Raw genomic sequence first — 288,358 nt, 5'->3', positions numbered from 1 at the left:
TCAGCTAGTTTATGGAAGTTAATTATGATGATGATGATGATACAGCCCATAAATCTAACTAATCACTGTATTAATCTGAGGATCTCAAAGAACTTTAATAATAACCTTAATTAAACCTTTCAGATCCTGTGAAGTAGGCAAATAGTGTTATGATACTACAGATGGGTAAATTTGAAGCACAGAAAGATTAAATGAGCTGTCCGAGGATGCAGAGCCAGCCAGTGGTTGAACCTACAAACCTTGACTCTCCATCCCTGGCTGTAAACACTAGACAACTGCACTCTTTTGTAAAGAAAATCCTCTTTAAACAGACCTTTTGTTAGAACTAATTTTCCTAATAAGTTGATTAAGGTTTACCATGATGACTGTTTGTTTCCACACAAGCATTCTTTTATTACTGCAAAATGCCATGTGGTGTTGGTTACACCCAAAATATCAATATAAGCATAAACACCTTTTGATTCTGTAGCCTAGCACCAATGCAGTTATAAGCATTGGCTGAATACTTTCAACAGGTTCAGGCCTGGGAGATGCCTCCCCATCATGGCATGATTCCAGAGAGGTAAGGAAAAGCTCTGATAAAGAACCCCTAGAAACCGTTGCTCGTTTTATATGCTATAACAAACAAGTGATATCATTGCTGATTATTGGACCTTAGTTAAAGTCAGCTGAAGCAGTTTAGAGCTACACTCTGCTCTCTTACCCGTATTTTTTCCAAAAGACTGGACTACGCATTTCTAACCAATTGTTTACTGAACCTGGGGCCCACTTAACCATGTTTTCTTTATTTCCCAAATAAGATAACACTGCTATTCCAAAGGGTCTCTACAAATTTAACATAAACCATCTTTTTTTCCTCAGGAATTCATTCTTTTTGGTCACTTGCTTTGATCTATTGCTCATGCTAATCGCTGATAGTCCACTCATGTCTAACATGGGCCTATACTCCTTCATGTTTTGTTTTCCTGTGGTGCATACAATGATTGTCTTTGAGTGAGTAACTATCTAGCTTTTGTGCAGGCTTCCTGCAGTTTGATTATTATGTCTCTGCACTGTGAATATCTCTGGACATTTCTAGGGGGTCAAAGGGTCAGAGATGGACCCGTGCTGCAAACTTCCAAGCTGGATTTCAACCCCTACCCCTACCATGTTCAGATTCTGACTTTTGTTTGGGGGCCATTTTTACACACTTTGGCTCAGATTAATGAAAAGAAATCACACACAGGGTTCCTCCCATATTTTATTGAATAGAAGTGACATTTCTTAGTTTCTGAAACATTATAAATATCTCTTTCCTTTTAAAGACTGATCTTTAGTTTCAAGTCAGTAGTTTCTAGTTCTGAAAAAATGGTTTGTCCTTAAAAAAAAGGTGGGTTTTTTTTTGATCCATAATATAAGATTAGATAAATCACTTTAATTTTGTCAGTAACTAGAATTATTCATGGTTTCATAGAGTTTAAGGCCAGAAGGGGCCATTAGGTCATTCAGTCTCCCCTGTATATCTCAGCCCATTACGTTTCACCCAGTCACTCTTGTATTGAGCCCAATAATTTGTATTTTACCAAGTGTAACTTCCATAAAAGCATCCGGTCTTGATTTGAAGACATTAAAAGAGGGAGAAGCCACCACTGTTTTTCCATAATCACATTCCAGCTCTTATACCCTGGATCCTGCTCCCACAGAAGTGAATGGGACTCTCCCCATGGACTTAAATGGGAGCAGGATGAGACCTTGGCAGAATGTCCCTGTGTTGGGGATGCTAACCCTTGACGGGATTGTTAAATTACTAAAAAAGCCTTGAAACTTTCAAAGGACATCCTGGAAACCTTTCTGTTGTAGTAAGTTCGGGAAAAGTTTATTTTTACAAAACTTATATTTTGCCCAAAATGAACATCTCCTTTTAACAGACCCTTACAAATCATAGACACTGAAGATGGAATGTAACAATTTGATTCCTGTAACTATGATTAAAAATTAACTGTCTACGTTTTCAATAGAGCACACATTAAATGGATGAAGAGCTCGCTAACTGAGAGTCCCACCCCACACCAAAAAGGGGAATGATCATTAACTGGACTGTTGCCAGTGGAGTTCTGCAGGGATCAGTACTAGACCCAACACTGGTCAGCATTTTCATCAGGGATCTGGAAGTAAATATAAAATCCCTGCTGAAAAATCTGCAGATGACACAAAGATTGGTGCAGTGGAAAATAACGATTATGAGGACAGGGCAGTCATTCAGAGCAAATCTCTCTCCCTCAACAGCAAACACAACCAGTTTCCCCTATGCACATTGTAAGTTGGGAATAATACATTTTAAAGATCTTTAGCTGTAGCTACCAAAGGTGGTGTTTATAATATAGCCAGTGAAAATTGTTTCCTTATTTTGTATTGTACTAAACATGGTTAATCTGACACTGTCCCCTTAAATCAAGCAGTCCATCCCCAGGAGCCTGTGCAGGTTGGTTCCCTAGGCTGTATTCTCCCTCTGTCCAGACTAGTTTAAGTGGCTTGGTTTACTGATTACCACTCCTCTTTCTGTGAGATAGGGCTCCATACTCCAGAACTCCTCCATGATTTTATACGTTGAGCCAAAAATCTCTTTGCTCAGTTTCATCCCATTGCCCCTAGTTATACCCTCATGGAGCCTGTATTCTTCAAAACTCAGCATTATTCTATTTAGATCCTTATACCACCCTCATCACCATAGTATGTAAGCATCTTCCAGGAGAGTGTTAAGCAATGTGTGACGCTCTCCCCACAGGAAATACGCACTTTCCACACTCCCCCTTCCTTATCTCTGGCCTTGACCACACTACTAGGCTTGTTCTTGTCTCCACCCCCCACCCCCCTCAAAAAATAGATAGTAGAAATAGAGGAGTTCAGAGATGGCTGACAAGAATGATGAGGGATATGGTAAAACTCATGAACAGAGACTGAAAGATTGGGACTGTTTACCTTAGAAAGGAGATAAATAAGAGGGGTCTTGATAAAAGCATGGAAAATAGACTATGGTATAGACAGAAGGCACAGTGGGAGCATTTGTTCTCCCTGTCTCAAGAAGAAGGTGACTTACAAGGAAATTGGAAGGTGGTCAATTCAAACTAATAAAAGGAAATATCTTTTCAACCCATGCATGGTTAGCATGTGGAACTCATTGCCATAAGAGTGAGGCCAAGCAGGATTCCAAAAAGGATTAAATATTTATGAGTAATAAGAACAGCCAGAGTTATAGCAGTAAACATTTTAAGAGCTTTCAAAGGGGTATAAATCCTTAAACTGTGGGGTATAAGCAAACCTTAATTACTGGCAATTTGGAGGAAACTTTCCCTGGGGGAAAGTTAGCCAGAACTGCCTTCAACAGGGTTTCTTCCTCTGAAGCATCTGGAATTGGCCAGTGTCAAAGACAGGATACTGGAATAGATGGACCACTCATCTGCGCCAGTGTGGCAATTCTTACATTTCCAGGTTTGATAATCTGTCCTCATAAATCCTAATATCTCTGACCTTTTAGGAAGTAGAAATCTTTATTCCACAACTGATCTCATTTACTTTGAAGCATTAATTTAACATACAGAAATGAATCTCTAATCTTGTAAAGCAAAGTAACAGTAAGTTATTATTTAACCAAACAATCCCCAGGAGGGACTTTAGAAGAACTAATTGCATTTAAAATGCTCCAGAAAAAAACCTGCAGGTAGCCTCACAAATGCTTAAAAAAACAAAGTAATAGGCCTGATTCTGATCTTGCAGAAGTGTAAACCAGGAGTAATTCTGTTGAAATCACTGAATAAACTGACAGCCACTTATACAGCATTTTTTAACCAGCTTTTATTTTTCTGTATAATCTATGGCATATGTACTAAAGAAATACCAGAAAAGCGACTGGAATGGGGGCAGAAATTAAAGAAAGATCCTATGGAATTAGGTATGAGCCTTGTTTAAGGGGGTGCGAATGTTGTAGAGAAGGAAGACTCCTTGTCTGTTTCCCCCACCCCTGTGGACCCAGGCTAGAGCCAGGCATAATCTGTTTTGGGTTTTTTTGTTTTTTTTAATTGCTCCATGGAGCTATTGCATTCTATTACGTGGCTGCACTGTAGTTAAGGTTGCATTACAGAGTTCTGTCTTTAACAGGAGTTTTATTTTGTGGAAATCTCACTGAGATGGCAAAAACCTAAATAGAGAACGCCAACTGTGAGCACTATTTGAGTTTTTCATGGTGATTTTGATTTTAAAAAAATGCATTGATACAGAGAAAATAAAAGGCAAAACCTTGACAGTCACATCAGCAGCATTAAGGCAAAATAAAGTGTGGTCTACACTACAGAGTTAGGTTGACATAAGGGAGCTTATGAAGCTTCCTTTCCTGTTTTGTTTGCAAGTACTCATCTGGCCAAGTGACCATGGCTACTCCACGGAGCAAACGATCCCTGGCTTGGACCCTGCACTTACCCCCACCCTTCCAACAAGACCTATCGTCAAAATGGAGAGAGCTGCACTGTGGGACAGCTGCCCTCAGTGGGCTGTTCTCGTTGGCGATGGAAGTGCGGCAAATGTAAGCACTATCTGACGCCTGTGCAGGGCCGCCCCTACCAATTATGGTGCCCTACGCAGCCTGAGTACCTGCTCTCCCCCCACCCCCACCGTCTGCGGAGCGTCTGGGCTGTGCTCAAGGCCTGCGGGGCCATGGAAGCAGAAGCTGTGGGGGGCCACTTTGTCCTGATCCAGGATGAAAAGTCAAAAATATTACATTTTTCATGGGACGCGTTTTCAAGCAAAATTCCATTTCAGGAAAATCCAAACAGATTTTTTTCAGCTTTCCTGCTGAAAGGCCGTTGTCAATTTCACAAGGGAATGCACCAGGCCACTTCACCTCCCCTCCAGCTCCAGCCAGGGTGAAGAGGCAGCGAGCCCAGATACCTGCCTGCCCCCCACACCTTTGCCTCTCTGAAGCTGGTGGGGACTGCAGGCAGGGTTTCTCCAACCTTGCAGCTGGCAGGGCGGCTGAGAGACCCAGAGTCGGGGTGCTCGGTGTGAGGGGCCCTCCAGGCAAGCTTTTGTCAGTTTTACTGACTGAAAGGCAGGCAGCCGGGAGCTGTCATTTCAATATTCCCAGGGGGAAATCAAGTGTATTTTATTTCCAAAACTGAAATTTTTTCACAGAAAATTTTGCTTTTGCCAAATGGGCCTTTCTTCACTGGAAAATCATTCCTATTGAAACTTTTTTCAACCAGCTCTTCCTAAGTGCTGTATGCCATGTACTTAACCGCTTTATAGATTCTGGCCCCATGCAATGTGCCTAGCAGCTGTTAGTCTCTTCTGTCATCATTATAATATAGATGGTTCCATACAAATGGCTCTCTGAATGCAATGTGTTTTCTGAGAAGCCACTCCACACACGCATTGATGCTGACATCCTTCCCTGTGCTTTTGAGATGTGCACTTGCTTTCTCGGTGGGATGGCACAATGGGGAGAGAGAAATATAATCGCCTTTGAATAGGTGCAGGGCTTTCAGGCAGACTTGGCTCATTCAGAGCTGCACTAAGCATTCTAGTTTGCAAGGTTCCCGGGAATGACAACCCAGCGCGATAATAAAAAGTAAAGCAAACTCTAACAGAAAGGAATGGGATGAGCTGTGTGAGTAATTAAGGGTTACATGATACAGTAGCCTGATTTGCACAGATTATTAATACAGTCACGTTTGAATTATATAAAGCATAATTAATATGCTGCCTGCTTACTATTGATTACACCCATCGCCTGGCATGTGTAACAAAGCAACAATGGGTGAAACAGGCAAACCTCAAAAAAACAGCTCTGCAAGCTCTCGTTATCACTGCATCTTACGGACACTGGGAATCGGGACTCCTGAGTTCTATTCCCATGTGGGTCACACATTCTGGGCCTCAGTATCTCCATTTGCACAGTGGAGAAACTACCTCCTTCCAAGGGCATCATTAATGGTTTGTTTATGAAATGCTTCCAGACGCTAAAGAAAATGGACTATGGAAGTGAAAAGTAGCAAAACTACTCTAAGAAATCATGCCTCCCATTACTGTAATGTAAAAAATTGCAAGATTGACTTAATATCAATAATATTAAACCTACACAGATCCAAAGAAAAGCTTAGGATAGGATAGTTGAGAAGATGGTCTGGAGGCTAAGGATCATTACCTCTTTAAGTTGCTGGCTCAAAACCAAATGAGGCTGGAATATGACCAAGCGTCCTCATTAGCTGACAGAGAAGTGTGTTGATCTTTATAGTCCACTTTCTTCGGGACAAGCATCCAGTTGGCACCAGTCAGTGACCTTGTTGGAGGGAATTCGAGGATAGCAGAGAATTCAAGGACAGTATTGTGTATATATAGAGACTAAATTCCTCTTTCTATCCCAGAACTAGTCCCTACAGAAGAACACTGTGGCAGCGTGGAGTAAACATACATTGGCCCTGTGACATGTCATTCCATATTCTTTATTAAATTATGCTTATGATATGAATATGACATAACAGATGTACTGTATGCAAGATGGCTCATGTGAGATATCATTGGAAAGGTTATTATTTACTGAATGCAATTATCCTATTTGTATGCCTGTATCATTTCTGTATCTGAAGTTAGGGATATTGACTATGTATCTGTATTTCAATTATGCTACTTTGGGTGACACCTACTGCTAACACTTCAGGTACAACAATAGAAAAGCCAGACAGGGTGGATGGCCCATCAGCGAGGACATTGAGCTGTGACAAGCCTGGCCTTCCTGTGGCTGCTCCATATTGCCACTGGCTCTTGGACGCTGTGATACTACAGGGTCAGGTGGTCTTGTCACCTGATACTAAAACACTACCTGGGACTTCTTGTAACTTTCCACTGTAAGGGAAGGGGGGTGAAGTTTGGGAAACAAAGGATTCCCGCCTTATGTAAATCCTATTAAAGGGTGGGGAGGAAGGCAAACAAGACTCCTCCTCTCCATGGCCTGTCTGCCCAAGAAGAAAGACTGCAAGAGGGGAGTCCAGCCTGAGACAGGGGTCCAGTCTGAAAAGGAATATAACAGGAACTCTGAACCACAGAAGCTTTGCAAACTGCCTGCAACAATATCTAGGGTGAGAAATACTATTTGTAACCAATTTCTTTAATTAAACTAGCTTAGTTTGCGTGTTTGATTTCATTTGTTTAGTAATCTGCTTTGTTCTGTTTGTTACCCCTTTTACCACTTAATATCTGCCTTTTATAGTTAATACTATTTGTTTTATTTATTATTAAGCCCAGTTTCTGTAATATCTAACTGGGGGTGGAGTGAAGAAGTGTGCACACCTCTCTCCACATTGAAGGAGGGGGCGAATTTCAGAATATATCTTTGGGTCTGCACTCCAAGGGAGGTGGACATCTGAGTGCTGCAGCAAGTCCCTTAAGCTGAGTCTTCCCAGAGCTGACCTGCAGCTAGGTGTGGCCCTGCCTGTGTGTGTATTAGAGGAGGTTTTAAGAGCCTGACTCAGCAAGACAGGTTAAAGGGGACCCATGCTGGCAGAACAGGTAGACTCTATGGTATCTCAGCACCTCAGGTGGCTCCCCAAGGGGTCCAACCCATCACAGGCCCTCTGCCTATTCAGTGGTCAGAGGACTTTTGCCTCCTGGGCTATCAGTCTGTGGCACCTTTCCCTAGCCCTAAATTCACTATCAATCTGAAAATGAACAAAATAAGACTCCTGTCTTCCTGAATTCACGTGGTGACTGCTGAGTCTTGTAATAGCCCAGCACTGAAGATTAAGGTTAACATAACTTCCATTACCGTCCATGCACAAGAGCTGTCCAACATGATGTTGAATTGATACATCAGTTGTTCTAAGAGAAAAAGACAGCACTGTGTTTTCCAGTTGTGGCTGCTGTGATTGATATGCTGCCTGCGTGTTTCTGATCTTTGCACAAGAGGATTTCGAGGTTAAACAAACAACAAATCTGACTCATTTAGTTAAGAGGAAAGGAAAGACAGAACATTTTTGCAAATGTTAAGTGGGCATGTTGCATGTTAAATAGGGCTATTGGCTCTGAAGAAGAGAAATGCACAAGGGCCCAGCTCCATGAAATGTAATGCAATTGACTACTTTTTAACCTGAGTGTTTTTGACAGATTCAATGTACCTAATTTTACATATGTTATACCAAGTTTGCCCTGGCAAATTTACAAGTATTGTTTCAGAGACTGGAATTTCAAACCTGTTTTCATTAGTTGCTGGGGTCTGAGCCTGTAGCCTCTGTTACATTATCAGCTTTCTTTATTAAATGGATGCTGTGCTTGTGAGAGGTGCTAGATTGTACTCGCTGAAGACTGAAATCCTCTATTTGTGAGTCAGGTACAGCATGTGCCATGGCAGTGGAACTTTCCACATTCACCACCCCACAATGGTGCCTTAGACCTGCACCAGAGGTCAGTGTCCACGTCCCTTGGACCAATAAGGGAATGCATTAAATAATGCCAATTGTGTGGAGGGCCGGATGTGGTAGCTCTAATCAGGGGCGGCTCCAGGCACCAGAATGCCAAGCGCGTGCCTGGGGTGGCAAGCCACGGGGGGTGCTCTGCCGTGCCGCCGAATCTGCGGAACCGGGGACCTCCTGCAGGCAAGCTGCCGAAGGCAGCCTGCCTGCCGTGCTTGGGGCGGTAAAATACCTAGAGCCGCCCCTGGCTCTAATAGACTGGGAGAGAGATGCTGTCCCTGGGGTATTTCCAGCCCAAGTGGAAGGAAGAAGGAGCAGCAATCTCCCAAGAAATCTCCCTTTTTGTACGACCTCCAGGCCATTTGTTGAGATTCAAGAGATTGGAATAAGTATTAGACTGTTGGCTGTTTATTCAAAGTTTCAAACTTCTTGAGGTTCATCCATCCCTGATCTCTGACCTTATCAAGGGAATATTATACATGCGGTGACTTCTTGAATTGGTCATTGTTGCCTTCCTATATATGTGTCTTTTTCAAACACCTTTCCCTGTTGCACCGGGGTACCCCTTGGAAGATCTCCCCAAGTTTTTGTATTATATATTTATTATTAACTTGACTGTGATGCACCATAAGTTTCAGACACGCTATGTGCTGGAGGTGACGATTGGGATGCACAAGCAACGCTATCAGTGACAGGAAATAGATTTTCTGTTAACGGTTTGCCACATTTGGCAGGCACCATTTATTGACTTTGATGGTAGAATGAGGGATGCACAAAAAAGGGGCTGATTTTGCAGTCCTTTCACAGGCAAGGCTCCCATTGAAATCAATAGGATTTTTGCCCCAGTAAGGACTACAAGACTGGGCCAAAATCCGAGCCAACCTGAATCATCACCCAAAATGTGAACGTATTTAGTGCTCTTTACAGAGGTTCAAATGACTCCTTTCTAAAGGTTGTTTTCTTACATTTTCATTCTCCTCCGCACTTTCAAATTGCTGCCAGGCTTGCAAAGAGAAATGCCAAAGTACCCCACAAAAGGTTGTTGCAACACAGTAGTTATGTAAGTATAATGCAGCTATGTTGTGAATTTATTTCTATATACTGCACTCTGAAATGTAGAGGAGTTCTCTAGTCGCCTGCAGGGACAGTGCCTTGGAGGCAGCTCAAGATAAGAGTATATTTTAGAGTGAGTTGTACATGGTCCTCTCTTTCTCATGGGGAACTTGTTTCTGACTTGGCATTAGAGGAATTACATTAGTGTAAGAGAAAATAGTGGTGCCCCCCACAAAGCTCGTGTAAATGAGATTGGAATCAGGTCCTTAATACTTGTTCTTTGCTGGTATTTTTTAATCACAAATGCAGATTGTCTAGATTGAAGATGCATGTTTGGACTGGTAAGTGCATTGTCATACGGAGAGCTGGTTGGATCAGCCCTGTATACCTTGGACTCAGCCCTCTTTTGTATTTCAACTGTCCACAAGCTGATCACGATTTCATTGTTTCTATAATTTTTACAAACAAGTTTCATCCTATTGGATTTTTCAGGAAGTATTCATAGCAAGTGATACATGCAGTATTCAATGTCCAGTATTGGAGCTTGGTGATTGGCTAACTAAGTCACATGGCATGGTTTCTGTTCCCGAGTTGAATGACCTAAAGCAAACATGTCTGGCATGAATATTCTCATTTGTGAGCAGGCACCCATGTTCTTTCGAACAGAGGGACAGATCCTCAACTGGTGTAAATCAATGAAGTTTTGTTGACTTACCAGCTCAGGATCCATCTCTGAAGCCACCCCTCAAAAGTCCATGAAAGCACAATACACCTGTGTGAATGTCCGGGGAAAAGAGCAAGTAAGCATATGAACAAACCGCAGAGGCATTTGTGAATACTTCCCCCACCATCCCCTTCACGGCTGTAAGATCATTTTAAGCCAGTCTAATCCTTTAATGATAAAAGCTAACTTGATATAATAATGACTGTCTGGGTTCATAAGGGAATTTTTGAAATATGGTGCTGGATAAGTGACAAAACCTCAGAATTAAAGACAGAGTACAAGTTTCTTCAGAAGTAACTTTCTGCTTCAAACTGCCATGGGGTTAACTAATTAGAACTAGAATTCCTGGTGCTGACAACTTGCAGCCTTGAGGGGCTTCAGTCTGTGCTCAAGCCACTGCTGCCAAACCAACCATTTGTCTGATGAATTGTTTTTTAAATGTGTTGCTGTTCCTATTAAGTCATTAAGGCATTTAAAGGTATTTAGTAGGATTTTCCAAAGTGCTTACAGTTAGGCGCCTGGGTAGTTTTCACAACCCTGCTAGGCACCGAACTGCATCTTTAGGAGCCTAAATGCCTTTTAGAAATCTGGCCCTACCATTTAGGTTAGACATTAGGAAAAACTTGCTAGCTGTACAGGTAGTTAAGATCTGGAATAGGCTTCCGAGGGAGGTCACAGAGTCCCCATCATTAGAAGCTGTTAAAAACAAGTTAAACAAACACCTGTCAGGGAGGGTCTAGGTTTACTTGGTCCTGCCACAGCGCAGGAGGGATGAACTGGATGACTTCTTCTCGAGGTCCCTTCCAGCCCCTACATTTCTGCGATTCATCAGTTTTCTCCCCATTTTTAGCAATTGCCAAATAGTCTCTCTGTTTGAGGTAGCATTACCTGAGCTGTGAGGAAAGGTTCCCTTTGTTGCAACTGGACTTTTACAAAAACTACATGTTAAGCGAAAAAAACAACCAAACAACCCCACCGTGTGTAGGCTTTCCCACTGATTGTCAACCAAACAACCTCACCGTGTGTAGCTTTCCCACTGACTGTCAACAAGACCTAGACTCCTGCACTCCTATGCCATTTTCAAAAATGGGAGTTAGGCCCTAAATTACTTCAGGACCTTTTGAAGATTTTTACCTGGGATCCTAATATCCTCAGGAAAAGGGTTACTTTAAAAAGGAAACTTTCCTTCAGAAGAACAGACTTGTGGTTGAGGCACAAGGTTGGTATACTCATGAGATCTTGGCTGAATTCCCAGCTTTAACACAGATTTACTGAGTGAACTTGGGCAATTCACTAGAGGCCCAGATCCTCAAAGGTCCTTAATCTCTCTATGCCTCAGTTCTCCATCTGTAAAAGGGGGATACTAATGATTCCATTCTCCCCTCTTCTGTTTTGTCTATTTAGATTACAAGGTCTATAAGGCAGGGCTGTCACCAACCACATCTCTGTTCTATAGCCAGCACAATAAAGTTTCAAATTCAGTCGCACCCTGCAAGTGCTGCTACTAAAAATAGTCTATCAAAAAGTTGATCCCCCCCGCCCATTCTGAGGGCAAAAAAGTGGCCCTTTTGTTGTAAAGAGCTTCTCTCTGCACTCCCTCCCCCCACCCTCCAGGTATGCTGAGGGAAAGCGCAACATATTCAGCTTGGTGCTCAGTCGCCCCTTTTGGTAAAACTTATATAAAAAAACCCATTAAAATCTCAAGTTTCCATAGCATGCCCAAAACATCCCCCAAGCCAAAACCCACCATTTGTTGCATTGCTTTGTGCCCTCCACTGCAGGCTTTGTGTGTCAGAAGGCAGTCACACTCAAGTGCTGCCCTGCCTACCAGACACATCACTTTGAAGGTCCAGTGTTGCTGTGGAAATTCAGATGTGTGGGGCAGAATCTGAAGTGTCATTCGGTTTTATATCCCATTCCAAAGGCTGCACCTGCAGTAGCAAAGTGTGGCCCACACATTCACTTTGTTGGTTCAGTGAGTACTGATTCTGGTTGCTGAGTCACTAATGACACTTCTTACAGGCCCTCTGTGGTCTCTCTTCCAAGTGCAGATCAAGCCCAACCTTGTTTAGCTAACAATCAGAGAAAATCCCAATCTAAACTGATACAGCAGCACTTTTTTTTTTCTTTCTTCACATGGATTTTTTCATGGGGGCCAGTTACCTTACTATCTAAACAGAGCCTCGCTGGAACTGGATATCCTGTTACTTGGCCAGAATACATTCTCTGGTTACTTAAGTGGACAAACACAAGTGGTTTTGCTTAATGGTATTAAACAGAAGATGATAATATTACCTTAGGGATCAAGTTGTAGGCTTTGTACTTGGTGACCTGAGCAGCAGGAGCCCCTCACAGCCAGGCTTCACGTGGCATTTCAAGGTGGATGATGATGTATGGACTTGTCTGGTATGGAAGAAATTTACAAGGGAGGAAGGTTAAGAACAGGGAAGGGATGAATGGAACATTTAAAATAAAAACCATCTATTCACAGCTTCCTATCAGACTTTAACCCACCTTCCCCCTGTTTCAGCCTAAACCTTTAAAGGTGTTCTCCCCCGACCCCTCCCTCTTTTTTTTTGTTTGCACTAGAGAACACAAAAGTTCACCACTCTGATTTTCCAAGAGTGAACTGATCCCATTGCAGCTTGGGCACCCAGTCCAAAGCGTGCAAACCCACTCAAAGATCGGAACGGTTTTAGTGAAAAAGCAGAAAAACCAGGCTGGTTGCTATACACTTCCTCCTACTGATCCCCCTTCTATAATTCATAATGGGCTGGAGTTGTTATGAAGGCCCCAAGGTTCATAAGAAGCATTATTTATGTGAAATTAGAAGGCGAAGGATAGGCGTACGCTTTTGATTCAAGAAGTGAGTGGGTAAAGAAGTCAGCAAGGCTGACTTTTAACCTTTTTGGGAATGTGTGTGTGTATATATAGTGTATGTAGTATAATTCATGCATATTTTCTGTGTGACTTGGGGGTGGAACAGGCTTGTAAGCTACAGTTTTGGGAGGCTGCACAGACAACTTTTATTCTGGCATTTCCTATCGTTTGAGTGCTTGATTTTGCAACTTTAATAAAAAGAACAGGAGGACTTGTGGCACCTTAGAGACTAACACATTTATTTGAGCATGAGCTTTCGTGGGCTACAGCCCACTTCATCAGATGCGGATATAGACTAACATGGCTGCTACTCTGAAACCTGCAACTTTAATGTTCTTTTAACTTAGCTTCATTTAATTTCCCAGGTTTTCTAAAAATTTACATATCCAAAAAACAAAAATTCTATTACGTGGAACCACACTGGTCTTCCACTTCAGTCATCAGCAGGTTGGGATCTTCAGATACACAGCACAGTCCTCTACCATTTGAAATAACAGGGTAATTGGTAGCAGTAGAAGGCTGTTATCTATGTGAATCTGCTACTAGAGGGGGATGGGGACACACTTTGCTAGTGGGTTTCATATACATGTTTGCTGACAACAAAGGATAGTTGAGGCTCAGGAATCCTTGGTTCAGTTCCAGATTCTGTAGGGGAGTGCTCTCTAGTGATTAAAACTCTTCTGCTCCTGCCTCTGCATGTAACCAAAACAGCATCACAAGACTTAGGTCATCACCCGCTAGCTTATCGCTTCAAAACTGCAACCAAGAGCTGGTGTTGTCACTTACAGACATGTAGGACTAGAAGGGATCTTGCTAGGTCATCTAGTCCAGTCCCCTGCACTGGGACAGGACTAACTATTATCTAGACCATCCCTGACAGGTGTTTGTCTAACCTGCTCATAAAAACTTCCAGTTATGGATATTCCACAACCTCCCTAGGGAATTTGTTCCAGTGCTTAAATACCCTGACAGGAAGGTTTCCTAATGTCCAACCGAAACCGCTCTTGCTGCAATTTAAGCCCATTGCTTCTTGTCCTTTCCTTAGTAGATAAGAAAAACAATTAATTACTCTCCTCTTTATAACAACCTTTTACATACTTGAAGGCTGTCATCATGGCCCCCCTCAGTCTTCTCTTCTCCAGACTAAACACACCCAATTTTTCCAATCCTTCCTCGTAAATCATGTTTTCTAGACCTTTAATCAGTTTTGTTACTCTCCTCTGGACTTTTTCCAATTTGTCCACATCCTTCCTGAAGTGTGGTGCCCAGAACTGGATACAATACTCCAGACGAAACCTTATCAGTGCTGAGTAGATTGGAAGAATTACTTCTTGTGTCTTGCTTACAGCACTCCTGCTAATACATCCCAGAATGATGTTCGCTTTTTTTGCATTAGTGTTACATTGCTGACTCATATTTAGTTTGTGATCAACTATAACGCCTAGATCCCTTTCTGCAGTACTCTGTGCTAGGCAGTCCTTTTCCATTTTGAATGTTTGCAATTGATTATTCTTTTCTAAGTGAGGTACTTTGCATTTCTCCATATAGAAGTTCATCTTATTTACTTCAGACCATTTTGCCACTTTGCTCAGATCATTTTGAATTTTAATCCTATCCTCCAAAGCACTTGCAACTCCTTCCAGCATGGTATTGTATGCAAACTTTATAAGTGTACTCTCTATGCCATTATTCTAACCATTTATGAAGATATTGAACAGAAGCAGAACCAGGACATATCCCTGCAGAACACCACTTAGCATACACTTCCAGCTTGATTGTGAGCAATCGATAATGACTCTGAGTACAGTTTTCCAGCCAGCTGTGCACCCATATTATAGTAGGTTAATGCAGGATGTATTTTTCTAGTTTGTTTATGAGAAGGTCATGTAAGACAGCATCAAAAGCCTTACTAAAGACATCTACTGCTTCCCCTCCATCCATAAGGCTTGTTACTCTGTCAAAGAAGGATATTAGTTTGGTTTGACATGATTTGACTAATCCATGTTGACTGTACTTATCACCTTATCTTCTAGGTGCTTACAAAGTGACTGTTTGATTATTTGCTCCATTATCTTTCCAGGTACAGAAGTTAAGCTGACTGGTCTGTAATTCTCTGGGTTGTCCTTATTCCTCTTTCTATAGAGAGTTACTATATTCACCCTTTTCCAGTCCTCTGGGATCTCTCCCATCCTCCAAGAGTTCTCAAAGATAATCGCTAATGGCTCAGATATCTCTGCAGCCAGTTCCTTAAGTATTTTGGTGATATTTCATCAGCCCTGCCAGTTTGAAAACATCCAACTTGCCTAAGCATTTCTTAATTTGTTCTTTCCCTGTTTTATCCTCGGATCCTCCCCTATTTACCCTGATGTTCACTATGTTAGTTGTCCAATCACTGCTAACTTTTAAAATAATTTGTGTTGCTCTCCTCTGGACTTTTTCCCAATTTGTCCATATCTTTCCTGAAGTGTTGTTGCCAAAACTGGACATAATACTCCAGTTGAGGCTTTATCAGTGTTGAGTAGAGTGTGAGAATTACTACTTGTTTTTGGTGAAAACATGTAACTCCTCAGCCATTGCTGACTTTTCTGTTATTGGCTTTCCCACCTCATTTAGTGATGGACTTACCCTGTCCCTGATCTCCTCTTTGCTTCTCATGTATTTGTAAAATGCTTTCTTGTTAACCTTTCTATCCCTAGCTAATTTAAACTTGTTTTGTGCCTTGGCCTTTCTGATTTTGTCCCTACATGCTTATGGGTTTTTTTTTATATTCCACCTTTGTAAATTGAGCTAGTTTCCACTTCTTTTATGACTCTTTTTTGAGTTTCTGGTCATTCATAGAATCATAGTATCAGGGTTGGAAGGGACCTCAGGAGGTCAGCTAGTCCAACCTCCTACTCAAAGCAGGACCAATCCCCAGACAGATTTTTTTTGCCCCAGGTCCCTAAATGGCCCCCTCAAGGATTGAACTCACAACCCTGGGTTTCAAGATCTCCTGGTTATCTGGAATAGTTCCTTGGGAGTATAGGATATTGACAGGGCGCTGCCTCAGGCACTGTAAAAGTGTTTGCCGGGCTCTCCACGTTTACATTTCGGGATTGTTCCTCAGCTTCCACTTGGCCATATTGTAACCAGTCCTTGACACCCCAGCTCTCACTTGAGGTAGAATACCCCGATGTTTTCATTTGAGGTCAGTGCCTGAGGGAGTTGTTCTAAAGGAACCAGGTTCTCCGCTATCATTGGCATTTTCCACCATTTTGACTTCAGTTTGCTTTGGATAAAGCCCTAAGAGTGCTGTATCATGCAATAGTTCGGGGCATGTTGTGAAGAAGAATATCATCCCCCACTGAAACTGCACATGCACTCGGATATCCAACTGAAATGTCTGGCCAAGGAGGCTTTACATGTTTGATTAGTTAAGAGAAATAAAGCAAAGCACTAGATCCTCAGCCGGCAGGAGCACCATGGACTCTGGTAAGGTGATGCCAGTTTGCAGCAGCAGGGAGTCTGGCGTAAGTCTCTCTGTGGAGGAGCAGAATGAGTGTGGAGGCTGCTGAACTGCATTGTCAACCTAGCAAATGGCAATGTCAAGGGCATTAAACCATTAGATGAGATATCCCTTGACTTCTAAAAGATCTCAGCTCAGAATTAAACGCTGCACTCCCAGAACAGAAACCTAATGAACTTTTGATGAACTGGGATAGAGGCAGACAGTTGCCTCTATTGAATCAGTGTCCTAGAAGGCTGGTTTTATTAACGAATGTTATAGACAGAGAGACTGGCTGAATCAGAGATTTCAGACTTGAGCTGTGTGGTGTTTTTTTTTTTTTTTTTTATATTTTAATTGCATTTTCAAGAGTTCACAGGAGAAATCTGTGCTGGGTCAGAAATGGCGAGCTTTTGGAAAGAATTTCAGGCATCTTTCCTGTGACCTTCTCAGTCTTAGACACAGTCATAACCGTTCAAGAAATACTGATAATGGGATCTTGGAATTGCCTTCCAGGATTGGAAGCTTCCCCTCTTATTTGCTGAAGAGGATCCATATGTGTATATGGACGAGATTGTACAAGCTCTTTTGGGGGTCAGCAGAAGCAGCTCACCTGCTTAAACAAGTGCTGAGGTGGTTTATGGGCGGCTGCTGTAGTAGATACACAATTAGCCCGCTGCTGTTCCTATGTGATTGGTAGGATTTATATTTAATCTGGAGCCTAGTCAAGTCTTGTGAATCCCTCAGAGTAGATGGGAGTTGCTTCCTTTTTGTCTGGAGATGAGGGTGGAAAAAAAGCTGAGTTGCTTTGCTGATTCAGTTAGACAGGGCATCTGGCCTAGTTAAGGTTGCATGTTACAGAGCTGTCTCCGGGGTGGGGGTTTACCCAAATGAGGACTTAAAGATTTGGTCTCTAATGCCTAAGATCTAAGTAAAATGATCCCTATCTAATAAGAATGCCAGGCAAGTTCTGGGGCTCTGGGAAGTTAGGAGCCTAAATACCTTTGAGGCTTTGCACCTCTGTTTGTATTTAATCAGACTTACTAGAGAAAGAATGAATAGGGCAGGGAATGTAGGAAGCTAGGACAGAAACCTCCTGAGACAGAGATATTGGGGGCCTGACTAGGAAACAGAGCTTTGCAATCTGCCAGCCTCATTCTCATTATCAATACTGTCAGCACACTTAAGAGAGCAGGGGAGAAATATATTACAGCAGATTTATCAAACAGGATCAAAAAATTATTTTATCTAATCTGATATTACAAAAAACAAAGCCCCACCATGCATCTTATCTATTATATATGTCATACTGTATATTGGAAGAAGGAGTTGGGAGGAATTTCCTTCCTGACCCCTGCAGGTAACTAGTTTACAACCTGAAGCATGGAATTTGGTTACCCTCACTTTAGCAGCATAACTACAAATGGTCTTCTTGTTAACATAATTGCAGACAATGGATACTGAGATAAACTTGGAGAAAATCTCAACAAGTATTTAGTGGCACATGATAATGACAGCTTTATCTTAGGTTCAGGGGTGAAAGTAAGCTGGTACGGCCGGTACGGCGTACTGGTAAAAAGCGGCCACCGGTATCAGTCCGTACTCAGCTGATGTTAAAACGCTGCCACGGCAGCACTTTAACGTCACTGCCCCTTTTGTGCCCCCTGTTGGCGGCCCTGCTAGGTTGCAGGGCCGCTGACCAGGGGGTGGGGAGGGCGCAAAAGGGGCAGCAACATTAAAGCGCTGCAGCGGCAAAGGACCCTGCTTAAAGCGCTGCCATGGCAGCGCTATAACGTCGTTGCCCCTTTTGCCCGCCTGGAGCCCTTTAAATCGCCGCTGGAGCCCCGGGCAGCACAGGCCAGGCAGTGCAGATGGGCTGGCTGGGGGGCGCTGACCCCCAGCCCCACTCCTTCCACCAGAGGCCACGCCCCTTCCCGGGGCCAGAGCAGGCCCCCATACCGGTAAGTGCTTAATGTTACTTTTACCCCTGCTTAGGTTGTTTCTTAAATGTTTTAGGCACCTTACACAAAACACAGTAGAAACAAACAAGTTCTGCTCTCAGTAATACTGGCATAAATCCAGAGTGACTTCACTATATTCATTGGAATGGTACTGCGAATGGTATTGAGAGTAGAATTTGGCCCTAAGTGTCTAACTGGCCTTTTCAGCATGTAAATATTTGCTTTGCTTTACCTTCACCTTCAGGTACCCAGTTAAGTAACCCACCAAATTGCAACAATGAACACAATGATTGTTCACAATCACCTTGCCTATTGTTTTACTGCCATTAATCACTTGCTTCTGTCATGCTGCTTTTTAATCCTGCTGTTGTGCCGAGTGATTTTTTTGTTTGTGTGTACAGTGGTGGCAATTGCACCTCCAAATTAGGTGCTCTCTTGCCACTGGGTTTTTCCGCCCCCCTCCTCATGCATCAGGCCTGATTTTTCACAAATGTGTGAGACTCATTGAGCATGGGAAAACGAGCTCTTGATTTGCAGATGTAATTACACCCACTGTACCCACAAACTAAAAATCACTCCAACTACTGTCAGCATAAAAAAGGGCATGACGTAAGCAAAAGATCACTGACATTAACACAAGAGACAAGGTAATCGTGTCCCATGCTATTTACTCTTTGTTCATTACTGCTATTTGATGGGCTGCTTCAGAAGGTTCCTGAAGGTTAAGGAACTTATGAGGAGAAGCTGAGGGAACTGGGATTGTTTAGTCTGCAGAAGAGAAGAATGAGGGGGATTTAATAGCTGCTTTCAACTACCTGAAAGGGGGTTCCAAATTGGATGGATCCAGACTGTTCTCAGTGGTAGCAGATGATAGAACAAGGAATAATGGTCTCAAGTTGCAGTGGAGGAGGTTTAGGTTGGATATTAGAAAAAAACTTTTTTACTAGGAGGGTGTTGAAGCACTGGAATGGGTTACCTAGGGAGGTGATGGAATCTCCTTCCTTAGAGGTTTTTAAGGTCAGGCTTGACAAAGCCCTGGCTGGGATGATTTAGTTGGGGTTTGGTCCTGCTTTGATCAGGGGATGGGACTAGATGACCTCCTGGGGTCCCTTCCAACCCTGATATTCTATGATTCTATGAAAAGCAAATCAAGTATTTGCATGCACAAGCCACACAGACCCAGATCTTTAAGTGCTATAACTCAGAGTAACACAACTAAAGCCATGCAGCTGAGAATCTGGTCCATAGGATCAAGGGTTTTTTATACTACACCAGTATTAATACAGTCACATCATTCTAGAGTCCAAAGTCCCATCAGTGAAATGATTGGATTTTCCCTGGTGTAACAGTGAACGAGATCAGGCCCATAGCTGTCCGTTTGCATGTGCAACAGCCAGTTGGTGCATGCTATCTCAGTAATTTACACTCATAGCGGAGGTGCACAATTGTGCATTTGTGTTTGCATGCCTGGCTTTGAAAATTGGGCCCCCAAAATCTAAAATCAGATCAAATGTGCTGTGCTTTCTAAAATGAATGTGGGAGGAAGGTTAGATGCAATTTAAAAGGGGCAAAATCTGATTTCCTTTTAAAGTCAGAAATGAATGAAATGCTTCCCCAAAATGGAGACCGCAGAGCCATATCCCGAGGGTCCCTTCTGTCTATGTAACTCCCAGGCTCCAAAAGGTCCAGTCCTGTAGATCGAAGAGGTAAGATGGCACGTAGAGGCCCAGACACTCACTAAGAAGCTGCACTTAAAATATGAGATGTGTGTGATGTCTTTAAAAAAATAAACTTCCTTCAAATAATAGCACGCTCTAACCCACTATTTTATGACTTCAACAAGAAGCTAAAGGGGGAAAAAATGGTAAAAAGAGGCAGCAGCGAGTGTAAACGTAACAAACAGAATGAGGTTTCCTAAGGTGAGCTTTCCCAGAGGAGGAGACTGTAAAACATCATTCTCCAAGGCTGGCTCAGCTGCTGCTGCAGAAGGAGGGAAGGATGACTTGTGGGATATCAAGAAGGAGGGACCAGAGTCAGGCTTTTGCTTTCCTAGCCAGCAAGTCTGTGAGCTTGGCAGAGGAGGCAGAATGCTCTCCACTCCTGGGGCACGAGAGGAGGGTGGGATTTGCATCACTCAGCTGCAAAACCTGCTGTCTAGCCAGAAGCCATTTCAGAGATGTGCTAACAGAGGTATGACGTGGCTCTATGAGGCCTGGGTATGTGGGGGTTGTGTTTGTGCACGTTCTCATATTAGAGGGGGCCCCAGAAAAAAGCCCAGATCTGAATACTCCTGAATTGAGATGGACAGGAATTTTCCAACACCGTTTTTCACAGGAAAATGGTGATTCATTGATTCAGCTGAAACTTCTAATGGGAATGGTCCGGTTTCAATGAAACTTCTTCCTGGAGAGGTTTCTCTAGTCCAGAAATGTGTGTGTGTGAGAGAGATCCATATCCATCCCAGTATAGTCAGGTCCCTGAGTTGGAGTGGGACATTGTGGATCCCAGATGAGTGCCCTAATTACTTGGCGATTAGCTATGCTGGAGTGTGTCTCTGGTGTGGTTTTTTTTTTGTTAATGAAAAATCTCAAAAGGTCTCAGTTTTGTCCAGTGTGGAATGGACTACTTCCTGCTCAGCTGTACTCCCAAAGCTTTGAGAGGATTTGGAATATGGATCAAATTTCCTGGCTTTCAGCTCCACAGCACCAAGGGGAGCATGCTGCGGAGGTAGAATTCCCTCTTCTATGTGCACAAATGGAAAGGAGCATGAGGCCTTTAAAATTGGAAGCTTAGAAGTTTCAGATTACTGCAAAATGCAGAAAAAGTGTGGCGAGAGACTAAAATCCTGAGGTCTGCAATTTTCCCCATGCCCCAATTCCTACCTCTTCTTGACATAAAGGTATCTCCCCCTCCCCCCGAGGATTTGACTGTGTTGCCAGGGGACACTTTTATAATCCCTGTGCAAACTGTCCCAGCAGCAGCCTCTCTGTCTGTCTCTGCCCTTTAATCAGGTCTGGCAGGAAGCATATGCAGTGATGTTCCAAAGGGGCAGGTTTCATTCTGTTAAAGAAACTTTAGCACAGTGTTTCTCAAACTGGGGTCGCCGCTTGTGTAGGGAAAGCCCCTGGTGGGCCAGGCTGGTTTGTTTACCTGCCCTGTCTGCAGGTCCGGCCGATCACGGCTTCCACTGGCTGCGGTTCGCTGCTCCAGGCCAGTAGGAGCTGCTGGAAGCGGCGCGGGCTGAGGGACTTACTTGCTGCCGCTTCCAGCAGCTCCCATTGGCCTGGAGCGGCGAACCACAGCCAGTGGGAGCCGCGATCAGCCGTACCTGCGGACGGGCAGGTAAACAAACCGGCCCGGCCCGCCAGGGGCTTTCCCTACGCAAGCGGCAACCCCAGTTTGAGAAACACTGCTTTAGCAGATGCCCACTGAGCATGCTTGCGTAACAAACCTTGTTCATGAACACTTACGCTCATCAGGAGGAACTGAACTAGGGATCTTCAGCACCATAGGCCCTGACTCTGTGGGTGCCTGGGGCTGGAGTACCCACAGGGAAAAAATGGTGGGTGTTGAGCATCCACTGGTAGCCCCCCATTAGCTCCACCCCACCCCTCAGCGCCTCCTGCCCGCCAGCGGGCCCCATAGATCAGCATCTCCCCCTCCCTCCCAGCGCCTCCTGCCTGCCACTATCAGCTGTTCCGTAGCGTTCAGGAGGTTCTGGCGGGGGAGGAGCGAGGAAGCAGAGCGCTTGGGAGGAAGGGGGTCTGAACTGGGCAGGAAGAGGCGGGGGTGTGGCAGGAAGGGGCGGGGCAGAGCTGGGGCCATGGGGTAAGGGGTGGAGTGGGGGCAGGGCCTAGGGCAGAGCTGGGGGTCAAGCACCCCCCTGGCACTTTGGAAAGTTGGCGCCTGTGTTCAGGACGAAAAGAGCACGATTCTATCATCTGAATTAAAGTAGATCTCCTTAGGTGAGAGCAAGTAGGAGGCTGTTATAATTCCTGTGTCCATACACTAGGGGGACACATGAATTAATCCAGTGTATTACACTCAGAAACAGAGCTGTGCAAACAACACGTTTTTTGGTTCGCTGGCAATTCTGAAAATGATTTTTTTTTTCAAAAATTTTGCTGGATCAAAAAAACAATTGTTTCAGGTCCAACAAAACATTTTGATTTTGAGCATTTTTTTTTTAAAGAATGCAATTACAGGAGATTTCTAAATGAAATGTTTTGAAAATGTCAAAACAACATTTCTATTTTTTTCAGAACTTTGGTTTTGTTTGTTTGTTTGTTTGTTTGTTGTAGTTTACTGAAATATTTTGGAGAAATCAACACATTTCAGTGCCCTGAACCTATATTTCCTTTCCCTTTTCCCAGAAAAGAAGTTTCTGTTGGGAAAATTTCACCCAGTTCTGCTCAGAATGATTTTTTCCAATGAAATTTGTTGTTTGGAGTTTTTTTTTTAAATTTTCCTCTTAGGGCTATGCAAAGCAAGCGCCCTTAATAAGGACTAGTTCCAGACCAGGTTTCACATTTCGCTCATTTTTTTCTGTAGCCCTGTTTTGTTGTTGTTTGTTTTTAAATATACCTAAGGATGGAATTTTATATTTTTGGTAAAAGGAAAAATGTAATTCCCCAGTCCCCCCAGTTACTCAAACAGCTGAAGGGAGTTTGCTCAAACTTTCCAAAACAACAAATTCGCCTCCAGGCAAAGACCAAAAATGGAAAATTTCAGCCTGGAGGGTGAATGTTTCAGACAGCCATGAACCTGTGAAAATGGATTTATGAGGGTGCACTCCTTTCCGGTGAACTAGTAGGTGCTACCATAGAATAGCATTGCTCACAAAGGCACAAGTCTGAGCCAACCCCTGGATAGCATGATCCAGTCATGTTTTCCCCACTCCCACCTTAAGGGTAATCAGTCTAATGTGAGGGAGATACACTCGCCGAGCATTGGGTGATATGGTGGGGGAAAAGAAACCCTAGGAGAGATAGGGAGAGTGGCCAAATATAGAGATGTGGCATGTTGCTGAACCCATCTGCATATAGACATACACTCATAAGCTTCCCTCACTTTACACACCCATGGTCATCTCCACACATTTGTCTTCAAAAATGTTAATTCCCAAGTCTGACCTGCTGGGAAATGAATGCATCAAGTCTACTATGTTTTCTGGCCAAATCATTTCCCCTGTATCCTCCCTCCCACCCCCACCTCTGCACTGCATTCTGAAGATCATACAAATGTATTCCTAGCAAGCAGTGCCGAATGACTTCCTTAGAGAAACATGTGAGACAATATGGGAAAGGCATGAGTAATGGAGCCTTTTGTGGGCTAATAAAAGAAAAATTTCCACAAAAATACTATCTGTGGGAGCCTGAAAGGGGAATGATTCATATTAAATATGAATGTGCCAGAGAACTGGGGGAGGAGGGTTGAATGAGGGGGAGACATGCAAATCTGAGCCCAGCAGTCCCTGCCTGTAAGAGAGGAAATGATGATAAAGCATGAATCTTTCAACAGCCATATGCAATCATCGAAAGGACTAAAGAGTGAGTGATATATTGGGGAAGAACACAGACTAGGAGTGCTTGAAAGAAAGTCAGCTTGGAGGCAAACAAGATTTGTGAGAGAAATAAGATCAAGGGCTAGCAGCCACAAGAGCTGGATTCCACTCCTTGCTCTTCTGCTGACTTCCTGTGCAAGGTGGGGCAAGTTTTAACCACTCTGTGCCTCAGCTTTCCCTATGTGTAAAATGACACTAATAAGACTTTTCTGCAAGGATCAGTGTAAGGCTTAACACATTAATGTTTGCGAGTAGCCGCCGCTTAGGACGAGAGCTGAGCTGTCAGCCACCAGTGGGAGAGGAAAGCCCAGCCCAGCAGCAAGGAAGCATAGGGAGAGGGATAGTACAGAAGCACATGCAAAGGAGTGGAAGTTGGAGTGAGGTGGGAAAAGAGAACAATCTGACTTTTTAAAAGAGGACAAAACCCTTCTCACATTAAACAAGGTGAATACGTCATGGGCGCTGAGGGGACTTGTACTCCCAACTCACTGAGACTTTTGACAATCCCACCCTAAATCCTTCCCTGATGTTACTTTTCCATATAAGCAAATGCAGCAGCTGACACAATGATGTTCTATGATCACACATAGGAAGTGTAAGACTTGGTCTCCACTTAAAAAAGTTTTATTGGCATAGCTGTGTTGGTTGCGGGGGAGGAGGAGGATTTTTGCTGAAATAACTATATAAGTAAAAACCCTAGTACAGATACAGTGTTTACGTGAGTATGGATTATGCTGGTTCCTCGAATCAGCATACCCTATACTGCTGTAAACACTTCTACACTGGAATAACTGCATCAGCACTAGGCGGGTTTCACTGGTTTAACTATACTGGTGCAGTCAAACTAGCAAAACTTTAAAGTGTAGACAAAGCCTATGAAAAAGTCAGGACAAGATGACTGAGCCTCTGATCTAAGGCACTCAAACATTACACTTTTAAAAATTAAACTAAAAGAAGAAAATGTTTATGGTTAATGTAAGCTGTGGAATTGAACAATTACTAGAGCAGTGGTTCTCAAACTAGGGCTGCCGCTTGTTCAGGGAAAGCCTCTGGCGGGCCGGGCCGGTTTGTTTACCTGCCGTGTCCACAGGTTCACCGCTCCAGGCCAATGGGGGCTGCGGGAAGCAGCGGCCAGCGTGTCCCTCGGCCGAGTGGGAGTTGTGATCGGCCGAACCTGCGGATGCGGCAGGTAAATAAACCGGCCAGGGGCTTTCCCTGAACAAATGGCAGCCCTAGTTTGAGAACCACTGTACTAGAGTATAAGACATCAACATAGTCGAAAGCGGCAAGAATCCAAAGCTCTTCTCTTTAGGCTGTCTTACTGATTCCTACTGAAGGTCAACAGTTCAGAGTACCCAAAGCTTTAGTCTCATGAAACACAAAATATATATGCATATACTTAATGTACGCTTGGGAGACCTCCCTCACTTACTGGCTCTTGACAATCCCACCCTTAGTATCTACACGTATTTTAAAGGCGTAAAAGTGGAGTGATTGTGTCAGGTGGTGCCAGGGGGCACAGCGAAAGCTTCTGGAAGTAACCTTAGGCTATGTCTACACTGCAATTAAAAACTCATGGCTGGCCTGTGCCAGCTTGTGGGACTCGGGCTAAGGGGCTGATTAATTGCTGTGTAGATGTTTGGGCACAGGCTGGAGCCCAGGTTCTGGGCCCCTCCCACCTTGCAGGGTCCTAGAGACTGGGCTCTTGCCCAAGCCCAAATCTCTACACTGCAAATAAACAGCCCTTTTGCCCAAGGTCCTTGGCCCACATCAGGTGGCACGGTCTGCCCACAAGTTTTTATTTGCAGTGTAGACATACCCTTAATGGGTTCAGTTTTCAAGTGGTTCAGGACCTGAACTGGTTTCGTTTCCAAGGATTTGTCAGCAAAGCGTCCTGACAGGTTTTCCTGGAGGCTCAAACTCAGTAGATTAGAACATGCAAAGGGAAGCCCTGACCACATAGCCCTAGCCCAAGGGCCACCTTACCTAAGTTAGCTTCTGTGTAGTTACTTTTCATGTCTAGGGAACCTATGGAGCCAAGTCTGCTCCCGGTTCTGGCTGCTAAACCCTGCTTTGTAGGTGTGTAAGGTCTGTGAATGATCTGCAAAGGGCCAGGGAAGAATGCGTCCAGTGCAGGAGCACTGGCCCTATGCTAGCCTCTCCCTTGCAAACCCCAGTTTACAGGATCTATTGGGGGCAAGAGGGGCAGTGACCATAGCACGCAGTTCTGTGGGGGACTATGATCCACAATGCAGTCTATAGGCAGCCCTGAGGAGGTTATTCTAAGCTAAACCAACCCCTGGGACTGCTTTAGGTTATGTCCAGGATTGTTTGGGCCTGAATAGCAGCCTGGAATCTGAGGGTACATCTGCACTGCAATCAGAGGTGTGACTGCAGCACACGTTGATATAACCTACACTTGCTAGCTCAAAAAAAAAACAACCCAGCAGTGAAACTGTGGCAGTGTGGGCTGTACAATCCCACCCAGGACCCAGGGTATGTACTCCAGCAGCTAGCCCATGCTGCTGTGGCTTCCCTGCTCTTGTAATTTCAGCAGGCTAGATCAAAGCTAGCTGGAGAATGTCTATGCATGCTACAGTCACACCTTTGAGTTCAGTGTAGACATACCCCGAGAAGCACAAAAGTGGCTTAAAACTCCCTTTGCCCCACTCCCCTGGGCTTCATCTTCTGTTCTGGACCTGTCTGTAGATAAGGGACAAAAGATCCGATCTAGTTACTACATGTTTATTCCTGTCAGCCTTTGCTAGAGACGTCTTGGTTTTAATGAAGGTGCTCAGATCTCACAGGATGGGGGGGGGGAGCGGGGGGTGAGAGAGATGGGCCTGAATGGAACAGATTTGGGCCAGAAAGCTCATTGCACTCTCTCCGTTTGCCTTTGATTGTGCTCCTGTGCGTCTGTGCTGTGGTTGTGCTGTAACTGCATCTGACATCCCCTGAGGTCTCTTATTGCATGCTCGAACAGGGACTTTTTGCTGCACACTATATTTAGGTTACAGATTTGCATCATCAGTTTGTGGGTCTTAGTGAGCGTAAAGCTCACTTGTTGCACCAAACATTTACCTGCCATATGGTTCTGACAGCACTTGAATTTCTCTGTGTAATGTGCTGGAGGATGCTGTGCTGGAGGAGCAAACAAACAGCTGTCAAAAATCCGTTTGACATTTTAAAAAGGAAATTATGAAAAAAAATGGAGTCATTGAGAGATGGAACCAGAGTGGGGCACATTCCAGCTTTCACTTGAGTCAATGGACTTCAATGGAGTTGGATAGGATCCCAAATCCAATTACTGCACAGGCTTTGGGTGCTGGAAATCAGAACCTGGATCAGAATTGCACAGATGCCCCCGATCTTTATAACAGGCAGAACTCCCTCCCCCACTCCCAACTGCCAACAGCCCCTGCGCTGTGAGATGTTTAAAATCCAGATGTGCATGCTGTGGCTAGAACACAATTTAAAAATCCGATTGGACCTGATTTTTCGGAGGTACTCAGCACACAGACGTCCCATCAACTGCAACTGAACTCCCAACTTCTGAAAAACAGGCTCATTTTGTTGCTTAATCGCTAAGACACCTTTTTAAACAATGTATATTTTAGCTTAAACTCCTCTATAGGGTCTCTCTCTCTCTCTTTTTTTTTTTTTAAAGAAAAACTCTTTACAAGAAAGGATTAGGGTGACAAAATGGAAAAACTAGTCACCAGTGATTCACAGATAGATCATAAAAATATGCAGCTATTGTTCCCTTATATATGCCCCAGCTGGGAAGAGTTGTTTGGGAGAGGAAGCAGGAAGATAAACAAACATTTGCAACATGCAGTAATGAAGGCTCCATTCCAAATTTGTCAACCCCCCGAATACAGCTGTTAGACCCTCCTTTGCTGTGTGTACATTCCTAGCCAGAGCCCAAAGTGAGCAGGAGGTCCCAGGAACTGAGTTGCAGTACAGTTAAATGCAAGTCAGAGCTGGGTTTACACACACACACACACACACACACACACACACACACACACACACACACACACACACACACACACACACACACACACACACACACACACACACACACACACACACACACACACACACACACACACACACACACCCCTACCTACCTACCTACCTTCCGTAAGGGGAGAACAAGTAGATGGCTCAAGGGATTGCGATGGGCTGCTATGCCTTTCTCCTCTAGGTCACTGGTTCAACTGCAGATCATCAGGAGTGGGAACATAACATATTGTAACAATGTTGACTACTAGGCAGCTGATTTACACCTGGCCTGTGTCAGTAGAAGCTGGACATTTTTACAGATAGAAAGTCTCGTTTCTAGTGGCGGTTGTTGTTTTGAGTCTGGCCCTACTGGTAATGGCTGGTTAGTGGCTCATATGAAATAATCTCGATGCTCTCGGTGTGGTTCCTACTGGACAGATGGCTACAACACAAAAATGGCCATTTGATGGCCACCATTCATGATAGCCTCAGTAGAGAGGCCAAGGACTCAGCTGGATGTGGGGACAGACTACCTTAAGTGGAGCTAGAGAGAGTTGTGTTGGTGTGTGACTTACATTTTCTTCCAGACTTCTGAATGTGTATATTACTCTAATGTATATGCCTGTTAGACTTAGGCCTGGTCTACACTAGAAAATTAGGTTGGTATAACTCGGAGATGTGAAAAATGCACTGTCCTGAGTGACATAGTTAAACTACATGAGGAATTAGGTCAGACATTGGTAGCCAATGGAAGAATTCTTCCATCAGCCTAGCTATTGCCTCTGGGGAAGATGGATTAACTAAACCAACAAGAGAACCCTCTCATCGGTGTAAGTTGTATCTACACAGAAGTACTGCACCCCTGCTGTTGTAGCATTTCAAGTATAGACAAGCCACTAGACTCCTTTAGACTAAATGGACTGACTTACCCACTTGAGATTCACACTCAACTCCCCAGTATGTAATTTGCACCCTCCCTTTATATCTAACCTCTGAATTGGCTCACTGAGTCGGAGTGTAAGGAAGGAATACAACTTCAGCTACATTATTTAGAGCAAAAACTTTAAAGGGATTAAAAACCCTCGTCCTTCAGGACAGAAACCAACCACTCAGGGCTGGGATTAGGAGGAAACTTCTCCTGCGGGCAGGTTGTTCCATAATTGCCTGCTTTGGGGTTTCTTGCACCCTCTTTTAAAACATTTGATGCTGGCTGGCCACTGCTAGAGATGGGACACTGAATGAAATGGACCCTGCCCTGGTGTAATCTGGCATGCTGGTTCCTTTATTCCTACACACAGATTCCCTTCAATTTAAATGAGAATGTCTTAATTTAAACCCTCACCTGGATTTAATTTAGCCACTGGCAAAAGAATAAAACAAAGTGCCTGTGACAACATCTCTAGGGCCAATTCTGCAGTCGGCATAAATTGGTATAAGTCATTTGGCTTCAACGGAGCTACATTTACGTACACCAGCTGAAGATCAGGCCTCTAATGGATCAGAAGAAAATCCAGCCATGCGGGCTCTTAAACACAGAGCTTGTGAAAAGCCCTTGCTATAGATATTTAACACCACAGGTGCCTTATGAGGCACCCCACTCCTTACTGAGCTTGCTTTCTGTAGCGGTACAGCAGGAGGAAAGCAGGACATATCACATCTGTCTCAAGGCCACACAAATGTCATTTTGCCGCATCTATGCTGCATGATGGCCAGGAGGCAAGGAGGGGGAGTCAGTTGCTTGAATGGCCACTGTCTTTATGCTCTTTCATAGGCATCACCTTCCAGCCGGGAACATAGAGACAAAATGAGTGGGGCTGGTTCTTTTCCTGTGGTGCCAGGGAAGGGGCCATGAATATATATCCCACAAACTGTGCCTCACCATAAAAATCAGCAGAATAATCAAAGTTCTCCCATTCCTCCGGGTTAGGATGAGCCATCTCTTATGTACTAAGTGATCTATAGCCAGCATAGCTTTCAGGAACCTTTGCATTTCTGGACTGAGTGTAGTAGTTACACAAATGGCAAATGCAGCCTTGCTCGGTCAGACCATCCAGATCTGAACTGTCACCCCAAATGGTCACACTAATGCAGGGGTGGGCAAACTACAGCCCACGGGCCACACCCGGCCCGCAGGACCCTCCTGCCTGGCCCCTGAGCTCCTGGCCTGGGAGGCTAGCCCCCGGCCCCTTCCCTGCTGTCCCCCCTCCCCGGTAGCCTCAGCTCACTGAGCCGCCAGCGCAATGCTCTGGGCGGCGGGGCTGTGAGCTCCTGGGGCAGCGCAGCTGCAGAGCGCGGCCTGACCCGGTGTCTGTGCTGTGTGGCAGCGGCATAAGCGTAGCCCAGCTCCAGCCGGGCGGTGCGGCTGTAGCGCCACCAGCCATCAGTGCTCCAGGCAGCGCGGTAAGGGGGCAGGGAGCAGGGGGTGGGGTTGGCTAGAGGGCAGGGGAGTTCGGGTGTGGATAGGGGTTGAGGTGGTTGGCGGGGGGAACAGGGGTTGAATGGCGGCAGGGGTCCCGGGGGGCAATCAGGACGGAGGGGTAGTTGGATGGGGCGGCAGGGGGCAGTCAGGGCAGGGGTTCTGGGGGCAGTCAGGGGGACAGGGAGAAGGGGTGGTTGGATGGGGCAGGGGTCCAGGGGGGCTGGCAGGAATGAGAGGAGGGGTTGGATGGGGCGGCGGGAGTCCAGGGGCAGTCAGGGGACAGGGAGCAGGGGTGTGTGGATGGAGCAGGGGTCCCAGAGGGGCTGTCAGTGAACAGGGGGGGGGTTGGATGGGGCAGGAGTCTCCAGGCGGGAGGCAGATAGGAGATGGGGGCCGGGCCACAACCCTCTCCCCTAACCAGTACTCCATACAATTTATGAAACCCAATGCGGCCCTCAGGCCATAAAGTTTGCCTGCCCCTGCACTAATGTATTGTGTTGCCTTTACACTCTCTTCTGAAGTGAGAAAGAAAGACAGCTGCCCTCAGTCCGGCTTAGCCGCCTAGTTGCAGAAATTTTTCACCATGCGTAAACTGAAATTTACAAGAAACAAAGTTGTTACATTTGATGTTCCTGCACTTTCTAAGTCAGTACCTCACCCTTCTGGTAGGTGGAGGAGTCAGCTTCATGGGTGAGATCAGAAACCAGCTCCCATCCTCCATTAGTGAAAATTTCCCAGAGGTGTCAACAAATAAACTGGAAATATGCCTGAGCTATAGCCTCAGAGCCAGACAAGCATGATCTTTGGGGCATGTTCAGAGTCTGAACCTAGATCTGGATCTGAATTTTGTAGCTGGTTGCCTATGGGCAATACAAACCCCCTGAACCATGAGGTGTTTTTGATCTCAGATCTTAAGCTTCTGTAAATTTTCCAGCGCTCCAGTGACTGAAATGAACCTATGATCATTTACGCCCGTTGAAGATCTCCTCCCTGTCTGGATCCGAATTTTGCACATCAGGCACAACACTAGTATAAAACAAGGACTGGGAGAAGAACACATGGGAGCAGGGAAATCCTACGCCTGCCCAAAGCAGTCACAGTGGAGTTGGCTCAACCAACTCCCAGCACCTCACATTCATGTCTGGCTTTGTCATATCAGGCTGTGTCATGATGCACACATGTAATGCCACACAAGGAAAAGAACAGCTGCTCCCCAAACAGCCTGTGCTTTGGGATGTAATCGGCAGGAAGCTGGGCAGGAGAAGGGGGAAGTGCAAGGAGAGATTCTTCAAGTTCATCTAACTTCGTGGACAAGAGCAGAACCCAAAGCACTTTCCGAACCATACTACAGTATTGAAATGCAGCCACCTCTAAGGTGCAGGGAAAGGTGGAGAGGGGAACTGTTGGAGAGAACCCCTACTCTTAAAAGGTGTGTCCTGGATGGTTTAAATGTCTTTGTTTTACAAGGGCTCAGCAAACAGACAGACACCCACACCCAAACTACATGGGGCTCAGTTTATCTATCTCCAAAGAGTAGGGCTGACCTTAATGGGGTTTGATACTATGGTTTGAAGGAGCTGATTCCTTTCCTTTGCACTGGGCTAAATTCTGATCTACTTGAAGCCCGTGGCAAAACTCTCACTGATTTCAGCAGAACCAAGCTTGAGTCCTTCAACTGAAGGTGCATCAAGCGGATACCCTCACTGAGCTCCTGTCCCCGGCCTTATTGATAGCTCCAGCTCTCCCATTTTGTTCTCATTTAACCATGGTCCAGATTAACGCCACCTCCTTTCAGCTGGAAACGGCTGACTAATGAAGACCTGTGAATGTTCAACAGCTCCTACATTATGCAGCATGTGGCTAAAAATAGCCAGCATTATAGGTCTGAGCCCAACTTTGTTGGGAGAGATTCATACTCCAGACTCAAAAAGTGATTGATTCACTCGGTGGCCATGGCAACAGCCATTACTAATAGAGGCAGTAGGATGTCAGTGGCATGGCAATGTTCAGTGAGTGAGTGCATGATAACCCCATCAGAGCGCACAGCAACAGAACTGACTGTCGTTCCGATAAGCCACATATTTGATTTCCCTTCTCCTCCCCAAATCCGCAGTCATTAATACCTGTCTGCTAAAAAGGAAGAGGCTTCTAAAGTTGGTTAGCTTGGGAAAAGAAAAAAGAAAAAAAAATGTTGCATTTGCAACCAAGGGAGAAAAAAATTGCAGAAGTCTAGGGCTGCCATTAAAGATGACATTGCAAAGACTGGACTTGTGGCCTTTTGTGTTTCTTTATTATTTATAAAGAAGGTCTAAATGTTTTTGTGTTTTTCTTTCCTGCTTGGTTTTAGCCTTAGAAATATTAGGAATATCAAGTGTGTCATTCCATTACTTTATTGGAACACTTTTGGAGTTAATAAGTTTATTGTGAATTCGTGCACTTCAGTAGAAGGGAGAGGTACGTTGAATCTTTACCAAAGATGCCCTTTCCCCCAAATGTTCATTAGGCATTTGAGTCAAAAAGTTGCTAACTAAGCCAAACAAAACCCAAAGTGTTTTAGGCAAAAGTGACAAAAATCGCCTCCCCTCCCAATTTCTTAGTTTAGCTCTTTTATGTCATCATTCTGTTAGTTCTGCAATTGTCATAGAATCTTTCCAAGCTGATAGACAAGACCTGAATTTTTGATAGTTGAAAAAAAGTTGAAAAATAAAAAGAAATTAAACTTGCAGGACTTCATTGTAAATAATTTTTAAAGGGAATGGGGAGCACAAGCCCAACATACTTTTGCCCTTTGTGGGTCACCTTAAAAAAGTGAAGATTTGACAACAATTACTATATAGTAGTTTTGGAAGTATCACTCTTTTCCACTCTGTTCTTACAAAAGGTAAAACCTGAGGTATTTCAAACACCATTTGCATTATAAAATGAACAGTCTACATTGTCAAAAGGGACTAGAAATTTTGAGTTTCTCAATTTTTTGGAATTTATATTCAGACACCCTAAAGGGACAATTTGCAGAAAGTGCTGGGCACCCATCCGTCGAAAATCAGACCCCTTTCAGAACTCTCTAGTTGGGTGTCCAAAAACGACAGCTTCCCAAAAAATTAAACCCATAAAAATACATGAACACTTTTCCATTGCAAGCAATTGTTGAAGTGGCCCACAGACGTGGTATGCGATTACAAATGGCAAGGAAAGTGGTTTATGCAAATGAAATGGAGCGTGTGCTCCCATGATTGCAAATAGGTTGGGGGTAGGTCCATGTGATCGCGAACGTGAGTGGAGGAGATTGACAAAGAAAATTTCTGTTAAGATGTGGCTGACCCTATTATCTTGTTCTTGCTTAGCAATCTAAAACTGCTAACCCATTTTCAAACTAACTAGACCACGTAAGGTAACATGAGAGATTTCTGCATGAGCTGCTATTCTTTATCTTGATCTATGTCTGCAAGTGTTGGATGGTGTGATACCAAGAAAAAACGGAACCAAATGAGAAGGGCTTTATCCTTTACGTTAAACAGAGATGGCCCCAAGCTACAGAATTTGGATCCAGATTTTGAACACTCCAAAGTTTAGGGCTGTTTAGGCCTGGAGTTTTTGTTCAGCCCTTGAGGAACCATAGTGGACATTAGAAAAATCCAGATCTGAGTTTGGATTTCAAGCATTTTCAAGAATTTTGGCATGCTGAGATCTGGGGGTTTGGGTTAGGCCCATCTCTGCTTTAGAAACATGCTCAGGAAAGATGCCTGTTTTCTCCTGCTAGCCTGTTTATTATAAAGTTTAACGTGTTACAGTGACAGCACCAGTTGGAAAATGACTTCTTGTTTCTCAGAATTCATCTTTGGTCATTTCTCCCATTTCCCCCTTTTGGACTGAAAACGAAAGGAGTGGAAGGGAAAGAAAAATAAAAGCAGCCAAATCAGATGTCATATTGTGAAGCAGTCACCCCCCCACGGTTTTCAGGGCCCAGCATTTTAATGGTCCCCCTTTCATACAGGGACGGATTTAACAACATTTGTTAAATGATCAGTTGCTTGAAATGAAAAGCCTCTGTCACAAGCAAAGTGAGCAGTGCAAGAAACGATATGCGGTGGGTACTGGACACGTGCAGAATTCAAATAGGCTTCCAGCAGCTCTACCCTATTAAGCTATAATGCAATACAGTTTGTCTATAGACAGCATCCAAGAGAGAAGGGCTCGGCAGCTGTGGAGTCTTCTGGTCACAGAAGGGAAAGACAGAGAGCAGAAATAGTGAGGGAATAAAAGGGGAGATGAGGTATAAAAGCAGGAAAGGTGCAAACTTGTTCCAGTGAAGGGAAGGCTAATGGTGGGGCAGGAGGACATCACTGTTCTAGTGAGGGGGATGAGAGATGGAGGGGTCAGTAACACAGTGAGGGGGATGGGAGGAGGCAGGGATGGGGGGGGAGAGGAGCTGGCTTTGGGTGTCACAGGGAGGGAGGGGGAGTTGGGCTGGGTGTCACAGTGAGAGGTGCTGGGAGGAGGTGTGGAAGTGTTACTGGAATAATTTGAAGTAATTTTGTCTCCTGGGTAAAGGCTGATGTTCCTCATAGCTCCGTTCCCGCTCCTGTCCCTACGAGCAGTGACCTGCTGTGACTTTGTTCTGTGGCACATCACTTCCTGGGGCGCTGAGTTAACGTCCATGTGGCTAAGTATCAGGGAGTAGCCGTGTTAGTCTGTATCCACAAAAACAACGGTGGCACCTGAAGAAGTGGGGTTTTTTACCCACGAAGGCTTATGCCCAAATAAATCTGTTAGTCTTCCAGGTGCCACCGGACTCCTGGTTGTTTTTGTCAATGTGGCTGCTGTTTGTGTGGACCTGACACTCCCAGCAGAGGTGAGCAGTGGCATCTCTGCGCTTCCTTCTCTTTTGCAGCTTCCACAGAGGGGCAGCCCCAAACCAGCCAGCTCACAGGTCTCACAACATTCAGTTTCTTCTCGATACCCATCTCCTTTCTTCAGAACAGGGGCCCTGTGGAGGTAGAAATCATGTGTGGCACTACCCCAGCGGATCTCACTCTGCATTTTGACCAATTGCTACAAAAACCTGGGCCGGTTTTTTTCCAAACCTTTTTGAGCTGCTTTAGCCACAGCCCCTTCTCACCTAACACTGCATACAACTCTCCAGCAAAGTTTACACCAGTAGCATCCAAAGAGACCATGAGAACTTAGCCCTTCAGATCACTCCATGTTTTATAACCGTGGGTGTTCTTTCTGCTACAGCCCACACCGGGCCCGCCGATTGCAATTCTGGGCCCCAGGGCAGAACAGTTAATGGGCATGGCCAGGGCTTCCACATGCTGCCCGGCTGCCTTCGCTGCCGCCGGTACCACCCCGCCCGCACCTTGGAGCCCTGCAGCCCTCCCAGGCAATTTAAAAGGGCCCTGGCCGTTGCCTTTGCTATTGCAGCAGCGGCGGTAGCCGGGGGGCCCCGGGCTCTTTTAAATTGCCCGGGTGCCTGGGCAATTGTCCCCTTTGCCCCTTGTCGGCGGGCCTGGCCCAAACTGTTGTGCAGTGCAGCGGCTCCGTGCCACCCTTGAACCCAGAGATGGCTGTGTTTTTGTGGCATTGTTTGAATAGAGCCTGTGAAGTGCTTTGAGGCCCTTCAGGCTGCAAAGTGATCTACAAATATAAGACTATTGTTAGTTTGAAACTGTTCTCCATTCAGTTCCGGGGTAAGCTCTATTTTGAAGGCCTTTCTTGCTCCTGCTGCTACCTGAGATCTAAGGAACAGGAATGAATGACAGACATCTCTAGGGGATGGTCTAGAACAGGTATATTTAATCCTTTCTCAGTGCACGGGGGGTGGACTAGGTGAGGTTTTGCGATCCCTACATTTCTCTGATGTTATGGTCCTAAGTTCTGTTTCTGTATTGCAATGTGAGTTAGCTGCCTGCATGTAAGCCTATGGCCACTGACCTTCCCCTCAGGAAAATCACAGGATCCCGGCCCTACTTACTTGCAACAATATGCACATGCTCTGAGCAGTACTCTTGAGGTGCTGCAGCATTAGAGGCTATCATCAGTCTTAAGTCAAGGCAGCTGTGAAGACAGGGAAGTGCATAGGAAATAAGCATGTGGCAGATAAGTGATCTATCACATCGACTTTATTAACCTAAACTTGTCAAAGAAGTTTCCACTGAGAGGAGCCGAGAGAAGGTTTTTGTTATCCAAAGGCAATTTCAGACAGTGAAAGGAAGAGCACTTCTGTATCTAAGCAACTCTGGTTATCCAAGCAACTGCTTCCCCACTGCTACACATTCACATCATTCCCAAATGGAAAATAGCTGAGAATAAAGAGAGGAGGAATGGAACAACAAAGTGAATGGAGAGACTAGAATCAGATTTTCTAAAATGTCTTTCCAATTCAAGGAATACTAGTGTGCTTTACAAGGCAAAGATACCAGGAATGCAACTGTAGAGCACGGCTGCTCTTTCTTTCTTTCTTTCTTTCTTTCTTTTCTTTCACTCTCTCTGCAGTCTAAAGAGATAAGGGACCTAGCAGTACTACTAGGAGATTTCCTTAAGCTCAAGTAGTACAGGTCTTACAGTATGTCTTCATTGCAGAGTTAATTCAAGTTATCTGCACTCAGATTACTTCTCTTGAGTGAGCCTATCTCGAGTGAGCGCTGGTACTACTGTGAAATAATACTTGCCCTGCTGTGTTCATACTGGAGCTGTATAAAGACTTCTGGGGATACAGGCACCGGGGTTAATTCAACTTATTCCTAAGCGGATCATGAGATGTTTGGAACAGTCAATGTGCAGAAGGGACTTCAGTTAACAAGCTACCTCAAGCACAGTCTGCTACATAAAACACAGGAGAAAATAAAAGGAAGGTTCCACAGGAATGTTTTATCCCCTTCCTGCTTTAAAATATGTGAGGTAGGTTAGTGCTTAGGAGCTTTGAAGAAGCAGCACATTTCGAGGTGAAATTTGATAGACCATGGCTTTCAGTGAAGAGAGAACCAGGCTGCAAAATTCAGATCTGAATCTGGATTTAAGACTTCCTGTGTTTTAGGAGTGGTTGGAATCTGGGGGTTTTCTTTGGTCCCATATAAATCCTGCAAGATTAGAATCTGAGCTGAGTTCAGATTTCAATCCATACCCACCTCTGAGCTTCAGCGATGTTCAGATCTGGGGGTTTGGTTGACGTCCAACTCTTGTTTCTAACATGTTGGGGAACTGCACTATTTTTATATCAGTCAGGACCTGCCTTTTCCCATTCAGTCATTTGTACTCTAACCCACGATGAGGTTTTTTTTCAAAGTCACAAGAGCATCCTCGACCAATTCAGTGACTCCCAATTAAATGTAAGGCATCACACGGTATTAGCTCATCACAGTGCAGCACAAAGACTCACCATTAAAACAGCAGGGAAAATTAATCACAAAAGCGGAAGTGCCAGCACTGGATGATATAGCAATGGTTGGGAATCACTGCACTAGATATGTGCACTAGTGCTGAGGAGGGAAAAGTAAGCACCACCTTAAACTAAATTCTGTCTCTCTCCAGCAAAAATATATATATAAAAAATATCCAGTCATCTCTGTAACCAAACATGAATCCAAATATTTTTGGAGCTTCTAAATTGTTGCTTCATTTCATGTTTCAGCCACAAAAGGAAATCAAAATGCTAGAGATCAAAAAATATTTTTACCAGTCTTGTCTAGATCGGGAAAAAAGAATGCCCTTAATGGAGATGGAATTTATGACATTCTAACAAGTATTACCATCAGCAGGCGTTAACTTCTTTCTGCACTAGAGGCAAAATCATGTCTGACCTCTTGTTGGCTGACTCATAGACTTTAAGGTCAGAAGGGACCATTATGATCATCTAGTCTGACCTCCTGCACAATGCAGGCCACAGAATCTCACCCACTCACTCCTGTAACAAACCCCTAACCTATGTCTGAGTTACTGAAGTCCTCAAATTGTGGTTTGAAGACCTTAAGCTGCAGAAAATCTTCCAGCAAGTGACCCGTACCCCATGTTGCAGAGGAAGGCGAAAAACCTCCAGGGCTTCTGCCAATCTGCCCTGGAGGAAAATTCCTTCCCAACCCCAAATATGGTGATCAGACTTCTTCTCTTAATCTAGACAAGGCCATAGGAAGTTGAGTCCTATTTTTCAGAGCCAGGAGTTTCAGAGGAGCCTCCATTTTTGGATGCCCGTCTGACACCAAAACCAATCTCAGAACCTGTTGAGGCTGCCTCATTGCTCCTTGTAAGCCAGAATTCTACCATCGGGGCCAGGCTTCCAGTGACAGGAGATGGTTCTGGTTATTTTTCTGGTTTCCATAGGAAAGCAGAGTTCAATAAGGCAAGTGAAAAGAGAATTTACTGTTTTTTTTTTTAAAAGGTTGTACAGTGAAAGAGAGAGTAAAGTTCACCAACGGTAAATATAGCAAAACCAAATGAGTTTAGGTCAAATACTGAGGGCAATAAACATATATAGGTGAAATTTTATGAGCTTTTAAAGGGAGCTTTATGATCTTCTAGGGAACAGCAGTATAATTTGAAACCAGCGGTGGAAAAACAATGTAATATCCAATGTAGCATATCTAGAAAACCCTGTTAACCTAACCAACACAAAAATGCAGGCAGGCTAGGTTGCTATGTCTATAGATCTGCTTAGTGCCTCTCCATGATCCTGATCTGATCACCCTCCCTTACCAGTGTACGTGGTGCACCTGACATGGAATGACTCTTGCGGCAGCTGAGGGAGTCAAGATCCAGAAACGCAGTGTAATCGCATACTTTACATGCCGCTGTCCCAAACACAGAAAGAGAGAGAGGTTCATAAACAGGACTGACCAGAAAAGGGGAAGCTACAGTTCATAAAGGCCCTGTAGTGTATTGCCACTGCCAATGGAATCTCAGCCCCTATCATTGCTTTTCCTGAGGAGGACTGGGGGTTACCTCTCTGCATGCTTGATGAAAACCATTATTATTATTATTATTATTACATCCTTCTCACCCCAGTGTTGGCACACAAGGCGGAAACTAGTCTCTTCCATCTAACTGTCATTTGCTGCTTCCATTCACTCTATGAGGAAAAACAATATACTAGCTACTTAAAGATCCAGTCCTTGTCTATGAGACACAAGAAGGATGCCCCATAGTCCAGTCCTAACCATTGATGAAGTGGTTGGATAGGGGAAATGGAAATTAGATGCCTATAATCTGTCCTCTCCAAAGTCTGTTATTTCATAAGTAAGTGACATGCCCAGAAGACTGGAGGACTAGTCGCCCTGGAAAAGGCCAGGGACCATGCAGACCAGGGCTCTGCAAACTTCTATGCATAGCTGTGTCAATTAGCAGGTCAGGATTGAGGCTTGCTCCTGGATACAGATCCCTCCAGGATTCCCATTCAGCTTTGCTAATACCTTGAGTCTTGATCTGTCACATCCCCTGTTTTCAGCAGAGGCCCCCAGTCATGCTGAATTATGAAGGTTTTTTGTCAAATAAGGACTAGGATGAGCTCAACAAATGAGGTTTCCTAAGATGATATTTAAACTCAGGTGACTGACTTAGGAACTATGCCACCAAATCCCGCCTCCCTACAAGCATGCCTGAAGTAAAAGTCCTTGCTAGACAATTGACAATGTCACACTTTGATCCTCAGTTTGTCCTGCGACCACTTCAGTACATTCAGTCAATACAGCTGCCAGAGGGGTTTGATCCTGAATAACAATCATTACGAAATAGAAAAACTGGACCACATTCATCTCTGATGTGAGCAGGTCTCATTGACTTCCATAGGGTTGCGCTCACTTACAGCAGCAGTTTCCTTGACCAGCAGACAAATGAAGGAGTCTTGCAAATCAAAGAGGAGAACGATGTTATGACTTGCCTGTCCTCTTTGTCTAGAACATAAACATTTGGCAGTGAGTTTTCAACCAGAAGACTTCCGCATACAGTTAATTCTATAACCACAATAAGGGCACAACCCTATAGTCTTCCTTATTGACTTCTCATTCAGGCAGCATTCACATTAGGTCAATGGGCATCAACACCAAGCATTGGAGTCAAGATATGGTCCTCCTGAGTAAGGACTTCACAATTTGGCCCACTGAAGGTTACTGACAATGCCAAGCAGGGTCATATAGGTCACCAAGCAAATTGTCTCCTATGGTGCTAGTATTTAAGGCTTGCCTCACTCAATTGCATTTGGGTATTTATATCAAAACTGGTTACTGCTAATGCACCATGTATGTACAGGCAGTTAATGGAAGATCATGTTTAATTATCGCTTACAGAAAAAAATCTCCTGAGAAGTTAGTGTTCGTTGCCCAGTGAGCAGCTCTTTCAGACATAAATAGCCTTGGCCCAGTGTCAGAGAAGCCATGGAATTAGTTTAAAAGAGGGGGGAGTGGAAAAAAAAATCTACATATCTACTTCATTGTTTGCTGGTGATGATATATTTGGTAGATTCCTGTCCTGTTACAAATTCAGATACTGCTCTGTAAGTGCATAGCTCTGTGGCAAAGTAGTACTCTCAGGGTGGCTTTGATGACAAGCTGGAGAATGATGCTTGGAAAATGTGCATCGGTATATGCTAACAGATGTTTTGTGGCTCTACAAAAGTGTAGGATCAACTTAATGGAGGCCTGCCATATTTCATCCGATGCTTTCTTGGAACAGCATTTTTCCATAGAATCATAACATGTGAAAGTGTTCCTCAGCACATTTGCTAATGCACATGATCCAATCTAGCTGCAGAATGAAAAAAGAAAACTTTCACATAGATTTACAACTAAACTGCTCAAATGTGGGGTGCTGCTGTTTATGGGGTCATACTCTTTGTTCTTTGTGAATATTCAGAAGGATGTCAAGGATATTGAAAATGTTTGCAAATGAACCAGCACATGACTTACTTCTTATTCACTATTCTTTGCACTATAACTAGTGACCCTTGGAAGGGCACTCCTCTCCTTGCTCCAAATATAAATAAAGGTATTTATCCAAATAGGGAGCAGAACAATGTCATCTGACCTTTAGTATATAGCAAATAATTAAAGTGAATGTTTTCCCAACAACCCATAGCCTGAATATTATTTGTCCATGCTATTTAGTGAATATGGCCAGATACGGAACATGTCTGCAGTTAATATGACTGCAATGATGAGAATGGTTCATGAGCCAATGATGAACCCAACGATCACTGAATACACACACTGAAGCAAAAATTGAATCAGGGCTAAATATGATAGAATACACCACATTTGTGTGGGATTGAGTCATTTTAAGCATACCGTACAGAGTAAGATTTCTTCTTCTAGTCTCACTATTTTGGATTTGATTGATATTTTTTTCTGCAATTCTGTCCAATAATAAAGAATAGAAGGCTGGCAAAGAAGGAAGGGAAAGTCTTGTGGTCAAGACACACATTGGCATTCTGTTCCAGGCCACTTCCGTGGTCTTCCTGTATGATGATGGACAATTATATCCCTATGTCTTAGTTTCCATATCTCAACAAAAGAGGTGAAATTTGAGTGATACTAACCTATTTCACCAGGGCATTTGGAGCCTAAATGAATGATGGGAAAGTGCTTAACACTATGGAACCGTAAATTATTAGCAAAAGCAAAAATTGTATATCAGACATTATATAATAATCAGACTACACACTGGAAAATTAAAGATTGCGTATTAGTAGGCCTTAATTACCCTTTTAAGGATGGTACAATCACTGATAAGAAATATGAGTCTAAATGAGCAATTGCCGTCATGCTGTAACTTGTCTGTCTCTCACAATATGTATAAAGGATTATAGTATTATCTTTCCCCTGTAAAGCAGTAGTTAAGTGGTTACTAATATCTGTTTGGGGTCCTGACTTTCACAGCTGCATGACTGTTGTATGACTGTGTTTCCCTGAAATGTTTGCACCATGATACTGGTCAGTTTGGAGCAATTCACGGGACAAAAGGATTAGGACTTGATTCAAAGTCCATTGAAGTCAATGGGAATCTTTCTTTTGACTTCAACGGTCTTTGGATCAAGTCCTTAGTATATAGCTATGATAGATATGCAGGAATGAGCAGAAAGTTCTTGTTTAGGCATGTGATTTAAAGGGTTAATGGGAAAAGTTTACAGCAAATGCCCAGTATGCTGTTTTCAAAGGCTAAGTATGCAGTCAAATCAAAATCAATTTATCTTAGAACAAGGAAAAAAACTGCTCCTCAGTAAGATCTATTTCCAGCCCAAACTTAGCCTTTCTACTCCCAGAAGTTTTAGCTGGAGAGCTGTATTTCCCCGCCAGGTTCTTGTCACTCAAAAATAGATGAATTTTTCCCTTACAGTTTAAAATAAAATAAAAGATACCTTTGTCAGACACCAGAAAGTTTTAGTCCAATTGGTGAAAGTTTCAGAAAGCTATGAACAACTGAAAACAGTGGGTTTGAATGGAAACTCTTATGTAGCCTTACAGCATATCACATCCAGCGTCTTTCTGCAATTATTCTATGTTTTGGCTTTTTTATATTTGATTTCTTTTGCACCTCAATCAATACCCTTGAACTATAGATGGGTCCAAACCAAAATGTCATATTCAAACACCCCCAAACTTTGGTAAAGTTCAGATCTGGAAGTGGATCTTAACACTGGCACTGGCCTGTGTTTTGATAATGGATAAAACAAAAACCTGGATCCAAAATCCCCTGAGCTCCAGGAGAGTTTGGATCTGAATCCAGATCTGTACTTTGCCTTTTGAGTAGGACCATTTCTTGAACTCATGACATGCACAGTGCAATGGAATAAATTAGGAAACAATGTGACATAGAGTACAATAAAAAGAAAAATGCTAATATCAGTAATTATTGCAGAATGTCACTGTGCTATTTAAAGGCTGCTTACCGCATGCCAAAGAGTGCTCTGGGCAGAGTTTTCATTACAAAATCCTGCCAAAGCACTTCCTAAGGGGATAATGATAAATATAGATAGCAGAGAGCCAGTCTCAATCCTTTGCAGGGTATAGCAGTAAAGCACATGCTTTAGGGTCCATCAGTCTCATAAACCAGCAGATACTTGGGTTGGCTCAACTCCATGAATTGTTTCTGAATAATTTGGCAGACTCCAATGAAGGATTTTCAGGTAGCCTTGTGATATCGTATATAACTCACACTAGGGAATTAGCTACAATCTCACAGCACCAATGCCGCAAGGGTAACCTTTATTTCTATACCTTGATTAATCAAGATGGACTCTTTTCACATGTCATAGGTCCAATCAATTATTTTAAAATATTCTTTTTATTGTTTATCCAGTGTATAACTTGGCTCTTTGCATCTCATCATCACAGGAAAATCAACAGCAAGGAAAATGTTGTAAAAACTTATCCTTTGTAATAATATCCAGCACGATTCCCACCCATTTGCATGGGCATGAGTGCTGGTAGTTTTGTTACTGGTATTCAGGTCACTTCTCAATCCCCATGTTAGTGATCTGGGCCCTGCCCCTGCCATTTGATCTGATAGTGCCAACCCTGTCCTCATACAGAACCCTACGGGCATAGGGGTTCTGTGCCGGCGGCTCAGATTGTAGGATCAGGGCCTAAGATTATTTTCTTCCCACAGAAAATAGTGCCAATACTCATAGAACAAAATGATAAATGTAACGGGGCACCACTGCAGTCATAATCACTTATTTTCATGGCCAGTATCAACCAAATTAGAAATGCTTCCTTGCAGAATGGCAGAAAGAAAGCAGAGGTAGTATAATCCTTGCATTGATGCAGTGGCAGAGGGATAGAAGGGAAACAGATTGTGCCTTCTCTGTTTGGAGACTACTGGAGGCAGGTGCAGTACCTGCCACAGATGAGTGCAGCTCTGAGGGCTGTTGTAACTTGTGCCATTGCTTCATTGCCCCTGATGGGACATTGCCAGGGTGCAGAATCAGTGGGACGTAAGTCTGCCCCTGAAACACATGCTCTTCCACTCTCATCCACCTGCACCGTTCTCTGCTCTTCCCCCATCCCAGAATAACCCCCGTGCCTCAGGTTGCTGTGGAGGTGGCCCAGAACTGCCTCTGCACCTGACATATAAGCCTTTTCATTCGGGAAAATTCCCGAGGGCAGAGGGGTGGCGGGGAGGGGATTGTGTCTGCTCTAACACCAGCCTACTTGAATACAAAGCATCTCTAGGGCAATGGTAAATCTGGCCCCAAGAGTTTTCATTCACGGTTCTTTATTCTGAAATACTCTTACTTTAAAGTCTGTCAGGTTTGTCTCCAGAGGTTTGTCTCAGTCAAAAAGGGTATCCAGAACCTGCCTGACCTGAAGGAGAACTTATTAAGAAGTGGAGGGAGAGGACCAAATACTCCTTTCTTATCCTCCCAGCCATCCAGAGAAACCAGAGGCGCTTCCCTTTCTCGGCAGTCCTTGAGCTTTTTACCTATTCAATTCCCTGCCTTGTAAGTGGTTTAATCTCCAGCAAACAACTGAAACCAGGAATCTGCCCTGCAGATTAGAACACCTAGAGCAGAAATGGGAGGAAGTTCAAGAAAATACAGACACGTAGAAGAAAGGGATCATCTCTCCTCCAAGCAAAGAGTGCTAATGCTTTAGGAAAGGCAGGTCCCCTTTCTCCTACATTCTTGTGTTTTCTTTTCCCTTCTTCCCACATTACACTGAGCAATGTGGCCTGTAAGGCTCAGTATGAAATAACTCAAGGGCAGGAACAGCAGGCTTCAATCGAGACCCTTCTTTCATCTGCCTCCTCTCCTCCCACTCCTCTCTGTCTCAAGGTAGGTCTACACTTATGGCAGCATTTACAACAGGGGTTCTCAAACTGAGGTCAGGACGCCTCAGGGGGTCGCAAGGTTATTACATGGGGTGTCGCGAGCTGTCAGCCTTCACCTCAAACCCCGCTTTGCCTCCAGCATTTATAATGGTGTTAAATATATTAAAAAGTGTTTTTAATGGATAAGGGGGGTTGCACTCAGAGGCTTGCTGTGTGAAAGGGGTCAGTACAAAAAGCTGAGAACCCCTGATTTACAATATAGATACTGCATGTCCAACTAGCACATCTCTAAACAGCAGTATGGACGGCGAGGGACTGCTTAGACAAGTAGAATAAAGTGACACCAGAACCTTAGGGTACTTACCTTACGTGGCGCTCTACACACCCAAGCCATGCCTCCCCTGTCTACATTGCTATTTTTAGCAGTATGGTGTCCCATGGCCTCCCCACTGCTGGAGCTTTTCCCTGCCTCAGTTAAAGACTCCAGCAGAGGGAAAAGGCTCTGGCAATGGTGAGGCAGCGAGGAAATGCTCCTGTAGCTCCCAACGGGAGCCTTTCCCAGCTGCCGGAGCCTTTCACTGCTGCGTGCAGCTACCCACAGCAATGTGGACACAGTCTGCCTTTCACTATGGCATGTAGCTAAACATACTCTACATACTGCTGTAAGGCCTCAGTGAGATGGATTGCTCATCATCTTTGTATTTCAGGCCTCTCTCTCATGCATGCATAGTGAGCAAAAAATGGTAGAAAGTCAAAATTTCACATTTTCATGGAAATTTTATGTTTTTTAAATGTGTTCCACAAAATACATCATTACTGTGAAAATAATAAAGCCATAATGGCCCTAAATGTTTGAAAAGAAAAACTACCAGTAAGTGTACCGAAGGGAACAATTTTGCATTGGCAGGGCATATGCTGGATGACTCAATAAGTCTTTTGTCTCTCTTACATCTGTGATTTCATAGACCTGGGGGCTGTAGAGGAAAAGATCTGAAGTGTACTAGTTCCACTCATGTAATCTTGGGAACAAAAACCCTGTTCCCTTGACTTTAGAGGGAAGATAGTACCTATAACTTCATATACTCAGTGAGCTATGTACTGTATGGAGTGTGTGTATATTTTTATTATTGTTATCTTACTATCAGTGCCCAGAGGCCCTGATCAGGATCATGGTCAATTGTGCTTGGCTCTGTACAAACACACGGGTAGACATGATCCCTGCCTCAAAGAGCTATCTATATAATGTATGAGAGATTACAAATTGCCCATAAACCTGCCTAAGAGCAATGTATGCAGAACACAGCTGAGTAATCAGTCTGGACAAAAATGCAATAGAGGATTTTTTTTTTGATGAGCTGATGATGCCTATTTGCAGCACCTGCAGTGGTTTAAGTATTATGAACAACAAGAAATTCTCAGCTGGGAAAATGTCTACTGTAGCAGTTCTGAGCCTCTATAATGAATTCTTTGTACCTGCTGAAAGTCTGCCAGGAGAGCTGGATTAGTTGTCTGCTACCTGCTTTGTTAAATCATCTGCTTTTCTGAGCTCTCGGAGCTGGAAAACAGGAATAACAACATGTTTAGAGGTGTGATCCTTTCTCATGACCTACAAGGATTGTTTCCACCACTCATTCCAGAGGGAGTGCGGCAGGTAGAGGAAATGGAAAAAAACTATCAGGGGAAATAGCTGTGAAAGTTTGGTTTGGACACATTGATTTGAGATAAAAACAATGATAATTTCCACTGCCCTCTCCTTCTGCTCCAAACAGCAAGTGGACCCTTCAATTACATTCTAAGATATGTCCTTGATATTGTTCTTCCTCTTCATGTGCACAACAAAAGGTAAGTCCCATTCTAGGTACTCTGAGTGAAAAGGGGATCTGGGGTTCCCTGCTTGTCCCCATTCACCAACCCACCCAGCCCCTGGTCTCATTTCTGCCTCCAAAATGCGTTGAAGCTCCTTTGTGTTGTGCTTCAAAAGAAGCATCATTGCAGACAACACAAAGGATTTCTGGTTATTCTCAGAGGCCTCTGACGCCCATGGCTATGGAGAAACACACTATTCAAATTCTAAGAATGATTATTATTAATTGTTATTATTCTCTCGTCTTCTCCTCTTTTCTTCATCTTTTCTTATCCTCTCCTCTCCTCTCTTGTCTAGTAAAACCCACCCAACAAGTCTAGGAGAAGGACCACAAGATGAACGGAGGTTTGTTTAGTCTGGAGAAGAGAAGATTGAGAAGAGACAGATTGACAGTTTTCAAGTACATAAAAGGTTGTTACAATGGGCAGGAAGAAAAATTGTTCTCCTTAACCTCTGAGAATAGGACAACAAGTAATGGGCTTAGATTGCAGCAAGGGAAGTTTAGGTTGGATATTAGGAAAAACTTCCCAACTGTCAGGGTGGTTAAGCACTGGAATAAATTGCCTAGGGAGGAACTGACAGCTCTGCCAACTTGGAGTCTCTGTGTTCCCGTAACTCCTGGACTTCTCCCAGTTGTAGAATCTGTTTTGTGGTATTAAACCTCCACCTTGCCTGCCTCCCCCTACAGGGCTAAATGAATAATGGGAGGCTCTTGTTCACCCTTTGTCTATTTTGGGATCTCAAACAGTTCTACTGATAATCACTGCACTAAATGTTTATACTGATAGGAAACTGGCCCATATTGTCTGGAGATAATAACAGCACAATTTGATATTCAGGAAGTGCTGATGATCTCTAAATATAGAAGTAGAGTAATTATTGCTGACACGATTGGTTTGAAAGCAGATAAGAAGAATATCTATTTCTCCATTTATTTGTAGCAGTTTTTGTGGAGGGGAGGGGGCAGAAGCCTTGTTAGGCAAGCATCAGAGCTGCACAATGCAAGGGTTCATAATGAGGGGGTTGTTAATGATGGGGCCTGATACTTTATCGCTGCAAAAAAAGCACAGAAGCCACCGAAAACTATATTCACCAGTGCATTGCACCTTGTGCAAAGCGACTTCAAAATGCTGCCAAATCGTTACAGTGTCAATGACTGCACATGGTGCAAGGCAGCAAGGAATCACACCCAATCAGGCCTTATCCTGCAGGATGTTATTGGAGCTACAGGAAAAACAATGTTGACATTAACTGTAAAGGGAGCTACAGAAACCATTGTACAAATCCAAGCCATTGGGGAAGTTGCATAGCCTTGTGCTTCAACATGTAGGTCTGCAACTGGATGAGGACAGCCAGGGTGTACTAAGAACACACTAGACACAGACTGATGCCTTTGAATGCTACCCACTGACAGGGGTTGCAGATGGTCCCTCAGTGCTTCTGAAATGCCACACGATGGAGTATTATCCTATCCCTCGCTGCTGTGGGTGGAGTACATACTCACTGTCATATACAGCATCACATGCACACCATGTGTGTCAGTGGAGGGCATTTGGGGGAGATAGTCTTTCTGACCCTGCATGCAGTCTTAGATCCTTAGAAATCAACTGTCCTACAAAGTTAATTCCACTGAATAACATTGAAATGTTGTTGGCTTGTGGGTTATTTTTTTTTTAAAGATCCTTCCTTCCTGTAACATAGATGGGATTTTGATGCTCCAAACTTGCATGCGCCACTTATCCCTGCTGCGTGAGTAGTAAACACATCTAAAGCTACAAAGATCAGTTAGAGGGAGAAGTGGCTTTATTTCATAGTGATGAATTTAGCTTCTCTTGGCTTAAATATAAGCTGGTGAGGAAGAATTCAAGTTTTGTTTGATTCCATAGAAACCCACCCCAAAATCTCTCCAGGAGGGCATCAAGTTAAAAGCATTACAGCAAACCCCTCATTGGCCTCTCCTACTTTGGGGGTATAACATTGTTGCTGGCTGCTTGTGGTAGCAGAAGGCTTACACCCAGGGCCGGCTCCAGACCCCAGCGCGCCAAGCGAGCGCTTGGGGCGGCATTTTGCCAGCAGGGCGGCAGGCAGCTCCGGTGGACCTTCAGCAGTCATGCCTGCGGGAGGTCCACCGGAGCCGTGGGACCACCGGACCTCCCGCAGGCATGACTGCGGAGGGTCCGCTGGTCCCGCGGCTCCGGTCAGGGGTAGCTCTAGGAATTTGGCTGCCCCAAGCACGGTGGCATGCCGCAGGGAGCGCGCTGCCAGTCGCCGGTCCCGTGGCTCCGGGGGACCTCTTGCAGACGTGCCTGCCGAGGGTGCGCTGGTCCCGCGGCTCTAGTGGAGCATCCTCAGGCATGCCTGCGGGAGGTCCACCCGAGCCGCGAGACCAGCGGACCCTCCGCAGTCATGCCTGCAGAAGGTCCGCCGGAGCCGCCTGCCGCCCTGCCGGCAAAATGCCGCCCTAAGCGCGCGCTTGGTGCGCTGGGGTCTGGAGCCGGCCCTGGCTCCGGTGGACCTCCCGCAGGCATGACTGCGGAGGGTTCGGTGGTCCCGTGGCTCGGGTGGACCTCCCGCAGGCATGCCTGCGGATGCTCCACCGGAGCCGCGGGACCAGCGCACCCTCCGCAGGCACGTCTGCAAGAGGTCCCCTGGAGCCGCGGGACCGGCAGCGCGCCCCCTGCGGCATGCCGCCGTGCTTGGGGCAGCCAAATTCCTAGAGCTGCCCCTGCTTACACCAACTATTCCTTTCAAAGATGTTGCATACACCACATTCCTCTAGCCTGGTTTGTAGGCTTCAATTGTGACCCATCCTCCACGGGATGGAAGATCTAGCCTGCATTTAGAACAGTTTCCCTGACTCTCAGAGGTAACCCACACACCATCTGCTCTTGCCTCATCAGCAGGTCTGCCTTAAGCTTAGCAACCAGGTAAAGTTACAGAGCTCCACCCCCTTAAAGGCACACAATCCTTTTCCATAGAAGTGTTGTCACACATTCAAAATGTGTATTCTTCCTTTGATTATCTTGGACCACTGATTCTTTCTATAGTTGCCATATGCCACACAGCACTTGTGTACCTCAGAAAGTTAACAGGCCCCTTCCACTGTTGCCAACAATACAATCTGAATGTATCTCGCCTGCCTGGTGCGTCTTCTATGGTGACTTGAAACTAAACCCTCATCCTGGTTGTGCTCAGGCCTCAGGCAAATAGCTGTTTTGCAGACGGGATCATGGTTAGATTGCACTGTTACATTAAGGATAAGGGTGAGCCCCCATGAATTGTGCAGTCATCTGCTCTGCTGCTGAAATGGAAGTCCTGAAATGTGGTAAGGAGGGTTGTTCTAGGATGTGTCTGTTAAAGATAAAGCTAAGTAGCAGTGGCAGTATCATAAGAGACCCTGTTCTCAGGTTTCCAGCCTGATTCTCCAACTAAGGAGATTCTAATTTAAGAGGCAGGTTGAGTCTAAAACTGGAGTGGAGCCTGTTTTCCACATACAACCCAAAATGGCAACATCTTGCGAGAACACCTGATACTGGAAGAATACCAATATTTTGGGCTGAAATCCCACAAGAAATTGTAACCATTAAATGAGAACACAAGCCCATGCCTTGGCCGCCAACCCAAATCTCCATCTTTTACTTAAACCTAAGCCAGATCCTAACACTATTTCCTTGTTCCATCTCTACTTCAGATAGATCAGGATAAACTTTGGCTAAAAATCCAGATGGTTGGATGAGTATCAGAACCCTATCTCTGGAACATCTGCAATACACCCCTCAGAGCATCTCCATACCAGCAAACTTCTAGAATTAGAAATCTTTTCAGAGAAACCTACTGCATGAAGAAGACCTGACTATACAACAGGGACAGCTTAGCTGCAGCAAAGGTGTGCAATAGTGTGAGCATAACACAGAAAGCATAATCAGCTATCTCTCTGGTTGTACTAGCTCTCAGTCAATCAGTGATCTTGTAAAATAGCTTATCTAGAAAAACAAACAAAACACCAAAACAGGAGTTAGATGCCATGAACAGTAGTTGGGGTTCTTAACCCTTTCATCTGTCTCATGAGTTGATGTGTCTTTCCTCTGAGGGGGTGTATGTGTGTGTGTGTGTGTGTGTGTGTCTTTCCTCTTAGGGTGTGTGCGTGTGTGTCTTTCCTCCTAGGGTTGTGTGTGTATGTGTTCCTCTTAGGGTGGGTGTGTGTGTGTCTTTCCGCTTTGGGTGTGTGTGTTTCTGTGTGTTTTGTAAGAAAGCTGCCTATGTTTAGTTGCTCTCTTGACAAAACCTGAATCTATCCCTGTAATCCTTCCTCGTATCTCTATGGCCAGATTGGAGCAGCCTGTGGAAAAAATTCCTGTCTATTTTCAGAAACAGATAAAAGCATTCAGATTACAGAGCACAAATCTCAGCTCGAAACGGCTGGAAAAAGCCACTCAACACCGCTGTCACTGACCCCCACAAACTCTTTCAAGTAATGAATTTCAGTTGCCTCGCCCCCTCCTTGCCTCCTTCTTCCCCTCCCCCATCACCACTCCCGGAACTGCTTGTGCTTCCAACATCTGCAAAATGTCATAATTCTGTCCAGTTGTTTACCTCGCAGGGAACTTGGCGGGAGGTGTTATGTAAAAAAGGAGAGTTTTTGGAAATTATTATTGATCCAGCTCTCTTTTTAGGGCCTTCAGTGGGATCTTTGTTTTGAAATTTCCATTTATCTCAAAAGCTCCAAGGAGGAAGTGCTCTTTGCAGTCAGAAGATGACTGGAATCTGCTCTTTCATCTGAATGCATCTCATGCTCATAAAAGACTTTCTGCACTAGTTACAAAGTCAAATGCTCCATTGTCATGAGATCCCACGGCATATGAGCCTTCAGCATCATTTATTAGTTCTTAAGATTGGAGATTCAGTAGAGGAGATTATCCCTGATTTAAATGGATTATGTGTTTTAGGGAACCCCTGCTGCTTGATTATTCGTGTTCCCAATGGGTTAATCAGCTAGTAGCACACAAAATGTTGCACACAATTACAGAGAACTTATATTGCACTAGCTCAGGGCAGCTCTAGACTAGCTGCCAGCAACTAGCGCCCTAGGCGAACCGTGCAATCAGACCCCTCACCCCCAATCCCCAAGGGAAGATCTAGGCTGAGGTTTTTTGGTAAACTGGGAAACATTTTGACCTTTTTTTCCTTTTAATGTTTTTTAATTTTTTTTAATTTTTTTTTAAAACAGAGGCTTAATTATTCAGTTTGTCCGTCCATCCATCTGTCCAACCAATGTTTCTGAGATCAGATAAAATAGTGACATGAACTTTTCAGAAGAGATTTGTACATGACAGTTAGATGATATTTCAGTCCAATTTCAAATAAAAATGCATTAAAAATGTTAATTATGATTTTTATTATTACAAATCCAAAATCATCCATTACACTATCCCTCTTTAATTGCCATTACCACCACATCCAATATGGAAAGAAATAAGAAAACTCTTCAATGAACTTTAACCTGTATTTACAAAACACTCCAAATAAAAAACACTCTGTGCTCTTAAAACATGACTTTTCTTGCTTTAAGTTTTGAAAATTTAGTCACTAATTCTTTTAGATCCAGTTTTCCAGCTATTTCATGCTCTATTGACATTGTGGCAAGTCCAACAAGTCTCTCTTGCACCATTGTTGAACACAGATATGTTTTTATCAATTTTAATTTTGAGAAGCTACATTCCCCACTAGCTACAGAAACTAGCAAAGTTAAAAGAATCCATAGAGCTATAAAAATGTTTGGAAAACTGTCTGTGAGTTTATTTTCACAAACAAACTTCAGTACTTCTTCAGGAGTGGAATGTTTCTTAAGTCGTCTTGAAAAAGCCTGAAGCTCACTACACAAATCTGTAGCATCAATGTCTTTTGAATTTTCATGAGTCAATGCCAACTCCAGTTTTATACAAAATTCTCTTATCTGTTTTGCTGTTTTCTTTTGCAAGCTGTGGATATCGTATAGAAAACCAAATACTGACTCTAGCTGCTGCAGCTGTTGAAATCTTTCGTCAACCGAGTGAATAGCAGTATCAAGGACTGCAAAATAGAAATTCACTTTGAACCTTTGTTTTGGGTTCTGAAGGGGTGTGTCTCATCCTTCATATGAAAACTGCTGTTTCTTTTGCTGAATGCAAACTCGCTGTGGTTCAAATTCTGTCAGAAAGTCTATTTCTTCAGCAAGCTCGAGAGAATCTACCAGTGTTCTTTCAAACCCTTCATCACTTCAGAATTCCTCCAGAATATTTTTAGTTTGCTGCAGGTTTTGAATAGCAGAATGTATGTTCAAGTTCTTTTCCTGAAGCTGCTTACTGGTGAGGTTAATCTCGAAAAGGATATTATACCACAAAATGAGTGAAGTCACAAATTTGAACTTGGAAAGGCCATTTGCAAGAGCTTCTGCATCTGAACGTGCTGCATTGCCAGATGATCCAGTAAAGGTAGTAACATCAGAAATTTCAATTAGGGCATCATAAATGTTTCCAAGTTCATAGCAAAGAGGCTTCAAAGCATCAATGCAACTGTCCCATCTTGTCTGACTAAGTGGTTTCACAGTTAGAGAATTCACATGGTGAGTCAGAATCTCCCACCAGTATGTTGAACCTGAGAAAAACACATAAACACGTTGCACCAGGTCAAAGAAACTGGTTGCCTCCAAACAGCATCTAGCAGCATCATTGACAACCAAATTCAGAGAATGCGCACTGCAAGGAGTGAAAAAGGCCCTAGGATTGATTTCCATCATTCTCCTTTGCACACCATTGTCTTTACCCTTCATATTACTCCCATTATCATAGCCTTGGCCACGTAAGTTTTCAACACATAATGACATTGTTTCAAGCTCTTGTAGATAGTTCCAGTCAAAAATTCTCCAGTCGTCTCCTTCAGTGGTACGAAAGCCAAAAAATGTTCCTTTATGAGCACTTCAACATTATCTTCATCTGCAGACTTTTCCATATCCACAGAACTAATGATCATCATCATTTGTTCAATATGACTCACATCTGGTGTACAGTCCACTATTATTGAAAAGTATTTTGCAGAATGGGCATCTTCTACAATTTTCTTTTTAATGGCATTTGTTAGGATTTGAATCAGTCCATTCTGCATATTTTTTCCTAAGTAACGATCCTGTGTTTCTTGATCAGTTATTTTACATAGATGCTCCTTCATGACTAGATCAAACAAAGCTAAGTATTCAACAAATTTTAAAATGTTTCCATTACCTGGAGTGTATAATTTTTCTTTTCTACTGCGGCCGCAGAATGCTAAATTTTGCCCACCGAGAACTCTCACTAAAGCAATCAGATGCTATAATATTTGTTGCCAATATTCTTCTTTTTCTTTGATCACAAGTAAATTTTCTTCATCGATAGTTTTTCCTTTTTTCAATTGTAACTCAAGTTCTTTCCAATTTTGAAAACATTCTAGATGGTCTGTACTTCTTGCATGTGAAGAGAGAATTGAAGAGATGTTTTTCGAGTCCTTCGAACCATTTTCAGGAAGTGACGTACCAACTGCTTGATTTCTAAACAACTTGCAGCAAAAGCAAAACACAGAGTCCTTCGACACTGAATATTGTAACCAGTTTCAATGAATTTCTTCCCCATTAATGAGTTTCCTCTTGTAATGCTGAGCAGATAATTTTCTTTTATTTCCATCCTTAAGGAAGGGAAATTTATGAACTTGTTCAGGTCCACGTTCCATGAGAATTTGCCGCACACTGTCATCAGATCTGGGCCATGAAGCTAGGTCCCCATACTGTAACTTGTTTGTAACTTCCTCATCCTTTCTTCCTTCTACTTCATTTACTTCCATTTCTGCATGTGTCTCTGAAGGTGAATAAATTTTCTCCACTTCCATATCAGTCTGATGCTGTGAGCTGCCTTCGTCTAGAAGTAAGTTTCCATCATCTTGAGTTTCCAAACTGCTTTTTTGTGGATGTGAGCTACTCTCATCTCGAAGTAATATACCTTCATCTTGATGTTCCAAACTGTTTCCATGCGGATGTGAGCTAACCTCCTCTCCAAGTAAAATTCCTTCATCTGGATGCTGTGAACTGCTTCCATCTTTATTTGGATTAAAGAGAAGATATTTCAGGAAGGATCCCTGCTGTTTTGCTTGGTCCTTTTCCTTCTCAGCCTTTCATTTATGATACTCAGTTCCTGAGGGTTTTCTTTTTCCTCTTTCTGCCATGGGGCATTTGAATATTGTTATGTATTGTGCTCCCGACTGCAAGCATTATAGTGTTAAGGATGGCTGACACACCCACTACATGGTTGGTAATTTAAACCATATTGCAGCTATCCCAACATGTCTTTTCACTGCTTAAAGGTTCAATGATTAGTCACATACACTCACTTACCTATTAAAACAGTTAGTTACAGCATTTACATGGAAGCAAAATGACCTTTTTCAACATTATAACCCGAGGCCGGTTGTTTGGAAAGTAATCCCCTTCCTCACGGTTACCCGCTTGGAGTGTGACGTCATCACTTTCATAGTCTATTAAGCATTAACACTGTTACATTTCTTTTATGGACCTTATTTATTACATGTGAACCAGTTATAACAAAGAAAAGTTCATAATTGTACAGCCCGATAATAACGCTAAGGTTTAATAACGCTTAAAAATACTCACATTTTGGATTTATAATGCTGAAAGATGTTATTCTTTATTCTTTGGCACCAAGAAACACAATTTTCCACAGTATTCACTCGATGCTTAACCATCTACCTGCAACATGTGTTAAAATGACCATTTGACATGTATCAACTCGCGATATCTCCGCTCTACATGAATTTCCGGATATGCGAACTTGGTGTATATTTGAGTTAGGTGTCACTAGCATTGCAGATCTTGCCACTGGCAGATGTGTTTAATTGTGGCTGAGTTATTGCTTATCAAAATTGCGGAGTGGGTCATCTTGACCCTATGTCGCAAATTGAAAAAAAAATCACTAATATATTATTTATTTTTGCTGTAAATAAAAGATTTGGCATATTAATAAATTCTTGGAAATGTAGAGAAATGAATTATAATTCATATTCCCCCTGTACGTGCACGGGAATTGAAATAATGACATCTTTGTTATTTTATTTGTATTTTTTTCATCTTTCTTTTTTTTTTTAATTTGATTTTTTTCCTCAAATTTGGCACCCCATTTAACTTGGCACCCTCGATGACCGCCTAGTTCACCTATATGGACGGGCCGCTCCTGCAATAGCTTAAGAGTAAGCATTAGAAATTAGCACCCAGAAGTAGAGCATCCAGCTGGACTCCAGCTCTCAAAAAATTAAACTGGTTGAGGATTTACTTTTTAATTGAAAACTTATTTCTTTCTGATAAATTCTGAATGGACCTCAAATAGTGATGGCTCTTGCCAGCCAATAGCAGTGCCCAACATTCATTCCTGTCTTCCCTTCAGGGACATTCGCTCACTTCTGCATACACTGCATGCCTATTGTTTCTAATAATATTTGGCCTGTTCCTGACAGGTGCTGAGTAAGCACCAACCCAGAAGCTGAAGATGCTCAGCACTTACCTTCTTATATACCAGGGCGATGAGCATGGTATAAAAGCCTAGGTTGGTAGCACATTACATGATCATGCCATTAGCAAGGGTCTGCATTCTAATAACTGAAGCAGGTATTCTAGAAACTAGAACTCTTGATATTTAGTCTTAGCTTTGCCACAACAATGTGACCTCGGAAGAGTCCCCTGTCTTGTCTCTCCTGTTAAATGGGTACAATAATACTGGAATATCTGATTGGGCCTTTGAGAGGCTAAATTAAGTAAGAGCCTGTCCATGCTACAAGTATAACTGGCCACTAGCACAGCTTTCTGCCATGGTGAGAGGCAGGTTACATAGCCTAAGTGTACTGCTGACCCCCACCGTAGTTACAGAATTGTGTTGAATTGATCAAACTAACAATAACAAAAAATTGTTAAAACATGAAACTGCTCATGAGACAAGAAACTGTGTTACCCCATGATTATAAGTGTTCAATGGATTATGCTTTTGATATTAAATGTCTGTCAGACTGTTGCGGGGTGGTTACCCCGCTCTGGCCCTGCAGGGGTTAAAGCAGTCCTGGAGAGGGCTGTGGTACGGGAAAGCTAGGCTGATTGGGGGAAGTAGCCACAGCTGGGGCCATGCCCCAGTCAGGCCACAGCTGTAGGGCTGAGGGCCAGAGGCTGGGAGAACGCACTCTCTCTAGCTCCCTAGAGAGAGAAGGACCTGGCTGCCTGGGAAGCTGAGGAGGGTACCTAGGGTGGAGCAGTGCTGGGGAAGGGCAGAGGGAGCTGGGGAGCTCCAGCCTAGCAAAGCCCCAGGCTGCAGGCTGAGTAAAGGGCCCACAAAACGGTACTAGGGCTGCAGAGGAGTAGCTCAGAATAGGCAGAGGCAGCTGATCCAACCCCCCTTGCCGGTGAGTGGTTAACAGACTGCCGTCAGCCCCAGTGAGTGGGGGCTAAATGGAGACTGGCAGTAGCCACTGAGGCAAGGTGGGGATAGGGGGTTCCCCTAGGAGGGGAGACCCAGAGTGAGGGGGTACTGTGGTGGGCAAAACCCCTGGGCAAAGGGCACCGTGCTCTGGGAGGGACATGGAGCCCGCGACAGGTGAGACACCAGCCTGAAGAGGGCGCTCTGGGCTGGAAGAGCTAATTCCCAGGATGACCAGCAGGAGGTGCTGTGCTGGTGAGTCGTTGTCCCGCCACACAGTCACTTTGAGATCCTTAGTTAAAAGGCATTATAACATATGATATCAGCACAAAAAACCTGTGTGTATGGGTATATCGATGTGTAGGTATAAACACATACCCAAATATGGGCCCAGTTAAATATATGAGTGTGCATGTATAGAAATGTGTATATATACTACTTATATTATGGATAAAGGCCCCCATGCGCGCACACTGCCTAAAAGCCTCATGTTGAGACTACATCCTTGTTTTCCTCTCCCTGACTTGCTTTTTATTCCTAGAAAACACTTTAGCTGTTCAAAATTTTATAAATTTTGAATTTTTATAATATTGGGGGGAGTTTTTCAATAATTGAAAAGATTTGTTGACATTTCAAAAAATGTCAGAATCATAAAATTTGATCATTAAAATTGGAAAAAATCTTGCAAAATGTCATACTTCTTTTTGACCAGTTCTAACAAAGACCATTTCTGTGTAGAGAGTGCCATATCTAAAGCAATGCAAACGGCTTTAATTTTTCATCATATATGGTACCAGTGAGAGATGGTATAGAAATGCCAGCCATGCATACATAACTTTATCTTAATTTCCTTTAAGGTGCACAACAAGATTTGTTGTCCTGAGAAATAAATACTGACCCCAGACAATGTTTACCTGTAACAATAAATTAAGATGGTCACCAGACTATGAAACCAATATATCTGTTTATACATATTTTTGAATGTTTTCATCAGAAAGAGCTGAAGATTTTCTGCATTATGGACATGAATTTCAAATATAGAACAGCTTTTTATATAAGCAAAAAACCCTAATGTACTAAAGGCAAGATGAAGAAAAAAATGTTTATTCACCTCTGATCCAGCTGGAAACTAAAATGTGCAAATGATAGCTGTTGGTTCACTGAAAGGAAATAAAACTTTTCACTTAACAGTTACAGCTAGTCAGGATACGTATATTTGTATATATGATCTGATAGATTAAACTTGCTCTAGGCTTCAATGTATTGACTTCAGAAGAGATGAACAATAGAAATTTACAACATCACAATTCCCTTTGTGCATAACAAAATTAAAAATGTGTTTTATTTACATAACACCTTTTCAGTCTGAAAAATCTTAAACCATTAACACGTGCTCCACAAAGAAGAGTCATTTTAACCACTGCAGACACGCTCCACCCACCCACCCAGCAGTTTAACAGTGCACCGCATCATTGCTCAGCAGGCAAATAGGGCTATTTGGATACGTGCCTTTAAAAAATGTTTGTTAATAATCCACAGAAATAAAAACAAATAGTTTAGTATGGATAGGAAAATGAATCTTGAAATTATCCAGCTAAATCCTATTATCTTTAACCACCTCACCAAATGTGTTTGGACAGCCAGGAGAACGTTGGACTGTGTTTTCCAAATGCTCTATAAATCTCTTCACGAGCCTACTGCTGTTGCTATAACACTGAGCAGTCATCACAGCCCCCATAAGGCAGCGGAAGTATGTGAGAGTGAGAGAGTGTTTGGATAACTATTCCAGTTGCCCTAATTTGCCACCGTTTGGACTGTTCTCTTAGTTTTTGAGTGCCACCCTCTCTGGCCTTTCCCTCTAGACTCCTGTTCCTTGGTGACTCATATGCTGTTCCTTCTGTAATGTTTTCTCCGGGTGCTGTCATCTTTAGCTATATTTTTGTAAATGGTTGATTTAGGAAAAACACGACTGGCCCCCCGATGATGCCCTTTGTAATAAAGGCTCTCAAAGGAGATTTAGTTAGACTCATTTAAATTGTGCCCAGGGTTTTGGATGGGCACAAAGAACAAAATATTCATGTAAAAATCCATAAAATATACAACCTGGAAAATGTCCCAAACTAAAAACCCTCCCCAGATCCTTCAGGCAGAGCCTTTCCCACTACACTCTCCCCACCATTTCCCCTCACCAAAAGCCTGAGAGAACTGAGAAGCTTTACCGAATGAATTGGAGGTTGTGAAGAGTCTGACCCAAAGCCCACTGAAGTCAATGGAAGAGTCCCATTGATATCAATGGGCTTTGGATCAGACTGTAAATCTGGGCTGAGGTGGACCAAATAGCGGGTAGGGGAGAGGGAGAACGGGAATTTCATTCCATGGCTAAATACCCTTCGGTCTCTGTGGTTAGATTGTTTGGGGCTCTTTGAGTTGAAAGCAAAACCTTGTTCTTCCCTGGAAATCAATTGGAAGTAATTGTAAATCATAGGGCATAGGTGTAACATGCTCCTTACAGGAAATACTGCTCAGTAAGTAGATCCCATTCTACACTAATTTCTCCAATAGCTCCAATTTCTGCATAGTTTTAAGGTACAGCCCCACACAGAGCGCTAATCCAGCCTTGAGGTGAGGTGAGGTGAGGTTCCTACATCTGTTAGTAGGGTTGCCAGCTGTCTGGTTTTCGACTGGAACACCTGGTCGAAAATGGATCCTGGTGGCTCTGACCGGACCCTTAAAAGTCTGTTGGCGCAGAGGGGCTAAGGCAGACTGCCTGCCTGCCCTGGCTCTGTGTGGCTCCCAGAAGCGGCTGGCATGTCCCTCTGGCTCTTAGGCGGAGGTGCAGCCATGGGGGCTCTGTGCACTGCCCTCACCCCGAGTGCCGCCTCCCCAGCTCTCATTGGCTGGGAACCACAGCCAATGTTAGCTGAGGAGGTGGTGCCTGCAGATGTGGGCAGCACGCGTGCCTCTGCTTAGGAATTGGAGGGAAATGCTGGCCGCTTCTGGGAGCCGTCTGAGGTAAGTGCCACCTGGAGCCCCCTCTCGCACCCAAACTCCCTCCCAGAGCTCGCACCCCTGCCCACACTTAGAACCCCTTGGCCCAGCCTGGACCCCACTCCTCCATCCCAAACCCCAGATCCCCAGCTCAATACCAGAGCCCACAGTCACAACCCAGAGCCTGTATCCTCTCCCTCATCCTAACCCCCTTCCCCAACCCAGAGCCCCCTCTCACACTCTGAACCCCTCATTTCTTGCCCTACTCCAGAGCTTGCACCCCCAGCCAGAGCCCTCACCCCCCTGCTGCACCCCAACCCCTTGCCCCAGCCCTGTGAAAATAAGTGAGGGTGGGAGAGAGCAAATGACGGAGGGAAGGAGCAGGGTGGGGCCTCAGATAAGGGGTGGGGCAGGGGCGGGGCCTCAGAGAAGGGGCAACAGTGTTCAGTTTTCTGCAATCAGAAAGTTGGAAACCCTAGCTGATAGGGAAAGATACAACCTCCTAGTCAAGCACAAATGGGGAAAAAATAACAAAAACATTCTTGGCAACCACCTCTACCTTCATCTGTCTGAGTTCCCAAAGCCTTCCAGACCCTTGTGCCTCCAAGGTGTACCAACATGACTGTACCTTCTATCTGATGGATAGTCAGTATTCATCCTAATATGTTAACGCATCCTGAATGGTACATTCTAATGACACAACATCACAATCACACATCATGACAAATTGGGCCTACCTACACACGCCTGAATTGTTCTACGGACGTTTCATGAAAGGTAACTATCGAAATGTTGCATACAGTGGGTCTGATTCCAGGGATCACTGTGTCTCCTTTGTGCTGCTCGACTTGTAGCCATTAAAGATTCAATGGCAATATTTGGAAAAAGGAGGGGTGCTTTCTATATTCCCTTGCTAAAACAAATGACAAATGTAATTTAATTACATTCTTACCTAAATCCCCCTTGCAGTGCCAGCTGAATGCTGCAATTGGCCTTTCTGAAAGAGTGTTGTGTAGGGTTACTCTGTGTTATGAAACTATCCTTTGGTTCCATTGCAGAGGTGGGTAAATGACTCTGGTATTTGTAACATTTATAACGTATTTTGGGATTAAATTTAAACTATTATTATGTAAACCTATGACCATAAACTCCAGAGAGGAAAAAGTTCTTGAGTAACCCTATTGGTGAAGAGGTGAAAATGCTGCCATACAGAGTTTCATTTGCATAGATTACCTACCCACAATTCCTCTAGCGACACTTGGAGAATCACCATCACTATACATAAACTAGAATTTTGTGGGCTGTGGGCTCCCAGAGAGGCATTTAGAAATTATGGTGAAGTGCTCATTTCTAAGTAGCTAGGGTTGTGGGTGTCCCTGGGTTCCTTTGAAGGGGGAGGTTTTAATGTAGGAGTTAATGCAGGTTGAGGATTTTGTTATAAGAGATGGTACAGAGAAATCCGTAAGAAGAGACAATGCAGACTGACAACTTTGCTGTGAAAGGTGGAGTAGAAGATAGCCACAGAGCTGAGCATTGGGATCTGCTCTTAAAACTAGGTTCACTGGGTTTTTGGGAAGTAGCCCTGGTCATTGTGCCACATTGGATTACCAGGAAATTCACAGACATGGGTGGGCCAGCTTCTAGGGTTCTTAAACCGACTTCCTGATTGTCTGATGATTATATATAAATGTCCTGCTTCCCTTGTGGCTTTGTCTGAGCAATGTCATTGCCTCCTAGTTGCTATTCGAACCTGCTGCACCCAGCCTTGCTGTCTCACCTTGACCCCCACCAGCTGCTTGGCTGTACTTTCCCCTTGGGTTGGATTGCCTGGCAATCAGACCCCTTGTATGAACTCAATCACTGATTGGGGCTGCCCTTTGACCTGCTTGACTCCTAGGTATTACATTCAGTGGACTCTGGTGAGGTCCTGCTTATCCAGCACCCTAATAAAGCTACACCACTAAGCTGGGTTCAGTGGTGGTGCCTCCAGGCAAGCAACTCCCTTGTGATTGGACTGGAGATGGACACTTGGAGTACTGCTACTTGCTGATTCAAACTGTGAGTGGGATGACACAAGGTGTCTCTGGTGCTACGTGGTGTGCTATGCTGCCCAGCCCTGTTCTGTTGCTTCACACTAATAAACATGCCCAGGCTGTTTGCCTTTCACCATGTGTATCTTTTAGTCCTCTGTACTTTTACACACAGAACATAACATGGGTATCTTGTAGCAGAAGCTTTCCATGCAGCCTTCCTTCTCAGGACAGCTCACCTTCTGAGTCCCCCCCCCGAGTTCCCCTTGCTGTCTGTTCCTTCTACTGATATCCCCCAATTACATCATTAGCCCAATAATTACCACCCTGGTACTCATAATCCCCCAGCAGAAAGTGTTTAATTGCCTACCGCTGAGGCTTCAGCCTTCTTCATGGTGCAGCAACCTCAGTGATCAGGGTGCTGCCGCTAACACTCTGTCATTTGGGGATTGATGGATAGGTGAGGTGGTCAAGGCCTATTACTTGTGGGATGTTCTCCCTGGTAGCTGAGAAGGCAGTTAGATGGACTGTGGCTGAAATTAGTGGAAGGGGAGGTATTTTACTCTCTATTTGTATGTATATTCTGTTGCTGTGTTGTCCCAAGTTTCTGACACCATTCCCTGTCCCCTAATAATGATTTATGTGTTTGTATACAGCTGGAATGCTTGCAAGCAGGAAAGTAAGGACACCCAAGAGGGTGTGGTTAATGTTCCTAGGTTTCTGGGTGGAGGCTTGAGTTTAGTTATTTGTCAAGAGGGACCCTAGATATTTTGAACCTGGCCCTTTTTGCTGCCATTAACCACCTGGCAGAAGGATTACAGTAATTGCAGCTGGCTAATTTCCTAGGTTTTAGCAGCTTCTGCTAGGAGTGGTGTGCTGATGCAGAAGTTTTTATGGTTGCTAGGAGATGCTGTAGGTTGGGACTTGCCTCTCCTCCTGCCCCACCTTACCCTCCTCTCAGTTCCCAACCTGACCAGTTGCTTGAGGAGATGAGAATGGGGTCAAGGGAGGAAGTGGCCTGGAGCCAGCACTGATGGCAATGTAAGATGGGGGGTGATCATGAGGTGAATGGTCTGATGGGTGGGACATTGTTATGAGAGTGCTCTGGGTCTCTACAGTAGACTTTCGATTAGCTGAATAGCACAGGATATGTGGGTTTTTTTTGAACAACTGAGATGGCAGGAGCCATTCAGCAATGAGGTGGCCTCCCTGGCAGCTGGGGGGCTCATCCTCTTCTTCCTCACAGTCCTGACTGGAAAAAGCGACAGAGTCCTGTGGCACCTTATAGACTAACAGACGTATTGGAGCATGAGCTTTCGTGGGTGATTACCCACTTCGTCAGATGAATGACATCCTGACTGGGGATCTCTGCTCTGCCCCGCTCGCCCCCCAACAGCAGGGCTGCAGAGGGATGCAGCCTGTGCTGCTGCTCCAGGCACAAGGTGTGGGAGAGAGATTGTGATCCTGGAGGGGCAGAGTAGAGATCTCTTGCCAAGATGGCAGCCTTCCCTGCACCTTGTGCTTCCAGGGATTGGGCATCACCAGGCCTGCAGCAGCACAGGGAGAGCTCTGCTGTCACAGACCCACTCACTCGGTTCCATGACAGTGGGGCTAAGGATGACGTCCTGTGCTGCGCAGGAGGCATTCAGCAGCAGGGGGCTCATCTTCCTCTTTCTCACAGTCCTAGCTCTGCTCCAGTATCCAAACCTCTGCAATATCGAAATCCCTTTCTTGTCCCCCAGCATGAGCTATATGCCCCCTGCAGCATGGATCTCATGCTGGGGCAGAGCAGAAGGAAGGCATTCAGATAATGCGGAGGTTCCTATAAAAGGGTTTCGGATACATAGGAGTATGCCGTACATATTAGTTGATAAGGTGCCAGTCGAAGGTGCTCAAGAACATGGAGTATAGTTCTTGGGTTTTGTAGGCACAATCAAACTTCTTGTTGTGCACTGCAAATGGCTCTCTCTCTGCAGTTCTTTGCATCAGCTCGTAACAGATGTGTTCCAGCATTATAGTGGTGGGAGCGATGAGAGCAGTAGTCGGGGGCTTGCTTCTTTCATGGGACAAAGAGACAGGCAGAGAGCAAGCAGTGCAAGAATTAACACTGTCCTTACTGAAGATTTAGAATACTTCTTTAATAATTCAATGCCCTTGTAATAAATACCACTGAATTCTACAGCAACCGCCCCAGACCTGCTGCACCGGTAGTGTAAGTAGGAGTCTTTGGCCCTTTTCTATCGAGTATTGTTGTACTTTTAGGGCGCATCATAGCATGGACAAGTTAATGCTGTAGACTAAACTGCTAGAGAAGTTGAAGATGCTGGTTTCATTCAGTGAAACTGCAATGCTAATTTTTATCTCCATCCAAAAATAAATTGCCAAAAGGTGAAAAAGACAAAAGCAATTTGTGGAGGAAATGGAAAATATTGTCATGCTTTGAACAAGGAAATATAAACAGGTACTGTTAAAAGGGGGGGGGAAATGAAAATGATTTGACCTTGGCCTTTTAAGATGAGACTCATGCATATAATTGCTTTGTGGGTTGAAGTCTTCTATGTAATGACAGGCCTTTTGTCTTTATTCAGCCGTTTTCTTATACAGATTGGAAATGAGCAACAGGGAAGAAATATGGTATTTTCTTACATGATGCAACAAGATGTTATTCTTCCTGGCCACATGTAAAATACATTTATGGCAAAAACATGCCAGAAACGCCTGAGGAAAACATTAGCCTTAGCAGAACCCTGGTGTATATATATTCTTTTCAACACTGAATAATGGAATTGAAAGCCATTTTTCTTAAAACAGAACCAGGATGAATGGCTGCATTTCACTGGAGAGCAAGATCAAAGTTACACATGTTTCATCTGGTACATCAGGAAAAAATTATTAAGAAGTAGAATTTCACATGCACACAAATATATAATGTACCTGACACTGGGAGCCTATAGAGAGAGAAGTTGATTGTTTATTAGGTTATTATTATTGATTATCTGCATTACCTGCAGCAACTGGACACGCTTCACATGGTTTGGACTGAGTGCACTTAATGTTCCACAAATAAAGGGAAAAAATCATTACTCTCTGCAGCATTGTCACTAAAAGAACACAGAGTTAAAGAAAACCAAAGCCTTAGACTAGGGGTCTGATCCAAAGCTCACTGAAGTATATGGCAAGACTCCCATTGACTTCACTAGGCTTTAGATTTAACTCAAAAAGCCCAGGAAAACAGCACTCACAGTTAGTTCAAAGACTGGATAAGAGAGAGAGAGGCATCTCATTAGGAATGAGCTTTAAAATTTGGACAGGTTCAGGCTTAGATGCATCTCCTGCAGGAATTAATTCCAGCTGGAAGGGTCCATTAAAGGCCTGCAATATTCAAGATGAGAGGTGATGAAGTGACAAGAGGGCCAAGGTTTAGGTCTGTTACACCAGTGTAAATCCTGAGGTAACTCCATTGACTTCAGGGCAGTTATTCCAGACTTATGATGGTGTAACTGCGAGCACAATATTGCTCTCGTCTGCACCTTTTAATAGAGGTACAGGTAAAAATGAAATACACTAGAAGAGCGAGATTAAAACAACCCTTCCCAGCCCACTGATATACACATGCCTCATTACCATAATGCAATCCAAAGCCTCCATGTTGGTTAAAATTTCATCATTCACACTCTGGGAATTCTCATTTCCTCTGGACATGCTGACAAAGCTCATTGTTTATTGCTCACAGCATGTCATAACTGCTGGTTTTGCTTTAGATTGCAGTATGTTTGAAAAGCCACATGCCTTTTCTGAAGCCAGCTTGCAGTTGTACAGTCCCCCAGTGCCTCACTTGGCTGGTGTTCTCTCGGTCATTCAGGACACGGGATCCTGTCTCAGATGAGCTAGAACAGAACTACCTTCAAAGCAGTTCAGGATGTCAGATTGAAACTGACCAAACAAAACTAGATTTTCATACAAATTCTTGCTGGCAGCTGCATGTATAGCTTTTCCAGAAAAGCCACAGACTAAGGAGGGGGAAAGATGGATGGAGCTTTTTCTGCCTCATTGTTGCTCCCCTCCAAACCCCCACAAGAGGCTACTTCAAAGACCCTTCATAAACTGAGCCACGGAGAGGTGATTTGGAGATATGCTCTTCATGTTTTCAGTGTACCATTTTCCTGACCCATCAGTGCTCCCCACAGACATCCTGTGCGGATTATTCCTTCTCCTAGCAAGAATGCTATTCAGAGACGGGTTATACCCGGTGGAGTCTGCTGCACCCATGCTGGTGACAAGTCGGCAAGGGTCTAGAACTTGGTCTTTGGGACTGAGGACAGGAGAGGAAGGGAGCAGAAATTAAACTGATGTGCTGCAGCGACAAAAAAGGAAAGAGAGGGCCATATAGATCATTTTGCCAGTAATAATCTAGTTATTGTTAAAGCCCCCCCCCCACTCCACACCAATTTGCAGGGGCACAATGCAGACACTGAGGGCTAAACGGTGCACATCAGCAAATTGATAGCAATCTGCATGCATAATTGCGTATGAGGAGATAAGTGAGCTTCCAGAGCTGGGACTTGAGACCAAGGACTTACTTTGTGACCACAGGCCAATCAGCTAGGTCTTTCACTGGACTCCATTTTTTTTCAGTGTCCAGCTTGAGATAACAAGGACCTGATTTTCAGAGGTGCTGAGTACCTGCAGCTATTACTGAAGCCCTCTCAGCTCCTTTGGCAGGTAAGTAAGTTAAAAAATTAATAATAATGTTATACCTTACCTGATTATAGTATTTTCTATCCAGGGAACATCTTGAGCTGCAGGTTGTTAGCACCGCTGAATATCAGACCCTTGGTGTCTCAAGCTGGGTATCCAAAATTAATGGATCCTTTTGAAAATGTAGGCTTTAAGCTCTCTGTGGCTCAGCTTACCCATCCATATATGGGGATAATACTTATCTTGCTGTGATGTTGTGACATTTAAATCATTTGTGCTTGTTAAACACTTTGAGATCCTTGGCTAGAACGTGGCAATAGAAAAGTAATAATGATTTTCATATCTGCCAAGACCTGTATTTCCCCTTACTGCTAATCTCATTAACACCTAAACCTAGTTCCTTAAGGCTAGGAAGGGATGCAGAATGTTTTCTGTTATCAAATTCAGATTTGGATCCAAATTTCCCCAAAGTTTTGGATGATTTGGATCTGAGGTTTTGGCTCATCTCTAGTTATCACCTGTTACACAGAAAACACTGAACCCTGAACTTGGGTCTCCACAGATAAAAGCCCTTTAAGTTCACCCTGAACCATAAGTGTGGGAACAAGGGATGCGGGGGGTGCTGCTGCATTCCCTGGCTTGAAGTGGTTTCCATTATATACAGAGTTTACAGTTTGGTTCAATGGCTCTCAGCACCCCCACTATAAAAATTGTTCCAGCGCCCCTGCCCTGAACAAAGTTGTTCTGCACGTAGTAGGTATGATAGGTGAGAACGCTTGAGAGAGCGGTTATCCTGATGCAAAGGATAGGAAGTCAGTTGAAGGCGAACGGTGAAACTCTCTGTCTTCATAGAAATAACAATGGACGCACAGAGTGAGACAGAGAAAGAGCTCACTAACTGACCTTCTAAATCTAGCTATAAATCAGGGCCTACTGCTGCCCTATCTATTTAGTAGCACGTTGCTAGGACTGAACAAAATATTGTCAGCAAATCTGATAAAAAGGCACTGAAGATCTCACTATACCCAGTAGTAATGCTCACTAGCTGTGTCACTCTGTGGTGTAGTGAGGCTTCCAACGTTAACTCCTTAAGTGCCTACCAGCACAGGATGGCTCAGAGGACTGGATATGGGCTGCACAGACTTCCATCTCTAGGATGCTGGTCTTAATCCAGTCCAGGTGTGTAGTAACCAGACAGGTGTTGGATGGCTTTTTGGAATGAGCTAGTGGTCTCATACCTGTTCTTAATGAACAGAAGTTTCCTGATAGTAACCACCTGTATGATTGGCATTAATTCAGCAGTGAAGTTCCAATGTGGTTGTGAACTGGTTATATTCTACTGGTCATCCTTGCTTCAATCACCTTTTCCTAGGTCAAGTATCAGAGGGGTAGCCGTGTTAGTCTGGATCTGTAAAAGCAACAAAGAATCCTGTGGCACCTTATAGACTAACAGACGTTCTGCAGCATGAGCTTTCGTGGGTGAATACCCACTTCTTCAGATGCAAGCAGCTTGCATCTGAAGAAGTGGGTATTCACCCACGAAAGCTCATGCTGCAGAACGTCTGTTAGTCTATAAGGTGCCACAGGATTCTTTGTTGCTTTTCCTAGGTCCTTATTTTACCTCATTTTACTGCCTTTGCATGCCATGACTTTATGTTTCCTGTCTTTCTCTTTCCTCTAGTAGCTTGTTATCTGATGCATCACACTGCGTCTGCCCAGGTGACTAAACAAGATATCTTTTTTATTTTTATTATTATTGCATGATTGCTTTGTTCTTTGTTATTGCTTTGTCTTTCCTATTAGTATACTCTCTGGAAACTTGGATAGGACACCTTTACCTGCATCATGCAAAGGTAATAAAACCCTGGGAAACCAAAGTTCTTTTTTCTCCATCACAAACCACCTCTTCCCAACTCAAAATTGCTCTGATTTGTTTCTGGCCCTTTGGCTAACTTGCTACCCAACATGCCTGTTTTCCTGTGTCCTGCACATTTGGGAAGCAGCATGGCCTAATGGTTAGAGGGGTCTAGCACCATGGATTCTGTTCCCTGTTCCGCTATTGACTCACTGTATAATCTTGGGAAAGTCTCTTAAACCCTCCATGCCTCAGATCTCCCCATCTGTCAAATGATGATATAACATTTTCCCACCTTTTTAAGTGTTTTTAAATCCCTGGGCCAAATTCACTATGAAAGTGCAAAGTATAATTATTTTCATGGGTGTAACTTTGAGAAACAGTTTCTGCAATAAGAGCTCTATTGTCCCTTCTCTGTTTATTGTTATGGTGCCATATCCTCAAGGGATAATAATAATTCAGTTGCAATTTCTCACTACACCCACAGGCCTTTACCTAGGTCATAGAGCTTGGGTAATAACAATCCAATCACCTATACTTCTATCCAGGGCTCTCCAGTTCTTGAACTTCCTGAACTTACTGTTTCTGTGGCTGCTTTCTTTTGCTAATGTTTTTGTGTCTTAGTTTCATATCTGTTTTCAGGTCCTTTGGCAAGATCCAGTCTCTGTGATCGGTAAGCTTCATTATATGAATTTCTGGAAGCACCTGATCTGCGATATCAGTAACTGTTTCACTTGTAAAGACAGATGCACAACAGTATCTATTGACTCAGCTGTTTGCTTATCTTTCTGAAATTCAGGCTGTAATAATCAAAGAGGATGTTTGTGACTTTTGATCCCCAGGCTATCTCAGGGTAATATCCAGCCATATCTCTCAGGCTAAGGAAGGTAGAGCTCTATTGGTAGCTAGATAACGATCTACATTCTGCAGAAGATAGCACTTTCCCTTCTGCACCATTTCTGAAGAAATAACCCATTCTGGTACTGGTCAATATCTTGACCTCTTAATGTTACACTGCTGCCATGTTTCATGCCAAAAGTGGCTGCATTTGAGTGATGAGTGAATTCACTCCTGTGACAGAGTGCCGGATTCTGATCTCATTTACAGTGGTGTCAGCCTGGAATGATTCCCATTAACTTCAATGGTGTCACTTCAAATCAGAATTTGGCCCATCATCTTTAAAGCTCTTTGGGATCCTGAGCAATGAAATGGAAAGTGACTGTTTCATTATAATGGATCCATTTATTCTGTAACAAAACAAACTCTCTTCTCACACTTTTTTGTTCTCATTCTCACAGCCAATTATTTAGAGGGGAAATGATGAATCACAGAAATGGTTTTATACTTTTCCTATATGACCACCAGTAATTTTCTAATGGCATAATCTAATAGCGAATATTCCCCTAAAAGGGCTCTTGGAAGCCCCATAATAGGACATGTGAGACTCAAACTTAAAAACTAAACACATTGCCTCAAAACTTGCATCTGCAAATTGTTGTATGTCCTGACCCCTTGCATTTGCACATTCTATCATGGGCATGCCTTTTGTAAGGAATAGTTAGAAGTCTAATTGCTGTGCATTTGTGTGTGCAAGTTTGAAGCCCTTTTCTAATTTTGCCTTTCAAACCCAACTGGACAAAACATTAAAAATATGTATATACTGGAGGAGCAATCCTTCATTGCCTGGGAGATGTGTGGAGGACTTAATAGGTCTTTTCCACTTCAGAGTTCTATGATTCATGACAAATGGAATTTCTTAGTATTTGAAACAGGAGAGGGACAGATTTTAAATGATCAGAAAGGGCTGCAGTGTAAAACCTTTGTACTATTTTTAAAAAAATGCAGTGCAGGATTTTATTGCCCTTGCTGAGAGTCTAATAGCAACCAATTAAATAAACATTCCTGAATTAAGCCATATTCTCTTAACAATAGAGGGGTGTGTGTGTGTGTGTGTGTGTTGGCGGGGGGGAGTTAAATAAATGTTCAGTTATTTTATTGTACTGCCTCTCACATGTATACCTGCAGATGCCTTTCTAATCTGATAGCAGAAGCACTAGACTCATATTGCTCTCAGACTCTGGTGTATTCATTATCCCACCTGTTCCAGTCACTGGATCTGTTGTACAACAAACAGTGGATTTTATTGTTTGTTCCTATGCATAGTCTAGTGAACAACAATCTTATAATGTCTCCAGAGATATGCACCTTCCTTATTGGCACCAGAAAGATTATACCAGATTACATTAGTGCAGGCTTCTAGCACAGTAAGGGTGATCATGGCCTTCCCTGTTTTGAATCAGTGATGGCTCTTTACTCACTGCTGTGCTGATGCCTTTGAGTCAGTTTTGATGTCTCCAAACTGGTTAAATAAATTTTGGATATTTATGTTATAGATAGTTAGGCTGGAAGAACACAATTTGATAACTCAGTTTGCATATCCTGGAAGATTAGTTAATACTTTTGTTTTGAAATGTATAACATAAGGAGGGTAGAGAATATTACTGCTTTGTATTGTGGACATCATGGAAAAGGTGCGTTTTCAGGAGTAATTTAAAAAGGTGAGGGGAGTGGCTTCACATACAGGGGACAGTGTAAAACAGGCACAGAGATGCCTTTAGGGGAAATGGGTCACAGGCACACCTTTACATCTTTGATTTCTTGACAAAACCAGAGGTGGGGATAGTGGGTAGTGACCAAGGGTCGGGGGGAAAGACTAGTTTGGAGGAAATGGTGCAGGGGCAGAATTATGTGAGACCTCGAAGGTGAAAACAAGGAGTGAAATTCTGGTTCTGCAGAAATCAGTATCAAAACTCCTGTTACTTCAGTAGGGCAATGATTTCTCCCAAGATTTAATTTAACATAATGGAGAAAGGGGAGGCAGTGGAAATCTTCAGCAAGGGGGCAACATGTTAATTCACCCTGGCTACCAACTTTACATTGCAACTAGAACGGTCCTCTGTCTGAGGCTCTCAGGTTTCACCCCTATGATGAACTATAATGCTGTGCCACCTAAACACACAATAGTTATAGTGTAAAAACTCTCCTTCCCTGGGCTACTAAGGGCATCATTCTCATATTCTTTCTGTGCTATTTGTTTTTTCTCATGTGTGGATGGTGAAGCTACAGAAGTCAATTTCATTTTTTATTTGTGGCCTGTTTCACTTATGATTTCTCATGGGCTAGCACAATTTGTAATTCAGGATCATTTATTAATCCCTCCCAAATAAGTTTTCATAGAATATATTTTTCAATGCATAGTAAACACACTCTCCCCACCATGCTCTATTTATGTGTTTATTAAAAATTAAATCTAGATTCAGGACATTAATTTTTTAACCTTTGAACAGGTCTAAAACTTCCTTTCAGCTCCAAACAGCTTTACATTTGTGGGGTGAAGCCAGTACTTTAACATTATTGTAACAAAGCCATTTGAATTATACATGCATTTCCAGTCAGTTGGATCCTTCCTTTTTGCTGAATACCAAAAATTCTTTTCTTGCCCTCGCTGTTGTCTTTGGCTGTAGAAATTGTACTTTCCATTTTCACAGAAACCGTAAGGGCATTACAAATGCATGTATAATTTCTGAGTAGATATTTTGGTTTCTTATGCAACAGCTGCACTAATTCATATTATTGGAAGCTAATAGTTTTTAAATTATTTAGAATTAGCACCGGGTACATTTACAAGTCATCTAGGTGCTTACCTACATACCCTGCTTTCTCAATTGGATATGACCTTCTACTTCATTTTCTGTAACAAAGTGCTACTGTAAATTGTTAAAAATCTGCCCTGTTCTACCTCAGAGGTGGCATTTCAATGTGGTGGATAAAGTAATACCTATACAAACAGTATGAAATTTCTCGGGGATCCTAAGGATGAGAGACAGCAGGAAGTTATTTTAAACCTTCCTGGACAAATTGTTTTCCTCTCAATTATAGACAAAAATCCTGATTTCAGTAGGAGTTTGCCAAGTCAGGACCTTTGGAATTGGCCCTCTAATAAGACATTTATAATACTTTACATTTTCAGACTATATTATGAACATCAGCTAACCCTGACACCACTCCTATCAGGTACTTAAATGGTTGTGTTCCCATTTCACAGATTAGAAAATGGAGACACACAATCGTTCAGTTATTTGGCCAAGGATACACAATGGGTAAGTGGCAGAGCATGGGTTAGCACGTGAGAAATCCTGACTCTTAGCCTTGTGTTCAGAGGCCACAATTGTTAAGATGTTACAGCCATGATCATAAGGCAACAAAGTAACTTGGCAAGCACTTTCTAAGAGACTTACTAACCCATGGGAGCAGGGATCTGTTTTGTTCCACAGGCTTGATCCTGAGAGGGGCTAAGCACTTTCACCCAGGGTCACTCCAAATGAGGCCCATGATGATCTGTGACCTTCCCTGTCTAACAAATACCAAAAATAATACTTAGATATGGATTAGAAATGTCCCAACTCCCCGTCCCTTACACACAAAGTGAATATAATGTTTAGGTAATGAATTTCTTACACTGTTTAATGTTCCTGACTTTTTATAGGCAGCATTTATCTGCCATAGGTACATATTTGAACCTGCCCAGGAGGCCTATAATTAGTCACCTGTGTAATCAATGGTTGACACTTGCATTGTAATCAAAGTGTATGTGCCTTTGAAATCATTCTGTATATATCACTTCTTTCCTTAGCTATTTCGCTCTACCACTTCTAATACTACAGTTTGTCATCCTCTCGCTCTTATTTACACAATAAATAGACATCCATTTAACTCGGCAATAAACAGACACTGAAGGGACAATAAGATCTTACGGTGTCCAGGCTCTTGGGTGGTATTCCTACCTCTGCCACTATCCTACTGTGACTCTGATTCTAAGCAGTGAGGCACTGAGCATGTGTTGATTGATGCTGAGTACCCACAACTCTCTGTGATTTGAGAGGGAGATGAGGGCACTCAGGGCCTTGCAAAATCAGGCCCTATGTGTCTTAGGAAAAGTCACTTATGTGGGAATTTTCAGAAGTTTGTGTGTGCATAAGTGGCCTGCTGAGTGCTCCAGCTGAGGCTCAGAGCTCATGTTTAGGCACTTAGGATTTTCAGAACAACTTGTTAGTCATGCCCCAGTCTCTTGAGAAATATGGGGACTGAGTGCTCCCAGAGGGCATGTCTGGAGCATGGTTAAGGGGCAGGCCACTCAATCAGAATTTTCAAAACTGCTAAGAGGTTTGTGCTCCATGTGCTCTGCCAGATGCTGCTGATCTAGTAAACCAGCCTTGACTGACACACAACCAAACACTGTTGCTTGGCAGAGAGGTCTTGAAGAAGGATTTAGAAGAGTTGGGTAGTGGCATTACAATTTAGAAGGGTTGTGTGAGAAGCTGAAGAGGCAGGCATTGTTTCCAGAGTGGAGGAGCGAACATGAAAAGAGAGAAGACAGGCAGGGAAGAAAGAGTTGTGGTTGTGTAGGGGAGAACGTTTTATCCGCTCCGAAAGCATTCCGAGACTTCAAATGGGGATTTTGTCAGTAAAAAGTGCAGCGTTCCTATCCAAAATGAGTAGAGATGGAATTCCAACCATTCCCTTTTTTTGGCTAGAATGTCAGTTACTAATAAACAATACTAATATTAACTTCCCCATTGTCATCTGTAGATCTCAGAATGCTTTACAAAGGAAGGGATGTAGCAATATCCCAGTTTTACAGATGAGGAAGCTGAGGCCCAAAGAAGTGATGTAACTTGCCCACACTTTCTCAGCAAACTAGATCAAGTTGCTTGGATTTTACTAGATTTATTAATTTTGTAACATAAATATGTGTGGGTGGAAGGAATAAATGAAGGTTAATTAAGTCACAGGACAAAGAAAGGCACTAATGGTCCGTACATTAGAATCTGAAAGTATTGCCAGTTTCAGGGAAAGTTAAGAATAACCATCTCCAGTACTATGTTTTAAAATACTACTGGCAGTGGAAATCATTATATGATGATTTTTATATTTCTTTTGTACTTGACAGACTGTTTTATGGCAGAATCCATGCCTAATAGTAGCAGGCTTTCTCCCCCCGCCCATACAGCACTATGGGGTTTGATTAATCATTGTCCCCGTCCATTTTAGCTGAGAACTAATTTAAAGAAAGTGTGGGGAGGAGGGAGGATTATTAATTCCCAAAACTTTTTTTTACATTAGCAGGCTCATGGAAACCAGACTGGTTCCATTTTCTTTTCAGCCTTAAACCAAAGCCCATAAAAGTTTGAGGATCCCAGTGAAAAACTATAGAAACATATTTGTTTTTAATGGGATAATGATAAAAATCAAGTGATTCCCATAGTGAAGAAAACTGTTTCCAGATGAGGTGGAAAATATGGAATGTAACTTATTTGGGAGGGAGGAAAAGAGGGAGGGTCGTGGAGGGAAGGTAGAGACAAGGACTGTGAGGCTTTAAAAAAGGGACATACTCACTTTTCAAGGACACATGAGTACCTATGTGATTCATCTCCTTGTATTGCCAAAATAGGGAAAGAACAAGTTAAAGAATATTTAGATAAGATAGATGTATTCAAGTCAGCAGCGCCTGATTTAAATGCATCCTAGGGTACTTCAGAAACTAGCTGAAGCAATCTCAGAACTATTAGCAACTGTCTTCAAGAACTCATGGAGACTGGGTGAGGTCCCCGAGGACTGGAGAAGGGCAAACAGTACCTAGCTTTAAAAAGGGGAACAAGGAGGACCTGGGGTATTATAGACCAGTCAGCCTAACTTTGATACCTGGAAAGATTCTGATACAAATTATAAAACAATCTATTTGTAAGCACTTAGAAGATAATCGGGTTATAAGGAATAGCTGGAATGGAGCTGTTGAACAAATCATGCCAAACCAATCTAATTTTCTTGTTTGATAGAGCTACTGGTCTGGTGGATGAGGGCAGTGGGGTGGGAGGGAGGGAGCAGTAGATGTGATCTATAGAATAACAGAAATGTAGGGCTGGAAGAGACCTGGAAAGGTCAAGTCCAGTCCCCTGCACCAAGTAAACCTAGACCATTCCTGACAGGTGTTTTGGAGGCTTTTAAATAAAAGGTTGGAGAATGATGGGGATTCCACAACTTCCCTTGGAAGCCTGTTCCAGAGCTTAACTACCTTTCTAGTTAGAAAGTTTTTCCTAGTATCTTGATTTTTAGTAAGGCTTTTTAAAACCATTTTCTTACTGTTATTTATAGAATCACCACTGAAGCATAAATCTGAACTGTAGTTCCTAATGAGATCTAGATCATACCCCACCACGGAAATACCTGCATCATCATCATCACTCCCATAACCACATTGGTCTGCATAGGGATCAGAAAACTCTGCAAAATTCCTTTACAGAATTTCCTCTAAATGCTTCTGGTGGGGAAAGAAGGGTGGTACCCCCCCCAAAAAAAGGTAATATTTAGCCTACCAATCTTATGGATCCCCTGAGATTTGCACAAGTCTGTTAGGGGTACAGAGTCCTATTTACAGAGATGGAGCTCAGTGTGTGTTCTAGGCTTTCTATGGTTATGTCCCTGCTTCTTAGCAGTATGGCTCCTATCCTCATGCGAATTTGTTGTTGGAAGGTTGTACATGCAGGGTGGGCTCCACACATTGGCCCAAATCCTGCCTCAGGACCATACAATCATAGAAATGTAGGGCTGGAAGGGAGCTTGAGAAGTCATCAAGTCCAGCCCCCTGTGCTAAGGCAGGACCAAGTAAACCTAGAACATCTTTTAAAGGTGTTTGTCCAACCAGTTCTTAAAAGCCTTCAATGATAGGGATTCCACAACCTCCCTTAGAAGCCTATTTGGAGCTTAACTATCCTTATAGTTAGAAAGCTTTTAATATCTAACCTAAATTTCCTTTGCTGCAGATTAAGCCTATTACTTCTTGTCATATCTTGGTGGACACAGTGAACAAGTGATCACCATCCTCTTTATAACAGCCCTTAACATAACTGAATACTGTTATCAGGTTCCCCCTCAGTTGACTTTTCGCAAGACTAAATGTGTCCAGGTTTTTTAACCTTTCCTCATAGGTCAGGTTTTCAAAAGATGTTATCATTTTTGTTGCTCTACTTTGGACTCTCTCCAGTTTATCCACATCTTTCCTAATGTATAGAGCCCAAAACTGGACATAGTATTGCTGCTGAGACCTCACCAGTACCAAACAGAATATGACAATTACTTTCTTTGTCTTACTTATGACACTTCTGTTATTATAGTACACCCCAGAATGATATTAGCCTTTTTCACAGCTGCATCATGTTGTTGACTCAGGCTCAGTTTGTGATCCAATATAACCCCCAGATCGTTTTTAAGCAGTACTACCACTTGGCCGATTATTCACCATTTTGTAGCATGTATTTCGTTTTCCTTCCTAAGTGAAGTACTTTGCACTTGTCTTTATTTAATTTCATCTAGTTGATTTCAGACAAATTCTCTAATTTATGAAGGTCAGTTTGAATTCTAATCCTGTCCTCCAAAGTGCTTGCAACCAGCTTGTTGTCATCTGCAAAGTTTTTATAAGAATACTTTCACTCCATTATCCAAGTCATTAATGAAAATAGTGAATAGTGCCAGACCCAGGACTATTCCACTCCATATGTCACCCCAATGTGATAGCGAACCATTGATAACTGTTCCTTGAGTATGGTCTTTCAACCAGTTGTGCTTGTGCATCCACCTTAAAGTAACTTAATCTAGACCACATTTCCCTAGTTTGCTTATGAGAATGTCATGTGGGACAGTGTTTATAAGCCTTTTAAAAATAAATATCTCATGTCTGTTGCTTCCCTTTTACCCACTAGGCCAGTAACATGGTGAAAGAAGAAATTATGTTGGTTTGGTATCAGGTGTTCTTTACAAATCCATGCTGGCTCTGCCTTATAACCGTACTAACCTCAGGTGCTTACAAATGGATTGTTTAATAATTCATCCCAGTATCTTTCCACATATTGAAGTTTTTGACTGGTCTATAATTATCCAGCACTTCTTTGTTCCCCCTTTTAAAAGATAGGTACTATGTCTGCCCTTCTCCAGCCCTCTGGGATCACACCCATATTCTCGACGATAATTGCTCATGGTTCTGCAATTGTTTCAGCTAGTTCTTAAGTACCCTGGGATGAATTTAGTCAGACCTGAATATACTGCTGACTTGAATATACAGTCGAACCTTAGAATTACGAACTGACCGCTCAACTACACACCTCATTTGGAACTGGAATTATGTAATCAGGCAGCAGCAGCAGAGAGAGAGAGACACACACAAAATGACAGTACAGTACTGTGTTAAAAGCAAAGTACTAAAAAAGGGGAGGAAGCAGTATTTTTCTTCTGCATAATAAAGTTTCAAAGCTATATTAAGTCATACTCAGCTGTAAACTTTTGAAAGAACTATAATGTTTTGTTCAGAGTTACGAACAACCTCCCGCTCGCAGCTCGCTCCTTTCTGTCCCCTCCCCACAAACCCCCCTGCCTACGCCTCTCCACCCCCTCCCTTAAGGCCCCCCCGTCTGCCACTTGTGCTTCTACACCCTCTCTGCCTCATTCCCCTGAAGCCCCCTCTGCCCCTCTCCATCCCCTGCCTCCCCCACCTCCCGCATCCCCTCCGCCCCCCAGCTTGTGCCTCTCCGCCCTCTCCCCTGGAGAGATGTGAGTGAACGGCAGGATAGGGGTGAGGGGCTTGGGGGAAGAGGCAGAGAGGGAGCGGGGCCTCGGGGTGGAGCATGGGCAAGGCCACGGTCTGGGTGCTGGTGGCTCCCCACCTTCTTGGGAGCTTCCGGCAGCAGCGCTCCAAAAGTGGCGGAGGTGTGCTGCATCCGCCATTTCTTGCCCCATTTGGGGAGGTTTAGCTGCCCTAAGTCTCTTATACCCACTGCCCGTGCTTCCAGAGGTAACCCAGACAGAATCTGTGGGTTGGATCTCAATAAGGTTTGCTATAATTTTACAGAAGTCAGTAAGATTGAGACTAGTGAGGGAGAGAACAACACACACACACACCCATAAAGGAGGAACCACAGACTGGAGGCCAAATATTTTCAGGAGGTGCACTGCATTATTGTGCCAAAGACGTGTGTGAGCCTAATGGCTACGCTAATTGTCAAGTTTTCTTTTCTTTCTTCTTTGAAGTTGTGTCTGTGCTCAGTAGTATGGATGCTGAAACAACTGGTTACATAATACAACTAAATGTTTTATTTAATTGTCAATATAATATCCAAGGCAAGACTATGTAAAAGCAGAAGATCTCCGATTGTCAGAAGTCCCAATCTCTGTATTTATTTTGTAAGGTGGTGTATATATTTTGAGGTTTAGGCCCTGTGTTATGGTCTTCAGATTAAAGGAAAATAACAAATCTTTAGTTAGTGATGTTAGTCTAGTTAGGGTGTATTGTAATGGCTGTGCTGTAATAGGTTTTCTTTTTGTAGTGTTGTTCATAAAAAGGAATTTGAAATCATTGTGTGTGTGCGCGTGCGGGCGTAATTATCTTATAGTAAATTATCTTCTTAGGTACTCGATTCCTAAGAAGAGAAACAAAGTGAATCTTCCTGTTATAATTTCTACTTTTAGTATGTGATCCCTATAGAAAATCTGTCTGTGGTTTCTTGCACAGATAGGAATTCATGGTCTGTGCAAATATTTTGTCAGACAAGAATTCTGTAGCACAGAATTGGTGAGTAAATTGACTCGCCTCCCCTCTACATAGGTAACATTCAGAATGCATATGCATTTCAAGGGCAGTCGCTCCCTTGGTGCCTAATATCCTCACAGAAATCTCATAGGCCTTGATCCTGAAAGGTACAGTATTTAGGCTCCTAACTTCCATTTATTTCAGTGGAAGTTAGGAACCTAAACACAGGGGCCAAGTTCCCAGGGGGTGCTTGACTCCTGCCCTGCTCCACTTCACTCCTTCCCAAAAGCCCTGTGCCTCCTTGCCCCCTCCACCCTCCCCAGTGCCTCCTTCACTCCACTGATGAGCTGATCCTAGTGGGTAGGAGGTGCTGGGAGGAGCTGCAGATTAGCGGGGCTCTCGGGTGGGTGGGAGGCTTGGAAGGGGAGGGGGATGAGCTGATCCCTGGGGCTGCCAGGTTGGCATCTTATGAATCTAAAAGCCTCTGAGGATCTGGGCCCTGCCATCCAAATCTATAAACCCAGGCTTGTTTGGACAGTCAAATCCACAGCATGGCAGGGAAGTTTGGGTCTGAGTGTGTCATTTTGCTGAGTGGAAAGAAAGGCAACACTTTTCTCTCCCCTCCTTCCCAGCGCCCATAGAAATCTATCTCCTGGCAGTTCCAGGGTCTCATTTTTTATACTGAGGCTGCACTGCCAACTCTTGTGATTTGAGGGGGAGTCTTGTGGTGCTGGGTGATTCTCCTAAAGCCCCATCTTCTGGAGTCAGGGGATGGGGTGAGACTCGCAGCTTCCATGAAAGCGTCGAGCCCTGATGGTTGTGGATCAAAGCGGGACACAGTGACCTCCCCCCCACCCAGGGCAAAGATAAACAGCCCGGAGTGTTGTTTCTGACAAGTCTATTGTTCGCTGTTAAGACAGGCCCATGGTTGCTGGTGGCGGGCTTGGCGCGGCACGTTTCAGCGCTCGGGTGCGTTAGCCAGACTCAGCGTGCGGCAGCCCGGCTCGGGAGCTGGGCGCTGCCCCTTTAAGCAGGGAAGGGGGAAGCCCGCGTTTGACACAAGTGGCCCGGAAGTGACCCCTGGGAGGAGGTCGGAGGTCAGGGGTGGTCTCGGGGAAGATGGCGGCGGCCCGGCATGTCTCCCCCCCCTCGCGGCGGCCCGGCCGCGGTCACCGGGCCCCCGGCTCCATGCGGGGCTGAGCCTCCGGCTGCGAGGGTGTGAGGGGGTTGGGGCGGGGAGCCCCGGGGGCTGCGGCCTCCTCCCGCTGCTGCGGCTCAGGTAAGGGGACCCCCCCCGGCTCGGATGTGGGAACGGGGGTCGGTGCTGCGGGGCTCTCAGGGCGGCACCGCTTCGCGGGGTCCCGCTGCTGCGTGTCCGGCACGTCCGCTCTGCCCCTGTCCCGTGACACTGACACTGCTAGAGGGAGACCCCCGCCCCCGGGTGCTCGTCTCCCCGCACCCCCCGGACGCCTCTGCCACGCTCTTTGCGTGCACCCAGGTGACTCACGGGTGTGGCCCTGTGGAGACAGCGCCCTGGAGTTGGGCTTGTGGGGGGGATGCTTGATCTAGAAAGTCTTATTATTTATTCCCTGCTGGTTTTATTTTCACGTTTTGCGCACCCTGGCTTTTTATAAGCAGCTCTTAAAACTATTTGGATTTCATACTAAATCTCAGTCGTATGTTGGTTTTTTTGTGGCTTTTGCAAATTTAGCAGAATAAGGGGCTGTGTTTTGTACAGCAGTGAGCAAGGGGTCTGTGATAAGCAGACAGACTTTAGCATCAGTGAGTGTATTTCCAGGTAGGTGTCCAACTGCTCAGTTTATTTGTTTCCTTTGTATTTTAGTCACATGTCCTATCATCCAGATTTCCCCTTATACTTGATTTTTTTTATCCTCTTAGTTTTGGTTTATTAATTTATAATTACTGTCTACTTAACCTTATCTGCAGACATATTTTCCTTTAGGCACATTCTCTTTAGGAAGGCTGCAACCTACAGAGACGCCACATGAAGAAATGTTGAAGGAGAGCGAGCTTGAAATTAAATGGGGATACAGTCTATATTTATGAAATTAAAAAAACAAAAAAACTTTGGTTTTTAATATTCTTATTTCTGACTGTAGTTTAAAGTAATAAACTGAAGCTTTAAGTTTACAATCTTTTTTATAGCATCTGTTCTTCCAAATGAATTAAAAGCACTTATTGTGATTTACAGTGTATATAGAGAGATAAGTTACAGTTTCCCATGTTTGTGTTGCCTTAGACATACCAACAGGGAAGAGAAAAATGTCTCAAGTACTATGACGGTTATTCATTTAGTTCTGCTCACTTGCGAAATCTCCATTGACCATTTTTGTGTGGGGGTGGGTGGAGTGCTGATCAGGTCCCAAAATAAATAAGGCATTTAAAACAGCAACTTCTATTAAACACATAAAAGCTGTTTAAAATGTTGTTAAGGTTGCGAAGTCAAGCACTCAGAAGTTAGGAAATGCCAGAATTAATGTGCAACTTTAATTCAGCCCCCATGTGCATATGCATTACGATACAGTTTTAATTACATTATCACAAACTATTTTTTCCACAGGAACCCTGCCTTATTCAGTGCACTGGATGGAAGGTACTTATTCAGTGAGCAGCTACTGAATATTTTGTTTTAACCTCACGGTTCAGTGTGCGGCCTGAAGCCTTATTCACTACACTTCATCCAAACCCTGCTCTGAAGACGCAATTAATTAACACATTGGCTTTTCTGTGGTGTTCGTCACTGTAGTATCTGAGTGATTCACAAACATTAATGAATCCATCATCACAACTCCTCTGTGAGGATGGGGTAGTATTATCCCCGTTTTATAGGTGGGGAGCTGAGGCACAGAGATTAAGGTGAAAAGTTTCCACTACTTTTGAGTACCCGATTTGAGATACCCAGGACTTGACTTTTTCCTAATACTGAGTATTATTAATGTTAAAAGCACACCACTAATTAACTTCAGTTACTTCTGTGAGTGCTCAGCACTTCTGCAAATCAGACGCTAGCATCTCATGTTGGGTATACAGAAAATGAGTTACACAATTAGTGACTACCTGTGAAAAGTTTGGTTTGAATAACTTGCCCATCATCACATAGGAACTCTATCACAGGAAGGGGTAGAATCTAGTTCTCCAGTGCATTATTCAGTTGCTTTACCTATGAGACTGTCCTTTCTGTTCCTGCAATCTCCTGCCTCATTCACTGCAAACCTTCCAACACGTCATATTTGCACCCTAGCTGTGGCCCCACGAAGTTGTGAGAACTCCATGTCAGGCTTCTCCTGGCACTAACCAAGATGGTCATCCATCACTCCAGGCAGAGGAAACTTGGACGACGAGAGGGGGGATAATCTGTGACTGCAGAGCCTGTTTCTGCTCATGTCTCCAAGCAGAGTTTGTCTGGGCAATGTCCACTGACTTCTTGAATGCCTTTGAGGGGCAGTGGGCACTGTCTGGGCTTCTCTGCTTGGTGTCCCTCTCTGGGTCCCTGATTTTTATACTATGACTTTCAGTCCTGATCCTATTTTTTTCTCTTGTTGTCCCAAGAAATGAATTGTGGCCTGGGCACAGTGGTTCCTCCATCTTAATTGAGGGGGCAGGCCTTTACTTATGGTTGGGCCTAGATCCACCTGCTCCAGTGGAACAAATAATACACGGGTCTATATTGAAGGAGACTGATTTATCCCCACAGCAGGTCCATCCTGTGCACTGAATAAGGTAGGGGTTCTGTGGGGGGCAGTAAGTATGTGATCAGGTAATTAAAGATTCCCCCACCCTGTTCCCCTATGCTGGTTCCTAGTCCAAATGCATCCCCATTTCTGGTTCCTAGTCTGTGTTCCTTCCACCCCCATTCCCCTCTCAGCTCTTAGTCCCAGCCTCTTCTTGGTTTCCATTCCCATCCCTTATTTCCCCCCTCCTTTACAGAGTCCTTACCCAGCTAGTTCCTGTTTCTCTCCCCACCCCCAGTCTTAAGATACTTCTTTTCCCAATCTGCTATCGCCCTCCCCTGATCTGACTCTTATGTGTTCTGTATTCAACTCAGTGATTTGCTTCTTCCTTGGACACTGTGGATTGGGGGGCAGGTGGTAGGGAAATGAGCATCAGTTCCATTGCCCAGCTCCATCCCGGACCAGGAAGGTCCAGCGTTAGCCCTGGGCTGGAGACAACATAGTCAGTTACTGTGTAGGGATGGTGCATGCACAGTCTGCTCAGTGTTAGGAGCTGAGAGAAGCTTGAGATGCTCAGTGAGGATGATATCTTTAAAGATTTTACCTGCTAAAATCAAAGTCCTACTGATGACTTGTGGTTGTGTGTATGCAGCGGAGGGGTAGGACTCATAACATCCCAGTTGCAGCCTTAAATGTGGAACCATGGCATTGGGTCCATAATGTGTTTTAGTTTGTCTTCTAAATGATTTGGCAGGTCTTGAAAAGTCTGCACACCAGTGATGGTGTGGGAAAGTTTGAGAATAAACTATCAATGTAAGCCTTCATTGAAAAACAAGTTTCTAGCCCTAAGGATTGTGAATAAAATATTCCAAAGGTGACCAGATTCATTGTTGTGTTTCTGGATATGCAGCCATTGCTCACAGTTCTCTCTTACGTAAATTAAGCTGTCATGGATAAAAGGGAAGGTCCTTTCATGGATTGAGAACTGGTTAAAAGACAGGGAACAAAGGGTAGGAATTAATGGTAAATTCTCAGAATGGAGAGGGGTAACTAGTGGTGTTCCCCAAGGGTTAGTCCTAGGACCAATCCTATTCAATTTATTCATAAATGATCTGGAGAAAGGGGTAAACAGTGAGGTGGCAAAGTTTGCAGATGATACTAAACTACTCAAGATAGTTAAGACCAAAGCAGATTGTGAAGAACTTCAAAAAGATCTCACAAAACTAAGTGATTAGGCAACAAAATGGCAAATGAAATTTAATGTGGATAAATGTAAAGTAATGCACATTGGAAAAAATAACCCCAACTATACATACAATATGATAGGGGCTAATTTAGCTACAACGAGTCAGGAAAAAGATCTTGGAGTCATCATGGATAGTTCTCTGAAAATGTCCACGCAGTGTGCAGAGGCGGTCAAAAAAGCAAACAGGATGTTAGGAATCATTAAAAAGGGGATAGCGAATAAGACTGCGAATATATTATTGCCCTTATATAAATCCATGGTACGCCCACATCTTGAATACTGTGTACAGATGTGGTCTCCTCACCTCAAAAAAGATATTCTAGCACTAGAAAAGGTTCAGAAAAGGGCAACTAAAATGATTAGGGGTTTGGAGAGGGTCCCATACGAGGAAAGATTAAAGAGGCTAGGACTCTTCAGCTTGGAAAAGAGGAGACTAATGGGGGATATGATAGAGGTATATAAAATCATGAGTGATGTTGAGAAAGTGGATAAGGAAAAGTTATTTACTTATTCCCATAATATAAGAACTAGGGGTCACCAAATGAAATTAATAGGCAGCAGGTTTAAAAGGAAGTTCTTCTTCACGCAGCGCACAGTCAACTTGTGGAACTCCTTACCTGAGGAGGTTGTGAAGGCTAGGACTATAACAATGTTTAAAAGGGAACTGGATAAATTCATGGTGGCTAAGTCCATAAATGGCTATTAGCCAGGATGGGTAAGAATGGTGTCCCTAGCCTCTGTTCGTCAGAGGATGGAGATGGATGGCAGGAGAGAGATCACTTGATCATTGCCTGTTAGGTTCACTCCCTCTGGGGCACCTGGCATTGGCCACTGTCGGTAGACAGATACTGGGCTAGATGGACCTTTGGTCTGACCCGGTACGGCCATTCTTATGTTCTTATGTTATGTTCTCATGGTACCGAAGAGTAAAAACTCATTCATCCTGCACATGCTTAATATTTTTTTGGAGTAGGAAGAATCTTTTTTTCTACATTATAAAAAAGCAAAGAAGGCCACAACCTCTCTTCTGTCAGGGCAAATTGAACTCTTTAGAGCTGCAGGAAAACCTACAGTAGCACCTCAGAGGTATGGATACCAGAATTACGAACTGACTGATCAACCACACACCTCATTTGGAACTGGAGGTACGCAGTCAGGTAGCTGCAGAGACCCCCGCCCCTGCAAAAGCAAATAGAGTACTGTTAAACAGGGCTTTGGAGCTGTGGGCCAGCTCCAAGCAAAAACTTGCAGCTCCACTGCTCCGGAGCTGCTCCATGCTCCCGCTCCGGGGTCCGCTCCAAAGCCCTGCTGTTAAACATAAACTACTAAAAAAATAAAGGGAAAGCTTTAAAAAAAATGACAAGGTAAGGAAACTGTTTCCATGCTCGGTTCATTTAAATTCAGTCGGCTAAAAGCAGCATTTTCCTTCTGCATACTAAAATTTCAAAGCTGTGTTAAGTCAGTGTGCAGCTGTAAACTTTAGAAAGAGCAACCAAAACATTTTGTTCAGAGTTACGAACGTTTCAGAGTTATGAACAATCTCCTTTCCCGAGGTGTTTGTAAATCTGAGGTTCTACTGTCTACACGCTTATTTCCTATTCTCTCCTGAATTCAGTGTGAAGCGAGCCAGTAAGACTGAAGACACAATAGACTTGTGGGGCATTAAGGAATGCTTGGGTAGCTTGTTGCATATTACTTGTAAAATGAGAAGAAATCTTCTTAGGACCTTCCCGAAGTCAGCTTCCTCTGACTTCTCCAAGCAGGAGAGGCTGTCTTGGAGCACAGGTCTGTGTATCCCAGCTCTGGGTGGGTGTTGTGGTGTGTGCAGAGGTGATGAAGAAGAAAAAACACTTCAGATTAAAATTCTTGGGTTTCTGTGTATTGAAAACAAAATTTACAAAACCTTTAGACTTTTCCCACCACTGCTTGTGGACCTAACACTTTGTCTTTGCTCTACTGCATGAGAACATGAAGTGAAACTAACCATAAATGGATGGTCTAGTTTTACTATTCAAACCAAGTGAAATGGAAAAAGCCAGCAAACAGCATCAGTAGTAAATAGGGCCAAGATATTTTTTTAAACATGGATGCCCATTACAATTAAGCTCTTAAATAGAGCTGTGTGAAATTTTTTGCAGTTTATTTGTTGAAAAATGCAGTTTTTGATCAACCAAAACTGATTTGCAGATTTGACATGAATTCGCTCTATAGATGTGGCCAGTTTTTTTTTTTTTTTTTTTCAGGCTAGAATCACAGGGGGAAGTAGGCACCATTTACAGATGAACTCAGTAAGAGGAGCTGCTCGCTACCTCTGAAAATTGGATCCAAACTGCCTTATATCTCTGCACTCTGCAAAACTTAATTTACACCTTACAGTGCCTCCTGTGAGTTAAGAATTATTTCCATTCTGTTACCTTATGAAACTGGTGGTGATAAATTGCAAATTTCTCTGTAATAGGTGTGGCTTTGGCTTTCATAAGAAATTTAAGTAGCTTTTGGAATCTGATTTTGTAAAGTATTAGTATTTAGATCCCAAAATTGAGTCATTAGTTTGGGAAGTTGAATTTATAAACTATGTTTTGTTAGTTATGGGCAACAAATCAATCAGTACATGCTGCCTCTGCTTTATTTATTTTAACTAAAGCATTTGATAGTTGATCTGCTAATCCAAAGGCTACAAGATTGAGTTACAAGTTCAAGAGTATCTGAAAGAACAGAGGGTAAATGTAAATCGCATGTGATCTGGCTTTCTGCTTGGTAATAAAGCAGTTCCTCAACAATACATTTTGGAAACTCTGTTTTATTTACTTATATATAAGCACTCTCTCTCTTTTTTTTTTTAGGCTGTCATCTTGTTAACACCTAGCTTTAGTTACAGCAGGGGTCGGCAACCTTTCAGAAGTGGGGTGCTGAGTCTTCATTTATTCACTCTAATTTAAGGTTTCACATGCCAGTAATAGATTTTAACATCTTTAGAAGGTCTCTTTCTATAAGTCTATAATATATAACTAAACTATTGTTGTATGTAAAGTAAATAAAGTTTTTAAAATGTTTAAGAAGCTTCATTTAAAATTAAATTAAAATGCAGACCCCCTCGGACCAGTGGCCAGGACCCAGCAGTGTGAGTGCCACTGAAAATCAGCTCACATGCCACAGGTTGCCTACCCCTGAGTTACAGTATTCCGCTGACACTTGATTTATTCTTTTGGCTCCCTTTATAAGAAACATAAGACTCTATGGTAAACCTTTAAGAAACTTCAGTGTGGTTTTGAGAATGTATAAAACTGCTTGCCCCATTTCATACAGTAGAGTGTTTGGAAAACTTACATGTAAAGAAGCCCTTCTCCTGAAGTATACATTCTTAAACGTAGCTAAATAATTCTAATCTGAGTTTGCTCTTGATATCAGCCATCTTGCAAAAAAGTGAGATCTTATTTAACATCAGCAATAGCAGAGAAGTGTGAAACTAAACCAATTCTATCCTACTTTAAACATGATCTAACAAATCTAATCATTGCAACATTTACCGTTGTAAGTGATGCAGCATCATTAAATTATGGAGGAACCAGATTTAGGGTTGGTCTATACTACACAGTTAGGTTGACATAAGGCAGCTTACTTTGACCTAATTGTGTCAGTGTCTACAGTACTGCCTTGTCCTGCCGATATAAGTGCCCTACTACACCGACATAACTCCAGCTCCATGAGAGGGATAGGGCTTATGTTGGTGTAGAAGTGTCTGTGTAGACACTGCATTACTTAGGCTGTTGGCTGTCTTGTCAATTTCATGGCAGGAGCCAGGGGGAGAAGCCCTTATACAGCTCAGAGTTATGAAATTGACAAGGCTGCCCAGCTCCGAGCCGGGAGCAGATGGAGGGGGGCAGCTGGACCCCACTCACCAAGGGCAAGAAGCCCTGGGTGGCTTCCCCGCCTCCAGACGGGAACTGCTCAGTGGGAGGCAGCACACCGGGATTCTGTGGGGCAGCTGGGCTCCTGGCAGGGAGCTGCCAGTGGAGCTGAGAGACAAGGCTCTCAGCTCCCCATACTGCCCCTCTTAAGTCGGTGGAAGTGCTCCTGGTCAGGATGTTCACCACCTACCCAAGGAGGTTAGTGTGGACATGCACCACTGCAGTAATTACTGTGGTGGTTGCAAGTCAACCTATATTAGTTTCTAGTGTAGACATACCTTTAGTCTCTTGACTTTTGTCTTGCATATTTCCAACATCACTCTTGTTGCTTTTCAGTAACACTACAAATACTCAGCCCTAGGCTCAACAGTATTAATTAGAACTAAGGCTATGTTTTAGTCATGGGTATTTTTAGTAAAAGTCACGGACAGGTCATGGGCAATAAACAAAAATTAACGGCCCGTGACCTGTCTATAACTTCTACTATATACCCCTAACTGAAATTTGGGCCGGGAACCACAGGTGCTCTGGGGCGGGGGGTGGCATTGGGGTGCTGGGGGTGTGTGGCCCGGGACCCCCACTGGTATTGGTGTGGGGAGGGACGGGCTTGCAGGCTTCCTACCCAGCTCTGACCAGTATGTACCTGCAGCTCTTAGGAGGAGGTGCGGCCAGGGGAGCTTGGAGTGCTGCTCCCACCACAAGTGCCAGCTCCGCAGCTCCCAGTGGCTAGGAACTGCAGCCAATGGAAGCTGCCGGGGCGGCACCTGCGGTCGTAGGCAGCGCACAGAGCCCCCTGGCTCCTCCACCTAGGAGCTGTAGGGGCATGCTGTTGGGAGCCAGGGACCCACCCCAGGTGAGCACCGCCCTGCAGCCCAATCACCTCCCTGAGTGCCCCCCCTCCCTCAAACACACCCAGACTGCTGCTGCTGCTGACCCAGGAGCTGTCCAGCTTGGGCAGCCCCTGAGCCAGCCACATCAGCTGCTGCAGAAGTCATGCAGGTCATGGAAAGTAATGGAATCTGTGACCTCCCCATATGATTAGATTGCCAGCTAGTTCCCATTATAAAATATTCTTTGAACTTTTTTTTGAGAACCTCTGACACTTCCCGTATTTGCAGCGGCATTTTGAAAGTTGGCATGAAGAAGCTTCTCTAGCCAGAGGGCTGCTTTTTCTTTGTCCCATGAAATTCTGTGTAGGTTTAGCTGAGTTGTAAACTGCTAATCTCTATTTCCTTCCTGTCAGTTACGTTCCTCAGGAAAATTTTGGCATATGCCAAAATAATTATTGAACATGAACATTCTAAAGAGCTGGGACTATTCTGCTTCCAAAGCAGTAGCAGCAGCACTCACTTGGCAGTTAATGAGTTTTTGGTATTTGTTTCTAAAGTTGTAAACATACCCACACGATTGATGTTATCTGTACTTAAAGGTGCATAAATTAGATTTAGTTGTCATATTGGTGATTTATGCTTTTTTAAGCATTTATACTGGATGAGTCTTTAGTGAGTTTTGTGTGGTTTGTTTGTTTTTTATAATGAAAAAACTAAGTAAATTTCACATCTTTTTTCCCACTTAAATGTTATTTTAGGAGAATTCTTGCTTGTTGCTGACTCAGTACAAGCACAGTGGTAACTGAAGTTGAAATTTGCCGTGACTAGTCCTTCTGACACCTTAAAAAATCCTCCTGTGATGACATAGTCTCTGCAGAAGCACATTTATTATAGAATTGTTCAGCAATAAAATCTTTAGAATTTGTTGATAATCAATTTATCTTCTTGCACTAGTAAAAAAGATGGCAAATGTTTACGCTTAATTGTAGAGTCCACAATTCAGAAATAGACAAAAAAGAAACGAAGGTGAATTTGCTGCTTGTGTAGGTGGGGCCCTAGTACTGTTGACTTAAAGCAGGTCCAGTGTGGACAGGCTGCTCACAATCTTGCCTGTCCTTCAGCTCTGTCAATTCGCGTTCAACACCCTTGCCAACCTTTAGAAAACACTGCGATTGTTATTTCTGCTTATGTTATAAACTTACCAGACAATCAGGGTTAGCTCTCGGATAGGTGACCGTCAAATAACATATAGACGTTGCAATAAGTAATATTGGTGATTGGGTATGTGGCACTCCTTCCTCTGTGGTGTTCTCCTATTATGAAAATAGAGGGCAGTATGCTGCTGGAAATGCTTTTTTTTCCCCCTTCTGACATTTAAAACAGATCCTGGTTGCTTGGAGTGACTAAAGAGTCCATGGCACCTTTCATAAGAATCAGGATGTTGGCATTGGTGGTGTTTATACTACAAAACTAGGAATAATTTTTGAGCCTTTTTAAAAAATCCCATGAACCTGCATAGCCCTCCTTGCTATCCACCATCTGTGAGAGAAGCATGGAACCGGCACAGCTCTGCGCTATTGTCAATAGCATTGCAAGTATAGGGTGCATGATACTCTGGTATTGGTAGAGCTGCAAGAGGAACCGCATCAGTGGGGAACAAGACTTTTTTGCCGAGGACGGATTGCTGTGGGAAGTAGCGAAAATCAGTTCAAGGTAGTTGGTACTGTTCATAGAGCAGCTGCAGTGTTGGAGACCTGCTTCTGGGCCCGAAAAATGAGCACTGTCTGGTGGGATTGCATCATAATACAGGTTTGGCCCAACAAGCAGTGGCTGCAGAACTTGCAGATGTGCAAGGGTACCTTGCTGGATTTGTGTGTCATGCTCACCCTGGCCCTCCACCTCATGGATACCAGAATGAAAGCTATACTGGCAGTGGAGATGTGCACTGTGAAAACTTGACCAGTAGCAATCCGGCATTGCAGTGAGAAATCATTTTGGAGTTGGAAAATCCACTGTGGGGGCCATTGTCATACAAGTGTACAGGGCCATTAATTGCCTTCTGCTACAGAGTACTGTGACTCTTGGCAAGATGCAGGACATAGTGGATGGATTAGCAGCAGTAAGGTTCCTGAATTGTGAGGGGAGCGATAGATGGCATGCATATCCCTCTTTTGTCACCAGCCTACCTTGCCCCAGAGCAGATCAACAGAAAGAGCTACTTTTCTATGGTAATTCAAGCGTTGGTGGATCAACTGGGATGCTTCACCGACATCAGTGTTGGCTGGTCAGTTGTATGATGTTCACATCTTTAAGAACACAGGACTAGTCAGAAAGCTGCAAGCAGGGACATTGTTTCCTAACCGGAAGATTACTGTAGATGATGATGAAATGCCAGTAGTGATCCAGGGGGACCCAGCCTACCCCTTGCTCCCTGGATCATGAAGCCGTACACCAGCTACCGTCAACAACACTAAGGAAAGATTCAACTACTGGCTCAGCTGGTGCAGAATGACAGTTGAATGTGCTTTTGGTAGATTAAAGGACAGTGATGGTGTTTCCTAACAAGATTGCGTCTCTGAGAGAAGACTATCCCAATGGTTATAGCTGCCTGCTGTGTCCTGCACCATATATGTGAAGCAAAGGGGGAAAAGTTGTTGCTGGGCTGGAGGTGGAGTGGCTGTCTGCTGAGTTTGAACAGCCAAGAGCTCAGTGTAGAACTATATGGCTGAGGGAGTCCTTGAAAGACCACTTTAACAATGAGCCACAGTAATGCATTGTGGTGGACTGTGCTCTACCTGGCTCTACAGTTTGGGGCCTGTTAAAAATTGTGTGGTGCTTGGTTTACGTCTATGAATATAAGTGCCAATTAATCTATTAATTTTCTGATGCGTGCTGTACTTTTTACAATCATTACACTGTTTGTCCCTGATCCTATGAGTTCTCTCCCACTGTACACTAATAAGTAAATGGATGATTACAGTACCGCTAGGTATTCTGCAGCGTATGTTATAAACAAAGAAAGATCAATTATTTTCCAAAGAATAGAATTTCGTTGTCACAAAACCAATGCAAAGAAAAATCTGTGCAATTTAAAAGCAAATCCATTATTGTATTAAGTTTTTAATGTAACAACAAGAGGTAAGAACATTCATGTCATTTTACCTACACATATACTGATCTGTGAAAGCCATAGTTGTTGTATGTGAAGCTGTAGTTGTCCGTAATATCCTCCGGGGTGGAGTGGGGGGTAGGGATGTGTCCCCAATGCCACGTGGAATGTTAAGGGGGGTGAAGGAATGTGCTGCAATGCAATTTTCTGTGGATTGCAACAGAAGGCAAGCCAGTGATTTTTTTTGAACCTACATGTCCATAAGAGTCTGCAGCATCTGTGTTTGCTGCCAGAGAAGCCCCATTATGACCTGGTGCATCTCCTTTTCCTGCTGGGGCTCTTGAGTGTTTTCTTGTCCACTCTTTCCTTCTCTATGCTGTTTGCAATGTTCACCCTCCAGGCCTTTTACTCACAGTGTGATGCAGCAGTGGCTTGCAAGATCTCATTGAACATGTCATCCTGAGTTTTCTTCTTTCTCCTCCTCATATGGCTTAGGCATTCTGCAGCTGTGGAGGGAGAGCCCCTCAAGGCCGCAATGGCAGCAGATAGGTAATACACAGCAGTACCATTGTTAGTATAGTTGTTATGGAAGGCTGAAGCTAAGGTTCAGAACTCCCTTCCTGCTCCCTAAATTTTTGAACAAGACCTGCTTGACACTTCTGCTTTGGATTGCTTGTGCGCTGAACCACTCACACTAGTCATGGTGAGTATGGCCCACCGGGGTGAGGGAAACAAGGAGTGTATTGCATGGTTACATGAAACAATGCATATAGGGTAATGGCACTGAATACTGGTACCATTGTTTACAAGCAGAGGTGGTTTAAGCTAACATATGAATCCTGAGGGTTATAAAGGCATAGAAAGTACAGGTTCTGCTGGCATCCCAAAGCAGTCTGGGCCCAAATGCTGCTAGCTTGTGTACCATAATGATGCCTGCCGAAGTTATCGCCAACTGGTATGGGAAAGTGTTCAATCATGGAGGAAGAAATAAGGCTGCCATTCCTAAAACCTTTGGAAGAGGATTGCAGAGTACCTCCATTAAAGTTTCATTGAGATCTCTCAGGAGGATTCAGGGGACATCACTGTGTACATAAACAAGCTGCTCCACATAGCACTCCCTGCCTAACTGTACAGGGGAATGAAAAGCTGATAATGCTACCTCCCTTTGTTATACCGCTACTTTTTCTAATGAAAAATGGGTATCTGCGTACATCATTCTAATGGGAGATACATTTACACACGTACCTGAAGGCTCTTCCAAAGTACCACGCTCGACTGACTGGACTGCAGTGGAGTTGCAAAGAAGGTCGTGGTTTGCAGCATACCTGGAACCCCTAGTCCCATGTCCTTTCTCCTTCCTTCTCCTTGTCCTTGCTGTTCATAGCAGGAGTTTTTGTCTCAGGCTCCTTGGAGTTATCCATGGTGGTCTGCAGTGTGATGGTGGGCTCTCCACCAAGTATGGCATGTAGCTCTTGGTAAAAGCAGTAGGTCTGTGGCTTGGCACTGGATTGACTTTCAGCCTTCCTGGTCTTATGCTATGCCTGCTTCAGTTCCTTCACTTTCATGAGGTGCTGTTGCTGATCCCCATCATTCCCCTTCTCCTGCATCTGCCATGTGGTTTGCTTGCAGATGTCCTCATTTCTATCTGGTTTGTAGTTGTGACTGCTCAGCCTTTTCTCCCGAGGACCAGGAGATCCAATATCTCCCGTCTGTTCCAGGCCAGAGTGCGTCTGGAGCATGTAACTGGCATGGTCAACTGGACAGCTGCACACAACAGTGGAGAGCTGCTATGTGTGGTCACCAGGCTGGGCAATCAGTTTATGTGACAGCAGCTGGAGGACTGCCTCAGTCTTAATATAGTGACTCTGTTCATGGAAGTGGTGTTACTGTGTCACTGTAATTAGGTGCTTACATTGGTGGGAGACAAATTTAAGTGTAGACACATGCACAGCTAGGTTGATGCAAGGCAGGTTACGACAACCTAACTTTGTAGTAGAGACAAGACATTAAATTGTTTTAACCCATGTGTCTGTTCATGTCTACCATCTGGGTTAAACTGGTTTATGTCAATCCATGTCTACCATCTGGGTTAAACTGGTTTTTACATTAAGGCCTTGTGCTCATTTTAACTAGACTATTTTTTAATGAATTTAATTAAACCGATGCACTTTTCTAATATAGACAAGCCTTAGCCAGAATACAATTACGGTAATTACATTGTACTTAATTCACTCCTGCAGATAGGTATTCTTACTACTTGCACAGAAAACTACTGTACAGTGTTAAACAGTTACTGCATCTACACCATCTTCCTTTCCTACTGTATCCTTTAGACTCCATGATTTCTTTGTTTGTGCATCCATTTCAGTTTGTAGAATGTTTTGAGATCCTTTTAGATAAGGCTGTGTAAGCCAAATATTAATAATCTTACTGAACGTCTTACTTTGTTTCTAAAGAAAAAACCCAATTTAGTGGGCTCTCTTTACATTTTTATTCTTTTGAAGTCTTTTGCGTGACTCTAATTAGTATGAGTATGAATCAGCATGCTTAAAGATGAGGGAAGTTGTAGGAAACAAGTAACTAAATGGATTAAAGTAATGAAAACAGAATTCTTTTACAGAAAAATATACATACTATCAAGAGTTGTTAGTGGAAAAATAGAAAGCATTGGTGCTCATCTTAAAATACAGAAATTCCTTTGGATTATTTTATAATGTTGTTTACATAATTTATCATGGCTGTGTTTAGATCAGAGGTGGGCAAACTATGGCCCGCGGGCCACATCTGGCCTGCGGGACCATCCTGCCCGGTCCCTGAGCTCCTGGCCTGGGAGGCTAGCTCCGACCCGTCCACTGCTGTCCCCCTCCCCCGCAGCCTCAGCTTGCTCGCTCCGCCACCTGTGCAATGCTCTGGGCGGCAGGACTGAGAGCTCCTGGAGCAGCACAGCTGCAGAGCCTGGCCTGATCTGGTGCTATGTGCTGTGTGGTGGTGGCGGCAGCAGTGTGGCCCGGCTCCAGCCAGGTGGCGCGGCTGTAGCGCTACCAGCCACCGGTGCTCCTGGCAGCGCGGTAAGGGGGCAGGGAGCAGAGGGGTTGGATAGAGGGTAAGGGAGTTCGGGGTGGTGGTCAGGGGGCGGGGGTGTGAGTAGGGGTTGGGGGGAGGGAACAGGGGTTGAATGGGGGTAGGGGCCCTGGGGGGGGCAGTCAGGAAGGAGGGAGGTTGAATGGGCAGCAGGGGGCAGTCAGGTGCAGGGGTTCTGGGAGCAGTCAGGGGATAGGGAGAAGGGGTAGTTGGATGGGGGAGGGGCCCCGGGGGGCATCAGGAATGAGAGGAGGGGTTGGATGGGGCAGCGGAGTTCCAGGGGCAGTCGGGACAGGGAGCGGGATGTGTGGATGGGGCAGGGGTTCCAGAGGAGCCGTCAGGGAACGGGGGGGTTGGATTGGGCAGGAGTCCCGGAGGGGGGGCAGATAGGAGGTGGGGCCAGGCCACAACTCCCTCCCCTAACTGGCCCTCCATATAATTTACAAAACCCGAGGCAGCCCTCAGGCCAAAAAGTTTGCCTGCCCCTGGTTTAGATTATGTCCCGGTTCTGGCCTTTCAGCAGCACTTCAACATCAGCTTCGTTCTGGAGCAGTCTGTTGCCATTGTTGACACTTCAGTTTGGCCAAGATCAATTTGTGACTTATATCAGTTTTAAGAAAAAACAACCTGCAAGGCAAAGACTTGAAAAGAAAGATGGTGACTTCTCTGTTGCCTTTGGTAGGCTGTAATCCTGTGTTTCTTCCTTTGCTGTTTGCAGTTAAGATAGCCGATCCAAATTTCTGCCCCAAATCTCTCACAAGAATTTGTGTCATAGTTAATTATGAAAAATTTTAGAAGTATTGCAAAACGTGAAAGGATTGGACAACTGATTTTAGAATTGTCAACTTTTAAGAGATCTGTGTTCCTCTCTAGCCAGCTGAACATCAATTGAGCATATTTTTGACACCTTTGCATTAGTTTGATTGAAACTTTATAATAGCAATGGAATTTCTGAAAAGCAAATATGTTGGTAAAAGTGACTAGTAGATATTACTACTGTATGTGATTTATAGAATTGCAAGACTTTCATTTTGGGCAATACCTCTTTAGGTTTCAAGTGTACATATGTCTGCAGAGTGCCCATGTGTATGGTGTTCCATTTAATAAAACCTTGATTTTATTTATTTTTTTAATGGGGGGGGGGTCACTTCCCTCCCATAGTACTTGCCCTTCAGTTTGTGTAAAATCACAACAAACAGAATTTTGTAAGACGAGCTGTCAAAATGTAAAGGTTGTTTGAGCTGCACATCTCTGGGTCACGACTGGAGTCTACTTTGGGAATTTGTGGCTTTCTGGTTTCCTTTGACTTCCGTTCTTTGAATCTTACAGGATGGATTGATTTAAATTGGTGATCTAAATCACCAAGTTGAAAGCCTCAAAGTAAATCGTAGATTTTTAATGAATTTTTCCATTTTTCTGCTTCATTTATTTACTAAAGAAAGGTGCATTCTCATTGGTTGATATAGCCTTTTAAAAAAGGTTCATTTACAATGAAATAGAGCCTTTGTACTAAATTTAATGTATTTTTTTATATCTACAAGGGCACACTATAAGTATATACATTTATTTAAGCAGTTATATAGCTTAATATTTTTAGATTCTTCTTGTACATTTTTAGAATGTTAGAAAATGGTTAATGATGGGTGGAGTCATAAATAGTAGTAATTTGAAAACTGAGCCAATCAGAACTCAGGTAGAGAGAAGCTATAAAATAGGAGTATGAGGCCATTGCAATAGCTGATCCTGAATGAGATGCACGGTGGTGTCTCCTGGAGTCAGAGACACATTCAAAAGAACAAAATTTGCACTTAGCTTTAGCAGTTTTTCCATGTTCATGTCTAATAATTTTTCTATACAAATGATTTTGCCTTTCCCGGATTCTGCATAGTTTATTATGCTACTGTTATTACTTTCTCACTGTTTTTGGAATGTTATCTAGATTATGAAGTATTTCTACTATTTCAATCAATCAGTAGCCATTCACTTCTATTTTTAATTGCTGCTGTTCCGGCCAATCAGAATGTTTTGGACATACCATTTTCATTCTAGGACATTCCAACCAATCAAGATGCTCAACTTTCAGTTCACTTTTTTCCTAGCAGGTGGCATTAGCATATAGTAAAATGAGTGATCAAGACTTAAGGGCCTGTCTACACAGTCCAGACCAGGAGTGGCCAACTTGAGCCTGAGAAGGAGCCAGAATTTACCAATGTACATTGCCAGAGAGCCACAGTAATACATCAGCAGCCGGCCATGAGCTTCTCTCCCCCCCCCCGCCACTCCCAGCACCTCCCGCCCACTGGAGCAGCGTAGGGGAGGGGGTGGGAAGGGGTGAAGTGGGGGCAGGGCCTGTGGCAGAACCAGGGGTTGATCAGTGAGCACCCCCCAGCACATTGGAAAGTTGGCGCCTGTAGGTCCAGCCCTGGAGTTGGTGCCTATACAAGGAGCTGCATATTAACCTCTGAAGAGCCCGTATGTGGCACCGGAGCCACAGGTTGGCCACCCCTGGTCCATACTATGGGGATGTGAATTGTAGAGCGCTCTAAAATCATGTTCTCTGACTGCCCCATGTAGACCCTATTGGCATGAACTAAAAGGTACCTAGTTCATGTTGATGTAGTCCCAAACAGGACTTGAGCTGGAAACTGTTTGGACTTCTTTTTGTTTCTCTTTTTAGCTAAGGACATTTAGCCTGGGTAACTGACATGAATCATCTGGTTAATGCTCCTGTTTTAACAAAACTTTAACTGCCCATGGGCTCCATTCTGTAGGGATTAACATGTCCAAGAGTTCGTAACCCCATCAGGCTGAATCAGTGGAAAACTCATTTTTCAGGGGAAAAATATTTTTGTCTAATATACTCTTTCCACATCACTTGGTATATTTTGCTGTTAGATTTCATTATGGTTTCTCTTGTCTGGTGATATTCTCAAATTTTAAATGGCCTGCATCCTACCCTGATTTCCTCAGTACCTGCATAAGCTAAAATGTGTAATTTGCATTTTTTCATGGTAAGTATTAACATTGTATGTATTTGAATTCAGAAGATAACTGCATATCTTGCAAATTACTCAGTGGCTAGTTCATCTTGAAACATTTAGAAATCCATTTTGGTTTCTCGTAATTACAATGTTTTAGCAAGACAGACATCTAAACTTAGGACAGCATTTGGTAGCAAGATGTTTATTTTTCTAAACTAAGCATGGTTTCTGTGGCTAAATTTTCCTTTCATTTTATAAATATAGATTTTAATCAGTATAGATCAAACTTTTCCGGGCATGTTAAAATTAACATAAACCATACTCTTTCTAAAATATATATTACTAACATGATTCCATATCTCTTTGTACAAAATGAAAAAGTGAAAAGGTTATGAGATGTGCAAACTAGTGAGGTTTTATTGTTCAACACTTTTGAAAGGCCTTCATGGTTTCTGTGAAAATGTTTGAGAAATTGTCTCAAAAAATAATTTGGTATGGTACTAGAAATCTTGTATTAGTGTGATTGAAAACATGAATTCTCTGCTGTTGAAGTTTGAAAGAAAGAAACTGCGTGGGTTCACTAGTCTTAAAACCAGATTATAACTCCACGTAAAGCAATGTGAAGCTTGTCTAGTTCTTTCCAAACATGTCTGAGCATCTTAAAGACATTTCTTAAATTTTCAGTTGTCATCATGCTCCTGCTTTAGCAAGCTAGTGTATAATTAAATATTATTTGTATTCTTTTTTTTTTAAAGTTTCTATGCAAATATACAGTAAGCACAAAACTTTTTGTGAAAACACTGTTGAATATAATGCGTTCTTCTTTTGGGAAGAATGAGCTGTATGTAGCGAGAGAGGATCAGACGGCAATGTTGTATGAATTTGGAAAGCTATCATAACTCCCTTAATTATGATCACAGTTCTAATAAATCCAACCTGACTCCCAGCAAGCTATAGCCAAGCAAAATAAAGATTAGAACAGTCCCCATCCTGTTCCACTAGTGATCACCTTCATTATATTCCTCTTTCTCAAAACTAGGAAAAATAGAAAGTCTTTGTAGTACCCCCAAAATCAACAAAATTAGGCTATTTTGGACCAAGTGAATCAGGGACCCTCACAGAGTGTATCCTGCCAACAGCCCCCTCTCACTTGTACATAAACCGTTTCAGCTCAAGTATTTCTCCGGATCCTACTTTTGATGGTGTGGGATCAGGGAGAGAGATCCTCTCTGAGGTAACTTAGAGAGAGAAGATGAGTGAGGTAATATCTTTTATTGGACCAACTTCTGTTGGTGAGAGAGAAAAGCTTCTGAGCCACACACTGCTCTTCCTCAGGTAACTAGCACTTTATCTGGTCTATGACCTAACTTTAGAAAATTGCCTCTAACGTCCTGTGGCATTTATCAAGGACACCAGTTGTATGTAGTTCTACCATACGCTGCTACTAGCAGAACAGTCTTTCAAATGGGATGAATATATTTTAAATAGTTAATTTTAACCGGGGATTAAATAACATTTTGCTCTTTTAGCTGACTCATTCTGAAGAGTATAGAAGAGGACTGTCTTCAGGGTTTAAGCATAGCATTGGGAGGAATCTAATAGCTACTGAAGTCATTTGATGCTCTTAAACTTTCACAAGATGGGAGTTGCCTTACCAGGTGTGTGTGTGGGAGGGTCAGTCTAACGAGACAATAGATAATACTGATAATTAAATTGTCTTAAATTGACCCCCCCCACACACACACCTGGTAAGGCAATTCCCATCTTTTCATGTACTATGTATAAATATACCTGCTACTGTATTTTCCACTCCGTGCATCTGATGAATTCTGTCTTAGACCACGAAAGCTTATGCCCAAATACATTGGTTAATATCTAAGGTGCCACAAGGACTCCTCGTTGGTTTTGTGGTGTTTCTGTGACTTTAAGTACAAATAGGGTCTTCAGCATGTGGGAGCTGACTGTAAGAAGAAGCTTTGGTTTTAGGTTAGGCTGATGGATTGACCTGAGTTAAGATGCTCTGTATGTATCCAATAAAGCAGGGGTCCCCAGTGCGGTGCCTGCAGGTGCCATGGTGCCCACCGGGGCGTCTAAGTGTGCCCGCGTACTGGCTGGCGGACGAGCATCCGCTGAAATGCCGCCTACAAGCTGTGTCATCCAGAGGTGTCACCACCGAAATGTCACTGATTTTCGGCGGTATTTCGGCGGCGACGCGTCTGGATGACGCTACTTGTCGGCGGCATTTCGGTGGTGATGCCTATTGACGTTGCCGCTTGTCGGCGGAATTTTGGTGGATGCTCATCCGCTGCCCTGGTCCTCCGTGGCTCGCCAGACGAAAAAGGTTGGGGACCACTGCAATAAAGTATGTATCCAATAAAGACTGTTGTTAAGTCTAATGGATTTCTTGAATATAAAACAACACAACTGCAAACTTTGGATGTATAAACATGGGAGTAGTGGATAGGAGTAGGGAGGTTTTTTATCTCTGTGTACCATATTGGTGAGACCAATACTAGAATACTGTGAATAGTTTGAGTATCCAGGTTTTAAAAAGGATATTTGAGGGGAAAATTGGAGAGGCAGAAAAGAGCCACAAAAATTATTTGAAGCCTAGAAAAAAATGCCTTACAGTGATAACTGAAAGAATTCGACTCAATATGTCCAATTTATCAAAAAGGAGATTGTGATATGACTTTATTATAGCATATAAGTATTTTCATGTGTAAGAAATACAGGGTACCAAGGGGCTTTTTCATCTTGCACAGAAATACAGAAATGGGAACCAATGCCTGGATGCTGAAGCCACACAAATTCTTGTTAAAAATTTGTGCCCAATTTCTTATAGTGACGGTGATTAACTACTGGAACAAACTGACAAATGAAGTGGTGGGTTCTTCATCTCTTGATGTCTTCAAGTCAAGAAGGGAAGCCTTTCTGAAAGATAAGCTTTAGTCAAACGCAAGTTATGCTTGAGTCAGAGACATGATCATCGTCTCCGTGAAGGGGTAACTAGGTGAAAGTTAATGGCCTGCAATATACGGGAGGTCAAACTAGATGATATAAGGGTCCATTCTGGCCTTAACCTCTATGAATGTATGAAAAGAGCACAAGTCACATGGTTTTTTCTTCTTTTGCAAGTTGCTTTTAAGTGATTTATTAAGTTTATTATCAATAAGCAGTTGAATGTATCATATCTTCAAATACGGAAAGCAGTTAGCTTTCTGAATTTAACATGTCTTATTAGAGAAAGGGGTGCATTTGGTCTGTTTCAATCTCTATTAATCTCTGCAAACTGTCTGGGAAGGTGTGAGTTTAATGTTCTTGTATATGTTTGATCTTTTTTTAAAGTTTTGGACTTTAATTTTTAAGAAAAGCACCAGTCTGAGCGTGTCTTGCCCTGTCCAGTAGAGAAGTAGATTTTACAATATAGTTTCCTTAAAATCTATTTTCATGTCTATTTGATTTATGAGTCGTTCTGCAGAATCATCTATTTCTAACCATTGCAAGTGGCAGAGGGAGTGGAGATTTCTCAGAATTATGGTTTTGCTTAGAGGACAGAGTACTAGTTTATTAAGAACATAAGGTTTAAATTTATTCCACTTGAATACCAAGTTTTAAATAACAACTTGACAATTATCCACTGTTTCCAGTGTTTGTATTTGGCACTATTTTCACTGAAATGTGAACATTTCAGTTCATTTTGTTCTTTGACATCAGTGGTTTTATCTTGGATTTCAGTTCCCAAAACTTGACTTAAAATAGCAATTTAATTTATATAGGAACTAGAAGCAAACTTTTTTTCCACACTTACATTTGTAATAAAGCTAGGCATGGTGCCTGTTGCAATTCCCCTAATCTGAAGGGAGAATGTCTTACTTATTTCTTGACATGGAGAGCCATCTTAGTTTTGAAACTCTACTGGGTGCAAATAGCTTCTTCGTGCCAGATGTTGAGTTGTATTTTGGTAATCATGTATAGTAATGTCAGCTTCCACAAGTAAAAAAAGCAAAAATCCCAAATGTAAAGCCTGGGCTACACTAGCGAGGGGGTTCAAACTAAGATATACAACTTCAGTTACGCTATTTGCGTAGCTGAAGTTGAAGTATCTTAGTTTGACTTACCTGGCTGTCCTCATGGCGGTGAGTCGACTGCCGCGGCTCCCCGGTTGACTCCGCCTACTCCTCCTGCCGAGGTGGAGTACAGGCGTCGATTAGCGGATCGATTTATCACGTCCAGACGAGATGCGATAAATCAATCCCTAATACATTGAACACTACCTGCCGATCTGGTGGGTAGTATAGACGTACCCTAAGACAATAAAATAACTAAATTGAATGAGGTTTCATTTGGGCCTTGCTGTGGGTGAAATAGCAATTGTTATAGCCAATCACACATCTTAAGTCTTGAATGACAAATACATGCAATGGCCAGGTGTAAGCAACTGTTTCCTATCCTTGTTATAGTAGGTCATTTCAAGGATAGCTGGGAGATAGTTTGTGAAACCAAAACAGTTGTAGTTTTGATGTTACAGAAATTAAATGTAGGCCAAAAAAAAAATTAGTTACCATTCACTAGCCACCATTGCAAGGATGCTGTTCCGTATTGGTAGGCCATCCGTATATTCAGTTCTGCCTCCCTTCCTCTTGAGAGGAAGATAGTTTTAGCAAATTCTGTTAAAATGAATTACGTTTTACAGCATATAATTCTTATGGAAGATGTAATGAAGTACAGTAGCATATTAAAATATGTAGTATGTGAGAATACATTTGAGTATCCTGAAACATTATAGTGGAATATTCCAGAATAGCTACAACGTTCCCAAGTATGTTAGAGATTCTTTACTTGAAATAGAAGCCTGAATCATGTCTCTGTACAGAGTCCTGCACTCTGCTAGTATCCCCAGACTTTGCAATAAGATAGTCCCTACAGTCCAACTGCCATGCCTTCTTAGAAGTGGTATGTCATCGACTAAGTCAGAATCCTCAAAATGAATTGAGGTTTAGATATCTTTGGGCACATGAATGCACCTGACTAGCTGTGCCAGACTGACTTGTTGGTGGAATGTCCTCTCCACCAAATCTCTGAATGGTCAGTGCTGAGATGCCTAGCAGCCCTCCATGGTGAGAGGTTTCTCATCCTTGTGGTCTGGCACTGTGGTGTTTAGACCTTCTCCTCAGAGAGGCAGAGAAAAGTCTCTTTCCTCTTTCTGAAGTTCTGCAGCCACTGCTGCTCATCCTGGTCTCGAGTACAACTCTGTCCCCAACTGTCTGTAATCAAGGTCATCACTCAAGAAGTGCTTTGCTTGTTAAATGTATTTCACAGGGCCGATTGAGGCCAAGGGTGGAGGAACAACATTTGTCACTGAATTGCAGCATGAATTCCGTGCATTTCTAGGCTATGTCTGTCTCCAGGAATTATTGCCAGAACCCTTTACACCACAGCCGAAGCCACATAATTTGCAAGACCTCAAGAAAAGAACTGTGTCTGTGAACAAATAATGAGCTCTAAGTTGTTCAGTCAATCCTCTGTTCTGAAAATAACTTATGGAAATGTCATTTCTTAGGGAATTTGACTCATTCTCACATAGTTCCTTTGGCCTCCCAGAAACCCTTTCCAAATCTATCACAAGCCAGTGATTCAGGGAGCTGTCAAACTGTGGATACTCAGAAGATAGTCCACATCACTATTATGGTGCTTGTGGACATGTAACAGAATGGCAGACGAAACAGTATGTCTACTGTGTAATGCGTGGGTGCTCTTGATGTTGGTGCAATCATATGAGTTGAATTAGCTATGGTATAATGCTCTAGTGTGGACATCCCGATGGTTTGTGTCATGTTTGTTGCAGAATCTGTCCTTGAGATGGGGTGCTCAAGCATTCTGAGTCTTTTTTATTCAAGTTTTTCTTTGGTAAAGTGTTTACATTGAGAAGCCTTCCATTCTTGAGATAATAGTTACACTTATCCTGTTTTGGTTGCATTTGTGTGTATAAATATAACATTGTAATATACTGTTAAGTGAGCTGTGTCTGCCCAATTCATCTAGGGTTTATTTTAGAAACATCCCTTGAGGTTGTTAAACAGCAGTAGAAAGCCAGTGTATGTGGCTTCTTTAAAAAAAGAAATATTTTTTCCTTTCAAAATTCAGCAACTATATACCAAAAATGTTGTTTTGATAATTAGAAGTTTGAATATGTAACTTAAATGGAGACTTCTAAAATACACTACATAATTACATGTTCGACACTTACTTTGCTGAATTCACTAACCCGCATACCTCCCTAAGAGGTTGGAAGAGAAATTCTGAGTCACGCTTTCTCTGTGTGTGTGTTCTGTTGTTTTTTGTTTATTTTTTGCAGTTTGTTCTTGTTGTTTGGTTACAAATATTTACATTGGGAGCTTGTTGCAAGTATCTGTGAGCTTGCAAGGACCTGTGCATGTACTAGTAACTTGAAGAGCCAAAAACCTGAGCCTTGGAGTTTGCACCTGTTTTCAAGACTTTAGAGTAAGAATCCGGTATATACAGGACTCTCAATTTGAAGGGATGAAGCTTGACAGTAAAAAGATATACTAAGCATTCTACTCCTTAAAAGACTCAAGAGCCATACTGAGGTCACTGGGAATTGATACACCAACACCCTACGAATATTCCCTACAAATATCAGTCCCCCCACAGAAGCAATGGTCTCACCCATGATAGAGAGCTGGAGTATGAATGACAGAAGCGATCAGATATTCGAGGATAAGCCCATCTTCCTCCTCTGTTGCCCAGTCTGCCCTTTCAACTAGGCAACAGACTTGATGACAGTGTTGGGAGCCACATCAGAGCTGATCAGAAACCAGCAACCCTCTTTGGGAGATACCTTGCCCTATCCTCTCAGACCTGGTCAGCTATCACTTCAGACAAATGGCTGTTGGACACACGTACCTATTACTATTCCATTCATTTCCACACTTTTCCCCCTCTTCAGGGACTCCTCTCATGATATCCTATTACAGAAAGAAATGGTGGAGCAATGAAGCCATGAAAAAGGTTCCTCAAGAGTACAGGGGAAGAGGCTTCTTCCAATACTAGCTTATCCTAGGCCTGAGGATGCTGAATAAGTACATACACTGCTTCAGATTCAGGGTGGAAACACATGCCTCTGTTCTATTAATTTAGATGGAATGTACATATACACTGCTACCTTGATATAATGCCACCCGATATAACACGGATTTGGATATAACGTGGTAAAGCAGTGCTCCGGGGTGGGGGGGCGGGCGGGAGGGCTGCACACTACAGTGGATCAAAGCAAGTTCAATATAACACGGTTTCACTTATAACGCGGTAAGATTTTTTGGCTCCCAAGGACAGCGTTATATTGAGGTAGAGGTGTACCTCCATCATTCTGTCTCCTCAGGTTCAAGACTGGTTTGTGGCTCTTAATTTACAGGACATGTACTGACAGAGAGCCATACATGTGGCTCACAGGAATTACCTGAGATTCACAATGGGACCAAATCATTACCTGTATAAAGGTACTGCCACTGAGAGTCTTTACAAAATGTCTAGCAGTGTGAGCAGCCTACCTGAGAAGACAAGGCATTCAGGTCTATCCCTGTTTGGATGACTGGCTGATCAAAGGCAGATCCCAGTTGCAGATAGCAATGAGCTTGGAATGCCCTCTATTTCTATTCATCTGGCTGGGCCACTATGAAAAATAGTCACTTACCACATGACAGATGATAGAGTTCATAGGAGAACTGATTGAGCCCAGATTAGAGAAAACATATCTGCCTGGGGACAGCATCTATTCTTCACACACATATTTCAGTTAGTGTCCAAACTAGCTATGATAGTATAGTATGCATTGCAGTGTTAGGCCGTATGTGGGTATGCATGTATGTGATACTGCTTGCGAGACTTCACCTGTGGCTCCTTCAGCTCTGGCTCAGGTTAGTCTATTCTCTGAAATATCAGACAGAAAAGTCACAGTAACACATTGTCATTGCAGAACTGGCTTGGGGCGGGAACCCACAAACACATGGAAGAGGGTATCTTTTTCAGTTTTCTCCCCAACAAAGCTGCTAATCATGGCTGTTTCAGGGACGGGTTGGGGAGGTCATTTGGACCACTTATAAATTCAAGAAATGTTGATCCCAGATAACATGGGACTTCAAACGAACATCCTGGAGCTTGGAGCCATCAAACTGGTCTGTATGGCATTCTTCTCTGTCTTCCAACAGCAGTAGTGCAGATCTTCACAGACAACGTGACAGCTATGTACTAAATAATCTCACCTCTCTGCTTGGAGGTTATTGAATTCTGGACTTGGTGCACTCAAAATGGGGTAACCCCACTGGCACTTCATCTTCCAGGAGTCAGCAACAGCCTTGCAGACGTCCTGAGCAGGCAGTCTGATCCGGTCATGAATGGCTTTTGTACAGATCCATCATGGAAATGGCATTCAGTCCAGTCAGGATTCCCCTTGTAAAACTGTTTACCACTAAGTATTATGCCAAATGTCAAACTTTTTGTTCCAGAGGAAGCCTGAGAGCAGGATTGTTGCTGGAAGCCTTCCTCTACTGCAGTGGGACAGAGGCCTACTTTATGCCTTTTGACTGATTCCCAAGTCAGAAGGGACAATGCTGCAATCAGTATTGTAGCTTCATAGTGGCAGATATCAGCCAAAACTGTCTTGACTACAGATGTTCTTCGAGCCTCTAATCCAGCCCCCAGACCATGGTGCTGTGAAATCGGGTTTGGATGGCTAGACATTCCATCCAGACCTGAAGTGTCTGTATCTGATGGTGTAGCTGTTGGCTGGCTAAGTACCACGGACAGACTGTTCCTACAGCCTTTGGTACTAAAGATTCTTTCTGCTTACTGCATTTAAACAAGGTGGTCTTTTGTGTCAGTCTCAGCTTGCCATCTGCCCATGCAGTCATGTTCTGTCTTTTTCCACAGCACAATATGGAAGTATCTCAAAGGATTAATGAACACTTATCCACCAGTTAGAGAGCCTACTCCTGCCTAGGCCTTCAATATAGTCTTCTTGAGATTAATGGAAGTTCCATTTGAACCTTTCTCAAAATGTTGTTTACGCTACTTCCCTCTAAAGGCTGTCTTCCTAGTTTCCTGTCACTTTGGCTGGAAGAGTAAGCTAGCTTCAGGTGCTTCTAGCTGAACATCTCTCCCCCCTCCTACCCCCCAATATTCTTTTGAGAAAAGAAGGAGCTAAAGCCTCACCCAAAATTAATTCCTAAACTAATCTCTCTGAATTTAATCTAAAACAGTCAACCTACCTGTCATCTTCCCAAAACTGTACACTGCACCAGAAGTAAAGGAACTGCACACGCTAGATGTGTGCAGGACTTTCCTTTATTGCATTAGCAGCAAAGAGTCTTGTGGCACCTTATAGACTAACAGACGTTTTGGAGCATGAGCTTTCGTGGGTGAATACCCACTTCGTCGGATGTATTCACCCATGAAAGCTCATGCTCCAAAATGTCTGTTAGTCTATAAAGTGCCACAAGACTCTTTGCTGCTTTTACAGATCCAGACTAACACGGCTACCCCTCTGATACTTCATTGCATTGACAGTACCAAACAGTTTAGATGGTTGCCCCATCAATTTCTGGCTAGGACTGGGAGATCTAAAGGTCAGGCCATCCCACCACAAAGAATATCAAAATACATCACCTTGTCTTATCAGTTGGCAGGTTGTCTTATCAGATCTCCCACCAAACATCAAGGCTTACTCCACCAGAGCTCAGGCAACATTCCTCCACCTGTTTCAGAGATGTCTCCGTATCAGAAATCTGCAAAGCAGCAATGTGGAGTAAGCCACTGACCTTTCTTAAACACTGTACTTTGGATTTAGCTGCTAGGTCAGATGCCAAGTCCAGGAGAGCAGTACTTCAATTACTGTTCAACTGATGCAGCAGATATTCCTGAAGAAGGTGGGAACAAGGAGATACCACTTGCCAGTCACCCACACTGGGTTCTACATTGACATATACGCCAAGAAGGAAGAATGGTTACTATTTCCTACAGTAACTGTAATTCTTCAAGAAGTTGTCAGCATAGATCCTTTGACCTGCCCTCCATCCTTGCATTTTGGAATCCTCACCTATCACAGGCTTCAAATGGTTGCACTACTCTTGCACTGGAGGAGGCGCAGGGCACATGCATGGTCCTGATGGACACGGCTTTCAAACAAATCTGATCACACACACTATACTGGGATCCACACTGACAACATCTTGAAGAACCAGAGTTACTGTAGGGTAAGTAATTGTCCTTCATCCTTTCCAGCGAATTGCACTTAGAAGTTTGCCCAGTAGTGTTGACTTTTTCCCCTTCCTCTGCTTTAGATTGCTACATTTTTTGTTTAGAAGATTAATAATTTATCCATGTCCATTATTTTTCCTCTCTGAACCTTGAAACACAGGGTGTAACAGCCAAAGAGAATTTTGTGGGAGCCCTTTGCTAAAATCTTGGAAGCACATTACTGCCTCGACTAATTAAGATATAGGAAAACTTAAGTTTAGAAAAGCTCCTTCTTGATAGCTTTAGAATTTAGTGGAAGTTACTCCTTTCATATGAACAATAAGGCAGGCTTTCTTATCATTCTACATGGCACCCTAAAACAATTATTGGGAACCAAATACCTAAAGTTTTTGCAGAATTTCAATTTAGGAAATTGCGCTTCATTTATCTATATTGCAAGTACTTTATTCATGTAGACTTTTATTGTAGAATATTGCTTTAAGAGAAATTTCCACTTATTTTTTACTTGAAAAAATGGTGTGATCTAACAAACTTAAAATGTTTTCATGAGAGCCAACGGGACAACACCCAAAAAATTTAACTTATCGTTGGGGAATTCTTCTTTCTGCCAAGACTGCTCTTACTGTTACAGCCCACCAGCCAGTTAGCTAAATGTTCACAATGTGTACTGAAGCTTAACAGTTGCCTCTGCTATAAGGACTGTAATAACCACCTTCTGTAAATACGTCATTTGCCAGGATTCTCACTCCTTGGTGTTAGTTTCTTTGCACTGAGACTGGTAGAGCTTTCCCAACTCTAAAAGAACTTTGAACCAGATATCAGGATAGTGTGTGAGGCAGGCCCCCATTGGCCATGGTATGCCATCACCTATAAATGCTTCTCCTCCACTGAAGAAGGCTTCTCTATGCCAGTCCATCTTGTATCAAAGGTCTTAGTAAAGCTAGGGGAGAGAGTGATTTAGAAGAATGTAATAACCTCGTACTGGTTCAGGAGGTACCAGTCTATTGCAAATGGCCAAAATTGAGCTCATCAGGTTGAGAGTCTGGCCTTTGATCACTCAGAATTGAAGGCACCTCTCTTCATCTTACTATGAGAGCTCTCTCCTGGACATCCTTCATGCCCCTGTTGAGTAGAAAACCATAGTCATGTTATCTTTGAGTAGGTAACAGTAACAGAGTAATAACATCCCTACTCTCTTACTGTTTGCCCATTGAGATTTAACATTACCAAGAGCTGTTGGGTTTCCACCAAGACTTGTGCTACAGAGGTAAGAACTAAGAGTGAAAATCCTGTTGGAATCAGATTTACAGAGAAGCAGAATTGCAGGTAAGCATTCCCTTTTTCAAACACTAAATTACAGCTGGGTTAGCATTTCTACAAAAACATTATTCAGATAATTTTAAAGCAAAACTTGTTGGTATATCCCACAAGGCCTAAAACATTCTTGTTTTCTCTTGCTATATTAACTTCTTACATAGAAAGGAAATGAATTGTAGAAAGAATGTTTTATATAAGCCATTTGAGACAGTCTGTTAAGGAAATACCAGCTGTCAAGAAAGATGCAGCCAATGTTGAGTTATATTAAAACTATTCTTAAGGAAGTATTCGTCAAGAAAAAGTGGCTTAATTAAAGCACTTCAACTACTTCTCTGAAACAAGGTCACTTATATTCCAAGTAAATCTCATAAATATGAAAATAAAGAGGATTTATTTTTTCTCCCACACATCCTTAAGGGAAAAATATTTTCTTTTCTTTTAAGATTGTCTCTCTTAGGTTCAGATTGGGAGGTGGTTCGCCAACACAGCGAATGAGGAAATGAGCATCAGATTAAAAATTTTAGTTAGCAGGAAGATCATAAAGGTAAACAGTCACAATGCTTTGCCTTTTAATCCTCAAACTCCAAAAATTTGCTTTCATCAATACCTTGTAGTTTTAAAATAAGATAAAATTAATCTTTTAAAAAGAGGGGAAAATAGGAAGATTAAATTTTAGGATTACCATATTACCTTTTTTACTTCTAAATCTTCCCTTTAAGAGTAACTAATAGCACTATGCAGTATTGTGTTGCTGCAGCGGAAGAATATAGCAAAGTGCATTAGATACCCATGAAAATATAATGAGCTAGGATTTAGATTAAAAGCTACAATTGGCTTGTGAAGCATATTAAAAATGATTGGATTTACTGTTTTTTTCCTTTACTTTTTTAAGTTCAGTCTAGACTGTTGGTTAAGGGGTTATACTCTGAATACACAATTACACTGTATTAGCCTGAAACACAAGCTTTTGGTTTAATTACAGCTTTAATGTTCGTTTTGTGCACCCATTAATCTGTTTGTTGTGATCAGCTTTACTCTTTTCAATATGTTTATGGTGTTTGAAATTGTGCCTGCTCTCTTTCTAGAAGGTATTTGTAGCGCACCAATCACTGAAACATTTATGTACAATTCTAGGCATAAAAAGAACAAAGGAGGTGCTAAGATAAGGTGATGAAACCCATGTAAGAACCTAGATATTTATTTAAAAAAATAAAGATACAAAGGGAAAAACTATAGGCAGAGTTTGCATGTCTGTCTATAGTTAAGGCTGCCTAACGCTTTCCATGATAAGGCTGTGTATTTAATGCATTTTGCCATCCCTATGAAAATCTGTCCAAGTTATAAGCCTCTGAAAATCTCACTTAGCACATGCTCCCCCATACCATATATGCACCAACTAAACTGTGCATGCACCATCTTCACAGAGTGACTGAGCATACTCTATCTCAGGGCTGAAGGGGCTGAGAAGGCATTTCCCTGCACTTCCTTCCCATGACTACCAGGGGCTGCTGTGGTGCGAGGCAGCAGAACTGACTGCAGGGAGATTCTCTCCTGTGCTTTCAGAGCTGTACCTGCTAGTACCCAGGCAGCATGGAGGAGGAGGAAACAGCCTGACTGGAATATAGAGGGTTAAGGGGCAGAGGTAGTAGGGACAGAAGCTGGGGGGCGGGGAATAAGAGCCAGGAGAGAAAGGAACAGAGTGAGGCATGAGCCGGCAGTGGCTCAGGGAGTCGGAGGTAGGGGCAGAATAGTCTGTAATAACTAGAGTATAATTTCCTCCAGAACCTGGAAGGTGAACCTAGGATACTGTGTGGCTGGTCCATACAGGATAACAGCCTGCTGCTGCTACCATTTACTTGATTGCCTTGTGTTGTAGAGGCGTGTGCTATAAATCTAAAGATTCTGACTCTACTGATGACCCATGTGAGGATCGTTGTGGATCCACAATATGAAATTCTTGGGGTTTTTAGCTTGCTTTTTATTTTTCCACGTAATGTTCTATGTATTTAATGTTAAAAGAATGTTAATTTAAGGTTGCAAAGTCAAGCACTAGAGATGTGAGAATTACTGTTGCTTAATTTGTAACTCTTGTTTGTATGTGCTGCAATTCAGAACTTGCTGCAGCTCTGATATTTTCGACCGTCACTGCATGTGCCTTCTCCAGGTTTTAGACGTGGACCATTTACCTTTCTGAGGTGGAATCTTGCAATTCTTCCACTTAAAAAGGATGCTGGGCTGCAGTGCCTTGTGTACCAACTGTGATTGCTCAGCAGGCCTGACTGGATTTGGCTGCCCATAGTCTTTCCTTGGGAACTGTGACCATTGCGACCCAGAACAGATTTTTCAAAATACAGTAACTCCTCATGTAAAGTCGTCCTGGTTAATGTTGTTACATTGTTGATCAATTAGGGAACATGCTTCTTTGAAGTTGTGCAATGCTCCCTTATAACGTTGTTTGGCAGCCGCCTGCTTTGTCCAGTGCTTACAGGAAGAGCAGCCCGTTGCAGTTGGCTGATGGGGGCTTGGAACCAGGGTGGAGAGGCAGCCTCCCTATCAGCTCTCTGCTCCCCTAAGTTCCCTGTGCAGGAGCCACCCAGCAGGCTACCAATTGCCAGCAATTCAGCTGTCCCTCCCCCCACTGCCATGTGCTGCTCCTGCCCTCTGCCTTGAAGGGGGGATGAGGGAAGCTAATGTCAGGGTGTCCCCCTCCCGCCTACTCCTGCACCCCTGCTTACTCTGTCTTCATATAGAGCAGGGTGGGGACAGGACAGGGCTCAGGAGGAGAGAGCTTGCTGGCCTCAGCTGCTGTCTTAACTTCCTGATCTTTTTAAAGGCAATGTACTTAGAGTGGTATCAGCGTACTTAAAGGGGCAATGCACATCTCTCTCTTCCCCCCCCACACACAGAGTGTATGTCTCTATCTGCCATGCTGTCTCCCTGCCCTCCATTCATACTGTCTTGTACAGTCTGAGGCTACATTAACAACAGTGTGTTAACCCTTGAGGGCTCAGCTGAATGCTAGTTCATCATTTAGCAGTAAGGCTTTCCCTGGGAAATATCCCACCTTCTTCCACCTTCTAACTTCACCACCTCGACCAAGCTTCACAATCATCATTGCTGTTTAAAGTATTAAATTGTTTGTTTAAAACGTATACTCTGTGTGTGTGTGTGTGTGTGTGTGTGCCTCTACCTCGATATAACGCTGTCCTTGGGAGTCAAAAAATCTTAGTGTTATAGGTGAAACTGTGTTATGTCAAACTTGCTTTGATCCACTGGAGTGCATAGCCCCGCCCCCCTGAAGCACTGCTTTACTGCGTTATATCTAAATTTGTGTTATATCAGGTCATGTTATATCGAAGTAGAGAGGTGTGTGTGTATATATATCTATATCTATATATATATATAATTTTGTCTGGTGAAATTTTTTTCCCTGGAACCTAACATTAATTCATATGGGGAAATTGGATTCGCTTAACATCGTTTTGCTTAAAGTTGCATTTTTCAGGAAGATAACTACAACGTTAAGCAAGGAGTTACTGTAAAGTATTGTTTATTCTTAACAGCAGGAACAAAGCATTACAAGAAAAAGGGTTTTAACAGAATAGTCTATATGCATATGTCTTACCTAAAGCTTAGGTAGGCTTATCTCCTCCCAGGCACACCATTCTGGAGGCTGCGGTTCAGTCTGCATCTCTGTGGTCCCTGTGTCATCCTCTCTGTGCTTCAGTGTCTCTGAGTGCAAAGTTCTTTGTTCTAGATTCCTGCTTGAAGGCTTCCCACTTCTGAGGTTACAAGTGGGGACCTCCCCCTGGGGTCAGCAGCCAGACAGTTGATCTTGTCAGGATTAGATGTAAACTTAAAAGGGCACGATGTCTACATTTTCCTGTTAAGTATTGATTATTGGGACAGTCTGAAGCTATTGTCCCCTTCCTTGGGAGCATGCCAGTAACTCCTGCTGGAATTAACACTTGGTGATTGTATACCAAACAATACAATGACAATCAAACAGATGGACATGTTTATAAAATGTTACACACATCTCCCACATCCTTCACAGTATGCAGTATGATCCAGCTGTAATCATATACAATTTTTTCCACCGGACTCCTGCTTCTTTTCGTTGCAAGGATGGGCCAAGCTCTGGGGATGAATCAGGGTTGTGTAGTGAAGGAGATTGTTGTCTGTAGGACCCCTGTTCTATTTACTGCAGATGTTGGAAGGTGTGTGGTGAATGAGGTCAAGCATTTCAGGAAGAAAAAGGATGATCTCTTGGTTCCAACAGTTGAGTGCCACACTGGAACATTTAATTCAATCCCTGGCTGTTCCAGAGTTCTTATGTGATGCTAGGCAAGTTATGTTAACCAAATGTTTCCCAGGTCATCACTATTTGTTTGTTCCTTATTTTCTGAGTGCCTAACTTGAGACCTTGGTGTCTGATTTGCAGAAGTGCTGAGCACTCACAGCTGCAACTGAAGTAATTTAGTGCTGTGCTTTGAACATTAAGTGCTATATAATGTTAAGCACCTTGAAAAATCGTGCCATAGGCATCTCAAATTGGACATCCAAAATTAGTGGATACATTTGACCTTACTCTCTCTGCCTCTGTTCTTGACCTGTAAAATGGGGATACTATCATCTCGTCTCACAGAGGGGTTGTGAAAATAAATTAACAGTTGTGAAGCATTTGGATTCTATGGTGCTCATAACTATATAGTAAAGCATGAACAAATTAGTAGTTTTAATAGTCCAAGTGTGTAGTAAAGAAGCCATTGGGCCACGCATTGATTAGTGAGCATAAAACAAAATATTGAATAGCCGCTCATTAAATGAGTATGGTCCATTCTGTGAAGTGAATGAGGTGGGTATACAATGGAAAAATAAAATGAGATTGAGTAGTTATAGAACGTAGCATAATGCATAGGCAAGAGAAACCTTAATACTGGTATTTCTTATATGTGCTTGACTTTTCTCAGCCTTAATATTTTTTAATGTATTTTTGTGTGTAATCTAAATATATAATTTAAAACAAGTATGTTGGGTGAGGTTAAACCTATCTACAGCTGACAGTGTTAGCATAGTATGTTATGATATTAAAACTATTGTTTCCTAACACTGAACTCTGGGTTGGTGGTATATTGAACCTAGAATGGTCAGTTTCAGACTAAACATTCTGTGGAAGCTCACGTTAGAAATGGTCATAAACATGATCAGTCTAGAGTCATCTGTCATGTAACTTGTAGATGGAGTTTTCTCTGTTCCCAAGAATGAGCATGGTTAGGCAAACTATTTCAGCATATAGAAAATGTCAAGACCCATAAGGCCATTATTGAATCTGAAGAAGGCTAACTAATTTGAGGGTTTCTGTATAGAGCAGTTGATCTGGACCTGAAAAGAGAAAATAATGATGCTCTCCCAATCTCCTCACTTCTAAAATGCTTTGATGAGCAATAAAATAGTGAAGGCTGACAAAAGTTATACTGGAATAAAGTTGCCACAGTTAGTATGTTGCTTGTGCACATACATATTTCGCTCCTTGTGTCTGTGCTGTATGTACTCATGAGGAGTGCTTGTGTCAATGCACAGTACGGTGCACCGTGGGCAAGTCTGCCACTGTCCAGGGCACTGTCTTCTGGGAACTTTTGGCAATGTGTGGTAGGGCAGAAATGAGTTGAGTGGTGAATAAAATGGTTTCAGTCCTTCCTGCAGATAGAAACCCAGTAAGTAACAATGGGAAAACTGCACATTCACCACTAAACCGCTGACTGGAGAGTCCCACAAGAGCCAGATTTCTCTGGTCCTTTTCAACACTTGCATGAAACACTGAGTGACCTGATCAGATGACATGGATTCAAGTGACAGCAACATGCAAGTGAGACATAGCTCTGTCTATCCTTTACCACACATGACCACATCACTACCACAAAGGTTGCTCAGTTCTTGGACGAGATCAGTTCATGGATGAAGAACAGCTGGCTTGATGCTGAACCCGAGCATAACAGATGTGATGCTGGTGGGCAGAGGAAAGCATTCTGAAGAATTTGTAGCCACCATTCAGTCTCCTTTGCTTGAAAGTACACTCCCACAAGTAGTCTGTAGTATCAGAGTACTCTTGGATTCCTGGCTGATGAGCAGCATCTGCAAGTAATGCTTTTTTCATCTCTAGGAGACTCTATCCAGTTCTGGTGGATGATGACCTGGCCTGAGTTATTCATACTTTTATCACCTCTCAGTTGGTCTACAGCAATGCACTTGTACCTGGGCAGGGGGCCTTCAGCACTTAGGAAAGTCAACTAGTACAGGTCTCCTAAGCAACACAGAATACCATGAGCACATCAAACCTGTCCTTTGCGGTCTACATTTCCGTAGAATTTTTCAAAGCAAACTCAAGGTCTCGCTCCTTACTTTGAAGGTGCTCCATGGCCTTTGGACCCATCACTAATCTCACCACCTTTCACTCAAAGTGCATTTTTTTTATCCTTGCCTTCTCTAAAGTTCAAGGGAATTTAACAGGGACAGGGGCCTTCTGGTCTCTGTGACCAAATATTTTTTTTAAAAAGCAAACAAAAAACCCTACCAAAATCAGGCACTCTATTGCGTACCCTTCACCGCCAGGGGAGCGAACAACTATGTAGCAGATATTAGTCACATTGTTTAATGCACTAACAGAAGGTGCTTACATACTATGGTGATGCGTGTGGAATAAGAAAACTTGTAGAGTAAACAGGCAGATGTGACTTAGTCACATTTTTAAGCATTTCTTTGCAACCATAATGTTTTAAAGAAGATGGTACTCAAGCAAAAGTCCTGCGTTACCCACCCAGAACAACATGACTCTGTTTGAACCTGAAGTGAAGTGATTTCTCACTTTCTTGCCCAGTCAAGATGAAGGATGCTTATCTATATTCAGAATTTATTAATAACCGCATATTTGCGCTGAATACATTTTTATTGTGTATTTCGTGCCAGTCAAACTAGCTTCATCTTACATGCTTTGAAAGTTAAGGTAAACCTAATGGCAGATCTAATGGCAGACATTTGATTTGAATGTATTTTAATTTAGATGACACATGGATCAAAACACAGTTTTATTAATAAAAGTGATAACAGGGAGAGAGTTCTTCATACTGTAATCCAATGAGAATTATTGATTTTTTTTTTAACACGTTGGGGGAAGTACTCTAGTTTTTTTTTAGTCTGGTTCCCCATCTCTAAGTGCTTTGTATGACCCCAGGGTAAAGCTTTTCTTCAGCTGTTAGCTAAGGCCAACCTAATCATTTTTACAGATTTCTCTGATAGTAAATTAGAGTAAGACTACTGAACTCTCTCTGCCAATCAAAATATTGTATTTGGTCAGATTCTTTAAGCTTTTCCTTTAGAGAAGTAATGTGAAAAAAGCTGCACCAGAACTAGTTGTCTATACATTGCTTTTGCCTCTGTCCTACAAGGCAGTTGGAAGTTAAATTAAATCACTTTAAGGGTCAGTCTGTATCACAAAATTAGATCAAAATTACAAGTTGTGCAAGGCTTACAGAGCAGTCTCTTAGCTCTGCTCAATTGAAGTATTTGAGTGCAAGATTTGGTTCCCATACTTAATAAATATGTAACAGAAGCTGCATTTAGTTTGGAAAGGTCAGATGTAATATGTCCTGGAGTAATTTTCCATCTGTATGCTTGGTGTCTTTATCTGAGAGTTTGGAAATACAGAAATTTGAAAATTAAAAGACAAATTATTCTACTGAATTAAGTGCCACAGGAAAAGTGACAAATGGGTGTTATTACTCATCATTAAATTTCAAACTGCAGCCTGCCATTTTGAAATATCTAAAATCTCTCATGTCCCCAGAGTAGCTGTTGGAGGACATGTCTACAACATTCCCCTAAAAAGGGCTTTTTATTTATTTATTTAATTGCATAGCAGTAGCACCTAAGGACCCCAACCAGGGATGAGGACCTGTTTGTGTCAGTCACTGCACAAAAAATTTGTGCAGTGACTGGTACAATGGGACTCTGATTAGAACCCCTATGCACTACTGCAGTACAAAATACCCCCCCCCCCCAAAAAAAAAAACCCCAAACCCACCAACTTTCTTTTTAGAGGAATTTCTGTAGAAGGGATGTTCATTCTTCCCCCTAGGATACCTAATTATTAGAAGTCCCCCTAGTTCAGTCCATGAGCCCTCCCTATTGACTACATGTTTGGTTATAATTTCTGTTTACAGAACTGTTAGTCATAGCTGGTTTTACAGGCTTTTTCATTGTTACTAGGAGGTGTAAGAAATGTGTACGGGTTTCTAGTTTGCTAACAAAGCAAGCAGTCATTATTTGAGATGTGGGAGATGTTGCCTCCTGTAATCGTGGGCTGAAGACAGGCTGTGTCTGTAGCTGTGGATTAACTCAAAATGCTTAAAGATTGCTAGGCAGTTTACACTGTGATGTGAGAATAGTTTTCTCCACTTCATTTCAGGAAAGCTTACATTCTAGAGTCTTGGATTAATCCTTCAGTACACCAAACAACTTCTATCCTTCTCCTAGCCTTTTCTAAAATCTCATTGCTTCCATTACTAAACGTCCACTCTTGCTTTTGTGGAAGGAAAAAAGGAAAATATTGTCAAGATAAGTAAAAAAAACCCCATAATTTTATAAAATACATACCATATAACTTGTCATGCTCTTGGCTGTTACATTTCTTCTTTATCCCATTTCCACAAACCATATCTCCTGTCTGTATTTGTCCACTTAGATCATTTTAAACTGATGGCTAGATATGTATAAATGAAAAGGAACGTGAAATTGTTTTTCTTATATCTTGTGGACCTATCTAGAAAAGTAGACATTACATTGGTGAAGGAGAGCAAATGACTGATGACATCAAGAAGGCTGAGGTGTTTCATGATTGTTTTGCTTCAGCCTTCACTAAAAAAAGTAAATTGTGACCAAATGTTTAACACAATTAATATTAACAACAAGGTGGAAGGAACACGAGTCAAACTAGGGAAGGAGTAGGTTAAAGAATATTTAGATAAATTAGATGTAGTGTATTTAAGTCAGCAGGGCCTGATGAAATTCATCCTAGAGTACTTAAATATCTTAGAGAACTTGTGGAGGACGGGTGAAGTCTCAGAGAAATGGAGAAGGGCAAGCATAGTACCGATCTTTAAAAAAGAGAACAAAGAGGACCCCAAAATTATAGCCCACTTAGCCCAACTTTGATACCTGGAAAGAAAGTGGAACATACTATTAAAAATCGATTTCTAAGCCGCTGGAAGATGATAGATTTATAATAGCCAGCATGGACTTGTCAAGAACAAATTATGTCAACCAACCTAATTTCCTTCTTTGACAGGGTTACTGGTCTAGTGGATAGGAAGGAAGGAGTAGATGTGATACTGTAATCAAGATGTAAGGCTTTTGAGACCGTCCCACATGACTTTCTCATAAGCAAATTTAGAAAAATGTGGTCTAGATGAAGTTACTATAAGGTTGGTGCGCAACTGGTTGAAAGACTGTCTCAGAGTAGTTAGTGGTTTGCAGTCAGACTGGGAGGTGTATCTCATGGGGTCTTGCAGGGGTCAGTCCTGCGTCCAGTACTATTCAATATTGTCATTAATAACTTGGATAACGGAGTGGGGAGGATAAAAATAAAATTTGAGGATGACACCAAACCGGGAGGGGTTACAAGCACTTCGGAGGACAGGATTAGAATGGAAAACAACCTTGGCAAAGTAGAGAATTAGTCTAAAATCAACAAGATGAAATTCAATAAAGACAAGTGCCAAAGTACTTAACGCAGAAAGGAAAAATCAAATAACTACAAAATGGGGAGTAACTGGCTAGATGGTAGTACTGCTGGAAAGGATCTGGGGGGTGGATCACAAATTGAATGAGAGTCAAGAGCATGATGTAGATGTGAAAAAGGTTAATATCATTCTGGGGTGTATTAACAGGAGTGTTGTATTTAAGACACAAGGTTTTTGTCCCACTGTACTTGGCATTGGTGAGGGCTCAGCTGGAGTACTGTGTCCAATTCTGGGTGCCTAACTTTAGGAAAAATGTGAATTAACTGAGGAGAGAGTCCAAAGGAGAGCAACAAAAAATGATAAAAGGTTTACGAAACCAGACCTATGAGGAAAGGTTATAAACCTGGGCATGCTTAGTTTTGAAAAAAGACCAAGGGAGGACCTGATAACAGTCTGCAAATATTTTATGGGCTATTATAAAGAGAACAGTAATCAATTGTTCTCCATGTCCACTGGAGATAGGACAAGAAGTGATGGGCTTAATTTGCAGCAGGGGAGATTTGGGTTAGATACTAGGAAAACTTTCCAATTGTAAGGGTAGTGAAGCTCTGGAACAGGCTTCCAAGGGAGGATGTGGAATCCTCATCATTGGAGGCTTTTAAGTACAGGTTGGACGAACACCTTTGAGGGATGGTCTAGGTTTACTTGGTCCTGCCTTAGCGCAGGGGACTGGACTTGACGACCACTCAAGGTCCCTTCTAGCCCTACATTTGTATGATTCTATGATCTTTCTAACAGACAGTGGATACAGGAAATCAACAACACTTGTAGCTGGATAAGCTGTTCCTTTTAAACAAATACATCTGCTTTTAACTAGAATCATTAACAAAATATTTTGTTAGGCTGCATCATGATATAGAACTATTCAGACCTCACACAAGGTTAGAGAAGCTTTAAACTAGAAACGTTTCTGTCTATTCATATTTTGATTCCCTCTTGGTTTTTTTTTGTCAGTGACAGTTGAATGAAAACGGTCTCATTTTACTGTGATTTCTTCATATTTCCATCCTGAAGAGCTGATCCTCTGTGACATCACATTTTATTCCCTGAACAACTTCTTGCAATGTTATAAACAGTATTCTGGGGTAGAATAGTGGTTCCCAAACTTTCACGTACCACTTTCTTTAAAAAATTGAGGTTTGAAGTACCATATGCAAATTTCTCCTTTTTATAACATTTATTTTAGGCCTTAACAGGCTTAAATATTTCCAGACTCAATAGTAAAATAAATGCCTAAGGAAGCCTAAAATAATCCATTATAACAAGGGCTGGTTGGAAAGAAAAAATTCTGTTTTGCAAAAAAAATTAAAGGTTTCAACAGTTGTTATTGTTCCAATATGGAACGAAACCAAGACCTTTTGAATTCCCCACCACCACCACCAAAAAAAAAAAAAAAAAAAAAGAGGTACTCTTATCTTGTTTTGACCAAATCTTCCATCGTGGACCTGAGAAGCCTTTCTGACAAAAGAAAAACCTGTAGGTTTCCCTGAAAAGTTGTGGTTTTGTTTATTAGCATTTTCCAGCAATTTCTTTCATGTTACTCAAATTACAAGAAACAAATGACATTAGATATACTGGCAACTTAAAAATAATGTTTTAAAATTTATTACCTGCTATTGTTATAAGTGACGTGTAAGATTTCTCATCTTTCAGTTACAGCAGAAAATTATTTTTCTTTCAGGTTTGTGCATTTGATACCACTTGTATATTCAGTTTCACTGCTTTGCTACAGGGTTTTTCACACAGTAACAAAGGAGAGAAAAACACCTTAAACCTAGGAAAATGTGGTTATAAAACCACAAAAAGTGGTAGAGGGTTTAGGAGTAAGTGTAGTAACTGACACCACTTTATTTGTATTTTAAAAAAGAACTAGCTTTCATTTTTACAGTGAGAAGGAGAACAAACATGCAGAAAACATGACTTTTATAGACAGACTCCTTTCTCAAGAAAAAACTGTTCAATCTTTCTGTGAGGATGTCGCTGCTCTTTCAGGTTCCTGTTCTGAAATACTCCTTTTCCTACTCAGATAGAGCCTTTTGGCGCCTATAAATTCAGTAAACTTTAAAAAGTGCCTATAAATTTTAATTGCCCTTCTTGATGTACTTTTGTTTCATTTGATAACATTTTCATTGGCACATCAAAATATTCACCCCACCTATTTTCATTTGTTAACACTGAGAAAAGTAACATTAAATAATGTTAAAATACATGGCGTGAGTTCTAGGGTCATTGCCCATCTGTTATTTATTTTGATATGTGCAAGTCCAGTAAAAACTGATCACGTCAGTAACATTTCTGCAGCTAAGCAGTGGCTTCAGAAACTAACCCTGCTGATTATCCTGTGAGATGCAGTTTTGGACAGTGAACCTATCAAGAAACTCAGTATCTTCAAACAGTACTAAGGACTCCCTAGGATAGTGCACATTTTACAAATGTGATAAAGGTCACTTTCTGACCTTGAAACAACCTTCTGGTGTAGATTGCATTGAATTATTAAGCCTAATAATATAAACAAAGTATAACCTTTATTAACCTTGCTTCTCAAAGTGTCTTGACCTTTATAGAGCCCTACTGGTTGATATTTTAAGACTGTTTTAGTAATATTTCCTTTCTTTATAGCAGGGCCGCCCAGAGGATTCCGGGGGCCCGGGGTCTTCGGCGGCGGGGGGCCCTTCCGTTCCGGGACCCGCCGCCGAAGTGCCCCGAAGACCCGCGGCGGGAGCCCCCCGCCACCGAATTACCGCCGAAACGGGACCCGCCGCCGACGTGCAGCCCGGTCTTCGGCGGTAATTCGGCGGCGGGGGACCCCGCCGCTGGTTCGGGGCACTTCGCGGCGGGTCCCGGAACGGAAGGGCCCCCCCGCCGCCGAATTACTGCCGAAGACCGGGCTGCATTTCGGTGTCGGGTCCCGCTTCGGCGGTAATTCGCCAGTGGGGGGGGGGTCCTTCCGCCCCGGAGCAGAAGGACCACCCCGCCGGCGAAGACCGGGAGCGCCCTCTTGCCCCGCCCCCTCTGGGCGGCCCTGACCCTATCCACCCCGAACACCCACAATCCAAACCCCCCATTCCCTGCCCCCTCCCCCAACCTCTGCCCTGACTGTCTCCAGGACTCCCTGCCCTTTAGCCACCCCCGGCCCCAGCCTCTTACCCCCGGCTCCCTCCTCACGCGCAGCCGCAGCGTGTCTCCGGCGGGGCCTGAGCTCCGTCCCGCTCAGAGCCGCGTGGGGAGGGGGCGGGGCTGGGAGCTCCGGGCCCAGCGGAGGGAGCAGAGCTCAGGCCGGAGCTCCCAGCCCCGCCCCCTCCCCACGCGGGGCGGGGCTCAGGGGCCCCGGCTGAGAGACGCCGCTTGATGTGCTAAGGCTCCAGGAGAGGGGCAGAGGCGGGAGCCTCAGCTGTTCTCTTGGGGGCCCCTGCGGAGCCCGGGGCCCGGGGCAAATTGCCCCCTTTGCCCCCCCCTCTGGGCGGCCCTGCTTTATAGAAGGTTTTATTTGTGTTCCTCCATCTTGTTTATTTATACTTTTTTTTTCATTTGATATTTCTTCACAGATAGAGTGATATCTGCATTATGTATCTACTTTGTTTTTGTAGGAGAGTAATGATGTTGGCCTTTATGTATAAAATTATAGGAATTTAATTCTATAAATAGACACATTACTTAGAAAAGTAGAAATAAAAGGTATAGCAAATAATTACTGAAAGACTTAAAATATGAGCAAAAAACTAAAGGCAGATAAACAACTACATAAAACCATTTTAAAGGTTAGATAAATATCTACAAGTAAATGAGTAAAAGCATATAACATCTATTTAGTACTGAAGCTACTGATGATAACTTTAAATCAGAAAAACAGTTTAAACAGTGATATGTTAATTTTACTTTGTGGTTTATTACAACGTAATTTTTGTTTAAATTTTACTGTAATACTGCATAAAATACTATTGTTTCCTGATAACTTTGATTCTTACGCTTCACTAGATTCTGGGAGGGAGATGACTGTGCAGCCACTTTGGGGAGTTATTCCATGTCCTGACCACACCAATCTGAACTGGTAGTAGAGTGGTACTGATGAGACAGACTATAGCAGGGGTCGGCAACCTACGGCACACATACCAAAGACGGCACGTGAACCAATTTTTAATGCCGGAGTCCCAGAAAGCAACAGCATGCCATTAAAAATCCATCTGGCCCGGCCCGGCCCGGCCCGCTCTTCTCTGCCCTCTACTCCCCCCCCCCCCGCCCCCACAGGGGCAAGGGGCAGGGAGCAGAAGCCGGCTCCCCTGCCTCTTCCCGTAGTGTGCTGGGTTCCTGCCCCTCTTCCGCCGCCTCTCCCTCCCTCCCTGCCAATCAGTTGATGGCCCTTGCGAGGGAGGAGGTCGGGAAGAAGCAGAGTCAGCGTGCTCGCTGTTCCTGGTGGAGTCAGAGAAGAAGCGGGGGCAGAGCCTTGGGGAAGGGGGTGGTGGTGGAATAGGGGCATATCCCCCCCCCGACCCCCCCCGCCACACCCAGCCCTCTGCCCTGAGCCCCGCAGCCCCCCCCCCCCAAGGCCCGTGCTCTGGGCCCTGGGCCCTGCACGCCCCCCCAGGTCCCTGCCCTGAGCCCTGTACCCGCCTCATACACACCCAGCCCTCTGCTTGACACCTTCACCCCCACGACCGAAGCCCTGACTCTTGCACCCCCACATTCCCAGCCCCCACCGCCTGCCCTGACACTGCACCCTCACATGCCCCCAGCCCTCTGCCCTGACTCTTGCACCCCCACAAACCCAGCCCCCACACCCCATGCACCCCCCCACATCTTGACTCCTGCACCGCCACATCCCCAGCCACCCCCAACCTGAGCACCAGATGGGAGCTCCTGCACCTCTTCCCACCACATTCCCACCTGCACCCCTCGCACCAAATGGGAGTTGCCCAGGTAAGTGCCCCACACCCAAACCTCCCGCCCCAACCCTGAGCCCCCTCCCTCATTCTAGCTCCTGGCCAGACCCTTCATCCCCAGCCCTGTGCTCAGTGCACTCCCACCCTCAGCTCAGTGCAGAGAGAGGAGAATGGGCCAGAACCAGGGAGAAGGTAGGTACTCACTGTATGTGGGCAGGGCTGGGACCCCAGACGGGCAGCGGGCTGAGCGGGTCTGGCAGCCAGCATCCCGGCTGGCAGGAGCCGTTGGATGGAACCCCTGAGCGGCAGTGGTCTGAGCCGCTCAGCCCACTGCCGGTCTGGGGTCCTGGTTGCCAGCCCCGCACAGCCTGTTGCTGGTCTAGAGTTCTGGCTGCCAGCCCCTTGCCAACTGGGGTCCCGGCCGCAGGCCCCACTCAGCCCGCTGCCGGCCTAGGTGAACAGAACCCCAGACCAGCAGCGGGCCGGCAGCGTAAGATCAACATTTTAATTTAATTTTAAATGAAGCTTCTTAAACATTTTGAAAACCTTGCTTATTTTACAATACAACACTAGTTTAGTTATATAATGTATAGACTTATAGAGGGAGACCTTCTAAAAACCATTAAAATGTGTTACTGACACACGAAACCTTAAATTAAAGTGAATAAATGAAGACTCGGCACACCACTTCTGAAAGGTTGCCAACCCCTGGACTATAGGAATACAGGTTCTTTGTTTGCCCTTAAAGCAGAGCACCGTCCCCGTCCTGGATTTCTCCATTTGGCTTCCTTTTTTTCCCTCAGTGTTAGCAGCAAAAGCTACAGAAAGGCACGAATGACCTGTTAGACTACGCCTGCAGTGACTCTTTGCTATCTACTACTCTATACAAACTGTGGTTTTGCTGCCTTAGATGGCAGCTTCCAACAGCTCTTGAAAGGTCACACCAGCAGTGTCTGCTAATATAGCTCCACACCCCATCCTGCTGTGGCTCCCACAGGAAAGGAACTTTTCAGCACTATCGGTGATTAAATCTTAACACTTGAGACTTAAGCCAGTCAGTAGTCCCAACAAGGCCTTGCTGTCTTGGAAGGACAATTCCTATGTGCCTGCCCTTGCTAGTTCTGTCTTATAAGAAGCCTAAGAAAAATTAAATCCAGCAGTGAGAGATCAAAGCTTTTATTTTTCACTTCATCCCCTGGTTTGCAGGTCTATTTTGCCACCTTTTCATAGAATATCAGGATTGGAAGAGACCTCAGGAGGTCATCTAGTTCAACCCCCTGCTCAAAGCAGGACTAATCCCGAGACAGATTTTTGCCCCAGATCCCTTAGTGGCCCCCTCAAGGATTGAACTCACAACCCTGGGTTTAGCAGGCCAATGCTCAAACCACTGAGCTATCCCTCCTCATTTTTGTACTAGCGCTAATCTGGAGGACCCAAGAATTAGATCCACCACAGCATTCAGTAAGATAGCCCAGAGGAATGGGAATTTTTACTTAAACAAGTGTGTGAGGCCCTTAAAACTAAATGAAACAGAGCAAAATGAAGATGCTAGTTCTTGTTACTCCTACTCTCTGTTTCTTGTTACTCCTACTCTCTGTGCCTTTCATGGTAGATTCCAGAAAGTAAAAATAATTGCTACTCTTCTATCACATTACTGGTTGTCTTCTTTCCAGCACATTAACATTGTGAGCCATTGACTCTTTGGGCTTAGCTAAATTGACTATCAAGCATTAAAAGATGACGAGAGAGGCTTTGGGCTTTTGAGTAATTATGTCCTCTAATGGCCCTTCAGTATTCTTTTAAAAAAAAAAACATATCAAAGTACTATCAGATCCTTCATCTTCACTAGGAAGACTTTGTGGTTTTGTCACTGGGTGGGTGAGTTATTTGACACACAGCTGATGGCAGTCCTTTTTTGTGGATCCGGATTGTTCAGTGACAGAGTGAATACTGCTTTAAAGGAAAATACGAGAATGACGGGATTAGTTACGTTATATGGATGACATGAATATCAGCATTATTGTAGTAAATAAACAAATGAGTCCCTCAGGAGTTTTAGCAGATCTTTTGTTTCACCAGAAATCACACGAATAGTAAAACTCACCAATAGCTTCAGTACTAAAGATACGTGATGTACTTTATCACTTATTTAACTTTTAGGTATCTATCTGATCTTTACAATGCTTTTATGTAGTTGTTTTTCTGCTTTTAGTATTTGGTTCATATTTCAAGTCTTTCAGTAATAATTTGCCATACCTTTTATTTCTGCTTTTCTAGGTATTGGGTCTATTTATAAAATTACATTCCTGTAATTTTGCTTCAGGGCTTAAGATGACCTCTCCCTAATGGAGCCTATGAGGAAACTATTCTGGGGGAAAGTTATCACAAAGCTGCCTACTTCAGGGTTTCATGTACCTTCGTCTGAAGCATTTGGTATTGGCCAGTGTCAGATTAGAGGAGTAGATGGACCACTGATCTGATCCACTAGTCAAGTTCCTATGTTTCATCCACAGGTCACTTCCTCTGGAGCACTTCTTCTTTCAACACGGCATAGGAGATCAAGGTCTTTTAGCTCTAGACATCATAGAGCCTCATTCTCCATAACCAAGTTTTCTGTTAAGCACAGACAAGTTGGATTTTAATTTCAGGATCAGCCCTTTCATCAACCAGGGGAATCTTCCAGATCCTCTTAGGGGAGGCAGCCCAGGAAAGAGTGCTTCAGATAATTCTAATCTCCCTCACTTCTCCAGAGTGAAACTCCGAAAACATAAACAGCATGGGCCAAAATAACGAAGGACGAATTGGGTATTGTCAATCCTTAAAAAAGTTTATTTAGTACAATTCTTCTTCTTCCTTTGCCCTGGGATAATTATATCAAACCTCAAAAAAAAAAATCCACAAAAGAAAAAAAGTTTCTTCAGGCTCTAAATTATCTAATTTGGTTAGAGGCCATAATCCGTATCAGAAGGAACAAGAATTATCAAGAGTATACCAACCCTTCTGCAGTCCCAACAAATCCTGTAATCTTGAAGTGGTTCAACAAATACATTTGTTGCTAGAAGATCAGGATGGTAGCTACTTGGATCCTATTCTGTTTTATATAGGTGTTCATGCTTCACACATCTGAATACCTTCCAGTAGCGCATTGAACAATGTGACAACTCATCGGTCATGTGGTGTTTGCTCTCTTCTCTTCTCCCCAGAGGGAGAAGCATGTGGAGTGTCTTGTTTTGGGTAGGTTTTTGCAAATCATTTATGAACATGTTGAACAGTACTGGTCGCAGTCCAGCTCCTTGGGTGACCCTACTATTTACCGCTTTCCATTGTGAAAACTGACTATTTATTTTTCCCCTTTGTTTCCTATCTTGTAACCTGTTACTGATCCAGGAGAGGACCATGCCTCTGATGCAGTGACTGCTTACTTTGCATGAGCCTTTGGTGGGGGGACCTTGTCAAAGGTTTTCTGAAAGTTCAAGTAAACTGTATCCACGGGACTACACTTGTCCACATCTTTGACACCCTCAAAGAATTCTAATAGATTAGTAAGGCATGATTTCTTTTTACAAAAGTCATGTTGACTCTTCCCCAATGTATCGTGTTCATCTATGTGTCTGATAATTCTTTATCATAGTGTCAACCAATTTGTCTGGTACTGAAGTTAGGCTTACCAACCCGAAATTGCCAGGATTGCCTCTGGAGCCTTTTTAATAAATTGGTGTTTCATTAGCTATCCACCAGTCATCTGGTACAAAGCCTGATTTAAGGGATAGGTTCAGAGTTAGGCATTATTTTACTCCCTTACTTTTTGATGGGGAGTCTGTTACTAACTGTGAGGAAGTCACCTCTATAGTCCCTGCTTGATGAGCCACATGTGGAAATGAAGCAACGAAAAATGTCTTCTGCTACCTAAATACACACATGAATACACATATATGTAGTTACATGCACAAACTTCATTAAAAGAACATCAATTTTACAAAGAAACACTCAAAAGTTAGGAAATAAGAAAATTAAGGTTGCCTGTGCAACCTTAAATTGACCCCTTCGCTGTATAAATCTTTGATTAAATGATCACTTATTGCTACAGCTGTTTCCTTCCTTTCTATGAAGTTATAAGCAACTGAAAATGATCTCTTAAAATGAAGTGTGTCGGATAACCTTAACTATAGGTGTCACTACCTGTGCCTCCTATAATGGTTTAGTGAAATCTCTGAACATTTCATTGCTTGTTTAATGTGCTTATTGTCTAGAGAAAGAGATGCACATCAGCAGAACGTCCATTTTTCCTAGCTGGGCATATCCATGTAATTAATAACCTAGTTTCCTCTAATTGAATAAATTACTAGAATCAAAACAAATCAGGATATTGAAAGATTGTATTGACTTAAGAAAATAAATCAAATGCTGAGGTCTACAATAAGACACAATTTGTCCCAGAAGAAGACTACTGAGAATGTGGAATTCTGCTTTGTTGCATTAACTCTCAGTTGTTATGTGGTAAGTAATCTACAAATGCTGAAAGGTAGTGGCAATTTTCTAGACTGTGACAATGCTGGCTGAGCTTCCTCTGTTTTAAATTAAGAGAGTTTTACCTATACTTGAATGAAAATCACTATCCAGCCAGTTAGGTTTCTTTTTAAAGCATTATTGGTTCTGCTTAAATGTAAAATATAAATGTTCAGGCCTCTAACTAGCTCAGACTTTTTGTTTTGATGTGCTTGCTGTACATTCTACTGTTCAAGCAAAAATCCTATCTGAGGAAAAAAAAAAAACTTCTGTTGCACTTGATTTTTACAATCTTGTTCATTGGTGCTATGGGGATGCTGAAGGTGGAAACCATGTATTTGGGTTGTTATTACTACTTCAGTTCAGGGGGTGTGGCAGCACCCCAGTTCCAGCATCTATGATCCTGTTTGTCTCTGAACATACAAGTACAGTAGCTGTAACTATTTGCCAAGAAGCCAAGTTTTTGTAAATAAAATGCATCCTGCCTGGAGTGTGTCTAGCTAAATTAAACAAATGGAATTTCCCAGCTTGGCCAAGTGCTTTATAGTTCACGTCAGTGTTTGCTCTGTGCATTTTAAATGACAAATACTCTAAAGTTAGATAATGCAGTTGCAACTGAATTAGGAAGAAGTTATGTTATGAATGTCACCATCATAGGACCTAACCACATCAGCCATACCATAAGGGATTCGTTCACCTGCACATCTACCAATGTGATATATGCCATCATCTGCCAGCAGTGCCCCTCTGCCATGTACATTGGCCAAACCAGACAGTCTCTATGCAAAAGAATTAATGGGCACAAATCAGACATCAAGAATTGTAGCATTCAAAAAGCAGTAGGAGAACACTTCAGTCTCCCTGGACACTCAATAACAGACTTAAAAGTGGCAATTCTTCAACAAAAAAAACCTTCAAAAACAGACTCTTATGTGAAACTGCAGACCTGGAAGTAATTTTCAAACTGGACACCATCAAATTAGGCCTGAATAAAGACTGGGAGTGGATGGGTTGCTACAAAAAGTAAGTTTCCCTCTGCTGATACTCACACCTTCTTGTCAACTGCTGGAAATGGGCCACCTTGATTGCATTGGCCTCGTTAGCACTACATAAGTAATTTTCCCTCCCTTGATATTCACCCCTTCTTGTCAACTGTTGAGAATAGGCCACTTCCACCTTAATTGAATTGGCTCATTAGCACTGACCCCCCCACTTGGTAAGGCAACTCCCATCTTTTCATGTGCTAGAATATATATTCTGTTTACTGTATCTTTCACTCCATGCATCTGATGAAGTGGATTTTAGCCCACAAAAGCATATGCCCAAATAAATGTTTTAGTCTATAAGGTGCCACAAGGACTTATCATTGTTTTTGTCATGAATGTGTTTCACGGAGAAGTGGAAGTAACTGATGTCTTATTGGACTCAAGATCCTCCACAGAAAGTCATGTAAAATATTGCCCTTTAATGAATTATCATATTAAAAATACCGGGTGTTTTCAGAGGGGTTCCACAGAGATCAGTACTAGGCCTAATGCTTTTCTGTCTTTTCATCAATAATCTTGAAGGAAATATAAAATCACTGCTGAGAAAATTTGCAGATTGACAGAGTGGTAAATAACGATGAGGACAATGCAGTCATACAGAGCAAGTTGGATTGCCTGGTAACCTGAGCCCATTCAAACAAAATGCCTTAGGGTATGGCTACACTTACAAATCTGCAGCGCTGGTAGTTGCAGCGCTGGTCGTCCAGCTGTGCAGGGCCAGCGCTGGTGTGTGGCCACACTCACAGCTACCAGCGCTGGTGTGTGGCCACATTTGCAGCATTTGCAGCGCTGTTGGGAGTGATGCATTATGGGCAGCTATCCCAGCGTTCAAGTGGCAGCAACGTGCTTTTCAAAAGAGGGGGGTGGGGTGGGGCGTAGTGTGACAGGGAGCGGGCGAGAGAGAGAGAGTGGATTTTTGGAGCCAACACTGTGTGTTACCTTCCTGCCTTGAAAAATCAGAACATGTTCCGGATCCCTTACCCTTAACTCTTAACTGCAAACAGCCTGCAGCCAACGGACTCCCTCTCTCCCCTCTGCCCCGTTTCCGTCAAGCAAACACTCACTCCCTGCCTGCCTCATTATGTCATTTGATTGTTCACAGATTGATCACAGCAAACAGGAGCTGTGTTTGTAGATAAGCAGCTACGGAGCTCCGAGTTAACAACAAAACAAAGAGAGGCTGCATAACAAAACAAAGAGAGTAATTTATAAAAGCATTCTGGGATATCTGCTAATACCTTGGAGGCCAATAACAGCGCTGGTGTGTGGCCACACTTGATGACCAGCGTTGCAGCACCAGCGCTGCAATCTTTATTCCCCATGCTGAGCCAGGTGTATGGCCAGCGCTGCAGCCAGGGAGTTGCAGCGCTGGATGTGCCCTGCAGGTGTGGACACTTACTAATTGCAGCGCTGGAAAGCCTCCGCCAGCGCTGCAACTCGCAAGTGTAGCCATACCCTTAGAATACAGCCAAATCAGAGTTTGATATCCAGGATCAAGCAATTCAGGCCATATCTATAGAATGGGAAACTTGTATCCTGGACAATTTGGGACACTTTTTCAGGGTGCCCAGGACTGAGAATCACCCCGGCCTCCAGCGAGAGGAAGATTTGCTTGTGCTTAACTGAGTGCCAATGCCCTGATACCAGCAGTCTGTTAGCCACTCAGCCAATCTCCTCAGGTCTTTGCTAACCCTTACTTTGCCTTGCAGGCTAACAACAAATGCCTCCCAATCCCAGAGCCCTAAAAACATTCACCTGCAGTGTCCAGCTCCTGTCACCGGACACTCTCAAAAATTACCATGTAAGCTGTCCCCAAAGGACCAGTGCACACACCTGCTTGTTTGCTTTAACTGAAGATCAACTCCAATATAACATCACAGCAATGAGATTGTTTATAATGAAAAGTTGAGGGGTTTTTTGGTTTGTTTTTTTTATATCCAAGGCTAAGGTAATAGGGATGGTGAATAAGGCTAAAAAAAGAAACACATAAAACAAAAGTATAACCCTCTTCTTAGAATTCAAAGTTACTTTAACAGGCTAAACCCTCATCTACAGTAGTTTCTCCCACCATGTCTGGGATCCCCCTTTCACTAAGGCAAAAGGGGCTGTCTTTTTTGCTTCTTCAATGAAGGATAAAGAGAGGTTGTTTTGCCTACTTCTTATATCCCCAGTGTTCATAGTTTTGTCCCCCAGAGTCATGACTTCCCATGTGGTTTATTCCCTGGTATGCTAGTTCCATGTTGCCTTCACATCCTCATGGTGATGCTGTGTGCAAATGGCCTTCCACTGTGTTTGCTTACAGTGCCATTTTTCTCATGAACCAAGGCAGACAGGTGAATATATATTCTTTGTCTGGTCAAAACTTTCTTGACAACCCTTCTTTGATTCAGACTTTAAAACATATTATCCAAATATATACACAACTCCTTAAATATCATCAGTACATACAGTACATACATGTTGCAACAATTATGAGGATCACGAACATAAAAGATGTGTTGAATGTAGTGAGTTTGTCAGGCTTGTCAGGAGTTACTGTTACAGAATAGTGAACCCTTTGCCAGTTGACGTCAATGGGCCTCTATATCACAAGCAATAACTGTGGGAAGGATTTAGGGGTCATAGTGGATAGGCAACTGACCTTGAACTCCCAGTGTGTTCATGTGGCAAAAAGAGCTAATGTGATCCTTGGATGTATAAACAAGGGAGTGGTGAGTAGGAGTAAGGAGTTCATTTTGTATTTGTATACAGCATTGGTGAGACTGATCCTAGCATACGGTGTTCAGTTCTGATATCAATGTTTAAAAAAGGATGTTGAAAAAATGGAGAGGGCGCAGAAGAGAGCAATGAAAATGATTCGGGGGCTGGAGAAAATCCCTCACAGTGATCAGAAAGAATATTAAGAGGTGATTTGCTTAGAGTATGAATACCTTGTTGGGTGGCAATACTGGGATTTAATGAACTCTTTGATTTAGCACAGAACAGGATAGCAAGAACCAAAGGCTGGAAGTGAAGCCTGACAAAATCAAGTTAGAAACTAGGCACAATTTTTTAACTGCAAGGTTGATTAACCCTTGCAACAAATTACCAAAGGAAGTGGTGGATTTTCTATCTCTCTAATTCCAGATCATGACTGGATGCCTTTTCTGGAATTTATGCTTCAGTCAAACACACATTCTTGGACTCAATATAGAGGTATGTAGGTAAAATTTAATGGCCTGTGTTATGTACAGATCATCAAATCAGATGATCTAAAGGTCCCTTTTGACCTCAAACTCTGAATTTGCTTGAAAGTGAAGCTTAGGTAGATGTTCTAAATACATAATTGTATATGTATGGCTAGGAACTGGATGATTCTGGAGACTGCTCTACAGTCAGGAAGATGCCTTTCACCATCAGGTTACTGATTCTAATGGAGACTTGATCAATAGTAACCAAAACTTTACATCCTGTAAAAACTGCCAGTTAGAAATTGAAGGCAGAATGCAGAGGTTTTCTTCATATACATCTATTAAGTAACTAGGAATGCCTTTTTAAAAAGAGTGCTAGGAGTGCAAATAAGGATCATCAATAGTCTTTCAATATCAGTTATATAAACTGAAAATATTTTTTCTTATGGTCTATATATATTAAGGTTGGTCTTTTCACTTTGGGTTTTTCTAGTAGTATGGGAAGGAGTAGGCCCATGTCAACTGAATTATAATAAATAACTAGAATTATAACATTTTCCAAATCTTTTCAGGCAGTCATGTCATATTAACATAAATTAAGGGAGGCGAAGGATGTTCTTGTTTGTGAAAGAAGAGAACTAGGCATCCACCCACAAATCCACACTAAATTTAAAGACTATTGGGCTGGAAGGAATTCAGAGTACTGTTTTTTTTTCCAAAAAATATCTCATTTTGGAAACCAGTTATTGCATTAAGTTTTCTGTTATGACTCTCTACACTTTCCATCAAAATATAAAACCAACGAGACCGTGAAGATCCTTATTGGCATTTCTTATAAATCCTTTTCATGTCAGTAATTATTCTGATAACTCAGATCACAAAAATTAACCTATTTTTCATGTTGTTATTGAGACTATTGGAAACCCCAATTATTTTTCTTAAACTGTCTTTATGGTAGTGCTTCACAGTGTGTAGGTGTATGGTAACAGTAACTACATTTGTCTTAAGGGGAAACCTTTAAACAATAACAGGAAACCCTGTTAGGGTACCCTTTTCAAACAGATGGGACTTGTACGATATCACTTACATAATGGCATTTTCCATTTGAAAAGGTTTTGTTCTAACGTAGGTGGGATGGTTAGGGAAACCCTGACATGAACATCAATTCAACTTTTCCTATTGCGAATGCAGACTTTTACTCAGTCTAAAATATTAACCAGCATGGATTTCAGGTCTCCGAAGCTTTAGGCAGGTGAAGTTTATGGAGTGGTAGTATAAAAAAGGTGAAATATTTTCAAATCACCAAATTGCAATATGGACGTGCTGAATTCATATGCTAGGTGACTAACTATAAAGCTGTTCCTGCCAGTTCAATAATGACTCCTATGGCTGATGATTAGTTATAGTTCAAAAGTTATCTGCTAAGGGAGATAAATGTTTGTTGCCTTATAATGAATAAAGATGACAGGCATTGTTTTTAATAATTTTTTCTGCTTAGGATTTTTATATTAAAAATTTGAATCTTGTCTACTCCAGAAGAATCTGTAGACAACTCTTGACACCTGGTAGGATTATGGCAATGTGTGTACCAATAAAAGTAAAACCTGATTGAGGATTAAATAAATTTAAGACACTCTAAACTCACTGGTTTTTGTTAACATCTATTTAACATAAAACTTTTGGAGAAGAAGCTGTTTCTTACATGGGCATGGGTCTGGACATTACTCATGATTCACAGCTGTTTATTCCACCGCAGTGGAGGCAGTTTATATGTATAACCCTTTCTTCCTTGCAATTCACACTCCCCTTGTGAGACCAAAATTTCAAGATAAGAAAACCCCTACTTAAAAATCAACACCACTGTCTTTTCAATTAAGGGCTGAGACAGCTTTTTGTACAAGGAGTTATTCAATTCTTTGAAACAAAAAATGGGAAGACCAGAACTGACATTTTTTTAAAGATAAAACAAACTTTAAGAGTTCTTAAAAAATACCTACTGTAATGTCACTTTTTCTTTGCATTAGACTTAATTTGAATTACTTATTAGAATTTGTAACAATGAGCAATTCTTAATATATATACACAATTTTGTTCTATTTGTTTTCTGCAAAGAATTGGAGAGGAAGTTTCTTTTCACACAAACAGAAACTTTTATAGAAAAAAAGAGCACGATCCTATTAACAGTTCAAATATATTAATCTTTTGCCAGAGCTTTGCTTGGTTTTTGGGACATTTTTCTTTTATATAGTTGCTTTTCTTAACACTGTTTGCACTTTCTCCATGTCAAGTTGTCATCTGGATGCCTCAGAATCTTTTGCATTCACTCTTGAATATAGAATCCCATTGGCCCTTACCTGCCTGAAAAAGTTTTAAGATGATGTTCTCGGTTTATTTACAAGTTAACACGTTCAAGTTTGGGGTGGCCTTGCTGAGCTGGTACTGTCTTCTATCTGCATTGTTGCTGCTGTAATTTAGTCTCTATTTCTGTTACAAACTCCACACTTTCAGAGGGTTTTAACGGGGGTATAATATTTTCAGAAAGTTATACACAGGGCAGGAGCAATTACCAGTCAGGTTTAAGGATTTTGGTATCTTGTAAGGATTTCTTTTTACTCCCTTACTTTGTCTCCTTAAAAGATAGGAATCAATCATAGGCAAGTGATCTTCAACCACTTGGGCTGCTGTCTTGGATCCAACACATTGTGTAAACTATGCCTGTAAAGGCTTTTTTTAAAAAAAATAAACCATCTAGCTTCAGTTTTCTGCAGCCATGTTTTACAGGCTCCTATACCCCAGTGCCCTCTGTTTACACTGTGAGCTTTCCCTGCAGCTGCTTTGTATCAGACCGCAGGAAGTGTGATGAAGCCTGAGGTAGGGTCTGGGTTTTTTGTTAACTTTAAGAGTGAATACTATGTGTATGCTGTCAGTATGTTCAAAAGGCTGAAGCTTGGTTTTGACCATTTTTAAATTATGAATGTGCTTGTAATCAGTTCTATAGTTAAGGTTGGGTTCAGTTTTTTACTTAAAGCTGGGACAGAACCTTCTGTGTTGTAGGAAGAATCTTCCTCAAATTTGCAGCATGTAATTGATAAGCAACTATTCATTTTCTTATTATTATTAAGTAATTGTGCTAATTAGTTTGTTAAACTTTTCTTAAAGGGCTCAATTTTAATTTTAAGAAATTACTCTTTTGAGCCTCATGGTCTTTTGGGCCCTTCATACTAACACTTCTTACTAATTCTTCAATAATATTTCCCTATAACTAGAATTCAGTGGAAACTCTGGGAATAGGCATGTTTTTTTTGGGGAAAAAAAAGCGGCAGAACTTTTTGCTTAATAATTAACAGTGGTGATTTATAACTTCTCAGGGCCAGTTCAGAACCTCACATCATTAAATAGTATTGTGACATCAGAGGTAATTCAGCCAATCGCTGGCATTCCTGTCCAGTAAACTTACATGCTGCAATTCTGTTGGGTGGTGAAGTGATTCTGTGAAGCAATGGACTGAAAGATCAAGAGTTCTCATTGGTAGATAACATCATAAACTCAAAGATAAACTTGGAAATTGGTCTACAAAACCACCACACTGTGTATCAGTTAAGGTTGGTCTCTATATAACATACTTAACATAAAACCACAAAAGCAAGGAAATGAACAATTAAGGTACCATTTACTGCTTTTCTTTACTACCTAGAGAAAGACTTCAGTAGCACAATCAGCACACACCACACATTGCAACCTTAAATCTGCCTCTGTGGGATGAGGGGAAGGAGGTGGACAGAAAGGAATATGGGGACTTGGGTACTGAAAGTCTGGGATCCTCACAGGAACAAAGTCAGTAGTGTGATGTGTTGGGCTGTGTAGTGGATTTGACATTTGTGAAGTCTTTTTCGGTGGAAGGGTAGTGTGTATGTGCTGTTAGATGTCTCAACTGTTCATGTACTTGCTTTTATAGGGGGTAGGCATGTTATGTTTAGAACAGCCTTAACCAATCACAGCCTCCTTAATATTTTAGGAATCACTGAAAAATACCATTTCAGTTTAGTTTAAAAAAAAAATCCAAACAAGCCTCTTGCATAGTTTAAATCAATTGTCAAAATTACCCACTTAAAACTGATACAGTTATAATTGCTTGTGATCCCATTTAGTTATTTTACTGAAGATACTGTCTGTTTTAATCTTGTATCCTCCAGATCACTAATTTTATCTTGTGTAAGTATCTAAGTGCATTGTATTTCAAAGATTAATTAAAATAGTTGTAGGTAAGGATGGGTGAAAATGAGGTTAGCTGAGGATCTAATCTTTTTCTTACTTGCTGAGTATCAGTGACATACTATGGAGAACATTGTATCCATGATGAAAATTTTTTTTCACTAGTTGTAAATCTTCAATGTTGTTGGAAACCCTGTGCATACCAGTATTTCACTTCTGCTCAATTTATCTTCAAATATCTTTCTCGTCATATCACTCTTTATTCCTTTACAACCAATTCCAACACTTCTTTCCCTCATCTAATTCATTGAAAGTAGGGTGAAGAACATGGTGATTTTTTTGTTGTTCATCTGTGCCTCAGTCACTGTAAATAAAGCTTCTGGACCGTTAATTGAGGTCAGGCAGATTGTGTAAAAGAGCACATTGTGCTGCTTAATGTAACTGTGACCCAATGCCCTTCTATCACTTTATCTTTTCCTTTTGGCTTGAGATATTCCATTAATTCTGCTTTGTGCAAACTCCATCACTTCCTTCCCTTTTTGTTAACGTGTCGCAACAGCAGGAACAAATGGAAGCAATGATTTGTGGGGCAGAAAGTGGTGTTAAGTTGTTGAGTGCCAAATAATTTTAAATAACAAAAATTACTAAGTATACAGTCCAGAGAAACAAAACCAAACAGGCATTTAAACAGTGGTTACTTCCACCGCAATCCCTTCTGTGTATCTTTGTGGAGAGCTTTCGACAGCTTACACTGCAAGAGAGGGTCTACTGGGTGTGGCAACTCTTCTCAAGGCAAGTTGAGACCAAAGTCTATTAAACCCCAAATGGGTAGTGACTCCTGTCTTAGTGTAACATAGACAACTGAAACAGTTTATAAATGGACTAAGGAATTTTATTTAGGGGTTGGTGACTCCTGTCTGGTTTATCATGGATAACCTAAACAGTTTATCAATGGGCAGAGGTAAGTGATTTTAACTAGGTTCTATGAAACCGAAGAAACATTTACATTACTTCAGTACTTTTACTTCAGTTAAAAAAAAAAAAAAAAGGCCACTCAAGGCGCAGTCTTGAGACTGTCACATTAATTAATATTCAGTCTTAAATTCACGTTAAATCTTGCTGTTCCTCTCTGTTTATCAAGGTTAGCTTATGTCTCCTCTCCAGGAGTAAATGGTCTAAACAGTTTGGTGTTTGAGGAGAAGCTGTTGGTGTCTTTTAACTAGAATAGCTATTCCATATCACATTAAAATTATTAGAAGAAATATGTAAATCTGAATCCCTTGGTAGTGCTTTTGCAAGCACCATCTCACCAGTGATGGTGAAGTCTCTGTGATGCTGTGTTGCAGAAATCGTGCAAAACTGGAAGTTTTCTGCTGCTTGGGATGATGGGTGGTGGCTTTTGATGATTCTTAGCTGTCTTGCTTGCTGCTGCTGCTGCTTACTTGCTTCTACAGATAATCATCGTGAATGTAATAAGGCATAAGAAAGTTAAGGTATGTAGGAGTGCATATGGGTAGGAGAGGGGAGAGTGTGTGTGTCAGTTCACGGGAATTTATAATTTCTGTAGTCTCACTGAAGGTGGAAGGCATACCTCTTTCAAATATCAGCTGGAGTTAGCTATCAGCTGCTTCACATTTCATTATCTCAACACCTTCACCTTCATGGCATAGTCATAGTGGCATCTGTCACAGTTACCAGACTAACTGCACTGCTGAGCCCTCCTGGATTGTGAGAGCACTCCTTCCATGTCTAAAGCCTTGAGCTGTCACCTTCTTTCTAAGTGGAGCCATGTGATTCTCCCACTTTCAGAACAGGCTTTGGGCTGCAGTCTCAAGATACTAACTGTGATTGTGTCAGCAGGTCCAAGTTATGTTCAGTACTTGCAGTTCTGTTCTATTTGGGAGTGGTTAACAGTGACCAGACAGCCTTCTTAAAGCAAACTATTTTATTTAGTGCCAAAGTGTTTAAAAGAAAAATACCTTTAAAAACAATAAGCATATATACATGTCTGGCTCACCAGTTGTCTACCTGTCTTGCACATGACAAGTGGCTGTCTTGGGCTCCAGGGTGGTCTCTATTGTGGTGGTGGGATCTCTGCCAAGTTGGGCATGTAGCACTTCGTAAAAGTGGCAGGTCTGCACTTCACCCCCTATTTGACTGTTTTCCTGCCTGGCCTTCTAGTATGCTTGTCTCAGTTCCTTTGCTTTCACACGCCACTGCTGCTGATCCCGGTCATGTCCCATCTCCTGCATCCCCCATGCAGTCTGCTCATAGAGGTCCACATTTCTGCAGCTGTTGTGTAGCTGTGCCTTCACAGCCTCTTCTCCCACAAGTCCAGTGTCTCAAATAGCATTATGTCACTGCATGCTATGGAACTTAGTGTGCGGCAGGCTAGAGCGCTGTGCATTCACATACTGGCTTGCCACGCATTAAGTCTCTGGACAAAGTCTTAAATTTCACCCTTTACTGCTGCACATTTAGTTAACAAGAATTAGTACTAGTTAAAAATGCCAGATCCGTACATCCTCTTTGCCATTTTCTTTTTGGCCTTGTCCACCTGACAAACAAACACAATCCAAAACAAACCAATAACTCCCCCTGGGTTTATGTGGCTCAGTATTTAGAACACATGCAAAGAAGCCATCACAGTTTTTTATGAGAATGTGGCAATAGTGAGTTTCCTTCAGAAGTTTTGCCTTTGCTTCTGTGGCTGCCAGGTAACAAATCTATCATTTCTAATGACAGAGCAGTCAACTCTTAAGCATAAATGATCATCAGGAAAATATTGCAGTTTGTGTCTTTTGAAATTATTTTATATTGGAACAAGTTGTAGTTTCAATGTATCATGCATTTTAGCTTAATTTTTGAGCCTTATTCCTAATAACTGGCAGCCACCTGCCAAATTTCAAGTCCCTGCTCCAAAGCATAGAGCTTCTCGATGCAACAGTTGTAAGAATTTTCTTTTTGGCAAAATGATTTCTTTCCCTCTGATACTGTTTTTGGAAATAGGTGTCTGGCTCCGGCTTTGTTTCATCTGACATGGAAAATTTCAGTCTGAACAGTATGTTTGACAAAGCAACTAAAAATAGGGTCTTATAATGGAAAGTGTTAATTAAGGTGGCCTGCAGGAAGCACTTCCACCTGTAGCAACATGCTCAGTCAGAGTGACCTGTGAGATCAGTGAAGATGTCTTTAGTTAGCTTTTCTATTCAATCTCTACATTTTACTTGACATTGGAAACCATTCAAGCCCTGATCCTGCAAGTGGCTCTACATTGACTTCATTGAGGCTCAGTGCCAGGACAGAGGTTTCCCCATAGAGATCTATTTGCAAAATTGGGGCTCAGTTGCTGTTGTTACATGGTAAGTTAATAGGTAGTGGGAACTTAAGCAGGTGTCAACAGAAAAGACCAACCCAATGGGCTTGCTTAACCGTAATTCTTGTAAGTGTTCTTCTTATAATCCCTCCACAAATGGCTTAAAAATAAGTAAATGAGAGCTGGTTGGGTTTACAAAGGTGGGCTCTAGTGTGACCAGTCTAAATCCCCAAATTATTTATTTATTAAAACACATACATTAAAAAGGAAAAAGGTCATTTTGGGTGCTTGTTAATGATCTTGAATTTTTGTATGGCAGAAGGGGCCAGGCTAGTTACCCAAATTCCATTGAAAGTCATTTTAAGTAGGTTGCCTTACTCCCATTTGTGCCTTCAAAAATCTTGCCTTCCATTTTCATGACTTATAGGCTAAGTGATAGCACTCGTAGTAAAATTTCCCATGACACAATTACGGCCCCAGTGATGGTTGGTGGCTTTCATAGCCTGTTACACTGTCTGGGTGAACAATGCTCAGACTCTGGGCTTCATTTTCTCCAATTCTCTTGTGTTAATAATGCTGAGTGTAGAATACTGATCAAAACTGGCTTCAAAACTTCTATCACCCTATTGACCTTCTGCTTAGCAAAGCTATTAAAAATAAAGTAATTCCTCATGGATGTACTATTACAAAAAGGGGAGAAATGCAAGTTATGGTTTCACAAGCTGCCAGCCAGACATTCAAAATGGTCGAACATAGCAAAGGCATTAGAATCTTGGAAACTCAAAACCTTAAATCAACCTTAAGGAATGTGTGTTGGCACAGATGCAATGTATGTAAGGGAGAGATTAAGAGCCTTTACTGTTTTTGGGGACATTGGTTCAATTCCTAGTGCCAAAGGTCAAAACTGATGTACTCAGCATTAAATTTAAATCTTTGCCTTGGACTAACTATGCTTTAGGGCTTCTTTGTCTGCATGTTTAGCAATGAAATCCTCATTCTGGGGGAACAGATAGTGGTGAAACTGCCACTTTTAATGCCATTGCTAGGAATAGCTGTGAACTGAGGCTCTAAAGGTACTATGGTAGAGGGAAGAACTGCCTATTCTAATAGCTCTTTCAAAAATGTCTCCCATTAAAGATGATAGCTTTCTTTGACAGGGTAACAAGCCTTGTGGATAGCGGGGAAGCGGTAGACATGGTATATCTATCTTGACTTTAGTAAAGCTTTTTGATCCTGTCTTGCATGACCTTCTCAGAAACAAACTAGGGGAATGCAACCTAGATGGAGCTACTGTAAGGTGGGTACAAAACTGGTTGGAAAACCATTCCCAGGGAGTAGTTATCAGTCATGCTGGAAGGACATAACGAGTGGGGTCTCGCAGGGATCAGTTCTGGGTCCGGTTCTGTTCAATATCTTCATCAATGATTTAGATAATGGCACAGAGAGTACACTTACTTGGGGACGATACTAAGCTGGAAGGAGTTGCAAGTGCTTTGGAGGATAGGATTAAAATTCAAAATGATCTGAACAAACTGGAGAAATTGTCTGAAGTAAACAGGATGAAATTCAATAAGGACAAATGCAAAGTACTCCACTTAGGAAGGAACAATCAGTTACACACATATAAAATGGGAAATGACTGCCTAGAAAGGAGTACTCCGGAAAGGGATCTGGGGGGTCATAGTGGACCACAAGCTAAATATGAGTTACCAGTGTAACTGTTGCGCAAAAAAAAAAAAAAGGCAAACTTAATTTTGGGATGTATTAGCAGGAGTGTTGTAAGCAAGACATGGAAAGTAATTCTTCCGCTCTACTCTGTGCTGATTAGGCCTCAACTGGAATGTTGTGTCCAGTTCTGAGCATCACATTGTTCACATCCTTCCTGAAAACAGGACAAAGTCCAGAGAAGAGCAACAAAAATGATTAAAGGCTTAGAAAACATGACCTGTGAGGGAAGATTGAAAAAATTAGGTTTGTTCAGTCTGGAAGGGAAGATTGAGGGGGGACATAACCTTTTACATACATGAAAACTGTTGTTACAAGGAGGTGGGAGGTAGATTGTTCTCATTAACCTCTGAGGATAGGACAAGAAGCAATGGGCTTAAATTGCAACAAGGGAGTTTTAGGTTGGACATTAGGAAAAACTTCCTAACTGTCAGGGTAGTTAAGCACTGGAATAAATTACCCAGGGAGGTTGTGGAATCTCCATCATTGGAGATTTTTTTAAGAGCAGGTTAGACAAACTCCTGTCAGGAATGGTCTGATAATACTTAGTCCTGCCATGAGTGCAGAGGACTGGATTAGATGACCTCTCAAGGTCCCTTCCCATCCTTTGAGTCTGTGAGTCTCTCAGTGTTCCATTATTCATCAGTTTGAATCTTCTGAATTACTGTAAATTCTTGAAGTTTGCTCAGCTTTTTTTGTTGTAGAATAACACTGTTGGCAAGCTAGGAGAAAAACTTAATGCCTTGGTATGACATAGGATATGATTTTCAAAAGCTTCATTCTGATTTGGACTTTTTGCTTTAATGGCTATAATTTGGGGTCTTGGGATCTCAACACTGTACAAAATAAAAGCCCGTCTGTGCAAACTAGTTTGTTTCCTTTTACTTCTAATATCCATGTATTATGATTATTTTGAAACAGACTCTAGCTATCTAGGGGGCAAAAGCTGTAAAACCCTCTTTCAGTTTAAGTATAACTTAGATTTACATTAAGGGCTTATTCATCTGAGGAAGAGTGACTTGCTTTTGGTAACTGTCAGTTATAAGTAGCTTTTTCCTCCTGTAGATTGGACCTAGCTTTGAGCCTTAGATCTTCTATTATCTACATCATAAAACTTCAGAAAGTGCCCTCATTCTTTGTGTGCCTGTAGGTTATTTAGAGGTCACTCAGAACTGACATTTAATAAACATTGAGCTTTTTTGACTGTTTCCAACCTTAAAAATAAACACACCTTGAGGTTAGTACAGTAGCTATTTTTGATGTGGTTAAACCTCCTATCCTTGATGCATGGGCAGCCAGGGGGCTCTTGCTTCTTAATGCTGTAAAAATGAAAGCGCAAAAGGCCATAGTAACTTACAGCATAGACTATGTAGAGTAAGTTTGTATTTCAAATGCTGTGAAACGGATACTTGGAATTGTTCATGTATGATTCTGTCGAACTTAGGCAGTTTTATGTAGCAAAAGTTACAATTGTATGATTAGTTTTTCTTCCTTTGGCATTTCTGCCTATTGCTGGTCAACTGCAGATTGTACTGCATTTTGTGAATTTATTTAAGAATAAAACCAGGCTTCTTTCCGTAATGTATTCTCACCATAGGGTTGCCAACTTTCTAACTGCATAAAACCAAATACCCTTGCCCCGCCCCTGTTCCCAGGCAGGCTCCAGGGTGGGGCCAGAAATGATGGGTTCAGGGTGCAGGGAGGGGGCTCAGGGCTGGGGCAGGGAGTTGGGGTGTGGGCTCTGGGAGGGAGTTAGGGTACAGGAGGAGGTTCCAACCTGGGGCAGAGGGTTGGGGTGCAGGAGGGGGCTTGGGGTGCGGGCTCCCATTCGGCAGCATAGCGGGCTAAGGCAGGCTACCTGGCTCCACCCAGCTTCCGGAAGCGGCAGCATGTCCCTGGCCCTGCTCTGGCTCCTAGGTGCAGGGTCAGGGGACTCTGTGCGCTGCCCATGCCTGCAGGCACCGCCCCTGCAGTGCCCATTGGCTGCAGTTCCTGGCCAATGGAAGCTGTGGAGCTGGCACTCAGGGTGGGGTCAGTGTGCGGAGCCTTTATGGCCACCCCTGCGCTTAGGAGCCACAGGGACATGCTGGCTGCTTCAGGGAGCCGCGTGGAGGCAGGACGCCTGCCATAGTCCCGCTTCGCCAACTGGACTTTTAGCAGCCCGGTCAGCAGTGCTGACTGGAACCGCCAGGGTTCTTTTCCAGCCGGGCATTCTGGTCAAAAACCGGATGCCTGGCAACCCTAATTCGCCACCTGACACCCTCTTCTAAGCATTTCTAAATACCTTACCTTTTGCTCTCATGAAGTCTTTATTAGTCTAATGACTACTCAGAGAAAGGTTTTGAAGAGTAAAGGCAAACGAGTGAAAAAACATTGTACCAATTTGATCTTTTCCTAACTGAATTACCTACTTAATAACATCTAATGGCTAAATTGCAAAGAGGGTCAAAGATGCATTTAGAGTTAATTAAAATAAGTAACATCATAAAAGTATATAGGACTGGATACATTCACTTAATCCTCTACTTTATCTCTGATGACTGGGTTTAAAAAAATTAAATGAAGTCAGTTTTAATGATGTGGCACATGTTTGTTCCATAGAAGCAGTCCACACCACAGTTTAACACACTTGATACTCCTTTTTGGAGAGGCCAGTATTTAAAGAACAGGATCAGGAGTAAGATGTGTTGGGGAAAAATGGTGTGAGGAAACTTGCAAAGCATGTTGCTTGTATTGCGCGGGCTGCTGTGTCAGTCTGTGTCTGTAAAAATCATTGCATATTTTATAAAAGGACATGCTACTTTGAAATCATAGCACTTTGAGGATCTCAAAACAATATTGTCTGTCATGTTCTCCATATAAGTTATATCCATTTTACAGATATATGAACTGAGACGCAGAGGTGAAGTTACACGCCTAAGTAGAGCTGGAAATGGAAACAAGTTCTTCCTCTCAATCTGTTATATGGAATTCTGACATTCAAACATGGTGCTATCTAGGTGCCAGTCTCCTGCTCTAATCCCAAGGTTAATAAAAGAACTGGTAAGAAAAAGTTTGACAGATCAGTTTTCCATCAGAACATGTTTATTCAACATAATCGAAACGTTCCACGGGAACATGTCGACTCCGTTTAAACTTTCTGCCTGGTTTCTTGTCCGCCTGCCTGGCTGCCTGTCTCCCACATGGCCTAGTTGGTGAACAGCCAGTATCCCCATATCTCTGGGTTGCCCGCCTGGTGGGCTGCCCAGTTCCCATGCTCCTGCAATTGTCCACCTGGCAAGCTCCCTGGGATTGCTGGGCTATATAAACTCCAAGGCTTTCTGGCTGTTTGCCTGGTGGGCTGTTGAGCTCCCGTGCTTCCTACCCAGCAGATGAGTGGAGCAGGCTGTCCCCTCAGGTGGCTAGGGAACTGTCCAGAAATTTAAGAGGAAACCTGTTTTGGTTCTTCTCAAATTTCTGTTCCATGAAAAATATGGCATTTCCAGCTTGTTCTGATTTGAAACCTTTTTTTTTTCTTTTCCCCAGAAATTCAAAATCCTCTATCATAGGTGAATTTTGGTTCCAGTACAGCTCTACTTAATAGTTTCAGAAAGAGATACTGGACTAAATAATCAAACATCAGTTTGTAGCTAACTCACCTACTGCAGGATAGGATTTCTATGGGAAGGTGCTGTAAATTGAGAGTAAATTGGGTTAGTGAAAGGGATTCCTGGCTCGCTGTCAAACTCTCTGGTTGGTTTTAATTGAAAATAGTGTATAGTATTCTGGTGCTTAATTAAATAACCTTTGGTTACCTTTTCCACTGGTAACTATTGACTAAAAAAGGATGCAATTGAATCCCTCTTGATTCGAGGGAACACAGTGATTAATATGCAGGCAGTTTATTGCCAGTGGCTATCAAACTGAAACATTATACTGACTGGTAAGTATTCATGTTAGCATTGTTGCCTTAGAAGCAATAAAAACATTGGTTTATTTATTTAGTGATGTAATAAAACTTGATTTGTCAACTGTGAAATTTCAAATATTGGACGTGTTTAATTATTACATAAAAAGTGTCCCTGTTTGTTGGGCAGTGTTGCTTGATCCATATTGTAGATAAATCTTATTTACAGTGAAGTTGGCAGATAATGAAGCTTAATCTATGATTGACTTTTTTTAGAACTTTAAATCATTCAGAAACTGGCAATGAAATGTGAAGTGTGAGCTCAGACTTGACTACTGTGTAACTGCTACTAGCCACCTTTAATTTTAGAAGCAGATGAGCCATTTGTTTTTAACCAAATAATATGACTATATTTCACATCCTTTCCTCCCTTCCAAGCCATGGAATTCTTCACGCATCAATTCTAGTTTGTAATAGAGAATAGACTTTTCACAGATCCGGTTTAAAACATTTTGGAAACATCATCATAACAAGTTCTGGTTTGGCAGTCATTTCAGCTGTACCTTGAACAAAAACATGTAACTAATAGGCAAAACATGAGCCAAAGACTGACCACAACAGAATACCTCTGCTTTATATTATTATTTAAAAAAACTGTTCACATAAAATATTTTCAAGTGGTTCAAGAATGGATTCTCGTAAAGCTGAAGTTTACAAAAATGCAACTGTTTTGGAAAGTTATTTCTGTCCCATCTTAGCCAAGAATGTTTAAAATTAACTGAAATATAAAACAAAAATTATATTTTAGGAATTACTGTTGCCCGTTACCTGGAGACAGAAAATATTTTTGTTCTGCTGTGACGACAAGAGTATGTGAACAACTGTACAGTTCCCCAATAACTTGGAGTTCTGCCACAAAATAGGTGAAAAATTACAAGCCCAGTACCAGGGTAGCAGCTCTCTAATAGTGTGCAGCTTCAGACATGAATCATAACCTAATCCTTTTTTGTCCTTCTGCATGCACCCCACCCCACAAATGGAAAGTGATTTTGGAGTAAGCCAAAGCTTTTGTGTATTACTGATAAATCAGAAGTGCTGAGAATATCATTCCTACCATAGGAAGATATGGTTGTCAACAGCAATAAAAAAGTACTTTTCTACTTGAAAAACATTTAGCTGAGTAACGGAACATAACTTCCCTCCTGATCCTTTAACTGATGAAGCATGCATCTTTCTTATGAAGCAGTGATGATAATAAAATGAATTATTTTTCTAGGTTTTTTGAGATGCTGCTTTGCAATTTTTAGTTCTTAAGTCAAAAAGAGAAGGGATGGTTATTTGATCACGTTTTGCAGTTACAAACTGATGTTGAAGTTTGAATTTTATTGGTATTTCTTGTATAGAGTGGAGTTGTAGCCAGGTGCGTCCCAGGCTATTAGAGAGACAAGGTGGGTGAGGTAATATCTTCTATTGGACCAACTTCTGTTGGTGAGAGAGGCAAGCTTTTGAGCTACACAGAGCTCTTCAGGTCTGGAAAAGGTACTAAGAGTGTCACTGCTAAAAACAAGATCGAACAGATAGTTTAGTTCTCACATATTTTAAGGGACTATTCAAGGTAAAATGGCCAATGAAGTCATAGGAAAAAATGGAGGTTTAATGGGTAACAAATTGTGTAATAAACCATAAAGCTGGTGTCTTTTAAAACCATGTTTTTTAGTCTCTAGCAAACTTATGAATTTCAGCTTCCAAGCTTGTCTTTTAAAAGAGTTGTGCAGGTTTCTTTTGAGGATGGGGACTGATAGGTCAAATATAAAGTGTTCACTTTGTGAAAAGTGTTCACCCACAGGTGGTATGGTGTTTGTATCTTTTATTGTTTTCCTGTGTGAGGTCATTGAGAATGTAGTGTTTTAGGTTGGACAGAGAGGCTATTGTAGAATGCTAAAAGATTGTCTGCCACCTTCAAATGTTTTGGGTTTATACTTGCTGCCTCTACACCACTTCCAGCTGGTCGGAGAGATTTTATCCTGGCTCTCTATCTTGAAATAGTCAAATCACAAGCTCACACGGCTGGTTAAAAATATCCATTTTGAAATGCACATCTGAAAACTGTAGTTGAAATTTGAAGTGCTAGATTAAACTATTTAAGGCTTTAAAATATTTTTAGGAAGAATGTGGAATGCTATATCTGACCTCCCTGTCCTCATCCTCAAAGAGAACCTGCACAATACCTTCAAATGATGAGCCTGGGAGCTTAAATTCATAACTCTGCTAGGCACCAAAAATCATGTACTCAGTAGAAGGTATCAGAGGGGTAGCCGTGTTAGTCTGATTCTGTAGAAGCAGCAAAGAATCCTGTGGCACCTTATAGACTAACATATGTTTTGCAGCATGAGCTTTTGGTGAATACCACTCTTGGATGCAGTGGCCACTGCTTGCATCCGAAGAAGTGGGTATTCACCCACGAAAGCTCATGCTGCAAAACATATGTTAGTCTATAAGGTGCCACAGGATTCTTTGCTGCTCGTACTCAGTAGAGACTCTGGGCAGGTCTACACTCCAGATTTACAGCGGTGCAGCTGCACCACTGTAGTGCTTCTGGTGAAGATGCTCTAAGCCAGTGGTTCTCAACCTGCTGCTCAATCAGCGCACAACTGCGGCCCATGTGACATCCTCAGGGCCATACAGGTAGTATTGGATGCGGACCACAATGGTAAATAGGTTAAGAACCACTGCTCTAAGGGCAGGTCTACGCTACGGGGGAAAATCGATATAAGATATGCAACTTCAGCTACGTGAATAATGTAGCTGAAGTCGAAGTATCTTATATCGAATTACCTACCGTCCTCACGGCGTGGGATTGACGTCCGCGGCTCCCCATGTCGACTCCGCTACCGCCGTTCGCGTTGGTGGAGTTACGGAGTCGACATGAGCGCGTTCGGGGATCGATATATCGCGTCTAGATGAGACGCGATATATCGATCCCCGAGAAATCGATTGCTACCCGCCGATACGGCGGGTAGTGAAGACGTACCCTCAGATAATGGGAGAGAGTTCTCCCATCAGCTTAATAACTCCACCTCCATGAGAGGCGGTAGCTATGTTGGCAGGAGACATTCTTCCATCGACATAACACTGTCTATATTGGTGCTTAGGTCTGTATAACTACGTCGCTCAGGGATGTGGATTATTCGCACCCTTGAGCAACATATGCTGCAGTAATTGTGTAGTGTAGACCAGGACTCTAGTTTTTCATCACAACAATCTATAACCCATTAACTCTCCTTTGTCCTATGACTGTATTGCCTTATCTTTTGATTGTGTATTAATTATGTTGATTACTTACGAATCCCAAAGTGACAAATGAACAATCTGAAGTTTGGAAGGTTCTAGTCCCAAGATCAGGCACAGTGTTAGAATTAATTGTAAATTTGGAATCATGATATGTATGGTTGCAACATCCTCACACTTAGGAAAAAGCTTCAGAATTTTCAGTAGTTTTATTATCACAATTAGCAAAATCACAATCACTCCAGCCCAGCAAGGTAGATAGAGATAATATGGAAAGAGCATCTGAGCATCATATACTCACATCATCCCTTGCAGAAAAACCTAAAGTGTTAGCTGTCATGATCATCATCGTCACCACAACCAGTGGTTGTCATCCTGGCATCTCCCATGGCATACAGGCTGGGATACAGCTTTTATAGTGTGTTATGCTGATGCTACTATGCCTAATGCACATTCAGCAGGGGCTTCAGCCTCTTTTCCTTATTTGGACTTCCAGACCCCACTAAAGTCGGGGTGCCCTTCTCCTATAGGTTACTAGACCTTTACCTCAAGCTTATTAGCATATATATTAATTCGTTGCCGTGGCATTCTTGTGGTTGGACATCTGCTGGTGTTGCTATCGTAAAATATCCCAAGCTGATAGCAGCTGGCATCTTGTGCCATATACCTGTCAGCAGGTTAGTCATTACAGTATTCTTTCTTGTGATACCTTATGATCTAGAATTACGTGTGGCTCGCTGCTTATGCTAAAGCTTTTTAGGCCTTGATTAGTTTAGCTAAATTATTGTTTTACAGGTCTTGAGGCTTGTAGGCTCATTACATTACTGCCTTAACTTATACCTATGCCTTACCTAGCAAATACCTATTCTGTGAGCTACGCTGCAGATGTGTTAATTGCCCAGTTCATTTTGGTTTCTTGCAACATGTGTTAACTCCTTGTGCTTAACAGTCTTTTCCACCTTGTATTTATCTGTGACCTCTGATTACCTTTTCCAGACCTGAAGAAGAGCTTCGTGGAGCTGGTCTCTTTTGCCAAAAGAAGTTGGTTCAATAAAAGATACTATCTTACTTATCTTGTCTCTCTCATGGAATCAGGACTCTTTTTAAGCACTATAACTTTCTGAAAAGAAAATTCCCCTTGTCTACTTTAACTTCAGTTGTTGAAACATTCTCTAGTGTTCTTGTACTTTGCTATGTTGTCTTTCTTTTTATAGTCCATAGTCTGTTGTGTGATCACACAGTCTGATAATGTGGCTAAACCAAAGAAATGAAGAAGTTCTTTGAAATTCTTAAGTGAATACATTAGAGACTTGTTTTCTATTGTTTGTGTGCCTGTTTCCTGTTAATAAATGTGATCTAAAGAGGCTATACTCTATCTCTTTTCCCAAACAGCAAGAAAGTTGAACTGGAGTTTGGGGTGAGCATACATACCAGTAATTTCAGGATAAAAAGCATATGAATGTTCTATCTCCAAAAACAAGTATTATAAATTCACGAAATTAAGATATAAGATTAAACTTAAAAGAAATCTAAACATGTAAAAGTTGTAAAAATTTACCACTAAGGTATTCAAGTGATCTTAACTTTGCCTTGTAATGGCACCAATCATACTTTCTCTGTAATTTTTTTTTTAGTTAAGGTTTGTAGGATAAGTCCATTTGTACACGGCAATTAGACAGCTGTGGCTGACCTGTGCCAGTTGATATGGGCTCACAGAGCTCAGGCTAAGGGGTTATTTAATTGTGGTGCAGACGTTTGGACTCGAGGCTGGAGCCCAAGCTCTGGGGCCCTCCGACCTTGTAGGGTCCTAGAACCCAGGCTCCAGCCCAAGCCCGAATGTCTACACTGCAATTAAACAGCCTGTTAGCCCGAGCCCCATGAGTCCAAGTGGGTTTTTAATTGCAATGTAGACATACCCTTAGTGTTTTGCAGAATCTTCTCCCTACATTTTAGTATATGTTATTTAAGATTAAGGACTCCTTTTTATGGCTCTAAGAATTTTGTTTTGTAAAGCCGGTAGAAATGTGCAGTGACCATAGCACTTCCATTGTTTCATCTTTCCTTTTTCTCTTTTTGATAACATCTTAGAAATTAATATTCTGTGTCTGAAGAAATATTGAAAATCCCCTGTTTATATAGAAGGCTTCCCCTCCAAATACTGTAAGGCCCATTTCTGTTTAATGTATATGATCTGACAAGATCAAAGTGGTATGGCTTCAAGGTTTTCTACAGGCAAATATAGATAGAAACCCTGGTTTTTTGAGCAATGTCCTATCCATAAATAAAGTGAATTTACTGTCTCGGATTCAATAGTTATTTTTCATCAATAGCAGGTAGTAACAGGACCTGTGAGCTAGATTGCTCATCTGAACTGTGTTCAGATTCTAATGTGAGCAAAAGGCTTCTTTGGAAAATAAATAATTCTTGGTTCTCTACCTGTCCTCTATCATTCGCACTATATTGTCTGTGGAGCTATAGCCAGATGCCAAGAACCATCCTAATACATTAAATTAATTTGGAAAGAAGAGCCTTCCCAAAATTTTAATCTCAAATTATATTGTGTGCAAGAATTCATATAACCGTAACATGATTAGTCTGAGTTTTTCTTTTAACCTTTCTATGCTTACTTGACTTGGAAGCTTCAGCAGAATACTGTCCTTCAGAGGCACTTTTTGTGTAGTCTGTAAACTACTAAATAAGGGATTTTGCCACCTACATACCTTGGTATTTCTAACAGTAAAAACTATGATTTATGACAGCAAATATATTTTATGTAGTATTAGATATATGTATCATCTTAAATTCCACTCATATTCAAATCCTACTGGAGGCCCATTGATTTCAGTGGGTGTTGAATTAAGCTCATCAAATGGAGCAGCTGAAGTAAGTGGCAGAAGCAGCAATACTAGTTTTGTACAGTGTGTTTGGCAATATTGTTGCCACATACTAGGGCCCTACCAAATTCACAGCCATAAAAAATGTGTCACGGACCTTAAAATCTGGTCTTTTGTGTGCTTTTACCCTATACTATGCAGATTTCATGGGCCAGCGTTTCCCAAACTGGGGGTCCTGACCCAAAAGGGGATCACAAAATTCTTTTAGGGGGGTCATGGTATTGCAACCCTTACTTCTGCGGTGACTTCAGAGCTGGGCGGCTGGAGAGCTGAAGGCAGCGCCCCACTAGCAGCAGCTCAAGAAGTAAGGGTAGCAATACAAATACCATGTCACTCTTACTTCTGTGGTGCTGCTGGCAGTGGCTCTGCTTTCAGAGATGGGCTCCTGGTCAGCAGCTGCCGCTCTCCAGCTGCGTAGCTCTGAATGCAGCGCCACCGCCAGCAGCAGCACAGAAGTAAGAGTAGCAGTACCGCAACCCCCCTCCAAAAACTTTGTGACCCCCCAAACTTCTTTTTGTGCCAGAACCCCTATAATTACAACACCATGAAATTTCAAATTTAAATAGCAGAAATAATGAAATTTATGATTTTTTAAATCCTGTGACCGTGAAATTGACCAAAATGGATCATGGATTTGGTAGGGCCCTACCCATTACAAATAAATAGAATCCAAGTAATGAAATAAAAGGCTTTTTTGGCCCTTTTAATTAGGCAGTTTCAGTGGATTTCAAAATCAGTGTGCGCTTTGTCTGTATAAACACAGTGAAGCATAGTGAAGGTCAGAAAATGTTGAGATGTAGATCGAAGTGAAATCCTAACTAAAACAGTAGCAGTAGTGGATAGTGATTGACTGTAGTCTTTATCTAGAAAAATATACCTGAAGGCAAGAATAGCATCTGCATAATCCAAAAATGTTTTGATGGGGAAGTTCAGGACTTCTAAAATTTTAGAAAGGGGTGGGAGTAAGCCAACAAATTACCTGTTCCAACACTAAAGAAAATTGGAAATAAACTGCAATTTAAATAGTTGAATTTTTGGAATTTTTATAATAAAAAAAAATAATTGGAGATATACCAATCTCCTAGAACTGGAAGGGACCTCGAAAGGTCATCGAGTCCAGCCCCCTGCCTTCACTAGCAGGACCAAGTACTGATTTTTGCCCCAGATCCCTAAGTGGCCCCCTCAAGGATTGAACTCATAATCCTGGGTTTAGCAGGCCAATGCTTAAACCACTGAGCTATCCCTGGGGAGAGGGGGACATGTGTTTTCCGTGCTAAGCAATCTTTCTACTGAAAGAATAGTGAGGCCACTGTCTCTTTAGTATTTGGGGGAAATTTGAGTTGATGCCAGCTTCATATTACACTGGCATATCTCTGTGCTTGGGGAATCCCCAGCTGTCTGCTCTGGGCAGCTTTAAGACCCTTTGTGCAACTGGAAAAGTGTGCAGGAGGCGTAGCAAGGCTGAAGAGCTGTCTCAAGATCTTTAATTTCATTGTTATTGCTAAGGGAATCTAAGCCATACAGGGAGCAGGGCTCTTAACATTCAGTAAGCTTTTTGTTCTTCCACTCCAACTACAGTTAGCATGTTTACTTCTATCTTCTCATCGCTGCGTGTCTCTCTCTCTAACCTTTCTTGCTTCCTGTATTATTTTTTTTTCCTTCCTTGCCTTCCCTTGCCTTATTTAATTTTCCCATCTCCCTCTGCTACCACTACTTCAACCTGTTCCCGTGTACCTTCTTCAAAGACAGAGAAGCTCCATAACACACTGTGGATGGGGTGATTCTCTTGCATGACAGTGCTGTTCAGGTGATACCAGCAGCAACAGTTTAAAATTTGAGAATTAATCCTAAATTGTTTTTTAATTGATCTTGATTATATGACAGGGCATACACTCCAGGAAGGCAACCTCAATTCAGAGTTATTTCCCCAGGATTCCCCTGCTTGAGTGAGTGAAAAAAATTTCTGTGAAACTGTGGGTCCAATTCAAATAATTGAAGGTGACAGAAGAAAAGGTCTTAAATCTGGTCTCTGTAGAATTTTAGAGCAACACCGTGAAATACTGAAGCTAAGTTTGCATACATAACCTTAACTATGCCCTCTTTTGTGAATGCTTTATGACAGTCTTTAATTACATGGTCACTAATTTTTCTCAAACGCAGCATAATATGCAATTTTATAGCTTTAAATAGATATATGTAGCAGCTTGTAACATTTCATTATTGTATGCTTTCAGTATTGTCACTGTCAGAATAGTGCCACTATATCTTGGACATTTAATATGAATTTTCTTTTCTCAAAGCATTAAAGATAAGCAGTTTAATAATTTTGACGGCACACACACTCTCACTCTCTCTCTCTCATATATCCCCAGTGTGGACATACTTACTCCAGTAGAAGAGTGGAGTTTTTCAATTTAGCTTAAACCCCTTCTCAAGCGATATAAGCTTTAAAAAAAGGCACTCTTTTACTGTCTACTTGAGGGATTCTAGCAATTTAATTTATATCTATTTAAATTCACACCTTAGGTTATACCAAAATCATTTTCTCGGGTAGACAAGGCCTTAGATAGTCCATATATGTCGGCAAATTTTGACTTTTACTCTATTTTACTCAGTAAAATTTGGGGTAAGTACAGTTGTCAGTGTACTGATATATATGTATATATAAAACTTCAATGAACTCTGTTTTTCTGGCATAAACAGGGTAGGACATGTTGTCAGAGTGGTACCGGTATGGTGCTCTGCTCTCTCCAATGTTGATATCACTCGGTTGCGTGCGTGAGTTCCCTCTGTGTGCTGTCCCAGCTCTGCGCAGATAGCTGACACAGCAGACCCGACGAGGACCCCCAATAACCACAGAGTCCAGTAAGATGCAAAGTCACGTCGACTAGGTTTATTGCGACCTCGGACACAATGGCAGTTCCCTGTAGGTTTCTTAGCCTAATTCAGGGCATACTACGAGAAAGTGCCTCTTGGCAATGGACCCAGCTCAGTCAGTGGCGGGAGTTTCCACTGCCCCCTCGGCTGGACAAAAGGCACCTCCCCAGGACTGCATTCTTATACACAGATACAAACAAGTTACACATCACACCTGACGTATTGAGGTGCAACCTCTCTACGTAGCAAGTTACCACCCTTCTACGTATTAAGGTACCGCCTTCTACCTTGTACATGTTGGTTCGAACAAAACAACTCTATCCATCATTTTACCCTTTTGCCCCTGTCATTGGGATGGGTCGGCCTGTCCTTTCGTTATCTATGGAATGTTTCAGTATAATATGTTCTAGTACTGTGTTTATACTTCAATATGCTAGGTGAATATATGCTTTTGCAGCATCAGCCCTTTCCGTGCCAGCTTCTGTGAACCAAGCCGGCCTCTGGCTCGCAGCTTAACTTTGCTTTATGTTAGCAGAGTCTTGATCATTACTTTAGTTCAGGCCTCAGGCCTCATACTGGGCCTTTATCAGGGCCTGTACTTACTACAGGACACAGTGTATCTCAGGTTACTCATATGTCCAAAGTAGCAGAGCTAAGATTGTGCATGCAGTCTTAACTTTTGGCATTTCCTAACTTCTGAGTGCTTTGCTGTGCAACCTTAATGTTTGATTATTATTGCTGCTATGGAATATAAATAAGGCTTGAAAAGATGCTCAAGTCAAATATGTGTATTGCGGTGTACAAGACTTAATGGCTTACTTTTCCATTGCTCATTTTAAAATTGAAAGGTCCAGCTTCCTGTTTTCCTTATCCTAAGTGATTGTCTATCTGAGCTCTTATAATTCCTAAAACTGCCTGTTGGAGAGGAATTTAGTAAAGTGGCTGAGAAATCTGACTTCTACTTAACCTTTCATCTCAGAAACAAACAATTTGGTCCTAAATAGCTGAAAACAGACTATTTTTAGATTCTAATTTAGACAACATTTCCAGATTTGTTTTGTCATAGCATGATGTCTGCTAAGTTGGAAAGGCTCTGAGCCAACAGAAACCCTTGGGGGTTGTGTTGATTGTTGGACACTAATCCATTAAGAATCTCTCCGCATTATATATTTTAGATTTATAACAAACTAATAGCATGGACACTAAACTATTTTAAGTCTGGACTACTGCCTTATAAAACCAAAGGCCCTCTTATGTATGCGAAGATCAGAAGTTTGCTATACTGAGACATTGCACCTTTGATGATGATTCTCTTCATCGGGTGGCATAATCTGGAAAGTAACTGATAGGACCCGTAGAAACGTGGAAGGAGCTTCAAACTGGGTCACAAGCTCCGTTGGCCAGAGTGGGCTTGAAATATTGCAGAGGAAGTTCATTTATCCCCTTTACAGGGTCATGGGGAATAACACTTTGTTTTGCTCTTTACTGATCCCTCTAATCTTTACTTGGGGTGTTGGTTTGTTTTGAAGAAAGCCAAATGTATTCATTCTGCCGGTGGAAAGGGGATTATTGTAACTTTGGAAGAGGAAGGCAAAGGGGGGAAATAGGAAAACCTTGCAGAGACTCTTCTAACCTCTCCCATCAAATAAGCTTAGTATTTTGGCTATGTTAGAGGCAATTGATCAAAAGTGTTTGATGTGACAAATATCCTTCTGGTTTTCTATTCTCTTTGTAATTGTATGTAATAAAAATAGCATTGAGGAGAATTCAGAATGCAACGCATATTATATTAAATGGAGGAAATAACTGAAGATAAAGTTGATATAATTTTATGGCTCTCTTAATGTCCCAAGCACCTTAAAATTATTGTGTTTGTTGATCTCAAAACCACTGATGTGTTGCCACATCTGAGGTGGAACGTTGCAGTTATTTAACAATGCACCACAACATTACGTAATATTTTAGGACAAAAATGAAAAGCACCATATCCATTGAAGATTAAGTAGGGAGAAAGTAATTACAAGTGTTTATCTAACTGAATGCTCACTTTGTCTTCCAGAGCCATGGTGTCATGGAAAGGGATATACTTCTTACTTGCGCTGTTCTTGGCAAGTTTTTTTGGGAGCATTTTCATGCTCAGTCCTTTTCTACCTTTGATGTTTGTCTCCCCGGCCTGGTATCGCTGGATCACTGACCGCATTGTGGCCACCTGGCTCACACTCCCAGTGGTAAGTTGCAATGTCAGTGTAATTATTATAGGGGGAGCTGTTAGTGTCCCTGTATTTAAGTTGCCTAATACTTTCCATTATAAAAGATTCTTGTGGATTTTTTTTTAAGAAGCTCTAACACCTCACATACCACCCAGCCTGGGCTAAATTTTGCTAGACCAAATTGGCACATGTAGTGGGACTTGTTTACGCTGGACTTTTAAAACAGCTTAGTTAGTGTGTTAGCTAACATCACAGTTTAAATTCTAATCTAGACAAAGCCTTAGTGTGGAGTCTCCACCCCGTTCCCCAAAAGAACTTCATTCTAAGTAAATACTCTTGAACAATTTTGAACTTCCATTCAACTTAACTGTAAATGGAGTTCCTCTATATGAGAGTTCACAATATACTGGATTTCGCTCCTTGTACCATCGGAAGATGAAAAGTATCTCCCTTGTAGTATTGGAACTATCCCCCTTGTACAACAGATCAAACTTTTAGTATTACTGTCAATGCGAATACAGTTCAGTTAAAGCGTCTCTCCTTTTTTGCACTTTTATCCTTCAGTGATTAATTCCCACCTTTTTCTTCCTTCTTTCCTCTACCCCAACCCTCCTCCAACCTCCCCAAAGCAGTGCAGCTGCAATCACAAGAGCAAGTGAATATCTGATCATGTGACTTTTCTTTTTAAAAAAAAGTCTGTTTTGGGTTTTGAAAAAGAATGATTGATTTGATCAAGGCCCAAAGCAGGGTTGTATGAGGGGACATGGTGGAGTAGCTCAGCGAACCAAAGAGAATAGAGCATAATATAGTCCTTAACTGCTTGGAAGTCAGTGATGCTGCTTAATGAGAATGGCTGGAGTACTAGTGAACAGGTGTTTTTTACTGTAGAACTTACTATAGAGGGTCACTTTCCCATGCCCCAAGCTCCTAAGAATCACGGTTGGGTACGGGTTGGTGACCTTTGCTGTTCTTAGTTTAACCCTTTTAGGATTTACACAAGCATTTTAGTTCTTCCAGCCAAATTACAAAGGCAGATAATATCAGGTCAGCAAAAGGAACCTTGTCCCAGAAGTGACTTTTTCTTTGGTTACACTATAGCTATAAGAGTCAGCGGGCCCATTAACAACACACTTTCCCCTGACTCGATTACAATACTGAAAGTTACTGTGGACAGGACTTAACTGTGTCCCTATGGCTGGACTTAATCAGTACAGTGGTTCTTTTGCTTTTTTGTGCTCTTGTTCTCAGTTTGTATTGTCTTTTAAGGGCATTTGCACATACAAATGCACTATTTGATGTTCCCTAATTGTGAAGAGGCTTTTTTCCTTCAGGTGATAAACAGAATCTCAGGAGGTCTTTTAATCTTTCTGAAAAAAAAAATGATACTATGGCTATCAGCACTTTGTTGCTTCCAATGCATCCATTCCTCCATAAGAAGATTAATATCTTTATTAAGTACAGATGAGTTTGTATTTTCTCTGCCTTGAAGTATTTGAGCTGCTTTACGTGCAGCTCGAAGTTTGTTTATTCTTCCCACCATTACAAGGATTATTACAATGCTACAAAATCAGGAATTAAAAATTAACAACTGGGCAAAATTTTTTTCCCATTAACAGTTGGATAGTATAGGCGACTTTAATCTCTTGTGGACATGTTTCCAATTCAGTTGGTAGTAATAATATCAGAAGTCTGACCTTGTGCTTGTCTAAATTTCTTAAAATTGCCAACTCAAGAAACTGGGTGCCAAATTTCCATTCAGATTGTAGAAGAGTGATGGTTTTGTGTTTGGAAATCCATAAAAGCTCCGAAGTCTCCAATATTGATTATTACATAGCTGATTTTAACATTTTTTTCCTAAAAAAAAGTCCCTTCAACTTAGAATACTTTTATGTATTAAAATTTTTGTGTGAATGGCAGCTTAGTATCTGGAAATAGTAGCAGTGGTAGGTAGAAGTAGAGTTGAGCACAAAATTGATTTTTTTGGTTCAGGGGACAAACCAAAACATAGCTTGGTTTGATTTGAACCAAAGCTGATGGTTTTTCACTATTTCTCACCAAACCAAACATGCAAAAACTTTTGTTTTGGTTCAAATGCAATGTTTTGTTCAAGCCCAAACTATTTTTTGTGGTGTGTTGCGTTGTTGTGGGTTTTTTAATTAGCTGCATTTCAGAATGAAAAATCTTTGACTTAAAAAAAAATCCACTTGTTTGGTTGAAACCACTTGCTGAATTTGACCTGAATTTATGAATCATCTTGGTGCCCTGAAAAAATGAATTTTTGGCAAATTTACTGTCCGCTGGAAAAAGGTTACCTTGCTCTAGTTAGAAGCATGGTAGTTCCATTGCATGGCATTTCTACTGTATCTGCTGTGTCATGCAAGAATCCAAAAATAGATCTAAGTAGTTTTGAAAACGGTTAAGTACTTTATTAAAAAAAATTGTCATTTTGCAAAGATGTTTAGGCTTAGACCTGGCTGGAAGATAACAATTCTGTTTCACAGCAACTTTCAAGGTTTCAAAATCTTGTTTTGTTCTTCACTGGAACAAAACCAAGTCTTTTAGAATGTTTTTGTGAAAACAAAAAGCCTGTTTTTGGGTTGAAACCTAAGCTTATAGATTTGGGAAGTGGGTCCATGTTTGTCTTGGTGGTTAGAGCACTGGGCTGGCATGTCGAAACCTGCTCTACCGAATCAAAGCAACATTTTTCATCCCAGATCATTCTGAATCCCAGGCCAGTGCCCTAACCACCAGGCCATAGAATCTGAGACTGACTTCACCCAGTCTACCCAATGAAAACTTTGTCAAAACGGCTACGTATCCGCAGGAGGTCTCAGGGTCCTTCCTCAGGAATTCTCTTTTCTGTGATATGCCTACATCTCCAGGCTTCAATATTGCCTTACTTTCTGTGAACCCCTCCCATGAACGACTGCATTCATGCAGTATCTGCTGCCTCAGGAATACGCATGTAGCATCTAAGTGCAAAATTAGCACTATCTTAAAGAGCCCTTAAGGAAGGACAGAGACTCCTTATAATGGAGCAAGGTCTTCATTCTGCGTCAAATCTGGCCTTGTGCTCCTCCCTGCCACCAGACATCGGCCACTGAGCAACCACAGTGCCCTATCAACTTCCATGGCTCGCTTGCCCCTCCTGTATCCCCCCCCCCCAGGTCTTCAAGGGATAGACCTGTAAGCAAATTTGAAAGACCTTCCCCGGAGAGACCACTTGGAAAGGCCTATGCCCTGCAAAGGCTTCCACAAAGGCTTCAAGCAGTCTCAGTACTGAGGAATCTTCTATATCTAAGTCCTTGTCTGCTTCTAACATATATGGTACCCATCACTCAGTATTGAGGCTTTGGAACCATTGAAACTTGGACTAGAGACTACTGATGCTCAGCACTGTACTAAGAAGGCAGTATGCTCTACATCTTCCATGGTCTTGTCGGTACCTAGACCATTGGTACAACAGGTTCCAGAACAATCAGTAAAACACTCAGTATCTCTCACCTCTGTGGCTGGGACTTACCAAGTCACCATGCTCGCTCACCCAGAACCGCAAGAGTTCAGGTTGTCAAAGGATCTGCTTATTTCTGAGGAACCTGAGTCTCTTCTATTGAAGTCAAGATTCCTGATACCACAATCAGCATTATCCCGGTTTCCCCCCTTTCACTGGGATTGCCTACATCCCTGGTACCAATATGTTCTGAAAGATGGCTGATTCCTCCTCCACTGGACTATGAAGCAGAGGGTTCTTCAGATTCCCAAATTTCTCTGCAGGGTTCTGCTGACTACCTACGTTTGACTATCTGGAACCTGAACCTCCTTCCAATTTCTTTCTTTCCAGAGGAGGTTATCATCCCTCATGTATCACTTTGATGAGTTAAAATACTTTCAAGATCCAATGAAGAGTGCGGCAGATACCCTTCAGATCCCATTAGCGGAAGTGCAGGAGACATTGCACAAATGGCTTGACATCTTGCAGACATCATCTTCAGCATGGGTTGCCTTCCCTATAAATGAAGCACTATTAAAACCTGCCAAGTCTATCTGTCAGTCTCTTGCTATTGTGTCTCCCCTTCATCCCCCAATGACAAAAAGATCAGACAAAAAGTATTATGTCCCATCTAAGGGCTTGAACTTCTTATTTTCCCCACACTGAACCAAATCCTCTAGATGTGGACACAGTAAATGAGTGTCAGAGGCAATACTGTTTGGAGACTACACCCCGTGACACGGACCACAAATCCCTGGAGTATTTGGGTGCACAAGTTACTCTTTTTCTACTTCACAATTCCAAATTGCTAACTTTCAGTTGATTCTAGCAAAACACAGTCACATTCATTGAATTAAGTGTAGCTCTTTCATTGAACATCTACCACAACAGCACAAAGAACAGTTCCAAGCCGCCATTGCAGAAGGGCAGTTCTTGACTAGAATAACCCTGCAAGCTTCTCTGGATGTGGCTTATGTGGCAGCTCATTCTGTTGTTATAGCTGTAATAATGTGCAAGGTAGCATGACTTTGGTCCCTTTCATGGTCAGTGACACCATGTATAATTTGGTGACTACTTTGAAGGACTCCAGGGTGACCCTTTGTTTGCTGGATATCTATAGTCTGCGAACAAAAAGAGGCTTAATCTATCTCAGGTGGTGCAGAGATAACCTCCTTCTCAATTCTCAACTTTCCATAGATCTTTGGAGTACCTAGGGAAGAAAAAAACCCATTTCAAAGGGGACAATCTTCAACTACTACAGCAACCTCGACTCAGCAGCTAATGACAGCCACATGTTCCTTTTGACTCCTTGGTCAAGGGCCACAATGTGCTGATTTCAGACCTTTGTTGCACCATCTTACACCAAGCAATTTTCTTCCTTTTGAGAATGGTCTCTCCCATTTTCATACCTTAAATGAGCAGATTACCTCTGACAGATGGGTCTTGGAGGTTATAACTTTGGGAAACTCCATTAAGTTCCACTCCGTGGCTCTTTCCCCGTCCCTTTTCAGGTAGCTCTCTGAAGTAAGAGGCTCTGTCTCATCTCTGTTTAGGAACAGAAGAACCAATTCCCACTCCACACAAGGGAAGAAGGCATTATTCCAAGCACTTTTTAATTCCCAAAAAGAAGAATGGATGAGACAAATTCTAGATTTATGGATGCTGAATACTTTGGTCAAAATGGTGACACTTTCAGTCATCGTCCCATCTCTGGATCCCGGGGACTGCTTTGTGATCCTCAGCCTTCATATCACAAGAAATTTCTGCACTTCATGGTGGGGCAGGACCATAACAAATATCAGGTCCTTCCCTTCAGGTTAGGCACTATTCCCAGGGTATTCACAAAACTCATGGCAGTGGTGGCTTTACAACTTCTCAGTGGGGAGTAATAGACTTCCCTTCCCTTGCTGATTGGTTTCTCAAGGGATGTTCCTTCACCATCAAATTGGCATTCAGTACTATGATTCTGTCAAACAGTCTTGGTTTCCAGCTCACCTTCATGAAATCTTCCACTGATACAGACGTTAGAGTTTATAGGGGCCATGCTGGATATCTCCACAGCCAGAGTTTATTGCTAGACAATAGATTCCTTGCACTGCCACATCTGATGCTGTCTGCAACTTCTCAGGCATGTGGCAGCATGTACTTTTGGCCCGCTTCATGACTGACCCTCTATATGCTGTCTTTTTCAAAGATAGTTTCTCTTTGAGCACATCCACACTTTTAACCCAAAGTTACTTTGGATTTTCATATCAGTCAATTCATCTCCCAGTATTTTATTCCAAGCCTCGCTGGTCAAAACATGAAGCCATTCTTCATAACTTAGATGTCAGGAGAGCATTGGTTTAATTATCTGGACAGGACTAGATTTTTTTGATCCTCCCGAGGGTTGTTTATTTCTGTTGTGAAAAGAACTTTAGGGGTTGCTGTGACTAACCAGAGGCTTTCTAAATGCGGGTTTCTATTTACATACTCACCTGTTATGTGGATGCTAACATATCCTCCCTCCCCCCCCTCCCCCCCCAGTCATTGTTCATTCTACAAGATCGTACTCCACATCTGTAGCCCTGCTAGAGGGTGTATCTATTACAGAAATATGCAAGATTGCTACATGGGCTTTGATTCACACTTACTTGTCACACTATGCCTTGCTTGATGCATCCCAAGCAGATGCTGCCTTTGGCTCTGTAGTCCTACAGACAGCCTTAGAGTTCCAAAGAACCTCCTTCCTTAAAGTGTGCTGCTAGGGAGTCACCACAAGTGGAGCACCCATAGGGATACTACTTGAAGAAAAAGAGGTTACATACCTTGTTCGGTAACTGAAGTTCTCCAACGTGTGTCCCCCTGCGAGTGTTCCACTACCCACCCTCTTTCTCCTCTGCTTCGAATTCTCATTTTGGGGCTTTGCAGTGCAGAAGGAACTGAGGGCATTTAATCTGTGTGGCCCTGTATATCCTCTGTACAAGACAGGAGGATGTGTAGGATGCATGCACGAGCCGAATGGGCAGTGCTACTGAAAATCTCTGATTGAAGGCGCATGAAATGTGTGCACACCTCAAGTGTCATGCCCATAAGGGGGACACATCTCCAAGAATTCCAGTGACTACACAAGGTAGAACCTGTCCTTTTGGCAAAATTCCATTTAGTTGAAAATGTTCCAACCAGCTCTGCTTAGGTTCTTAAGTTTCTAATCACTTATTAAAATGATACTTAGGCTTCTAAGTCACGTAGGCACTTCTGAAAATTTTATCCTACATCTCTTCAGATGTGGCAGAGCTTCTTTAGTCTAAGAAAAATCTCATAAATAGGATTGTTATTAGAACAGTGTGTGGCCAATATTGTAATTTGCTTAGAATGCTTTTAAAATGCTTAGAATGAAAGCTGCTAATGTCTCATTAATAAGCGATATAGAACTATTAGTGTTTCTCATAGACTTTAATTGCAGGAAGTTCAGATGATTTATTTTTAAAATGATCCAGTAATTAGTGTTTTCATCTAATTCTGTAAAAATAGAATTTAAAGTAATTAATAAGTATTTCAGAGTTATAAGCAATTGATGGTGTGGCACTTATTTCCTTAGGGAAATATTACTATGTAGGGAATATTCATCGTAATTTGACAATTACTTTGAACAATCTGTTTGACTCCTTCAGATACATTATTGCATGGTAGCAGACTGGCTAAATTTCCTTTTCTGTGTTACCTTCCCAAACATTTTCACAAGCCCACAAAATAGCTCAGGTTTCCAAAAATTTCTTCATTTTGAGAAATGAATTTTTAATTTAAAATATGTATAAACACAATCTGTTTTAGAACTCCAAAGGAGCTGAAAAAGCATGTAACAGTTTTTGTCAGACTGACTGCTTTTTCTTGTCGATTAACCCCTCTAAGCCTATATTAGCCTTTCTTCCCCACTTCTCGGGGTACTTTCTCCTACTTAAGAGTTTCCTCAAAGCTGATAACACCTGGCAGAGAGCACACAGCTCTCTTATTGTTTAAGTGATATATGTACACACTTTCACCAATTTGGTCAACATCTAATGTGTTTATCAAACCCATCCAAGAGAGAATTAAATTTAGTTTTAGAGATGAGAAAGATGACACTCTGCAATCAATACATCTCAACTGTTTTCCACTCTGAGGAATGTAACTTGCTCTGCTTTTACAATAGTTCATTACTATCCTTGAACAACAACAACTTGTAGTGGGTTGAGTCACTTTTCATTACTGTTTGGCACTTATTGTATAGCACTTTTCATCCAGGGATCTCAAGCTATTTGCAAATATAAGCATTGTCCCAGTTTTACAGATGAGTAAACTGAGACACAGGAGCTAAATTGTCTAAAGATGCATAGCACGCCAGTGGCAGAGTCACAGACAGAAACCAGAATCTCCAGACTTCCAATCTTGCATTCTCTCCTGTTTTTTTTTTTTTAGTTCAAAGTTTTCAGTTTTGTATCAAGGATATCTGAGCTTGAAAGCATTTTTTTTTACTCTTTCACAGATTGCTCTTTTCACTGTGATAAGGTGTGTTTTAGGTTATTTTTTAAAAAAGGTTTTATTTTATTATGCGTTAGACATGGCTGAGTCCCCTAATGAATAGTCACCAAGCTGTTGTAATTGGACTCAGTGTTTGAATTGCACACATGGTTCCAAGCAATTTGGGTGCAGGCAGCATCCAGTTATTGTTTCTAATTCTGTGTCTCTAAGGCACGCTACTGGGTGCAGACTGCCTGTCTGGCCCTCTTCCTTTGGATGTGGAACCCTGCAGCTGAACTGCTCTAGGCCCCTGTACCCACTGCTATGACCTTCCCAAGTTGCTTTTGCAGGTTCTTGCCGCCTTCCCTTCCTCCCAAGAGTTCCACCTCCATGCGTACTCTGGTTTATAGTATAACTCGTCAGTGCCACGTGGCTGGTAAAGTAAGGAATGCCGTCTTTGCACAGGAGTTTCTAAAACCACATGAACTTTCACTCTCAAAGCATACAAATGTTACAGATCTTTAGGTAAACAACAAAAACGTATGCACTTTCTCCTGTGAATTTATGCTCACCCTTTATTGTGAGTCCTTAGGCCTAGGCTGAGTGTCAGATGAGTAAGTACCTCTGCTTCTTGCAGTCCTTCTGTTGTCTGGTGGTGGTCAGCCAGAGAGAGACTCGACAGATCCTGTCCTTAAGTAAGGCTTCTGTCTTCTCGGGCATCTGACTGACTGATCAACTTCAGAACCCCAGGGAGATGGATGGCGGGGAAATTCCTGCCCCCGTGAGCCCCAAGTGGGAAAACTAATTTCTTTAAGCCTCAACACTACTTATAGCAAAACCATTATTTTAGGGCGGATCTCTGCTTTCAAAGCCCATCACCATTGATGACTCTTCTGTCCTAGATGCCTCTTGACAGGTACTTACACACTCAAAATGTGAGTTGCATTCTTTAAAATGATGGATACAATGTTATGTGAAAGTCACAATTTAATGCGGACATAAATCAGTCCATCACAGCGTGTTCAAATTTGCCTGGGATTTCCCATTTCCAGACCCATTTTTTGTCTTCACTCTCATCTCCAAGAATGGCTAGAAGTGAAGCATGCTGTCAAGTTGACCCTTCTGGCTGAGGACATGATGTGGTACATTCTAGAGCTCTTCAATGCCATGCTAGCATTGACCATTCACTCACTTGATACATGAGGCACTTTCCCTTTCCTGCTAGGGAATTTTTGCCCTGCAATGTTCCAGACCCTGCTGGATCATATTAAAACCTGCATTTTGATTCCCACATACCAGTGCAATATGCTATTGGGTTCACAGCTCATTTTAAAAAAGATTATTTGTAGGCAAAAAGGATATTTGTATCTGATATCCAGATCAGCAAAGAGTGGCTATTTGAGAAGTGCTGATTATTGAGTCCACCTCTTTAATTAGGGCCTATAGCAGACAGCTATTGTATAAAAATTGACTAACCTTCAATAAGAAAACAGTTAAGGGAAGTTCATTGTTTTCTAATGAAGTTGTGTGTTAGGAAATTAGTCAATGAAAATTTATTTCCGTTGTCAATAGACTAAAGCCAGGTCTACACTGGGGGTGGGGGGATCGATCTAAGTTACGCAACTTCATCTACGTGAATAACGTAGCTGAAGTCAACGTACCTTTAGATCTACTTACCGCGGTGTCTTCACTGTGGTAAGTCGACAGCTGATGCTCCCCTGTCGACTCTGTCTGTGCCTCTCGCTCTGGTGGAGTACCAGAGTCGACGGGAGAGTGCTCGGCGATTGATTTAGCGCGTCGACCCTTGCTGGATCGATTGCTGCCTGTCGATCCAGCGGGTAATGTAGACAAGTCCGAACAGACTTGCTTCCCTCCCTCCCTCTGCCTTGAGTGAAAAGTCATAATATCAAAATATTTCTTCTAGGCTTTGCTGGAGATGGTGTTTGGTGCAAAGGTGGTTATAACAGGTGATGGGTTCATCCCCGGAGAAAGAAGTGTCATCATAATGAACCACCGGACACGAATGGACTGGATGTTCCTATGGAACTGCCTGCTGCGATACAGCTACCTCAGACTAGAAAAAATCTGTCTCAAATCCAGTCTCAAAAGCGTTCCAGGATTTGGTAGGTCATCTACAGTTTTAATGGATAAAAGAGAATTAGTAATAAATTACAATATTTCACTTCTCTAACACCACCCTAACCTCCTCTTCAACTTCTACTTCAGTGTTAAGATCAGCATTTTCCCACTCTGTACAAATGCACTTGTCAGGCTCCTTGTTTCATTAACTAGCATGTGCTACCAAAAGGGGTGGGTGAGTGTGTGTGTGTGTGGTGTTTTTTTTTTTTTTTAAAGCTTCCTGTGGACAAGTCAGAAATCAGCGTTCTTTCTAATAGCTGTAGTTTTAAATACAGGTAACAGAAATACACTGTATAGTATATGAAATAGCTTAGTTTTGTCCTTTTGTTTGTCATTGTTACAGTGATGTAAATTTTTATTTTTTAAAATTTTAAATTTATTTGAAATAAATTTTTTTTTGTTTTTTTTATTTTTTTTAGATTTGTTTGACATCTCACTTAACTGTTTTTTGTACTTTTTTTAATTTTTTTTTTTTAATTTTATAATTTTTTTAATTCCTTTGTCAATGATAAAGTCCAGCTAGGCACGTAGTTTATAGGTAGCTTTGTGTGACTTGCAGTTCAGTTGATTAGTTTGTCATTAATGCAATAGCAGGGGTAAGTGCATCCTTATTAGTGCACAATTGAGCAGCAATCTTAAGACAGTGCATGATCTGACTTTTTAATAAGACACTGGCATAGGAGGCTAACTTCATACAAGGATAGAAATTAGGGCACCCAACTCTGATTTCTGCCTATAGAGGCTGAAGACAGCCAGCCTAAATTCAGATTCTGCCTGCAAACCTCCCACTGCTGGATTCTTGAACCACTGTAAAAACCTGTGACTGCTGTGAACACTGTGCATCCTTTAAACTGTTCATTGATCACTCCTCAGTTGGCAACCCTCAATCTAGCATTCACCTCTGGCTCCACAATCCCATCAAAATTGCATGAATGCTCTCAAGCCACTCCATCCAATTGCCCCAACAGACTCTAAGCCCACACCTCCAGCCCCACTCCCAGCCCTCACCCCTTGTATCTTAGTGAGCTACCATCTTACCCTTGTCACTTTACTCCTCCTTCATCCTCCTCACACTAGAGTCTTGTCAGAGCAACCAGCTCGACCTTCACACACTTATGTGGACTGCATCAGCTAAAACATTCAAATTAAACTGGAATGGATAAAAAATTAAATAAGGATATTTAAAAAATTTTAAGACAAACTTGTTTAATTAAAAAGAAATTTATATTGTTATTGTTAGTAGTTGCAGAAGAGAAAATAAATATGAAACAAAGCAAATAAGATAGCTTTCAGATTTAGAAAAGAAAAGTTTGTTCTTCTAAGTTCTTTTCTCTTCTGTTCTTTTCCCCAATCCAATGGACAGGCTTTGCCCCTTCCTCCTTGTTCTTCTCCTTCTCTTCGACTTCTCAGTCTCTCAGGCGAGGCTCAGGGTGAGGTCTTGACGGGAGGAGGATTTGACTGAGTCTTGAGATTGATGCCTCTGCAGTTGCTAGGGGTTGTGGGATGTGGGGTTTGTGTTGCCCTCATTGTGTTAGTTAGGGTGGGTCTTGTGTATGTGACTTCTCTGAGGAATCTCTGGGAGAGTAGATTCTTCTTGATCTCTGTCTCAACACTCTCTTGTTTCTCTGATGATGTAAATTGTTGTTGCCAGTGTTAATTGCTCTGTGGGATTTTCCAATGAAAGCATAGCTGTGGAGTTTTTAATAGCATGTTTTTGTTTACTACATAGCATAGTAATATAATACACATCAACATTTTATGATAGTACATACAAATTCAACTACATATTAATTCACAACAGATCAATGTTCAGTATGATAAGACACATATAAGCAATCACATCACAATATCATCAAAGGGTATCCACACAGATGAATATGGGGTTCCAAGGTACTATTTTGAGAACATATTTTAAAGACAGTTTTTGTTAGTGCAACTGCTGAAACATGGGGGCAGAGAAATTTTGTTAGTTCATAGAGGAGAGGTAGGAAGAGGAGCCTAGAGGAGGTTCTTGGAAGGTTGAGGCTTAGCCAAGTTTGTTGGATTTAGCCATAAAAAAGGAACTAATAAGTTTTAAAGTTGGACTCTGGAAAATGGACTCTTGGAATGTGTGCTGTTGGGTGTTCAAAGTTGGTCTGTTCAAAGCGAACCTTCATAGTGTCTCTCTCTCTCCCCTGCATATTTTCAAAATCTCTCCCTCCTCCTGCCTATTCACTCTCCTAGTAACTTTAGTGGCATATTTTGTATACAATAAAATTTTAATGGAATATGTTAAAAAAGGAAATAATGAGTTAAAGTGTGTGTTAAAAGTTAATGCAACCACCAGGATAAAAAGTAAACCATAAAAACCTTAAAACCTGTTAAGTGCCAACAGTGAACAGCCTTTGCCACCTTCACACTGCCATTCAATGCTCAATGCTCGATAGTCAATGCTCAATACATACACAGAACAATATATAACCCCATAAAAGAGCAATACACTCTCTTAAAGCAAATCTAAACTCTTTCTCTTCTTCTATCTTTCTTCTTTCTTTTCTTGACTCTGAGCTGCAGAAGAACTAATGTTCTTTGTGTACATCTGAGAGAACTGTTCTTTATTGAAGAGCCATCTTCAAAGAGCCATTAATGAATTTCAAAGTTATTAGCTAATGAATGTACCCCCAAAACAGAATGAAAAAATGAATAGAGGAAGAAAGACAGACAGAAATAAAGGGCTAATGGTAAAAAAGGCAAAGTAGTAGGCAATAGTTCAATTAGTTTGTGGCACAATGGAGTTCATTGCTGGCTTTTTGGTACAGTTGGAGAGCTTGTTAGCTATACATTGTTACTTGCTGTGAGATGCTTTAAACTAGCAGGCAAGAAAATAGAAAAAAAAAGTGAATGAAAAGGAAGGAGAGAAAAAAAAAAGATCCATGAATCCAGAGATCCATGAATCCACATGAAGTATGCACATGGAGAATGCAGCAAAGCTGCTTGCAGCAGCAAACAAGCAGCAAAAGCTGTAAGATCATTAGGAGACAGAGTTTTGGAGTTGTTTATGCAGTGTCCTAGTTATGTCATGCTCTGCTTCAATCCTTTTTTTGCAGCCCATGTCAGACTCAAAATGTATATTCAGTAGATCTTGTCAGGGGTCATCTAGGGCAAGCAAAGGCAGGGCAGGCAAGGGGCAGCCCAGGCCATTGGCAGGCAGCAGCAGGGGCAGGGGCCTGGGAAGCAGCAACAGGAGAATATAGAGCCAGCCCAGGCCAGCCCTGGAGCAGGAGGAAAGAACTACATTTCCCGCTATCATTTCCACAGATTCCCTTGGAGTAAAAAAGGAAACAATGTATGGCTTGCTGCAGCTGGAGACTAATGGAGAGCACTGCTGGAGAGGGGGTGGCATTGTGAATGGTGTGCTGTGGCCCAAGGATGGGAAGGCCCAAGGAAGATATCCCCCCAGATACATTCCCAGAGATGGGATGGTATGATTAGGTGTGACCCCAGCCCCCACCAAAGTGGACTAAATGGGAAGTGCCTGAAGTATCCCTCTCTATCTCAAAGAGGTGTGATCAAAGGGAGGTGTCTGGATCAAATGTAAAAAAGAAAAAAAAAGGATGAGAGGCTGCTCTGGACTGGTGACACAGACATACAGTAGGAGGACTTCCCAGCCAGGAGGATGAGCCATAAGCAGAAAGAAATTTCCTTTTCCTTTCCATTTTTAGAAGGGAAGGGAATTTACCACCTTTCTTCTAACACCTGCTTTCAGAAATCTCAAGTGCTCAAATTCCTCAGCTTCAAGCTCATTCAAGCTCAATTGTTAAATCATCTGATCCACTTTAATCCACTGACTGTAATTTGCTAAAAAAAGTATAAAAAAAAAAATTAAGAAATGGTTTCCCAGTGGTAATTGCTATTTTAATTTTTATTTTTTTTTTTTTTTTTTTTTTTTTTTTTTTTTTTTTTAAAAATTTGAAATATTGCAAAATTCCCCATAGAAACAACATTGGTGGAACAAAAAGATAAATAAAGGCACCTCAACTTTTTTATCTTATGGAGGAGTCTTATAATATGCATCCAGATGTCAATCAATCACACAAGCTGAAAATCCTTTCCACTTCTCTGCTTCTGTGCCCTAACCATATGGGTTCTGTGCCCTTGCATGTTCTGTGCAGATCCTTCTTGAACTGGTCCTCCCTCTGGGAGGAAGTTACTACCAGTGAGAGCTGGCTGGGAGGGGGGAGGTGGTGGGGTGGGGCAGGGAGGGGGGGGCAGGAGGTCAGCGCGTGGAGGCAGGGGTCCAGGTGGGAGGTGGCAGGTGGTGTGTGGTGGTGGGTACTGGTGGGGGGAGTGGGGGGTGGGTGGGAGGGAGGAGGAGGGGTGTGTGGCAGCGTGGTGTGGGGGGGTGGCCCAGGGTGTGGCAGGGTGGGGGGGTGTGGGGGGGGGTGGAAGGGGGGGGGGGGTGGGGGGTGGTGTGTGTGTGGGGGGGGGGGGCTGGGGGCAGGGGGGGTGCGGGGGTGGGTTGGGAGGGAGAGCTGGGTGCAGGGGGGGCAGGTGGTCCAGGGGAGGGGCTGGGGAGGGAGAGGAGGGGGGGGGGGGCTAGCTAGGGTGGGGGCAAATTTTTTTTTTTGCTTGGGGCGGCAAAAAACCTAGAGCCGGCCCTGGATCTTGTGATAAATATCAGTAGGAAATTGTGGCCAGGGAGTAGAATTATGAATTCAGCCAGGCAGTGTAAAAAATCTCGTATTTTACCCCCATGGCCCTACCATGTAATGTGAAAAGCTTTTAATTGGTACTAATAGCTGAAGAAAAGTCTTCAGCAATTTTGCTGTTCTGTTTTAAAAAGCCTTTGGCCTTTTTGTAAGCTTTTAGCATTTAACCAAATCTTTTAAAGGTCACAAGGAAAGAGAATTTAGAAATCCATGCGCCGCCTCATCAGTGCCTTGCAGATGTCATTGCCACCATTTGTTAGTCGTCAAAGTTTAATATTTCTAGCCAGAAATTATTTAGAATTCTGAAATTAAAATAATTTCTTCTCTCCTAGCACCTTTCAGTTTAATCTTTTCAGATGAATACCTTTACATGAACTAATTGTACTTGATTAAAAATAAACAATTACAGAGCTTTTGATACATTTGCTAAAGTCAATTGTTCTCATTCTTAGGCAGCTATATGGTGGTCGGTACTTTTAAGTATTTCATTCAGAATTGTGTACAGCATGGGGTTATGTGTAACAGTTTCATCTGAATATCTCTGAGAACTTTGCAAGCATTAAGCCTCACAACATCCTGGGGCTAGGATACCATCCCAATTTCAGAGTGGGAAAATAAATTTGAGAGGTTAAGAAAATTACCCAAATCAGATAAATTAGGGGCATATCTAAGGCTTGAGCCCAGGAGTGCTGATTCCTAGTCCCCATCTTTAGCTAATGCACTCTTCGTGCTTGGGATTTTATTTGTATTTGAAGACTTAATATGCAGAGGAAAGTATGTTTGGAGGTGAGCAGAGTTAAAGCGTCTGAAACATGATTTAACAACTGCATACTGCACATATAAGGACTTTCTAATTAAGAAATGTAGATACTTACTTCGCAGGTAGATAATGACTCATTAGGAATTTTTGGGTTACTTTTTATAGATGTTTACAAATTATTAATTTACCATACTTTAATATATTAAAAAAAACCTTTGACTTGACTATATACTAGTTGTTTCTTTTTTAATGGATGATATTTTTGTTCCTGGAGACTATATCTCTGGTTTAATAATGCCTGCAATAAAGTTTCCAAAATGCTATATTAAATTTCAAGAATCAGTTTCAGAAATATTACTGCTGCATTTCTCTACTACTTGCCAAAGGTATGGTCCTCAGGAATCACTATTCACTTTGTTTATTGGAGTTTCTTATATCAGTGGTTCTCAACCAGGGGTCCGGGGCCACCTGGGGGGGCCATGAGCAGGTTTCAGGGGGTCCGCCAAGCAGGGCCTGTTGTGTATTTGGTTGTCATGGTTTTTGTTCCTATGGCAACTGAGTTAGATTATTAGGGGATAGCCCAGCCGGTTTCAGCCGGTTGGGTGAGCTCTGTGTCTGTAAATAAAATGGTAGTTTTGTTAGCTGTCTGCCTTCTGGCCTCAAGTGATTTCTTCCTAAACCGGCTGCCCACAAGGATATAACAAGTGGCGACGAGGGTGGGATTCCAGTGCTGCTCCAGTAACAAAAGGAAGTAGAAGTCAAGGTAAAAAAACAAACAAACAAAAAAGCTGCTTGTTTGCACTGACTGTGAAAGTGAAACTAAAAATCATGGCTACTCTGACCAGGCCACTGGAACCTTTTGATGAGAATGTAGAGCAGTGGCATGTGTTACTGAGCATTTTGAGCTTTTTGTTATTGCAAATGACATTACAGAAGCGAAAAAGGTGCCAATATTCTTAAGTGTTGTAGGGGCTAAAACCTACTCCCTGCTACACAGCTTACTACACCCTGTTAAGCCAGCGACCAAATCTTACAGTGACGTGGAAATCCTGGGGTCCCATTTTTCCCCAAAACCACTGGTAATTGCTGAAAGATATAGGTTCCACAAAAGAGACCAAAAGGAAGATGAAACAGTTGTACAATTTGTAGCAATTTTAAAAAAGCTAGCAGAACACTGTGAATTTAAGGAGATGTTAAATGATGCCCTGTGTGACAGGTTAGTGTGTGGCCTCTACAGTGAAGCTATACAGAAGCTCCTACTGACAGAGGCTCAGCTTACCTTACAGAAGGCTGTTGATATTGCTGTCTCCATGGAACTGGCTACAAGGGAGGCGCAATACATCGGTGCATCCCCTAGGGTGCAAAAAGTGTCACAAGAACCGACCCACAAAACTGTGCAGAGTGAAGAATGTTACCGCCGTGGTAAGCCGGGTCACCAGGCATCAGAATGCTGGTGTAAGGACCTGGTGTTTCGACACTGTGGCAAAAAGGGACACATTGAGTGTGCCTGTAAACAAAAGAAAAAGAGGCCTGTGGTCTGGCCGACAAAAAGAGGAACCCTGCATACCCTAGAGCAGACCCAGGATGATCAAAGTGACACCTCATTGCAAGAGGAAGTGCCACTGCATATTTTGTCTTTGGCAATGGGCTCACATGAATACTGGGTAACCCCGTTGTTGGATGGCAAATCTATACGCATGGAACTGGACACCGGTGCAGCCGTCTCGCTGGTTTCCGAGACTGTGTATAAAGAAAAGCTACAGCATCTTCTGCTTAAGGCAACAAAAACTGTTCTGAAGATGTATACGGGAGAAGCTGTGCCCATGTTGGGCACTATTGGTGTTAAGGTGGAGCTCAATGGACAGGCTGCTAAATTGCCACTGTTTGTGGTGAGAGGTAACTATCCATCCTTAATGGGTAGGTCTTGGCTTGGGAAGATTCAACTGAACTGGGCAGAAGTGCACCGGATGACTAAAGAAGAAACCAGTCTAACCCCTATACTAAGGAAACATGCTGCTGTTTTTGGAGATGATTTGGGAAGTATGAAGGGAATCACTGTGACATTGAACATTAAACCTGACAGTCCACCAAAATATCTGAAAGCCCGAACTGTGCCATATGCCATCAGGCCGAAAGTCGAAGCGGACCTGGAGCGCCTGGTCACCAATGGAGTCCTAATACCAGTTACCCATAGCTCATGGGCCACTCCTATCGTTCCAATAGTGAAGAAAGATGGCTCTCTCCGGATTTGCGGTGATTTTAAAGTCACTGTCAACCCAGTGTTGTGTGCAGAGCAATACCCGCTTCCTCACATCGATGACCTCTTCGCAGGCCTGGCTGGGGGACAAAAGTTCAGTAAGATTGATCTGAGTCAAGCATATTTACAGATGCACGTTGATGAAAAGTCCCAAGAGCTGTTGACTATTGTGACTCATACGGGGCTTTATCAATACTGTCGCCTACCCTTCGGAATAACGTCTGCCCATGCCCTGTTCCAGAGGGCTATGGACCAGATCTTGTGTGGCTTGTCAGGAGTTCAGTGCTATCTGGATGATATCCTGGTCACTGGAAGAAATGAAGAGGATCACTTAAAGAATTTAGAGGCTACCCTACAAAGACTGGAAGAGTATGGCCTACGAGTTCGCAAAGACAAGTGTGAATTCTTCAAGCCCTCTGTTGAATATTTGGGACACATCATTGATTCTGCAGGTCTTCATAAGGCCCCATGCAAAAGTTAAAGCTATTGTGGAGGCTCCCCCACCTCGAAATGTAAGCCAGCTGCGCTCGTTTCTAGGACTACTGAACTATTATGGAAAGTTCATCTCACAGTTAGCCACAGTGCTAAAACCACTTCATGAGCTCCTTGGGCAGAACAAGGCCTGGAAGTGGACTGAAGCCTGTGATGTTGCATTTAACAAAGCTAAGGATGCATTGCTAAATTCTGAAGTTCTAACGCACTTTGATCCATCCTTACCCCTACCATTGGCCTGCGATGCCTCCCCTTATGGAGTGGGAGCAGTCGTGTCACACATTATGCCTTCGGGAGAAGAGAGACCTATTGCTTTTGCTTCATGCACTCTAAGCAAAGCAGAAACTAACTACGCCCAAATCGAACGTGAGGCATTAGGAATTGTTTTTGGAATTCGGAAGTTTCATCAGTACCTGTTTGGGCGAAAGCTTACCCTTCTCACAGACCATTGACCTCTGACGTCAATTTTTGGACCCTACACAGGCATTCCCCCATTAGCTGCTAGTCGTATGCAACGCTGGGCATTGTTACTTTCAGCACACACACATGAAATCAAATATCGGAAATCCACTCTGCCCGGCAATGCAGATGGCCTCTCAAGGTTGCCTTTGCTGGTCAAACATCAAGATAGTGCCCAAAAGGAAATCTTCTACTTTGAACAGGTAGAGAATACACCCATCACTGCTACTCAGATAAAGAAGGCAACTCACGTTGATCCAGTATTGTCCCAAGTTATGGACCTGGTGATGCATGGAAAATCTCGACAAACCTCTCCGGTCTCACCCGACCTTGTTACCTACATGTCCAGGAGGACGGAGTTATCGGTCCAATCTGGTTGTGTGTTGTGGGGGAGACGTGTCATTATTCCACCACCACTGAGATCACAGATGTTAGAACAGCTACATTCCGGTCAATGTGGAATAGTGCGCATGAAGGAAATTGCACGAAGCTATTTTTGGTGGCCTGGATTGGACAGTGCTATTGAAGAGAAGGCAAAAGCTTGTATGTCATGTCAGGGTGTAAGGAATGCACCCCAGTGGGCACCCCTACACCCATGGGACTGGCCTGAAAACCCATGGCAACGTATTCACATTGACTTCGCTGGCCCCCTTGAAGGAAGCATGTTCTTGGTGGCAGTAGATGCCCATTCTAAATGGCCAGAAGTCTCTATAATGCAGTCCACTACTGCACAGAGTACTATCCAAAAACTACGAGGACTCTTAAGTCGTTTTGGTCTGCCAGAACAACTTGTGAGCGACAACGAACTGCAGTTCGTCTCTCAGGAGTTTCAAAATTTTATGAAGGCAAATGGGATACACCACATCACGTCAGCACCATATCATCCATCCACCAACGGATTAGCTGAAAGATTTGTGCAGACAATGAAACACGCTTTGAAATCAACAAGGGGACAACACTCCATTCAAAAGCGCCTGGATACCTTCTTACTTTCCTACAGAAACACACCTCATGCTACGACCAAGGCATCTCCGGCCTTTCTAATGATGGGACGACAGCTGCACACTTGCTTTGGTCTGCTGAAACCTTCTGAACCCCGACAAATTGTGCAACATCAGCAGCAAAATCAAGTTATCAGATGGGCACCCAGAGCAAAAGAGCGAACCTTTAGCCCGGGACAGCCAGTTTTGGCTCGGAATTATACTTCCAGGCTAAATGGGTCCCTGCCACAATCATCACTCAAACAGGACTTGTTTCCTACACAGTCCGGACTGCAGAGAATCTTACCTGGCAGCGACATGTAGATCAGCTGTTGCCAGGTCATGCCAGTTCTCAGGACACATCTGCAGATGAGTGGTCTGACTTCACCACTTCTGGTGAGACACCAAATCACAAATCACCTGTTTCTGACTGTTCTTCTCCATTACTGCCGGTGGCTGAGATACCCCTTTGCCCAGCATGAGCTGATACCACCTCTTCACCTGTTCGTGCTGCGGACCCAGAGCCCATGGTACTTTCGGGTGCAACAACACCAGAAGTTCGCCGTAATCCACCTAGAGACAGAAGGCCTCCTCATCGGCTGGATCTTTAGCTAGGGCGAACCCATGGTTATGAGGCAAAATAATCCCCAGGGTTTAGCCGGGAATGGAGGCAGTCTACCCTCCTCTAGTCTAGTGTGTGTTTTATTTAGGGGATGTTCTTATTAGCGGGGGAGGAATATGTTGTGTATTTGGTTGTCATGGTTTTTGTTCCTATGGCAACTGAGTTAGATTATTAGGGGATAGCCCAGCCGGTTTCGGCCGGTTGGGTGAGCTCTGTGTCTGTAAATAAAATGGTAGTTTTGTTAGCTGTCTGGCCTCAAGTGATTTCTTCCTAAACCGGCTGCCCTCAAGGATATAACAGGGCCAGTGTTAGACTCGCTGGGGCCCAGGACAGAAAGCTGAAGCCCCACCACATAGGGCTGAAGTCCGGGGCTCTGAGCCCCAACACCTGAGGCTGAAGCCAAATTTAGCTTCATGGGGCCCCCGGCAATTGCCCTGCTTGCTACCTCCAATGCTGGTCCCGGCTTTTATATGCAGAAAACCAGTTGTTGTGGCACAGGTGGCCCATTGAGTTTTTATAGCATGTTGGGTGGGGGGGCTCAGAAAGAAAAAGGTATGCTACAATAAATTTGTTAGTCTTTAAGGTGCCACAAGTACTCCTGTTATTTTTGCGGATACAGACTAACACGGCTGCTACTCTGAAATCTGTCTTAGATGATATCATCAAAAACTATTCTGGCACATTTTGCAATGGCAATTCTCTAGGAGGATTTCTAACAGCATTGACAGTTTCTTTCATATTAAAATCAAATAGAATTTCCCTAATCCACTCTCCTCTAAATTGGCATATACGAACCTGTGTTCTCACCTCGTTTTTTATCAAAGATTTAATAGCAGATGCAGTGATAAAGTGGGGGGTCTCGTATTACTAAGACTTGATTACTTTCTCAAAATATACTGCAGAATGCATACTAAAGTTCACTTACTACTTAATAAAGTGTTGTAAATAATTGGAAATAAACTATAATGTCAAACAAATGGACAAAGAATTATTTGAAATATTGTCTGTCTTTTTTTTAATCACTTAACTTGCCAGTTCTCAAAACTCCTGATGTTCAGAATGCGTTTCCCATTCACTAATATGAATCAGTGAGGTTCTGCTGGAAGCAGAATGTGTATTTTAACCATCAGCACCTCATCTTGGTGTCAGTGATTTTCACAGGGTTATAATAGTGGATGAAGGGACTGCAATGATACCTGGATTTTAGGGGAACATTTGTTACAGTATTTCAAGCCTTAATCGAAAAAATACATTAAAATTGGCTTTAATCTGAGCACGGTTATATGAATTGAAAAGTGGCTGAAGGAGCATAATCCAAGTATATGTCAGAGAGTGAAATGAGGTATCCAATCACAGCTGCCTGGATTGAGCCTTGTTTCATTTAATGTCTTTGTTAATGAGGTGGAAAAGATTAAATAGCACATTGATTAAATTCACAGATGATAGGAAAGAGGATGGTGCTGCAAACATCATTGATGATGGATTTATCTCATGTTAAGTCCTTTCATGTTAATGGAAAAACACAAGTTGACATATCTTGAGAAAAATAATCTGAAATATGGATATTCCAGGGGAAGGCTATCGAAGAATTCATCATAACTGTGTTCACGGCATTGCAAGACTTGCTGTGTTCTAAAAGCCTGCCTGCTACACCCAAAGACAGGGAAGCATAACAAGAGGGCAAGAAGAGGGAAGGGAAAGATGGGTGAGGTAGACAGTATGTTGGATGGGAGAACAAAGCTGCTGAATTTAAGAGAAATGAGGAGTAGGGTCCACTATGGACAGTTATTTGCAAATCCTAATTGCTATATTCAACACTCAGGCACTACTATGTTGACTTCTAAAATTGTCTTCCATACAAAGATCTCAAAGCATTTTACAAACATTAAGGATTCCAGGTTTCCAAACACCCCAGTGGGATACAAAAGAGTGTGTGTGTGTGTGTGTGTACAAACCATTTTACAGATGCGTAATCTCTCTCTCTCTCTACACACACACACACACACACACACACACACACACACACACACCCCATTTTACAGATGGGTAAACTCAGAGCTAAGACTAGATTTTTTTTTCCAGACTCCTGTTCTTTTACCACTTGACTATGCTTCCACTTCATTGACCAAACCTTTGGCTCAGTTACACCATAAGAGTAAGGGACCTATTAGCTTCCTGTTCCCAAGTATGGTGGTTCTGTAGTGCACTGAACATCATGATGATTGGTCTTGCAGAATGGAAATGAAGGACTCAATGCCTGCTCTTTGGGGCCAAGGTGCAGAGTCACAATTGTATCCCCATCTCCCACCCATTAGTTATCCCTTCACAGAAACCCTTTCTCTCTCTTCCCTCCTAAAAGGGTTGTGGAAGTAAATATAGACCCAGGACTTTAGTAATATTTTAGGAGCAACTGAAGGGGGTGATTCAGGGTGCAGGGTCATGGACTCTTCTCTGATGGGGTTTTTTTTTTACCCATTTTTGTGGATTCACTAAACAGACCAATCCTCACTCATTTTTAATTTCTCTATTGCAGAGGAATATGCCTGTAAGGACTAGAATTTTTATGTAGAGTGGGAAAAACACAGGAGTTACTTCCTCTCTAGTTTAAAAAACCCAAAACTTACTCCGTGTGTGCATGTGTGTAAAATGCAACTATCAAGATAATACTGTCAAGGTAATTTTAAAAATATATGTTGGAAACAAGGAGTGAAAATAGCATTTTACATTCGACTTTGGTGAAAAGGGCCAAGCAATGTGTAGCAAGATTGTGCTGGTGTTCAGAAACACAACTGTTATGAGATTGGATATCTTCTGTACCACTAGGCAATTGGAAGTGATATGAACACTCCTGAGTCATGCATTTCCTCTCTCAACTAATTGCTGAGTGATAATTTATTAAAGGAATGGACCAAGTCAAATGACAACTGTTCAATTCATTATATACCTATTAACTATACATAAGAGACTAACATGATAAAAACATTACCATAAACAGATACTCTGTATTACAAAGATTGGTACAAGAAGAATTTCTTAATTAATGGTTTACATGCATCAAATTAGAAAAATAATTTAAGAATTTAAATCTTTTAAAATGTGATTTGATTATGGTACTTAGAGCTGACACTAACAGTTAAATGTCTGAATTGAAGTGGCTTTCCAAATCTATTTTTAACGTTCTTGTACTATCAGAACTTGTACTAATCAGAAGTAAATACAGTGCAACTCTGTCTTCCCATCTCAAAAACCACGTGATAACATTTTTTCACTATAACATTCTTCTGTTTGGCAGAGCTTGTAAATGGGAAGTATAAAAGCTGCTGAGTGTTGCTTTTAAATCAAGGAGATCCACAGTTGTGCCACATTTTATAACTGTTGGTGCAATGAAATAAAATACATAAATAACTGTTAATGAACCACTGCTATGGTCAATATTTTGTGTGCACAGAAATCGCCTTCCTCTGCAGCGTGGGGCACGGAGGATTCTCTGCAGCTTGAGGTCTTCAAACCACAATTTGAGGACTTCAATAACTCAGACATAGGTTAGGGGTTTGTTATTGAAGTGGATGGGTGAGATTCTGTGGCCTGCATTGTGCAGGAGGTCAGACTAGATGATCATAATGGTCCTTTCTGACCTTAATGTCTATGAGTCTAAGTGATTCCCACCAATCTTTGTGCCTATGTGGTGGTGGTACATCAAAGACACCGATTAGAATCAGGGCTCCATTGGGCTAGTCTTGAACAAACTTACAGTTCTTCTTCGAGTGGTTGTTCATGTCCATTCAAATTAGGTGTGCGCGCGCCGCGTGAACGCCAGCCGGAAGATTTTCCCCTAGCAGCGTCCGTAGGGTTGGCCCTGGCGCCCCCTGGAGTGGCGCCACTATTGCGCCCTATAAAGGGGCCCGCCGACTCTCCACCCCCTCAGTTCCTTCTTACCGCCGGTGATGGCTAGCTGGAACTTCTCTTGCGCATAGCAAGTTTGCAGTGTCCTATCCTTATGTATAGTCTGTGTATATAGTTGCATTATAGTTAGCTTACTTAGATTGTTGTATATAGTTCTTCGTAGTTGGGGGTTCACCCCCAAGTTTTCGTCGCCCGCTGGGGCATGCCTGGGTCCCCCGGGTTTAAACTCTACAAGGACTGCGGGAAATTCATGCCCAAGAGTGACCCGCACTTGGCTTGTTTGAGATGCCTCGGAGAGAGCCACCAAAAAGACCGGTGCTCTATCTGCAGAGGCTTCCGCCCGCGAACTCTCAAGGACAGGGCTCAAAGACTTAGAGTCCTCCTGATGGAGGCTGCCCTGAGGCCATCCTTGGAACCGGCCGAGGCGGTGCCCAGCACGTCTTCCTCGGTGCGGAGTGCCCCGCCACCGGCATCAGGACTTAAGGCCCAGCCCAAGTCGTCAAAGATCCGGCACCGGACGGAGTCGAGTCATAGGAAGTCGGCCTCAGTGCGGCACCGCTCACCGTCGCCGGTGCCCGTCAAGAAGAGAAAGCCGGTGAGGGAACGGTCACCCCACCAGGATCTGAGGCTGACGCCGTCCACGGGTGCAAATGGACAGGCTGGGCTACAGCCCTTGGCGGCTCTGTCAACTCCCACACAGCAGAGAGGGCGGTCGAGTCCGGACCATCCTAGATCCCCGGACCTCAGAAGACACTTGCACTTCCCTTCGACGCCGGAGGCGTTCGAGGCGGCCTCAGATTTGATGGGGCTCCTAGCACCGGCCTCCCCGCACTGTAGGGAGTTGCCTACCGTGGTCCATCCCCCAGTACAATCAAGGGGCAAGCCGGCCATGCTGTCGCCTCCCTCCCCGCACCGTGCCACTAAAGCGGCACCGGACCAGATAAGAGGCTCCCCGCTGCCTCCACACCGCTCTCCAACGGCACCGGGTGCTGCTCCACCAGGTCCTCGTACTCAGAGACCTCAGACTCAGAGGCAGACTCCTACCGCTCCAGCCGGTCGCGGAGCAGGAGATTGGTTTCGAGGGTGAGCCACCGGCGTTACCCACAGTGGCAGCAACGATGGCAGCCACCCTCGCAGTAGCTGTTTTGGACTCCCTGGGCCTACCACCAGTCGGTAGGCCAGGCGTTTGGTCCTCGGTCTCCTCGGCGTCGGTGGCCCCGGCACAGCTGCCTCCTCCACCGGCACCGTTGCCGGGCAGGGGTGTGCCATTTCCAAGTTCAGCACCCCTTAGCCAGGCAGTGGCACCGGCAGCGGCTTCAGTTCAGGCTCCGCAGGCACCGCCCGATACGCCAAGCAGCTCACTGGCGACCCCGGTACCGGTTGCGGTGCCGCATTTAGGATCGGAACCGGCACCGCAACCACAGTACCGTGTGCCACAGGACCCTGAAGGGCTGCATACACTGGAGGAAGGACCGATCCATGTAATTTCCTCGTCTTCCTCCCCGGACGAAGCGGTCTTGGGCATGGCTGTGGCACCGGCCCTAGAGGACACTCGAATCCTCCAACTACTGCTCCCGCGAGCAGCTCAGAGCCTCGCAATCCAAGCTGAGGAAATAGAGGTGGACGCGGACCCTGTAGTAGACATCCTGGCTCCTTCAGGGCCATCCAGGGTGGCTCTCCCGCTGATAAAGACTATAGCGGATACGTCCCGCACCTTATGGCAAACGCCAGCCTCGCTGGCCCCCACTGCCAAGAGAACGGAGCAGCGCTATTTCATCCCCTCTAAAGGGCACAAATACTTGTACACCCCCCCTACGCCCCCAGACTCCCTGGTAGTGGATGCGGCCAACCAGCGGGAGCGCCAAGGCTTTCAGGGGTCAACACCAAAGAGCAGGGACGCTAAAAGACTCGAGCTCTTTGGTAGAAAGGTGTACTCCACGGCGGGCCTACAACTCCCCATTGCCAACCAACAGGCAATTGTAAGCCGATATGGTCATAACACGTGTTCAGCCATGTCGAAGTTTACGGAGATCCTTTCCCAGGACTCGAGGTCAGAGTTTTCGGCCCTAGTGGAGGAGGGGAAGCTGATCTCCCGAGCCTCTCTCCAGGCTGCCTTAGATGCGGCAGACTCAGCCTCGCGTACCCTGGCCACGGGCCTGGTCATGCGGCGGGGAGCCTGGCTCCAGGGTCTCGGGCCTGCCCTATGGGGTCCAGCAGACAATTCAAGACCTCCCCTTCGAGGGGCAGATGTTATTCTCAGAAAAGACAGACAAATGTCTGCATAGCCTAAAGGACTCGAGAGCCACGCTTCGCTCGCTGGGCTTGCATACCCCTGTGACCCAGCGCAGACAGTTTAGGCCGCAGACGGCCCCACGCCCATACCAGCCACAGACTCGCCAGGAGCTGGGGCGCAGGCGGGGCAGAAATGGCAGGAGGCGCCACCAACGCCACCCCTCCGGCCAGGCGTCCGGTCAGTCCAGACCACCATCGGGGCCTAGACCCCCTATTTGATGGTACAGTCGAGGGTGACCTACCTATCGAGACTCTGGATCCTTCTACCCCTACCTTTGGGTAATGTCTGTCCCCCTTCTACCGTGCCTGGTCCCGAATCACATTGGACAGCTGGGTGCTCTGCATGATAGAGAGCGGATATTCTATCCAGTTCTCCTCCCTCCCGCCCCACCAGCCCCCCTCCCTGTCCTTCTTCAGGGACCTATCTCACGAGCAACTTCTACCTCAAGAAGTGAAGTCTCTCACGGAGGCAGGGGAGATGGAGGAAGTTCCTCGGGAGCTCAGGGGCAAAGCTTCTACTCCCGGTATTTCCTAATACCGAAGGCGAAAGGGGGCCTGAGACCCATCCTAGACTTGCGGCGGCTGAACAAGTTTCTGTGAAAGCTCAGGTTCCGCATGGTCTCCCTGTCCTCTATTATTCCCTCCCTGGATCCAGGAGATTGGTATGCCACCCTTGACTTAAAGGATGCTTATTTCCACATTGCCATAATTCCCCGGCACCGTCGGTACCTCAGGTTTGTCGTGGCCGACGCCCATCTGCAGTTCACGGTGCTCCCATTTGGCCTGTCAGCTGCTCCAAGGGTCTTCACGAAGTGCATGGCAGTCATGGCGGCCTTCCTGCGCAGGCAGGGCATCCAGGTATTCCCCTACCTGGACGACTGGCTTATAAAGGGCCGCTCCAAGGAGCAGGTGGAGACCCAGGTGTTGTTCATCAGGCGGACCTTTCTCGATCTCGACCTCCTCTTGAATGAAGCCAAGTCCACCCTGTCTCCGACGCAGTGAATAGAGTTCATAGGAGCAGTTCTGGACTCCACCCACACCAGAGCATACTTTGCCGGAATCCAGGTTCCGGGCGATTTCCGAGCTTATCCTTGGGCTGCACCGTGCCCCGATTACCACGGCGCAAGTTTGCCTCCGTCTGTTGGGTCACATGGCGGCGTGCACCTATGTGGTAGACCATGCCAGACTCCGGCTTCGCCCGCTACCGTCCTGGTTAGTGACAGTTTATCGCCCGGCCAGGGACCCCCTGGACTCAGTGGTGTCCATTCCCCGCTTGGTGCAAAGCTCGCTGCGGTGGTGGCTCGACCCGCAGAAAGTGTGCATGGGTGTCCCCTTCGCTGCCCCTCAGCCCTCCCTCTCCCTGGTAACGGATGCCTCGGATCGGGGTTGGGGAGCGCACCTGGGACACCTCAGGACGCAGGGCTCGTGGTCGCCGGTGGACCTTGAGTTGCATATCAATGTGAGGGAGCTGAGAGCAGTTCGCCTGGCTTGTTTGACCTTCCGGTCCCACCTGACCGGCAGATGTGTTTCAGTCCTCTCGAACAACACGGCGGCAGTCTTTTATATCAACAAACAGGGGGGTGCACGCTCCTCTCCCTTGTGCAGGGAAGTCCTCGTGCTGTGGGATTTCTGCGTCCACAATGCTACCCGCCTGACGGCGTTCTACCTTCCGGGGGAGCAGAACGGTTTGGCGGATACCCTCAGCCGCTCGTTCCGGGGTCACGAGTGGTCCCTCCGATGGGATGTGGTGCGCTCAATTTTCCAGCTCTGGGGCTTTCCCCGGTTAGACCTGTTCGCCTCGAGGGAAAACAGGAAGTGCCGACGGTTCTGCTTCCTCCTGCGCCGCAGTCGGGGGTCTCTGTCAGACGCCTTCCTACAGTCTTGGGGGGTCGGTCTGCTCTACGCCTTTCCTCCGATCCCCCTGATACAGAGGGTGATTTTGAAGATTCGCAGGGATCACGCACGAGTAATCTTGATAGCTCCGGCGTGGCTGCGCCAGCCTTGGTACACGTCACTCCTGCACATGTCAGTTCAGGCGCCCCTGACGCTGCCCCTGCTCCCAGACCTGATCACGCAGGACCGGGGCTCCCTTCGCCACCCGAACCTCGAGTCCCTTCACCTCACAGCATGGATGCTCCATGGCTGAACCCGGTGGAGATGCAGTGCTCCCAGCAGGTCAGACAAGTGCTGCTCAGTAGTAGGAAACGGTCAACTAGGGCCACCTACCTGGCCAAATGGAAGCGCTTCTCCATATGGTCGGGTCAGCGAGGTCACAATCCGCTGGGTATCCCAATTCCCATTGTCCTAGACTATTTGCTCCACCTAAGACAACTGGGCCTCTCCCTTTCCTCCATTCGTGTTCACTTGGCGGCCATCTCGGCTTTCCATACGGGAGAGGGGCATACCTTGGTGTTTGCGAACCCACTGGTCGGGCATTTCCTCAAAGGTATGGACAGGCTATTTCCGCATGTGGGTCAACCGGCCCCTGCTTGGGACCTGAATCTGGTCCTCTCCGCCCTCTCAGGGCCTCCCTTTGAGCCTCTGGCTTCATGCTCCCTGTTGTACTTGTCGTACAAGACTGCCTTCCTGGTGGCGATCACCTCGGCCAGGAGGGTGTCGGAGCTCAGGGCGTTAACATCTGAGCCCCTGTACACTGTCTTCTATAAGGACAAGGTCCAACTTAGACCTCACCCGGCTTTCCTACCCAAGTAGTTTCACAGTTCCACATGAGTCAAGATATTTTTCTCCCTGTGTTTTATCCGAAACCACACTCTTCCAATGAGGAGCGGAGGTTACATTCTCTGGATGTCCGCAGGGCCTTGGCTTTTTACATCGAGCGTACCAAGCCGTTTAGACGCTCGACTCAGCTCTTCATCGCAGTGGCGGATAGGATGAAGGGGCTCCCGGTCTCCTTTCAGTGCATCTCTTCGTGGATCGTGACCTGTGTCCGGGAATGCTATTGTATAGCTAAGACCCCTGTCCCTCCGGTCACGGCCCACTCCACTAGGGCGCAGGCCTCTGCGGCGTTCCTGGCTCAGATCCCGAATCAGGAGATTTGTAGAGCGGCCACGTGGTCCTCCATCCACACGTTCTCATCACACTACGCCATCACGCACCATGCTAGGGATGATGCAGCCTTCGGTTGTGCAGTACTCTAGTCAGCAGTGATCTCCGACCCCACCACCTAAGGTTAGACTTGTGAGTCACCTACTTTGAATGGACATGAACAACCACTAGAAAAAGAAAAAACGGTTACCCACCTTTTAGTAACTGTTGTTCTTTGAGATGTGTTATTCATGTCCATTCCAATACCCACCCTCCTGCCCCTCTGTCGGAGTGCCGGCAAGAAGGAACTGAGGGAGTGGAGGGTCGGCGGGCCCCTTTATAGGGCGCAATAGTGGCCCCACTCCAGGGGGCGCCAGGGCCGACCCTACGGATGCTGCTAGGGGAAAATCTTCCGGCTGGCGTGCACGCGGCGCGCGCACACCTACTTTGAATGGACATGAACAACACATCTCGAAGAACAACAGTTACTAAAAGGTGGGTAACCGTTTTTTACTGCCTTAAAGCATTTCTGATTTGAAACAAGAATCAACAAGTGTGTGTGACAAACAATAGAAGGAAAAGAGAGAGAGAGGATGGCTGACAGTGGTAAGATCCCACAGTTACATACGTTAGTTCTCTGCACAACTTGGTATGTCAGAATCACTTATTTATGGGGGAAACGTTTTTGAATTTAGTGTCAGCTATCCCAGCTGCCCCACAACTGAGTGCATGTTGATTTACTGGGTTTCTTATCGACCTCATGGCTTTTGAGAGATTTGAAAGAAGAGTGTGTAGTGGCTGTATGGATTCATTCTGTGAAGACTTTCAGTGTGTAAGGGACAGCTTGGAAGAAAGTGTGGAGATATGCGAGAGCGAATTGGACAGCCAGTTCAAGATTGGCATCATTGACAGAATGGAGGAGGAATGTGTGAAGCATGATTAGAAAAAAGGAAATATTTTGGATGAGGTAGAGTTATGAAGAGCCTTAAATGTGAAGTTAACTTGTATTTGGTATGGTGGTGGAAAACAGATTCCGGAGAAGGGTGTGTGGGGTGACAGACGAGGAAATTATCTGTGTCTGTGTTTAGTGCAGACTGGAGGAGGGGCAATCTGGGGGTTGGAGAGGCCAGAGAGATTGGCAGTAACCAAGATGTGACATTGAGGACTTGAACCAGAATTCTAGTTGTAGGGACAGGATTCAGTTTTGCTTTAGAAAAGTATAGAGAAGAGAGATGCCAGGATTTGAGCACAACTTGGATCTCTGGCTTGCTGGAGAGAGTCAAGTCAGATGGTACCCTGGCTATGGGTTTGAGGATTAATGTTAACAGTGCCAGAGAATAGGCAGAATAGAGAGGATTTAGGAAGATGCATGTTATTTTGTATAGCACATTTTAAAATGTAAGGTTGTGTGTCATGTTATAGTAGTCGTTCCTATAGGAAAACCACAACTTTTCTGGTTAAATATCAACAATAATTGTTGCAATAGGGAAGGCTTTGGCATTTAATTTTTTTTTTAAATCTGTTTTTGGGACACTCTTAAAAATGTTCAGTGAACTTTAAAAAAAAGCCTGGCTGTTTTTTACCAAACTTCTCCCTCTCTGTGCTCCTCCCACCTCCTCCCCCCCACAAAAAATATAATGTTTGGACTAAGAACAAACATAAGACATTTCAACCTTTAGTGTGTTTTATCCCTATCCTCCTTCCCCCTTTGAAAATAATGGTTTTTTGGGGGAAAGAGGGCTTTGAAATTAAAATGTTTCCTCAGCTGTAACTATAGAATTGTTAATGTAATAATGGTGTGTGACTACTGGAGAGTTATGTATGCTAAAGTTGTTTTATCTTCACCCCAGGTCCCCAGAGCAAAAGTACACTTCGTATATGTAATATATTTCTCCAATTCGATAGTAGCATTTCCTGTCACTTGCATATATATGATCATGTGATGGACTACAGTATGTAGTCAAGCCACAATAAAACCAAGATAGGTGTGAAAAATAGACTGAGTATATGCGTGCTACTTACTCTAGCAAAAAACAAAGGTTAAATGTCTTTAATCAGAATTACCCTGGAATCGAAACCAGTTTCTGTCTTTTGAGTCACAAAAAGCTGATTGAAAAGGTCATTGTGGCCAGCTGCTGCATGTTTCTTTGATGCTAACCACATAGCAAGCTTGAGCGAGAGTTATATAATCTATGTTGGTGAATGCTTTTGAGTACATTTGTGAGTTAACATTAGTTATCAGAAATGTCAGGTATTACAGGCATAGTATTTGTTTTGGCAAAGAAATGGAATTGCATTGTTTGGTTTGGACTAACTTCCCTGTTTGTTTGTGTTCCATATTTTCCCAATTATCTTTCCCGTGAACTTACAAACCCAAGGGCAAGCTTTTGCTTTCCAGTAAAAATAAACATTGATTTCTTTCAGACTAGCAAAATTCCTGATGGCCAGGAGTCCCAGACAACCAAAAACATAGTCCAGACAAGAAAAATGTAGTTACTGCCTATTAGACAATATGTTGAGCTGAGCTTTACAAGTGGCTGAACAGCATGTCTCACCTCATGCTGCAGATGAGAAGGTGCTTGCTACTTGTTTATTTTTAAACACCACGTATAAGCAGTAATCAGTTTGCACATTACTGAATTCCTCCCATAGGTCTGCCCATCCTATTTCACCCCAAACTACATTATATATAAAGAACAGGAGTACTTGTGGCACCTTAGAGACTAACAAATTTATTTCAGCATAAGCTTTTGTGGGCTACAGCTCACTTCTTCGGATGCATAGAATGGAACACACAGACAGGAGATATTTATACAGACAAAGAACATGAAAAGGTGGAAGTATGCATACCAACTGGAAGAGTCCAATCAATTGAGATGAGCTATCATGAACAGGAGAAAAAAAAACCTTTGAAGTGATCCATGAATCTAGATCCATAAGCGATCTATGCTCAGGCATGAAAGCATCTCCTGATCTGAACAGCAGAACTCCACCCTGAAAAACACTCCCGGACAGCCAGGGCCCTCCCCCTGGAACCCCAAGAAAATCGAGGGGAAATCTTCCTCCAGCCTCCCCCGACAAGCATCCAGGCAAGACTCTCTATCCATACTCCTGGAAACCATCCCCTCATATATCATATCATACATACTATTTACCAATGTGGCTATTTACTAATTATTGACTATTGACTTATACCTCACCTATAATTTACCATCTCCTCCATCTCCTATCCTAAATTCTCATTTCAAATCTTCTTCCACTAAACTTCCCTCCTTACTCCTTCCACTATTGCTGTGTTTCTGCACTCCGTTATTTTAGACCTGATGGTCTCCTGAAACCCCTAATTTCACCTGACCTGTCGATATATGACAATGTCCTCCGTTTATCCTTAGCATCCTCCTTCAATATATCCTCTCTCCTCTATAGTATTGAACTCTATCCTTCCTCCCTTATATATTTCATATCCTTATTAATAAAACTTCTTATCCTTCTCTCTTCCTTTCAAAACAAAGGCCTTCCATTCCTTCCTCCTCAAGTCTCCTTTCTCTTTCCATTATTCCTTCTTCCTTCTATGTCCCCATATTTGCACCCATTCCAAAACTTCCAACAATAATCCAAAACACCAAATGATGGGAGACACACAATACACAAAATGTATCTACTAACTCCTACACTCTCTATCCCAATACTATCCTATCTTATCTAAGCATTCCCAACCCACCTCCTAGCTTTCCAACTCACATTAGCATTGCCTACTAACTTCTACTCCTGTTCCTCCTCTCTCTCTCAGGTCTCCTCCCTCCTTCTCTCCTCCAACTAATCCCCTCTGGCCTTCAATTAAAATAACTAAAATTCTTGTTAGTTTGATAAAAAATCCTTACCCTTATACTTCTTCATCCTGTAACCTCATCCTCCTCCCTGGAGTCCAAATCTCAACAAGGTCATCCTGATCCGACCTCCCTCCATCCTCATCCTTCCAATATCACTCTCAAAACTTGGTCCACTCCTACTCTTGTCAGCCATAAATCCAATAAATCAGCATCCCAAAAATAAAATAATTAAAGACCCAAAAACGAAAAGCAGACCTACACCCCCCCCACTGGTAACCCTCTGACACACCCCTCCTCCTGACTTCCCAACCCTCTCCTTCTCTACCCTCTGATTTTCATCCTTTTCTGGATTTTCATTAACGATCCAATTTTTTTTTTCCACAACCATTCACGTATCTTACATATCAAACGAATCCTTATATCCAAGCAGATTATTTAAATCCACTGAAATTTGTCTAAATCTTCCCCTTCTTCTCAATCTAGAAATGAGTTGGTCGATTAAATCTATAGATTTTTCTGCATGAATCCACATATCACATGCCATGCACATGCCCTCCTCTTTCTCTCCACTCCTTTTCTTTTTGATTTTTCCATGACTTTTAATAAGATTCTTATGTTAAACTAACAGGCCTGTAGTTACCTTTTTTCCTTTTCTTGAATATCCTTCTTACATTAGCTAATCTCCAAATTAAGGGTACAACCCGAACCCCAAGACTTTTTAAAAATTATCGCTGTAGAGACTTCAATAAAATTATCCATTTATCAATATAATATACTTATTTGAGATTATCCCCCCCCGATTTTCCATTAAGTTGTACTTAAGTGGCTTTGTTCTCAGATCAAGTAATGTCTCCCCCATATCTACCTTCCCCCCTTAGCCCTTCATTCATATTCCTCAGCTCTCTATCCGCCTCTATAAGACCGAGGCAATTTATTCTTTTAGATATTGTGCCATTCCAGATTTATCCCTAATCTCCTCCGTTTTAAAGTTTTACTCCGGTTTTCTTTTTTTTTCTTTTTTTTTTTCTTGTTTCTTCTTCTCTTTTTATCTATTAAAACCTTTAATCTCCTCCTTTTTCATCTGCACCGTCTCTTTGCCTTTCTTTCTCCTTCCTACTTCCTCTGGCCTTCTCTACCAATAAGGTTTTTTTCTCCTTGCTTTTTCTCTTTTTCCCATTTTCCTTTTTTTTGCTTTTTTCTTCTTATTCTCCCCTCTCGCCTCTGCTGCTTGCCCTCCCCCCAAACTGCTAAAACTGCCGCTTTCCTTCCTTTTTCTTGCAACTTCAACCCACTCCTTCAACCCTCCAACTATCTTGAAGTAACCCCATTTCCCATCTTCTTTAGAACTCTAAATATAGTAGTCCAGTAACTTTAATTAACTTAAAATTTTTATTTAGTAAAGTTAGCCCTTGAAAATTCCTCCTTATTTAGAATCAGAATTGATTATTTTCCCTATATTCCCATTTATTTTTTCACCAACATGCTCCTCACAAGGTCCTCCCCTGTCCTCAAAATCAAAATCAAAAAGGTCATCCAAAATCACAAAATCCAATCCGGTTGACCAAGGAATTCATCTAGGCATCAGACCTAGATTCATTAGCTATCATTATTCTAGCAAGTCTTATTAAAACTTAGCATATTATTCCCAATCTATATCTTTCCAAGTTTAAGTTTTAAGTATTTAGTCCTTTAAATCAATTAGTCTATAGCTCTATCTACCTCCAAAAAAGATCCTGTCTTCAAGCCTTCACCCTAGATCTATACCCCAGACAGTCTTTTCCCCAATCCCCAATGTGACCATTGCCACCCCAGGTAGACCATTGCCCAATGCATATCATTGATTATATTTATCCTCATTATCCATTGCATTGCTAGTTCCTACTACCCATACCTCATTATACTCCACCAATGCTTACACTTCCCCTTTTACCTTTGCATCGGTACTCCAGTACCCACTATTACTCCAGTGTCCCCTATACTTCCTACATGTTACAATTCATTTTCTGTTTTGCTTCAGTCCTCATCTTGTTTTTCCTCGCTTCTCTTTCATTTTTCAAATTACCCATAATTTTTCCTGTTTTCCTCCTTTTCTACTCCCTCTTTCCTCTTTCCCTCCTTCTCACCTCACTCTGTAGTACTACTAGTAGCTCTAGTATCTCTCCCCCTCTTGTAGATCTCCCCTTCCTCCCCCTCTTCCTTACACGTGTATCTCTTCTGTTGTCTGTTGTAATGTTGTTGTTCACTTTGGAGTCTCCCAGGAAACCTCCAGTGAGTCCCCCCCAGACCTCTCCTAACCGCCTCCCCAGTGTCTAGGCCAGCCTCCTCCCTCTCCCTCCTAAGTCTACTTCCCTACTTAGGTGGAGCTCTTCGTCCCCCCCTTGGTTGTGTCCCCAAAAGACTCCTTGTCCTCCCCCCGCCCTCCCCCCACCCCCCCACCCCAAACAACCCCTCAGCAAGCCATCCTCTAATCCTGATGCACCCCTCCCACCTACTTTCCTTCCTAGGGGGTAGGATCCTTCCCTAGGTCAGACCTCCTGATCCCACCTTGAGAGAGCACCTCCTCACCCCTGAGCTGCCCCTCCTCCTTCCTTTCTCTCCTCTTTCCTTCGTCATGTGAACCTTCCAGTTACAATCTCTGGATGACAAGGATTACCCCCTCCTCTTACCTTGCTCCTCTAGGATCCCCTTTTTCAACCTTTGGTCCACCTTCTTTTTTTAGCACCCCCTGACAGCTCCTTCTTCTCTTCTCCGGACAGGCCTGTCCAACCCTGTCCAACCTCCCCTGCAATGGGAATCCCCAATCACCTGACCCTATCCTCTCCTCCCTCCCTTCCTCCTCCCTTCTCCATCCTCCATCCCCTCCTTCTCTTCATTCCTTCCATCATCCCCCATCCTATCCTGCCTCCTCCTGCTCCCCCTGGGCCCCTGGGCCCATTTCTATGGTGCTCCTTCCTATGGACCTTTCTGGACTCTTTTCTTGGCCTCCCCTTTTCTTCATCCCATCCTCAGCCTTCAAACCTTCAAACCCACTCCTTTTCTCAATCCCTTCTCTCTGTTTCTCCTCCTCCTTGCTCCCCTTTCCTTGCCCTTTTCCTCCCTCTGCCCATCTTCCTCATCTGGTGGTCCCTGCTCTCCCCCTCAGCCCCTCCAGCCCTGCCCCCCCTCCCCCCCCCCCTGCCTCTCTTACTGCTTGGTGCTGCTTTGCTTGCTCAGACCCCTCATCATCTTCTCTCTTCTCTCTCTCTTCTACCTCTTAGCTCCCCTCTTTTTCCTCTTTTCCTCCAGCTAGCGGCTCGGCATTGCATACATAATAGTACTGTTCTGACCAGGGTCGACCCTAGTACCACATACATACCGTGCTGCATGCCTCTCCTCTGCTCCTTGGCTGCTGGCTGGCTGCTGCTGGCTGCTGCTGTGTCGGCCTCGCTGGGTGTTCTTACTGGGGCTGGGGGGACACAGCGCCCCCTTCACGCCCCCTCCTCAAACTCCCTCAAACTCTCCCTGTTAGCCCTGTGCCGGCTCCTGGGCTCGCTGCGATCTGCTCAGCTGCCTGGCGCTGGGCGGCGGGGCCCCCTCCTCCCTCCGCCGCGCTCCGCCCCGCCTCATCTCAGCAGTCTCTGCCCCCGAGAGAGAGACACAAGCACCCCAAAGACAGACGCAAACACAAGATACCTGGCTCCTCCAATGGGAACTCCCACTCAAAACTCCCCTGTTGGCCGGCTCCTGGGTCGCTGCGATAATTGAGATGACCCATAGAAGGTGTGAGGAGAACTTAACATAGGGAAATAGATTCAATTAGTGTAATGACCCAACCATTCCCAGTTTCTGTTTAAACCTAAGTTAATTGTATCTAATTTGCATATTAATTCGAGTTCAGCCATCTCTCTTTGGAGTCTGTTTTTGAAGTATTTTTGTTGCAAAATTGCCATCTTCAAGTCTGTCACTGAGTGGTTAGAGAGGTTGAAGTGTTCTCCCACTGGTTTTTGAATGTTCTGATTCGTGATGTCAGATTTGTGTCAATTTATTCTTTTGCGTAGAGATGTCCGGTTTGGCCAATATACATGGCAGAGGGGCATTGCTGGCACATGATGGCATATATCACGTTCCAATCTATGCATCCGATGAAGTGGGCTGTAGCCCACTAAAGCTTATGCTGAAATAAATTTGTTAGTCTCTAAAGTGCTACAAGTACTCCTGTTCTTTTTGCGGATACAGACTAACACGGCTGCTACTCTGAAACCTACATTATGTATGTGTTCTCCCAATGGTGCAATATGGGCCTGCTTGCCTTCATGTGACAGAGACAAGAAAACCAAGATGGCACATTTTCTCCTTGCTTTTTTTTTTATTGTAACCTTACTGTTAGTTTCCTGTCTCCCCTGTAAAATGTACTTTTAAAGTCCAGGCAGAGGTCTCAAACCCTCCCAGATCTGCAGGATGTTTTGAGTTTCAAGCACAGCTAGTACCATCCACATAACTTCCAGGGCCTAAGCTGCTTGGAGGAAGTGGCGGGGAAGGTCTAGTGGCATGTTTTCTACTTTCTCTTTCCAGCAGTAGGTGGGACTAAAGATAAGTCTCTCCTAGTGAGCTGTTGTCAGCACACTACCAGCAAGTCTCCAAGTGGGCACTTTCTTTGCCTCTCGTTTCCCTCAGACTCTGTAGCTGTGAGAAATCTTGTTTTAAATAACTCCTACCAGACAAGCTAGTTTCAAGACTCTATATGGTACCAACCAATATAATAAATTCATAAATTGTAATTTTGTATCAGTGGCAGTCGCAGGACATTAAATGTATGAAGTGTATTGGCTGAAATAATTACGCAAGAGTGAAAACCACCAGAAGCAAAATAGCAACATTTTTCTTTCATTAAGGTGCCTCTTTCCACCTTGTCCCACTTGCCTGTTACTTCCTCAAAGTTCTGCAAAGGGTATTCGTTTTACATAAATTCCCAGTTTTGCTTCTGTTGGGTTTGTTCATGTGCTGTTGGTTTCTAGAACTTGGGAGAAATTTGTAACTCTCTCTTTCTTAGTAGGATGGACCTGTAACAGGCAAGACACAACTTGCAACTTCTTACCCTGTAGTACTCTTCCTCCTCTTGTGTTGTCACGTTGTGTCAAAAAGTCGATGTTGGTCACTGTGTTGGCCAGTGACAAAAAGGTGTAATAATGCAAGTAATTTTGGACAGCATTTTGAGGCACAATACCAATTAGCTTTTCCCTCTACTGCATACTGAATGTCCAGATTTGGCTTCAGGTTCTTTGATGTATAATATCATATACCAGAGGCTTTAAAAAGAAAGTGTTCATTATTTTCCCCGTTTGATCAAGTACATCCTTGTAGCTGCAGTACACTCTTGTATACAGATTATGGAGTTCAGATGACTGTTTAGAAGGACTGTTTAGAAACTAAGCTCTGAATAGTTCATTTAAAATATTTATGGCACATTCTTACACTATAATAAAGGCCAGTTCTAAGAAGAAATTGTAAATAAAGCTACAGCTTAATTTGAGCATGGTCATGTGATGGAGTTTATTAAAAGAAAATTTTGTTTTGGTTTGTCCTTCTAATTATCACCCCAAAATGATCCTTCTAAACACTATATCCATATGACCAGGTCTCTGTTCTTAACTGCAATTGTTTTGACACAATTTGTACTGATTGTAATATGTTGTTCACATTGAATGTGGAAAGCTGACTGCTTCCTTTTGAAAACAGTTTCTCCTCTATATCCTGAGCCATGTCACTGAAAAGATGGGATGGACATTTAGGCTCTGTCTACAGTTAAAATTTGTACTAGTATAGCAGTGTCGTGGTATGAAAAGACCCATGTCCCTAACAGATATAGTTATGCCACCAAAAACCCCAGCGTAGAAGCAGATATGCTGACATAAGAGTGCTTCTGTCAGCGTAGCTAACGTCGTTCAGGGAGGTGGAGTTCCTACACTGGCTGGGAAGCTCCTCCTGTCAGCGTTTGTTGCTACGCTAGGAGGCTATGCCAACATAGCTGTGCCATCATAGACTCTGTTGTGTAGACTAAGGCCTGGTCTACGTGTAAAAAAAATAGGTCATCTTAACTACATTGCTTAGAGGTGTGAAAAATCCACCCCCCAAGTGGTGTAGTTAAGATTCTTCCATCAACCTATCTACTACCTCTTGCAGAGGTGGATTACCTATGACAATTGAAGAACCCCTCCCATCGGCATAGGCAGTGTCTACACTGAAGCGCTACAGTGGCGCAACAGCAGCACTGCTACTGTAGCTCTGTTCTGTAGATATTTACTACAGCCACGGAAGAGGTTCTTCTGTCACTATAATAAATCCACCCGTCCGTGAGGCCGTGACCAATTCTTCTGTCATCCTAGTGGTGTCTACACAAGGCCTTAGGTCAGTGTGATTTACATCTCCCAGGCATGTGAATTTTTCACACCTCTGAGTGACTTAACTAGGTCAATCTAAGTGTTTTAGGTGTAGACTAACCCATAGTCTGTGTGGGTGACAAAAGGAGACAGTCAAATGTAGGAACCCACTTCAAAACTGTATAAAAGAGGATGAATGTATTTTTTGAATTTGTGCTTGAGAGGTGCGGGGAACATCCAAATATTTGCACATACCAGCAAATACTACTCCTTTTACACTTGTAAACATTTAAGTGACTTGCCTAAGGTCAGAGGGAGAATGGTGGAGCTGGGCATGTAATCCGGGAGACTGATTCCTGGTTCAGTTGTCTAAACCATTAGACAACAGTACGTTCATTATGAAGCACATATTGTTGTGTAGTAAATCGTTCCAAAAAGAGGCACAAGTGGTTTGAAAGAGAATTGCATGTGGCACCTAACTTGCAGATTATGTATGGTTATGTCAGTTCCATTTGTTTAATATATCTTCTTGATGTTAGGCATAAATCTTCACAACTGTATTGGGACTTGCATGTGCATGAGGAAAGCTATACATCAAATTATGCTATAAAGTATTGCAAAGGGAGTGCTGCTTTATATTATGACCTATTAATGATGGAATAATTTATTGGAAGTTATATGCATCAGAAACCTTGTAGCAAAAAATTCTTATAATGTCATAAATATTTTCAATATGACATGTATTTACAAATATTTGAAATCCACTTGTACATACTTTTTATTTAATTGAAAAAAATGTTTTAAACAAAATATTATACACTGAAACTTTAAAACTTGAATTGTGCCATCATAACCGCCTACATTTATATAGTGCCTATTATTCCAAAGCACTTTACAAACTGAAAGTGACATGCACTTTGCTGACCACTGAATAGCAATCACCTCTGGTTTAAGAATGTTATAGCAACTTTGCATAACAACTTCAGACAGAAAGTGAAGAATACAATATCCTGTTGAATTCGCAGTGGAAATATAGGTTGACAGAAATGGTTACCAGAATTAGAAATTGTTTAGACACCAAGACTAGTGTCACCATTGTGAATAGTGAATTGAGATCTTTAATACCACATAGTGTCCCCTAACTCTGTTCTGGGGCTTGGTTTTAATAAAGGGAAGAGTTTTACCATATGGGTAATGAACACCCTTTCCAGCAGCACCAAAATGCTTCTTGAAAGTCCACCCCGTCAAGTATGGGCCCTATTTAGCATGTGCAATATGATGCTGTTACAATACGAGATGGCTTTTCTTATGAAATTCCATATAGTTGCAGGGAAAATTTTTCTTCTGTAGTTGGGACATAAAAGTTTAACCTCATGGATGCAAGCAAATGAAAAACATACAATGAAATGTTACTAAATATTTATATATATATATATTGTTAAACTTACTCTAGGTTGGGCAATGCAGGTTGCTGCCTTTATTTTCATTCAGAGGAAATGGGAAGATGACAAGAATCACTTTGAAAATATGTTGGATTATTTCTGTGACATTCGTGAACCACTGCAACTCCTCATCTTTCCTGAAGGAACTGATCTCACAGGTAAATTAATTGTTGTCTCCTCTTGGATGTTATTAGGTAGAAATTTTGTATGTATTAAGGAAATAGTTCCTTAGTTAATAGTAAAAAAAAAAAAAAAAGTACCAAGTGACTATGGATTCTCGTGAACAGTTAGTGTTAATAGATAATCTGGTATATCAGTGTGACAGGTTGGGTCACTGAAATCCTTTTGGGACTGCCATCTGATGTGCTGAGAATAACTGTAAGCCCGTTTTCCCTGGTAGCTCAGTACTTCAGTACGCTGCCTGGTTATGCAGACTCGCTAGCCTGCTACAAACACAGACCCAGGTCTGAACCACGCCCTCAAAAGCTGCATGCTTAACTGAAAACAGTTTAAGAAGTGATCCTGTCTCCAACACCCAGATACCCAGTTCCCAATGGGATCCAAACTGCAAATAAATCTGTTTTACTCTGTATAAAGCTTACACGGGCTAAACTAAAATTGTTCACCCTCTATAACACTGATAGAGAGATATGCACAGCTGTTTGTTCCCCCAGGTATTAATACTTGCTCTGGGTTAATTAATAAATAAAAAGTGATTTTATTAAATATAAAAAGTAGGATTTAAGTGGTTCCAAATAATAATAGACAGAAACGAAGTAAGTTACCAAGCAAAATAACATAAAAACATGCAAGTCTAAGCCTAATACAGTAGGAAACTAAATGCTGGTAAATCTCACCCTCTGAGATGTTCCAATAAGCTTCTTTTACAGACTAGACTTCCTCCTAGTCTGGGTCCAGCAATCCCTCACACCTCTGTAGCTACTGTACTTTGTTCTAGTGTCTTTCAGGCATCTCTTTGGAGTGGAGAGGCTATCTTCTGAGCCAGCTGAAGACAAAATGGAAGGGTTTCCCAGGGCTTTATATAGTCTTTTTTTTGTGGGTGGAAACCCATTGTGTTCTCCTGTGCAGAATCACAGCTACAAGATGGAGTTTTGAAGTCACATGGATAAGTCACATGTCCATGCATGACTCAGTTCTTTACAGGCCGACACCATTGTTTACATGTTAGTTTGAACATTCCCAGGAAAGCTCAGATGTGGATTGGCGTCTCAAGGTCCATTGTCAGCTAAATACTCCCAATTACTTGAATAATCCCTTCACACTAAATTGACCAAATCTGCCTTATGTGCTTCCTACAGCAAACACTTTAAATACAAGCATTGAGACAACGCTCATGGGCGGCGAGTTCTATGGGACCGTGGTGCCTCGGCACCAGGATTATTCCTGGTGCCCAGCACCATGGGCCCAGCTCCAACACTGCGTGAAGCCAGGTCTCTCCCTCAGCCCCGCCTTCCGCCCAGGCGCCCTCACCCTGCGCATCCCCCGGGCCATTTAAAACAGTCCGGGGCCCCCACTCACCACCGGCAGTGCAGCGGTGCTGAGCAGCTTCCTGCCTGCTTGCTCCACATGGCTGCTGGCCCCTCCCTGCAGCCTCTGGGCAGGATGGCTCTGTGTCCCACCCCAAGCACCCCTGTGGCCAATAAGCTGCGGGGGCAGTGCCGGGGTTGCAGCACATGGAGACTCTGGGCCTGCCCTGCCTAGGAGCCCCAGGTAAGCGCCGCCCCCCCCAGCCCCTCCCAGAGCCTGCACCTCCTCTCATCCCCAAACTCCCTCCCAGAGCCTGCAGCCCGAAGCCTGCACCCAGCACCCAAACTCCATCCCAGAGCCTGCACCCCAGACCTCCTCCTCCCACCCAAACTCCCTCCCAAAGCCTTAGGCAGGTGGGGGGCAGAGTTTGGAGGGGGAGGGAGGCGGGTTCTGGGCACCACCAAAATTTCTACAAACCTGCTGCCCCTGCCAACGCTCATAACTTTAGAAATAAAAATGATACATTCATACAAATAGGATGAATACATTTATTAGACCATAGCCTTTGCAAAGATATGTTACATGGCATATTTAGCATAAAACATGTTCCAGTTATGTCATATTTACACTCATAAGCATCACTGTGTTTCAAATTGGTACTATATATGACTTCACTCAGGGTTTAACCAATATTTCCTACTTCAGATGAGTTTTTGGTCAACTTCTATTAAAACTTTAAGTGCCATTTGGATGTATGATTCTTTGAATAGGAGAGGCTGTTTTTTAAAGTCTGACAAGATTGTACAGCCATGGGTAAGTCACTTGGCCTATCTGTTCTTGAGTTTTCTCCACTGGTGGGCGTAACAATGCTTACCTCCTTTTCTAAAATGCTTTCAGACCTATGGAGAAAAAGTGCTAGATAAGTGCTTATTACATTACTTTTCTCTCCTTGGTGTTACAGGGAAAAATTGCCTCAGAATATTGGATATAGTTGTTCCTAGAGTGTTACAAATATTTTATAGCTATCTTTTTTGTAAAAGGCAAACTTTTGATTTATCTAAATCAAGTGTTAACATGTCTACTCTGCTGAACTAATTTATATTGAATTAGAAGACAGTAGTATTTGTTGAATCTTCAGTAAAAATAACCACCTTTTAAATATAATTAGTTTAGGAAGTCCTATAGTAAGGTGCTAACCAATGTTGAATTGAAATGTTGATTATATTATAGCTCTTTTTATACAAAAATTTTCCTTAACACTTTCCCATTCTTTTAAGTGTGGCTTAGGGCATGGCTATACTTCCAGATGTAGAGCACTTTGAGTTAAACCAGCCTTCGTACAGCACAGTAGGGAAAGCGCTGCAGTCTGTCCACACTGACAGCTGCAAGCGCACTGGCATGGCCACATTAGCAGCTCTTGCAATGGCCACAGAGAACAGTGCATTGTGGTAGCTATCCCAGCATGCAAGTGGCTGCAACATGCTTTTCAAATGAGGGGGGTGGGGTGGAGTGTGACAGGGAGTGTGTTGTGTGTATGTGGGGGGGAGAGAGTGGGTTTTTGGGGGGCTGAGAGCATGTCAGCATGCTGTCTTGTAAGTTCAGACAGCAACAGATCCCCCTTACCGCCCCCCCCGCCTCTCTTTCTCTCACACAGCATTCCACAGTAATGGTTGCTTTTTCTCCGAGCAGATAAGCATGCCAGCTGTCAGAAACGGAGCTTTCAAAGGGCATATCGGCATGCCTGCAGTGATTCCTAAACAATGACAAGAGTGGCCACTTGACTTGAGGGGATTATGGGACATTTCTGGAGGCTGATCAGAGCGCAGTAATGCAACATCTCGTTCACACTGATGCCTGGGCGTTTGAGCCAATGCGCACCAAGTGTTAATCTTCTTGACAAGGTGAAGTACCAGGAGCGCTCTAGCCCTGGAGTCAGAGCGCTCTACATGCCTTGCCAGTGTTGACAGGTAGTGAGCTAGGGCGCCTGGGGCTGCTTTAATGCGCTCTGACTTGCATGTGTAGCCAAGCCCTGAGGCTGTGTCTACTACACTAGAGAGCTTACAGTGGCACAGCTGTACCAATGCAGCTGCACCGCTGTAAGCTCTCTAGTGTAGCCACTCATTGCCGGTGGGAGAGCGCTTTTCCCATCAACATAATTAATCCACCCCCAATCCGCAGCAGTAGCGCTTTGTGGGCAGAAGCTCTCCTGCCCACATAGCACTGTGCACAGTAACGCTTATGCTGGTGTAATTTATGTCGCTGAGGTGGTGGAACATTCATACGTGATAGTGTAGACATAACCATAGTAATTGCTTTTGGTAGCAGAGAGTCATGAGGATTTGGCTAAACTGGTCTTTCACCAATGAGTATGTACTTTAAGAGCTTTGCTCTAAATTCTACTCCAGCCACATACTCTGACTGGATTTTATTTTGAAGCCAGATCTGAAAATATTTGGTTGATTTATCAGTATCTAAAGTGTGTTGCTAATTTTTCTCCCATTCCCCCATATCCCCAGTGAGTTTATAGATGTGGCTGGCAGATGGGCATTTATAGTGCCTGAAGGTACTATAATCAGATTTTAGGCGGTTCTAGAAATTGTCTTAATCTGATCCATGCTCCCAAAGGATAATGAATTGACTGACTATCCTTGGACAACTTCTCCTGACATCCTCTTGTTTAAATTAATAAATTTGCATGTAGAGCAAGGAAGGAAGGTAGAAAAAAATCCATCCATTCATCAACACCCTGCTGTAGGTTTTTTTCTTCCATGGAGGGAATAGCTTTCCAAATCATAAGTTCCTGGAGAGAGTTCCCCTCCTTTAGCTTAGATCTATGGGTTGAAATTCTGGTCCCATTGAAGTTAATAGCAATACTCCCTTTGACTTCATTAGGGTCAGGATTTCATTCCTGGCTTTCAGAGCAGTTGTTGCCTCCTTTACAGTCTTGAAAGACTTTTTTCCCTACTATGCTTCCAGGCCACTTCACTTCTAATCCTTGTCAGTCCTTTGTATGAAAAATAGATTTTAAAGAATGGGGAAAGAGTTTCCTCTTTGTTTTTCTGTTTTGTGGTTAATAAGGAATTGGTTGAACACTGAGACAACAATAGCCTCTTCACATCCATGCTGTTAACGTTGACCAAGGGCATGGCTGCCTTGAAGGATTAAGTAAGTCTCTGAGAGACCATACATTAAACCAGTTAAGGAAAAGAAAAGGGCAGTGCATATGCCCTCTGCAATAATAATACAAAGACCATAGCCTGAACTTAGACAAATGGCACAAAGACCACCAAGTAAGAAATTCATGGTGGTCAGACGTTTCACCTACTATCAGAGTTCCTATGCATATTGTTTTCACTGCAAAGAATAGAAACTCAAGAAGAATTAAGCTATTTCTGTAGTAGCAGTTTTCCTTTGCTAATGTGCACATATACTTACATCTGTCTGGTTCTGATCCTGCAGTGTGTTCCATGTGGGCAACTACCTGCACCACCCAGTGACCCATTGTAACCTCACCTTCCCTTTCTAGGGTAGGTTATTGAAGAGGTATTGAAATTCCATCTTCAGCATCTGATTATTCTCCATTTTTTTTAAACATTCATTTTTTATCTCATTAGTTGAAAGACTGCAAGGCAATAGACCAACATCCGTACTGATACTGTTAAAACTATCAGCCTCCATCAATACCATTGATCTTATGGTGTGTTTGTCTTATATCACTGCGGGGAAGGGATAGCTCAGTGGTTTGAGCATTGGCCTGCTAAACCCAGGGTTGTAAATTCAATCCTTGAGAGGGCCATTTAGATTCTGGGGCAAAAATCTGTCTGGGGAATTGGTCCTGCTCTGAGATAGGAGTTGGACTAAATGACCCCTTGAGGTCCCTTCCAACCCTGATATTCTATGATCCTCTTGGAGAGGTCCCAGTGGGTTGGTGGGCAAATGCTCTTCTTCCCATAGGGATGTTACTTAAATCTCATGGGATTAAATCTAATGTTCAGTTTTTTCTGGCTGGCACACTTCTGTCAGCTTTGGCCATTTCAGAGTAGTTGGATTGTTCATTCTGGGCCAATGGATGTGCTCCATATCTTGGGGAAATGTTGAAGTCTCTTTATCTAAACGTTGTGAAGAGCAACCAGACCCTTTAATGGTCTGAACCTTGATGGACCAGCTTGTGGACTCTATGCTCATGCTCATGAGCAGTTGTTAACACAATCCCTTTCATTTCAGTGGGACTACTCATGTGAGTTAACTGCTCTCTAGTGAAGGCTTGCAGTCTGGCCCTATGTGTTTAGTAGTAACAATTGTTTTAAAAATGGTTTAATATTTATTCTACAAATCTGCAGTTTTCTGTGTGTATCTTGTTTCTTACTGAATTACTAGTACCCTCAGTGCTCACACTTAGCTCCACCAATCAGAACATCCCCAGGCCATAATTTTTCCAGAACAATCTTGCTTTTCTATCAGAACTGAGTGTTTGTCTACACGAGACGTTATATAGGTATAATTACACTGATATAGTCTGATCTCTATACGGGTATAATCCCTGTGTGGGCACTCTTATTCTGGTGTAAGAATGGCTTTTTTTCCAGTTTAGATACACAAACTAAACTGGAAGAGGCACTCTTATACCAGAATAAGAGTGTCTATATGGGCAGTTATACTGGGTTAGCTATAGCATTTCAAATCCACACCCAGCCTTATACTGGTTTAACTTCTCCATGTAGTTGTTCCAATTACAAGTTAGACTCATTCCATAGAATCATGTCTCGTTTTGTACAAAGCAGTCATTTAAAAACGCTAAACCCAATGTCTTGCGTTCTAAACTAAAAGTGATTGCTACCTTGTACAATATAAAAAAAGAAAAAAAAACACTGGAGTGCTTGCTATTAAAGTAAATATCTGTCCCTGTCTACCAGTGATTGTTTTTATGTGAACCATTAAAGTACACTTTTTAAGATCATATAGAAGACTTGACAACACACCTTTGCCAATTAATTCTGAGCAAGAAAAAAGTATGCATAGTTATCAGTGTGATATAACATTTAAATGAAACATTATGTGAGTGTATAGAAAAATCACTTTCAGGAAGTTGTTATACTATTAACGTCACCACTCATTGAAACCCCATGTTTCATCTTTTAGATGAAATAAAACAGAGTTCCTGTACTCTTGTGGTCACTACAGATTCTATGGCACACTTTCCAAGAATAGGCATCGGCACATGTGTCCTGGCCAAATTACGAGTTTGGTGGCTACTTCTGATAGTGGGGAATATAAGTAGAGAAAACTGGATACAGTACTCTTCATGTACTTAACTGTATGATTGCTGTGCATTGTTAAACTGCTACCATTTTCCATCCAAAGGTTATCTGCATGACAGTGGTATCTGAAGTGACTTCTCCTTATGGAAAAATTGTATAATGCTTTAAGATCTTTTGGGCAAATCTTACATAAATATAAGACATGGCTGCATTTTAACTGGTTGAGGTAATGCCCCATGCATAAAGTTTGTAAGGCACTTTAGAATGAAATATGCTATATAAAATATGAATAATAGTAATTGTTTTCTTTTTCATAAAGAATTTATTGCAAACTATATGTATAGGGGCTGGGGAGAAAACATTTTTTTTTTTTGGGTCATCATTTAACTTTGAAATACTTTGAGTTTGGGCAAAATGCATCAGAATATTTCCTCTTTCTCCTGCCCCACCCCCATGATTCAAAATTCTGTTGCAAACACACTGCAGAAAAGAACCCCCAACAAATAACAGCAGAACAAGTAGTTACTCTTTCTGAATTCCAGAGCTCTACAAGAATTCAAAGGAATCTTATGTCCAGTGCTTCAGAAGCTTCAGCATAACTCACCTTTTTACATGTTCTCTTGCTGCAATTGAACTCTTTGCCCCCTGTCCCTCAGTCCCTAAGAATTTTTAATGAGTCTATTTTATAAATCAGACTAGTGAGGCATGATGTAGCCCAGATCTCTGCAGGAGTGTTCTGATATGAAATAGAGGCTGTACTCTCTTAGGAGTAACTTCAGTGCCACGTTTGTTCCCTCTCTTTATGGTTTTCCACTGAGCACTGTGTGTGTTCAAGGGCACTGGTAATGCACAACCTGATGTGTAATAACTTGAAAATGGCATTAATGTCTTTAACAGTTCTCAGATAGTAAAAATAAGAATAGTTTCACAACATGTCCTTAAGTAGAATGTTAACAGTGCATAAATACGACTGAGATGTACACTGTGCAACCTCCCAAAATAGACGGATAAATGAAGCTGCTTAATTCAAAGGAAAACATAACTGAGAGTGGTCAGTTATTCAGTTTTGTTATGTGGGACCAATGATAGTTGGAGAGCATATGAAGTCTTGAGAGTAGTGGCATGGGTTTTCAGCCAAGGCCAGATAGGAGAAAAAGGTGGTGGTACTGTCCTTAATTTTACCGTCTGGTGATGCCAAAATGAAATGCCACTCACAGTTGGTTGATCAGGTCTTCATGATATGGCTGTCTTTCCATCTTGATTGCTCTGATCAGTAGCACAATAGTTGCATTTAAATGGTCATAACTGAACTTCAGCTTGAACACCTAATTCAGATGAATGGGGCAATTCACAACTCTTATGTACCACTTAAGTAAAGCATGTAAAAACGTGCATAATTTTAAGCATGTGAGTAGTTCTGTTGACTTGAGTAGGGCTTCTCAAGTGTTTAAGGTGAAGCCTGTGCTTAAGTGCATTGCTGGATGGGGTTGTGGAACTATTGTTTAGGTAATCTGCAGATTATGCATACGCTACCTCATGGGTTACACATGGTTCATGTTTTGAAGGATTACAAAATTAAGCTATCAGGGAAAAGTACCAGCATGCTAAGATGCTCTGAGTTTCTACATTGTTCATTGTTTGGTTTTTAGTAGTAAAACCATCTTAATGGCTCATAAAAGCCCATATCTCCCAAAGTGAACTGAGCCCTGAGTGATTACTGTGAAATTCTTCCTCTAGCCTCTTTAAAAGTCCATGAATTTCTTGTCACACCCTATATAACGCTATCCAGAGTAACACATCAAAAATCAGTGAAATATGTGGATTTCATTAGGATAGTCAAGCTTTGAGTGCAGGGCTTTACAAAATCCCACAATCACCTTTTGAGGTAATTACCCCTATCTTACAGATGATAAATTGAGGCACATAGTGGGTAAACTACTTTCCAAAAGTGGCAAAACTGGGAATAGGACTCTGGTCAGAATACGCTTATTCCGCTATTTATTATTTAACATTTATACTGTAGTAGCGCCTAAAGGCCTCAACCAGGCTGGGCCCCTCTTGCTAGGCATTGTACAAACATAGAGAAACTGATCATTCCTACCCGTATGATTTTATAATCTAAAATACAAGATATAATAGATGGATGAGACAAACAAGGGTATAAGAATAAGGGCAGAGGAGATACTTTTTTTTAGTCTAATAGGATGTATGAAATTTGTCGAAAAAATAATCTCAACTCACCCCCTGGTTATTTACTGTAAGCATTAGAGATGAGGCATTCTAACCAGTAGAGACACCCCCTCCCTTTATAGTTACCTATTTAGTCAGCCTAGGTCAAATGTATTTCTGCCTGAGTCACACTTTTAATGCAATAAAAGTTTTAAAATATACTTGGATAAAAATAACAGTGTACGCACTGAAAGACATCACAGAAGCAAACAAACTCTGACAGGAGACACCCGCAAGCCTCAAATAATGTCAGTGTATGTTTCTAGGACAGTGAATGTACCCATGTAGAATTTGAGTACACAAACTCAAATGCAATGTGCATCTTTGTTTTTAGGGCATGTTTCTGTAGGATTTTCTTTATAGAGAAACTGAAACAATCAGCTATAACTATGTGGCTCAGGGGTGTGGAAAACCCACACCCCTGAGCGATGTAGTTATACCAACCTAACCCCTGGTGTACAGAGAAGTGTGTTGATGGGAGGGCCTCTCCTGTTGATATAGCTCCCACTTCTCGGGGAGGTGGAGTATCTATGCCAGTGGCTCTCAACCTTTCCAGACTATTGTACCCCTTTCAGGAGTCTGATTTGTCTTGCATACTCCTTCACTTAAAAACTACTTGCTTACAAAATCAAACAAAAAAATACAAAAGTGTCACAGCACACTATTGTTTACTTTCTGATTTGACCATATAATTATAAAATAAATCAATTGGAATATAAATATTGTACTTACATTTCAGTGTATAGTATATTGAGCAGTATAAACAAGTCATTGTCTAGCTGAAATTTTAGATTGTACTGACTTCGCCAGTGCTTTTTATGTAGCCTGTTGTAAAACTAGGCAAATATCTAAATGAGTTGATGTAACACCTGGAAGATTTCTGTGTGCCCCCAGGGATACATATACCCTGGGTTGAGAACCACTGATCTACGCCAATAGGAGAAGCCTGTCCATCGCTGTAGGTAATATCTTCACTAAGCGCTACAGCAGGTCAGCTGCACTGGTGCTGCTGCAGTGCTGCAAGTGTAGACAAGCCCCCAGTCAGCTTTTGAGTCAAACTGCTGAATACTGTATGTTTAATTATGTTGTCAAACATTTACTAACTTCAGTGACAGTTGTAGGCAGGAGGCTCAGAAATACTCTGTTACTATGTGAACTTGAAGATTTTATAATTAATTCATGTAATCTATTTTGGTATAGCTAATAGCTTCCAGAACAGAATTTTCACATAGAAACCAATACTGCGTATACTTTTTCAATGCTCTGTCATCTAAAATTCTTATACCAACACTTTGAGACTGCGGTTCTTAATACCCATTAAATTGAGTCTTATGGATACTCCCTATTACATTTTAGCTTGGAAAAGAGGTCATTAAAATTCCATGGAATGGTTAGTCTGTTTTACTTGTGAACCGTGAAAGGCTCAAAAGAATGGGAACCATTTTGGCTATCTGATAGGTGAAGGGTAGCAGACAACCTCAGTTAGATTGTACATTTTAGTATTTGAAATGTTTACATACCAGACATTAATTAAGTTCCAGTTTTGCTTTACTTTTGAAACTGCAGCTCATTGATTTCCATAAAAATAGATCATTCTGCTTATTGCTTCTCTCCTTCCTCTTAAATATTTACTATATAACTTGGGCTTCCTGTATTATCTAAACTACAATGCCTCAATATAAAGGAAATATCATTAATAAGAACTACCAAGTTAATGTCACTTGCACTCCCTTCATCTTGAGGGTTGCCTTACATGTCACTCTGGCTGCAGCAATGCTTGGGATGCACCTTCTTGTTCATGACATTTTGACATTATTGTGAATGGAGGTAAGATTCCACACACTTTTTTTTTTTTCCCCTTGTCTATCTCTAGAGCAGTTTGTTGGAAATGAACCAAGCAGAAGTCTGAGTCATATTCTCTTGATAAAACAAGCTTTATTATTAATAGAGGGAAAATCAAATTAATACAGAGAACTTTTCATAACATATCTCATCTGAATTCTTTGCAAAGCTCAGTGGAATACGTGCACCTGGCTTAGTTGCCGTGAAAAAAGAAAAAGCCTTATATTTCTAGAGACTACTGTCCACTCTTTCCCCTTTCATCAGGCAGCCTGAGCCACTCACTCTTTCTGTGTCTTAGGCCTTGTCTAAATGTGCAAATTGACAGATTTGGGTTAAACCAATTCAGTTTGCATGTGTAGACAAGGCCTTATGCCCCTCTGCCAAGACCTATTTGTCAAATCTCTACTCAGTGGTTTTATTTGATTTTGGAGGTGTTCTTTCCTAACCCTTAGCCACCTTAATAAGGCAAGGTGATTGAATTTTGATGTGTGTGTCCATTTTTCCTCAGCTTAGGTGTTAGGTCATGTTAACTCAGTCTATCTCAGTGGTTCCCAAACTTTAACAACCTGTGAACCCCTTTCACGAAAATGTCAAGTCTCGTGAACCCCTTCGTAAAAATGAATATTTCCAGGGATTTTCTCCTTTACCTGAGTATGAATTATAAAAGCAGTGATCTTGGAAATACACAGTTTGTTTCTATGACATGCTTATTACACACTGTTTATTATTATTATTATTATTTATCATTACAATATTTTTATTACATTATGAAAATGGCAACACGTTTCCAAGATCTCACGTTTGGCTTCAAAACAATTCTAAGTACTAACAATGTAAACTGTGAACATTTAATTTTGGATAACAGTTTTTACTGATGCATAATAGCACATGTAAAGGAAGAAATATACACTTGATACCCTACTGCTGCATACTATAGCAATGCCGGACAACCTGATCCACCTCTCCCACATGCAATATCAACCTTCCCAGTAGAGTTTTTGCAAAGTGTTTCTATATATTGACATTTACGGGACAAGTCCTACTAGTGTGTTTATAATACATGTTGATGTGTAAAAAAAATAGGAGGTACAGACACATACTGGTGATGGGTATAGTTTTCCAGTATACCTTAAATGATTTAAATCACTTAAGATGCTTTTGAAAGCTGAACCTGATGGGCTTAAAGGCAGCAGAGCACAATTTTTTCCATGGCTTTCAATATGAACTTCTCTTTCATGTGTCTTTGGGAGAGAAGCACTGATTAGGATGGAGTATACTTTAGAAATTATACTAATGTTATTTAAATGTTTTTAATATCAGTTGGGAACTTTAGCAATAAGAAGTTAATCTGAAAGGACTGCAGTTACTTCAGTATTAGGTTTCACCATGCCACCTCTCAGGACTCCCCATCACCACAATCTTCTATTGTGGAATTATATATTAAAATAATAATAATAAAAGAAAAAAAAATCAAAGAATTCATTTTAAATGAAACGGTAAAGAAAATAGCCCAAAGCTATTTTTAGGAGTTAATTTGTAGTTGAACGATCAAAAGTAGGTACTAACGTTAAAGTTGTGACATTCAGTTTCCTCCCTCCCACCCAGGATCTGTGCAACAGTCATCACTGAATAAATAGGTCATGTTACTGATGCTGCCATCATCCCATCTCCCCTACTCCTTTGTTCATCTTGGTACCCCTCCTGGTAATTAAGATGTGAGCTTGGAGCAGGCCTCATGTCCCATCCATACTGAGAGGACACCTAGCATATTCTGGAGGGCTGAATAGGGAGAACAGACTGCCAAACTGTGCCTTAAATTACTAAATAAAGCGCACACAAATTGATTTGTAAGTCAGTCAAAGACTGAAGAAAAAAAGGTTACCTCTGACAGCACAATGAGAGAACATATGGTAGTACCTGCTGTCACCTGTATTCCCCTTCCATGGGCCAGCAAGGACACCCACTCTAGGCTCCTGGCTCCTCAGCCATCCCCACTCTTGGGTGGAGACCCATGTGTGTCTGCCTCCTGATGGGTTTTTCCAGGCTGCCCAACTCCCTGCCTATACTGTGTGTTACCCAGCAAGTCAGACTTGCGGCAATAAAAATATATCAACTCCCCAGGTTCCTTTTTTGGGCCCGTTAGGGTTTGCCTCCTCCCCAGGTCTGGTTTAGCCTATTTTTCCTTCTGGCAAGTTCTCCCTCTCCCTTCTGGAAGAGTCAGCTTTGTCCCCATCTCCCTTGATTTTCCTCTCAGCCCCTCTGCATATTGATTAGCTCATTTCCCAGGTTCGGTCACGTCTCTAGGATTCTTGTCTATTAATCATGATTTCAGGGAGCGGGGAGAGGAGAATGGAGCGCCAGGGTGCAGAGTTTATAGAATTGTTCAATACCTGTTAATTTGTAGGCCTCATTGAGTTTGGTGACACCCCCTCTCCCCCAACCAGTTCTCCATTTCCTTACCTAACCCCTAATTTGAGCTGAAACCCCTTACCTAACTCCTAATTTGATCTCAATCTTTATAGTCCTCTTTGTCCATAAGTGCAAAAATGGACAAGGCTTTTTGTCTCTAACAGTAGTGGAGTTAGATACTGTACCATTCCTCCTGCCCCATCTTATTCAATTCACACTGCATTTCAAAAGCCTTCGGAAACACATCCATGTGAACCCCTTTCCTAAAGCAAGGAAGTAATATGAAGTCTATGCCACGCATGGGAAAGGTTCCTAGGAACTGGCTTCATCTATCAGACTATAGTCCTGCTGGTGCAGTTTTTTCATCTCAAGCTGATACTGATGATCCTTCTTCTCCCTCTCCTTGTGCTGGCACTGGCTTTCCTGCTCTCCTCTTCTCACTTGAGCTGACACTGTTGCTCTAGCTCTGCAAGCAGCTGAGTTTCCAGACTCACACTGTCCCTCTCCAGCTGTAGCTTCTCCTGTACTAACTGTTGATCCACAATTCCCTGTTGCAGTGATGTAGTTTGTCTTCTTCTGTCCGTCTCTTCCCTGCTTTCCGCCAGGTAGTTGGCTCCAAGAGCTTCCCTGCTTGTGGACCCTCTGCCAGCGGGCTCCCGTTCCCCATGAACCTGGACCATTGTTCCTCCTCTGGTTGTTAGAATATAGCAAGTTGACTAGTGGTGGTTTTGTCTGCTCCTCAGTTTTGAGCTGCTTTTCTTTGCATAGCTCAACTCTACAGTGGTTCATAATTCATTTGCCCTCACTCTTTTTCTGCTATTCCTTCCCCAAAAAGACTATCAAGATTTTTCTCTGTGGTCTTTCCTTCTAGGATACTTGCTTTCAAAGCTGTTGACACTTATATAATTCACACTGTTCCAGAGCCACATACGCTGCCACCATAGTTCAGGGCAACTGCAGCTGTATTTCCCCACTATTGTCTAGAAAGGGCACCCATTCTAGGCTCCTGGCTCCTCAGCTGTCACCCTCTGCTGGGCAGACACCCATGTCTCCTTCATGACTGAGGATTTTCCAGGTTGCAGAAGTTTCTTGCCTATACTGTGAATTCCCCAGCAAATCAGATGCGTAAACAGGCCTGCTTTGCCTTCTCTCCAGAAGCTATAAACAGCATAATTGCCCACAGTTAAGTTACCACACAGCTCCTTCTAAGCAAGCACATTTATTCCTCAGATGAAAGTATTTCAGGGAAAACATATTACAAACAAAACAAGAACCCTGAATAAAAGAGTCCCTGAAGCTTATAATACTTCTCAGGATTTACATTAGTCGTGTCTCTCTCAGAGATGTAACATACAATCCCACAATAATACATGAACATTTTCATTTTTAATATAACAAACTCCTAAGACACATGAAAGTTATTTCATAAAAGGTTTGTTCGAGATATTGCAGGAAATTGCCATATCTATCACATCAGACACAGAATTTTGTACCTGTCAATTAGTATTTCATAGCAAGTGGAAACATTGGTAAGAGAAACTTATGAGGCAAATACATTCTACTTAGATGAGAGACTAACATTCAATGTGTACAGATAGACCAGTGGTTCCCAAATGGGGGTTCACTCAATTTGTTACAGGGGGTTCTTGGGAAAAAAAATCCCTAATGGCGGACAGAGCTGTCCCTAGGGACTCCGGGCAGCACGGGGCCAGCAGCCCAGAGCCCCTGGATTTCCAAGAGCCAAGCAGATCAAAGCATGCCTATCTATCACACTGAAGAGATTTAAACTTCAAGACTCCTTATAAGAAATGGAAAGGGAGGTGGATCGTTTTTGCTGTTTTTAAAATGAAATAGGCAGCTAGTGTTGTTTTTAAAATGATTATGAAGAACAAGTTTAAGCTTTGTTGTAATGTGCGTTGTTTGCCTGGACTGCTCAAGACCTGAATGCTTGTGTAGGAGGAACTCTGAGTTGACTTCTTAAATACCTTCCTGCTGTTTCACATCTGATACTCCTTGATGAAACATAGAAACCTTGTCTTATAACAGACTTATTCAAAGTGATAGATGCTTGGAAACGTGTTGCCATTATAAACACACTAGTAGGACTTGTCCCGTAAATGTCAATATATAGAAACACTTTGCAAAAACTCTACTGGGAAGGTTGATATTGCATGTGGGAGAGGTGGATCAGGTTGTCCGGCATTGCTATAGTATGCAGCAGTAGGGTATCAAGTGTATATTTCTTCCTTTACATGTGCTATTATGCATCAGTAAAAACTGTTATCCAAAATTAAATGTTCACAGTTTACATTGTTAGTACTTAGAATTGTTTTGAAGCCAAACTATGAAATGCTGAATGGCCACCAACAAGAAGATGGTTGGCAAAGCCTTCTGAATTTCTTTCCAGAGGAAAATATGGTAAACGCTAGGAGTGATTGTCATGCAAATCTTATTTTTGTAAAACAGATTTTTTTACTTTAAAATATTCCAAATTTTTTTAATCATGAGTTGTTTCTTTTAGAAATGTTAAAATTATTTTTGTCATCCTCATTACCATATTCTCATGAGCAGTGCGAAATCCAAGTCTGAAATATTTCCATGCGCTTTAGACTTGATGTTTGTGTAGTTTCACAAGATTGATATTACCTTCTGCCAACTTATTTCTTTCTTGACTCCTGACATCTTTCAGTATTGTTTTGGGTAAAATTCCTGTAGACCCTATCTTGCTCCAAAGTTTTCAGAACAAAATAGTTAATTTTTTTTAATAGCATTATTTTCTTATGGCTGACTGAATGACATCTGACTCTCAATAAGCAAAATTCAAATTTTTGCCTCAGCAATTTATCAGATCACTGCATTTTTCTATCTTTCAATTCAGAATATTCAAATTAAAGGTTGTCTGACAGTAAATCAGCTCCAATTCCAACTTCTGTGGTGGTCTAAGCATATATAATTTGAAATTGACTTCTTGAAAAACACAATGCTTAATTTCAAAAGAAATCCATTGGGTGGAATGGCAAATAGCACGCTGTCCTTTTTCTTTCTTTTTTTCCTTCCTTCCTCTTTTTAAATTTTTTTTTCCTTTCAGTAACTTGTTGATTCCTGGTATTCCAAGTTTCAGAGTCTGAGAATAACAGAGGTGTGATACTTACAATCTCCAGGATGACTTTTATGTATATTAAGAGCATCACCTAGTCACCCTTCAAGATTGGCATGGAAACTCTCTCAGTCTTCGTCACTTGCTAGTATAAATACTGTTCCCCAACAAACATGTGGAGGGTGCTCACTGAATGAATGGCTGTTGAATTTTATTACTTATTAATTATTTGTGTTACCATAGCACCTAGCCACCCTCCTCATGGAGCAGGGCATCCTTGTGCTAGGCACTGTACAAACAGAACAAAAAATGGGCACTGCCCCAAAGAATTTATAATTGAACGATGAGACAAGAGACAACACATGGATACAGACAGATGAGGGAGAACAAGGAAACAGACGATACTGCTCAGCCTGAAAGGCAATGCTATCAGTGCACCAATGGTTAATTACGTTTTCTGTAGGCTTTTATAGCAAAGGAGAGTTTTAAAGGAGGGTTTTGAAGGAGGATAATGAGGTAGCATTGTGGATGTTCACAGGGAGCTCTTCCCAAGCGAGAGGGACTGCCAGGAAGAAAGTACAGAGGTGCTTGGTTGAAAATGTAACGAGTGGGTGATGGAGGCCCCAAGTCTTATTTACTGCACGCTATTCAAACCCTGCTCTGAAGATAGAATTAAGTTCCTTATGGGCTTTTCTGTGACATCTCACTAAAATATGAGCGCTTCGCGAACAGTAATGAATTTATTTTCACAGCCCACTGTGAGGTGAGATGGTATTTATCCCCATTTTACAGCTAGGGAATTGAAACATAAGGAGACTATGGTCAGAAGTGACCACTAATACTGAGTGCCTAATCTGAGATGCATAGGCCTTATTTTTCAGGCTACATAGCAGTATGTGATACTTAATATGTTCAAAGCTCAGCTCCCGTTGACTCAGCCCCTGTGTCTTAAGTTGGGGACCCAGAAAAGGAAGAACATACAATTAATGACTACCAGTGAAAAGTTTGGTTTAAGTGACTTGCCAGGTGTTACACAAGGACTCTGTGGCAGAGATAGAATCCAGTTCCCCAGGATAAGATTCAGCAGTCTTAACCATGAGACCATCCTTTCTCTTCCTGCATTTCCCTGCCTCATCTGTTACACACTTCCCAACTTCTGCAACAGGTAAAGCAGGGGTCCTAGAGACAGCAGTCTCCTTTAATACACAAACATTACTCATTCCCAGAGCAAAGAGAATGAGGCAGAGGTCCAGTGGGAAAAGCAGTATGTGACCATGTAATTTAAGACTGTATCATAAGGCATTTGCACAGGCAACTGTAATTCTAGCATTTCCTAACTTTTGAGTGCTTGACTTGCAACCGTAATAATGTTATTTTAACGTAGCTCTTTTGGGATGTTATATGTAGATATTGTCTGCTCATCATCCTTTTCATTGACTGATCTTTTTCTAGTCTTCTAGTTTTCAAAATGCCAGGAACACAAATAGTCAAACACCAGCTAGAACCGTCAGCAACAAGTTCTGTGTCTGCTTGCAGCTCTCTGTTGTCATATGCACTCTGAATGCACTAAGCCAGGACCAGTCTTGGGCATCTCTTCACATCTGCCTGCAATTCCCCTTCTTATTTAGCAATATGAGAAGGATAGAATGGCTGCAACTTCCCCAACACCCGTTCATGATTCCCCTCCCACTTGGTGCAGAGACCCTCCCTAGATGAAAATGGGATCCAACGAAGTGGATATTCACTCACGAAAGCTCATGCTCCAAAACGTCTGTTAGTCTATAAGGTGCCACAGGACTCTTTGCTGCTTTTAGATGAAAATTGTTACTCTAGACCTCTGTCAAAAGTAGAGTATTAATGAAGTTAGCAGAACTGTTTTAAAACTCTTTAAGCATGGACCAGTTGGCCATTGTGGATGAGGGTCCTCGGTGGAAGATTTTTTTCAGCTATTTTAATGTTCCTCAGATTTCCTAGGTTTGGAAGCTTTTCTTTTAACTGTAATGTTTTTGTTAATTTATCTTTATGCATTGACAAATTGGAAGAAAATATGTTTGGACTCTTTTGGTTGCATTAATTACTTGTTCCCTGGAAGTACTCCATAGTATGCCATAGTGGTTGCTGGGTAGTAGCTATTATTGTCTCCAAATTAGGTGGTCAGTAAGCCTCTGCTCCACTGTTAATTGTTTAAGGGCAACATCCATGAAAGATTGCATTCTGTGTAGTATGTAGTTCATTTTTGCTTGTTAAGTTGAAAAATTATTTCGCACATTGCTAGTGCATAGTATGTTCATTAACCAATGGGAGGTTCTCTATGTATTGCTCACTGGTAGGTGTGTTACTTTAGAGAGAGCATGTGGTTTAGAATAAAAAGAGGCAGACTTGGCACAAATGAGCAGAGTGCCTTACTAACACAATGATTGGAACTAATCTCTATACTCATGCCTTTGGTTTTTGTTCGACAAATGAGTTAGGTGACAAAGCATGACAAAAATTAAAAGGAAAAGGAATGATCTGTACTTGATCAATTTTGCTAGCTTATTAGGCGACAACGGGCTTTCCGTTAGCATTCTCAACTTTATTCTCTGTTAGCAATGGTTGATTCTAATAACTCAGTTTTCTACATGCATTGGGTTTTATATTGATCAGACACAGATCTTGTTCCACACCTCTGTTGCTGGACTGTCCCCTTTTGAACGCCAAAGGTGTTGTTTAATAAATACATTTAATTAAATTGTTTTTCCTCATGTTAGCATGGGGAGATCCTAGATGTCTTTTGGCTTAGTGACCCTGAAGATGCAGTGACACCAACGGAATGCAGCAATCAAGGCCACTTTGGATGCATTAATTTGAGCAGACAGTTTGAAGAATTCTCCAACACATTCTATAAAACAAATGGATTAATGTCCACTTGTCTACAGAGGTTTTCTTTTTTGTGTCTGGTTTTGGTTTGCTGAGTGGGATGTGTAGTAATTATTCCTGAAGACTTGTGCAGTTACCTTGAATACAGGAGGACTCTTGCTGATGGACAGTGAAAATCTTTACTTCACCAGGTTTTCACCAGAACTGCTTTCAGGTGGCTTGTGAATACTGTGCTTACAATAGCAAGCCCGTATTGCTGCAGAGGGGAATTGATTTAAAATCTAATGTACTGTATATAAGTGCAACTCAAATTTATGATTAGACTAGTGACTAAAGCCTGTCAAGTTAAAAATGCATAAGCTGGCTGACAAAAGTATTGATCTAGTGCAGTTGACTAATTGCTGTTTGTCTACATTTAGAAAACGTAGCTTTTTATTTTCCAGCTGGGAATAAGGTACTTATAACAATTCTGTTTGACACAAAACATTGATCTTAAAGGTTTTCAATTCATAATATCAAAGCTTACGCTATTACAAACTGCAGTACCTTTTGAGTTAAAGTGTCATTCCAGTTTCCGGCACTTATGTAACTTGTACGTTGCAATAATCATTTTATTATGTCTTTCAATATATAGCCTTGGTAAATGTGAAAGTCAGGTTAATTAAGAGTACGCCAAAGAGTAAAAAGATTTTTTAAAATAATCATATAAGGAAAAAACCCTCACAAGTTGCTGTATCTCATGGTATTATGAATTTAATCAAAAGCACCGTAAGGTCTGCTGCCTTCAGAACAGTGCTACAGTGATGTACTCTGTGTGCTGCTGTTGTATTTGGGGCTGTTATAATATTATGAAACTTCATAACCCCTACTAATATTCATGTTGTTAATGTTCTTTTTTTTTTTTTAAATCTTTAGCCAATACCAAAGCCCGCAGTAATGAATTTGCTGAAAAGAATGGACTCCAGAAATACAAATATGTCTTGCATCCACGAACTACTGGTTTCACTTTTGTAGTAGAACGTCTAAGAGAAGGTAACATTTCTTTAGATATGTATTTACTTTTCTCTTCTGCAACTTCAAATAACTAATCTCAGGAAAGCCAGATAATTGACTTTAATAAATTAACTACTCCAGAACACTATTAGAAATGCAATAGATACCCCATATGAGAAGACAACTTTCTTCTTTTCTGCCATGATTACGATGTTTGCAGTATGGTGAAAAGATTAAAGCAGTCTTGTGTTTATCAGATATTAATATAATTTAGAACATCCATAATGAGACAAGAAACCACTCCCTTGCTCCAAAGTTTTTTTTAATACTATAGGTTGGCTAATGATTCAGTGCAGGAAAATAACTTTGGAAATCCCTAAGGCTAGCCTTAATGTCTGTACCTATACTTAATCTCGGGGGAGGATTAATATTTATTTGCATTATAGTAGCACCTTAGGGCCCCAGTCAGTGATCATGGCTCCATTGAGCTAGACACCGGATAAACATATAGCAAGACTGTCTCTTCTCCAAAGAGCTTATTATCGAACTATAAAATGGGACACCAAGTGATTACACATAATCAAGGGAAGTATTAAAAAAACAGACTACTATGAACATCATAAGCAGTGGGTCACAACACACCATTGTTGAAATTTTAGTAGGCATCTTAGGTTTTCGCATACATTGTATGTGCTTTGTCTAACTTGTGGTAGTATGTAGTTCACTGTTACTTACACAGTTTAAAGGTTTAATTGGGGGGAGAGAGAGCTCAGTGGTTTGAGCATTGGCCTGCTAAACCCAGGGTTGTGAGTTCAATACTTGAGAAGGCCACTTAAGAATCTGAGGCAAAATCAGTACTTGGTCCTGCTAGTGAAGGCAGGGGGCTGGACTCAATGACTTTTCAAGGTCCCTTCCAGTTCTAGGAGATAGGATATCTCCATTAATTTAAAAACATTTGCTTAAAACTTCCCACAATTAAGTCTTTCTTTGCTGTATTAATGCTACTATCTTTGGATTCTTTTTCAATTAAAGCAAGATTTTCAACTTGTAATCTAGTCAATTAAAAAAAGGTTTAAAATAATTTCAGGTTCTATATTTATTCTGGAGTCACCTCCCCAATCCTTGTGGTTTTAAGTAATTTTCTTGTATTAAAAATGTGTTTTTTCTCTCATGTTGCTGTGTAAAAAACATGTACAAACAGTGCAACTGATTATAAAGGGAAAACACTAAAAATGATTTTATACAAAGTTCTGCCAAAGTTGGAGAAAAAACCTGAAAAAACTAGTTTTTCTTCCGATGTTTCAAATACTGTAATTTTATTGTTACTTGTTTCTGTAGGAGGCATATTTTCAGACAAATGAAATGTTAAATTGAAATGTCCCTCTAAACTCGCTATTAACATTAAAGTATCTATGTATCTGTAGGTACGTCTACACAGCCACACTGCTTATTTTAGTTCAGAGCTAGCATGTGTAGTGTGGCTGTGGCAGCACTGGTGATGGCTATGGATAGCCAACCAGGTGCAATCCCATCTGAGAACGCTAGGTGTGTACTCGGATGGCTGGCCCAAGCTGCTGCCCTTCCTGCTGTGGCACACTGCTATTTTTAGCACATTGGCTAGATCAGAGCTAGTGTATGTATGTCTATCCAAGATGAGAATTATACCTCTGAGCTGCAGTGTAGATGGACCGTGGGGGAGTAAAAGGGGGGAGAGACACTCAACCATTAGGTAGTCTAGCTTAATACTTCCCATTATAAAACCTTTATTTTCAGTTGCATAGAGTTGTGAAGAAAATTTAAGACCCCTATCATTAAGGTGCTATCCCTCTCTTCCCTGTTTCCACACGATTGTAATGGTTAGCAGTTACAATAACCCCAGAAATAGACTTGCATCTTCATTGTTGCTTGTGATTGCAGACTGAAGGATGGCATGTGATTTTAAGTTGGGGAGGTGGTGATGGAAACTTAAACATCATGTTTGTTTTTGAAAATATTCTTGCGCCTGTATGACAACCTTAATGCCCCATGGTTTTCCTGTGAATAAATTTTGGCTCATGGCAGTTTTCCATTCCTCAGGCTGAAATGCCTTCACTTCAAGCCTAAGTACATTATTTAGTTCCAAAATAGGTCAGTGAAGAGGGGGAGAAATGCCATGAGGTTTAATTGCCTTTTTAACTTTGAAAAAAATAAATTAAATTTGGCAAGAACCTTGATTAATATGCATTGCAAGCCGTATTATGAATGAATTACCTGTTACGTTATAAAAATAGCTGTTTGTGACCCATAAAAGTACTTGGAGAAGAAGCTGAAATAATAACCTTCAGGAAAAAGTTACTCACATTTCTTTGCATGAGTTTTGGGCTTAATGTGAGGTTTTCCTGAGTTTTATATCAGGAGGCAGCTTACTGACGCTAATTATTAGCATTTTCTGTGCGCCCCCCAAATCATTTGTATGCACTTCTTCCAGCATGGACTTAACTTTCAAACTCTCCTAGTTTCCCCATCTCTCTTTTATGTGGCCACGACTTACATCTGCTTTGCCTTATGTGCTCCCTATGTGAAACTGCTGCTAGTGTGGTTTCTGACTCCTCGCTGGGATTATGGGAACTAGGCAAATCCGACCTAACCTTCCCTAGCTGCACCAAAAATAGGCTGGCAAGTAGGATTATTCTGGCAGGGCAGCTTCCCCTCTGAGCCTGAATTCATCACCTTTGTTGCATATCCCAGCTCTTTTATAGCTACTGGAAGTGACCCCGAGCTCACTCTCAGACCCAAGCCCTCATACAACCTGAAGATTGCAGCTAATTTTTGTCCTGATCAAATTCCAATAGGAGGGAGACATCTTGTCATCCCAGTTCTAGCAGGTTACATTACTGTTTTTCTCAAGCAGCATTAATTCCATTCCTGTGAGCTTAAGTGTACCCTAGAGTAAATATAGACAATTAGAGTGCATTAGATGCATAATTAGTGATATATCTGATAAAGTGGTGACTGCAATTCCTGCTGCTTTTGAAGCATGAGGAGGACTTAAATTTAATTCTGAATTGATTCTTGGAGAAGTGTTTTCAGCTTTCTGTTTCTACTGTACAGTAATTGTAAGCAGAATGATATAGTACAGCTTTAGTCATTATTTTTCTCTGCATCTTAAAAGAAAATGCAGTTGCAAATTTAGGAAACTGAAGGAATGCTGAGAATATATGTTCTATACATAGGTGCTGGAACTAGGGGAGCTGCCGCACCCCCTAGCTTGAAGTAGTTTCCATCATACACAGGGTTTACAGTTTGGTTCAATGTCTCTCAGCACCCCCACCATACAAATTGTTCCAGCACCTCTGGTTCTGTATGCTGTTAGTTTTAACTTTACATGGTATAGTGACTGTCAGATGAAGGCATGGGGGATGAATGAGGTGGCAGCAGAAAGCTGTATGAGAAATAAATAGTTGGAAAAGAGAAGTGTGGAGTACAACTAGAATATATGTACTTTTCATATTCAAATAAAGATACTTCTCACCTTCAAATAAAGAAAAATCATCTGTATCCTGATAGTAATAACTGAGTTCTTGGTGATGTCTGAGTCTCAGCGATAGCTAATGCAGCTTTGTTGTAGCTTGCACTAATCTTTGTTGATGAATAGCACTCAAGCTATCATATTAACTTTTCTTCCCAACAGGCCATATCTGGGAATTGATTTTGCAAGATACAGAGAGCTCTGGACCCCATCTAGCAAAGCACTTAAACATATAGTTAAACTTAAGCATGTAAATCGTCCCATTGACTGTTCATGTCGTTAAAGCACATGCTTGAGCATTTCACTAAATGGGGGCCAGAGTGCTTGGTACTGTGAAGAATCCTTGTTGAGCGGACTAACCTCTGAAATAGTCTGATATACTCAAAACACAGTGGCTTTCATTTGGTTTGCCATAAGCAGAAAGCTGTATCAAAAAGAAAAGGAACGTGATTTTTTTGTTTCTAAGTTAACACATTCAATAAGCTGGATCAATGGGCTTTCCTCTGCTGTTTTGAATTTTCTAGGCAAAATGACTAATCATCGCTTCCAAGATTTTTTTTTTCATTGTAAATGGGTCAAGTATGTTGATGCAGCAGCCTTTTAATTATTTTACTTCAAGGGACACTGCCAGGTTTGATATTTCTAAGAAGTCTGTCTCATGAGTTCTGAATTGGGTTAAACATAGGATTTTAAAATTACAGATTTCCATTTTAGTAATTCAAGATGTTCCTAACAGAGGAAAAATATATTTTTTTAAAACACAAACGATACTATTTTTCATCTTGTATGTACTGTTCGCTTTTTGTAATTCACTTGACTTGCATAGTGAAAAAGAGTCAGATTTACTTTTCACTTTAGGATTCTTGTGCAAACAGTGCTGGAGTATTTGTCTTATTTAAATCCAGCTAAAGCTCTTTACACTGTATTATTTTTAATAAAATAATAAAATGAAGATATTTCTATTTGTTTTTGTAAAATATTTTTAATCAAAACTAAATTTTTAGCCCAAAATACATCACAGACAAAATGTTGAGGTGGGAATTTCAAAATCCTCAGTGTTGGTCTATATCTGCTCCTGTTGAAAGAAATGGGAGTTTTATCATTGATTGCAATAAGAGCAGAATTAGGCTAATGCTAAGTGTTTTTGAAAATCCCACCTCAGAGCACATTTTGTGCTTGTGAGTGAGAGTCAGAAAAAAAGCTCCTAATAGGAATCATAATTAAGTCTCAGAGTGGTAGCTGTGTTAGTCTGTATCAGCAAAAAGAAAAACCCACTTCATCAGATGCATGCAGTGGAAAATACAGTAGGAAGATGCATATATATACACACACACAGAGAACATGAAAAAATGGATATTGCCATACCAACTATAACGAGAGTAATCAGTTTAGGTGGGCTATTGTCAGCAGGAGAAAAAAAAAAACTTTTGTAGTGATAATCAGGATGGCCCATTTCCAGCAATTGACAAGAAGGTGTAACTGATTTTTCATTGTAAGCCACAGTTTTGGGTATCTTCTAAATTGCTCCCAAAATTCCTTCCTGCTAAGAAGTTTTGAATGGGTGGTCTATCTGAAGAATATTTTGGTAGAACTTGGATTGAGTCAGACAAATTTATCTCCCAAAATATGGGATTCTGAAAATGAGATGTGCAGGAATTCATTCTCTCTTTTTTATTTTCAGTCCTTTATTGACTTACTGACTGATATTGGTTTTGTTTTATTATTGTGCTTTCCAAGATCTAGTATGTGGGATCACTTCTGAAAAGGTCAAAGTTTACTTTTGATTACAGGTTATTGGGTACTGCTGGGTTTTTTTATAAAGTTTATCTAAAGCCAAATCACGTTGAAATCTCAATTAGTTAAAATGCTCAGTTTCAAAGAGATTGAAAGTCCATAATAGTTGATTCTGACTTCTATGTTGTCTAGTTTCATTGAATTACATGTAGTATTTTGACATAACATCTATAATTATTGTAAAATAGTCTGTCAAATGGGTGTTCACAAATGTTTTCTTAAAACCACCAAATGGTTTTTAAATACTTTCTGAAAACTCAGGAAATTCCTAGATACAGTTTAAGATATAGTTAAGGTTGTAAATATGTTCTAATGATATTTTCACATAATATTTAATTATTAAAAATTTGAATAGATAGTTTATAATTGTTTTTACAAACAACTTTAATTGACAGTGCTCATCTTCTATTTGTCCCTCACACCCAACACTTGTTCCTCAACCACATTTCAACACCACAGAGCCTCAGTTATCATACATTAAATACAGTAAAGTATAAAGATTCATAGCTGATGGGATTACCTCAGGATTTCCTCTTCAAATTTTAACTCTGGTTCATACTAAAACTAACATGAACATGCTGCAGATAAGATCTTCCAACAGCCAAAAAAACAAGAGATCTAATTTAACATGCGCCTTCCTCCACTTCACTTGCATGTTGACAGCAAGAAACATCAACATCTCACCTATCTCTCTACAATCACTCCAAAAACAAAAGTATGTTTTGTCTGAAAATGAGTAGATCTTATATACATGCCGACTTTCATTTCTGAACAGATGAGTGTGTATCTTCTGGTATCTTTGCCTGAGCAGTAATTAAATTACCTTTCAGTGATAGCACTGAATACCCACATATAAAGAAAAGTATTCTTTTCTTGGCAATATATTTGGATATTTATATGCAGACGGTGATACCTGTCTGCATACAGTGTTCGACTCCAGTGGAGCAGTTTGTTGGCAATTTTGTAGATTCTTACAGTACTTCAGAGATGCTTTCTGGAAACTATTTAGCAAACTCCACCAGTGTAAGCACATTTATACACTTAATGTTGGCACCAAATATTAGTGCACAATATTCTGTACTTGTGTAGTGTCTTTCAGTATGTCCACAAAGCAATTAGAAACACTTGGCTGGCCCATGCCAGCTGCCTTGGGCTCGCATGACTCGGGCTAAGGGGCTGATTAATTGCAGTGTAAACATTTAGGCTCAGGCTGCAGCCCAAGCTCTGACACCCTCCCACCCCACAGGTTCCTAGAGCCTGGGCTGCAGCCTGAGACTAAATGTCTACACCGCAATTAAACAGACCCTTAGCTTGAGACCGAGTCAGCTGGCACAGGCCAGCCATGGGTTTTTAGTTGCATTGTAGACATACCCTTTTAGCCAAGACCTAAAAACACTTCATACACCGCTACCTCAATATAAAGCCACCTGATATAACACAAATTTGGATATAACACGCACTATGGTGGATCAAAGCAAGTTCAATATAACACGGTTTCACCTATAATGCGGTACAAAATTTTGGCTCCCAAGGACAGCATTATATCGAGGTAGAGGTATATAGACTTATCCATAAACAAATCTTACAACATTATCCAGGACAGGTAATTGTTAATAATCCTAGTTCATACAACTCTGTTACCGTTTACCTCCTCTGGTGAGATCTAGAGTGCTCAACCAACTTGACAGCATATGCATAGAAGTGGAACCTGATTGGCACTGCCTTCATATTTTTGTGCCGTGCCACAGTTATGGTCAGCAGAGTCACTCAAGCAGGAACCCCTTTGTAAAAGAAGGAACTACAGAAGGGTGTTCTGAATCTCAGCTTTGAAATTCACTAACAGAACCTTCATGTCCAGTAACAGCCAAAATATTCTGATCTTTAGAATATGGTGCCGAGCCTGTTTTCTTATTCAGGCTTTTGAAGAGAGCTGAGCATAAGGGATGTTATTGTGGGTGTGATGGTGTATTAATGGGGAATATTAACTGGATAGCGCTAGATAGCCATCTTCTGATTATGAAAAAGCTTCTCATCTTTGTTTCAATATTATGTCAAAGGCACCTAGAACCTAGGATGCATGCTATTTAAAACAAAATCTAAGTGCATTTTTCTCTTAGTATGTTAGTTTTAAAAGGAAAACCGTTACACTTTTGGATTTCATAGCCATAATAGAGAGATTTCTGTATATATCAGATGAAAATGCTGAGAATGTATACAACATTAAATATCTTCCTATTTTTGGTAAATATCCAAGGTTTATTTCCTCTCCAAGTAAATATTGGATGAAGCACAGAAAACTTCATACCAAAGGAGAAGTCAGTGTTTGCTTATTGAACAACATCTTCTGAGGTGCTGAAAACCAATAATTACAGCAGGCAGTTTGCAGGATTATGCTCATTTTTACTTCTGGGGAAATTAAGGCACAGAAGGTGTGACCAGATCAACGCTCCCATCAAGTCAAAGTTGGGAATTATGGAGAGAAAGTGGCATTGCTTAGTGAAAGCTGGGTCATTTTTTATAATAAACAGAGTACTGACTCCTGAGGTGAGAATCTAACCTCATTGAAGTCAATAGCAAAACTCCCATTTACTTCAGTGAGGCTAGGATTTTAGGACATTCAGTGTCCCGTGCTAACCACTAGATATGTGTATGTACAGCAGACTTGCTCAGTATGGGCTCTGGCCCACTCGTGGGAACCAGTCAGTTTTTGTGGGAACTGAAATGAGTCTGTTTTGAAAATAAGAACATGCAAATGGATGCATGGGAATTTTTTAGGTCCCCTATCTGCTCGACCCAGCTTCAAGTAGAATTTTTCATGCATCCAGCAGGGTTGCAGGACTGAGCAAAGTTTCCCCTGCAGTGACTCCCAACGACTGGCCCTGAAGTCAGTGAAACTTTCCTCTTCCTCTTCTATATACAACACTCCCTGAGATGGTACCCATCCAGCGTTGTACCACCAAGGACAACAGTGGGGGAAGATGCTGAAAAGTTTGAGAACTATTAGTATACCCCATACAAATATTGCTCTTAACAAATACTCTTTTATAATTTTCAAGTAGAAAGAATGGTGTTAGAGCTGTAGTGTATGTCGTCATAATTGGATTGATGCATATTTAAGTGCCGGAACTGGGGCTGTAAATGGTATTGCCTTAGATCAGATTTGTTTACCTGCCACGTCCGCAGGTTCGGCTGATGGCGGCTCCCACTGGCCACAGTTCGCCACTCTAGGCCAATGGGGGCTGCGGGAAGCAGTGCGGGCCGAGGGATGTGCTGGCCGCCGCCCCCATTGGCCTGGAGTGACAAACTGCAGCCAGTGGGAGCCGCCATTGACCGAGCCTGCAGACGTGGCAGGTAAACAAACCAGCCCGGCCCACCAGGGTGCTTACCCTGAGTGCCACGTGCCAAAGGTTGCCACCCTCTGCCTTAGATATATAAATAATCTGCATGCAAGTTGGAACGTGCATGCCTTGTTATGTCTTCTGTTATTAGTAGAAGACTAGTAACAGATTAGTTCATAAAAAAAAAACAAGGACCTTGTTTTAAAAAATCGTTTTATCACTAAGCATGTCCATGAAATTCAATAAAGTGGAAAATACAAAGCAGACTTTTATGCTTTATTACAAACACTGAAAATTGTCTGAATAATCTCAAATACGGGAGGATTTAGCTTTCCAGATTTGTCTGTTAATTGTGGGTGATAGTTTTCATGTCTTTCTAACAACTATGTTGAATGTTACTGACTGCATATTTTTCATTTGGTGCTACTAGTTGTAAATTGGATTGCCTTGGCCTTTAACACAAGAAGTACATGACAGTACAGAAATGAAGTCATGAAGCTGTAGTGTTGGTGGTCCTGCCTCTAAAGATAAGAATAGCCATGCGGAGTTGGAATAGTGATCCATCTAGCCCAGTTTTTTGTCCTGACATTAGTCAGTTTCCTCTGAAACAGTAGGTACTATCACAGAGTGACACTGCCCTTTAAGAGGGACCAAGGCCAGTGCACCTGTGCTGCATCCTTGGACCAGATTAGGTTTTAAAAGAGGGCCCCTGGGCCTGGTGGAGAGAGGAGACCCAGTGAGAGAGGTCCAGGGAGTCAAAGCTAGGAAGCTGCAGAAGGCAAGAGCAGCAGTAATGCCAAGGTCTCCTGGGAGAGGTGGCAATGAGAACGTGAGAGGTACTGTTCTGAAGAAAAGCCCTGACTGCCGGTGCTCAGGGAACAGGGTGCAGGAGCAGGACTGCCAGACTCCTGGGGAGGGGAGACAGTGAGAGCTTGATAGGTAAAGGAGAAACATTCCAGGAGCTGTTTTTTTGTTTGTATGATAAAACTGCCTAAAATAGCGTGTGGGTGTGACAGTAGATCCTTTACAAGATGGGGAGAAGCCCTGCTTTGTTACTCTGCTGTAGGCATTTAAGGGATAACCTATGCACTGGAAAATCTCTCTCCAACCCCCAATCATTAGAAGTTGATATATACCCTGAAGCATGAGCTTATATCTTTCAAAATTCTTGGTTTGTTTTTGTTTAGTTTTACTGTTATAACTCTGGGTATACTTGTAATCTATATAGATGTCTAAACCTTTTAGGAATCCAGAAAATCTTAGTCTCAATTATATATTGTGTGGAAAAGGTGTTTCTTTTTAGCAGTTTTGAATTTGACACCTCTTTAAATTTCCTGGAATATGCCCTTGTTGTATTATGAGAGGATAATTAGAAGTTTCTAAACTACCTCTTCTTTACTGTCCATTAATTTGTATAGTTTTATCCTGTTCACTCCTATCTGCTTCCTTTCTAAGGCAAACAATCCCAGTCTTTTCACACATGCTTCATAAGAGTTTCCCCATCTCCCTGATCATTCTCTTCACTGGTTTCTGAACTGCTTTTATTTCTACTGAATTCTTTTTGTGAGCTGAACACAGTACTCCATTTGAGGGTGTAATATTGATTGATACGACTTGATGTTGTCAGTTATATTTGCAGAGTATGACAGAAGCCCTTTTCACATTCTCCTTGTTGCACACACATTTTAGGCGCTCATTAGAAATTTTGTAGAATCAATCAAAACAAGTTTCCTGAAGCAACACTCTTGGAATTCCTTTATATATGAATCCCGGCTTGTGACTAGCTGAAACGCCATGTGGCAAATCAGTTTCTGTTTACCTCTTCTCAGGTTATTAATAATGACCGTGCTCTCCATTTAAAAATAAAATCAGCATTTGCCAGCAGTTACCACATTGTGGTATTTGAGACTATGAATTCAGAACAAACACTATATATGATAACTGTGTTGTAATGTTGACTTTTCAATTGCTTCATCTGAAGGTCTGGAACAACATTACTAGTCAAGTCACATGTAAAAGTGGGCTGCTTGGCTGGCTGCAGCTGAGGTCAGGAAAATTGATTAATCTCTTACAAAGTGAAAAGATTTTTCCTCTGTATCTCCAACTTCATCTCCTCTTCTAACAAAAGATGATATTATGGCAGTGTATGCTGTTAGGAGAGTTGGCCTGATCAATTGAGTAGGAATGAATGTAACAACTTATACGTTCTTGTTTAACTTTGGTCAACGTTTATCTCTTGTGTTAATTCAGCTTGGTATTCACTTCAGTATAGCTCATCTGATTCAAAGATTGATTCTGTCTGTAAGTTTTTCAATAGTAGCCATCACAACAGTATAGCAAGAAGTGCAGTAGTATCTTTAAAATAAACAAATACATACCTTGGCTTTCAGCACTTCATTTGGAAGTGGACCCTTTAATAAGTTGCAGAACGTCAGTCTTTCTTGTGAGTTTATTCACAGCAACACCTTGTTGGCAGACTCTATCCTAATGAAGTTTGCTAGCATTTACTCAAATTAGTCTTAAGGAGACTTTTTGACGAACAGAGTAGCTACTTGCTGCCAGGAAAGACAATAGCTGAATCTTTTGCAGAGTTCAGTTTTATTCGTTATTCTCCTTAGCAGGCAGCTGCTGCTCTACTATGTTGCAGATAGGTGGTGCTGGGTGCAATGACTGATTGAATTATTGCTGGAATTGAGATTATTTCAGCTAAATGGAATAAGAATCATAGGCCTGGTCTACACTACGCGTTTATACCGAATTTAGCAGCGTTAAACCGATTTAACGCTGCACCCGTCCACACAACGAAGCCCTTTATATCGATATAAAGGGCTCTTAAAACCGATTTCTGTACTCCTCCCCGACGAGGGGAGTAGCACTGAAATCGGTATTGCCATGTCAGATTAGGGTTAGTGTGGCCGCAATTCGATGGTATTGGCCTCCGGGCGGTATCCCACAGTGCACCATTGTGACCGCTCTGGAAAGCCATCTGAACTCGGATGCACTGGCCAGGTAGACAGGAAAAGCCCCGCGAACTTTTGAATTTCATTTCCTGTTTGCCCAGCGTGGAGCGCTGATCAGCACGGACTGTACGGGAGATACTGGATCTGATCGCTTTATGGGGAGACAAATCTGTTCTATCAGAGCTCCGGTCCAGAAGACGAAATGCCAAAGCATTTAAAAAAATCTCCCGACAGAGGCCGCAGCAGGGACTCAACACAGTGCTGCGTGACAAGCGTAACAGAAAGTCAAAGAATCAAATGGATGATCATGGAGGGATGGAGGGGGGACTGAGGACTCCAGCTATCTCACAGTCCCCGCAGTCTCCAAAAAGCATTTGCATTCTTGGCTGAGCTCCCAATGCCTGAAGAGTCAAAAACATTGTCCCGGGTGGTTCAGGGTATATCTCGTCAATTTGCCCCCCTCCCCCTCCGTGAAAGAAAAGGGGGAAAAAATCATTTCTCACCTTTTTTCAATGTCACCATATGTCTACTGCATGCTGCTGGTAGACACGGTGCTGCGGCGCTGAACAGCAGCATCCCCTCCCCTTCCTTTCCTGATGGCAGACAGTGCAAAATGGTGGAAAACCGTCCTCCTCATCCCGTGAGTGCTCCTGGCTGGCCTCGGTGAGGTCGGCCGGGGGCGCCTGGGCAACAATGGGAATGACTCCTGGTCATTCCCAGCAGACGGTGAGAAAGGATTGAAAACCGTCCTCATCATAGCAACTGGGGGCTGAGCTCCATCAGCTCCCCCCTTTCATGTCTAATGAAGATTCTGTACTGCCTGGACTATCATAGCAGCGGGAGGCTGCCTCCCCTTCATTTTATCTCACTAAAAAGTCAGTGTTTCTTATTCCTGCATTCTTTCTTACTTCATCACACAAATGGGGGGGACACTGCCACAGTAGCCCAGGAGGGTTGGGGAAGGAGGGAAGCAACGGGTGGGGTTGTTGCAGGGGCACCCCCTAGAATAGCATCCTCATTTCTGCGGGATCTCGGGGGCTCTGACCCAGAGCGGCTGTGCTCTCTGGTTCTCTAGTACACTTGCCCCATACTCTAGGCAGGACTGACTCTATTTTTAGACAAAACATAAAGAAGGGAATGACCTGGGGAGTCATTCCCATTTTTGTCCATGCGCCCCCCGGCTGACCTGAGCGAGGCCAGCCAGGAGCACCCATGACAGCAGCAGACGGTACAAAAGGACTGATAACCGTCATCGCCAATTTCCAATTGCAAATGGTGCAAAATGACTGATGACCGTCATCGCCAATTTCCAATTGCAGACAGTGCTATAGCTGGTAACCGTCTCTGCTACCTTGCAAAGGCAAATGAATGTTGCGGTATAACACTGCAGTACCGCGTCTGTCAGCAACATCCAGTACACATACGGTGACAGTGACAAAAGGCTAAACTGGCTGCATGGTTGCCATGCTATGGCGTCTGCCAGGCAATCCAGGGGAAAAGGGCGCAAAATGATTGTCTGCCGTTGCTTTCACGAAGGAAGGATTGAGTGACGACATTTACCCAGAATCACCCGTGACACTGTTTTTGCATTGGGATCTCAACCCAGAATTCCAATGGGTGGGGGAGACTGCGGGAACTATGGGATAGCTACGGGATAGCTACCCACAGTGCAACGCTCCGGAAATTGACGCTAGCTTCGGTACATGGACGCACACCGCCGAAATAATGTGCTTAGTGTGGCCTCGTGCACTCGACTTTATATAATATGTTTTTAAAAAACGGTAAAATCAGAATAATCCCGTAGTGTAGACATACCCATAGACTATCACGGTTGGAAGGGACCTCAGGACGTCATCTAGTCCAACCCCCTGCTCAAAGCAGGACCAATTCCCAACTAAATCATCCCAGCTAGGGCTTTGTCAAGCCTGACCTTAAAAACCTCTAAGGAAGGAGATTTAACCACCTCCCTAGGTAACCCATTCCAGTGCTTCACCACCCTCCTAGTGAAAATTTTTTTCCTAATATCCAACCTAAACCTCCCCCACTGCAACTTGAGACCATTATTCCTTGTTCTGTCATCTGCTACCACTGAGAAAAGTCTAGATCCGTCCTCTTTGGAACCCCCTTTCAGTACTTGAAAGCAGCTATCAAATCCCCCCTCATTCTTCTCTTCTGCAGACTAAACAATCCCAGTTCCCTTGACCTCTCCTCATAAGTCATGTGCTCCAGCCCCCTAATCATTTTTGTTGTCCTCCGCTGGACTCTTTCCAAGTTTTCTACATCCTTCTTGTAGTGTGGGGCCCAAAACTGGACACAGTACTCCAGATGAGGCCTCACCAATGTCGAATAGAGGGAAATGATCACGTCCCTCGATCTGCTGGCAATGCCCCTACTTATACAGCCCAAAATGTCATTAGCCTTCTTGGCAACAAGGGCACACTGTCGACTCATATCTAGCTTCTTGTCCACTGTAACTCCTAGATTCTTTTCTGCAGAACTGCTGCCTAGACATTCAGTCCCCCTAGTCTGTAGCAGTGCATAGGATTCTTCCGTTCTAAGTGCAGGACTCTGCACTTGTTGAACCTCATCAAGTTTCTTTTGGCCCAATCTTCTAATTTGTCTAGGTCTTCTGTATACTCTCCCTACTCTCCAGCATATCTACCACTCCTCCCAGTTTAGTGTCCTCTGCAAACTTGCTGAGAGTGCAGTCCACGCCATCCTCCAGATCATTAATGAAGATATTTAACAAAACTGGCCCCAGGACCGACCCTTGGGGCACTCCGCTTGATACTGGCTGCCAACTAGACGTGGAGCCATTGAACACTACCTGTTGAGCCCGACAATCTAGCCAGCTTTCTATCCATCTTATAGTCCATTCATCCAGCCCATACTACTTTAACTTGCCGGCAAGAATACTATGGGAGACCGTATCAAAAGCTTTGCTAAAGTCAAGAAATAACACATCCACTGCTTTCCCCTCATCCACAGACCCAGTTGTCTCCTCATAGAAGGCAATTAGGTTAGTCAGGCATGACTTGCCCTTGGTGAATCCATGCTGACTGTTCCTGATCACTTTCCTCTCTAAGTGCTTCAGGATTGATTCTTTGAGGACCTGCTCCATGATTTTTTCCAGGGACTGAGGTGAGGCTGACTGTAGTTCCCCGGATCCTCCTCCTTCCCTTTTTTAAAGATGGGCACTACATGAGCCTTTTTCCAGTCATCCAGGACACCCCCTCACACACTTTCCTTGACTTTCTTCTTATTGCTAACCTACCTGAAGAAACCCTTCTTGTTACTCTTAACATCTCTTGCTAGCTGGAATCTACAACTGTGATTTGGTATTCCTGATTTCACTCCTGCATGCCTGAGCAATATTTTTATCCCCCCCCCCCCCCCGGTCATTTGTCCAATCTTCCATTTCTTGTAAGCTTCTTTTTTGCATTTAAGATCAGCAAGGATTTCACTGTTAAGCCAAGCTGGTTGCCTGCCATATTTACTATTCTTTCAACACAGCGGGATGGTTTGTTCCTGCAACCTCAATAAGGATTCTTTAAAATACAGCCAGCTCTCCTGGACTCCTTTGCCCCTCATGTTATTCTCCCAGGGGATCCCGCCCATTAGTTCCCTGAGGGAGTCAAAGTCTGCTTTTCTGAAGTCCAGGGTCTGTATACTGCTGCTCTCCTTTCTTCCTTTTGTCAGGATCCTGAACTCGACCATCTCATGGTCACTGCCTCCCAGGTTCCCATCCACTTTTGCTTCCCCTACTAACTCTTCTCTGTTTGTGAGCAGCAGGTCAAGAAGAGTTCTGCCCCTAGTTGGATAGTGCTGTGGTAGAGAGGATATATTTCCCCTGGCATCACCAGAAGATCTGCCAAGACTTCCCTTGTTTTGAGCTTTGCTCATTTTTAAGGCAGAACAATTGTTTCAACAGCAGCTCTCAAGTAGAAAGGAGGCTCAATGCACTTTCCCAATACTAAAGACCATTGTAATTTTCAGCTGGAATAAGGTGCATCTAAGATGTCTTCATTAGATCAGTAGTGGCTTGTAGAAGCTAATCATGCTCATTCTAAATGATGAGAACCGCTATGTTCTCAAACTGTTCCATAGACTATTGATGCTCTGGAGACCAAGCTATTCCTAGATGCTATCTGTTGTCATTTTCAGCTGCTAAATTGCATTCAGACGACTACAAGTATATTGCATGCTTCTCCTGATATCACTTTTTCATGTAAATAATTGCTGTAGTTGTTGCAAAGATGTTATGTAACCATGAATGTGAAGGAAATGGGATAATGTTTCATTTAAAATGAGGTCCACACTATGAAAAAGTTTGAGCCCTTGGACTATGAATATTTTCCCCAAAATCTATATCCAAGTGAGTGTACTAAAATGAATTTCTTAAGAATCTTCTCTACAGCAACATTTGTCTTAAATATCATTGTGTTAGTGGTTTGTTTTTTCTATCCTTCCTTTATTCCCAATGCACACAGAAATTAGCCTAGTGCTATACTTTTCGGAGCTGACTCACATCCTTGAGTTTGACAATCCATTTGCAGAGCTCTACTGCAGAGATGTTGAGAGCAATGGCTCATTCATGTTGCCTGGACATTGCTATGGGTACTGGAATTGAAAAGCCAAAAACATAGAGGGCAGGAGAGCTTGGGAAAAGGTTACAGCGAAATATAAACTTTTTAAAAATAGATTTTTATCAAAACAAAAACTTCTACATAAATTCAACTCTTTACCTAGTTCACCGCCTCAGATTGTATCTGAAATATTGTCATCCTTCTGACTTCATTTTACCAACCTTTTTCTGAACTGTTGATAACTTCTTAGGGTGCTGGAGCACAATAAGAAAAATAAGGTCTTTGCTCAGAGTATTCTCAACAAACACTAATAAATCTGAGAGCAGTTTTCCATACTGTATATTGCATCAGCAGGCATACTATGATGCTTATATGAAGCACTGTGCGAAAGGAATAGCTTATATTTATACATCACTTTTACTTCTGAAGACAAGTGTTTTATGAACTGTGGTGGCATATAGTTTGAGTATGATTCTTCAGAAAACATTCATCTTAATTTCTGTTTTCTAAACAATAGTTTCCAATTATATATAAAATCCAGTCCTCTGATTCATGTTTTACAAGTAAAGGGGCCACACAATATTCTTTGTCTCCCCGAGTCTACATTGTTAAAAGCAAATGGTTACAATTTAAAATACAAATTTCTATTTCCAATTAATATGTTTAGATCGGTACAGAAATGTTAGTATTTTTGTTTGTTGACCTTGTAGCACAATATGTAAAGTGGTTTCTCTGAGTTATTAAATTGTTTTAGCAGCAAAGAGTCCTGTGGCACCTTATAGACTAACAGACGTAAGTTAGTCTGTTAGTCTATAAGGTGCCACAGGACTCTTTGCTGCTTTTACAGATCCAGACTAACATGGCTACCCCTCTGATACTTAAATTGTTTTAGGATTTTTGGTCCAAGGAACATTTTTTTTTGATTCAGCCCAATAGTCAATTAGTAATTATACCACCCGTAATGCAAACAACTCGTTTGTGTGTGTTGTTTTGTTTTTTGTTTTTATTTTTTGGCATTTTTGTTTTTTGTTGTTGGGTTGGGTTTTTTTGTAGTACCTTAGAGTGTGAAAATAACAGCCAAATAGATTAACTCTTTATTTAAAGGGAGGTCTTATGAACATAGTTATAATGGTAACTAAAAATATAGGAAATCCTTCTAAAAAGTGTGATTATATTGTCACCAACTCCTGTCTCAGATGCCTTGATATTTTGTTTGGTTAGTGCTAGCCCATATGAGGCACCCTGATACTTCCAGGAATACCTAGGACTGTACTTCTTAAATATGATGCTGTCAGCGTACAGGTACTTATGCACAATAATAGCACTCTGTACAGCTGTGTAGAGGGCAGTGATCTATGAAAGAGTTCATTAAATCAGACCTTCAGAGAAATGTATAGATTATATTAATATGTTACATATAGAACCTAGTTACATATAGGAAAGCTACAAAAAGAGTATGCTTGTTTCACCTAATAACAGGTTTGACCTTGTCTGCATTTAGTCTTTTTTCTTTGTTTTCCAAAGCAAAGGTAGACAACACAATGGTTCAAATGCTAAGTACCAGTCTACAATAATGCTCTTATCATTGTTTGTACTGGGAGAGCTGTAATGGTGGGAAATTTGAAAGAAAAGTCTAGCATAGGCACAGCCTTTTAAGACTTCCTTTTCTTTAGGAGCTTACAGGGAATTTTAGTTTTTCTTTCAGTTTCCCTTTGTTCCATCATCCCAGTCACCCCTTTTTTTGGGAAAGCTGAGCAAATTAGTTTGATCTGCTAGGATCTACCCTGTGAGGTTATTTTAAATGTGAACATTTGGCTCTATCCCAGTGAGAGAACAAGAAGATGGGTCGATTTCTTTCCCCTGTCCTTTGAGACATTACCCTCTGACTCACTGCTGTCCGAGAAGAGTGGAACATTCAGAATAATGGCTGTTCTGCCAAAAGACTATTAATCTGGGCCATTATAACATAACCAAAGAGAATGATTCTGGCTATGTGGCAGTTTTTTCTGTGGGGGTGTATTGATGCCTCTTGAGTCAATGACACTGCATTTTTCACTAATGAGTTTATTTTTCTCCTCCTCCATGAGTTGGTCAAAAGGCCACACAGTATTATTCTGGGATAGTCCACGAGTGACTGGAGCCTCGCAGTCCTAGAAGCTAAAATTAGGGTGCTGTGGGATGGAATTAAAATTCTAATCAAACCTATCCATAGGGGCAACAGAGATGGCTAGGAGTGGAGCATAAATGCAAAAGACTAAGGGGAGATTTTCAAATGCACCTAATGGATTTTGCAGCACACATACCAGTAAGTCATTCCAAAGAAATTAAAGTCAATGGGACATGCTCTTGAAAATTTTTCCCAAAAGGAGTCTGCATTCACATGTTCTCCAGGTTCATGCATGTTTTCCCTTTCGCTTGGGATCTCCACTATGACCCAGCCCTCATCATAGTTCAGCTGTCACCTTTCTGAAAATGCATCTCTTCCAAAAGTCCTATAAACTCCAGTGCTTCCTTAATGGAAGTGTTAATGAATTAAGAGACTGAAAATTAAAATGCAAGCACCATTCAGGGAACTAAGTGAGGCACATGCTCAACTGCTATTTGGATGCAGGGATAGCTCAGTGGTTTGAGCATTGGCCTCCTAAAGCTAGGGTTGTGAGTTCAGTCCTTGAAGGGGCCATTTAGAGAGGGGGGGACAGTACGTAGTCCTGCTAGTGAAGGCAGGGGACTGGACTCAATGACCTTCCAGTTCTATGAGGTAGGTATATCTCCATATATATTTTTTTTATTCTCATTACTTGTCATACCTCCTTATACTTCATTTAGATAGCAAACTATCCAAGGCATAGATCTTGTTTTCATATGTCTGTAATGCACCTAGCATACTGTTGGCATGAATAAAATATTATCTGTATTGTGTAGTGGCAGGAGGTAGCCAATAGTCCAGATCAGAGTGCCAGTTTCAACGAAAGAGGTGGAATTCACAGGTCATTAATATGACTTAGTGGTAGAATCTGCAGCACTGCAAATATTTAATAAACCTTTTAATAATAAATTCCAAGTCATACTGAGAAGCAGTGGAGATCCATCAGGATTTATACCACCTGTGGTGTTAATGAATGCAGCTGGTTTCCCCCACACTCTTTAAAATATATAAATATTTCCATTTCATAATAACAATAGGGGAGTGCACTTCCCGGGAGTTATTCTACTTGTGTGGCTAAATTCACTTTGCATTCAGCCTGGAACCTCTCAATACCACCTGACGTGTACAGTAATCACCCAGCAATGCATTCATGTCATGTCTTTTCATTTAGGTAGTAATGGACAGAACAAAATTCATTAAAATCTAACAGTTAAATGCTAAAAGAATGTAATAAACCTATGGCTCATTTGCCAGTTTTCTCTTTAGGGGTAGAAGATGCTGTAAAGAAAGCGGTGCATTTATAGAAGAATGTTTGAGACTGACTTCAATTGCATGTTTTCTTTAGAAAGTCTGGATTGGAAAGCTCAGTAAGAGGGACCTCAAACGAAAAAACATACTATTGCAATTATAGGAAACAAATATTGAACCAGTGCAGGTAGATGGAGTAAGTCAAGGCATCAGTACCAAAACAGGAAACTATCATGGTCTCTTGCTAGAAGCCCGTGGTTACTTGTAGTTGGTATAAAATGGACCAGATCACAGTGCCTAAAGAAGTTCCAGGCTTGAGTATGTGATGCTCCATCTTCATCCAAAAGGCCAGTAGTCTCCAGGGGCATCACTTCTTTCAAAGGTAAAAGGGGGGGGTGGGGACGGAGTGAACATTTAGACTGCATAGTTAAGCACTCAGAAGTCAGAAATTAAGTTAAGATGGAACTCAGCCCCCTTGTGCTGCATGCATTTCAATAATCTTTAATGAAATTATCATAATTCTTTTTTAAAAAATACTGTGCCTGACGTACATAGAACAGCACACAGTACACACATCATATCTTGTAGTACTGAGTTGGTGGGGAAAGGTTGTGTGTTTGTTGTATTTGATCATGTAGTGAAGATTGGTATGGGGGGCGGAGTTAAGGTTGTACTTTCCAGTTTAACTCTGGTATTTCTTTTCTTTGGAGTGATTAATGATGCATCCTTAATGTTCCCTTAAAATAAGTTTTTGTGTTTAATTTCCTAAAGTGTTAAAGAAAGTGAAAAGTAAACTTAGCTGGAAGTGCTTTTATCTTCAAGGCTTTGGAGCACTGCTAACTTCCAAAAAAACAAGTAGACCAAGCAGATTCCATCAGGTGGAACTAACTCCATGGAGTTATATTGAAATATTTAGATAAGTTTGAATTTGAAAAACAAACTGATTTCCCACCTATGATCACATGTGATTAAGAGGTTTTAAGTAGAGCTGGTTGGGAATTCAGTTTAGTCTGAAAATGTCAGTTCATGAAACCTGAACTGTTTCATGATAACATATCAGGTTTGAACCTTTAATAAGCCACAGGCAGCATTCCAACAGAATCCTGCCTGGTTTCCCACTAGCCCTGCTGCTTGGGGAACCAGGGCTTCCAAGGTTCATGGCAACCCCATCATGCAAGCTATCCTAGGGTCAGAGACCTTGGAGCTTCCCTACCATTTGGAGCCAGGAACCTGAACATTTTGGGATGTGTTTCCAGGGCCTGTGGTTCCAGGGCAGCCCTGCCATGTGGAGTGCCCCAGGCCACAGACCCTCCAGGGCTTCCAGATTGCAAAGTTAGCTGGCTTCCTGGGCTGCACCAACCCTTATCAGTATGGCAGCCCAGGAAGCCAGCCTGGGGGCTCCAATCCAGGACAGTCTGCAAGCAGGGCTACCCCAGAGCCACAGATGCAGGAAGCCCTGACAATTTGAAATTTGCATGAGTCTTGTCAGTTTCATGCTGGCATCCACTGATAATAGATGTGAAACTGACATGGATCATGTCAATTTCACTCAGCAGCTGCTGGAGTTGATTCAGAAAAACTGTGTCCATGTTTCTGAAACAAAAATATTTCAAAATTTCTGGTTCATGGGAAATTTTGAAAAAATCGATTGTGGTCTGAATTGGAACCAGATTTTGAAACAATGACATTTCTTATGAACTGGAATTCCAAGTTTTGGCCAGCTCTAGTTTCAGGTACATCTGATTTTCACTGCAGAAATGCTGCTTCATCTGATTGCTTTCTGTAGTCCTGCTTCTGGATATGTGCTGCCCCAAGATACTCTGCTACTCAAAGACTGTACTAATATTTCTTCAGTATTGTAATGTGAGAGTAGTACTAGGTACTACAGGACTGCAGTACTGGAGATGAAGTAGTGTGCTCTGACACACAAAAACACAGGCACCTAAATCTTTGTTGCTGTCAAATCCAGATGTTATACCACAGTATTCTAACACAAAAATCTGTTTTAAAATATGTGAGTAAACAGATAATATACTGTAGGAAATAATCCCATGCTAGTCTGAATGTCTGGACAAGGTAAGCTAATTAATAAAACTTGAAATGGAAGAGATTTATCTGTTAAAACACTTTACCTTTGAAGTGACTTTGGTTCCTCACTGACTTTCTTCACTATGTTGTGCTGCTACTTTATGGGGTAGACAGTCTCATCCTGCCTCCTTCTGCATGGAATTTGCTATGCAAGTAACCAAATGCCACTGTCAACATTGAGAACCATCACGTTAAATGGAACACCAGCTTACTTTAAGCCTGAAATAGGATGCTTTTGCTAGGATTTTCATTTGAAAAAATTCTAAGTAGCCAATTATAAACCAATAAAACATGAACAATATGTTGGTCAGACTTTTTTTCACAAGATCAACAAAAGCTGTTGAAAAGCACATGTATATTTTATTGTCTGTCATTCATTCTAGTTAAAATGGAAAATTCTGTAGAGCCGAATGATAGCACTAAGTGGATTGGCATTTGCGCTTAGTTTTCCAGTGGTTTGGCTGTATTAATAATGCAACAGAAGGACAGGATATCCTCCAACTAAGTCAGTTTGAAATAAAGGTTTTCATTAGCATTACAATGAGCTATGCTGAGTACTAAACTCGCTCATTAGAAAAAAAAAATTGGGGTGTTTAATTCAAACTTCTGGATGGTTTGAGAGGGTATCTAAATGTGACTGTTATTACAGGAAATGTTTTTATATATAGTGGAAGGATAAAAAAATCTTTCTCATGTTGTAATTCATGAGATGTTATTTTTAGCTCTATTTATTTCAAAAGTATGTTCAAACCCAGATAAATGCACTAGGGAGGCTAGTTAAATAGAAATAAAGCATACTTCAAATAATTCCTATCTCTAATTCTTAAGATCTGATATTATTTTTTAAATTATAAGCCTTAAAGGGCTGACACTGATGTGAGATGAATTATTCTCTACTTTCCATACTACTATGCCTTGGTCAAAAAGGCATAGCAACAACTGTTTGGTGTCTTATAGTTGTGTGTGCAAACCTGGACAAAGATAGCAAATGTTGTGATGTATCCACCAAGGTAAAATAAGATTGCAGCCGTGTAGTCTGGAAGCACTAATGTTTATCAGCAGAACTTGAGAGCTACAGCAGATTCTCTGGACACATCATGCTCAAGATGAAAGAATTAATGGGTAAAATGAGGAACTGGATGCCTTTTTTTAAAACAAAAAAATGGTCCCATACATCAGAACATTTGAGATGAGAGAAATCCATATTTAAGCAGTTAAGCCAAACCAAACTTCAGAACAGAGTGCTCTGTTCTGCTAAAACAGAGATGCCCATCTGGCAGCCTGTAGCAATTTTGAGATTTTTCACCTCCTGCAGTGTACCCCATCTCAAGCCATAAGTTTAAAGGTTAGCTTGACGTCCAGCTGCCTCTGAGCTAGGCAACAGTGCCTCCCAATTGAATTGCTGTGCATTCTGATGTACAAGAACTTGGGAGAGTCCAGATTTTCTCTTGGGGGACCAGTGGGATCTTTTGAGGGTGCCTCTAGACTCAATTACTATTCCTGCCTGCCTACTGCCCACCACACACTCCCAGACTTCTGCCTATGGAATGTACTTGATTTTAACTATATGTGTGCATATGACCTCTCCATACCCCAAGAGCTGGTTATGTTTTTCTCATTCCTTATCCTCCACTTTCTACACCATTTTTGTTTGTTTGTTTTTTTAACTTAGGGCCAAGAAAAAGCATTTAAGACAGCCAAAAATCCAAGGAAAATAGCAAAGTAAACAAAATTCCAGAACTCTTGACTATTGGAGATTTTCTTTTCCTCCTCCTTGATCATCTTTGGAGTAAGTCTGACAGTGGTGTTGCTTTTTGACTTTGAGGACATAGAGAGTCTAATAAAAAAGGAGCAGTATACCTGGGATGACAGCAAATCAGCCAGTAAATCCCCCCTAAAGTTCCTGTAAATGAAGAAATAGAAGTGTACTTGGATGGTTATAGCTGTTGAGACAGATCCTGGAAGGAGAAAAGCTATTCAAAAGAGTTTGGTCATACCTCAGTGAGGGATTTGAAGATAAGCTGCAAGAGATGGTCTTAATGCAGGCATTATTGGGCGAAATTCTATGGCCTGTTATGCAGGAGATCAGATTATCATAACTATTCCTTCTGACTTGAAATCTATGAATGAAATCCTACCCCATTGAAGTCAGTGGGAGTGATGGCATTGACTTCAGTTGCAGTAGGATTTTATCCTATGAATATAGGGAAACCCTGATGGAGTGATGAGGGGGTTGGTAGGTGAATGCGGAGCAAGATATGTGACTTTTTATTATGCCATTTGTAGCTATCTTTTAAAATACTTGTGTATAACAAAACAGACATTGGTGTGGGTTGCTTTTAATGTGGTATGGTTTTCACTTCCTGTACCCTATGAGTATTGACCTGCCTTATGTAGCTGTCATGTTAGTGAGGTATGCTGGGACATTGGACAATGTGGGAGCCAGGTATCATGACTTTGATGATGATAGGAGGAAATTAACATTAAGTTGTTTGTACTGAATCCTCCCGTTAGCTTTGATAGAGTAATCATTCTGTAGCTATTTCTGTAGTGAATAAAATGTACCCACTTCATTTGCTCATCTTCTATAGATATGTGACTTATGGAAAAGAGTATCAAAATAGAAAAGGGGAAAAACTGCAACTCATCTATTGAATGGAAAACTTGATGTTAAGATCATCTTATGTTTCACTGTTTGAAACTCAGTAAGAGTTCCAGGAGCTAATTACCTAGCAATGGTCGGTGACATGGAAATATATTAAATATACATAGATGGCTAACCGTGAATACTTGATGCATGCAAAAGAACAGTCTAGTTAATTTTTATGCAAGTTAGGTAAGTTTTAAGGTGGCAGTATAATAAACAGACAAAGCAATAAAATTGCTTTGCATTAAAATAATAGCACGAAGCAGCAAAAGCAAAGAAATCCAAGTTGAAGTAGACCCTTTCTTCATAACTTCCCCTGTTGTGTGTAGGTATTTTAACATGTGGTGCATGCACTAAAATTGCCCTCTTCCCAAAGGCATCTGTTATCTAGAAACAACTAAACAAGTTAACTCTTTGGAAGTTTGCTCTAATTCCGTGGTTGATGATCTGTCCAGATTATTGCAGTGATCCAACAAATAATTTCTTTCCTTGAGATATTAATTACTTAATTGAAGCCTTGTAAACGGTACCCAGATACCACTGATTGGCACCATTATAAATGCTTGCATTGTAATTAAAATATATATGTGGTAACTAGTTAATTTCTAAAGGTTTGTGGGAGCAGCTAGGGGGACCAGGGAGCAGAGAGGATTTCCAACTTCTAGGAATAGAGTGGGTTGAGAATTCGTTTTGCCTTGACATCATGAATATCTGGCTGTGAAATGGCAGGGGAGGTTGTTTAAACTCCAGGTCAAGCTGAGGATATGGAGGAACCACAGTGGATCACTGAGCAGATCCAGAACAATTTAAACAAGGAGGAGGCAGCAAGCTACCATCTTGGGTACTGGAGATGCATTCTGGTGCTTGGTAGTGGGGAAGAAAGGGAAAGGATGAGGAGAGGTGGTCCGAGGGAGTTGAGGCTCCGTTGGAAATGGGGAAAGTTCTGAAAGAAAGGTTCATTCCTTTTTAACCCCTCTCTACAGAACACTGAGTGGATGAGAATACTTAGGAATGTTGATTCTTATAATTTTATTCAAATTCAAGTATAATTTGTGTTTTTAGTGTGTGTGTTTGCAGTGACGAGGCTTTCTTCTGGCAAGTAACAGAAGTTACTAGATCACAGGCCCTGGTTCTCATGGGAAACTTTAATCACCCTGATATCTGCTGGGAGAGCAATACAGCGTTGCACAGACAATCCTGGAAGTTTTTGGAAAGTGTAGGGGACAATTTTCTGGTGCAAGTGCTGGACAAACCAACTAGGGGCAGAGCTCTTCTTGACCTGCTGCTCACAAACAGAGAAGAGTTAGTAGGGGAAGCAAAAGTGGATGGGAACCTGGGAAGCAGTGACCATGAGATGGTCGAGTTCAAGATCCAGAAACAAGGAAGAAAGGAGAGCAGCAGAATACGGACCCTGGACTTCAGAAAAGCAGACTTTGACTCCCTCAGGGAATTGATGGGCAGGATCCCCTGGGAGAATAACATGAGGGACAAAGGAGTCCAGGAGAGCTGGCTGTATTTTAAAGAATCCTTATTGAGGTTGCAGGAACAAACCATCCCGCTGTGTTGAAAGAATAGTAAATATGGCAGGCAACCAGGTTGGCTTACCAGTGAAATCCTTGCTGATCTTAAATGCAAAAAAGAAGCTTACAAGAAGTGGAAGATTGGACAAATGACCAGGGAGGAGTATAAAAATATTACTCAGGCATGCAGGAGTGAAATCAGGAATACCAAATCACAGTTGTAGATTCCAGCTAGCAAGAGATGTTAAGAGTAACAAGAAGGGTTTCTTCAGGTATGTTAGCAACAAGAAGAAAGTCAAGGAAAGCGTGGGTCCCTTACTGAATGAGGGAGGCAACTTAGTGACAGAGGATGTGGAAAAAGCTAGAGTACTGAATGCTTTTTTTTGCTTCTGTCTTCACGAACAAGGTCAGCTCCCAGACTACTGCAGTGGGCAGCACAGCATGGGAGGAGGTGACCAGCCCTCTGTGGAGAAAGAAGTGGTTCGGAACTATTTAGAAAAACTGGGCGAGCACAAGTCCATGTGGCCAGATGCACTGCATCCGAGGGTGCTAAAGGAGTTGGTGGATGTGATTGCAGAGCCGTTGGCCATTATCTTTGAAAAATCATGGCGATCGGGGGAGGTCCCGGATGACTGGAAAAAGGCTTATGTAGTGCCCATCTTTAAAAAAAAGAGGAGGAGGATCTGGGGAACTACAGGCCAGTCATCCTCACCTCAGTCCCTGGAAAAATCATGGAGCAGGTCTTCAAAGAATCAATCCTGAAGCACTTAGAGGAGAGGAAAGTGATCAGGAACAGTCAGCATGGATTCACCAAGGGCAAGTCATGCCTGACTAACCTAATTGCCTTCTATGAGGAGATAACTGGGTATATGGATGAGGGGAAAGCAGTGGATGTGTTAGCAAAGCTTTTGATATGGTCTCCCACAGTATTCTTGCCGGCAAGTTAAAGTATGGGCTGGATGAATGGACTATAAGGTGGATAGAAAGCTGGCTAGATCGTCCGGCTCAACGGGTAGTGATCAATGGCTCCACGTCTAGTTGGCAGCCAGTATCAAGCAGAGTGCCCCAAGGGTCAGTCCTGGAGCCAGTTTTGTTCAATATCTTTATTAATGATCTGGAGGATGGCGTGGACTGCACTCTCACCAAGTTTGCAGAGGACACTGAACTGGGAGGAGTGGTAGATATCTGGAGGGTAGGGAGAGGATACAGAGGGACCAAGACAAATTAGAGGATTGGGCCAAAAGAAACCTGATGAGGTTCAACAAGTGCAGAGCCCTGCACTTAGGACGGAAGAATCCTATGCACTGCTACAGACTAGGGACTGAATGGCGAGGCAGCAGTTCTGCAGAAAAGGACCTAAGGGTTACTGTGGATTGAGAAGCTGGATATGATTCCTGCTTTTGAATTACATACGCTATTGTTGAGCACATTTTTCTTCTACTGCATAAGGTGCAAAGGAAGAATGTCCCTTCCATAATGAACTTGCATGTGCAAAGGCCTTAGCGCTTGTCTACACTTATAACACTTCTGTGGCGCTTAGTGAAGATGCTACCTACACAGACGGGAGAGTTTGTTCTGTCGGCATAGATACTCCACCTCTCCAAGAGGCGGTAGCTATGTCAACGGGAGAAGCCCTCCCATTGACATAGCGCTGTCTACACCAGGGGTTAGATTGGTATAACTGCATTGCTCAGGGGTGTGCCAACATAGTTACTGACCTAAACTTATAGTGTAGACCAGAGCTTAGACTAATAAAAGCTTTAACACTCATAACTATGGCAAAATACAATGTCGTCTTCTTAATTTGTCCAGATCTTGTATGTGAAGTTTAAGCCCAGAATGAATTGATGACCTAGTTATATAAACACCTGAGAACAGTTTGACATGAAAATAATACCCTGAACTTAACTATATGGTTGCTATTGGGTGCTGCTCTAATAAATAACAAGAAAGGTACGAGCTGGTCAGTGACTCCACCAAGTTGGAGTCATACCACAAGGAGTTGATTTGGGCTTCGAGGCTAAAGGCTAGTGAAGGATGACCATGGTGAAAGATAGAGAACCCTGCCTCACCTTGCATCTTCCTTACGCAGCCATTACCAGCAAGTCCAAGAAGCTGTTTTCGTTACACCCCTCCCTTGGTGGCATGTAGCATTGCAGAGGCGCCAGCAATGAAGAGGATGGCTGCTGCCATTTGCCAATTGTAGCACATAGGCACAAAAATGCTCTTTGAGCTTTATTTTTAGATCAAATCACCAAATCTAGACTGGTGGACAATTTTACTCCTGGATCACCATACTGTATGTTGGCATTACACTGCACAAACGGAATCTAACCATCTAAGGCCAGTTTGTCTTGCAATATGAAATGTCTTTTCATAAAAAGAATGTGAGGAATTTTATTGCTAATAATGTGTTATCCCTTTATGGGTAAAGCTATTTTGTTCTCTTCCAAGATGAATGCAGCTTTCACTGGTTCCAGGAAGGGATTGCTGCCGTGCTACTTGCATAGACTTTCAGGGCAGGGACAGATTGCTGTAGCTCAGCTAAAGTCCATGGAGCTTTGCTGATTTATACCAGTCAAAGTGGCCCTCGGATTTGCATTCCCTTGCTTTTAACAAGAACATTAGGAAACAAAAACAAACATTCTAATTTTACTTTCCAGCTCAGCTTTAGGAAAACAAATATAAATCAAGCAGCAATGTTTAAGAGATTCATTGTTTGCCTCTGAACAAGTCCCACGATTTGGGAGGGAGGATTACTTTTTCATTGAAGAACTTTGTGTGGCTGAATCACATAGCCAGACAAAGGCATAGGTACACAGTGGGATTTTCAAAGGTGCCTAAATTGGTTAGGCACGTAACTCCCATTTAGGTTTCCCTTTTAATAATCCCACTATCTGCATCTTTAGGTGCCTAAATATCTTTGTAAATCTGGCCCATGGAAAGTGAAACTATTTTTTATGCTTCCTATTTTTTTCATCTATCTTCACTACATCCCTGAAATTGTTGGCATTCACTGATGGCTCCAGTCTGTTGAAAGAGGTTGCTGAGACTCTAAAGCTTTATGTGCATTAGTCAGAGGAAAACATGAGTGCATTGCAAATCAGAATTAAATACTACGTTCCAAACTTTGCTATTTCTAAATTGCTAGTACCATTGTAAATATATGACCTGGGGACAGTTGAAAATATTCACCATTCCTTTCTTTTGTCAGGGCAGATTTTCTTTCTGACAGTTACTGAAGTTAACAAAAACAATATGTAAATCTTACTCCTGAAGTAGATAAATAAAGTAAAATTTAGTAATTCGTGGCAATGTTTAATTTTTATTTTTAGTCTCTGCTTGAGATTGTCCAGTACTGATAATGTATAAAAGGCATATTCTTGCTTGTATGTAGTTTTTTAAAAAAACATTAATTTGTAAGTAATACTATCCATTCTTTTTGGGGGGGTTATTTGATTTCTTTTTGTATGGTAAACTGTGGAAGCTGCTAGGAGTAATCAAATGTTCTGTTCTCTGGAACTGTTAATCCAGGCATCAAAACCACTTAAACTGAAATTAATAAGCAGGTAACAAACCATAAATTATACTGTTCAATAGGCACTGTTCTGATCACAACACAGGAACACTTTTGATAAAATCATCTACTTGGTTTGTGCACACCTCACAAACTTCACATGGTTATTCTCAAGAAAAAAGGAATACAGTCAAAGCAGAGGAAATACCTGTTTTCCTTGCTCTAACTGAACCATTCAGTGTATTCAGTAATTACAGTTGAAATCCTTGCAAAGATCATCAACCAATGAAATTATATAATATTTCAGCTGATGAACATTTTAACAGATCTGTACAAATAAAATTGCTGTGCTTGTAATAAACTCTGTGGAAGCAATGGACACCTTTTATTTTACCTATCTGGCTGCATGGCCCAAGCAAGCAGGTGTCTCTTCCAGTCAAAAATTGAATGATTCATGTATCTAACCAATTCAAAATCATCCTCAGAGGATCTTTGCAATCTTCTAAAAGTAAACTTTTATTTTTACCTACCTACTGATTAGCAAAATAAGAATTATAAAAAAAGAGAGTCAAGAAATCATATTGTTTTATGCTGACCAGTATAGTTCATTTGTAAAGATGTGATGAATTTGGACTCTTGAACAAATGTGATACATTCTGTTATAGTGGAATATAAAAGGGAACAAATGGGTTTTTGAGAGTGAGTGTGTGTGAGAGAGAGAACTTGTAAAAGGGCAATAAACTTTCTCCTCTTTTTCCAGTTTCAAAAAGCTAGCCACAATTTTCTGTTCTCCACTGAAACTTGTCATTCAAAGCCTCAGCCAGTGAGCTGTTTCCTTAAACCAGTTTCTTAAGTCAATTCAGCCATTTCAGTCATTGATACAAGTATAAGAAATATGTCTAATACAGTTTCCCATATATAGAAATGTATGGAGAGAAGAATGAAAAACTGGTTCCTCTGCTTAAACGCCTTCCTTTCTCTGGTCAGGAAGGCACTTAAATACTTGCTAACTTTAAACATGTGCTCAGCTGCCTTCGTGAATCAGGGCCTCTCTCTCTGTCTCTTCACCTTCCTTTCCAACTTGCTCACTTCTCTGAAGACAAAATTGACAGAATCCAACAGGTTCTCTTCAGCCTGTACTACTGCTCTTTTTCTATTGACTTCCCCTCCACTTTTGAGTTTAAATTGTCTCTTTAGACTATCTGTAAGACCCTGTGCAAGTTGTGGTAACTTCTCTCTTCCCCCTCCCACCCTCATTCCATTTAAATGTCCTTAATGCTTTGGAGTTGCACAGGCTTTGATTCCCAGTGCTGCCCAATTTACAGCCTCAGATGTAGTTTCAGCATCTGTTTTTTCTTTTGAGTCTGATTTTTTTATGTTCAGCTCTTCCAGTTGTCACACACTGGGTTCTTCAGGGAAGACTGTAGCTTTGAGGCTCTGGAACAAAGACCGTGAAAAGTTTACCTGCTTTATGTAACTCACTTTGGCTCATCACCATTGTATTAGGAAGACTCCTGTTTCCTATAAAGCTGTTTGTGTATTCTTGGTGTCTTTCTTTTGTCCAGCAGAGGTTTTCACATATTAAACTGCCCCAGCAACCTCTCCTATTATATTAAGGAGTCTTGCGGGTGAGCAATGTAGTTGAGAGCAAAAAGTCATTACCTTTCCCAGCTTGACCACTTGAACATTCTGATATGGGGAAAAACATTGTTTTAAAACAGTTAATGGCATATTACAGACCCCCCTTTCTCCTTACCCTTTCCAAAACATCTTATAGTCCTCTTAAAATTAACCAACTTAAATACAAATCTGCCTACATAGATGACAAGTAGTTTTATTTGTTTCAAATTAAACCATATAAGAGGCCTAGCTCAAGGTCTAGGCACCATGCTATCAGTTTAAAATACAGACCAGACTCACAAAAACAAAAGAGCAGCACACTGCCACCCTCATAAAGCAAGTCAAGAAGAAAAACATTGCAGAAGAAAATTCCCACTGTTCATATCCCCTCTTCCCCAAATGCCTGTTCAAAAAGATGGATTTTGCAGCCTGCCTAGGAGGTCAACAGACTGGGGCTCTTTCAGACCAGGGATGGGGAACTGAACTTTGAAGCTGAGGCCCCTTCATAGAGAATATCCTGCCAGCAACTCTCTTAGGGTATGTCTACATTGCAATTAAAAACCCACAGCTGGCCCATGCAGCTGGCTCGGGCTGCAGAGCTGTTTAACTGCAGTGTAGACTTCTGGGGTCAGGCTGCAGCTCAAACTCTGGGACCCTCCCATCTCACAGGGTCTTAGAGCCTGGGTTCCTGCCTGAGCCCAGAAGTCTACCCTGCAGTTAAACAGCCCTGCAGCCCGAGTCCCACAAGCCCAAGTCAGTTGGCACAGGCCAGCTGCAGGTGTCTAATCGCAGTGTAGACATACCCTCACCTAACAAAGGAGATCTTGCTCAGATGCTTCCACTGATCTTAACTGTGGCAGTATGCATCACAGAGACTGTCTCTCAGGTAGGCTGGTCCCAAGCCACTTCTGGTTTTATAGGCCCCCACTGACACCTTAAAATCCACCCAAAAGCAAAAAAACAACCATTACAGATCCTGGAGCACTGGTGCCACAGATACATTATGAGGTACTTAAGAATATGATGGGTTTCATGTTCACTAACTTCAGTTTCCATGGTCGAGCCTATTGCAGCAGTCTAATCTAGAGATAACGAGGTATTGATCACAGTAGCAGAGTCTGCATCTGTGGGCAAAGATTCCAATGTCTTGGCTAAACACTAATGGAAGAGGCACATTCTGGTCACTACTGCTATTTGATCATCCAGAAGCATGGAGGAATAAAAGCATTTATTAATTGAGAATCCCATATAACAGCTGCTAAATACCCAGCAGAGGCTACCAAACATACGAAGAGCCTGAACTCTTGCTGGAAAGATCATGAAAACGGAAGGTGTTTGAGAGAATGGCTAAGATCTGAATTGGTTCTTAAGTTCTCCAAACTGGTTCACCTATCAGCAATTACAGTCCCAAAACTGAGAGTTATGCTTTTTTGTCTCAAAAGATTTTGATTCTTGTCTTCCTCTTTTTTTTCTTTCTGCCTTAAAAGGGATGTTAGTATTCATGTATTGTCTGTTTTTATTCAATCATACTTCTTCTGAGTTTAGCAGTAGAGGGCTCCCAGTGTAGCTATATTGAAGGATATCGCTCCAAGACAGAGGTTACCAAAAAGGGTGTGACTTTGCGGGGGTAAATTTAGCACATGCACATCTTATTAAATTTATGACTCATAAAATATTCAACTTAATATTTCACAGAATGGCCAGCTGACCCTCGTTTTGCTTGTGCTGATGGATGCCCTGAGCCTTTGCCAAATACTTTTGGAATTACGTCCTCCGGAAAATGTGTTGTAGTCTATTAAAAACTGGAAAATGGCCCTTTCTCCTCTCTTGCCCCTATCCCCAGCCATGTCCTTACTGACTTTTGTCTCCCTGATCATTAGGCAAAAGTGTTCCACTTCCTACACTCCCCAATGGTACTTGGTATTTACATTTAGTAAAATGTTGGGTTTTTTTAAAAGCTTGTCATTGAGTGTCGCTTTAATAGTGGCTTAACGTAAAAGTATTTAGGACTGTAAACTGCTTAATAGCCTGTTATTAAAAACACACGGACTATAAATTTGTCAGGATGTGTTTGTTTGCAATATATGATCCTGCAGGATTCTTAACTATTTGTTTCCTGTTTAGGGACTGAAGTATGCCTTCAGTGGGAGGAGACCAGTTGGAGGCTGAGTAATGTCACCATTCTGTGCTGGAATTTGAATCATATCATATATTAAACTTTGCTTCTTCAGCTTCTGTGTATCAACATAGTCTGGGTTTCACAATTTAATATAGATCCATTTAGTGAAGGTTAAAGATTTGATTAGGGAACAGAGGGTTGAATAGGGGGAGGGGTCCCAGGGTGGGGGCAGTCAGGAAGGAGTGGGGGTTGGATGGGGCAGCAGGGGGCAGCCAGGGGCAGGGGTTCCAGGAGCAGTCAGGGGACAGGGAGAAGGGGTGGTTGGATGGGGCAGGGGTCCCGGGGGAGCCGTCAGGAATGAGAGGAGGGGTTGGATGGGGCAGCAGGAGTCCGGGGGCAGTCAGAGGACAGGGAGCAGGGGTGTGTGGATGGGGCAGGAGTCTCAGAGAGGCTATCAGGGAACAGGGAAGGTTGGATGGGGCAGGAGTCCCAGGGGCAGATAGGAAGTGGGGGCCGGGCCACGACCCCCTCCCCTAACCGGCCCTCCATACAATTTATGAAACCCAATGCAGCCCTCAGGCCAAAAAGTTTGCCCGCCCCGGTCTAAAGGAGCTGAAATTTATATCCTTGAGTGTAGTGTAGACGCAATCTAAGTGTAGATAATATGTTGATCAAGACATTGGTGATTGTCCATGTAAATGCATGACAGAGTTTCAAATTGCTCTTTTTCAAAAGTGGATATTTGGCACATGCTATTGCTTTTTCCCTTAGGTGCTAGTTGAGAGCGCAATTTTCCATTTTCAGGTATTCAAGTTGTTTAATTTGATTTTCTGTAAATAAAAGTTTACAGGTAAATTATGAGAGTTTTGAAAGTGTTCATCGAGCATTGAGACCTCAGTCTAGCAACCAGGTCTGTGATTGGGGCTCTGCATAGATGTAGAGGGCCATCCATGTGCTTACTGACTCCAGGATCAGGGCATGGACAAGAGGAATCAGGTTTGGGTTTTATATAATAAACTTACTTTTAGTTTCATAGAAATGTAGGGGTGGAAGGGACCTCAAGAAGTCATCAAGTCCAGCTCCCTGTGCTGAGACATGACCTAGTAAACCTAGACCATCCTTGACAGGTGTTTGTCCACCCTGTTCTTAAAAACCTCCAATGATGGGGATCCCAGCCTCCCTTGGAAGCCTATTCCAGGGCTTAACTATCCTTATAGTTAGAAAGTTTCTCCTAGTATCTAACCTAAATTTCCCTTGCTGCAGATTTCTTGTCCTACTTGCAGTGGAGAACAATTGATTACAGTCCTCTTTATAACACCCCTTAATATCCAGTCTCCCCTCAGTCTTCTTTTCTCAAGACTAACCATGGCCAGTTTTTTTTAAACCTTCCCTCATAGGTCAGCTTTTCTAAACCTTTTATCGTTTTTATTCTCCTCTGGACACTCCAGTTTGTCCACATCTTTCCCAAAGTGCGGCACCAAGAAGTGAACACAGTACTCCAGCTGAGGCCTCAACAATGCCAAGTAGTGCGTGACACTTACATCCTCTGTCTAACAACGTGCTTCTTAGCCCACCCCAGAATATTAGCCATTTTTGCAACTGCCTCACATTGTTTACTCCTTATGTGGTGCACTAAGTCACAGATCATTTTAGAGATTAATGATTGTAGTGAAACACTAGGATGACTGATACCATAATTTCTGAAATGTAGACTATATGCTAAGTGGTCCTGTAACATAACATCACAATTCGCAAGACTGCCTTTGAAAAAATAATCAGACCATAAACAGAAGCTAGTTTAACATTCCTAGCTTTCCCTGCCAACTGAAGGGCCAGGAATGAAAAGCCTGAAAAATTGCCCCACACAGAGATTTTTAAATCAAATAAAATGCAAAAATCAAACTGTGTTTGAGGCAGTTTCTTCTTTGAGGGGACAACATAGCTCTGCCTTGGTTCAACTCCTTCCATGAAGCCCTTGTCTTTATTTCTTATGCACCTAAAACACTCTTTGACTTCAGGAGGAGTTTGCTTGTATAAAGCATGCAGAACCAGGCTCTGAAAGATTACAGAAGGTGGTGCTTAGTCCATTTTACTTTCTCCCTAAGGGCTCTCAAGTGCAGGATATGGCAAAATTTGAAATTGTCACCCCTCTTGTTCAATGTACATGTAAGGATATTGGATTGCAAAGCATTATGGGCTGCAGTATCACTACTAATTGGATACCTCCCAGCCCTGTTAGACGATAAAGCCATTGCAGAGAAACTAAATGAATTCTTTGCTTCAGTCTTCACGGCTGAGGATGTTAGGGATATTCCCAAACTTGAGCCAGCTTTTGTAGGTGACAAATCTGAGGAACTGTCACAGATTGACATGTCACTTGGGGGAGGGATAGTTCAGTGGTTTGAGCATTGGCCTGCTAAACCCAGGGTTGTGAGTTCAATCCTTGAGGGGGCCACTTAGGGATGTGGGGCAAAAATTCAGTACTTGGTCCTGCTAGTGAAGGCAGAGGGCTGGACTCGATGACCTTTCAAGGTCCCTTCCCATTCTAGGAGATAGGATAGGTTTTGGAATTAATTGATAAACTTAACAGGAACAAGTAACCAGGACCAGATGGCTTTCACCCAAGAGTTCTGAAAGAACTCAAATGTGAAGTTGCTGAACTATTAACTAGGGTTTGTAACCTGTCCTTTAAATCGGCCTCTGTACCCAATGACTGGAAGATAGCTAATGTAACGCCAATATTTAAAAAGGGCTCTAGAGGTGATCCCGGCAATTACAGACCTGTAAGTCTAACGTTGGTACTGGGCAAATTAGTTGAAACAATGTAAAGAATAAAATTGTCAGATATATAGAAGAACATAAATTGTTGAGCAAAAGTCAACATGGTTTCTGTAAAGGGAAATTGTGTCTTACTAATCTATTAGAGTTCTTTGAAGGAGTCAACAAACATGTGAACAAGGGGGATCCAGTGGACATAGTGTACTTAGATTTCGAGAGAGCCTTTGACAAGGTCCATCACCAAAGGCTCTTACATAAATTAAGTTGTCATGGGATAAGAGGAAAGTTCCTTTCATGGATTGAGAACTGGTTAAAAGACAGGGAACACAGGGTAGGAATTAATGGTAAATTCTCAGAATGGAGAGGAGTAACTAGGGGTGTTCCCCAAGGGTCAGTCCTAGGACCAATCCTATTCAACTTATTCATAAATGATCTGGAGAAAGGGGTAAAAAGTGATTTGGCAAAGTTTGCAGATTATACTAAACTGCTCAAGATAGCTAAGACCAAAGCAGACTGTGAAGAACTTCAAAAAGATCTCACAAAACTAAGTGATTGGGCAACAAAATGGCAAATGAAATTTAATGTGGATAAATGTAAAGTAATGCACATTGGAAAAAATAACCCCAACTATACATACAATATGATGGGGGCTAATTTAGCTACAACAAATCAGGAAAAAGATCTTGGAGTCATCGTGGATAGTTCTCTGAAGATGTCCACGCAGTGTGCAGAGGCGGTCAAAAAAGCAAACAGGATCTTAGGAATCATTAAAAAGGGGATAGAGAATAAGAAGGAGAGTATCTTATTGCCCTTATATAAATCGATGGTACACCCACATCTTGAATACTGCTTACAGATGTGGTCTCCTCATCTCAAAAAAGATATACTGGCACTAGAAAAGGTTCAGAGAAGGGCAACTAAAATTATTAGGGGTTTGGAACAGGTCCCATATGAGGAGAGATTAAAGAGGCTAGGACTTTTTAGCTAGGAAAAGAGGAGACTGAGGGGGGATATGATAGAGGTATATAAAATCATGAGTGATGTGGAGAAAGTAGATAAGGAAAAGTTATTTACTTATTCCCATAATAAAAGAACTAGGGGTCACCAAATGAAGTTAATAGGCAGGAGGTTTAAAACAAATAAAAGGAAGTTGTTCTTCACACAGCACACAGTCAACTTGTGGAACTTCTTACCTCAGGAGGTTGTGATGGCTAGGACTATAACAGCATTTAAAAGAGAACTGTATAAATTCATGGAGGTTAAGTCCATTAATGGCTATTAGCCAGGATGGGGTAAGAAATGGTGTCCCTAGACTCTGTTTGTCAGAGGGTGGTGATGGATGGCAGGAGAGAGATCTCTTGATCATTACCTGTTAGGTTCACTCCCTCTGGGGCACCTGGCATTGGCCACTGTAGGTAGACAGGAAACTGGGCTAGATTGATCTTTGGTCTGACCCAGTACAGCCGTTCTTGTATTCTGTTTACTTTTCATCCAACTCTCACTCTCGTTTCTGTGCTTTCAGTGCTGAGATTTGGACATGGATGGAAGCAAACTTGTGCAGATTCAATCACAACTAAGTTAATGTGATGTTGGGGGTGGGGGAGGGGAGATTCATCGGAAGAATGGAATAGGATTGTGCCTACACTTTCAGTTGGAGTTGGGAAGGAATTCTGCTCTTTTCTCTTATGGTCTGCAGCCTGGGGGGCTTCTTGCATCTTTCACTGCCTCTGGACATGTAGCAGCAGTTGCTCTCAATGCCTTCCCTTCCCAATGCATCTATGGTTAGTCAGGAGTTTGTGACCTTCCTTCTCAGATGTGGATCTAGGCTGGAATAGTATAATATCTTCTCCTTGGAGCAGCTCTTCACAAGTCTTGAGAAGATTAACCTGGTGCAGGATGCAGTGACGTGTTTTGTTTGAGTAACAACAGGCCTGATTTTTCAGAAGATTGAGCCCTGTGACTCCTAATGAAATCACAAGGAACAGCAGATGTCCAGCACCTCTGAAAATCAGGCCTTGTGAGCCAGTGAGACTAATGCCCATCCTCTGCTCCAGCTATGTAGCTTGTTCCAGATGAGATTCTAGATGACAAAATAGTAAATAAAAAAGGTTTCCCAACCCAAGATCCAGGTGCACTGTAGGAGAGAGAAAGGTTTTGCTCTGTGTGCTCATCTCTGCACTTTATGTCCACCAGCACAGAGGCTACAAGCTGGAGCCTGGGTGCCCTGCCATAGAAAGACCAGGCTGCTCCCACATCTGCTGAATGCGAAACCTCTTTGGTGGGCGAAGGGGATGGTGTGAGAGTGTACTGGAAATGCTGAATCTAGTGGCACTAGAGACAGGACCCAATCACGAGGAACTGCTGATGAAGGGAAGAGAGCTTAATGGGTGAGTGGGATCCTCCCCTATGATGGGGGGGGGGGGAGGAGGAAAGAGTTGGGAAGGGGGCTGATAGGAGATGATTGGGAGTCCAAGTGGTGTGAACTAGTGTTAAGCATGAGAAGGGGAGTCAGGAGTCCTCTTCTCTCTCCACTAGCCACATCTGCTGCCAGAGATCTGTAGTGAAGTACCTAAATCCATGATAAAGGGGACCATCTGTGGACAGCAGCATCGTACTCAGCAATAGTAAGAGATATTTTGGGCTTTAGGACACTTCTGTGAGGTGAAAGTAACCACCAGCATTTTATTCTAAGAATGTAAATTTTTTTAAACTGTGTTTTCTGAAGTGGACAAGACCAGTCTAAATAGTATATGGGTTTTTATTTACATCACACTTGAACAGACATGAGATCCAGGACATAGTAAGTTCCCCAGTAGTCTCAGCCCTCTAATATAAGGACACTAGGTAGGAGGACTTAACATTCAAGCTAGTCTCATGGGCCAGATTGAAATCCAGAGCTCAGACGGACTTATTTGCCTGTGAAAACAATCAGTAATTTTACTAATAGTGTAGCTGGCATCAGAAGGTCTAACTCCCAGCTGTTCCTCCTGACAGCTTACTCCAGGTAGCACTTTCCTTGCTCCCTTGAATTTCTATGTCAGGGCCCAATGTAATTGTCACAAATTTCTTCCAGACTTTCTTTTTCAGCCTAGCTAGTGAGATTTCTAGCTAGAGTTGGAGAATCCCAGAAATCCAATTGACATGTAGGAAAATCTCCTTTTACGGCATGGTATCAGACAATGGAAGTTACTTCTGGTATTGTACTAATGTTGCTATGTTACCAAGCTTGACATCCTTTAAATCTAATTATTGAATCCTAAAGTCCAGCTATGTGCTATTGCTTCTGTCTCTAAAGAAAGGGAATGCAGACATAGGTGCTAGCATTTCTCCAGTCTCCAGAGGTGCAGGATACAGCAGTTGTTGGAAGCTTAGAAGGCTGGTGTCCATGGAAGACCTGCAAGCAATCTGCTATAGGTGGTAAACATCAGCAGCTCTAGCATACAGAGAAAGTCAGGGCTCACACGGAAAGCAATAGTTTTCTGTGAAATCCACTTTTTAAAGCAGCAAACAGCTGGTAAGAAGCTATCCTCAGTTCTCTGTATACCAGCTCTGTGAATGTACAACTCCCTATTCTGTAAAAGGGAAAATGGAAAAGACTCACCATGTAGGATAGACTTTGCTGGCAATATCACCATTGCCGTTCATCTGCACTACAGAATGGAGACTAGAAAGGGGCTGGCATGGATGGGTGAATCAACTAATTTCCTTTACTTCTCTTATCATGCTCCATTCTATAGTGCTGATTGATTGTGATAGCAGCAGCTGACTGCATGCTAGGACACCTCATGAAGTGAGAAATGATGACTGGGGGATGGGGACTGCATCATCATAGACCTGAAAAAGTGGGGATGAAGTGGGAATTAAGTTTAAATTGAGAGGTGGGAGGAAATGGCCTGTAATGATTAAGCTTGTTTTGTGAGACTGAAGAATATGCTAGAGGGTGAAATCGTGTACAATTTCTTTACTAGGTTTCACCCATATTCTTAAAGGTCTCCACCAGCATCGTTAGAGTCTAATGCTTAGGAACAAATGTATTTATTCATCTCTATGAAGACTGAAAAGTAATAAAATATTTAAAGACCTTTAAGAACAACGTGCTATATATGGTATGTTGAGGTTCTGTTGAAGCTGAGCACTTCAGAGTATCTGGTGGTTGTGCGTTTCCATCAGTCTGACCCTAGTGTCTGACACACTTTCTGTGCCAAAAAACTCATATATGGGTTATACAGAGGCTAACTTGGATTTATGATTTCCCACTTCTGCTCTGTGTTGATATCATGTATTGATACATGAACGAGCACATCTTGCAGTTAAGCCCCATATTGGGACTGCTGGAAACCAGAAGAAGAGCTGCTGCTTTATCATTTTCCATAGCATACAATAACTGTTTACATGTTGAAAAATGTGGTGGAGGAAATAAGACTGAAGTCCCTTTTTTAACTTAAATATTTTAGAAAGGCTACTTACCAGCCTAGACATGTTTGCACACAGCAGTATCTTCTCATTTAAATTCAATCATAGTCACAAAACAAGCCTAGCTTAGACTAGCTGAGGATATAAACTTCATTTTCATCTCATTAGGCCACCTGGAAGCAGCAATCAGTGAGTAGTCCTGACGTCAATGGTCTCTCTACTTCATTAAAATGTTAATTTCATGGCTTTAATTCCCTTTGTAAAACGTGCCGCTGCAGGACACTATATGCAGATTTATTCTGAACCAGACAAATCTGCATGCCATATTCATTTTTATTGCCCTAGGTTTCCTTGATTGCTATATTGCTATTTTTAGCCATTCCTGTTTTTACAAACTGCTGTAAAAGGATGTTTGTCAGGCCAACAAAAATGTAAATATTTTTTAAATAGTGAGCCCTTTGAGAATTTATCAAGATTCACGAAATCGGAATGTCATACATCTAATGGTATTTGTGTCCCCCTCACACACACAGACACACACACTTTTAAAAAAAAAAAGTGCTCAAAGAATGAGATAAGTAGTGTTACTGGCTAACCAGTTCAGACAACAATGGAATATTAAGGAAAAACATGTGCTGTAAATCAAAGATCAACATAAGTCAACTTTTATGTCTGCATTCTTGGTATAGAAGCGATTGATGTCTGGACAGAATGGTGTCTTCAGGCTCTCCATCAATTTTCAAATCTCTCCTGACAACATACATCTTTCTCTCTGGCCACACTTAATTTCTTCCTCTGTTGCTTAACTCTGTAAAACATTTTTATTTTTTATAGCATATTTCAAATGTATAACTCATTGAGCTAGCTCAGATGCTTCTGACAGAAGCAAGCATCCAATGCTGGAGAGGAAAAGTAGCCACAATTCCTTCTGTCCTTCTCCCCATATCCCTCAGTAATACGGAACACTTTTATATATTTTCAAAGTGGTGTACAAACGAATTCCTTTCAGTATATCAGTGACGTACAGTAACTCCTCACTTAAAGTTGTCCTGATTAACGTTGTTTCGTTGTTATGTTGCTGATCAATTAGGGAACATGCTCATTTAAAGTTGTGCAATGCTCCCTTCTAACGTCGTTTGGCAGCCACCTGCTTTGTCTACTGCTTGCAGGAAGAGCAGCCCATTGCAACTAGCTGGTGGGGGCTTGGAACCAGGGTGGACTGGCAGCTCCCTATCAGCTCCCCGTTCCCCTAATTTCCCTGTGCAGAAGCTGCCTGCAGTTCAGCTGTGTCCCTCTCTCCACTGCCATGTGCTGCTCCTGCCCTCTGCCTTGGAGCTGGTCCCTGAGACTCCTGCTTACTGTGGGGGGGGAAAGGAATAGGGGGGCTAATGTCAGGGTGTCCCTCTCCCCGCTGTTCCTGCACTCCGCTTACCCCATCTTCCATAGAGCAGAGAGGACAGACTAGGACTCAGGAGGGATGGAGCTTGCAGCAGCTGCCTCTCAGCAAGCTGATCTAATTAACAAGGCAGTGTACTTGCATATCTCCCTCCATTCCTGCTGCCTTGTGTAGAGAGAGAGTTAACCCTTGAGGGCTCAGCCAATTGCTAGTTCATCATTTAGCAGTAAAGGAAATATCCCACCCTCTGACTCCACCACCTCAACCAAGGTTCACAATCATCATCGCTGTGTACCAGTATTAAATTGTTTGTTTAAAACTTATTCTGTATGTATATGTATATATGTATGTATATGTGTATCTGTATATGTGTATATGTATATAATATAGTCTTTTGTCTGGTGAAAAAAATTTCCCTGGAACCTAACCCCCTCATTTACATTAATTATTATGGAGAAATTGGATTCACTTAACATCATTTCGCTTAAAGTTGCATTTTTCAGGAACATAACTACAACGTTAAGTGAGGAGTTACTATATCTAGATAAATAGTATACTTTTATTAAAAATTGTAACATTGAGACAAAAAGATTATGTGCTTGTCCAAGACCACTCAGTGTCTGCATAGCAGGGTGGCGCACGGCCCCCTTTGCTCCTGCCTCTGCTTCATTCAAAAACCGTTCAGAGACCTTGGGGTTCAGCAATCACCGGTGCAGTTTATTTACAGTGTGCGCTCCCACCACCTTCTCACAATATACAGCTTGGGTTATAGCCTTAAGGACTTCTCTGCTTCTGCACCAGGAGGGACTGCTCTCCTTGCACTCTCTGACTTCCCTTCTTCCTTCCTTCCTCTGGGCCTGTATGTAGCCTCAGGCTAATTAGGCTGGCAGATGTTTCCCATTCTCCAATCAGGTGCAGGTTTCTGTAGCCAGTTCTAATTTACTTCCCTTAATTAGAGCTGGCATGACAGAGGGCTGGCTCAGGAGTTCCTGCCCAGCACCCTGTCACAGTCTGAAACAGGATTATAGGGGGGTTCTTGTCCTGGTCTCTCATTCAGTCACCAGATCATTCTAGTTCTCTTCTAGTTCTCTTTTAAGTAGCTGGCATGGGGGTATCTCCATTGGGGAGTGCCATATGTTCACTGCTTTAAGAAGCTGCCAAAATAGCCTTTAAGAGACAATACAGTGGAGAGTACAGGAACTACAGTAAAACTGTTGGACAAACCATTGCATGATCCCCTCCAGACTTTTGTTAGTAATTAGACTAGTGCATCTCAAGTCATCATCTAAACCAATCAGATGGTTCAATGTAAAGTGATTACAAGATGAAGCTAACAAGCACAACTCTGTAATAACATTACAGCAGCTTAATCTGATCTTGCTGGCTTGACTACTAGTGCTAATGTAAATATTGAGTGGGCGACTTTTCGCGACATGGTATTTCAAGTTGTTCTCACCACTTTGGGTACAGCAAAACGATGTCATTGAGATTGGTTTGACTAGAATGATCCAGATATTCAACAGCTACTCACTAAAAACCGTGAGATGCATTATCCAATCCTTGTATCCTATGTCCCTGTGGGCACAGTTATGACATATGACATCCAATCTAAGCTTAAAGACATGCAGGATCAATGGTGAAATGACAAGACAGATGAAATGTAGCACTATGCTGACCATCATGAGACCAAAGATTTTTATGCTGCTTTAAAAGGCGTATATGGTATTACACATACTACTACTGTGCCTTTGAAGAGTGTGGATGACCTAACACTGATCACTGACAAAGGAGAAATCCTTCAGAGGTGGTGGCAGCATTTCAGTGATCTTTTGAACGCACAGACAAGGCACAGATAAGATGATCAGTCAATGTGTAATGAGAACATAGAAACAGCCCTATCCCTTGACAAAGTCAGCACTGCAATGAGGGTCATGAATTGCAAGGCCCCTGGATCCGATGGCATTCATGCAGAAATATTCAAGTATTAGCAAATGATGTTACTACAGATAAGGAGCTGACAAGTCAGATCAATAAAGCCAGTTAATCATTTGGCAGATTATCTGGCAAAGTCTGGTAAGAACATGGTATTAAAATTCAAACTAAGCTAAATATCTATAAAGTGGTTGTGCTGTCCAACTTGTATATATGCAACAGGCATCACATTAAGCTTCTAGATAAGTTCCATTTACAACTTATTTTGTATCAAGTGGCAGGATAAAGTTAACAGTAATGAGGTTCTGGAACATAGTCATGCCACGGGGATTGAAGCCATGCTTAGCCGGGCTAGTCGTGTACTGAGGATGGATGACACCAGAATTCCCAAGCAGTTGCTATATGGTGAACTGAAAGTGGGACAACACATACGAGGCAGCCAGAAGAAAAGCTTGAAGAACACATGAAGCCTAACTTGAAACAGTGCAACATTGACAGCTGAGAGTCATCAGCAACTAACAGCTCATGCTGGCGATCAGTAGTCAACAATGGGGTGACATAGTTCGAGATTACCCGCCATATGGATCTTCAGTCACAGAGGCTGAGTTGTAAACTGAGGTAGACTCAGCAGGCATAGATTATAATCTCTTCCTCAGATCCCTAGGCATTTCATGCAGAAAGAACTGCCATTCGCACATCGGTCTTTTAGCCACAACTGTACTCACAGGACGTAAAACCATCATCAGCATCATCTTAGGTCACGAAGGATAACAACAACAAAAACTAGACAACTTTGCAATTGTTATCAAAGCACTGGCTGCTTCCCAGGTCAAGGAAGGAGATGAAATAATTGAGCAAAAAAAGTCTGTCTAGAGTGTCACTAAATAAAAGATAAGACTTTTTCTTTTGAAAGTCAGTGCAAACCCATGGACTCTTGCCAGCCTTATTCCATTTTGGGGTTACTGCCCACAAGGTCATTTCATCATGAACACTGTCATAATTCAATGTACTAGTCACTTTAAAATGCAAAAATGTGCCAGGGTTTTAGTCTTCTGATGGAATTACTCATTCATTACCACACTCGGTAAAAGTAATGCTGTGAAGACCTCTCAAGTTCATAGCGCTGGTATGCTAGAAAAATATTCCATTATCTAGTCTCTTTATATGAGACGTCCGCTATTGCAGCAGCGCATATTCACTCCACTAAAGCTAGGTGCTGATTAGATGGAATTTGACATACAATATATTTTAGAAACTGATCAAGAATTTCTGTCATTTTGGTATGGAGTCCACTTAAACACACAGTACTACAATATTGGAACAGAAGTTATCAGTGTGCTAAATGGATTTTGCTGTCAGGCCATTGTTAAGATCATATACCATAGCTAAAGTTGCTGTAACCACTTATCAGTTTTTAACTCTAGAGTGATACTATTATGAGAGAAGGAAAATATTAGAAAGTCCCTCTTATATCTATTGCCTTTGCCCCACTTGCAGGTTTCAGATCACTCCGATATTACTTCGGTGAAAAAATAAAATCAAAACAATTACAGCTAATGTCAATGACTTGAATGGGAGAGCAGATAAAAGTATTCTCTCAACCCTCTGTCTCTTATCTTAGCGTCTCCCAAAACAGAGGGGACACATGTTGATGCGATTGTGGAGTTACTTTGCATTGCCATTGCTCATGCAGAAAGTATCCTGAGGACTTCCCTTTCCAGCACTGTTAATTGGACATTCCCCCCCTCCCCCAAACTAGATTTATTTTTTCACTTAGAAAAGTAGATCAAAGCAACCAAAGTTTCCACTGTTGCAATGTATCTGTCGCTAACCTTCAAAGGAACAGCAAAGCCTGCCTAGGCTAAGAGGGGAGGACTTGCGTAGTCCATGACTGGTGGAGTCAGAGAGCTGATCCTTGGCAGGCAACAGACAGGGCTTCCTCACATAAAGGTCAAGTGGTACCACGGTGCCTCACAATCCTCATTACCCCAGGGGAAGCATCACATCCAACCACTGGATATGTTTTGTTTTGTAAAGCTAAAAATATCTAGACAGTGGAAAACAATCCTACATCGACAGTATAGACTAGATAAACTAAACAGGACATTTCCTTCTCGAATGTCTATGAACTAAATCGAATCAAAGCCCAAATTGATTTCACCTACAGTTAAGGCCCTACTTTAATCGCAGGATGATTGTCAAATAATTGTGGCTGAGTTGAGGACAAGACTTGGAAAATAACGGAAATGTAATAATGGACTTTTATTGACTGCAGTAATTTGGAAAAGCCAGAGAAGACCTGTTTTTTAAGAAAAATTTGCTGGAATAATATAAACACTCAAGTATTATATGATACCTGCTAATTTTTTTTGATAACCAGACATTTTGTTGTAACTATATTACAGTCTTTAATGTGTGGGGCTGACAGCAGGATCCCCACCACTGTCAGCTCAGATAAATAGGGTTCTACTGTACTAATGGGGAAAAAGTGTGTCTTGCAAACCTCAAAATGTATGCAAAATTGTGGACTGTGCAAAGTAAGCTAATTAAAATCAAAGTTGTGATGGAAGCCTAATATTGCAAATTAAGTAAGGCCTTACTCTTATAGTAATTTAGGGGTTTTATATATGTGTATGCTATATATATTTGCTATTGTGTGAAAAATCTATGATACACGTGTTGCTATTAACTGCCTTTAGAGCTGTGGGGTCCCAAGCCAGGTAGGCTACAATGCCCCATCTGGACTCAGAGAGGTGGGAGTTTATAGCTGGTGTTTTCATTAAACACAGTGAAGTTTTTTTGAATTCTATTCAAAGATGACTCTAGAACAGTAGTACCCAAAATTTGCCCAAGTGAATCTAGCTTGCCTAGAGCCTGAGGTCATCGTCTAATTTTCATTAAAATGGAGCAGATAGCACCACCCACATCTTTAACATGGAGGGGACAGTCCAAAGATAGTAAGACCCAACATGGAATATTCTATTTGATCTGAACAACCCAACCCACTTGATTCAAGAGGGAGCACTGTGTACTGGGACAAATAGTCTCTCTAAGCCTTGCCACTTCTCTTTTGAAAATGAGGTGTGGTAATAGAAACTTAAGGTGGACTGGGGATTTTTATTTGATTTCCCAATGCTGGTGTTTTTCGGAGTTTATGGAACTAAAACCAGGACACACTACAATAAACTCCTTAATCTGAACTCATGACCCTGAGTAGCATATTCCCATGTTGTGATCAAACTGGTAAGGACTATTGTGCTGATAGTTAAAGACTGTGGCCAGGAACTGAACTTTGCATTCAGTTAAAAATAGAAACAGCAGAAGTTAAAAACATAAAATAAAAATAAAAAAACCCCTACCAACCACCCCCACCAATAAATCATTGTCAGATTTGGATTTATATTTAAAGTAGCTCTAGCCCCAAAATTAAGACTTGGTTTTGAAAATTGGTTTATATTCTCTGAAAAGTGATTCCGTAAAATAGCATTGTGGTGCTCTAGGTCAATGACTCCTGATCAAATATGCTCTGTATACATATAAAACTGTCTCTTCCCACCCCCCCTTTACCCTCCAAACTACTAGTCCTGCAAACTCAGCCAGTGATCAGAGAGTTAAGCTGGGTTCTTTCCTTCTTGTGCATCATCACCAGTAATTAAAATTCTACATTCCAAATTGTGCCCTCAATTACACCTTTGGAAACTCTTTGTCTTCAGTGAGTTTGCGGAAATGAAATTGAGTCCACCTTTGGCTCTTCAATTGCAACTTAGTTAACAACTGTGTGCATGAACCAGAATAGAAACCCGCTCATCCTGCAAAGATATGTAGGCTCTGTTGTGCCAAGAGGAATGAAAAGTAAAAAGTATTTGTCACTGAGGACAACAGTTAAAATTTTAAATATACGTAGGAATCCAAATATGTATGTTGAATAAGTTTCATTTTTGCATAGCCCCTTTTCAGAATAGAAGCTCATTTCAGTGTTTGTGTGTGTAACATGTATGGCTTTAGTTCTTCTATGCCCAGTGCAGCTCAGAATTTATTTAGATTTATAGAAGTGCTAAAAAGGGTGTCCATTACACACACACCCCCACACACACCCTTTCTGATCCTGGGGTGTTGGACAAGCCCTGAAATGTAACTTAAAGCACGCTCAAGGCTGCTACATGTTGTCTGCTGTCCATAGCACCCAAGAGTCTGATAGAATAGCATTGAGGGGCTGATGCCATACCTGTATCTCTAGCTATCTCCTTCCACTGGAGGATAAGATTGCTAGGAGCTGCTGTGCCACATGTGGATTCCACCATGCTGAGGGAATCCTAAGGCAGCTGTATCCTCTAGGTTTATAGCTGGTTTGCACCTGTGGACAAGCACAAAGCAGCTACGGGGTGGGGGGGCTACTTTTTAGTGAGGAAAATGAATGTACAGCCACTACCTCTTTTAAGGTTTAAAAAATATACCTGTAGAATTAGCAGTGCCCTGTTTAACAGAAATGGTGTGGGGGGGTGGGAGGGAACCTTTAGCACCAGACAGTATTCATCTTAGAAGCTCCAATTTGTCAGACTATTTTTTCTTTTTCTTTTTTACTGTTGCATTTTGTTTTACTTTCCCTAATGAGCCTAGTGAAAAGCAATTGTACTAAATAAATCATGTGCCTACAAAGCAATATATCACAATTAGGATTCCATTATAGTTTAATTAGCCCATTCCATGATTAAATTGATGTCTTTGGCTTCCTCCAGGTCTCGGGCTAATCTTGAAACAAATTCTTCTTTGTGGACAAATATTAGTCAGTCATAATTAAAGAGTATTCATCAGAGCTGAGGCTTTTCATTAAATGCTTTTCTGATTAAGATGGCTCCCCAAGTATCAGGCTGATTGAATGAATTTAATAAGATTTGTACATTTATGTATCGTGGTCTGGTAGAAATTGTTTTAGCACCAGAGGATTAAGGACAAGATCATCTCTCCGTCCATTCTGTCATGGACCTAAATGACCTTTATCTGCAATGTTATATAAACGGTATTCTAATATGTCACTCTGTATTGTCAGGCAAAGTGTACCATATACCTAGTCAATCATCAGAAAGAAAGGTGTATATGGAGTAGTAATGATGGCTGCATTGGAAAACGGGGGGGGGGGGGTTGACATTAGCATATCTTTATAGATCAGTGTTAAGTGATTTTAGAGGATCTGTTCTGTTGACTAGTTCAGCACCAGAAGTTTGCGAGTTAATTGAAGCTCAAGTGCTTCATCTGCCTAAAACTGATTTAATTCAGGGAGATACATAGATAAGCCTGTTTGTGTGTAAATGCAGCTCAGCTGGGAACTCAAGCTAGTAAACAGAGGTGCTTATTTAGAGGCATTTCTAGTGGAAGAGTATGGAATGTGTTCAGAACAAAATGCTTGCACTGCATTTAAAAGAAGGCAGGACAAAAAGATAACATGTTTTTAATCTACATACATTCAGAGAGCAAGAGAGAGATGTTATAAGCCTATGATTGAACAGATACCAAAATTATGCTGTGTTTTCATAATTCAGAATGCTATTCTGCATTCTTCTCACTGTGTACGCTGCAATGAAAGCAAGGCCACTGTGGCCAAGAATGGGAATTAGACAACATTGGTGAAGCATGAAATACAACAGATTAGCTCAGGACATTGGTGGAGACAGTCAGTGTAAACATTTGAGGTGGCTGTTAGCATCTTTTAACATCTACTTCTTTTTCAGCAGTTCACATGTTCGTTTGGTATTTTGATTCAGTATTAGTCATATTTTTAACATTGGACCTCTCTGCATCTGAAAGTGTTTTTTGTTGCTTCTTATGTACGCCAAATGCAATGCCACTGTAGATATCCTCTAGCCAAGTGATACTCAGACTGAGGCTCCCGAGCAGCAAGTGGCTCCCTAATGTGTCTCCTGCGGCTCTTTGCAGTACATGCTATCAAAACACTGTGTGATTTAATTATTAACCAATCAGGATGCTTTTACTATGTTGTTAACCAGTTGTTTAGGTAATGTTGATCACTAATTTGGCTCCTGAACCACTGAGCTCTGAGTATCACTGCTTTTAGCCCATCTATAATAATTTGCAGTGCCTAAACTTCCTGCTGATTCAGGATTGTTTTCCCTAGGGCTCCTGAAGGCTAGACTGACCCTGGGTGATGCTTGGGACAGTCAGTGAAAGAGGGCATGGTTTGAAACAGTGTAAGGTCACTGGGTAGCTAAAGAGTACTCTCTAGTGGTTGACTTGGGGTAGTGAAAGAAGTTTAAAGCAAAGGATGAGGTGTTAAGAAGAGAGAGAGTTTGGCTGGAAATCTAGATAAAAGAAAAATCCAGGAAAAAAAATCAAATCTGAAGTTCATGTCTGGAGTCTTCTAGGGAATTAACTTAATCATACTAGAAGGTTATAAAATCTAATTCTACATAGGCTGGTTGTTTCACTTATTGTTGCAGTGCAGTATTCAGAGTGACATCCTTCTGTTGATGTGTTAAATTAAAGTTCCTTCAGTTTGTCTAATGGAAGTTTAAAAATTCCTTGGCCCCTTTCTGAATAGGGTTGCCAGGTGTCTGGTTTTTGACCAGAACACCTGGTTGAAAAGGGATCCTGGCAGTGCTGACTGGGCCTTTAAAAGTCCCATTGGCAATGCAGTGAGGCTAAGGCAGGCTCCCTACCTGGCTCTGCCTGGCTCCCCAGAAGTGGCGACATGTCCCTTGGCTCCTAGGCAGAGGTGCAGCCAATGGGAGCTGCAGAGGCAGTGCCTGCAGGCGGAGGCACCGCGCAGAGCCTCCTGGCGGCGCCTCCGCCTTGGAACAAAGACATTTCGCCGCTTCTGGGGAGCCGCCCAAGGTAAGCGCTGCCCAGAACCCGCACCCCAAACTCCCTCCCCACCCAAACCCCCTGCCCCTGCCCTGAGCTCCCTCCTGCACCTGAACCCCCGTCCCAGTCCTGAGCCCCCTCCTGGACCCAAACTCCCTCCGGAGCCCGCACCCCAAGCCCCCTCCTGCACTCCAAGCCCCTCATGCCCCCACCCCAGAGCCTGCACCCCGCAGAGCCCGCACCCCCAGACAGAGCCCTCACCCCCCTGCACCCGAATCCCCTGCCACAACCTGGAGCCCCCTCCTGCACCCTGAATCCTTCATTTCTGGCCCCCTCCTGGAGCCTGCATCCCCAGCCGGAGCCCTCACCCCCTTCCACGCCCCAACCCTCTGCCCCAGCCCAGTGAAAATGAGCAAGTGAGTGAGGGTGGGGGTGAGTGAGCAAAAGAGGGAGGGGGGATGGAGTGAGCAGGGGCGGGGCCTCAGTGAAGGGGTGGGACATGGGCAGAGCCTCAGGGAGGGTGCTGGGCAAGGGTGTTCAGTTTTGTGTGATTAAAAAGTTGGCAACCCTTTTTCTGAAAAGAATAATTTGACTCTTGTGTCCTGGTCAATATTTGTTCCATTATTTTACTGAAACAGTATTTGCCAGGATCACTCTCTTCTGAAGACCTGTACCATGCTGGTTTTTTTCCTCTAATCCTCTGTGACCATACCCCCCTAGTTTTGAATGACTTTGAAACAGACAAGGGACAAAATAGGTTAAAGGGTCTATCCCTGAAAAAAAACATGTTTCTGTACATTAGATACACTCAGGAAATTCTTAACCAGGATGTGACTGAATCTCAGAGCTATAAAAGGTAGCTGTATCTGAAGGGAGTAGATTTGGAGGAACTAGTAGAAAATTAATTCAATTTCATTGACTGCACAGGGAAATCAGAATGTAGTGTGTATATTTTAATTGAGAACAGTAAAAGCTATCTTTCACTGTGCAGTATAGTGTGATGATCTGTTTTTCATGCAGAGGAAAAAAGGTATTGTTAACACAGTGGAAATAGTCTCTGATTTTAAACATGGTAAATATGGCAGTTATATAATTTTTTCAAAAAAGAAAACTTCATCGGTCTTTGTGTATCCAGCCTTTTGCAAAGCGAAGAACTGTGAGGTTTTACCATTAACAGTGTGAACTCAGACAGAAATGAAAGTGGAACTCTTAGTTCTAACAAATGCATAACAATACCATTTAATTACTCTCCAATGACTTTTACTGTGTGTTTTAGTTCCAAAGAGTGGTACTATTAAAGTTTTGTGAGCTTACTTCAGGATACACGATTATTGGTGTAAGGTCACTAGTTGCACTGGCAGAGGGAAACCGAATTCTGAATGGGTGGTGGACTTGATCAGCCAACTACCTTTGAAATCAGTACCATAAAACAAGAGAGGAATAAAGTAATGCCTTGGACATTATTACTAGAAATTCACAAAATTAAACTAAGAATAAGCCTGAGTTGTTTATACATGTCAGGATCTTTGTGATTAAATAGGTATAGCCATCCTCTATCACTCTTTAAGAACAGTTTGTTTGGTTGGGGTTTTTTTGTTTGTTTGTTTTTACAGTACTTGCATTTTAAGAAAATACCTGGACTTCCCAGTTTAACTTTTGTTAAAAGTCAACTTTTTTATTTTGTATATTCTTCTACAAATATTTCTGTTCGGGTGCAGGAGTAAATCTTGGCAAGAACTTTATTGCAGTAAAGTGAATGAATCACAATTATTCTTAAAATAAAAATACTCTTATCTGATTTTATGGGGTGTTTGCCAGGCAATTTATATTAAAACTTAGGAGAGTTGGGCAGATGCATGCCAGTACTTCAGTATCTGACTAGTCCTCAGGTAAAACATCACCTTCTGTATTAATAAAGAACATTCCACAATTAGTTTGTGTGGTAATAATAGGGACATAGTGTGGTGTTAGAGATGACAATGTAACAGGGCTATGAAAGCTTTTATCTTACAAAACCTTATCGCATATAGGTATGTAAAATAGACATGCAGCAGGGGAGGCTGGGAAAGAGCAAGTACACAGCATGGGGTAGAATAAACCAGGTATTTTCATTATCTGGGGTTGACAAATGTAGCTTACAAGTGATGGAGTAAAGACCAGTGAGTTAGTTATGTCGGGTCATCCTTAGTGACTGAAAATAATGTGTTCCTTTTATCCTCCCCTCCCCCTCCCCCACTTTCCCCATGTGTTTTATTTATGCCTCAATCAGCTCTGGCTCTGTAATTCATACAGTAGCACTTCAGAGACAGGGAGGGAGGAGAGAGCATTGCTCTGAAGACTAAAGTGCAGCTGCCAGGTTGGCATTCTCATAAATGCAACCACTGTGTCAACAGCAGAGCAGCCAGCTCGCCACTCTCCATTGAACTCTTTCCTCCCACTTGCTCTTAAGTGTCTCTTTTTAACACCGCGCAAGGTACATTAATAAAGGCAGCTTGGATTTTTAAAGCTGACAGTTGTCAGTGCATGGTCTTGTGGGCAAGTTGACCGTGGTATGGGCTACAGTCTGGTCAGAAGACCCAGGTTCTTGGAGAAAAAAAAAGGAGTAGGAATATTTCTAAGACATAAATAGAACAAGTGAGATGATGCTCAGCAAATTGAACTGAGTGCTGTAACCCAGTGTTCTTGTTTGTTCTGTAAATGGTAGGTGAAAGCAGCTTCAGTTGGACAAGCAATCTCTGCGGTTATTACAAGCTAAATCTTCCAGGATTCTGGATAGTGCTTTGGTATCTATTCTTGTACAGTTTGACCCATTCTCAGAGTAAGCAAGTTTAGTATCAGTTTAACATTTGATATATCTTCTAGTTTGCACTAGAGGGTGATATACTTAACAATCCACACTTAGCTTTCTAGTTTCTTCTTTTTCCTACTGTCCTATGTTCCTGTAGTGGAACTGTATTATACTGTGTTCCTATTCTTGGTTTTGGCGGTGGGAGGGTTGGGTGACAGGAAGAGAAAGCTGCCAGACATCACTAACAAGAACGCTATCACTCACATTAAGATAGAATGTAGCAATGACTGTTGAGGTCTAACCATTTTATTTGTAATCATTCTTAGGTCTGGTCTACACTACAAAGTTAAGTTGACGTAAGCCGCCTTGCATCAACCTAGTCATGCATTTGTCTACACTTAAATTTGTCTTCCACTAATGTATGTGCCCCATTACAGCAACCCATTAACACCTCCTCCCCGAATGGTGATGGGCCATGGTCGATGTACTGAGGTCAACATGACGTGAGTGTAGATGCTGCTTTACCTATGTCGACCCTAACAGTCCTCCACCAGACATGCCACAGTGCCTGACACTGACTGCTCTGATCACAATTGCGAACTCCACTGCCCAGGGGTTATGGAGGCCAGAAGCCACCTAGCCTCCCTTTAAAACCTCCCATACTGTTTGCTTGTGCCAAGCTTATCAAGTGGCCCAGATTGCTCTTTATCAATGTAAATGGGAAATCAACACAGAATGGGTGTGTTTCTAGTAGGATCCTACAGAGATCGATTCTTGGCCCTATGCTATTTAACACTTATCAATGACCTGGAAGAAAACATAAAAGCATCACTGACAATGTTTACAGATGAGACAAAAATTTGGGGAGGGGTAAATAATGAAGAGGACAAGTCAGCAATCTGGATTGCTTGGTAAGATGGGTACAAGCAAACAATATGCATTTTAATGCAGCTAAATGTAAATGTATGCATCTAGGAATAAAGAATGCAGGCCATACTTACAGGATGGGGACGCTATCCTGGAGAGCAGTGACCCTGAAAAAGATTTGGGGGTCATGGTGGATAATTAGCTGAATATGAGCTCCCTGTTTGATTCAGTGGCTAAAAGGGTTAATGCAATCCTGTGATGCATAAACAGGAATCTCAAGTAGGAACATAGAGGTTATTTTACCTCTGTATTTGGCACTGATGCAACCACTGCTGGAATCCCATGTCTAGTTCTGGTGACTACAGTTCAAGAAGGATGTTAATAAATTGGAGAGGGTTCAGAGAAGAGCCACCAGAAAGATTAAAGGACTGGAAAACATGCCTTATAGCAATAGACTCAAGGAGCTCAAGCTATCTAGCTTAACAAAGAGAAGGCTATGGGGTGACTGGATTACAGTCTGTAAGTACCTACATGGGGTTCAAATATTTAATAATGGGCTCTGCAGTGTAGCAGAGAAAGGTATGACATAATTCAATGGCTGGAAGTTGAAGCTAGATAAATTCAGAATGGAAATAAGGCATAAAGTTTTACAAGTGAGAGTAATTAACCCTTGGAACAACTTACCAACAGTTGCGGTGGATTCTCCATCACTGACAGTTTTTAAATCAAGATGGGATGTTTTTCTAAAAGCTCTGCTCTAGGAATAATTTTGGAGAAGTTCTGTGGCCTGTGTTATACAAGAGATCCGACTCAATCACAGTGGTCCCTTCTGGTCTTGCAATCTATGCAAATCTACTAAATGAGGGGTTTTATAATGGACTTCAAAATCAGAGTATAATTTCCCTTTTTTTTTTTTTCTGGCTGGCTTCAAACCGAGGTAGTTCTGATTTACATATTGCTAAATCTGGTGTTAGACTGAAAGCCTGCATGCTGTTTATATTTGTTTAACATAGGATGCAGGCACAAATGTATGGTGATAGCCAAGGAGAATTTGGGATATAGCATGTATCTTTTGTTCATTGAACATCTAGTCTGGAGACACACAATTGCAGTTCATAATAGTCACATCTGTAAGTGTACAGTTAGTCTTCTTCACCAGTAGTGAAAATAGTCAAAACTTTCTTTGCTGCAAGAGAACAAGCCTCATTTCTTCAAACTCCTTCCTGTCAGTAGGTGGGAATATCTTCAGAGCCATCATGTTGTTGCAGATGTGAAAAATTGAAAAGGTTCACTTGATCTCTCTGTGCTCTGTTAATCAAGGCTAGCATTAGCATTGTGCCTTTCTTGTTTGCTTATTTGACTGCTAGGTTTCTACAGAAAAGAATCGCAATAACTGTTGAATTGTAAGTGGTTGAGATGAACACAGACTGCCATGGCTGTTTTAAAGAGGGATGCTTGATGTTATAAATCCTCCCAAGGATTATACTGCCCATCGGTGGTTGTAAATCCTTGAAGTTGCTCGCCCTCAGATTCTGTGTTTATAAAGGAAAATAGCCTAAACTCTTTCAGCAGCCAAGGCGGTAACGTTTTCCAGTAAGCAGATTTTGATAGCTTTTGTTTTAATACCCAACACCGTGTGTGGTTCGAAGTTAAGACATAACAATCTTAAATCAGATAATGTCAGATAGCAAGTAGCCTCACTCTGCTAGTTACCATCTATGTTTTGATTATGTAACTGATCAATTTGTTCGGAGGAATGCCTCAAAATGCCTGGACCAGCTCCACTTTTTATGTATTTATTTTTTGTATGTATAAATATGTATTTATTTTTTATTGTGGTAGTGCCTAAAGAACCCTATCTAGGCACAGGGACCCATTGCATTAATGTAGAAAAAAAATCCCACTCCCCGCAAAAATAAAACCTCAGACACGTTGACTTCACCATGTGAGCTATACAGTGCAGAGCCCTGCAGCCTTACAAATTGGAATCAATGTGACCACGTATCAAGTACCATTTTGTGATGTAACAAAAGATTGGGATAAGATCTGAAGTATCACGATCAGCTCTGACCTGGGGTAATGATTAAGGCTACATTTTAGTCACAGATATTTTTAGTAAAAGTCATGGACAGTAAACAAAAATCCATGGTCCTTCACCTGTCCATGACTTGTACTATATAGCTTTGACTAAACCTTGGGTGCTCTGGGGCAAGGGCAGCCTGGGAGTGCCATGGGTGCTCTGGGGGAGGCGGCGATGGCATGCAGCCCAGGACCCCTGCTGCTGCTGGCGGAGGGGCAGGCTGTGGCATGCAGCCAAGGACCCCCGCTGCTGCTAAGGGACTGGCGCAGGGCGGGGGCGCGGCAGGGACCAGTGCAGCTGGCCCAGAGGCTGCCCAAGTTACTTAGGCGTCCCCCGAGCCAGCTGCACCGGCCGTTGCAGAAGTCATGAAGGTCCCAGGAAGTCATGGAATCCGTGACCTCTGTGACAGACTCGCAGCCATAGTAATGGTATATGTGACTGAAACTGAACATAGTGTCAGTGACAGGTAATGTAGGGACAAATAGCCGCTGAGGTCCTCACCTGGGTTGAAGATGGAATAGTCACCAATGTGATTGTTTACACTAGAAATAGGAGTCTGCACAGCGTTTGGACTCAGATTTTAAACCTCTAACATTTTGAGTAGTTCCATTCCAGTGTTTAGGCTTTGGGTCCACCTCTTTGATGGGCTCATTGAAGGACACTTTGGGAAGAGAACATCTATTCAGAATGCCCTCTAAAAACCTGCTTATATAGCAAACCTTTTACTTTGCAATGACCAGCTCGGTGTTGTTCACTTACAAGTATCTGCAAAAAATGCCCTTCGTGGTAACCTGAGTCACATCTGAAGAACTCCTGTCGGTGCTCCAGCTCCCAGTTGAACCTCATACCACGCATAATAGGTCCATGGAATCATTCGCCAATATGTCTGCATGGTTTCTGGATTGTGTTATCTTGAAGGTTCCTCCCTAAGAGCTGAATGTTGCTTTAAGCAGTTCACAATACTTATACTGGCTCTGTGTTGTTCTCTGGATAAACATGTTTGAGAGAAGTTTAAAATATTTAAAATCCTGACTCGCTTTCCATGCTAAAAAAACCTCCCTAGAAGTCGGGCTGACATTATTTAACATACAGATTTAAATGTAATATCATTCTACCTGAGATAAGTTTGTTTTGAGTCTAGTAAGAGGCCCTTGGTTATAAGGATTGAGAAGAGATAGATTTGAATAGGGCATCTGGGATAATGAAAACTCTCTCATAAAAACACTCTTTTTTTTTTTAAATAGAGCAAGTTTTACTGCTCATGCTATAACTTTGGCCATGAGCCCAGTCGGATTTACTTGTGCCACCTTTACCAACTTATGACTATAAGCCTAAAGCTACTGGCTTTGCATTGCAATTATTTTAAGAGAAATGCCACACGCTGGTCAATCCTGGCATATGAACAACTTTAAGTGGAGCACCAATACATCTCAAAGGACTATTTATAGAAAGAAATGGAGAACTAGGCTTTCAGGATGTTTTGCAGCTTAGTAACTGTTAAGTAGCTGGAGATACATATTACTCAACTGTTTTGGCTTTATTAGCTGTGTAGGAATGATGACGAACAAGCTTTCATAATCAGTTAGCATCTCTGTGCTGCAGTTTCTATCCCAATGCACTGAGAGCAGCATCACTCACTGGTAATAAGGAGTCTCATTCTCATTATTGTCCTAGAGAAGTATTTCTCAAACTGAGGGTCCCGGCCCAAATGCAGGTCACAAGTCTATTGTAGGGGAGTTGCAGTATTGCTACCCTTACTTCTGTGCTGCTTTCAGAGCTGGGTGGACGGAGAGCGGTGGCTGCTGGCCAGGCACCCAGCTCTGAAGGCAGCACTGCCACCAGCAGCTGCACAGAAGTAAGGGTGGCATGGCATGGGGGGCGGGGGTCATCACAGCCTGAAATATTTTCAAAGGGAGGCCCAGCAAAAAAAGTTCGAGAATCCTTATCTTAGAGGACTCTAAAAGCTGCTAAAATTGATGAGTGTGTCCTGTTCAGCTGAAATACCTGTCCATCAACTTTTACTCTCACTTTCTTGGTTATCTTAATTTAAAGAGCTGTTAAAATTAGGTTTCAAATGTGAAACACCTATTTGGTTCCGTCTGGTACCCCCTTCTCTCCCCCATAATAATAATCATAGCCACATAAAAGTAAAGAAGGATCTTCAGAAGTTAATAAATGCCAGTTTTCTCAGCCTGCCTCATTAGGCACAGACAACTAGTCTGAGCTACAAACAAGTACTCATGCCTTATTCAATTATTGTCTCATTGGAAACAGTCTTAGTGGTAATTAGAGCAACATGACTCTTAAGCCGCATTATGGCTTGCCTTGAAATGTGCAAAAGCAGGTGCATTAAGAAGAGGTTTAAATTCAGTGGGGGAAAATACTACCTGCTGCCTGACTAACCTAGTTACGTGCCCCAGACTAACCTAGTTACGTGCCCCATAGTAAGCTGCAGTTTAATGCAGTTCCCATCAATGACATTCTGCTAATGCCCCACTTACGAGGCCACTCTGCAATCCTCCCATACTAACAGAAATGTGGGCCATTTTCTAGAGTGATACGGTAAGATATTGGATGTAACATGCATGAAGTGAAACAAAGCCCAGTAATCTAAAACTTCTCCATGTTTCCTTTCCTGTATTCAGCCCTACTACCGCTCTCCACCTGGGGTGTCCTGCCATCTTGAAAAATTAATTCTGATGAGCTAGAGCTTAGTTCTCTCCTTTGTACATAGTCTCCTCTCCCCTTTCTGGTTGCTCCCATCGGTCATTCCTATTTGCCCACTGTAGTCCCTTCTTAGCTGCTTCGAGCATACGACTTGTCCCCATCGTATCTTGAGCCTTGTCCATTTCTGGTTGCCCTGCAGCTCTCCTGTACCCCACTCTGTCCACTGTCACCTTCCTTCTTTTGTTGGCTCTCAAGCAATTTCCATTCGTTCTGAGCCATATGCTGTTAGTAAGATTCCACCCTGCGGGTAGGATGAGCCTGCATTGGGGGGGAAGACAGAGGCAGCAATAAGGAAATGGCTGTAGTGAAAGTGTGCTGAGGTGGGCGCCCTGCTCAAAAATTAGCTACCCCAGATGCCGTCATTAAAGGAGCTTCACCCCCTCCAAAGGATGTTTCTAGTTTCTGGGATTTACTTTATCTGTTGCAGTAAAATTTGAAAGCAGGTTCATTCCGATAGCACTTGGCTGTGATAGTGTTGTCCTTTTCTTGTTAATAGTCGTCACTGATGAATCAGTGGAAAACATTCAGAACCTTTTTGTTAAAGTGTGCAATGTAGATCCAGCAGCTTACTGCAAATAATAATAGGAGAAGGCACGCTCCTTTCAATAGCTATTAAATAACTGGCTGGAAATTGTCATCGCCACATGCTTGCCCTGCCAGAGAATTAAAACCTCCGAGACAAGGGACACATTTAGAAGGCTCTAGTCCTTCTGCATATTAAATCATATATGTCTGTATTTCCTATATCGAATATGTTTCTATGCTTTTTGGTATGCTGAGCCTGTCTTTGAAGTGCCCGAGTCATTTCTTCTGAAGTAGTTCTGATGTGCTTGTCACCACGATATGTTGGGAAAACAGTGGTCTAGTAGTCTAAACTGTGGCTGGGAGTCAGGAGACCTGGGTTCTGACCTGAGTCACTGGGTAAGTCTTTCAGCCATTCTTTGCCTCAGTTTCCCCTCTGCATCATAGGTAAACATTACTGATCCCATCTGTAGATAATACTTTGAGATCTGCACTATATAATTAATGTGCAGAACCAAAAGCATGCTAGGCACTTTGAAGTATAGATAAGACCTGGTCTCTGCTCTGAAGGTTTCTGTCTAATGTCAGACATGATGCAACAAAGCAGTGGGGAATTTAACAAACTGGTAGTGAAGAGTTTTGTAAGAAGAACAGAATGGGCATCAGTAATATTACATGAATATTCAGCAAAGGCTAGTACACAGCGTGATACAATTAAACTAGATGTCACAATGTGTGTGGAATAATATCTGTTATTTGTGTAGTATCTTGATTGTTAAAAACATCTGCATCATGTCATCTAGAAAGGGTGATAATGGCAAACTGATTGCTCAGCAGACACATGGTGGAAGTGATGGGGTGGGGTGGAGAGCTGTTGTGTCTTCAGTTAGAGTGGTATCTCTTCCTTGGTATAGCACAGGGGTCGGCAACCTGCGGCACACGTGCCAAAGGCGGAATGCAAGCTGATTTTTAGTGGCACTCTGCTTCCAGCCGGGGTCCCAGCCACCAGCCCCGCTCAGCCCACTGCCAGTCTGGGGTTCCGGCAGCCGGCCCTTGTAGATGTAAAATGTATGACTGGCACACGAAACCTTAAATCACAGTAAAGAAATGAAGACTTGGCACACCACTTCTAAAGGTTGCCAACCCCTGGTCTAGTATTTGCCTGTTAAGAGTTTTGCTGGGTCCATTCCTAAGTTGGATTCGCATTGAGCTGTAGTGTTCATGCTCTCTTGCCTTAAGGCCTTTCCGCTGATACAGATCTGGTCATAGTTTTTTGCACCCACAAACAACCCTTCGTCCTTTTAGTTTCTAACTCAACCTATTCTGCTCCGAGACAACCAACAAAACAAAAGCAGCGACACCTGATAAATTACAGTGCTGGCAGAACTTAACTTTAATGTCACGTCAAGTGCACTGGGCACCTATTTTTAGATCAGTTCTAGACTAGCCAAGTTTGCTTTATCACATCTAAAAAGAATGTTGTCTGGTATGAAGCAGCAGGGTGAGAGGATATATGGAATAGTGCATTGTTCTCAAAATTAGTATTAATGCACTGGTACAGCAGTAAAACTCATCTTAATAACATTTGTCCAACCAAGCGGATTGATTTGATTAGACATAGTGATAGAAGGGCTGGGTCCTTTTGTCAGTGTCCCCCTTTAATTGCTAATCCACAATTGCTTTAAAAAGTGCATTCAAATACTTAGCTATACCCAGTGTAACCAAAGCTTTGTTTATCTCCCAGGTTTGTACTTTGTTGTTGGGTCAGGGCTGGCCCACAACATTTTGGCACCTGAGGCAGGGAGCTCAGATGACGCCCCCATGCCCTCTCGCTTGGGCCAAAACTTTGAAAGGTCTCAATTCTGCCTTTTTCCTGTTCTTCTCCTCTCATGGTACTGCTCTGCTACCTGCCTCAATAAAAGGAGAACTAACAACTTAGTATGCCTTGTTCAAAAATTTTAAGTAACATTTAACTTTCAAATGCCTGAACAGCAAATGTAACTTTTCTTGTCTGCATGGTAAACACTGGCATTTTTATCTGTTTGAATAATCAAAGTGGTGCTTTCCATGCCTTCTTGGCTGCAAAGATTTGAACTGCTTCTTGAATGTCCACAGTCTGGGCCAGCTCATGTTCTATTGACATGGTTGCAAGGCCGACCAGCCTCTCCTGTGTCAATGTGGAGCGTAGAGATGTGTTTTTATTAACTTCAGCTTGGAGAAGCTGCATTCTCCACTGGCAACTGTTACAGGAAGTGTTAGAAGTATGCACAGAGCAACAAAAGCATTTGGAAAGAAGGTGGCTATCTTAATTGTGCATATATATTCCAGAACAGCCTTTGGAGTTGATCCTGCTGAAATGTATCTTGAAAGGGCTTTCAATTCATCACCCAAATCACTCGCATCAATATCGCGCATTTCATCATGTGTCAACACTGTCTCTAGTGCCCTGCATTGCTGGTGTAGGTCTTCTTCAGGTATAGTGAGGATTTTTGGAATATCATATAACATCCCAAATATACTGCTGTTTTCCTTGAGCTGCATGAAACGTTCTTCAACTCACTATATTGCACAATCTAGCACCTGGTTAAAGAATTCAACTTTGAATTGTTGTTTGGGGTCCCTTATGGAATTATCCCATGCCTCGTAATCAAAGTGTCTTCTTCGGTGACTCTTGTATTCTTGAATGGGTGGGAAAATAGCTTCAGTGTGAAGTTCCTCTGCCAACTTCTGTGAACTCTTCAGAATGTTTTGAAATCCCTCATCTAACCAGTAAGACTGTAGGTATGACTGTGCTTTGTCCAGTTGTTCCATTGCTCCAGATATATCAAGGTCAACACCTTGGAGTCTCTTGTTTACAACATTTCAAACAGTATGTCATGCCACAACACTAAGCCACGCAGAAATTTGAAGTTATGTATGTTTCTGGTGATTCCATTTCCCTCTGCCACTGTTCTCCCACGAACAGTTCCTGTCATAACATTATCCTCCATAATGGCAACTATGGCATCATCTATCTTCCTAATTTGGTGTTTGATAGGCTTTATCGCCTCCACTCGACTTTCCCATCATGTGGCACTCAGTGGTTTCTGTGTCAGAGAGGATGTTGTCAAATGTTGCTTGAAAATTTGCCATTGATGGGTTGATGCGGAAAAAAATACGTAGATACTTTGAATTACATTAAAAAATTCAGCAGCCTCACTAGAAGCTGATGCTGCATCACTGACCACCAAGTTCGATGAATGAGAACTGCATGGGACAGAAAAAGCTCAAGCTCTCGAATCCATATCTGCACTCCTCTGTTCTTTCCTCTCATGTTGGCACCATTATCGTAGCCCTGACCTCTCATGTCAGCTATCACAATTCTCATATCTTCCAGCTTTTTAAGAAGCACATTTGTCCTACCAGCTCCTGTAGTATCATCAATGTCAATAAATGCTAGAAAATGCTCTCTGACAGTCACCATTGCAGGGACATTTTCACTAGGTTCTGTTGTTGTTACAAAACGCGCCATTAAAGTCATTTATTCCGTACAGCTGATGCCAGGTGTGCAGTCCAAAATAACAGAGTAATATCTTGCTGACTCCAGATCTGCCACAATTTTCTGTTTGACTTTTGTTGCCAGTAACTGTATGATCTCATTTTGAATTGTTTTGCCAAGGTAGTGGTGTGTGTACATTTATTGGGTGGTGACTCTTCTTAGATGCTCCTGGAGTACAGCATCAAACTCAGCCATCAGCTCCACAGTTGTAAGTTTCCATTGTTTGGCACCAGCAGCAGACACAATTTTCTACACTCTGGGTCCTAGTGGCGCCCCCCCCACACACACACACACACACAGTCTGGCACCTGAGGCGGCCTCAGTTCGCCTCATGGTAAGGCCAGCCTGTGTTGGGTTCTTGAGATGGAATGCCATGAAGAGTCCTCAGTCTCTGGCAAAGGCCATTTCTAGCTGGCACTCAGGGCACTGACTATTTACATGTAAAGGGGCTGTGTTAATTGCAGTACAGTCCCTGCAAAGCTGTCCCCCATCCTCAAGTGCACTAAAGGGATTCCCGATTTAATGAACTTCTGATCATTTTTCTGCTGTATATTTGTATGTGCTCCCCTCTCCCCAAGACTGGCAATAAATTAGGATTGTAATTGTACTGCTCTGAGTCAAACTTTAAACTGGATTCTTTTGCAACCATTATAGTTATTGTACAATGTGTTACAGTTGTTAGGTCAAAGATAATTTCAGTTTGCAATGTAGTGATGAATGTTCTTCAAAAGTATGTGACCACAGAAAAACACACCGAATCGAACCCTATTTTGACTTGAAAAAGATCAGACATGTATATCTTAATCTCTCATTGAAATAAGACTTTATCCTTTTACCTATTCTGTTTTAAAATCCTGGATTAGTATTTCTTTTAGTGAATGTTATTTTGTCCCTATAGGTTTTTGCTGTAATCCAGAGACAGAAAAAATAGAACAGTGATTAGGAAATACTGACCTGGTTATTTATATAAATAGAATTCTCTGTACTTGCTAATGAATCTTTGTGAATTCTACTATGATTTTGAGTTTTCAATTGTACTCTGAAGCTCAGAGTACTCAGTGGTAATTGTCATAGAAACTGTCCATTGCAGTGTCTATATTTATCTTCTTCTCAAAAATGTTTCTTGTAGGTAATAACCTTGATGCTATCCATGACATAACTGTGGCATACCCTCAAAACATTCCGCAAACAGAGAAGCACCTTCTGAATGGAAACTTCCCAAAGGAGATACATTTTCATGTCCATAGGTATCCAGTACAGACTCTGCCAACTTCCAGGGAAGAGCTGCAGCTCTGGTGCCAGAAGCGTTGGGAAGAAAAAGAAGAGAGACTCCAGTTGTTCTACGAAGGTGAAAAGTACTTTGATGTAACAGGGCGAAGCATAATTCCACCTTGTAAATCTGAGCTCAGGGTCCTAGTGGTTAAATGCATCTCGCTTCTGTACTGGACGTTGTTCACACTAGCTATGTTTGTGTTGCTGTACTTGTACAGCTTTGTGCGATGGTATTGTGTGACCGCGGTTGTCATTTTTGTTGTGCAACAAAAAATATTTGGTGGGCTGGAAATAATTGAAGTTGCACGTCATCGATATTTTAATAAACGACAGAATGGATATGGCAGGAAAACAGAATAACAAGTCTAGTGCTGTTATGAGAGAGAGAGGTAAAGGGTGTTTTTGAGACTTACCACAGACTTCGTAAACAGGGAAGCGTTTTTGCATGAGAATTGTCTTTTTTTTTTTTTACTACCGCCATTATTTGTTAAAGACATTTTGCACTTATTCTGTGAAAAAGACATTCTAGTTACTGCTATGTGTGAAAATGATAGTTTTTATCTTTGAATGTAATTTCTATATTGCTCTGGCAAGCAGCTAGCAACTGCAGCGTATTGTAGCTATGAAACAACTTGCTGGATTATTTAACAATCATTAGGATGTTAATAAATGTGAGAGACACTGAACTTTTTAAAACTGCAGATCCAAACTGGTCAGCTAAGGGAGACAGATCTGTGATTCCCGTACAATCATGTTGGCCTAAACTAAGCACCAGACTTGCTCATTTAGCGACTAACGCGTGTGCACACATGCAGTCCTAATATGTTCACATTTATTTTAAACCCTTTTCTCCCACACTTCCCCAAACATGACTGAGCATGCTGCTTACCCAACCTAGCTGAAGAAGTGAGAAACTAGATGGAGATTCTAACTTGGGTGTCTCATGTTGTGGTGCAGGTAGGGCCATCCACTCTGCCCCACTCTGACTCTAAATTGATTTTTTGCAAGACCTACATTTCTAGGTTTTGCTCCCTCAATGTGCTGTACGGCTGTCACCTATGTAATAGCCCTTACCTGTGGGAGCCTTGCACATACTGTAGTACTTAAAGCTGGTCCTTCTGCTGAAGCAAAACCAGCTGGGGGCATGTTGTATTTGCTAAACAGCTGGCAGATGTTAACAATTTCTCCCTATAGAAGAAACTTGTCTGAAAACAATACATCTTTTTTTGGAGAAGGTGAAAAGTCTTTTATTTGAAGCTGCTACTCTGGCTTTTAAAATGTTTCCCTAGTCGTTTTAATCTTTAATGTTTACAGTAGGAAGACTGCTTTTTTCTGTATGCACATCAGTGTGACCCTCTAAAATTCAGCCAGGGCCACAGTTGGTTATCTATAGTTATACGGCAAGAGAAGTGTCTCAGCCTATCACAGCACAGAACAATCAAGCTACACTATTTCTCTTCCCAAACACAATATTCTTCTTGACTACCCACTCACGTCATTCCTCTTCTACTCAGGCCACTCCTCTACACAATCTTTCACTGGTTAGACTCTCCCATTGAAAATTTATCCAAGACCCTCTCCTTTTATGTGGCATTGGTGGAAAGTCAAAGAAATCAAAGGTGTTAGGCCTTTCAAACCCTTACAAGGTAGCGGATGCTGGATTTTTCTGATGGGGCTGGTTCCTTGTCACATAATAGGAACAACATTCATGGCAGCAAAGTATATGGAATAAACAATTCCAGCACTTAAATTCCTCCACTTGGCTTTGGCGGTCAACCACAAAATAGTGCTTTGTATATTCCAGTGCCACAGAATACCCCTTACTTACTAAACACTTTCTACTTGCTGCACAAAAGATGTCTGAAAATGCTTGTGCTATATCAAGGTAGTCTGACTCACTATGCAGAGTTATATTACTTTGAAATTTAGACATGTGCAATGCAGAGTTTGTCATGTACAGAACTGAACCACTCAAATATTGGTTCATCATTGCAGACAAATCATTTTTCTTTTAAATCTCAATACTAGGCATGTTCTTCAGTGTGTTTAAATCTAGGGCCACTGTTGGATGAAATTGCCTACCTATATTTAACTGTCCCTTCCAAGGTGACAGCTGTTTTTAATCCCTGCTCATAGTGACTAATTAGTTATTATGCACAAGTACTTGAAACCATCTGTTTTACTCCATGAATGTTTTTAAAACCTTTTTTCTTTTCTAAAAATGGCTGCTAATTGAGGCTTAAGTCTCCTAACAAACTTCCTCTTGTTATATTTAGAAATGCATGAATAAATAGCTTGATGGCTGGCATTGCACTGTCATGAATGCAGCAGAAAAGGAAGGTCTTTCTGCCAGAGTGGGGATGTTTTGAATGCAATTCTACTCTAGCAAAAATATGGTTGCTGTTTACATTTACATCCCATCATTTTCTTTAAGATAACACTCAATTTTCATTCAACTCCCTGCACTTCCAGCTATCTCATATCCTGCAATGGAAAAGAAAGTCTTTTTTGTCTAATTTAAAGGTTTTTTACCTGTCCAAGACTTGGGGTCTTCATTCATGCCTGTAATAACGATTGCCTGCTCCTAGAGCTGTAACAGATCTCAAGTGAGGTTTGCAGAGCACAGACTTCACATCACTAACACGCAGACCAGCTGCATTCCTTTCTGCCCTTACATGACCTTTGGGATGTAATAAAGTGAATCAGAAACCTAAGCTGGAGTCTTGTTCGCTCACATTTCTACTACATTTTTAAAGTCTATTTTGTTACAGCGTTAGAATTTGGAATAGTTTTTAACATGAAACTATAATGGATGGTGGCCTTTAAAGGAACACTATACATCCCATTGAGGCCAAATTTGAAATATACCCTGAATGTGAGAACCATCCTCCAAATTGTAACTTGAATTACTCTCTCTTTCGTGTATTCACCATTGTGTCTTTCTTTTTTTTAAATGAATAGCCACAAGTTTAGTGGCCTGGTAAATACTACATGTTCAGATTGCCTGACCCAACAACATAGAGCTGCACAAGTTAAGTAAAAACCCCACTTCTCACAAGCAGAGTTGACCTCATTTCTGAGGCTGATGTACAAGCGTGGAGATTAACCAAAAGCCATATCTATTTCCAGATCAATTAGAGACGTAGGAAGGAGAAATTGTTTGGAGCCCAGGTAATAAAAAAGGAGAAAAATGGTGGGAGGCAGGAGACACCTTGCTCAATAGATCTAATCAGAAAACTCTGTGGGAAAATGTTCATTTTCCCCTTTTTATTGAAATTTCACTTTTACCTGGCCATCTTCCAAGCGACTTTTTTTTTTATTTGTTTAGTTGAAACTCCACACACACTAAGTGCTAGACCGCTCTCTTTTTAACATCTTTCCTTTGAAATGTTTCCATTGCTGCTGGATTGGAAGGCTCTGGTGCTCTGGGAATCAAGCACACTGATCTTTCAAGGGAAGCATATTGGCAGCAAGAGACTTCTCACTTCATTAGCACAATTTCTCAGAGCTACTGTTCTCTTTCCTCCCAATAGCTATGCCTTGGTGCGTTTTATAGTCACTCTACTAGGTTAACATGTCTGTTAGATCACACATTTCTTGAGATAAATGATGTGCTTAACTTGCCTTTAAGGGTGCTGTTCATTTTCCTTATTCAAATGTTTCCTTATCAGAATTGTGGGTCTGTTTCTCTTTGCTCAGGCAGAAGGTTGAACTGCTCAGTCTGTGTTTGTCACCAAGCTCATTCATCAGACTGAGACTGATCTTTTTGTGTCGAATGTTAGTAACACAGGAACCATACGTGGGTCTGTAAGGTGTTGTGTTGATCATACTAAATGTAGTCTGTAGTTCTGTGCACTACACCAATCTCAGATGTTTCCAAAAAAGAATCTGTGTTTTTATAGCTTCATTTTATAGGTGCGTTGTATGAAAACAAACATTGAGATAAAACAAATCTACAGAATAGCCTTAGTTTTCAAAGTCCACAGATACGTTAGAATGTTTTAGCCATGTATCTGTTACTTTCTGTACAGCAACAATAAAGACTTAGCACATTTACATGTTTCATTTAATTGTTTTCTTAGGTGTAATATCAGTTCTATCAGGTGAAAGTATTCCACATACATCTCTAAGGGACAAACCTTCTTTCGAGTCCTACAGCCTTTTATTAACAGAGAGTGATTGCTATTAAGGGCCTCAGTCAATAGGGTAGGGCTGTTGAGATATTTCATTATATACCTGTTTAGTTAATAAATAGGAAGCTGGACAGAGACACGATCTCCCCTAAGGTCTTCCTTTTAACTTGTTTGTGGAAACCCAACACAAAAGAATACAGAGCATCCCACAAGCACAGATCCAATTTTTGAGTTTTGTTCCCAGGACTGAGACACCAACACTGCTAGGAAACAGCTGTGGCCTGGAAGAGAATGCTGGATATTGGCATACAGATAAGCATCTCGTCTCAGACGTATCCTATGCATGAGACTTCAATATGTTTTCACTATGGAATGTTAAAAGGGTCTGTCTTCTTGTTACCAATAGCATCAGGGACAAAAAATAAGTCTGACAAAAGATTCTAAAATTATGAAAAAAACAATTTTTAATTCATTTTAACTCATAATTAATTTACCTGTAAATTCTCAGAAAATTAATTCAGTACCA

General features: G+C 42.3%; 1 protein-coding gene across 9 annotated transcripts; it reads left to right on the top strand.

Annotated features, from left to right (window-relative positions):
* The first annotated feature begins 80,894 nt into the window (after positions 1 to 80,894).
* Positions 80,895 to 287,755, top strand: LCLAT1 (lysocardiolipin acyltransferase 1). 9 transcript variants are annotated; one of them, XM_039530335.1, is made up of 7 exons: positions 80,895 to 81,106; positions 87,009 to 87,149; positions 157,920 to 158,088; positions 167,964 to 168,162; positions 199,316 to 199,462; positions 219,402 to 219,518; positions 283,557 to 287,755. In XM_039530335.1, exons 3-7 carry the CDS (start codon positions 157,924 to 157,926, stop codon positions 284,057 to 284,059), a joined length of 1,131 nt encoding a protein of 376 aa, XP_039386269.1. In that variant the 5' UTR covers positions 80,895 to 81,106; positions 87,009 to 87,149; positions 157,920 to 157,923; the 3' UTR covers positions 284,060 to 287,755. The 9 variants fall into 9 exon arrangements, with proteins under 9 accessions (XP_039386269.1, XP_039386265.1, XP_039386270.1 ...); XM_039530332.1 differs by lacking the exons at positions 80,895 to 81,106; positions 87,009 to 87,149 and adding exons at positions 137,153 to 137,264; positions 145,796 to 145,957; XM_039530333.1 differs by lacking the exons at positions 80,895 to 81,106; positions 87,009 to 87,149 and adding exons at positions 137,165 to 137,264; positions 137,856 to 137,874.
* The last annotated feature ends 603 nt before the right edge of the window (positions 287,756 to 288,358 follow it).

Source organism: Mauremys reevesii, linkage group 3 (genome assembly GCF_016161935.1).
Source record: "Mauremys reevesii isolate NIE-2019 linkage group 3, ASM1616193v1, whole genome shotgun sequence".
Classification (NCBI taxonomy): Eukaryota; Metazoa; Chordata; order Testudines; family Geoemydidae; genus Mauremys; species Mauremys reevesii.
The sequence above is the reverse complement of the archived record's forward strand: the minus strand, read 5'-3'. Positions and strand labels throughout refer to the sequence as shown.

Excerpts from the sequence above, each read along its gene's own strand:
- LCLAT1 (XM_039530335.1), top strand. The coding sequence starts at position 157,924 with ATGGTGTCATGGAAAGGGATATACTTCTTACTTGCGCTGTTCTTGGCA. Across the intron at positions 199,463-219,401 it reads TGAAGGAACTGATCTCACAG|CCAATACCAAAGCCCGCAGT; the intron begins GTAAATTAATTG and ends TTAAATCTTTAG. Across the intron at positions 219,519-283,556 it reads AGTAGAACGTCTAAGAGAAG|GTAATAACCTTGATGCTATC; the intron begins GTAACATTTCTT and ends TGTTTCTTGTAG.